The 271,954-nt window shown below is 36.0% G+C and overlaps 3 protein-coding genes and 3 long non-coding RNA genes across 15 annotated transcripts in view; 2 read left to right on the top strand and 4 right to left on the bottom strand.

Moving 5' to 3' along the window:
* The first annotated feature begins 62,492 nt into the window (after positions 1-62,492).
* Positions 62,493-206,805, top strand: LOC149785947 (ralBP1-associated Eps domain-containing protein 1-like). 5 transcript variants are annotated; one of them, XR_016424846.1, is made up of 20 exons: positions 62,493-62,793; positions 92,629-92,752; positions 111,503-111,553; positions 130,339-130,417; positions 134,171-134,303; positions 147,328-147,649; positions 155,323-155,505; positions 164,547-164,610; positions 169,220-169,365; positions 171,299-171,492; positions 172,089-172,182; positions 176,985-177,140; positions 182,396-182,551; positions 184,281-184,330; positions 185,639-185,851; positions 193,035-193,065; positions 195,219-195,259; positions 198,299-198,405; positions 200,892-202,424; positions 202,499-206,805. XR_016424846.1 is itself a non-coding variant. In XM_089976195.1 (19 exons), exons 1-19 carry the CDS (start codon positions 62,644-62,646, stop codon positions 201,061-201,063), a joined length of 2,451 nt encoding a protein of 816 aa, XP_089832321.1. In that variant the 5' UTR covers positions 62,493-62,643; the 3' UTR covers positions 201,064-206,805. The 5 variants fall into 5 exon arrangements, 4 of the variants coding, with proteins under 4 accessions (XP_089832321.1, XP_089832320.1, XP_089832323.1 ...); XM_089976195.1 differs by having other exon boundaries at positions 172,089-172,167; positions 200,892-206,805; XM_089976194.1 differs by having other exon boundaries at positions 200,892-206,805.
* A 9,420-nt stretch (positions 206,806-216,225) lies between these two features.
* Positions 216,226-217,349, bottom strand: LOC149785946 (uncharacterized). The gene is made up of 3 exons (XM_089978089.1): positions 217,313-217,349; positions 216,497-216,808; positions 216,226-216,415 (listed from the first exon to the last, which is right to left on the bottom strand). The coding sequence occupies exons 1-3, from the start codon at positions 217,347-217,349 to the stop codon at positions 216,264-216,266; spliced, it is 501 nt and encodes a 166-aa protein (XP_089834215.1). The 3' UTR covers positions 216,226-216,263.
* Positions 217,350-218,770: 1,421 nt separating this feature from the next.
* On the top strand, positions 218,771-220,370 carry LOC149785945 (uncharacterized). Its single transcript, XR_016424845.1, has 2 exons — positions 218,771-218,824; positions 218,870-220,370. It is a non-coding gene; the product is annotated as an uncharacterized LOC149785945 (long non-coding RNA).
* Positions 220,371-230,751: 10,381 nt separating this feature from the next.
* On the bottom strand, positions 230,752-231,666 carry LOC149785944 (uncharacterized). Its single transcript, XR_016424844.1, has 2 exons — positions 231,621-231,666; positions 230,752-230,963 (listed from the first exon to the last, which is right to left on the bottom strand). It is a non-coding gene; the product is annotated as an uncharacterized LOC149785944 (long non-coding RNA).
* Positions 231,667-232,844: 1,178 nt separating this feature from the next.
* On the bottom strand, positions 232,845-235,224 carry LOC149785943 (uncharacterized). 3 transcript variants are annotated; one of them, XR_016424842.1, is made up of 3 exons: positions 233,436-235,224; positions 233,157-233,316; positions 232,845-233,115 (listed from the first exon to the last, which is right to left on the bottom strand). It is a non-coding gene; the product is annotated as an uncharacterized LOC149785943 (long non-coding RNA). The 3 variants fall into 3 exon arrangements; XR_016424841.1 differs by having other exon boundaries at positions 233,157-235,224; XR_016424843.1 differs by having other exon boundaries at positions 232,845-233,036; positions 233,157-235,224.
* A 2,749-nt stretch (positions 235,225-237,973) lies between these two features.
* Positions 237,974-271,954, bottom strand: part of LOC149785942 (uncharacterized) — a 39,542-nt gene continuing 5,561 nt past the window's right edge. Inside the window, exons 3-7 of one of the 4 annotated variants that reach the window (XM_089976191.1) lie at positions 268,774-268,954; positions 255,477-255,583; positions 247,944-248,045; positions 242,518-242,757; positions 239,773-239,911 (exon numbers count right to left, since the gene is read on the bottom strand). In XM_089976191.1, the coding sequence (XP_089832317.1) occupies positions 242,566-242,757; positions 247,944-248,045; positions 255,477-255,583; positions 268,774-268,954 (582 nt within the window). In that variant the 3' untranslated portion in view covers positions 239,773-239,911; positions 242,518-242,565. Of the gene's footprint in view, positions 239,912-240,787; positions 242,758-247,932; positions 248,046-255,476; positions 255,584-268,773; positions 268,955-271,954 lie in introns of those variants that run through there. The other 3 variants (XM_089976193.1, XM_089976192.1, XM_089976190.1) reach the window with 3 other exon arrangements.

Below are 271,954 nucleotides of genomic sequence, written 5' to 3'. Positions count from 1 at the left end.
ACTTGAGTGGACTCATAAACAAGCAATTTTCCACTCCCGGACCTTCTTTTTATAAATACCTTTCACTCCAATAGACATGCAGTAGGGTAGGCAATTGAAAGTCTATCTATTCTCGAGAAATGTGAGTGGCCCTGAAAATGGCCTTTGGTTTTCTTATTCTAATTTCTTCTATTTCTCCACCAGCTTCTTATTTTCTGTCCTACACTTTTTCTCTTCTTTTCTTTCTTTTCTTCCTTCTTTTTTTCTTCTTTCTTCTTCTCCTCCTCTTCTTTCTTCCTCTTCTCATTTTCTTCTTCTTTTTCAATTTTTTCGCTCCATGCTCTCATCCTTATCCTTTCCTCTTCATCCTCCTTCTCCTCCTTTATTTCTTTCAACAGATCACTGATGATTTCCTTTAGTTTTCGTAAGTTGTTAATCTCCATCTTCACTCGATGGGGACTATAAGAATAGTGATCCTCGTTTAGCCTAACTAACATTTGCTCCATCATGCCCAAATTATCCAGGACGTCTTGCAATTTTTTCATTTTATCAAGGCGGTTCGAAGCCATCTTCTTTTTTATTCTTTGCAGAATGGTGAAAATGACGAACTTTGTGGGTTCTTATAGTTAAAGTGCGGACGTGAAGGAAAACATCCCCCTAAGACACAAAATTTATATTACCCAGATTTTGACCAAACAACGCGCGGACGTGAAGGAAAACATCCCCTACTTTTCTCATTTCATATTATCTACTATTCACATACGCTAACCAGCAATAAACTAACCCAAAATCTACCATCCACACACGCAAAGCATTAAAATCAAATCCCAATAATCTACTATCCACACTAACCTATGCTAGCGCTTATAAACACACAATCATATACATAAACTCATACACTCACACTAGGAAAAAAAAGAGTCAGTGTTTATATTCACACTACTCTACATACAAACATTGGCAAATGGATTACTATTTCTTTTCTAAAGGTTTGGGTAGCCCTGAAAAGGGCTGTTTTTTTAAGAACTCCAGGGCACCTGGTTAATGATGGCACCTTCCAGGTCTGGCACCACACACACACATCTTCTACTCCAATCTCCTTTCACTCTTGACTGGGAGCGCAGAGGGAGGATGATTGGCTTCAGCACCCCAATCCTCTGTCTCTGGAATTTTATACAACATCCTCTCTCCTATTTTCTTTTCCTCCTCTTCCCTCTGTCTTCTCTCCTCCTCTTCTTTCTTTATCCTTGCCTCTTCTACTATGGCCTCTGCAGCCAGCTCATTCACTATACGCCTGGCATATTCTAGGTGCGTCTGGAGTTCTAGCATTTTCACAGTCCTTGTAGTCATTGTCTTGCTGTTAACAGGTCGACGATGGGTAGCCCAACTGACGATTAGTTTTCAATTTATACTAAAAGCGCGGACGTGAAGGAAAACATCCCCCAAAACAAAAGTTATATTATCTAGATTATAACCAAACAACGTGCGGACCTAAAAGAAACACTCACTCACTTTTTTTACTACACATTACTATTTTAAAAATTTTCATTAAAAATAATATACTATCCACATACGCGGAGCAGCAATAAACAAACCCCAAATCTACTATTCCCACACGTCAAACATCAAAAAACATTATCTACTATCCACACAAACGTACGTGAGTGCTTACAAACACAAACACATACAATCACACCAGAAAAGAGTCAGTGTTTATATTCACACTGCTCTACATACACACATTGGCAAATCGATTGTTATTTCTTTTCTAGAGATTGGGGTAGCCCTGAAAAGGGCTGGTTTTTTTTGTGTGCAAAGTTGAAGCTAGCGCGATCTTTTAGTTTCTAAGAATGCGACGTCCTCTGACGATAGACTTTCTGACGATAGGTCTGCTTCTTCGGAAAGAGAAGAAGAACTCTTTGGTGTCGATACGACAATCGACAAAGCCTCTGTCAGGTTCAGGTTGCTGCTTCTGTTGTTGCTGTTGCTGCTCTCTCTGCTGTTTCTGAAGTCTGTACTTCTCTGTCCATTCTTCTTTCTCTCTGTTCACTTCTTCTCTGAAGAGCTCTTCTATCAGGTCTTCAGTGACTTTTAACATTCTCACATTCTCTATCTCTTCTGGCTTCGGTATCAGACTGTGTCTGACCCTATGCAAATTCACGTGGGCTTCGTTTAGCTTAGCTAGTTTGGAGCACATCTTCGTAGGAGAATGAGTCGACAATGGATGGTTAGACTGGAGGCTACCCCGGCTTTAAAGTCAAAGCGCGGACGTGAAGGAAAACATCCCTCCACGGTTTTCGAGCCGGAACGTTCAATGAGTGTCATGAGAGGGATAGTAAGAAGTCAAAGAGCATGAATCAAAATTCTTATAGCCAAACAAAAGACAAAGGCATTGTTTCTTCAAAACAACATTTTTTATTCAAAATCACTTAACACTAACAAACAACTATAACATTTTTAACAATAACCCAACAATATAACATCAAACATTTTTTCAAATCACAAACATTTTTTTTCAACTAACACATTATTTTGGACAGGCTTGACAACGTTGTGAATGAAATTGTGATTTCCACTGTTAGAAGTCATTAGGCCATTGATGGACACTACGTTTCCTAGCTTGAGACAAAAGATAAGCATAATGGTCACAAAACCATTGATTTACTTTCACATCGTTTCTAGAAGAAGAACGAGGATCAAAATGAGTCACTAAATATTCTAAGGAATAGCCCAGGCTGCGATGATGCAGAAAATACACACAATATTGTCCACACACCAAGGAATCTGTGCCTTGTAATTTCACATTATTGAATCGGGTGGTCTGAGCATTTTTTCTCATAAAGTCGATGTATCGTCTTCCAAAGGGGGCAATCCATACGAATCGAAATATTCCACACATCCTTCTTGAGGAAAGTAGACGGCTACCCAGTGGGTTCCTGGGAGATGACTGTCGTCCGTGTTGATCACATAAGCTTGATGGTCTTGAGGTTTGCGATGAGGGAGTTCATCTTTAGCACAGACGACAGGATTCCAAGAAGCAGTGTATAAGCTGTGATTCAAAAGGTAATAAAGTTCCCAGGTATCCATTGATTTGTGTGCTTTCTTTCTTCTTCTCCACAGGTAATGATAAGTCATCAATTCGATCCTGACTTTTTGCTTGAAAATGTCTGACAAGTAAAAGGCGTTTAGCTCCGACTTCTTACTCTGGTCCAAGAGAGATTCGATGCGACGGCACTCCAGAGACGTTAATGGAGGAGAAGAATGTTTATCCAGGCCTTTATACCACTCGTTCAACACGAATTCTATCTCGATGTGATCCCAAGCTTTGTCCAGATATTCGTCCACTTTTTCTTCTTGACTCAACATCAAAACAGGACACTAAATGGGCTTCTTGTTCTGGCCATCTTCATCATGATGACTTCTTCGTCTTGGGATTCTTCTTCTTCTTCCACAGTCTCCTCACATTCCATGTCCAAAGTTTTTCCACTAGGTAAAGAGGGATAACAGTCTTCCATAGCTTCTAATAATCTAGAATGACTTCTCTTAAACTGTTGATTTCTATCGTATTATCAAATTCTGCATACAGGAGGACGTTCACTGTGTCAGGTAGAGGATTAGTAAACTGAAGTTCCACACGAATCTGGCCGGATTTTATAGGGTGGAAATATCCCTCGTCACTGCCTTAGTCTGGAGTGAAATCAAAAGCCCACAAAGCGTAGCCTCCTACATAATCCTCGTACGTAATACCGTGACTGGTGTTGGTTCCTAACTGTCCGGTGGCTTCGTACAGGGACAAGTACAATCTCAAATAATTCCTGTCACCAAACTTAGGCTCAAAGGGTCAGGTACACAAGGTCTTGCCATCGCGACTGACTTCAATCTTGGACACATTGTAATGATGAAACTCAAAAGGATTTTCATGGTAGACTCCGTTGAAGGCTGAATTCTTGACGATACCAAGGATTAAACGTTTGGGTAACTGTCCTTGGAACAGATGATCTTCGATCATGGATCGCTGTCTAGCAGGAATGGTGAACGTTTTCACTTCCACTCTTCGTATCGGATACTTGGCGGTCGTTCTGCTCAACGTCTGACTCACGTCGTTTCCCACATTAGGTAACACTTCCACACGACGCACGTAGAGTCTGGCTTCTTGGATGATGGTTTTGTAAGTGGAACCATCAGCAGCCATCAAATGGAAAGCGGAACTGCTGCGATTCAGTCTCAAACGGATATCCACCCCGTTCAGCAAATACTTTTCTTGTAACCACATGTCTAGATGCAAGCGATCCATCAGTTCTAAACTACGACTTAGATGAATTTTCGTTCTTCGTTCTACAAATCCCGTTGCATTTTGAGCATCCCCAGCAACTGTAATGCTGTTGAACTTAGTCGCTTTGTCAGGTACCACGCAAGCATCCAGATGAGTGTTCTTGGCTTCTTTTCCGTACGTAAAGAGATTTTCCAGGTACGCTCGGTAAGGGTAAGTATCCATGCTGATGCTGACCAGTTTGTTATTCAAGTACAATCCACTTCGCTAAACAAGGAATGCATGAAATTGTTGACGGGAGCTACTACATCATCATTGTCTATGTTAGCGTTGGGTGGTTCGATCACTTTCACTTTCAAATACAGGTAACTGCTATTCAGATCGATGTAATCTTCGGGTTGTCCTTTGATTTCAAACTCGATGGGAGCGGAATCCGTCAAAGAGGAGACGGGATGAAATTCCACCCACTGGGATTCTTGCATCGTCATCATAGTGGGGGGCATGGCAAACAGATCCAGTTCCGACTTGGAACAAACGCAAGACTCTCGATGCATCATTTTTTCTGTGTCTCAATAATTTAATAATCGAAAACGTCTAAGTCTCGAACGGTTCTTCTTTTCTTTGTCTTTCTAGCTTTAGACGTGTGAAGTCTGGTGAAAGGATGTTTTCTTCGTCGTCTCTTTCTGCCTTGTCCTTGCTGAATGCCTGACTCGGTAGCGTGCAGGGCATTTATAGGTGTTTCTCGTCGGCCCAAAAGGTCTTTGCCCGTTTGCAGCAAGACATTTTTGCCTACCTTCATGAAGGCTTCTTTAGGGTTTTGTTTGTCGATGATGACATTTTGGAGAAATTCTTAGCCTTGCGTCAGTGCCGCATCTTTCAAGGCGTGCAATCCGCGTGTCACCATCGGTTTCAACACCGGGGCCACCGAACGAAAGGCCGATTTCAGCATATCTCCTAAACCGTGTCCTCGCTGTCGAGCAACCCCTCGGTACACAGGATACATGGCTTACAACTCGTGAGAGAACCGTTTTCGAAAATGGAGTTTCACCGTGACTTTTCCTTTGGTGAATGGAATATTTTGTCCCAGATCTCCTTTTATAGCAATGTTGACCGTGTCCAAATACGACTTACTGACAGGCAAATAGTGAGGATGTACAAATTCGAGGTGAACGTGGTAAGTGTTTCCACCTTCCTCGTCAGCGTTCGTGGCAGAATCCACTTTGAAAGGAATGACACGCAGTAACGGCATAGAGGTGTGTCCCACCACGTTGTACTCCACCACATCGGAGTACACAAAGATCAAATTCAGTCCTTGGTTCAGTTCTACCGAGGCACGAAATAATTTGCTAAAAGACTCGTTGTCGTAAATCATTGGTAATTCGTTTTTCTTGATCATGGCCATTCTCATGTCCATATCTCCGCCCAACATGTCAAACAATTCAGGACAAAATAAAATGGACACGATTTTACTCCCGTCAAATTTCATCAAGAAGCGACGAGATGCTTTGTTGTATTCCATGGTGACACTTTTTTTGACACTTTCCAAAGCTTTCATAAACACGACATTAAACCTGGAGGCTATGGTGCTCACCAAATGTTGACCACTAAAATAATAGCCTGCGGAAATGGACAAGTGATAGGTGGTGTACTTTTGATTTCTTGTGCCAGGGGTTTTTATGTTATATTTGCCATAGGTATCCAAGTACTGTTGCAATTGTTCGTCATGAACTTCCACATCAAAAAAATTTTGATTGGGAAGGACATTGAGGACTTGGGTTGGGTGAATGATTTCTTCTAAAGCCACTTCCCAATGGGCTTCATGATCTAATTCGATGGCCTGAGGTAATTTTGCCGTGTAACAACACAACGTGTTCTTGGGAAAGACCTCCATGGAACTGTTACAGGGTAAGGTTAAGTAAAATTGGTTCTTATTGTTCATAATTCCAGAGTTCTGTGGCTCTCCGAGGGGTTACTGGACGTCAGAGGCGTGTCTCCGCCCAAAATGGGGTTGTGGTTGTTGCTGTTAGAGTGGTGATTGACACTGGCACTGGACACAAGGTTCCCGTTGTTCCCGTTCGAGGAGAATTTCAGGGAGGGATTGCGAAGCAGGTAACCGATGCAACTGCTCAATAAAATGGTCCACAATTGTTTGTCTCCCTGTTGCAAACTCAAATTGGCAATGACTGCCCCGATGACACAATAGACTTGGCAGAAAAAGACGATTTGCGTTTTAGGCACACGTTCTCCACACCACACCCACAAGGGTTGTTTTTGTAAATCTTGCAGAGAAGAACTGGGTGAAGGAGTGGTAGCAGTAGTAGCTGCGTCTGTGTGAAAGGGCATGATGGTCACTTCTTTTTATAGTCGATGACTTGCGAAACGTCGATCCAAGAATCAAAACTGGGTGGATATCCTTTCCAGCGAACTTTGACTTCTTTGACACGTCGTTTGCCCACTTTATGGGTTCTGCGTTCGAGAATGCTTTCGATGTCGTACACGTCGTCTTCTTTTTTGGTGACACATTGTAACTCGGGCAAGTAAAACGTTTCTTTGAGCACTTCTCCGTTCATGTCTTCCAATTTATAGACGGCAGGATGACGGCCATGCACTCGTCCAGTGACACGAAACAATTCGGTAGTCCAGTTAGGCAAGTAACCTTTGTCGAAAGTGCGTTTGGTTTTGCCAATGCGTACCCAATCTCCTACGGATAACACTCCACTTTTCTTGGGGACAGCCCTCGTCGGGGAAGTACCAAACAGGCGCTTATACACCGGCACTTCGCTGTCGGGAGTCACGTCTTGCGGGGCACGTCCGATGCTTCGATGGTAAGATTGGTTGTACGCTTGCACCAGGTGAGGTAAGATGTCGATGTTCTTTCAAAGTGCGTTGAAAACGTTCCACGATGCTGGCTTTGGTTTCGGGATTCTCGGTGGTAAAAAAATGAATGTCACATTTCTTTAATTCTTTTTGGAAAGCTTGGTTCAGAAATTCGGTACCTTTGTCCGTTTGCCATCGAGGAGGGTGACGACCGCTTTGTTTCAACACCCGTTGCAGGGCTCGCACTAACTCGCTGCTCGATTTGGAAGTCAAGGGTACGACCCAGGCAAATTTGGAAAAGACGTCGATGACACAAAACAAATATTTGTAGCCGCGATTGTAGCTGACCAAATGAGAGACATCGGCTAAATCGGCTTGCCATTGATGATCGATGCCTTCCACTCGGGTGCCACTTCTGGAAAACTTGCGTCGAATGGGTTTGTGTAAAGTGTAGGTAGCTTGTTCTTGTAACCATCGTTGCACTTGACGTAAACGGAGACTTTTCAGTTGCGTTTTGGCAGCACGATACAATTTTTGAACTCCTGCGTAACCTGCAGGATGGGAGGGATCGTAGTAAATACTGGCTAACAATTTTTCCATTTTTTTTGTTTCTTTGTTAATAAGACACCCACTCTTGGAGGATGCTACTCTTTTTCTCTTGGGGTACTTTCTTGGATTGCCATGCTTTGCGTGTGCGACCGGCAATAGGTGTCGAGGAGGAGGATGTCGGAACAGGGGATATCGGTTCTTGTTTCACTTCTGTCTTCACTTCTGTCTTCACTTTCTTTTTCTCTTGTGATGAAGAAGGGGTGGTCATCATCTTTTTAATCCATCCAATTCTGGAGGTAGGTGGTGTTGTTAGCTTGCGTACTTTTTCTGGTGGAGTTTGAAACCCTTCTTCTTCTTCTCCTTTCTCTGTCTTGGTCACTGGTAGTGGTGGTAGCGGTACTGGTGGTGGTAGCGGTACTGGTGATGGTGCTGGACTTTTCATTAAGGTCTTAAAATCTTTCAGAGTGGGAAGAGCTGTTTCGTCTGAGGCTTTCTGGTGAAAGAGTTGCAGTCGTTGCAAGAGCTGACCGTACTTTTGCGATTTTTCTGTTTCGGACAGATCTTGACGATCCATCAAGGACTGCAATTCGTGTTGTAACTGGGACATCTCGCTCAGATTGGGATTGGGAGGTAAATGCGGGGTGCGTTGTTCTTGCCAACGATGTTTCGATCAAAAAAGCGTTTGGTTTGATGAGGAATCTGAATGATCCCTTGTAGTAATTGACGTGGCGTCACCGTGAACCATCGTAAGACTTCTTTGTGACTAGCTTCTAAGACGCGAGTCCGTATTTGTGGATTTTTTTTCTCGACTGATGCCATACAAGGCACGAATCAATTTGACGGGAAGATGCGACTGAAGGGACGTCATGTTCAAACTGTGTGTGAGACAGACGAAAAGTGTCTGAGGTTTTTATAGATTTTTTTGTTGAGTGAAATTAAGTCGAGGACGGAGACGTGTACAGGACAGGCCCTCCGTCTTGGCACCAGTGGTGAAACAAGTGGGTACGAAATCGCAAATCATCGGGGGTCGTAGGTTTCAAATCGACGAGTAAATAGGCGTTTGGAGTTTGAGTGGCATCGTCGTACGCCTGAGTCAGCCAAGGCGTTCCTAACTGTTTGGCTAAGACTTGCACTTGCGATTTATCTAGAGGGCTTTTAAACAAGACCACGTAATGCGCATTGAGACTGATAGTGCCATGGGCTTTACTTCGTTGAAACAAATTTTGGTTGATGTAAACGACACTGGCATTACGGTGATGGCCTTTGCGCGTAAACCACAGTTTAATTTCTTCTTCGTCTTCTCCTAACATGTAGTCGAAAATGACCAAATGGGTTTGACGGGAGTCAGAAACGATGCCGTCGTCTTTTTAGGAATGCCTTCCACAAACACGATGGAATCGCCTTGACTTTCTCGCGAGAGGCTGTACGCCGATTGCCACTCTTTGTAACACCACACGATGCGTTGAGGTGGACGATCGATCAAATGATGTTTATGTTCGATCAAACGTTTGACGAATTCGGTTTTGCCTGAACCGCTAGGTCCAGCAATGAGCATGTTAAAGGGATGGCGAAGATACAAAGCCTCCCAACTGGCACGATCTAAGTGCTCGTCGATGACTTTGACAGTAGAGGAAGAGGGAGCAGAGACAGCAGAGGTAGCCGTAGTGTTAGGAATGTCACTTGACACGAAAATAAACAAGACAAGAGTTTATATACTTTTTTCAGAACACGTTTATTGAATGTTTTAAACATGAGTACGAAAGACAAAAATACATAAAAGCCAAAGGCTTAAGTACAACGATAAAAGGCACATCAAAATCATCAACGTGGAATAGAAACAAGTGTCTGTACAACATGTTTTGGGTAATGTTCTGACCAGTTCTATAGGGGATAAGGTCACACAAGTGTCCTCCCGAAAGGGTCTTTCAGGCATGTCCACGACAGTCCTGTCCTGGGTGTCGGGTTCTTCTTCTTCTTCTTCTTCTGGCACTGTCACTAACACAGGTTGAAAAGTAACTTTTTTCCTTGAACAACTCTCGTGTATACTGGGCCACTTCTTGGGTCCAAGCCTCAAAACCCCCTTTTTTCCAGTCACGGACATCTGTCCAATGGGGGTGTAAGTCACAAGCTACACACACATCGTCATACACGTCTTCGGTAGCTAAAAGTTGACGAATCTTTTTTTCCCGTTGAGGTCGAGAAGTATCCAGATGAAAACCGAAGGCTTTGACCAAAAGGAGTCTTTCGTGACCATTTAAGGACATTGGGGTGGTAAGTACTGTTCGTAAAGAGTCCACAAGGAATCGGCTGGTAAACGAAATCCCAGAAAACAAGTCACTAAGACACACACCACTTGTCGACCCAAATTGATTGGATACAATTCTTGTAATAATTGATGGTAATGATCCACGGTTTGAATATGGTCATTGAGTTCCTTCCACGGAATCTGTTCAATCACATGTGATAAAAGTCGTGGCATGGCAGCCTGTTTTTATACTCTCTTTGTTTCGGAAACAATACACATACTTTCCACCCAGAGATCTTCGTTCTCCAGTGAGGAATCTAAATGCTCGAAACTGTAACCTAAACTTCAAACTTCGATTAAAAGTTTCCTTTCCGCTAAGTAGATTCCACGTAAAATATGTTGGTAATCCTTTAACTTGTCTTCCTCAATGCGTTGCACTAGGTGAATCTCGAAGTAACCAAAATGATGAACACGTGGATCATCGGTGCCTTGGAAGTATTGAACAAGGTCTGACCATTGAAACAATTTCTGACGAATCAGTTCTCTTATTCCATTTAGGAACCAGTGGTTAAACATCTGGTGACGTAACGGATGCAACTGTTCTTTACGTTTGACTTGTATTTTGACCAGCTCTCGGTAAATGCGTTCTCTCAACTCCACAGGCAAAGCACGAATGTTCTCTAGCAAAGCATCCATGAATAGTTCAGTCCGTACAATTCACAATCTTCTCCTAGAGCAAAAGTAATCCACATAGTGAGTAATTTCTGAATCTTGCGGTTCCCAGTGGTGAAGTGACACACCGCAACTGAAGCACTTGACTTTATCCCCTTCGCCCAAGTAGAAAAATCCGGCTCTGGCTAATTCTTCAGGGGTCGGTCCTCCCAGATACTTAGGCCATTTTCCTTTGAACGATTGAAGACGATTTTCAAAGTCGCATCAAATGTTCATCGTGATGATAAAGGTGAATGTATTTTCCATCCTTAAAATCTTGGCCTCGAAACAACAGAGGCCCACGCACTTTTTGAGGGTGCACTTTCAAGGTGTAGCGTGGAGCTAGGGCATCTTGCAATTTTTGCATCTCAGGAATGCCACAGGGTGTGTCTTTGGGCAAGCCGGCTTGTTGTAACAGGAGTTCTGCTTCGTTTCGTTGTTTGGCTCGGTCGGATTGTCGAATAGTTTTCCAGGTTCTTTTCCATTCTACCGTGTCGTTCTTGTTGGCACGGGCTAAACAAATCTGGTCTTGAGGGTTGTTAATTCGAACGAGACTTGTTTTGGTGCTGCGAAGCTCGTCCACCAATAACATCTTTTTGCGTCCAGTCCCTGTAGGAGGAGAGACGTGGGTCATGTGCAGTGTGGCTTTTCCATCGGTGATGTCAAACTGGTCATTGGATTGCTGTACGTGTTGAATCTTGTCCATGACTTTGGAAGCGGTCAATTCTGCAGGGCTGCTAAACTCGATCCAAACAGGGGATTTCAAACCGTCGTGTTGTATGGAAAGTCTCAAGCGATTGTCTTCTTTGGGTTGACATTGTCGCTTGAGTGTGGTAAGTAAAGAATCCCATACCCCGGTGATGAACCCTTCTGCTTTCTCCAACGGTACTTCGGACTTGAAATCTTTAAACTTCACCGTGTATTTGTAAGCCGTGGTTCTAAATTTTCTAGAGGAGCGCTTTTCTGTCTCTCGAATGGAATAGTATTTTTCAGGGTTAATTAAGGGTGGTGAACTTTGTTTAGAGGGTTTGGATTCTGGTTCACTCATGTCCTCTTCAAAATCACTGGCATGAATTTGTCCCAAAACTTCAGCTCTGGTACGAGGCGATAGATCACGTTTCTGCCTCTTACTTTCCTCTTCTTTCTTCTTGAATGAATTGGATCGTTTCATCTTGATAGCAAAACGTCAATGACTACAGTTTAAACACCATGGACTAATTTATAGTCATGGCAGACTAGCGTATATAAAAGGGTATGTGTCTTGTCCTTTCACTATTCATTTCACGCTCAAACCGAGCACAACGATGGAATAGACTACCCAGATCGAACGTTTCATCAGAGCGTTGCGAGGGGTCATTAGAAAATTTTCTTCAGACCAGCCAACAGACTACTCTCCTTGCTTGCGAGATAAAAGTCAAGATACTTGCTATATCTGTCAGAAGAAAGGACATTGGTCTTCAGAGTGTCCAGACCGTCAAAAGAGAAAAACAGGAGCTAAAAGAGACAAAAGTCAAGATACCTGTTATCATTGTCAAGAAAAAGGACATTGGTCTCCAGGTTGCCCAAAAAAGAAACAAGAAGAGTCAGAAGAAGAGAGGGATTCTTCAGAGGAAGAAGAGGAAGAAGAAGAGGAGGAGGAAAAAAGAAGACAGGTGAAGAAAAAGAAACAGGAGAAGAAAAGAAGAAGGGAAGAAAGTGAGGAGGAAGGGGAGAAAAAGACTGTGACGGTGAAGAAATTCAAAAAACAGAGACTAAACAATGAGACAGAAGAAGTCTATGAACTTTTTAAAGTGATTTGTTGTGAATTGTGAATTGGATTTTAAATATTTATAAAAGAATAAATTAGATATAAAGGTAAGTGTCTTTGGGTTTTGATTTTAAAATAAGAACATACACTCACACACTCATACACACGTACTATAGGGGTAAAATGGGTTTTCTTTTAGTTATTGGCAATTGAAAGTCTATCTCTTTTCGAGAGACGTGGGTGGCCCTGAAAAGGGACTTTTACTTGGTGTAGGAGTGAGTTTAAGCAATCAACTTTAACTGCCTTAAGCCTTTGCCACGGCCAAGGCCTACTTCTGGACTCCGTACTGTTGATGATGATGATGATTTGGTTGAAATCACTAAGGGTGGCACGGTAGGCTTAGTCACAGGGTTGGAGTGTTTAGCTCGAGAAGGTCGTATTCTCTTCGGTCGTAATAAAGAAGTCTGATACATTTGTTTCAGACTTCTTAACTCCGCTAAAATGTCTAACAGTACCGTGACCGTTTGATTTTCACACCCTTGTTTCTTTGCTGCTTCTTCTTCTTGCTGTTTTTTTCTTACCTCTTCTTCTTGCTGCTATTGCTGTAGGAGAAAAGCTTGTTCCGCTTCCTTTTGTCGTTGTATAAATTTCTCCAATTCTTCTTTCTGTCTCTGTCTAAAATTCTCCACTTGCGGTAATGAAGAAGGTGACGAAGGTTCCGGAACAAATTCTTGCGAGGTAAGAAAATCCACAAAATCCCAATTTACCTCTTCTGAAAGTAAGTCCGGGTTCCCTTGGGTGGTCTCCACTGCTGGTGCACCCCAATGGATCGTTTTCTGAGTTTCCGTCATGTTGAATAACTGTCGTATGAATTGACTGCGCACAGGCGCTAGCAAATCTATATAGACCACGTGACGTCACAGACTGCTCTCTTCGGATTGGATGCGAGCTGACTGAATTTTGTAACGCGTGTTTGGATTGGTCAATGAACTCAATCCGTTTCAATCCTTCCTCTACCTATAAATAAGCGCAGTTCACTGCATTGATTCACCTGTTCTCTGCGCCTCAAGATGTGGACCGACGTACAATCTTCCACGCTTGTGTCTTTGATGATGTTCCGGACGGACATACCCATGTATGTCCGATCCAACTGGGCTGTTATCCATAGGACAGACACGAGTCTATGGATACGTAGGATCTATGTAGAACGTCAAGGATGTCTCAAAAGAGTGTTAATGTATTTTCCTACAGTGAGACGTAGCCTAAGGACAAGAAGAAGACCAATGCGGTGCCCTTTATGTTAAGGGATACATTAACATAAACCCAAAGGCCCTTTTGAGGGCCACTCCAATCTCTCGAAAAGAGAGACTTTCAATTCCTACCCCCATTTTTTATTTTATTTGTGTGTGTGTGTGTGTTTGTGTTTTATCCCTCTCCCCTGTTCCCTTTCCATAGACCCATCAGGTCGGGACCATATTAAAATAGGGTCTCGACCCTGTTCCATTTTCCCTTGTCGCTCAACAGACCCACAATCTATTCCCATGTTCAATTTCCCTTGAGGCTAGAGTGACCCAAGACTTTTTCCCCATGTTCAATTTCACTTGAGGCTAGAGTGGCCCAAGACTATTTCCCCATGTTAAATTCCCCTTGAGGCTAGAGTGGCCCATGATGTTTCCCCATGTTAAATTTCCATTGAGGCTAGAGTGGCCCAAGGGGTCCTGTAATGCTAATTTCCCTTGAGGCTAGGGTGGCCCTATTCATTACTTCCGCTTATTCATGGACCGCACTAGAGTGTTTGGGTCTAAGACCAGCCACGAAGGTCAAGCAGTATTTGGGGTCTAAGACCCACCTGGAGGTCCAGGATATGGTCATAGCGTATTGGGTTCCAAGGCCAAAGACGAAGATCTAGGATGCACTGCCCTAAGTTCTAAGTCCAACTCAAAAAGCTCCAGGATGCACGGTTTTAAATTATTGGAATCTAAGACCAGTGCTGGAAGGTCTGTGATACGCAATCTTAAAATTGGAATCTAAGACCAACGCTGGAAAGTTCAGCATGCATGTTCTTTGAGTATTTTGGTCTCTTGCCAATGTTGGAAGGCCCAGGACGCACTGAAAGTGCTGATAGAAAGGGTCTGGATATTGTATCTTGGTAGTTATATGGACAGATTGGCAACATGGAGGACAAGGGGAAATCCTGTTATATTTCTCCATAGGTTTAACATGGGAAAAGGTTTATAGGGACAATTTTATAGGGTTTATGGGACAGAGGGTTTATAAGGACAAATGGTTGAATGGGGACAAAAGAGTTTATATCCTCAAAAATGGTTTATAAGGTCAAAGGGGAAGGTAAAAAGCTTTAAGTTTTAATGGTCAATATAAACACACACACACACACACACACACGCACGCACTACATATGGCAATATTGGAATAAAATCTTTTCTATGCATGTGAGTGGCCATGAAAGGAGCCCTTGGGGTTTGTTACCCAGACAGAGTTAACATACGACCGATCTTTTTCTCGTCCTCAAAATTCGTCTCAAAGCAGATCTGTACAGCAAGACTCTCTTCAGACAAAATTGCCTCTCCATATAAATCCTCCTCTTCCAAATAGCTGTGTCCGTAATCTAGGTGATTGTTCATGATGATTTCACATACGTCAGATAGATCGCATTGAAAGAAGCAAAGACGTACATCCAAAAAAATTATAACTACAGCTTACCCCTTCATTGTGAAATTTAAACAGTTCAAGTCTAAAGTGCCACCAGAGAAAGTAGAAGGTTCTATCACTGATTTGTGCGATTCCTTGTTAGGGACACTGAAACGACAATGCTAAGGCAAAAAGGACTATCCATTTTTCAGGACAGTTTGAAATCACCCGTCTAGATCGAGATCAGCACCCCGGCATAACTGACACCCTCCAAAGTCATCGACAAAATTCAAAACGTCCAGCAATCCAACAACGAGTTTCGCATCAGTGAAAGGAATGGAATGCAGAAAAGTGTTATTGATGGACGGCATTCGAAGCTCCAAAAGCAGCATTGTCCAAATTAACAATTCCCAAGGCAACGCATGTTTAGCCAGAGCCACGTGGTTAGTTGAACATGTGACGACAATAATAAAGGAAAAGAGCCTGGAAAAGCCAAACAACGAAGAGAGGCAAAACTTCTGTTAGAGCACGTAGGCAATATCGAAATAGACTGTGGCATTGCTCAAATACAGCTCCGCGCTAAACGTTCAAAGTACATCCTCAAGTGGTTCGTAGACCTCTGGTGTTTCAAGGGTGCGATTTCCTAGACGAAAAATACATTAACTTCTATCATAATGAAGAACATTTCGATGCAGTTACCAGTATCACCGGAATTCTCGAATATACTTATCATTGTGAAAAATGTGACCAAAGATTTACCACCCGGGACCAACACATTCATTGTGAAGATAGATGTTGAGCTTGTTTTGCGTCAAAATGAACACTCTGATTACAAGATTTTGAATTTTGCTAGCGGCGGTCCCAAAATGTATGGTTACCAATACCGAGACGGACGAGGAGAATGCAAAGCCAAAATATTGACACCGCGTTATCGAGCGAGTCAAGTGGTGAACTTTTAACGTGATGAAACAATATCCGCTATATATTCTGGAGAAGATCAACTCTTTCACGCAACCACCTTCGAGCCGTACAAAACTATACGGTTACAAAATTACGAAATCATCAGTTGCCCTCATCAAAAAGTCTCTCAAAATCGTGTACCAGAAACGAGACTATACAACACTTTACCGTACGGACACGCCCAGCTCCAGTATAAAAAAGGGAAGACTTCCAAGACCGACGCTTCATTACGAATACAAACGTTATGCTACAAAGAGGAATCATTCCACATAGTCACACATGAGCGAGGTACTCTAATTCAGTGAGAAACTCGGGTACGCTGATGTACCTTGCGATCATATCTATGCCGTACCCTGTGACATCCTCGATACAGCATGGCATGGCCGATTTCAACTGCTACTACCATAGAAAGTGATGCCGTGCGTTTACCACCCTGCAGATGAGATAGTGGTGCGTGATTGTACCTTACCGTTCTACTAGCGAAAGCGATGCCATTCATTACTGTCCTCTTGAATCTTTAAGGCTTTTATGGTTAACGTAATACCATGTGTGTACTCCCCTACGGATCATACCCATGCATGTGAAAGCCGCTCCTGCTACTACCTCAAAGAAGAATACACTTTGTCTGTGGTTTTACCTGGTTACTTTAACTTTGAAACTCAATTTCAAACATTCAAAGGGAAATTAACTAAATATTTTAATAGACCTACACTAAATAATTAGGCAGAGCTGGATTTGTATATATGAGAGAAGGAGTTAAGGACAAATGCTTTATTTGCGCCTTGTCACTTCACGAATGGGAGCAGAAAGACTCGACGTACCTGGAATATGCTTGATGGTCTCCTCACTATCTTTCTTTGGTCTGACACAAGGAATACAATTGCCTGCACTACTTTTTATATTATGCGTAAGAAATCATATTGGCCATGATTAAAACGGTTTTATATTACCATGTACTCAATGGAGCTTAGTATTTAAGCCAAATTTGAAAAGTAATGTTCCTGGATTGACAAGAGAAATCCAAACGAAGATCTACAAAGAAGATTCGACAAACCTTGCAGAAGAAAAGCCATATCACTTTGCGACTATAAAACTTTTGTGTAAAGAAATTCACAGGAGGAAAGTGAAAGAAGTGAACAAATAAATTAGATATCTCTTGGTCAGAACCGTGGTCTTCAGAGTTTACATTACATGATTTTACTGACATCCTTGAAAGGTACCCTCATCGATACAGAGGAGAGGTTAGTCTCTACATCGCTATCTTCAACTTTGGGGTGTGAATATTTCTTCCAATAAAAAGACGTTCTTATGAATAACTAAAGGTATTCAGAATCCACCTGACATAGATATAAAAGCTTACCATGCCACGGTCTTTATCAGCAGTGTTACAACAGATTCCGTGGAAGGAAGTCAGTTACAGTATTCAGACTTTGGAGAATTACCAAAACCTTTTACAATATTTGTTTCTATTGAATTTGGGATGCTATGTTGTGTGCGTGTTAGTGACTATGTTTCTGGCATTTCGTTTGCTAGCAGATTCATTGCGGACTATTTAAGAAGAGTACATGCAAAAACATCATGCTCCTTCCACTTGAAACGTGCACGAGAGGCGCCTTCTGTTAAAAGTCTTGTGATTTCTGATCGATACTTCTCTCGACTGTTCATGTTTACCAAGAAATGTGTGTAGTTTGTGGCGTACACGAGCATTGCAAAAATGTATGTGACTGGAAATAATTTGATAGAAAAAAACATTCTTGGAGGAAACATTAGAAACAGTGAATGGTGTAGAGACTAAAAGAACTCCCGAGCATGTCATTAGAAACCCTGACGCACACATTGATCGACAATGTTGATTTTGATTTGTATTTTGTCTACGTACTTAACAATCTGACTCTTATGTGTTTTGGTACGTCATGTAAAATTGTGACTTTGAACAAACGATAAACGTGTGTCCAAAATATAAAATCTCTTGTGTTATCCATGTATTTTCATAATTCTAATAACTTCTCATTTGGCTTCGTACAATCGCGGCCACAAATATTTGTTTTGTGTCATTGATATCTTTTCCAAATTTACTTACATCTGACTTCAAAACGAGCTCCAAGTTAGTCAAATCTTTTAAACTGGTGTTGAAACACAATGGTCGTCACCCTCTCCGATGGCAACAAACTGACAAAAGGTACCCAACTTCTGAACCAAGCTTCCAAAAATAATCGAAGAAAAGAGACATCCCTTTTTCACCAACAAGAATCCCAAAATGAAAAACAATGTCGTGGAACGTTTTCAACGCACTATAAAAGAAAGCACGTGGAACTATTTTACACATCAACACACACTCAAGTACATTGACGGGTCTGGTCAAAGCTTAGTCTTACCATAGGAGCATCTGATTGTCACCCGAAGAATTCAGCCCCGAAAATATTTGTTTGGAACATCCCTCTTGCTCCTACGTAAAGTGGACTGTTAGTGACGGGAGATTAAGTGCGCGTTGGAGAAACTAAACGCACGTTCAACAAAGGCTACTTATCTAACTGGACCACCGAATTGTTTTGTGTCACTGGACAAGTGCGTAGCAGTCATCATCCATCAATAAATTCGGAAGATATGAACGGTGAAGTGTTAAAAGGAACCTTATGCTTGCCAGAGTTACAACTAGTGACCGAAAAAAGAATACGTCTGCGATATCGAAAGCATTTTCGATCGAAGAACACGTAAAGTAGGCAAACGCCGAATCAAAGAAGCGAACTTAAGTTAAAGATATTTTCAAGCACAAAATTCAATTCTAATTCATGACTTGTCATTGCCTATAAAAATAGGATGGATACCTGGGAACTTCATTACCTTCTGACACACAGTTTGTACACGGCTTCTAGAAAACCTGTGGTGTGTGCTAAACACGAAGGTCGTGGTCGGAAACCTAAAGACATTAAAGCTTATGTCATCAACACAGACGATAGTCATCAATCAGGAACCCACTGAGTCGCCGTCTGCTTTCCCAATGATCACAGTTCAGACTAGTTTGATTATTATGGACCATTGCTGTTGGAAGACGCCATAACTGACTTTATGAGAAGAAATGCCGTATCGATTCGATTCAATAATTAGATACTACAACATATTCCACGGTGTGTGGATAATATTGTGTGTATTTTCTTCATCAGCGCAGTCTTCGATATCCTTTAGAACATTTAGTGACTTGATTTGATCGTAAATCTCTCGAAACTATGATAAAGTAGAAAGATGGTTTTGTGAGCATTTTGCTTATCTTTTGTCTTTAGCTTGGAAACGTAGTGAGCACCGATGGCACAAGGACATAAATCAGTGGAAGTCGAGTCTGACTTCACAACAGTGTTATTCTTGTAAATACGTTCCTGTTTAAAACTGTTGAATTTTTTTATTATTTTGTTTGAGAAGCTTCTTGCAATTAAACATGTTGATTTTGGTGAAAATGGTGCATGTTGGTTTCATTTAAACTCTATGAATATGCTCTTTCCCATTTCTCTCTATCACTCTGTGTCGTTTTCCTTCACGTTCCTAAATCATAGGAATATTTTCCACCTATAGTGCTCATGCTTGAGGAATATAAAGCACTGCGTTTACCAGTCTGACTACCCATCGTTGACTCGTCAATAAGCAACATGCCTTCAAAGTTAGCAAAGCTGATTGAAGTATATGTGCATTTGCTCCATGTCAGGCAAAACCTGGTTCAGAATCCAGCCGAAATGGAGAACACGAGAATAGTGAAAATTGTACAAGACCTAATAGAAGACGTCCTCCGTGAAGAAATAAAGAATGAAGAAGAGTGGACGGTGAAGCATAGACGGCAAAGGAGAATTCAGCAACAAAAGGTACAGCAGAGACAACCTGAGATCACCCATTGGTTTATGAGGGCTGTTAACGAAACTGAAGACACACCAGTAATATATTACGATAGATAGAGTCCTTTTGAGAAAATGGAGGCCACCCGAGGTGCCTACTAGTGTCGAGCGGTCAATGAGCTATCAAATTGTAGTTCCGGGATCATATGGACAGATTATTCTTAGTCCAAGAAACTCTATTTGTTGGTCAAAAAGACTTTTCACAACATTTTAAACAAATTGTAAAGTGTTGTTTCTAAATACTGTAGATCTTTTCACACTTGTTAAATGGTAGGAAAACACAATCAGAAGATACCTAAGGCTCATCTGCAACCTGTTCCTTTATTTGACAAACCATTTAGTATTATAATAGTAGACTGTGTCTGTCCCTTACAAAAGGCCAAGCCAAGCAACCAATACTTGTTGAGGATAATGTGTGCTTCCACAAGATTTCCAGAGGCTATTCCCTTGAGAAATATTAAAGCTAAAACCACAGTAAACGCTTCATTGCATATTTTTTTAGAACACTTTTTGTTCTTCCTAAATATATCTAGTCTGATCAAGGTTCAGATGTTATATCTGGAATTTTCTAACAAGTTATGCGTGAATTAGTAATCCAGCAGTTTAAACGTGCCGCCTAGAGGTCAAGGGGCTTTAGAAAGATTTCATCAAACTTTGAAGACTATGATTCGGTCAGTCGGTCAAATTTTGTCGTCCTTATACAATTTAAAAGAAATTAAATGACTTAAATTAAATCGTTAATACTCGTCGGAAGGGAAAAGGAAACATCTTTGTCATATAAATATGTCAGAGGATTTTTTAAATTTTTGTTTAGAAAGGAATGTTAATCATTCAACTAATTTAGTTGTATCTATCCAAACAGTGAGGATGTAAACAATGAAATGCAAGCTCGGTGACTGTGGAATTAACCGATCTTCAGTGTTCGGAAATATTACAAAATCTGGGCTGAAACTTTGACATCAGTAGTGAATGGGGATCTTATAGGGTCTATGGGACTTATCATTAAAAATACCCTTGGGACAATATAGGGTCTATGTAAATTTAACATGGAGAAAAATCGTGGGACAATATAGGGTCTATGGGAATTAACATGGACAAAAACCCTGGGACAATATAGGGTCTATGGGAATTAACATGGCCAAAAACCCTGGGACAATATAGGGTCTATGTAAATTTAACATGGCCAAAAACCCCTGGGACTGTATAGGGTCTATGTAAAATTGAAACAGGGAGGGTCTCTATTTTTTTTTTTAAAAAATAAAATAAAAAAAGGGGTAGGCAATGGAAAGGCTATCTCTTTTCGAGAAATATGGGGGCCCTGAAAAGGGCCTTTGGGTTTTCTTCTTCTAATTTCTTCTTTTTCTCCACCAAGTTCTTATTTTATCTCCTACACTCTTCTTCCCTTTCTTTTTTTTTCTTCTCCTCCTCTTCTTTCTTCTTCTCTTCCTCCTCTTCTTTCTTCCTCTTTTCATTTTCTTCTTCTTTTTCAATTTTTTCGTTCCATTTGCGTATTCTTATGCTTTCCTCTTCATCCTCCTTCTCCTCCTTTATCTCTTTCATGACACCACTAATCTTGTCCTTTGCTTTTCTTAAGTTATTAATTTCCATCTTTACACGATGGGGACTATAGGAATAATGGTCTTCAACGAGTCTTATTAGCATCTGTTCCATTATTCCTAAGTTGTCTAAAACGTCTTGCAAGGTTTGTATTTTGTCCATTTGGTTTGACGCCATCTTCTTTTTATTCTTTGCAGAATGGTTTGAACAACGAACACTGTGGGTTCTTATAGTGAACGCGCGGACGTGAAGGAAAACATCCCCTAATAACATAAAATTGATCTTACCTAGATCATGACCGAACATTGCGCGTACTTGAAGGAAAACATCCCCCTACTTTCTCATTTCATATAATATAACCACAACTATACTCTCTACATACGCTAAGAATCAATAAATAAACCCATAATCTACTATTCACACAAACTTACTTCAGCATTTACAAACACAAACACACAAACTTACTTCAGCATTTACAAACACAAACACACTAACACATACACTTCCACTATTAATAAAGAGTTAGTGTTTATATTCTCACTACTCTACCTACACATTGGCAAATCTATAGTTATTTCTTTTCTAGAGTATTGGGTAGCCCTTAAAAGGGCTGTTTTTTTTAACTCCAGATGCACCTATCTAATGGTTGCACCTTCCAGGCCTGGCGCCGCACACGCATCTTTGACTCCAGTCTCTTTTTATTTTTTGTCTTGAGAGTGCAGAGGCGGGATGATTCGCTTCAGCACCCCAATCCTCTGTCTCGGGAATATTGTATGACATCCTCTCTTCTAGTTTTTTTTTCTTCCTCTTCCCTCTGTCTTCTCTCCTCTTCGTTCTTTGTTCTTGCTTCTTCTACGATAGCCTCCGCTGATAGTTCATTTACTATGCGCCTGGCATATTCCAGGTGCATCTGGAGTTCTAACAGTTTCACTATTCTGCTATTCATTCTTCTGGCTGTGTTGATCAATCAACAAGGGTAGCTAGACTGCCCAGTGAGTTTCAATTTATAGTGAAAGCGCGGACGTGAAGGAAAACATCCCCCTAATAACATAAAATTGATCTTACCTAGATCATGACCCAAAACAACGCGCGGACCTAAAAGAAACACTCACTGACTTTTTTATGCTACCCATCACTATTTTAAAATTTTTTATAAATCACTTCAATAGACTATCCACATACGCAAAGCAATCCAATCTAACCCTGAATATACACCTCTAACAGCCAAAAAAACAAACATCATTTTTAATCTACTACCCATACCAACTTACTTAAGCACTTACAAACACTAACACACAATCACATACCCTCACATTTTTTTAAAAAAGAGTTAGTGTTTATTTTCACACTACTCTACCTACACACATTGGCAAATTAATAGCTATTTCTTTTCTAGAGTATTGGGTAGCCCTGAAAAGGGCTGTTTTTTTGTTTGCTATGGCATTCTTTTTTTAGTTTCTAAGAATGCGATGTCCTCTGAGGATAGACTTTCTGGCGATAGGTCTGCTTCTTCGGAAAGAGAAGAAGAACTCTTTGGTGTCGATACGACAATCGACAAAGCCTCTGTCAGCTTCAGGTTGTTGCTGCTGTTGCTGCTGTCTCTGAAGTCTGTACTTCTCTGTCCATTCTTCTTTTTCCCTGTTCATTTCTTCTCTGAAGAGCTCTTCTATCAGGTCTTCAGTGATTTTTAACATTCTCACATTCTCTATTTCTTCTGGCTTCGGTATCAGACTGTGTCTGACCCTATGCAAATTCACGTAGGCTTCGTTGAGCTTAGCTAGTTTGGAGCACATCTTCGTAGGAGGATGAGTCAACAATGGATGGTTAGACTGGAAACAACCCCGGTTCTTAAAGTCAAAGCGCGGACGTGAAGGAAAACACCCCCACACGGTTTTCGAGCCGCAACGTTCATGAGAGGGATAGTAAGAAATGAAAGAGCATCAATCCAACATTCTTATAGCTAAACAAAAGACAAAAGCATTTTTTCAAAACACAACATTTTTTATTCAAAAATCACTTAACACTAACCAACAACAACTCTAACATTTTTAACAATAATCCAACACTATAACATCAAACAATTTTCTTCAAAACATCAAATATTTTTTCTTCAAATACAAACTACTTTAAACAGGGCTGACAACGTTGTGAATGAAATTGTGATTTCCACTGTTGGAAATCATTAGGCCATTGATGGACACTACGTTTCCTAGCTTGAGACAAAAGATAAGCATAATGGTCACAAAACCATCGATCTACTTTCACATCGTTTCTAGCAGAAGAACGAGGATCAAAATGAGTCACTAAATGTTCTAAGGAATAGCCCAGGCTGCGATGATGCAGAAAATACACACAGTACTGTCCACACACCAAGGAATCTGTGCCTTGTAATTTCACATTATTGAATCGGGTGGTTTGAGCATTTCTTCTCATAAAGTCGATGATATCGTCTTCCAAAGGGGGCAATCCGTACGAATCGAAATATTCCACACATCCTTCTTGAGGAAAGTAGACGGCTACCCAGTGGGTTCCTGGGAGATGACTGTCATCCGTGTTGATCACGTAAGCTTGATGGTCTTTAGGTTTGCGATGAGGGAGTTCATCTTTAGCACAGACGACAGGATTCCAAGAAGCCGTATACGAACTGTGGTTCAGAAGGTAATAAAGTTCCCAGGTATCCATTTGTGTTGTTTTTTTCTTCTTCACAGGTAATAATAAGTCGTCAATTCGATTCTGACTTTTTGCTTGAAAATGTCTGACGAATAAACGGTTATTCGTTTTGTTTCCTCACTCTGATTCAGGAGAGCTTCGATACGATGGATCTCTTGAGTGGTTAATGGTGGACAAGAATGTTCACGCAAGTCTTTATACCACTGGTGCAACACGTCTTTGTTTGAGATGAGACTCCAAGCTTCGTCCAGATACTCGTCCAATTTTTCTTCTTGACTCAACATCAGGCATTTATCGTGTTGAATTTGACTGGGATGATCGTTTTGACATCCATAGCAATTTTTCTTGATCAATTCTGTTATTTTGTCAACCAAGTGTTTGGCAAAACAGGAGACTAAATGGGCTTCTTGTTCTGGCCATCTCGACTTCATCATGATCACTTCTTCTTCCACAGTCTCCTCACATTTCATGTCCAAAGTTTCTCCACTAGGTAATGAGGGATAACAGTCTTCCATGGCTTCTAGTAATCTAGAATGACTTCTCTCAAACTGTTGATTTCTATCGTATTATCGAATTCTGCATACAGGAGGACGTTCACCGTCTCTGGTAGAGCACTCGAAAACTGAAGTTCCACACGAATCTGGCCAGATTTTATAGGGTGGAAATGTCCCTCATCGCTGCCTTGGTCAGGAGTGAAATCGAAAGCCCACAAAGCATAGCCTCCTACATAATCCTCGTACGTAATACCGTGACTGGTGTTGGTTCCTAACTGTCCGGTGGCTTCGTACAGGGACAAGTACGATCTCAAATAATTCTTTGTGGCACCAAAGTTAGGCTCGAAAGGTCGGGTACACAAGGTCTTGCCGTCGCGACTGACTTCGATCTTGGACACATTGTAATGTTGAAACTCAAAAGGATTTTGATCGTGGACTCCATTGAAGGCTGAATTCCTGACGATACCAACAATCAAACGTTTGGGTAACTGTCCTTGGAACAGATGATCTTCGATCATAGATCGCTGTCCAGTGGGAATGGTGAACGTTTTCACTTCTACACGTCGTATCGGATACTTGGCGGTCGTTCTGCTCAACGTCTGACTGATGTCGTTTCCCACTTTAGGTAACACTTCCACACGACGCACGTAAAGTCGGGCTTCTTGAATGATAGTTTTGTATTCATTGGCATGGGCCATCAAATGGAAAGCGGCACTGCTACGATTCAGTCTCAGACGGATATCCACCCCGTTCAGCAAATACTTTTCTTGTAACCACATGTCCAAATGCAAACGATCCATCAGTTCTAAACTTCGCCCTTGCAGAATTTTCTGTCGTCGAGCCATATATCCCGCATTGTGAGGATTGTCATCTTCTGGTGCAATAGCTAGGTTGGTAAACGTGGTTGTACCCGCTGTGTCAGGTTTCCATACCACGCAAGCATCCAGATGAGTGTTCTTGGCTTCTTTTCCGTACGTAAAGAGATTTTCCAGGTAGGCGTGATAAGGGTAAGTATCCATGCTGCTGCTGACCAGTTTGTTATTCAAGTACAAGTCCACTTCGCTGAACAAGGAATGCATGAGATTGTTGACAGGAGCTACTCTAGCAACGTCTGCAGGATTAGTGTTGTCCGTTTTGCTCACTTTCACTTTCAAATACAGGTAACTGCTATTCAGATCGATGTAATCTTCGGGTTGTCCTTTGATTTCAAACTCGATGGGAGCTGATTCCGTCAAAGAGGAGACGGGATGAAATTCCACCCACTGAGATTCTTGCATCGTCATCATGGTAGGGGGCATGGCAAACAGATCCAGTTCCGTCTTGGAACAAGCGCAAGATTCTCGGTGCATCATTTTTTTTTCTGTGTCTCAATAATCGAAAACGTCTAAGTCTCGAACGGTTCTTCTTTTCTTGGCCTTTCTAGCTTGAAGTCTAGTGAAAGGGTGTTTTCTTCGTCGTCTCTTTCTGCCTTGTCCTTGCTGAATGCCTGACTCGGTAGCGTGCAGGGCATTTATAGGTGTGTCTCGTCGGCCTAAAATGTCTTTGCCCGTTTGTAACAAGACATTTTTGCCTGCCCTCATGAAGGCTTCTTTAGGGTTTTGTTTGTCGATGATGACATTTTGGAGAAATTCTTTGCCTTGTGTCAGTGCCGCATCTTTCAAGGCGTGCAATCCGCGTGTCACCATCGGTTTCAACACCGGGGCCACCGAACGAAAGGCCGATTTTAACATGTCTCCTAAACCGTGTCCTCGCTGTCGTGCAACCCCTCGGTACACTGGATACATGCTTACTTACGAGTCGTGAGAGAACCGTTTTCGAAAATGGAGTTTCACCGTGACTTTTCCTTTGGTGAATGGAATATTTTGTCCCAAATCTCCTTTTATAGCAATGTTGACCGTGTCCAAATACGACTTGCTGACAGGCAAATAGTGAGGATGGACAAATTCGCGGTGGACGTGGTAAGTGTTTCCACCTTCCTCGTCAGCGTTTGCGGCAGAATCCACTTTGAAAGGAATGACACGCAGTAACGGCACGGAGGTGTGTCCCACCACGTTGTACTCCACTACATCGGAGTACACAAACATCAAATTCAGTCCTTGGTTCAGTTCTACCGGGGTACGAAAATACTTGGCAAAAGAATCGTTGTCGTAAATGACTGGTAATTCGGGTTGTCCTTTTTGTTCTACTTTCTTCCTCAGCTCCATGTCTCCGCCCAACATGTCAAACAATTCAGGACAAAATAAGAAAGTCATGATTTTACGCCCCTCAGGAAATTTCATTAGGAAGCGACGAGCTGTTTTGTGGTACTCCAGGGTGACGACACCTTTTTTGACTTCCTCCAAAGCTTTCAGAAACACGCCATTAAACCTGGTGGCTATGGTGCTGACCAAACGTTGACCACTAAAATAATAGCCTGGGGGAATGAACAAGTGACAGGTGGTGTACTTTTGAGTTTTTGTGGGAAGGGTTTTCTTTTCATATTTGCTATGGGTATCCATCCACAGTTGCATTTGCTCGTCATGAACTTCCACATCAAATTTATTTTGATTGGGAAGGACATTGAGGACTTGGGTCGGGTGAATCATTTCTACTAAAGCCACTTCCCAATGGGCTTCGTGATCTAAGGGGATGGCTTGAGGTAATTTGGCCGTGTAACAGCACAACGTGTTGTGGGGAAACACCTCCATGGAACTGTCACTGGGTAAGGTTAAGTAAAATTGGTTTTCGTGACTCATAATTCCAGAGTTCTGTGGCTGTCCGAAGGGATATTACTGGACGTCAGAGGCGTGTCTCCACCCAAAATGGGGTTCTGGTTGTGGTTGTTGTTGTTGTTGGAGTGGTGACTGGTACTGGCACTGGACACAACGTTCCCGTTCGAGGAGAATTTCAGGGAGGGATTGGGAAGCAGGTAACCGATGCAACTGCTCAATAAAATGGTCCACAATTGTTTGTCTCCTTGTTGCAAACTCAAATTGGCAATGGCTGCCCCGATGACACAATACACCACGAAGATTTGGCAGAAAAAGACGATTTGAGTTTTAGGCACACGTTCTCCACACCACACCCACAAGGGTTGTTTTTGTAAATCTTGCACAGAAGAACTAGGGGAAGAAGGAGTGGTCGACGTAGCTGCGTCTGATGTGTGAAAGGGCATGATGGTCACTTCTTCTTTTTATAGTCGATGACTTGCGAAGCGTCGATCCAAGAATCGAAACTGGGTGGATATCCTTTCCAACGTACTTTGACTTCTTTGACACGTCGTTTGCCCACTTTACGGGTTCTGCGTTCGAGAATGCTTTCGATGTCGTACACGTCGTCTTCTTTTTTGGTGACACATTGTAACTCGGGCAAATAAAACGTTCCTTTGAGCACTTCTCCGTTCATGTCTTCCAATTTATAGACGGCAGGATGACGGCCATGCACTCGTCCAGTGACGCGAAACAATTCGGTCGTCCAGTTAGGTAAGTAACCTTTGTCGAAAGTGCGTTTGGTTTTGCCAATGCGCACCCAATCTCCTACGGTCAACTCTCCACTTTTCTTGGGGACAGCCCTCGTCGGGGACGTACCGAACAGGCGTTCAAACACCAGCACTTCGTTGTCGGGAGTTACATCTTGCGGTGCACGTCCGATGCTTCGATGGTATGATTGGTTGTACGCTTGCACCAGGTGTGGTAAGATGTCGATGTACTTCAGAGTGTGGTGATGCGTAAAATATTTCCACATGCGTTCTTTCAAAGTGCGTTGAAAACGTTCCACGATGCTGGCTTTGGTTTCGGGATTCTCGGTGGTAAAAAAATGAATGTCACGTTTCTTTAATTCTTTTTGGAAAGCTTGGTTCAGAAATTCGGTGCCTTTGTCCGTTTGCCATCGAAGAGGGTGACGACCGCTTTGTTTCAACACCCGTTGCAGGGCTCGCACTAACTCGCTGCTGGATTTGGAAGTCAAGGGCACGACCCAGGCAAATTTGGAAAAGACGTCGATGACACAAAACAAATATTTGTAGCCACGATTGTAGCTGGCCAAATGAGAGACATCGGCTAAATCGGCTTGCCATTGATGATCGATGCCTTCCACTCGGGTGCGACTTCTGGCAAACTTGCGTCGAATGGGTTTGTGTAAAGTGTAGGTAGCTTGTTCTTGTAACCATCGTTGCACTTGAGGTAAACGGAGACTTTTCAGTCGCGTTTTGGCAGCACGATACAATTTTTGAACTCCTGCGTAACCTGCAGGATGGGAGGGATCGTAGTAAATGCTGGCTAAGACTTTTTCCATTTTTTTTGTTGTGTTGGTTGGTGTGTTAATAAGACACTCACTCTTGGAGGATGCTACTCTTTTTCTCTTGGGGTATTTTCTTGGATTGCAATGCTTTGCGTGTGCGGCCAGCAATAGGTGTCGAAGAGGAGAAGGATGTCTGAGCGGGGGATATCGGTTCTTGTTTCACTTCTGTCTTCACTTCTGTCTTCACTTTCTTTTTCTCTTGTGAGGAAGAAGGGGTGGCCATCATCTTTTTAATCCATCCAATTCTGGAGGTAGGTGGTGTTGTTAACTTGCGTACTTTTTCTGGTGGAGTTTGAAACCCTTCCTCTTCTTCTTCTCCTTTTTCTGTCTTGTTCACTGGTACTGGTGGTACTGGTACTGGTACTGGTACTGGTGATGGTGTTGGACTTTTCATCAAGGTCTTAAAATCTTTTAGAGTGGGTAAAGCTGTTTCGTCTAAAGCTTTCTGGTGAAAGAGTTGCAGTCGTTGCAAGAGTTGACCGTACTTTTGCGATTTTTCTGTTTCGGACAAATCTTGGCGATCCATCAAGGACTGCAATTCGTGTTGTAACTGGGACATCTCGCTCAAATTGGGATTGGGAGGTAAATGCGGGGTGCGTTGTTCTTGCCACCGATGGTATTCCATGCATCGTTTGTAAGGCACTAAAGCTAGTTTTCGTCCTTCCATGGGGTTGTCAGGGGTGGATTCTGAGATCTTGGGACTTCCGAGGCCTTTTTATCTTGCTCCCACTAGTCCTCCCAACATGGTTCCCAAGACTCCTTTCAGTATGGGGCCTAACAAGAGAGGCAAAATGCCTCCACGTTGGACCAACATCTTCTTTTTTTGACGAATGGGAAATTTCTTTTGAACCATTTTCCGAAGAACGTGACGATGTTTGCCTAAGCATTGTTTCTGGTGTTTGGACAAAGGGATCGTGCCTTTCAAAACGTTCAAACAGCATTCGCACGCGGTATCGATGACCTCTTTGGAGGCCGTTTGAATGAGTTTTTTTCGTAGGGGTGGAGAAGCTTTGGACAGGACAGATAACATGTCCCCATGTTTGGCTAAACGTGGTGGTAGTCCTTTCCTTTTCTTTCCTTGGGGTTTTCTGGAGGGTGACATCTTTGAGTCTTCAGGAGCACCAAAAAACACTGATACCCTACTCGGTCACAGGTCTTTTTTATACTGGAACGCGTCGCCACTGATTGTCTTTACGGCGTATTAGTTTGAGGACAGGCATGACACGTCGTGCAGGGGTACGTAACGGACTAAATCGAGCCAGTTCTTGCTTGGACAAATCCAGTAAACTTTGTAACATGCCCGATCTTTCATGGACTTTGATTTTGGGAGAAGGTACTTTGTGAGCAGCAGCCACTGCCGCTAAATTGGAAGGTCCTGCCACTGGGGTAGTTCTTTTGGGGGTCATCAACGGAGAAGTTCTTGGTGTGATCAACGTCTCCAAGTACTCTTCAGTTCCTGGTGACATCAACGGAGAAGTGGATGAACGTGAGGCTGCCGGAGACGCAGTCACCGTCGTGGCAGGTCGTGGTTTGCGAGTGTAAGGTTGCGTCCTGGCCGAAGTGCCTCTCTTGCGACTAGTTCTCTTCTGTGGACTTTTCTTTTTCTGGGGACTTTTTCTCTGTTTCTTTTTCTGGGGGCTTCTTTTCTTTTTCCGGGGTGGTGTCTGGTAAGAGGAGGGTCCCGCCACTGGAGATGTTATTCTTCTTGGGGACCTGGTCTTTTTCTTTTTCTTCTTGGGGCTTCGTTGGACTTTTGTCTTGGGGATAACTTTGGGGGCATTAGGATCCCATCTTAAGAGTGAGCGAATGATGACCCCTCCTAGAGTACCGTTCCCTCTATGTTTCAAAATGATTTGTTTTTTGGTTTGAGTGTCGATGCGGGGATCGGCCAGTTGGACCAAAGCAACTTTGTTTCGATCGAAAAAGCGTTGGGTTTGATGAGGAATCTGAATGATTCCTTGGAGTAATTGACGTGCCGTCACCGTGAACCATCGTAAGACTTCTTTGAGACTAGCTTCTAAGACACGAGCTCGTGTTTGTGGATCTTTTTCTCGACTGATGCCATACAAGGCACGAATCAATTTGACGGGAAGATGCGACTGAAGGGACGTCATGTTCGCACTGAGAGTGAGACAGACGAAAAAGGGTCTGAGGTTTTTATAGATTTTTTTTATGGGGAGTGAAATGAAGTCGAGGACGGAGACGTGTACAGGACAGGCCCTCCGTCTTGGCACCAGTGGTGAAACAAGTGGGTACGAAATCGCAAATCATCGGGGGTCGTAGGTTTCAAATCGACGAGTAAATAGGCGTGTGGCGTTTGAGTGGCATCGTCGTACGCCTGAGTCAGCCAAGGCGTTCCTAACTGTTTGGCTAAGACTTGCACTTGCGATTTATCTCGAGGGCTTTTAAACAAGACCACGTAATGCGCATTGAGACTGATGGTGCGATGGGCTTTACTTTGTTGAAACAAATTTTGGGTGATGTAAACGACACTGGCATTACGGTGATGCCCTTTGCGCGTAAACCACAATTTAATTTCTTCTTCGTCTTCTCCTAACATGTCGTCGAAAATGACCAAATGGGTTTGACGGGAGTCAGAGACGATGCCGTCGTCTTCTTTAGGAATGCCTTCCACAAACACGATGGAATCGCCTTGACTTTCTCGCAAGAGGCTGTACGCCGATTGCCACTCTTTGTAACACCACACGATCCGTTGAGGGGGTCGATCGATCAAATGATGTTTATGTTCGATCAAACGTTTGACGAATTCGGTTTTGCCTGAACCGCTAGGTCCAGCAATGAGCATGTTAAAGGGATGGCGAAGATACAAAGCCTCCCAACTGGCACGATCTAAGTGTTCGTCGATGACTTTGACAGTAGAGGAAGAGGGAGCAGAGACAGCAGAGGTAGCCATGGTGTGAGAAATGTCACTTGTGACACGAAAAACAAACAAGACAAGAGTTTATATACTTTTTCAGAACACGTTTATTGAATGTTTTTTTTTTTAAACATGAATACGAAAGACAAAAATGCATAAAAGCCAAAGGCTTAAGTACGAGGATAAAAGGCACATGATAACGATGAACGTGGAATAAACACAAGTGTCTGTACAACATGTTTTGGGTAATGTTCTAACCAGTTCTATAGTAGGGGGTAAGGTCACACAAGTGTCCTCCCGAAAGGGTCTTTCAGGTCTGTCCACGACAGTCCTGTCCTGGGTGACGGGTTCTTCTGGCACCGTCACTAACACGGGTTGAAAAGTAACTTTTTTCCTTGAACAACTCTCGTGCATACTGGGCCACTTCTTGGGTCCAAGCCTCAAAACCCCATTCTTTCCAGGCACGGACATCTGTCCAATGGGGATGTAAGTCACAAGCTACACACACATCGTCATACACGTCTTGGGTAGCTAAAAGTTGACGAATCTTTTTTTCCCGTTGAGGTCGAGAAGTATCCAGATGAAAACGCAAGGCTTTGAGCAAAAGGAGTTTTTCGTGACCATTTAAGGCCATGGAGGTGGTAAGTACTGATCGTAAAGAGTCAACAAAGAATCGGCTGGTAAATGAAATCCCAGAAAACAAGTCACTAAGACACACACCACTTGTCGTCCCAAATTGAATGGATAAAATTCTTGTAATAATTGATGGTAATGATCCACGGTTTGAATATGGTCATTGAGTTCCTTCCACGGAATCTGTTGGATTACATACGACATAAGTCGTGGCATAGCAGCCTGTTTTTATATTCTCTTTTTTCGGAAGCAATACACGTACTTTCTAGCCAGTGATGTTCGTTTTCCAGTTGGGAATGTAAATCTTGCATGCTGTAACCTGAACTTCAGATTTCGATTAGAAGTTTCCTCTTCCGCTAAGTAGATTCCACGTAACAAATGTTGGTAATCCTTTACCTCGTCTTCCTCAATGTGTTGCTCTAGGTGAATCTCGAAGTAACCAAAATGATCAACACGTGGATCATCGGGGGCCTGGAAGTATTGAACAAGGTCTGACCACTGAAACAATTTCTGACGAATCAGTTCTCTTATACCATTCAGGTACCAGTGCTTAAAGATCTGGTGACGTAACGGATGCAATTGTTCTTTACGTTTCACTTGTATTTTGATCAGTTCTCGGTAAATGCATTCTCTCAATTCCACAGGCAAGGCACGAATGTTCTCTAGCAAAGTATCCATGAATAGGTCATACTAAATCCTCTTTGGTCTGACACAAGAAATGTACTCTTTGCACAAACGTGGTTTCACTTCAGTGTCGAATTTAAATCGTTGAGTCACTAATCTACACATTACAATTCGTTCAGAAGTTTACTCTTTCACTAAGTTGACATTGTGTTCAAGATGTTGGTAATTCGTTAACTCTTCCTCTGGAATTCGATGCAGTACGTTTACAATGATGCAACTACAATCGTCCATAACAAACCAATCCTTTTTAAAACTAGAGGATCGTTGATCAATGTCTGTCCGATGGAACACTTTCAATTGAATCAATCCTTGTATAGCCTTCAGGTACCAGTGGTTCAAACACCGGTGACGTAACGGATGCAATTGTTCTTTACGTTTCACTTGTATTTTAACCAACTCTCGGTAAATCCTTTCTCTCAACTCCACAGGCAAAGCACGAATGTTCTCTTGTAAAGTATTCATGAATAGGTCAGTCCGTACAATTCACAAAAGTAATCCACATAGTGAGTAATTTCTGACCACTGCCATTCAGGGTAACGTCCAAGAATGTCACTGAACTCTTTTGATGTAAACGGTCTAAAGCGATACAATAGGAGGAATGCACCCTTGACCCAAAGAAATCTAACACACTGGTTGACTTTTTTCGCTTTCCTCTTATGAATTTCTCGACACAAAAGTTCTACAGTGACCCATTGAGATTTCACTCTGGCAAACCCCTGCCAAACTTCCTTGTAAATCTTCTCTTGTAGTTCTTTAGGTAATGATTCAATATCGTTTTTGAAATGAAGTTTAAATACTGGTCTCGGTGATGTCCAACATTTGACTCCTAACCAATCTGGTTTCTTCTTCGTCAACGACATGGTAAGTTACTTCAATGTCTCGGTCCCACTAAGGGTAAGTAATGACAATTCGGTGACCATCGAGCATGTTCTACGTAGGCCGAATCTTGCGGTTCCCAGTGGTGAAGTGACACACCGCAACTGAAGCACTTGACTTTATCTCCTTCGCCCAAGTAGAAAAATCCGGCTCTGGCTAATTCTTCAGGGGTCGGTCCTCCCAGATACTTTGGCCATTTTCCTTTGAACGATTGAAGACGATTTTCAAAGTCGCAGTATTCCGACAAACGCACAGGAAACGAATATTCGTCTTTCACAGGTTCGTTTCGATGAGGGTTGAGTAACATGGGTAGGAGTTTGCTCAGGGCTGGATGACATCCGTAGGGGGGTAGACGTGAAGGTGAACATTCCCCTTTAAAACAAAACCCAGTAAAATGTCCAAGAGGACGAGCGGCATCGCTTTCGCATCCCATAGGTTTGACACGTACAGCATCCCTTTCCATGATAGGGGTAGGGGCACTAAAGTTCCCATGATGCTTTACGGCATCGCTCAGGTCACAAGGTACAGCATCGTATCCATCGCAAGGCTCACAATCGTACTCGTCTGCAAACTCCGTTACGCAATTACAATGGTAACCACATGGACAATCGCAGTTTCCTTCCGGACATTTTCCGTCGCAATGTCTGGGTCTTATCCATCCAATATTAGTCACACTAGAGGAAGATACAACTTTTTTACAATCCCCAAACTGGAACGATGTCTCTTTCAAAGTATTCATCTTGTTCGCTCGGTCTTGGTAGTCCCAATGAACTATCGATCTTGCCTAGGGTTCCTTTTTTATATACAGACCAATACCGACGTGTCCATACGGTAAGGTGAAATGATTGGGAAGTCGCACTCGCTTCTGGTACACGATTTGATAGATTTTTTCCAGGGGTCGACTGACGATGTGGTGAGTGGGTAAACGTACAATCTTGTTCGGTTGATAGGTGGTCACTTTAAAGTTTCCATCCTCTCCCGATTGCAAGGCTTCTTTCAATACCCCAAAGTTGACCACACGACTGGTACGATAATTCAGAGTCAGTCCTTTCACTTTGCACGTCGTGTGCACTTCTCCTTGTTTGTCACGGTATTCGTAGCCGTAATTTTTGGGACCGCCACTGACGAAACTTAGAATCTTGTCGTCGGGATGCTCGTCTGTCCAGGCTCCTAAACGGTCTCCTTCGATGTTAGGGTGATGTTGAATCGGGTGATGGATGTAAATGCAACTGTCCGTGTCAAAGTACAGGACGCGTTCCCCTAACAGTTCTAAAGCTTCGTACAATTTTAAGCGAGCATGGGCTGTCACGTAAGCCGCAATGATGACATTTCCAAAAGGGTCGTCTTGTACAAAGTCCAGATCTTCTTCGTAATTGACCAAGATCAAATTCTCTCGAACGACGTCCACGTGTTTCATGTATTTGGTTTTGTCGTGAATCATCTGGAAGTAGCAGGAAGGTTCTGTCAAATATTCCGTCTTGGGTAAACACGGTCGTTGTGCCATTTTACCCCACAAGCAATTTAACATCACTTTGGCAAACGATCGCCTGCCTTCGTTTTTCTCGATGTGGTCTAAAGTGATGCCTTCTTGTTCGTAGTATTTCTCTTTGAATTTTATTTGGTCTTCGGGAGTGTGACACCAGGAAGGATAGCCGCTGGCTTCTTGCTTCAGTTTCAAAAAGGCATCCACGTAGTCGGCGAAAATGCCTTTCTGAGTAGGGTCACCCTTGTGGTATTGTTGTGTCTTGGGAAAGTGGCAAATTTCGTACACTTCTAACAGTTGGCATCCCATGTTCATAGCTTTGAACAATTCTACGCTGACCCAGGTTCCCGTCAAGGCCCGTTCTTCCTGGCTGTGATGGCAAGGTTGGTCTTGGTTGCACGTTTCGGCACAAGTACGGCACAAGGGAAACATCAGTTTGCCTTGACAATGGTGAGGTAAGACGGGATGGTATAGGTTCGTGGGAGGCAAAACTTTACACTTGATCAAGCCTTCGTATTGTCGAATGTTGACCAGGTCGATGTGTTCCGTCAGCAATTGCGGGTGCCCTACAGGAAAGCGACAATATTTGCACACGTAGGGATACAGCGAACACACGTCCAAGTATTTGATTTCTTCTCCTTTCTTTTCGTCGGCTTGGTACAGCAAACAGGTGGCATTGGTCCTTCCTCCGTACAAACTATCCCTCGGGTTCAGCGGGTCCATGAACTGGTAACTTTCCACGAGGCGTTTAAACTCGGGATCGGTTTTCATACGGTGATCGTACTCGTGTTCCCACATTTCCACCACTTGGTATCCTTGCTCTTCTAACTTTAGGCGCCGCTGACAAGTGTCCTGGTACAAGTCTTCCATGGTTCGTTGCAAAAACTGATTTTTAGTGCCACGGTCAGGGTAACAGACGGGACATCCGTGAAATAAGCAACCATTAAACTCGTACACGATCTTGGGGTTTTCTAAGTCCCAGCCATCGACTGAATACGTTCCGATGGTCTTTTCGCACCCTCCGTTGCGAGCATGCTGAATCCAGTTGTCTTCCTTGTCGCACAAGTAATGTAACCAACGTAGGGCTTTGACCGAGTATTGACGTTTGACAAAGTGGGTCGTTTGAGGACTGATGACAGCCACGGTGTTTTCAGGCATGAATCGTTGTGGATACACTAAGGAACACGCTTTGGCAATGGTGCAAGCTTCTTTCAAAGGATCGACCCCTCCGTGTTCCATGAACAGTTCTCGAAATTTTCCACAGCAACGTCGTAAAATGTCCACGTCGGAACGACAATACTTTAACATTTCTTCCTGAAAGTCGAAAGGGTCCGAGGCGTGAGCCTGGTACCAAGCGTAGAAAGCTTCTCGTTGTTCGGTACGCATGTTGTCGGGGTCGTAATAGTGAGCCTCGGACAAATGGGGTAGAACGGCGTGTTGATTGGTTTCCGTATTGAAAAAGTGTGGAAAGTACCCTTTAGCCATTTCTGTCATTCCAAACGTTTTAGGCATTCGACTCAAAGGCATGGCCAAATAGCTCATCGAATCTTTAAACTGTACTTGTCCCACTTGCATGAAAATGATTTTGGCTCCGTTCAAAGTCACTTTAGGACGTTCGGTGCCTTGTTCCGTATAGTATCTCAAAAGAAACTGTCCATCGTATCCGGAGAAATTGTGAGCCATCACCGTGGCATGACGATGACAATCTCCGTAAAGTTCGATGTCCTCTTGGCTCCACGTCTTGTCGATGGGGTCTAAGACCCATTGGGCAAAATCGGCTAACGTGTTCGGTCCCCGAAAGATTTTTTCACGCCCTCCAGGAATCTTGCTACAGTGAGGGCAATGACTGAAGATAGGTTCTTGAATGCACTTCTCGCACGCTCGATGAGCCACGCAGAAATTAGGAATGTGAATGCCGGTCTCTTGCATGCATTCGAAATCGAAAAAGATGAAATTGCCTTTCTTCTTGTGACCATCCTCTTTCTCTGGTGGGGGTTGGTATTTTTGCACGTAACATTGGTGTTCGAAGTCCACGATGTGGTGACAAATGTGACATTTTTTCTTTCCTCGACATACGTGTGCCTTGGTACTATTGGTACGTATGACTTGTTCACACGTAGGGCACAATCTCAGGAGTTGACAAGCACATTTCTTCTGTGAACCTTGCGTTTTCAGATGTTGTTGGTAACAGGTAGGGCTGACAAACGTGCGCAGACAAGTTGAACAAGGCACTGGTTCTTCGCTCAGACAGGGTGAAGTGGCCAAACATCCTGAGCATTTCGATCCACAATGCTTGTGTTGCTCTCGATTATTATAACCATGGTCACATTTCTCACAGTAATAACCGTATCCCAGGAATCCGGTGATACTGGTAATGGTATTGAAATGGTCATCGTGATAATAAACATGAATGTATTTTCCGTCCTTAAAATCTTGCCCTCGAAACAACAGAGACCCGCGCACTTCTTGAGGGTGCACTTTCAAAGTGTATCGTGGAGCTAGGGCATCTTGCAATTTTTGCATCTCAGGAATGCCACAGGGTGTGTCTTTGGACATGCCAGCTTGTCATAACAGGAGTTCTGCTTCACTTCATTGTTTGGCTCGGTCCGATTGTCGAATGTTCTCCCAGTCTCTTTTCCATTCTGCCGTGTCGTTCTTGTTGGCATAGGTTCGTCCCACCACGATGGCACGGGCTAAACACATCTGGTCATGAGGATTGTGAATTTGGACAAGGCTACGCTTAATGCTGCGAAGGTCGTTCACCAATAACATCTTTTTGCGTCCAGTCCCTTGAGGAGGAGAGACGTGGATCATGTCCAATGTGGCTTTTCCATCGGTGATGTCAAACTGGTCATTAGATTGTTGCACGTGTTGAATCTTGTCCATGACTTTGGAAGCGGTCAATTCTGCAGGGGTGCTAAACTCGATCCAAACAGGGGATTTCAAACCGTCGTGTTGTATGGAAAGTCTCAAGCGATCGTCTTCTTTGGGTTGACATTGTTGCTTGAGTGCAGTGACCAGAGAATCCCACACTCCGGTGATGAACCCTTCTGCTTTCTCTAACGGTACTTCGGACTTGAAATCTTTAAACTTCACCGTGTATTTGTAAGCCGTGGTTCTAAATTTTCTAGAGGAGCGCTTTTCCGTCTCTCGAATGGAATAGTATTTTTCAGGGTTGACTAAGGGTGGTGAACTTGGTTTAGAGGTTTCTGATTCTGGTTCACTCATGTCCTCTTCAAAATCACTGGCATGAATTTGTGCCAAGATTTCAGCCCTGGTACGAGGCGATAGATCACGTTTCTGCCTCTTACTTTCTTCTTCTTCTTCTTTCTTCTCGAATGAATTAGATCGTTTCATCTTGAAAGCAAAAAGTCAAATGACTCAAGTTCAAACACCATGAGCTACTTTATAGTCATAGCAGACCAGCGTATATAAAAGGGTGTGTGTCTTATCCTTTCACTATTCATTTCACTCTCAAGCCGAGCACAACGATGGAAGAGACTAACCAGATGGAACGTTTCGTCAGAGCTTTGCGAGGGGTCATTAGAAAATTCTCTTCAGACCAGCCTACGGACTACTCTCCTTCCTTTAGAGATAAAAGTCAAGATACTTGCTATATCTGTCAGAAGAAAGGGCATTGGTCTTCAGAGTGTCCAGACCGTCAAAAAAGAACAAAAACAGGGACTAAAATAGACAAAAGTCAAGATACCTGTTATTATTGTAAAGAAAAAGGACATTGGTCTCCAGATTGCCCAAAAAAGAAACAAGAGGAGTCAGAAGAAAAGAAGGATTCTTCAGAAGAAGAGAGGGATTCTTCGGAAGAAGAGAGGGATTCTTCAGAGGAAGAAGAGGAAGAAAGAAGACAATTGTATTTACAAGAGGCAAAGAAACAGGAGAAGAAAAGAAGAAGGGAAGAAAATGAGGAAAAGACGGTGAAGAAATTTAAAAAACAGAGAGACTAAACAAGGAGAAAGAAGAAGTCAATGAACTTTTTATTAAAGTGTTGTGTTGTGAATTGTGAATTGGATTGTAAAAAATGGATAAAAGAATAAATGAATGATATAAGGTAAGTGTCTTTGAGTTTTGATTTTAAAATAAGAACGTACACTCACGCACTCATACACAGACACGTACTATAAGGGTAAAATGGGTGGGGTTTATTTTTGAGTTATTGGCAAATTGAAATTGTATTTCTTTTCGAGAAATGTGGGTGGCCCTGAAAAGGGCCTTTTTCTTCATGGTGAAGGGGTGAGTTTAAGCAATCAACTTTAACTGCCTTATGCCTTTGCCACGGCCAAGGCCTACTTCTGGACTGCGTAATGTTGATGATGATGATGATAATGATTGGGTTGAAATCACTAAGGGTGGTACGGTAGGCTTAGTCACAGGGTTGACGTGTTTAGCTCGGGAAGGTCGTATTCTCTTCGGTCGTGATAAAGAAGTCTGATACATTTGTTTCAGACTTCTTAACTCCGCTAAAATGTCCAACAGTACCGTGACCGTTTGATTTTCACCCTCTTGTTTCTTTGCTGCTACTTCTTCTTGCTGTTGTTGCTGTTGTTTTTTTCTTACCTCTTCTTCTTGTTGCTGTTGCTGTAGGAGAAAAGCCTGTTCCGCTTCCTTTTGTCGTTGTATAAATTTCTCCAATTCTTCTTTCTGTCTCTGTCTAAAATTCTCCACTTGCGGTGATGAAGAAGGTAACGAAGGTTCCGGAACAAATTCTTGCGAGGAAAGAAAATCCACAAAATCCCAATTCACCTCTTCTGAAAGTAAGTCCGGGTTCCCTTGGGCGGTCTCCCCTGCAGGTGCACCCCATTGGATCGTTTTCTGAGTTTCCGTCATGTTGAATCACTGTCGCATAGATTGACTGCACACAAGCGCTAGCGAATCTATATAGACTACGTGACGTCACAGACTGCTCTCTTCGGATTGGATGCGGGCTGACTGAATTCTGTAACGCGTGTTCGGATTGGTGAATGAACTCAATCCGTTTCAATCCTACCTCCGCCTATAAATAAGCGCAGTTCAGTGCATTGATTCACCTGTTCTCGTCGCTTCAAGATGTGGACTACAGTTGAGTCATCCACCCTTGTGTCTTCCATGATGTTTAGGACAGACATGCTCATGTATGTCCGATCCAAGTGGACCGTTGTCCACAGGACAAACACCAGCCTGTGGATACATAGGATCTACGTCGAAAGACAAGGATGCCTGAAAAGAGTGCTAATTTACGGGCCAACAGTGAGACGCAGCCTAAGGACAAGAAGAAGACCAATGCAGTGCCCTTTATGTTAATGAATACATTAACATAAAACCCAAAGGCCCTTTTCAGGGCCAGCCATATTTCTCGAAAAGAGATAGCCTTTCCATTGCCTACCCCTTTTTTTATTTTATTTTTAAAAAAAAAAATAGAGACCCTCCCTGTTTCAATTTTACATAGACCCTATACAGTCCCAGGGGTTTCTGGCCATGTTAAATTTACATAGACCCTATATTGTCCCAGGGTTTTTGGCCATGTTAATTCCCATAGACCCTATATTGTCCCACGATTTTTGGCCATGTTAATTCCCATAGACCCTATATTGTCCCACGATTTTTCTCCATGTTAAATTTACATAGACCCTATATTGTCCCAAGGGTATTTTTAATGATAAGTCCCATAGACCCTATAAGATCCCCATTCACTACTGACATCTACAGACACAAGAAAAGAGTGATCTAAAATAAGTGTTTTGTGAATATGAACACTTGCTTCCAGATGTTCATACACGAACTAAATATTTTGACAGCCAGTAGACAAAATTAGGAGTGGATTTATGTCGAGACAAAATATGAAAAGAACTGTTATGCGAAAAGTCGAGTCCATGAAAATTGATATGCGAAAATCATAATTTCACTAAGTAATAAATTTATGTGAATTCGGGCTGCTAGTTATTTTAAAATATGAGAACTTAACATTAAGGCTATAATGTTTGATTTTGTGTCTCTATCACCTCGAACGTGAAATGGACATTCTACAAAATTCCATGGATTCACCATTAACGCTCTTTATGTCCATAACATGAAATGTTAAGAATGTCCACTTGCTTAACATCCCCTCTAACGGGAAATGGAATGTTAAAACTGTCCATAGTTTTATCATTATGGGTGTCACTATGCCTTCATTTCAATGCTTCATTTTAAAATCTGATTTTCGAACTTGGTTTTTCCAAGTTTTAGTTTTAACTTTTGATATTCAACTTTACTTTTCCAATTACTTAATTCAATTTTTGTGTCTTCCATTTTCATTTTTTCATTTTCATGTTCAAAACTTCTTTAAATTTCAATTGATTTACAAATTTCGTTTTCAAGTGTTTATTTTAAATTTTAATTTGCAAATTTATTTTGTCCAGTTTAATCTGTCAAAATCTTCAAGTTTCATTTGCAAATTTCATTCTTCTAAGTCATCATTTTCAAATTTACTGTCTTTAATTTCTTTCTATTTTCAATTTTGTTCTTCTAAATTTTTTATTTTTTGTTTGAATTTTGTTATTTTTAAATTTTATTTTCAAATAAAGTTTTAAACGTTCAATTTTCATTTTCAAATTTATTTTTGAAAATTTCATTTTCTAAATTTTCATTGTTGAATTGTAGTCAACTTTTGGGTTTTGCTTAACTGTGCCGTAACAATGGAAGTTAACTCGCAAAAGCGTGGTAAGGATATCACATGTTTGTTTCCCTTCGGATAGACTAATGTAATGTTTAATGATATTAGTCATTTGTAGAGTCATGGTTAGATTGGTGCTTATATTAGTGTAGTAGGCAATTAAATAAATATTTTTTGAGACAAAATGTGGCGTTTCTAAAATATTTGTAATCAAACACATTGAATTAAGTAATTTACTATTTGGTCCAGAAACAGCATGTACACTACTACTGGCTTTTTTATTTATTACATCTCGGCAGGAAAACTTTCAGTTATATTCCATGATTACATTTTTAATAGTTCACCTTACTTCTGGGCAAGATAACTTACTATTGTAATAAATGGAGTTCTTAACTGATTGACGATTTCTAGAGAAGCCCCACGAACTGTATCTTTTCACTTGATGTCTACGCCATCAAATGATTTTATTTTAGTAGGCTTAGAAATGGGTAGGTGACTGGGAATCATAAACCATTTAACTACTAATCAGTTTTTTTACGCACCATGTGTTTTATTTGCATCATGTGTTATGTATGCATCATGTGTTTTATATGCATCATGTGTTTGTATATGCATCATTTGTTATATAAGCATTATGTGTTATGTATGCATCATGTGTCATGTATGCATCATTTGTTATATATGCATCATGTGTTATGTATGCATCATGTGTTTTATATGCATCATTTGTTATATATGCATCATGTGTCATACATGCATCATGTGTTTTATATGCATCATGTGTTATATACGCATCTTGTGTTATACATGCATCATGTGTTATACATGCATCATGTGTTATATATGCATCATGTGTTATATACGCATCTCGTATTTTATATGCATCATGTGTTTGTATATACATCATGTGTTTGTATATGCATCTCGTATTTTATATGCACATCGTATTTTATATGCATCATGTGTTTGTATATGCATCATGTGTTTTTACATGCATCTCGTATTTTATATGCACATCGTATTTTATATGCATCATGTGTTTGTATATGCATCTCGTATTTTTATATGCATCATGTGTTTGTATATACATCATGTGTTTTTATATGCATCTCGTATTTTATATGCACATCGTATTTTATATGCATCATGTGTTTGTATATGCATCATGTGTTTGTATATGCATCTCGTATTTTATATGCATCATGTGTTTGTATATGCATCTCGTATTTTTATATGCATCATGTGTTTGTATATACATCATGTGTTTTTATATGCATCTCGTATTTTATATGCACATCGTATTTTATATGCATCATGTGTTTGTATATGCATCATGTGTTTGTATATGCATCATGTGTTTGTATATGCATCTCGTATTTTATCTGCACATCGTATTTTATATGCATCATGTGTTTGTATATGCATCTCGTATTTTATATGCATCATGTGTTTGTATATGCATCTCGTATTTTTATATGCATCATGTGTTTTATATGCATCATATGTTTTTATATGCATCTCGTATTTTATATGCATCTTGTGTTTTATATGCATCTTGTGTTTTATATGCATCATGTGTTTGTATATGCATCATGTGTTTGTATATGCATCATGTGTTTGTATATGCATCTCGTATTTTATATGCACATCGTATTTTATATGCATCATGTGTTTGTATATGCATCATGTGTTTGTATATGCATCTTGTGTTTGTATATGCATCATGTGTTTGTATATGCATCATGTGTTTGTATATGCATCTTGTGTTTGTATATGCATCATGTGTTTGTATATGCATCTCGTATTTTATATGCATCATGTGTTTGTATCATGTGTTTGTATATGCATCTCGTATTTTATATGCATCTCGTATTTTATATGCATCTCGTATTTTATATGCATCATGTGTTTTATATGCATCTTGTGTTTCTATATGCATCATGTGTTTGTATATGCATCTCGTATTTTATATGCATCATGTGTTTTGATATGCATCTAGTTTTTTATATGCATCTTAATGTTGTATATGCATCATGTGTTTTTATGCATCTCGTGTTTTATATGCATCATGTGTTTGTATAAACGTCATGTGTTTTTTATGCATCTCGTGTTTTATATGCATCATGTGTTATACATGCATCATGTGTTTGTATATGCATCATGTGTTTGTATATGCATTATGTGTTTTTATATGCATCATGTGTTATATATGCATCATGAGTTTTTATATGCATCATGTGTTATACATGCATCATGTGTTATACATGTATCATGTGTTTTTATTTGCATCATGTATTTTTATATGCATCATGTGTTATATATGCATCATGTGTTTTTATATGCATCATGTGTTTTTATATGCATCATGTGTTATATATGCATCATGTGTTATACATGCATCATGTGTTATACATGCATCATGTGTTATACATGTATCATGTGTTTTTATTTGCATCATGTGTTTTTATATGCATCATGTGTTATATATGCATCATGTGTTTTTATACGCATCATGTGTTTTACATGCATCATGTGTTATGTATGCATCATGTCTTTTATATGCATCATGTGTTTTATATGCATCATTTGTTATATATGCATCATGTGTCATACATGCATCATGTGTTTTATATGCATCATGTGTTATATATGCATCTCGTGTTTAATATGTATCATGTGTTTTGATATGCATCTCGTTTTTTTATATGCATCTTAATGTTTTATATGCATCATGTGTTTTTTATGCATCTCGTGTTTTATATGCATCATGTGTTTTATATGCATCATGTGTTTTTATATGCATCATGTGTTTGTATATGCATCATGTGTTTGTATACGCATCATGTGTTTTTTATGCATCATGTGTTTTATATGCATCATGTGTTTTTATATGCATCATGTGTTTTATATGCATCATGTGTTTTTATATGCATCATGTGTTATACATGCATCATGTGTTTGTATATGCATCATGTGTTTTGATTGCGTCTCGTATTTTATATGCATCATGTGTTTGTATATGCATATCTTGTTTTATATGCATCTTGTGTTTTATATGCATCTCGTGTTTTATATGCATCATGTGTTTGTATATGCATCATGTGTTTTATTTGCGTCTCGTATTTTATATGCATCATGTTTTTATATGCATATCTTGTTGTATATGTATCATGTGTTTTTATATGCATCATGTGTTTTGTATGCATATATTGTTTTGTATGCATCATGTGTTATATGTGCATCTCGTGTTTTATATGAATCATGCGTTTTGATATGCATTATGTGTTTTATATGCATCATGTGTTTTATATTCATTCTGTGTTTTGTCATGTGTTCATTTGTAACTTTAAGGGTAACAAGCTGTGCTACGCAACTACACCTCAAAATAAAGCCACTGTGCAAGTTTTGATCCCAATCGGTATGTTGAAATAAATTGCAAACCGAACAAGAAGCAAGCCGTACGAAAACACGAATAGGCTTACAGAAAATGTTATTTTATGTAGAATCCCCTTAATAAAATAGAGCTATGAATACAATTTCTTTTATTGTGTCGAAACTCTCAACAATACAAGGATTTAAAAAAAATGCATTTCCATGTAGTATGGATAAAGAGGGCGTGTTGGTTGCTGTTACGAGTCTATGCTCTTAAAATAAGTAACAGAAAAGAGCGAAGACATCAAGCTTTGTAAAATTTGACAAATAATTTATTTCCCTTGAATACAAACTGATAAATGAGAAAAAGGAACTTACGATATTGCGAATTAAATTTTAAAAATCCAAGAAATAAAGACACAAGTCCTAGTAATAAAAAATCCTGAATGAAACTCAGTTCAAGTCCCGAAGAGATCCAAAATTGAAGGCGATGACATGTCTGTTATAGCCTACGAAGTACTGATGTGTCAACAGTTTCTTGTGAATCACGGAAATATTATTCCAGGTTTAAATTCTGCATAAATTCCAACGAATGTCTTTATCCAAGAATTTTATCAGAGCACTTGTGTACTCCAGAGAAAATAATGGCTTTAATTCAACAATTTGAAGAAAATAAAATTCGGCCCAAACTGGTCACAACATAATACAACTTAAAGTGCTAGATGTTGAAGCACGACTAGTAAAATCCTCATAGTCACAAGATAATATTGTTCTCTGCTTGACCCCAGGTTACAATTTGCATTTTCTAAAAACAACCATTACCTAAAGGAAAATAACCTTTTAGACTGATCTAATGTGCCTTGTTTATTTACAACACAATAACCTACAAAATTCACTTTGAAATCTCCAAAACCCTGACCCTGATCAACCTATTTACTCCTTCTTTGTTTACCTGAATGATAATCCAGATAATAAGCTCATACACATAGAGAATAACGAAGTTATTATTAGTTGTTTACATAAATGAAATTAACAAAATAAAAAAGTCAATCAGTTCAAGCAGAAATAAATTCAGTTTTGGACAAGTTTTAAGTCCAGCAAACAATGTTACATTACATAACATGTAATGAAATAATAAAAAACTAACAAACAATTTAAATTAAATATACATAACAGTTACAACGATCATTTTCTTCAGAAAACGTACGCTAAATTTGTATTAATCATGTTTCCAAATAATTTTTTTAATGCGGATTCCTTCCTAAATAAAAAAATACGTGTCTTAAATTTTACAATGGTAAACTACTTAACTATGAGTGTTGGAGAACCAATAATTTCCATAATTGCTTGTTCAAAACCATATTCAGTTTTATTCAGTTAATGACATGCATGCACAAATCCACAGAGAAGGTTACTATTTAACACTGAGTACAAACACCTGTTGTTATTAGAATGGAAAAAAATGTGTTGTCACTTTTCGTGTCTTTTTTTACGGCACACATGCCGTTGATCCGTATGTACGATTACAATAACTTATGGGACTACTCGGCCCATATCAGAGTCGGCCCACGAAATTTCTCAGCCCATAACAAACCCGGACTATCCAAATCGGCCCATTTGCGTAGTCGGTCCATTACGTACTCGGATAATCGGTCCACGATTCATATAATAGTAATGTGGATGTGATTACCTTTGTCAACGGTCATTTAATATTTGGAAAGAAAATCTTTCATTGTTTCTGTATGCTCAGTGCATCTGTGTGTACTCTTTAGTATCCAGTTATAATACAAGTAATATAGGTCATCTGTGTATAATCGTTAGTATCCAATTGTAATACAAGTAATATAGGTCATCTGTGTATAATCGTTAGTATCCAATTGTAATACAAGTAATATAGGTCATCTGTGTATAATCGTTAGTATCCAATTATAATACAAGTAATATAGGTCATCTGTGTATAATCGTTAGTATCCAATTATAATACAAGTAATATAGGTCATCTGTGTATAATCGTTAGTATCCAATTGTAATACAAGTAATATAGGTCATCTGTGTATAATCGTTAGTATCCAATTATAATACAAGTAATATAGGTCATCTGTGTATAATCGTTAGTATCCAGTTATAATACAATTAATATAGGTCATCTGTGTATAATCGTTAGTATCCAATTATAATACAATTAATATAGGTCATCTGTGTATAATCGTTAGTATCCAATTATAATACAATTAATATAGGTCATCTGTGTATAATCGTTAGTATCCAATTATAATACAATTAATATAGGTCATCTGTGTATAATCGTTAGTATCCAATTGTAATACAAGTAATATAGGTCATCTGTGTATAATCGTTAGTATCCAATTATAATACAATTAATATAGGTCATGTATACATTCATTACCAACTGTTTTAGTAGTAAGTGTAGTTTTCTAGAATTTTATTACACATACCTTTAAGTGGTGATTATTAAAATTGTTTGGAACAATTATTATTAATTTAATCTGAGCAAATGCGCCTACATGACCACGTTGACATACTCTTTAACTATCGATTTTTAAAAAAAATATTGAATATAATCAACAAAAACATTTTCTTGAGCTAAACTAGTTACCATTCAATTTATAACATAAAGGCAAAATGTTAGAATTCTGTTTGATCAAAAGTTTCATTTAATTAAGTTTGTAATCCTTACAATAAACAGCAAACAGTGTGGGTTTATTTATGTCAAATCATTGATTCGTTATGACACATACATTATTAGATCTATGTAGCTATTAAACATGCTCTGCTGTACGGAGATGCTAGGTTTAACTGGTCGCAATAAAACACTGACGATCTTAAGAAATATTTTAAAAAACAACAACAAAAAACGTAACTCACTGGAATGTAATAATATTTTCATTCTTAATTTAGTCAGGCGCTGGTGATATTTTGATTTCAGGATAGATATTACTTGATGTAGAGCAATATTAACAGTTTAACCTTTTGTTAGTTATTGCTCAGCTCATTGCATACTCCGCCTTCAATCCATAGTTTGTTGTTGTTGTGGAGTTTAATGCCATTTTTCAGCACACGATAGGCTATACATAGTGGCCAGTATTAATGGTGGAAGAAGAACCCGGGAAAACCCCGGAAAGAACCACCGACCCACGAGAAGCTACTGGCAAGCTTTCTCACATACCAACATTGGCTGAATCCAAGTCTCACGCCTACAGAGGTGAGATAGCAGTGATGTGTAACGGAGAGCGCTTTTGACCACTCGGCCACTCGGGGCCCCTTATATAACAGTAATATGGATGTGGTGTCCTTTGTCAGCTGTCATTTAGTATTTAAAAATCTTTGTATCTTACTATCTTTCATTATGTTCAGTGCATCTGTACATGATTGTTAGTATTTTTGTTTTTAAATAGTACAACTCATACAAGTCATAGAGACATTCAGTACAGACTATTTCAGCAACGGGTGTAAATTTCTAGAATTTGATTACACGCACCTTTACATGGCGTTTAATTCAACATTTTGTTATCATTACGATTTCCAGCAATTTGATTTGTCAGGCACTTTTGAATTGTTTGGGAGGTTCATGCCTGCATGAAACCGAAAAGACGTTACTTTAGCCCCGCCCACTGGCACTACATCCCCCCCGCCCATGTTCGCATTGAAATATTCATAAATTATTTGGATTCTGATTCTTCTGATGGGACTTAATAGCTCATTTGAAAGAATTAAATTGTTTTGTCTTTTTATAAGGATAGACCAGTTTATATATTTCGCGGATAATGCAATATAAATAGTTTAATTTTTGGTCATACTTCAATCAATATACAAAAAATAAATGGCGAATCCTAATTATTCACTTTACTTTAGCCTTATGCATCCTTGGAGAGTCATTTAAACGCCCCGAGAGTAGTAAATGGGGATACCCTACGTACAATGGGAATTAGCATTACAAACCACCCCGGGACACTACGTACAATGGAAATTTAACATGGCGAAAAATCGTGGGTTAATATACGTACAAGGGGAATTAACATGGGAAAAAACTGTGGGCCGATATACGTACAAGGGGAATTTAACATGGGGAATAGATCGTGGGACTGTCTAGGGACAATGGGAAATTTAACATTACGGAAACCCCTGGGGGATATAGCCTCAAGGGAATTTAACATATGGAAATTGAACATGGTGGGTCTGTATAGCGTCAAGGGGAATTGAACATGGTGGGATTGTCTAGGGACAATGATGGTAGAGGGTCAAACACAACAGAGACAGAAACATACATACACTAGTACAAGCGTGAGATTTATATATAAAGCATTACCAAGACCTGAAATCTTTCTGGGGTGTTCAAAAATTTGCATAATTGTAATGATGCTATAAATAGCTATAATCAAGGAAATGCTCAACGACAAAATGGATGTGACTAAAAGTAACGTTAAAATGACGAAATTGTCCCAGAATTTAAAGGAAAATAAACATATCCCCGAAAATTAAGTTACAATGGTTTAGACTAAAATGGATAAAATTAGTAACTACTTACAATATCAACTTCTGTGACGATCGTGGATAAATACCTATGTATCTATAATCAGCAGAAATTCCTATGAAATCCCACTATCTATTTATAGCTCCAACTTGTGGGTTTTTCCTTTGGAAAATCCCACTATCTTTTTATAGCCTCAGCTTGAGTGACGTTCCTGTTTATGAATTCTAGTATATATGTATAGCTACAAAATGTGGAAATCCCCAAGTCGATATTTATAGTCTCAAAATTTCCAGCGTCAGTGACGTCACTGTACTGAACACTAGGGGATAAATGGCAACAGTGTTGCAAGTGGCTGACCTGAATACGCGCTACTGTAGGTAGGTAGGTAGAGTGTATCTGATAGGGATAAAGTGAGTTTTATAGGGACAAACAGAGACCAATACACACACACACACAACATACGCGCGCAGACTCACACACACACACACACAGGGAAGAGGAAAAAACAAACCCCAAAATATACTATCCACACTCGGAAGGAAGAAAAAAAAAACAACCAAATATACGATCTACACAACGTACGCGAACACACACACACACACAACATACGCGCGCAGACTCACACACACACACACACACACACACACACACACACACAGAGGGAAGAGGAAAAAACAAACCCCAAATATACTATCCACACCCGGGAGGAAGAAAAAAAAACAACCAAATATACGATCTACACAACGTACGCGAACAAACACACACACACACACACACACACACAACATACGCGCGCAGACTCTCACACACACACACACACACACAGAGGGAAGAGGAAAAAACAAACCCCAAATATACTATCCACACTCGGGAGGAAGAAAAAAAAACAACCAAATATACGATCTACACAACGTACGCGAACACACACACACACACACACACACACACAGAGGGAAGAGGAAAAAACAAACCCCAAATATACTATCAACACAGAAGGGAGATAATACAAACCCCAAATAAACTATCCACACAAACGTACGCGAACGCATACAAACCCCAAATATACTATCAACACAGAAGGGAGATAATACAAACCCCAAATAAACTATCCACACAAACGTACGCGAACGCATACAAACCCAGAATATACTATCCACACAACGTCGCTAACGCATACAAACTCCAAATATGCTATCCACACTCGGGAGGAAGAAGAAAAAACAACCAAATATACGATCTACACAACGTACGCGAACACACACACACACACACACACACACACACACACACACACACAGGGAAGAGGAAAACACAAACCCCAAATATACTATCAACACAGAAGGGAGATAATACAAACCCCAAATAAACTATCCACACAAACGTACGCGAACGCATACAAACCCCAAATACACTATCAACACAGAAGGGAGATAATACAAACCCCAAATAAACTATCCACACAAACGTACGCGAACGCATACAAACCCCAAATACACTATCAACACAGAAGGGAGATAATACAAACCCCAAATAAACTATCCACACAAACGTACGCGAACGCATACAAACCCCAAATATACTATCCACACAACGTCGCTAACGCATACAAACCGCAAATATACTATCCACACTCGGGAGGAAGAAGAAGAAAAACAACCAAATATGCGATCTACACAACGTACGCGAACACACACACACACGCACACCACAGAGGGAAGAAGAAGAAAACCATTATACACTATCCACACGCAGTGAAGAAATAACCCTTTATATATATACTATCAACAGAGAGTGAAGAAAATAACCCATTATATTCCATCAACACAGAGTGAAGAAGAAAAAGTCTTTTCAAAGCACCTAAGCCCTCACCTGCAATGACCAACTCTGCCAAACACCTACACCCCACCCACCCCCACTCCCAACACTACAAAACCCATTTAACCCGTTATTTTATGGCATCAGTGTGTGATTTAGGAAACATCAAGACACAAAATGATGGACGAATAGACTGACTATTGTTTACGGACTTGCATGCCTAAAGAGCGTGCGTGAAGGAAAACATCCTTCCATTTCAATTCTAACTAAAACATGATCCAGAGGGATAGAGAGAGGTGAAAGAGCACAATTTCATAAAGTGTGAGTAAAAACAAAACACGCCATCCTTATTATACAATGTCAAGACCAAGAGACACTTACGTTTTCTTTCTGGTCTATTCTCTTTTAGAAGGTAGTATGAAATTTCACATCAGGGCCAACGCATCGGCTCACATTGTCAATTTTTCCATTTCCATGTTTTTACTGGCACAAGTTCTTCATCATCTTCAATTTCTTCTTCTGAGTCCCTCTTCTCTGTTTCGTCTTGTTTTTGTTTCTTCTCTTTTCTCGTAGGGCACTCTGAATTCCAGTGTCCTTTCTCCTGACAACGATATTAGGTATCTTGACTTTTGTCTCTCTTTCTTAGACGAAGCAGGTATTCTGGAGACAAATACCCATTTACCTTTGCAGATATAGCAAACTTCATTAGCACTTACACACTTTCGTATGACTCTCATCAAATCAACGACCAAAAGAGTAAGTTTTGTTGCCACTTTCGCCTGTGAATTATGCTTTCGTATGACTTTTAGCAAATATTTGACCAGCAGGTCGATCTGTGCTGACTCTTCCATCTTCTTGATCGTTTGAGAGTGGGATGAATACTCTGACGCTAAGACACTCTCCTTATATACATGGACCTGCTGCGTATGAAACCTAGTCAAATGTAATTTTGCAATAAGATGAAACGATTTCATTGAGGAAGTAAAAAGCAATGATGTACCGTATCGCCTCACACAAAACCTGAAGTTTTAGTTCAAATCCGTGTCAACGATTTCGAAGACGACATAACTGAGCTTTAATCAATGCTCTCCAATTATGCCACAAAACCACGAGTCCTGATTCACGCCAAAAGAAATTTCGTTCGGTCCATAAAAAATAGTATCACATCTGAGAAACGCAAAAACGAACTTCCAGAAAACTGAGAACGACGGCTTACACCAACAACGTAAATGTGTGAGTTCAAGTAGTGCGTAAAACTTTGTCAAATTAGATTTTTATAGTCAAGACGAAACGATCTCTTTTCGAACAAGAAAGCAGACACCAAGCGACAATGGCGATCCGTGTCACACAACACTTTTCAAAATGTATATTATCAGAGGTTTGTTCTAGCGATCTGCACGGTTAAATTAAATGTTGATGTATTTTGCAATAAGACGGACACAATTTCCATGGGATCGCCCATGGTACGATTGTTCGTGCATTAGTTTAATTTTTAAAAATATTTTTTTATATAAATCGCCTATAGGATAGACCCAGTAAAGCATGGCCATTCTCGTCACTGTCTGAATAGCTACTTAAGTCAATTCGAAGCGAACGCGGTAAGAAAATAAGTATAGCCAATGAAATGGCTTACAACGGGTGATGCATTGTTTTGTTCTAGGGCTGTGTGGCATAATAATCCCTATGTTCTTGCGTTGTTACCATTACAGTGCAGACAGACTGAAATGTGAACTTACAAGCCCTCTTTGTGTGTGTTGTACCATTTCCTCTTACCACATCAAAATACTGAGCGTCACAGTATTGGTTCGCGTTTTCAAGCTGACCATTTTTTTTATATCTCACTTAAACATTTCGACATAAACACTCACATCGGTAGAGTCAGAACAGACGTGTTACAGTATTGAGGGGCATGTTATCTTTTCTTTTTCGAACTAATAAATTTGGGGTTTGTATGAAGTAAAGAACCGAAAGTACAGTGAAACTCAAGGATGATGACCCAATCTGTCTGTCTATTGATGCGTGTATTTACTTAAGAAGAAATATGACCTCTAAAACACAAAGAGATACGGCAAGCATGATTAGATTAAACACAACGATGTTTTCCTTCACGCCCGTGTAATTTAGAGTTTCAATCGTCTTTGATGATAAACTTGGTCTCCTTTTGTAGGGCTTGAAATAATAAAAAAAACTGAAAAATCTTAAGCACTTTGCTATAGATAATTTCATCAACAGACCAAACAACATAAATACCGTTACAACAATAGAAAGCCTTAAATCTTCTATCAAAAAGAAATGCATGAAAAAAATTAAAGATTAACGATAACTAACCAATGAAACCGAATTTAACAAAGGGAATGACATGTGAAGAAATGCCTCTCACTTTGGAAAGGTACGCGAATGTACTCTGTCATGCACCGTCAACTTGAAAAAAATTATAAACAGAGAGAAACCTGAATTCAAAATTCAGTTGTTTCTTTTTCTTCAAAATTATTTCGTTTCTTTTTTCTTTTTCTTTTTTTTTTTTTTTTGGAACAAATCTAAGCACTAATATAGAGTGGAAAAGGGAAAATGCACATACAAGCTTTGATATTTCTGAAAAAAGGAGGGGATATTCCTAACGTTCATAACCACCTATATATGCTTGGACTTGTCTGTGACTTATCCACAAAACAAGATATACATATTTCTGGTCAAGCTGCAAGTGTGTGCGTGTTTTTGAAAATGGTAAAAATTGGATATACAATTTTCTCGTGACACTTATAAAGTGAAGAGTCTGTGCAAGTGTCAAAAGCCAAAGTCATATAAGTTTTGTATTTTGTACGGCTTGTAAAGATTTCTACTTTAGAAAATGTGAAGTATCACAAGTTATTATCACAAACAGAAGTGGAACATAGGGGCTTGCAAGAAAGAAAATAACCCAGACAGTTGGTGTCATCAAGAGTGCTAGAGACGGTACCCGAACTTGCTTGCCTGCTTACTTGAATTAAAGTGATTTTCGCTCTAATGGAGCATGTATCACTGGTTTAATAACGCACCGCGTGATTTTTAATTACTCCTGGGGAAGGAAAGAGAGCCTCATCCCCCAGGCTTTTATGTACTCACAGACTATTTTTAAATTTAGCCACTCAGGTGTAGGACTAACTAGTCCTTAACAACCTGACTGAAAGACTTTAAACATGAGTGGGAATTGTCTCACCACACACTCATTTTTCTGTCCGAGCGTGGTAAAGGAGGAAAAAGGTGCTCAGCAAGACAGCCATGGATGTTAAGTACTCACCAAAACGCTAGCCCGTACTTATTTCAAATCAAGTCCCGTTTTTGCTAATGGACAATAAAAGGTACCAATAATGTGTTAACCACCTGTGCAATTAGTTCAAATCTAACGAGTCTGTTAAATTTACTACTTCCTAACATATCTGTCTAATATTAGTGCTTAGTGTACATAAAAATAGCCATACTGATCTTATTTTAAATTATTATGTCTAAGCGACATATACCAGTTTGGTCACTGTTAGGTTTAAAAAATTAAGTTTGTTGTGGTGTTCCAATGGGTCAAGTTTGTTTCGAGAATAGTTTAGTCAAGGAGGGATACCAAGCCAAATATGGTTCCCTATTTAATAAAAAGCAATCTTTTGGAGCCCTAAAAAAAGGTCTGTTTTTTCTGTTAGAAGGTAACACGTCTCTCTTTTGTTTTCACGTTCTTTCCCGCACTCCTAGTCTCATGATTCTTGATATCAGGAAATGCGTAGCCATGATGGGCGGTAATGTAAGCAGCGGTTTCTACCAGTTGACTGAGGGGGTATCCAGTGTAGGCTTGTCTGTAGAATTGGGGAAGAACTCTGACCCCTAATCCCCATTGAGAAGGTCTTGGTTTAAAGGTGTCTAGAGATTTGTAGGCAACGTATTGTATGGCTGTAATAAACTGCCCTGCTATGTTGACGTCATACAATGCTTGATCTAGCCCCATTTCGGTGTACTTCTCAACGAGGGTCAGCGTCCCCCTCCTCCTCAACCGCCTCAATTTCCTCTTCTGGTTCTGATACTAATTCTTCAGTTGAGGTAGATAGTTTCAAATCCGCTGCTATGGTGTCTGTCGCTGTTATTGTTGTTGTGGTTGTTCTTTCAGCTGAGATTGCCTGTAGTATCGGAGTGAGAAAAGAACGTAGTGCCTCCGATAATTACATTTGAGTTTGCCATACCGTTTGTGTAACATAATTGGACCTTTGTTTTGCCACCACTCTTTCCGGGACGGGTTGTTTGTTAGGTATAGTCGGCTGTTGACTAGCTGTTATTTGTGTTCTCGAGGTGGGTGGAGTGCTAACTGGCTAGGTCTGCATTTCTTGCTCCCGCTGCTGTTGCGTATATTTCTTCCCTCCACACCGAGTTCTGGACCTAATTCTTTAAATTTCGTTGTACCCGAACTTACATTATCCATATTATCACCAACAAAAGAAAACAAAACGCACAGACCTAAAAGAAACACTCATTCACTTTTTACAGAACATTACTATTTTTAAAATTTTGATAAGCGACGGAAACGAACAACTTAGAGTCACACTTTCTAACCAAGATAAAGAAATCATGTGCTGATAGACTCACTTCTGTATTTTTTTCTTCTAACTGACTAACGTATCATAGGCAATGGAATGTGATTTCTTTTCGAGAGTATGGGGTAGCCCTGAAATTTATTTTTGGGAAGTTGAAGCTATGGCGATCGCTTAGGTTATAAGATGACGGCCTCCTCTGACGACAGGCTTTCTCACAGGATAAGGTCTGCTTCTTCGGAAAGAGAAGAAGAACTCTTTGGTGTCGATAAAACTGTTAACAAAGCCTCTGCCAGGTTCATGCTGCTGCTGCTGTTGCTGCTCTCTCTGCTGTTTATGAAGTCTGTACTTCTCCGTCCATTCTTCTTTCTCCTTCTTGAATTCCTCCTTGAAGAGCTCTTCTTTCAGGTCTTCAGTGACTTTCAACATTATGATATTGTCTATCTCTTCAGGTCTCGGTATCAGACTTGTCATGACCCTATGGAAATTCACATAGGCTTCGTTCAACTTGGCTTATCTTGAGCACATCTTCGTAGGAAGATGAGTCGACAATGGATGGACAGACTGGAGACACAACACAACACAACAATTTTGAAGAAAAAGAAACAACTGAATTTTGAATTCAGGTTTCTCTCTGTTTATAATTTTTTTCAAGTTGACGGTGCATGACAGAGTACATTCGCGTACCTTTCCAAAGTGAGAGGCATTTCTTCACATGTCATTGCCTTTGTTAAATTCGGTTTCATTGGTTATTTATCGTTAATCTTTAATTTTTTTCATGCATTTCTTTTTGATAGAAGATTTAAGGCTTTCTATTGTTGTAACGGTATTTATGTTGTTTGGTCTGTTGATGAAATTATCTATAGCAAAGTGCTTAAGATTTTTCAGTTTTTTTTATTATTTCAAGCCCTACAAAAGGAGACCAAGTTTATCTTCAAAGACGATTGAAACTCTAAATTACACGGGCGTGAAGGAAAACATCGTTGTGTTTAATCTAATCATGCTTGCCGTATCTCTTTGTGTTTTAGAGGTCATATTTCTTCTTAAGTAAATACACGCATCAGTAGACAGACAGATTGGGTCATCATCCTTGAGTTTCACTGTACTTTCGGTTCTTTACTTCATACAAACCCCAAATTTATTAGTTCGAAAAAGAAAAGATAACATGCCCCTCAATACTGTAACACGTCTGTTCTGACTCTACCGATGTGAGTGTTTATGTCGAAATGTTTAAGTGAGATATAAAAAAATGGTCAGCTTGAAAACGCGAACCAATACTGTGACGCTCAGTATTTTGATGTGGTAAGAGGAAATGGTACAACACACACAAAGAGGGCTTGTAAGTTCACATTTCAGTCTGTCTGCACTGTAATGGTAACAACGCAAGAACATAGGGATTATTATGCCACACAGCCCTAGAACAAAACAATGCATCACCCGTTGTAAGCCATTTCATTGGCTATACTTATTTTCTTACCGCGTTCGCTTCGAATTGACTTGAGTAGCTATTCAGACAGTGACGAGAATGGCCATGCTTTACTGGGTCTATCCTATAGGCGATTTATATAAAAAAAATATTTTTAAAAATTAAACTAATGCACGAACAATCGTACCATGGGCGATCCCATGGAAATTGTGTCCGTCTTATTGCAAAATTCATGAACATTTAATTTAACCGTGCAGATCGCTAGAACAAACCTCTGATAATATACATTTTGAAAAGTGTTGTGTGACACGGATCGCCATTGTCGCTTGGTGTCTGCTTTCTTGTTCGAAAAGAGATCGTTTCGTCTTGACTATAAAAGTCTAATTTGACAAAGTTTTACGCACTGCTTGAACTCACACATTTACGTTGTTGGTGTAAGCCGTCGTTCTCAGTTTTCTGGAAGTTCGTTTTTGCGTTTCTCAGATGTGATACTATTTTTTATGGACCGAACGAAATTTCTTTTGGCGTGAATCAGGACTCGTGTTTTGTGGCATAATTGGAGAGCATTGATTAAAGCTCAGTTATGTCGTCTTCGAAATCGCTGACACGGATTTGAACTAAAACTTCAGGTTTTGTGTGAGGCGATACGATACATCATTGCTTTTTACTTCCTCAATGAAATCGTTTCATCTTATTGCAAAATTACATTTGACTAGGTTTCATACGCAGCAGGTCCATGTATATAAGGAGAGTGTCTTAGCGTCAGAGTATTCATCCCACTCTCAAACGATCAAGAAGATGGAAGAGTCAGCACAGATCGACCTGCTGGTCAAATATTTGCTAAAAGTCATACGAAAGCATAATTCACAGGCGAAAGTGGCAACAAAACTTACTCTTTTGGTCGTTGATTTGATGAGAGTCATACGAAAGTGTGTAAGTGCTAATGAAGTTTGCTATATCTGCAAAGGTAAATGGGTATTTGTCTCCAGAATACCTGCTTCGTCTAAGAAAGAGAGACAAAAGTCAAGATACCTAATATCGTTGTCAGGAGAAAGGACACTGGAATTCAGAGTGCCCTACGAGAAAAGAGAAGAAACAAAAACAAGACGAAACAGAGAAGAGGGATTCAGAAGAAGAAATTGAAGATGATGAAGAACTTGTGCCAGTAAAAACATGGAAATGGAAAAATTGACAATGTGAGCCGATGCGTTGGCCCTGATGTGAAATTTCATACTACCTTCTAAAAGAGAATAGACCAGAAAGAAAACGTAAGTATCTCTTGGTCTTAACATTGTATGATAAGGATGGCGTGTTTTGTTTTTACTCACACTTTATGAAATTGTGCTCTTTCACCTCTCTCTATCCCTCTGGATCATGTTTTAGTTAGAATTGAAATGGAAGGATGTTTTCCTTCACGCACGCTCTTTAGGCATGCAAGTCCGTAAACAATAGTCAGTCTATTCGTCCATCATTTTGTGTCTTGATGTTTCCTAAATCACACACTGATGCCATAAAATAACGGGTTAAATGGGTTTTGTAGTGTTGGGAGTGGGGGTGGGTGGGGTGTAGGTGTTTGGCAGAGTTGGTCATTGCAGGTGAGGGCTTAGGTGCTTTGAAAAGACTTTTTCTTCTTCACTCTGTGTTGATGGAATATAATGGGTTATTTTCTTCACTCTCTGTTGATAGTATATATATAAAGGGTTATTTCTTCACTGCGTGTGGATAGTGTATAATGGTTTTCTTCTTCTTCCCTCTGTGGTGTGCGTGTGTGTGTGTGTTCGCGTACGTTGTGTAGATCGCATATTTGGTTGTTTTTCTTCTTCTTCCTCCCGAGTGTGGATAGTATATTTGCGGTTTGTATGCGTTAGCGACGTTGTGTGGATAGTATATTTGGGGTTTGTATGCGTTCGCGTACGTTTGTGTGGATAGTTTATTTGGGGTTTGTATTATCTCCCTTCTGTGTTGATAGTGTATTTGGGGTTTGTATGCGTTCGCGTACGTTTGTGTGGATAGTTTATTTGGGGTTTGTATTATCTCCCTTCTGTGTTGATAGTGTATTTGGGGTTTGTATGCGTTCGCGTACGTTTGTGTGGATAGTTTATTTGGGGTTTGTATTATCTCCCTTCTGTGTTGATAGTATATTTGGGGTTTGTGTTTTCCTCTTCCCTGTGTGTGTGTGTGTGTGTGTGTGTGTGTGTGTGTGTGTGTTCGCGTACGTTGTGTAGATCGTATATTTGGTTGTTTTTTCTTCTTCCTCCCGAGTGTGGATAGCATATTTGGAGTTTGTATGCGTTAGCGACGTTGTGTGGATAGTATATTCTGGGTTTGTATGCGTTCGCGTACGTTTGTGTGGATAGTTTATTTGGGGTTTGCATTATCTCCCTTCTGTGTTGATAGTATATTTGGGGTTTGTATGCGTTCGCGTACGTTTGTGTGGATAGTTTATTTGGGGTTTGTATTATCTCCCTTCTGTGTTGATAGTATATTTGGGGTTTGTTTTTTCCTCTTCCCTGTGTGTGTGTGTGTGTGTGTGTGTGTGTGTGTGTGTGTGTTCGCGTACGTTGTGTAGATCGTATATTTGGTTGTTTTTTTTTCTTCCTCCCGAGTGTGGATAGTATATTTGGGGTTTGTTTTTTCCTCTTCCCTCTGTGTGTGTGTGTGTGAGAGTCTGCGCGCGTATGTTGTGTGTGTGTGTGTGTGTGTGTGTTTGTTCGCGTACGTTGTGTAGATCGTATATTTGGTTGTTTTTTTTCTTCCTCCCGAGTGTGGATAGTATATTTGGGGTTTGTTTTTTCCTCTTCCCTCTGTGTGTGTGTGTGTGTGTGTGTGAGTCTGCGCGCGTATGTTGTGTGTGTGTGTGTGTGTGTGTGTGTGTGTGTTCGCGTACGTTGTGTAGATCGTATATTTGGTTGTTTTGTTTTTCTTCCTTCCGCGTGTGGATAGTATATTTTGGGGTTTGTTTTTTCCTCTTCCCTGTGTGTGTGTGTGTGTGTGAGTCTGCGCGCGTATGTTGTGTGTGTGTGTGTATTGGTCTCTGTTTGTCCCTATAAAACTCACTTTATCCCTATCAGATACACTCTACCTACCTACCTACAGTAGCGCGTATTCAGGTCAGCCACTTGCAACACTGTTGCCATTTATCCCCTAGTGTTCAGTACAGTGACGTCACTGACGCTGGAAATTTTGAGACTATAAATATCGACTTGGGGATTTCCACATTTTGTAGCTATACATATATACTAGAATTCATAAACAGGAACGTCACTCAAGCTGAGGCTATAAAAAGATAGTGGGATTTTCCAAAGGAAAAACCCACAAGTTGGAGCTATAAATAGATAGTGGGATTTCATAGGAATTTCTGCTGATTATAGATACATAGGTATTTATCCACGATCGTCACAGAAGTTGATATTGTAAGTAGTTACTAATTTTATCCATTTTAGTCTAAACCATTGTAACTTAATTTTCGGGGATATGTTTATTTTCCTTTAAATTCTGGGACAATTTCGTCATTTTAACGTTACTTTTAGTCACATCCATTTTGTCGTTGAGCATTTCCTTGATTATAGCTATTTATAGCATCATTACAATTATGCAAATTTTTGAACACCCCAGAAAGATTTCAGGTCTTGGTAATGCTTTATATATAAATCTCACGCTTGTACTAGTGTATGTATGTTTCTGTCTCTGTTGTGTTTGACCCTCTATCATCATTGTCCCTAGACAATCCCACCATGTTCAATTCCCCTTGACGCTATACAGACCCACCATGTTCAATTTCCATATGTTAAATTCCCCTGAGGCTATATCCCCCAGGGGTTTCCGTAATGTTAAATTTCCCATTGTCCCTAGACAGTCCCACGATCTATTCCCCATGTTAAATTCCCCTTGTACGTATATCGGCCCACAGTTTTTTCCCATGTTAATTCCCCTTGTACGTATATTAACCCACGATTTTTCGCCATGTTAAATTTCCATTGTACGTAGAGTGTCTCAGGGTGGTTTGTAATGCTAATTCCCATTGTACGTAGGGTATCCCCATTTACTACTCCCGAGATTACATAATACATACAACAAAATAAAAAGTACGTGGATATTTTTGGACGAGATCAACCTAAAGGTGTGTTCCAATAAAAACAGGATTGAATGTCGTGCGATATATGTCATTTTGAGAGCTGCACGCGTGTTGAAGGAAACAAAAGAAACCAAACCAGCCTGTCATAATATTTATTCCGTCTGAAAGATCCGACGTATTTTAATATTAATTTATCTTTTATGCGATACTGAATAGGAATCGCACACCGTCCCTTTTGTTTGTACCCCTACCAATTGTTAAAGTTAAAAACATCAAGAATATAAGATATAAAAAAAATGCACAAATGTTAGTCGTTTCATTTATCAGTTTATAATTTACAATCTGAGTGTCGCACTGAGATCCCAAACTCTATTAAGTTGATGGCTTTTCGAATCAAATGGGAGTTTCTTTAATAACATTTTCGCCATATTTGCGTGAGTGAGTCTATATTTTCAAGGAACAGATGTGATATAACTGAATAAATCCGTAAATTTTGAAGTTACATTTCTTTGAACACAAGAATACAAGAGTTCCTCCTTTTTATTTGTTCAATTTGTTTTAGAAATATTAATACTAGACACTGCATATATTGGACGCAGACGACACTTGTTTAGCTGAAATGGAAATCACAAGTCCGTCTGCTTGTTTATTGCACTCATGGAATATAACTAGGTCATTTTTTTTCCTTCCCTTTTTTCGGGGGGCGCTGTTCGGATGAGATAGACTGTATTGCAACCCATTCAAGTACGAACCGTGTTAATACAACCAGTCTATTAAAATCCAATATGGAAGATATCGCGGAAAGTTCCTCGTTGGGATGAAAACATCGATTATGAAGTCTGTTCCAAATGGTCATTATACAAATTATAATGTTTGACATATAACTTATTGCTGCATAAGACTTTAATATAAGCTATGAAAGGATTAAAATTAACAGATCAAGAGCAAACGTATTACGGTGAATTGTTTCAATCTTGTGATGTGGATGGGAGTGGGAAAGTCTCCGGGGCAAAGGCCTCGGAACTCTTTAAGACGTCAGGATTGACCCAGGAAATTTTGGTGCAGGTGAGTTTCATTTGCTGATTTAATATTCAATCACATGGTCTAATATTTATAAATATGTATCGGTGGGATATTTTTTCTTGATAGAGATGTTCATACCTGCAAACTTTCTAGACAGTGAAGTGGGGGGGGGGGGGAGTGTGTTGTGATGTGATTTGGATTTTTAACGTAGCTAAAACAATTTTTCAGTCATATGGCTACGATCTCTGCATTGTGACAGTTTATAGTGATGTCTAGCACTAGGGCATCATGCTGCAGACATGTAGCATGATGTCCCACTCAGGGGGGAAACACATTCACTTGTTTTTTTTGGTGGTCGATAGAGTGGCTTGTTTTGGTTTTATGGGTTTAACGCCATTTTTCAGAATATGATAGGCTATATATGGAGGCCAGATTATTTTGGTGAAGGAAGCCCCCCCCCCCCTTTCGAAACTACCATCAAACTTTCTCAAATACCCCCAGTTGGTGGAGTTGTAGTCCTACATTGTGAGACATCGACCCTGATATTTATGTTTTTGGAGTTGACGCCTTACTGCCTAGATAACGGCTCTGTTTAGCGTGTTCTGAGGTCGACTAACATCGGAACGAGAAGTCAAATTTCCATGAATATCTCACACACTTGGCAGCCCATATCAGTGCTTTTCTTCAAATGAAAGTCATTTTGCTGTAGATAGACTTTACTTACTCTGACATTTTATCAAATCAATTCAAATTTCACACAAGCAAATGGATGTTTTGATTGTCCACTGACCTACATTTCAGTTGGCAAGAATGCGATGGAAGCTGATATGCCAAATTGGTTAAAAGGATTATATGTATCTTGCACGAAGCAAAGCTATCTTACACTTTCTTCAGCGTCATTTTTTGTAACAAATTTGTTTCATTAAGAAACCTGCTTCAGCTTAATCTGATTTTGGCTTTCCCATCTTCCATAGCATTGGAAGGCAATAAGGGCCAGGGGTTGCCATTGACTGCAGCCTTAGTAAATTACAATAATAATGAATTTAATGGTGCTCGTTAATATTGTTCTTTGAAACTAATTGTTTTTCCAAATTTCAGATTTATGGGAAAAACAATGAAATTATGTATTGCTTTAAGTACCTCAGTATAACTATTCTGCTCATTACTCCATAAAATTACAATGGGTATTAATTAATAGCATATAGTATGTTTTTGTAATGACTCTACTTCTGTAATGCCTCTGTGGTTTTATCTTCTGTTTTTGTTTGTGCAGTGATTGTTATTCTATCAATGCCTTTTGTTTCTGTTTTTTATGGAATTACTTATTCTATCAAGCCTTTGATTTCTATTAGGTTTTTTTTGTAATGATTGTTATTCTCTCAATGTCTCTTTGCTTTCACTTTCTGCTTTTTGTTTTGTAATGACTATTATTCTATAAAACCTGTGTTTTCTTAGTTTGTTATAATGACTGTTATTCTGTTAGTTCCTCTGTACTTTCCATTTTTGTTGGTTTGTAATGACTGTCATTCTGCCAGTACCTCTGTACTTTCCATTTCTGTTGGTTTCTAATGACTTATTCTGCCTGTACCTCTGTACTTTCTATTTCTGTTGGTTTCTAATGACTCATTCTGCCAGTACCTCTGTACTTTCTATTTCTGTTGGTTTCTAATGACTCATTCTGCCAGTACCTCTGTACTTTCTATTTCTGTTGGTTTGTAATGACTATCATTCTGTCAGTGCCTCTGCACTTTCTATCTCAGTTGCTTTGTATTGACTCATTCTGTCAATGCCTCTGATTTTTCTGTTGGTTTGTATTTTACTCATTTTATTTCAGTTTTCGTGGGGAATGGCCACAGTCTACTACATATATAAGGATCATGCTAAAATACTGATCCTGGGCTGTTAGCAGCATTTCAGGATAAGGTCTCCTGGACTCTTAGCAAAACTTAGGAGTTCCTTCCTATTTCTGGGAGTACCACTCACAGACCTGATTTGGCCATTCACCTTATTTAAAACTTAATAATTTTTTTTTTTATTATTGAGGCCTTCCATTGCAGAGTAGTCTAAAGTGCATGCATTGCCATTCACTAACATCTCACCTCTGTCTGTGTGGGTTTGAGTCTTGGCTGGCGCAATCATGGGTAAATAAGAAAGCTTCTGGTGGGTCACAGGGATCAAAGAATTGTTTTCTATATATAGACCCAGGGCTGGTGACTTTAAAATAATCATAAACCTTAACTCAAATTCCACAAGCCCTGACTCCAGTTTCCATAGGCCAAAATTGCCTTCATTTTTAAAATATTTGTCACATCCAGTGTTGCAATTGCTACACTTCAAATATGAAAAGATAATAGCAAAATCATGTTAAATTGACTTGTATGCTAATTTGGATCTCCAAAAAATTGACACAAAGCAGTGTTTTCTTACAGGTTCTGAGATCAGCCATTGTCTAATTGCTATTCTTCAACAGTGGATCAAGAATGTTGTTCATTAGCATCTGAAACATGTCTTTGATTTATTAGTTTCTGTTTAACAGTGTTTCATTACACTAGCTTAATTATGAGTCATTAAACTTGAACTTGAAAAATGTGCAGTAGCAATTAAAGAAAACCATTTAAAAGAATCAATATTCTTTATATGATTTTTTTTTTTTTTTGAAATAATTTTTACTCCATCTTTCTTTTTTATCTCAACTCTGCCAGATGATGGCCAATTTTTAATCAAAGACTTGAAAGCCAGCATGATCTTATTTGATCCCTTTATTACTTATAATACACATCTGGCCTGAACTCTTCATGTTACAACAATAAAGTAATCAGCTAACAGCTTGTCGTGTATATACCCTAGCCATAATCCCATTATGTGGCTGCACATCATTGCATTGGTTGCAATGATTGCTATAACTGTTCTGGCTGGTTTCTGTACTGGTATTTTAGAATCACATGTATGTTAAAGCCATGTGATTACTAGTTATAATAACCCAGTCGTTCTGTCTCCCTTTCATAGGTAACATGGTTCGTTCTGTACACAAAGGTTACAGCTTTCTGTAGAAGTGTAAGTAAATGATTGACAGATTGTCTTTAAAAAGCACTAGATAACAGTTCAGTATTGCAATAGTTTCCATAACAGCCATTCCAATATCAAATATTTATTCTTTAATGTTATTTCTTTGCTACCCAAGTATATGCATTATGAGAATGATAACTTTTTGAAACAAATGGAAAATGTTCTTGCAATGGAGAAAGAAAGTGGCAGTGTAAATAAGGACCCACTCAGTACTCAGATAAGGAACAATTGGATAGAATTTATTGAATCATTAGGCCTAGTTCAGCTGGTAAATGAGTCCACAAGGGTAACAGAAATATCAAGCACTCTTACTGTTCACATTTATTCCAACCTACCAGACAATGTGGCTTATGTTAATTTATAGCTTGTTGGTCTTAATGACCACTATCCTGTTTTTGACAAGAAATGTTAAATGTATGAGAAATAGGAAAAATACATACAAAGCTATCACTTACACATTGTTCAAAATTTTTAATGAAGAACAGTTTCTTGATGACCTATATAAAATTCCATGAAATATAATCAAAATTTTTGATGACATAGATGAAGCTCTGAGGGTGTGGACTAACTTATTTATGGATGAAGTCTCTAAATGTAACAAGATAACTGGGTGGGATTTTCGGATTCACAACAGAACACTTTTGACGATGATATAAATACAGTGTTTAATAATGGATGACGAATGAGCAATTAGGAATATGTGCTTGTATATATAATCCAAATATTGGATTTAATTAACATAAGAACGCACAGACTTAATGATGAAAAATAAAAATAAATTATTTTAGCAAATACAATGACAAGGGGTGAATGGTTCACAACGATTTGATAATGACATGATGGATATAGTTTACTCAGGTAGTAAACAATGTACAAACCCCAAAATTAGCCCATGGCTAACAAGTTACACTCTGTCATCAGTTTACTTTGTTTCAGCTCCACGGCTGCTGCAGTTAATTCCTGTGGTTGGCTTTACAACTTGCACCACATTGACTCCAATCACATAACTTTGAAATCTCGGGTCACTCTGGTCACTCTAGATACTCTGGACACTCCAGACATTAGACACCCGAGACATTAGACCCTCTGGACATTAGACAGCTGAAAATATATTAAGTTATTAAGAAAAAGTATATTACACTTTTGGTCAGAAAATGAAACTTACAGACATGTATTGGCCATGTTTTGAATTCAGAATCTCTAGGTTTTCAGCAAACAGTTGCCAAAACCAACATATAGGGTAATATTTTTAAATGACGATTTATTTCTATTGAAACATCAAATTTTGATGTAAGGAAGTTCAAGGTTGCTATTTAGTCAGCAGAATTAGAATGTAGTTTTAAAATTAGGGTAGGCAGGTGCTTTATTTTTAAACATTATATATTTTTAATGTGAGTTTTTGTGAAATTGTTTTATACCCTGGGGAAAAAAGTGCTAGGATCTGCTTTGAGAATCATGGATGGTCAGCCAGTCTGAAACATATTTATTGTTTGACCATATGTTGTTTTTTGAATGATCAAGACTGGACACATTTTTTGAAAAGTCAGCTTGCCCTAGGACAAATTGATGTAAAAATTGATCTTGCCATTGGAGGCTTGAGCTTGCCCAGAAAATATGAGAGCATATGCTAACAAATGTTAAAAAACATGAGGCAGAAGGAAACACCTGATGTTTTTTGTTTGTTTTTTGTGTAGTTTACAGTTAAATGCCTTTCTTTTTTGTTTTTTTTTTTTGTCATTTTCTGCACATAAAAAAATGATGTTGGTAATTAAAGTTGTCAAAACGATACACTAGTTTTTTTTACAAGTAGACAAGCATGCAGATGAGAAAAATGAAAGGGTTTGAGTGAAAGAATACGATGCATGGGTATTGTAAAGAGCACAGATAGATTGTCAGTCCTGCAAGTCATGCATACAGTATGTAAAATCTTTATGTAAGTAGATGTAAACAGTTTTACATGGGGAGCTAGGTGCAGACAAGTATTGAAAGGAAGGTTTTGTCTCAGTATTTTTAATTTTTTAAAAACTAGTATTGTTATAGCTGCCAGGAGCTTTTTAGGACTGTTATTATTATTATAGTTGTAATGATCATTTTTTGGCAAGAATTGAAAGAGGGTTGGTTGGTTGTAATTAGCCTTTTTTGGTGAGTTTTGAAATGGAGGCTTTGGTTGCAATGAGCCTTTTGGTGAGTGTGAGTACTGAAAGGAAGGTTTTGGTTTCAGTTTACCTTTTTGGTGAGCATTGACTTGGGTTTTTTTGGTGAATATTGAATAGAGTAGAGGTTTGCTTTAGAGTTGTTGCAGATGAGTGTATGTCTTGATGGTCCGTTTTTGCTGCATGCTCATTTATATAAGCTTTTTTGTTGCATACTTTTCTCCATGGGCTTTATATTAGTGTTGGGTGTGTGTGTCATAGTTTGTGAAGTGGGGGCATCAGGGACAAATCTTGATACACCATCACATCAGCCAGCTGTAGCTCCAGGTGCAGGATGTGCAAGAAGCATCAGCCTGATAGCTAACTCTGGGAGGTGCAGTGATGAACCAGAAGCACTACTCCAGGGCACAGAGCTAAGTCTTCTGTTTCATCCTAGCCTGCCTTTTTGTAGAGCAGCGCGTTAAAGCTAATGCAGGGGTGAACACAGTCCAAATTTCATGTAAACTTTACCATCACATTTGTGAACAAAAAGTAAAATTTATTCATGATCAGAAACATGGTTGATTATATAAGTGAGTTGGAATTTTGTTATGTATATTGCTGTTCTTGTTGAGTCCATATTAGTTGAAAAATGAGATACCTGCAGTCAGGTTTTCACATGCATCAATTTCTGTGGTTATGATAAACATTTTTTTCATTTGCCTATATTTTTGTTTTACTATCTCCTCCAAATATTAACTCCTGTGCACCCCATGGCATGATTTTTCATCAGGGAAAATTTTAGAAAGTCCTGCATACTGTTTGTATTAAGTGCACATTTATTACGTCTTTCTTGGTACTTGAAATGGCCAAATGCTTTAAAACTTTCATATGACATTTAATCAATGAATTAGTTTTATAACAAATATGAATGAATGAATGGTAATACTGTATCAAAAAGACTTCTTATAATGTCTGGTTGGTTCTAAATGAAAATGGTGATACAAAAAGACTTGTTATGATGTTGGTTCTAAATAGAAATGGTGACAAGTATGATGACAAGTATGGCTACTAGGGGTCAAATGATACATTATTAATACACCTCAAATGATACACTATTAGTACACATAAAATGATACATTATTAATACACATCAAATGATACATTATTAATACGCATCAAATGATACATTATTAATACACATATCAAATTGATGCACTTTTCATCTTTAAAACGTCTCTCAATAGTAGGGTGGGTCAATTTGATATGTGTTGCCCTATTGGTTGTGTTTCCAGTATGCATATTACAGACAAACATAGACTTATGATCTGTTAAATGCTTGTGCCATTCATATTATTGAGAACACAAAGAAAATGCTTCCAAACAAACCACCTGTTAGGTGTCGATGATTTTTATCCAACCATATAGGCCATTTCAGGCTGCTCCATTTGATCAGGTGCATGGCTGGTCTTGATCACCACTCCCTTTCTTTTGCATTGCATGAATGCTGTGATGTCACCCTCTTAGTGCGAGGGGTGGTTAATTGGATTTGGCTGGCATTATTTAGAGGATGACCTCCCTTGATATTATGGCCCGATGGGAGTGGATGATAGAATTTCAACAGAGAACTGAGCAAGAATATTGGGAAGAAATAATACAATATGAGCTCCATTAGACAAGAAAAATAACAAATTTGGACGCCTCCACTCCATTCGCATGGAAGCGCCTTTGGACGCCTGCTGTAAACATCAGCCATTTTAAGCAGATTTTCATAGTGCCACCTTCTGGGAAAACCCCCTATTAGATACTACAGTCCTTTCTGCGACTGACAATTATGTCAGATCAGGTGGTCACTGTTTATGCTCTGTCGAAATCTGCTATTTAAAGTAACTGGGACGTATTCTCCAATCTCCAAAATGGAGGTCGTGGATTTCATTCAGTACTTATGAAGTTTTCAAGATTAGAATCACAACTATGAAAGCTTCAATAACGTAGGTAAGGGCTCTGATATTTTGATGTAGGCAGCAATTAGTTTTTATAAATTATCAAATTTAGATGACTTAGTGATGTAGACACGGACAAAAAACTTGTAAATTTCGAGTATGAGAAATGGCAGCTATGGTTGGTCACACGGCTTCACTGGCTTGATGGTGAATGAGTTCCCTCAAGATTTTAAAGCACAAAAATTCTTACATGATAAATAATTACACAGCTATAACAATCGGACTTTACCTTAAATGACTTGGTTCCAGTCTGTATATTTACAGCGTACATTGTAGTTCCAAATGACTTGGTTCCTGTCTATGTGTTTACAGCATACATTTTAGTTCTAAATGGCTTGGTTCCAGTCTGTATGTTTTGTCCAGTTTTGACTCCAAGGAGATTTTTGACTCTCAGTTGTTCACCCCTAGGGGATACACTGGTATGTGTACAGCATACATTGTAGTTCTAAATGACAGTTCCAGTCCATATATTTACGATATCAAATATGCTTAGCATGAAAAATAGCAGTGTGGTGTGTTAAAGGTTTCAACTTAATGGTATGAAAGTTTAATTGAAAGGATATCCATTGCCATTTTGCTGTCACCTCTCATATGATCATATGACCAACAACATACCAAGAATGTATAAAGCAAAATGCAGTCATGGGGGGTTGGGGGTGAAATGAAAACAGTTATTATGACTATATGATCTTAAGCTATGTAAAAGTGAAGAGCGCAAACAATTTTTTAACAAAATTCAACAAATAATTTATTTCCTGGAATGCAAAGTGAAAAATTAAAAATAACATTCAGTAAAGTGAATGAAATCCAAAATAGTCCCAAAAGTTATATCACAAATTCAGAAGTATTTTGTATTCCAAATGAGTTCCATTGATGTTCTGAATGAAGTCCAATCTGTTGTGTTGATATGAAATAATTTGGAAAAGTTTGATGTGCTAACAGTCCTTATTTATCAAAATAATACTATCCAAAATGTCATTAATAGAATTCACAATAATTCCAACATAGCGCCGTAATCTGAAGTTTATGAGTGCCTTGTAATTCCATGGAATAATTTAAATAAATAAATCCTCACCAAGATTTCTTCTACAGCTTCCAGGGTCAGAAGGCCACCATAATATATTTACTCAAATGAAATGACCCCAACCCAAAATACAAACCCACAATGTACAAAATGGACAAAATTATCTACTTAATGTGTTGTCTACTAAATGACCCTGACAGTGAACAATAATTAATAGGAAATGAAACACATAATAAAGATATACATAATACAATCCAGCAGGTATTGAAAATAAAAGCAGTTAAGTTGGTATTGAAATGAAAAGCTTTCCTGTGGGTATTGAAATAAAAAGTAATCCAGTGAGTATTTATATACAAAGGAGTCTTGTAGATATTGAAATAAACAGCAGTCCAGTTGGTACTGAAATGAAAAGTGTTCCTGTGGGTATTGAAATAAAAGCCATGTAATGGGCATTGCAAGATAAAAGAATGTTTGATTGAACAAAATATAAAATACTTATAGTTTTAAACGTACAGATATTACTGTCACTTTTAGAAGTGTAGTGCATAGAAATAATTTGTTACTTTATAACGAGATATAATAAAAAGTAATCAGAATGTAGTTGATTACTGGTACATTCCAAAATGTGATGTAATTTTATTTCTTACTCTGCTCAAAAGAGAGTAATTGTACTTTGAATCAAAGTTTTCAAAATCAACTGTAATTTAATTGATTACCCTATCTTCATATACAGGTGCTGATATAGGCTCTCCTTCATAGTCTCTTTACAGTATATTTACATGTACTGTTTTTGTCGATCCCACCTTGGGCATATTTGTACATGTCCATACCATAGATAATGGTCAACATTAAACGTTAAACTGTCCAGTGTTTCCTTTTACTCTCATTTTTGCATCAGGGGCCTCAAACTTTTTAATCTGACCCACTAGTTCTGATATCAGGGTTTGTTTATTACTCAGTTGACCCCCCACTTTGGACCACATGGGAATTTGTTACTCTTAATTTTGCACTCCTAAAGAAGCACTGAAATACCTGTATGCATTTAGAACAAAAACTTTGTAACTATATAAAGGTGTGCTCAGAAACTGGGGCTCTGTTGTCTGTGCAATGATTTCTAACAGGCATAAGGTAATAAATGTGCAATCATGCTCTCACATTCATTATTAACCAGAATTTCTGATGATTTGTTGTATCTTTTGGAGATCTTACACTCAGCATGTTACGTTTGGTCCTACTTTGCTATCATTTCATGCCCATTTGGTGTTGTGCTTTCTGATAAGTCTATATCTTAATGTAGGGGATTACTCAGTTACACACATCCATCATTGTTCATGAAATAAGTGGGTGAATGGATGGTAGTAAGTATGCCAGAGTGGAAGAAAAAAAAGTGGTGATGAAGGGTGGGGTCTCTAAACTAGATTTGCAACTATGAACACATCATTGTGCCTTGTAATATGACCCTCTCCTAACATTTTGATGGATTCAATGGGGTTTAACATTGGAGAATATATTTTTACATTTTTTTCTGTTTCTCACATCCAGATTATAAAAATGTTTGTCAAAGATATTTTGACTGATATAAAGCTGTAGAGAAACTAAAAGATTTGTAGATCTTCATACTTGAAAATCTATAGTATCCTTTTTATGTACAACCATAAATTAAACTAGTTTTCATTAAAAATGTTATGACTCCACAGTCTTAAACAAAGTAACAGAAAGAAGTAAAACTTAACAAATAATTTAATTCTCTAAGTTATGAAGTGAAAATTTAAGAGGAGCTTAGAGTATTATAAAATAAATCTAAAGTAATCCTGAATGTTCTACACAAGTCCAAAAGAATCCAGTGTTCCAAATGAATTCCAGGTCCTCGAATGTGCTGATGTGCCAGCAATCTTGATGTATCACAAAGGCATTATCCAGAACACCTTTGAATAAATTCACAGTAGTCCCAGAAAAATATTTTAGTTCAAACAGTAATATTTGCACTTTGTAATTCCAATGAATAATCCAGAACACATTTCCTTTCACGTTATATCTAAACACAACAATAAACACATCTGCAGACTGATATTAAAACAAGAACTTTGGAAATAAGAATATGGGAAATAAGACTGATCTACTCTTGTCCTTATATAAGGCTGATCAACTCTTGACCTTATAACATCATAGCGATATTTTACTGATCGGTTTATGTTGCAATACTTCACTCGTAACATTTTTCACAATACCTTGGGTGACAACAGAACTCACCTGATTCAGCCTTCAAGTGGGAAATCACCCCAAACTTGTAAACAGGTTCATTATTACAATTAATTTTGACAACTTGTAAACACCTATTTATAGATCATATGCCATCTACAGAGATGTGTCAAAAGTGAAAACACAATATATGCATAACAAGAAGCATGTGTGAATATTTTCTTAATTGTGCCAGACACATATGACCAGACAAATCATATTTTGAAAATGAATCAGTTTAGTAATCTATTTACAAAGTAACTTAATTGTGTAGTGACGCATTTTTTGTGCCAAGATGGCATGTTAGTTTTGTCTGAGAGCTACACTCACCATAGACTGTTTTATGGTAGATATCATAAAATGGCAAGTGTAACTAAACATCATGTTGAGCAGAGAGGAATAATCAGTTGATGTTTTTGTTTCTATGTAAAATTAATTCTTTAGAAAAATATAAGGTAGAAAAAAAATTGTGCCATTTATTGGTGACCTATACTGCCAAAACTGGCTATCTACCATGTGTACTTGCATACAAGTCGAGTCCAGCTGCAAATAACATAGACCTTAATATACTGTTGCATACTCTTTGCCTACTTTTGTTTGTTCTACTAATTACTCTCAACAAATTGCAGAGACCCTGATCTGCCATATCATTATGTGAAGGCATATCTGGGTCTGTGCAGTTTGCTGTTCTACATGCCTTGTATCTGAGTGTGTACTGTATATTTGAGGCTACTGCTACCTTAATGCTATGGCTTTTAAAGTAAATGTTTGGCTGGTAAGATGTGGCCATTCTTTGTGTATGCATGTTACATTGTGTATCTACTACACTGTTCAGTATAGACTTGTGTGTGGATATGCCATGTTATGTAATTGTGCATATACTTGAGAAAGGCAGGATAATTAATGCACATAATCAAGAAAGCAGGATAATTAATGCACATAATCAAGAAAGGCAGGATAATTAATGCACATAATCAAAAAAGCAGGATAATTAATGCACATAATCAAGAAAGGCAGGATAATTAATGCACATAATCAAGAAAGCAGGATAATTAATGCACATCATCAAGAAAGGCAGGATAATTAATGCACTTAATCAAGAAAGGCAGGATAATTAATGCACATAATTAGGAAAGGCAGGTTAATTAATGCACTTAATTAAGAAAGGCAGGATAGTTAATGCACATAATCAAGAAAGGCAGGATAATTAATGCACTTAATTAAGAAAGGCAGGATAGTTAATGCACATAATCAAGAAAGGCAGGATAATTAATGCACATAATTGAGAAAGGTTGAATAATTAATGCACATAATCAAGAAAGGCAGAATAATTAATGCACTTAATTAAGAAAGGCAGGATAGTTAATGCACATAATCAAGAAAGGCAGGATAATTAATGCACATAATTGAGAAAGGCAGGATAATTAATGCACATAATCAAGAAAGGCAGGATAATTAATGCACATAATTGAGAAAGGCAGGATAATTAATGCACATACTCAAGAAAGGCAGGATAATTAATGCACATAATCAAGAAAGGCAGGATAATTAATGCACATACTTAAGAAAGGCAGGATAATTAATGCACATACTCAAGAAAGGCAGGATAGTTAATGCACATAATTGAGAAAGGCAGGATAATTAATGCACATAATCAAGAAAGGCAGGATAATTAATGCACATACTCAAGAAAGGCAGGATAGTTAATGCACATAATCAAGAAAGGCAGGATAGTTAATGCACATAATTGAGAAAGGCAGGATAATTAATGCACATAATCAAGAAAGGCAGGATAATTAATGCACATACTCAAGAAAGGCAGGATAGTTAATGCACATAATCAAGAAAGGCAGGATAGTTAATGCACATAATTGAGAAAGGCAGGATAATTAATGCACATAATTGAGAAAGGCAGGATAGTTAATGCACATAATTGAGAAAGGCAGGATAATTAATGCACATAATCAAGAAAGGCAGGATAATTAATGCACATAATTGAGAAAGGCAGGATAATTAATGCACATAATCAAGAAAGGCAGGATAATTAATGCACATAATTGAGAAAGGCAGGATAATTAATGCACATACTCAAGAAAGGCAGGATAATTAATGCACATAATCAAGAAAGGCAGGATAATTAATGCACATACTTAAGAAAGGCAGGATAATTAATGCACATACTCAAGAAAGGCAGGATAGTTAATGCACATAATTGAGAAAGGCAGGATAATTAATGCACATAATCAAGAAAGGCAGGATAATTAATGCACATAATCAAGAAAGGCAGGATAATTAATGCACATACTCAAGAAAGGCAGGATAGTTAATGCACATAATTAGAAAAGGCAGAATAATTAATGCACATAATCAAGAAAGGCAGGATAATTATTGCACTTGATCAAGAAAGGCAGGATAATTAATGCACTTAATTAAAAAAGGCAGGATAGTTAATGCACATAATCAAGAAAGGCAGAATAATTAATGCACTTAATTAAGAAAGGCAGAATAATTAATGCACTTAATTAAGAAAGACAGGATAATTAATGCACTTAATTAAGAAAGACAGGATAATTAATGCACTTAATCAAGAAAGACAGAATAATTAATGCACTTAATTAAGAAAGGCAGGATAATTAATGCACATAATCAAGAAAGGCAGAATAATTAATGCACTTAATTAAGAAAGACAGGATAATTAATGCACTTAATCAAGAAAGACAGGATAATTAATGCACTTAATCAAGAAAGACAGAATAATTAAAGCACTTAATTAAGAAAGGCAGGATAATTAATGCACATAATCAAGAAAGGCAGGATAATTAATGCACTTAATTAAGAAAGGCAGAATAATTAATGCACATAATCAAAAAAGGCAGGATAATTAATGCACTTAATCAATTGTTGTTCTAGGATTTAACACCATTTTTCAGCACAAGATAGGCTATACATGGCGGCCAGTATAACTGGTGGAGGAAGAACACTGGAAAACTCAGGGAAGAACCACCGACCCATGAGAAGCTACTGGCAGGCTTTCCCACGTACCCACGCTAGCCGAGGCACTTAATCAAGAAAGGCAGGATAATTAATGCACTTAATTAAGAAAGGCAGGATAGTTAATGCACATAATCAAGAAAGGATAGTTAATGCACATAATCAAGAAAGGCAGGATAATTAATGCACATAATTGAGAAAGGTTTTGGGACAATATGACTTCACAGACTTCACTGATGTACTAATTTTTCAGAAATTGCACCCCAGAAAAGTCAATGAAATTGAACGCTATACTTTAGTTTACTTCATTCTTTGTTGTCTATATTTGTTAAAATATTCTCATTTTTGTGAAAGAACTGATGGGGGAATACCCAGTCCCCTCTCTGTTGTAAAATCTGTTAGAGAACCTATTTCAGTACAGTTTGCACCAAAGTTATTCATGATAGAATCTGCTACAGTACAATTTACATTTAAGTTATACAGAATATAACCTGCTTGAGATACAGTTTGCTCTGAATTTATTCAGAAAAGAACCTGCTACAGTACAATGTACACTGAAGTTATTCAGAATGGAATCTGCTACAGTACAATTTACATTGAAGTTGTACAGAACAGAACCTGCTACAGTACACCTTGTACTGAAGTTAGTAGAATAGAACCTGCTAAAGTACAACTTACGCTGAAGTTATTCAGAATGGAATCTGCTAAAGTACAATTTACATTGAAGTTATACAGAATATAACCTGCTACAGTACAATTTGCACTGGTTATACAGAATATAAGCAGATACAGTACAATTTGCACTGGTTATACAGAATATAAGCAGATACAGTACAATTTGCACTGAAGTTATGTAGAATAGAACCTGCTACAGTACAATTTGCACTGGTTATACAGAATATAACCAGATACAGTACAATTTGCACTGAAATTATGTAGAATAGAACCTGCTACAGTACAGTTTGCACTGAAATTATACAGAATTGAAGCTGTTATGGTACAACTTAAACTGAAGTTATTTGAAAGAACCTGCTCAGTACAATTTGCACTGAAGTTATGCAGAATGGAACATACTACATACAGTACAGCATGCACTGAAGTTATATAGAATAGAATCTGTTATAGTACAACTTGCAATTAAGTTATTCAGTGTGATCAAGGACAAGACCAAATATACTGGTGAATTCAGCAGTGCAGTATAAATTCTTCACTTAAAATCAATATATGTCCTCCTTCCCCTTCCCAAAGAAATGGAAGAATATTGGTTTGTGCCATTAGTCTGTTGCCTGTTCATCCATCACACTTTAGTTAGAAAGATAGCTCATAAACAATTGAGCAAATAACAAAATGAATTTGATATTTTGGAAGGGTCCCATGACCTGATAGGTTCTAGTAATCACAATTGTTTTTTCAGTTTGTTAACTTTTCAGAGTTCTAACAGAAGTCTTGTAAGCAGCAAGCAATAAATTACTTGACATAAACAAAATGTGGTAGGCTAATTTTATGTTTTTTTAAAGATGTTGTATTTTTAATTTTCAGGTCATTTCATCAGTGTTTAATATTTTTGTACACAAACATTTAAAAACTTGTTGCCATTTGGCACTTTTGACAAAAACCTTGTTATCATGATTATGGAAAAGCCCACCTGAGATAGTTGAATAAACATAGCGGTGTTTGTATTCATATGCATGTGTCCCTGTATGCGTCATTTAGTGTAAATCACTTGACTTGGACAGATGCAATTTTGTAGGCTTATTTGCATTACTATGTAGATGAGCTGATCAGATCTTCAGGCTATTACAGCATTTATTGCATTTTATACTCATTTTTTATTTTTTATGACAAAAATCATGCTAGCATGGTTTAACAAAAACCAGTAAAGGGAGACTACTACAATTTAACTTATGTCTTTGTAGGCACATGTAGAAGACATTTTTAAGATTTTCACACCATTATATTTTTATACATATAGCAACTTTTCTACATTTGTTATGTTGTTGTTGTTGTTGTTGTAGCTTTAATGCCATGAAATTCAGGGCAGTTAGAAACAATTCTCAAATCATATCCAAGTCCTGGGGTAAGAAACACTCTGGCCTCTCCCAGTTCTCATTCAAACAAATTATTTTTAAATATAAAATTAAAAGGTGTTGTTCTGCCTGGACCCTTTTACAGGCCCAGGCCTTAGGGATATATCCCCGGTTGCTCCCTCCTCTTGTTGGCCCGGCTGTCATGCATACATCTGTTAGATAAGTTTATCAGTATTCCTCCTAAACTGCATGTAGGATTCCCATGAAACTTGACAAACACATTAATTCCAAGGTCCACATGAAAAGTATGCCACAGCTACAGTCTTGAAAACATTACTTTTCCTCTTCTTCCAACCCATGAGAAGCTACTGGCAAGCTTTCTCACAACACTGAAAGGTAAATCTGATAATCTGGTACATTTGTCTACACATTAAAAGTTGCTAATTACTAGGTACAATATTGAAGCCTGAGATTTTTTTTATACATATGTAATCTATTTGCTGAGTATGTTTTTTATACATATGTAATCTATTTCCTGAGCTTGTTTTTTTTATACATATGTAATCTATTTCCTGAGCTTGTTTTTTAATACATATGTAATCTAGATGCCGAGATTTTTTTATACATATATAATCTGCTTACTTAGCTTGCTGCTACTTATTAGATATTAGAATCCCATTATTAGATGGTAGAATCCCATTATTAGATGGTAGAATCCCATTATCAGCTGTTAGAATCCCATTATTCGATGTTAGAATCCCATTATCAGCTGTTATAATCCCATTATTAGATGTTAGAATCCCATTATCAGCTGTTATAATCCCATTATTAGATGTTAGAATCCCATTATCAGCTGTTATAATCCCATTATTAGATGTTAGAATCCCATTATTAGATGTTAGAATCCCATTACCAGCTGTTATAATCCCATTATTAGATGTTAGAATCCCATTATTAGATGTTAGAATTCCATTACCAGCTGTTAGAATCCCATTATTAGATGTTAGAATCCCATTATCAGCTGTTAGAATCCCATTACCAGCTGTTATAATCCCATTATTAGATGTTAGAATCCCATTATCTGATGTTAGAATCCCATTATCTGATGTTAGAATCCCATTATCTGATGTTAGAATCCCATTATTAGATGTTAGAATCCCATTATCTGATGTTAGAATCCCATTATCTGATGTTAGAATCCCATTATAAGATGTTAGAATCCCATTATCTGATGTTAGAATCCCATTATCTGATGTTAGAATCCCATTATCTGATGTTAGAATCCCATTATCTGATGTTAGAATCCCATTATTAGATGTTAGAATCCCATTATCAGCTGTTAGAATCCCATTACCAGCTGTTATAATCCCATTATTAGATGTTAGAATCCCATTATCTGATGTTAGAATCCCATTATCTGATGTTAGAATCCCATTATTAGATGTTAGAATCCCATTATCTGATGTTAGAATCCCATTATCTGATGTTAGAATCCCATTATAAGATGTTAGAATCCCATTATCTGATGTTAGAATCCCATTATCTGATGTTAGAATCCCATTATCTGATGTTAGAATTCCATTATCATATGCTAGAATCCCACTGTCAGAGATCCTTGAGTTTTCTGCCCAGTGCTTATACAGTAAAGTATCTTTTTTAAAAATAGGATTTAAATAAACTTTTTTTCCTTCACAGCCATATTTTAAATATTGCCAAAATGTTTTGCTATCCATACCGCCTCCAACGTACATGTAACTAAGGAATGTATGTTCTTTATATCAGGTCTGTGCACTTAAACTTTATTGGCCATTCAAGTCACATTTGATGATACAGACCTGTGCAGTTAAGTTCATTTTTTGCACATGGGCCTTGCATTTTAAAATGAAAAGACTTTCACTGTGTCAGTCATCTATTTATTGTACATGGACATTGCATTTTCAAATTAAAAGTCTTCTGTCTTAGGGCCATCTGTTTTTTACTTTCTAAAATTAAAAGGCTTCCTATTGATTTAAATCTGCGCTCTGTGTGTGGTGGAAGATTCCACATATACCAGTAGATGCCACATGTGTTGTGGAGTAATGCAGATTTAATGCACTTTAAAGAGCAAGTCTAATTATTGGTGCAACTTCTTTTTACAAAGCCATTATGAAATGGAACAGTTTCTGTTGTTTAAAGAGGCATTGACTCAATTTTTCCAGTAGATTTGAGGGGCCTGGATCATTGAAAAATAGGTATTGTAGTTACATGTATCCATATTGTGACATAATTATCTTGCCAACATGAACCAGCACAGTACTGTACTCTACCATGCCTGTTTATGGTGGGATGAGGCCAGGTAACTAACTATTCCTGTGAATGATTAAACCAGATAGGTAATCTACTCATCCCATTGAGAAAAGAAATACTGTACTGTTTTTCATTTTACAGGTGCACAGGTGAACAAAATTGTTCATAGACATCCCAGTTACTGAGCAAATGTGAATTTTGACACTATTAATAATATAAATTTGATTAAATTTGATCATTCCCAAATTTGTATAGCTATTACCATTTTTTGGGGTATGCAAACTAATGTGTGAACCAAAGCATGTTTTTTTATTCAGAGCATTTAAGTAAAACAGTTGATCAATTAAATGTTTTCTGTTCTTTCCTAATTCTTTATCCTGTTTTCCTTGCAGTCTTTTCTGTCTGATACAGTGGATATTATGTCTTCTTTTTACTCATTAACCTTGTGAACCGATTGTGGTAATCCTTTTATAAAGTTCTCACATCACATCATTCAGTAACCTTACGGACTGATAGTAGTTGTTTTATAATGTCCTCACATCAGATCACTCGGTAACCATATATATGGACTGATAGTGGTAATCCTTACTGTGTCAGTAACTGTACGGATCAGTAGTGGTAATCCTTACTGTGTCAGTAACCAGGTGGACTGTGGTAATCCTTACTGTGTAAATGCAGAATTGTGTCTTTGGAAGAGTATGCAGAGCAAACATGCAGTATTAGTTTTGGGACCCACAGCAAGTTTTAATGATTTTTAATCTCTTTTTTTTTTATACCTTATCAAACATCAACTTTTATTTTTTAATATCATTAGATGTTGCATATATAATTTTTTTGTCAGTAACATAAGGATATAACTGAACATTTCGTTTTTGTTGTGTGAAACGTACAGCTGATGTGTCTTTAAGGGAGGTGAGTGTTGATGGACACAGTATGAGTGGAATATGGCAGTTGGGAAGATCAGGTTAGATATGAGAGTTGGCTGCTGGTGGGAGGTGAGTGTTGATGGACACAGTATGAGTGGAATATGGCAGTTGGGAAGATCAGGTTAGATATGAGAGTTGGCCGCTGGTGGAGGTGACCATTATCGGAGGTAATGGTACATTCAAAATATCCTACTTAATCCAAACCTTGATTTTTTTAAAAGTCATTGTATGAGCCCATCTCTCCATTTTGTTTAACACATTAACCCCTGGTGATGAGTTTACGTGGCAGGAGGTAGTAGCCTACTGCCAAGCTCTGTAGCATCAAGGTCATGTATGATACACTAAAGTGGGTGGTATTATAGAAAGGTAGACAGATTTAGCTCTACAATGATACCAAATAATCTGGAATTTCTAGTTGCACTACAAAATACAGAGGGAAAACACTCATTTTTTTTACCTGATTTTTTTCTACCCAAAATTTGTCCATGGTCAGAATCTGATTTTTTGTCTGGATTTTATGCAGATCTAAGGCAGACCAGTATGAACTGCAAACAGACAGATGAACCTTTGCAAAAAGTAGGATAAGATGGGCATTTGGAATAAAGAGTGGTCTTGATGCGAAAATAATGGGTCTGTTAAGCAAAAAAAATAAAAATACTCCAACTTTTGCTCTTCTGCTCATGCACGAGCCAAAAAATGAAAAACAATGTTTCTAACACAACTAGGCAATATGTTATTGGAAGATCACCTGGAAGTTGGTGTTTTAGGATGTATTCAGAAATAGCTTTCAGAATGTGTTTTCTACTCGAATTTCAGACAAAAACAACAAAAACCTCCAGGGGTCAATGTGTTCAACACAAATATCCATGTTTGTAGTGATTTTTTTTCAGTGTCCACAACTGGCTAGCATTGATGGGTGATACTGAGTAAATGTCTAATGGATAACAACTCCTGGCTAGCATTGATGGGTGATACTGAATAAATGTCAAATGGATAACAACCCTTTTGTTGCAGTGATTGGCAATACTGTGTAAATCTCTAATGGATAACAACTATGGCTTGCAGTGATTGGCAGTACTGAGCAAATGTCTAAGGGATAACAACCTTTGCTTGCAGTGATGGGTGATAACAACCCCTGGCTAGCAGTGGTGGGTGATACTAAGCAAGTGTCTAAGGGATAACAACCTTGGCTTGCAGTGATTGGCAACACTTTGTAAATGTGTAATGGATAACAACCCTTGCCTTGTAATAATGGGCAATGCTAAATGTAAAGTTTTATTTGGCATTGCAATTTCTGTGGGTTTGATGTTTATGTTCACATTATCTGGTATAGTGTATTTTATCTTAATACATGTACTCAAATAGTGTCATAGTGTTCTGTCTTAATGCTCATCTTAATGCTCAAGTAGTATCATACAGTATTTTGTCTTAATGCTCAAGTAGTAAACAATTGTACAGTATTTTATCTTAATGCTCAAGTAGTAAACAATTGTACAGTATTTTATCTTAATGCTCAAGTAGTAAACAATTGTACAGTATTTTATCTTAATGCTCAAGTAGTAAACAATTGTACAGTATTTTATCTTAATGCTCAAATAGTATCGTACAGTATTTTATCTTAATGCTCAAATAGTATCGTACAGTATTTTATCTTAATGCTCAGGTAGTAACCATTTGTACAGTGCATTTTATCTTATGCTCAAGTAGTAAACAATTGTACAGTATTTTATCTTAATGCTCAAATAGTATCATACAGTATTTTATCTTAATGCTCAAATAGTATCGTACAGTATTTTATCTTAATGCTCAGGTAGTAACCATTTGTACAGTGCATTTTATCTTATGCTCAGTTAGTAAACAATTGTACAGTATTTTATCTTAATGCTCAAATAGTATCATACAGTATTTTATCTTAATGCTCAAATAGTATCATACAGTATTTTATCTTAATGCTCAAATAGTATCATACAGTATTTTATCTTAATGCTCAGGTAGTAACAAATTATAACTTAATTTCTGAAATTTTCATTTCCAGACATAGGCACTATAATACCCTTGCTATGATATTTTTTTAAAACTATTTGTACTAGTAATGTAGCATTTAATTATATTGACTGCAAAAGCAATTAGTTTGACAGTTAGTGTTAATTAAGTCTGACTGCTGCACCATGATATCCTGGTTATAATAGATAAAAAATGCAACATGAAGTCTCGATTATAAATAGATTTAAAAAATGGACCACAATTATTGTTTCCCAGCTTTGTTGACAAATTACTGACTCTAATTACCTCTCAGTCAGATATTAAGATATTATCAACTCCAATGGACATTTGATTGATTGGTGTTAAACATAAGACATATATGAACATTGCTAAGAGATATTAAAAGAAACGATCTTTGGCATAAATTCAAATTCAAAGCAACAAAAAAAAACTACCAAAATTCCATCAAATAAACTAGAAAAGAATAGTATGTTCAACAATGGCTAGCATGTATGGAATCTTCATGTATGCAGTCTTTATGTATGCAGTCTTCATGTATGGAATCTTCATGTAAATATGAAATATATGACACAGTTGTATGGATTATATTCTGTTTCAATAGGATCTTATGACCAACTTTATAACCAAAATGATATCTTTGATAAAACATTCCATAAAGGATACCATACATTACCCATTAAACCATGAATGGTGTACATATACATATTTCAGATATAGATGTAAATGTAGATTATACATTGCATGTGATTTGAAGCAGTTTCACCAGGCATTGGCAATTTACTCCAGGGTGTAGGCAAGATAAATGTGTTTTTTTTAAAGCCACAGTAATGGATAAAACCAGACCATGGGCTGGATCTGTATTTTGCCCACCCATGTTACACCATAAATACAGTGTGACCTCACTATAGCACGCTCCATTATGACACAAATTTGGATATAACACAGTCATGGTATGCCGTATGGCTCCTGAAATTTTGCATACATGTGTTTTTCTCGTACACAAAAAAAAAATCTTTCTTAAAAGTATGAAAAAACTTAAAAAGTTTATTATCATTTTGGGGAAGAGATGGCATATGAATAATACAAAATGATCGTGGTGTGGCACCAGAAATTTGATACGTAATTTTTGCATGCATAAAAAATAGTTTTTTCTTCTTAAAAGTATGAAAAATGATGTGTAAAAAGTTTATTCCGGGATCACGTAGGGCTTCACCAATGTCGCAAAACTGCGATTTTTGTTCCTTATTGGCGGCAAAATATACCATCTGGTGATTTTTTTTTTATTGGCGACATTGTTGTCTGTTTAAACCTGTATATACAACCATTGGGTTGGAGTGGAGAAATTCAGAGGCCCCATGAAAGGAAGCTGCAAACTTGATATAAAATGCACTGAAATTTATCTGTTGTTACACAAACAAATTCTTTGTCCATATTGACAAACCATTTTAACAGTGCATTGTTCTTTCATAATCTGTTTATGTTAACAGCATGAGTACTGTATGTTGTATGATATCCACTTTTTTTGTTGTTGACATTTCTGGTAATGGAGATCAACCAGCGAGGCATTATCTCGTACTCTGTCTTTCATCAGAGTTTTGGCCACTTGCTGGTATTTAATATTTCTTTGTGGATGGTAAGTAAAATTCCTCTTTATTTCACTCAGAATTAAATCCCTCAGAACACTTAACATTTTCTGTACTAATCCCTGTCATCAGACCAGAACGCCTCCGTCTCTATTGTCTGTTGACCCTTTGTTAAATTTCTGATGCATGCATGGAAGGTAGCGTAACTCCGCTACCACAAATGTAAAAAAAAAATGAAATAAAAATCATCTTACTTGCTGGTCAATTCAATAGGCCGGGGGGGGGGGGGAGGGGGACATAGTTCGATGAATATTGAATATTTTAAGCCACTGCATATTTTCTATGGAACTACTTGTATTGTGGATTCAGTGTATGTGACGAGATTCATGGATGAGTACACGGTGTTGATACTCTATTCATGCTGTACATCAGACATGTATATATAAAGTATACACGTATATGTACCAATCCGTGGTTCTCTAAATAAAGTACAATATATATATGTCTTTTCTGTTTTCACTACAGGTGTTTTTCTCATTTAATATGCATCAATTTAAGATGGTAACTGTGCCCATGAAGCACTTATTTGACCACCTGCATTTATTACCTACACACCCCCCTGCACATTTTTTGGGGTACATGCATCAATTTCTTTAGCTAACTGACCTGGTTGCTTATAATACGGTTCGGTCTATAACATGGTCGAGTTCTGTGGCTCCCAACTACCATGTAGTGGGGTCACACTGCATGATGAATATTTCAAATGCCCATTTTTCACGCATCAAAAAAAAATTGCATCTTCAGAGGGAATTCCACTATACATCAAAATCAGTTATTTAACCACAAAGCAATCATGGTTCATTTAAATGAATTCTGAGTATCATCAGGGTACAGTTCAGGATATGGGGCAGAGGGCCCCTGATATTCTCAGAAAGGGTCATATCACATTTTGATAACCTAATATTTCATGCCATTTAAAAAAATTTTTATTACATGTGTACATGTTTTGTGATTGCATGTACATGTTTTTTGATTTCATGGACATATTTTTGACTTTATGGACATGTTTCTTGATTTCATGGACATGTTTTTGACTTCATGGACATGTTTCTTGATTTCATGGACATGTTTTTGACATCATGGACATGTTTCTTGATTTCATGGACATGTTTTTGATTTCATGGACATGTTTTTGATTTCATGGACATGTTTCTTGATTTCATGGACATATTTTTGACTTCATGGACATGTTTCTTGATTTCATGGACATGTTTTTGACTTCATGGACATGTTTCTTGATTTTATGGACATGTTTTTGACTTCATGGACATGTTTCTTGATTTCATGGACATGCTTTCATGTTTTGTTCTGTTTTTCCATGTTTCAGTAATTTCACATTAATAAATTTTGAATGTATACAACTTAAAATATTTTCTAGCCTTTATTTGAATAAAGTCTTTTTTTGATATCATCGGCACTCTTCCCCCATTCTGTGAAATGAACTAAATGGCCTCCACTATTTAATTCAGAGTATAAAATTGGAAGATTATGTCAGATGCACTGCTTGTGAAATATTGTAATGTTAGATTAAGAAAGGCAGAACATTTTCTCCAAGTTATATGATGAATAAAATTATATTAAGGGAACTTTTATCAGGTTGTCACTACTCAATGATTAGGTGATCTGTTTTCACAGAGTTTTGAATAGTGTACTGAATCCAGATAGCAGACTGAATAGCAGACTGAATCCATTGTATAAAATGACATGCAGATGAGAATCGTTTCATATTTTTTCATCCAGTCGGCATAATTTCGAAATGCCCATGTTTTTATTGCACTCTCTTTGTCATGAGATAGAAACGAAAACTTTACCTTGGACAATGCATCTTACAATCTCATTGCTTTTATCATAAATAAGTTAGTGGGACATTAAACTTTCTTTCATTGTTTATCTTAGCATTAAGATTTTAATTCCTATTTTAATGCTGTGGTAATAAATGACAAAGCGTAGGTGTATGTTCCCATAATCTTCCAAGCAAGTCTTCTATAATGGAAATAGTTATCACAGCTGTTTTTCATAATTAGGATGGTGAATGAGTAGGTATGGCTGTTTGTATACTGGGTCAAAATACAACAACTGACACATCATACCCGATATGTGCCACTCCATACTTTATGGATACTGCTACTTCACCCAGAGGGGCCCCGAGTGGCCGAGTGGTCTAAAGCACTCTCTGTTACGGATCACTGCCATCTCACCTCTGTATGCATAGGTTTGAGTCTCGGATTCGGCCAATGTGGGTATGTGAGAAAGCTTGCCAGTAGCTTCTCGAGGGTCGGTGGTTCTTTCTGGGGATTTCCTGGGTTCTTCCTCCCCCATTAATACTGGCAGCCATGTATAGCCTATCTTGTGCTGAAAAATGGCGTTAAACCCTACAACAACAACAACAACTTCACCCAGAGTTTGGAGGGCCACATCACACCCCATCTATACTGTTATGCCACACGATAAATAACTGCTGCACCAAATGTACACCATAAATGAAGTTTAACTCATTAACCCCTGCAAGTTTTGTCATTTTCGCTTGAAATTCGCGTAGGAAACACATTTTGAAAGCTATTTCTGAATATATTCTAATACATCAACTTCCAGGTGATCTTCCGATAACATAATGCCTAGTTGTGTTAGAAACATCATTTTTCATTGGCTATTTGGCTCACACATGAGCAGAAGGTTGGAGTTTTTTTGTGTGTGCTTAATTGACCCATTATTTTCGTATCAAGACCACTCTTTATTCCGAATGCCCATCTTATCCTACTTTTTGCAATGGTTCATCTGTCTGTTTGCAGTTCATAACAGTCTGCCTTAGATCTGAGAAACAAAATCGGATTCTGACCGCAAGTGAATTTTGGGTAGAAAAAGTCGGGTAAAAAATTGAGGTTTTTCCCTCTGTATTTTGTAGTGCAACTAGAAATTCCAGATTATTTGGTATCATTGTAGAGCTACATCTGTCTACCTTTCTATAATACCGCCCACTTTAGTGTATCATACATGGGTTTGATGCTACTACATCCTGCCATGTAAACTTGTCACCAGGGGTTAATGTGTTAACATAGGGTAGTGTTTTCTTTGCCCTCAAATATTTATTTAATCTTGCAAATCATTTTCCCTGTTCACTGGTTTGATCCTTTGGGATAATATTTATTTGCTGTCTCCTGAAATTGCTTTAATTGAAACATTGCTGTCCATTAATTTGGGAGAAATGCAAGTATCTGCCTGGTGTTTACAAAAACTGTAAATTGAGTACCTTATTTACATTGTTCTTAAGTAGGGTCAAGCAACACAATCCTGATCTGCCATCACTTATTGTGCCAGGAGAGATGTGTCTGTTTTGTTTATTTTGCTGATTACTCCTTACAAAAACTTAACAGACCCAGATCTGCTGGTGGGTTATGTGACAGCAGATTAGTGTCGATGCCATTTGTAGTAGGACCAGAGTCATGAGCAAGTATGTATGGTGTTTATTGAAACTTGTGCTTGACAACATGAAGATGAAAGAAATAGTGTTTGAGTGAAGGTAAGCATTTTGTGATTTCTAGGCCACTTTGAAAAGCTTATAGGCCATTGGGGTGGCCAAGTGGTTTAAGGTGCTCACCTTTACAGATCACTTGCATCTCACCTTTGTCCACATGGGTTCCAGTCTTGGCTCAACCAATGTTGATTTGTGAGAAAGCTTGCTGGTAGATTCTTGTGGCTCATCGATTCTTCTCAGGGTCATCCAGGACTCTTCCTCCTGCCTATTACACTGAATCACAAATCACACTACAGTCCATTGGATCAGGAGTCAGTCGGTAATATATGCTTGGAGCATGCAGTCCTATTCACACACATGTATACATGAATAATAATGCATGTATTTTTTGTTATTTAAAAGTGGTGTTTTTCTTCTTCAAAACTGGTATTTAAATTGTATCAAGTTATTTTTTAAGGGTTATAAGTCTAGGGAGGTGACAATGGATATGGGGATCAAGTTGCATGTACATGTACCGGGTAGGTAGGATTTATTATTCCAGTCTCATTTTGAGACTTCAGGATCGCTAAATGTTTTTCACTGCTAAAATACCTGCGATGTGGTACTTAGAGATATTACATATCAAGAATTCCAATGGCTCGTGTTGGATGGTTATGCCAAAAATTAATGTGGTGGCCATATATTTGTGAATTGAGTATAAAGACATTGAAAGGAGAGAGAGAGACAATTGTGATAAAAAAGTAAAGAGGTGCCTAATTATTAAATACACTGTAAAATATGTCATTTTCGTTTAAGATTTGGTGCATGCTTTAACATCAACTTTCCATGATTCAAACTGATTTATGATAAAACGTTAGTTTTTCTTTAAAATAAAATTAATTCTTTCATTTTATCTAACAACAATATTTTATTACACTTGTATGGTTTTTCAAACTTATTTATCTATGGACAACAAGCAGCTTTATCTTGGAAATACCTAATTGAGAGTTGACAGGCATTTCTGGAAAAGTTTGATGGTGAATTTTGTTTTTGATTTAGAGCAAGGTTTTGAGGATAATGATAAACATTAGGTGTTGTTTTTAGTATCTTTCTTAATTAATGACTATGCTTTACACATTTTGTTTTAAAATTATGATATGCTGACACACCATGACATATTTTGTTATAAGGTATTACATGCTGACACATCATGGCATTGATTATCTAGTCCTAGTCACCTTTGAATTAAGCTGCCATTGAATTATCTAGTCCTAGTCACCTTTGAATTAAGCTGCCATTGATTATCTGATGTAATAAAACATCAGTAAACTAGATCTAGATCTGACCTTTTAATTTCACTTCCTTATTATGTTCATTTGAAAGTTTAATGGATAAACAAATCAAAGACAATTTGATATAATGATATTTTGGATATAACATAACTGATGTCCACTTTGGTCAGAGTATATGCTGGTCAATACCTTTGATCTGCCAAACTCTTGTACACAAAGTCGTAATAGTGGTCATGAGCTTATTTAGCATACAAATGATGGAAATTGTTACCATCCTCTCTCCACATTTTAGTGATAGCCAGCGTCATCCAGTATGCATATTTACTGACAAGATGACATTGTCCAACAGATTTTGTGGCCTCTAATGGGACACAAGTGTTCAGACAATCTCCAGGATGCTGTCTCTTTAGTGTATTAATTTCATTAAAAATGTTACCCACATAATTGTGAACATATTTGTGGAATGTAATAAATACAAGACAAGATAAAGACATATTTATGGAATGTAATAAATACAAGACATGATAATAACATATTTATGGAATGTAATAAATTCAAGACATGATAATAACATATTTATGGAATGTAATAAATACAAGATAATAAAACATTTATGGAATGTAATAAATACAAGACAAGATTTTAAAATATGGTTTGTAATAAATACATGATAATAATAACATATTTATGGAATGTAATAAATACAAGACAAGATAATAAAACACATTTATGGAATGTAATAAATATGGGACAAGATAATAAAACATTTATGGAATGTAATAAATACAGGACAAGATAATAAGAAATGTGATCAATCTCTGAAGAATAATTTGACCGTTATGACCGCTAAGTATTTAATCATGGGTCTTTCAGATTTCTGTTCTTGAAAACATTTGAGTTTTCAACAGAATATTTAGTGTAATTAAGCACTGAAATGCCAGAATTGTAGACTGGTTTACACTTAGTTCAGACATTAAGCTGCACCTTAAACAAACCTTTTGAAAAAAGTTTAATAGTCCAGCCTTATTTCTATGTCAATTCAAAACAAAAACATGAAAGCAATTAATTGATTTAATTCTTCATACTAAGTGATAATGGCTGGCAAAAGGGACTGATAAAGACAGGGACACTTACCTCAGCTGTGTTATTTTCTCACATACTGGAGGTGAACTAACCTCTGAATAGCACCAGATTAGTCAATTAGGTTGAATAGTACCAGATTAGTCAATTAGGTTGAATAGCCTCAGATTAGTCAGTTAGGTTGAATAGCCCCAGATTAGTCAATTAGGTTGAATAGCACCAGATTAGTCAGGTTGAATAGCATCAGATTAGTAAATTAGGTTGAATAGCTCCAGATTAGTCAATTAGGTTTGATTGTTTGAACAGCAGAGTTAGCTTGTTACATATCTTTAAATATGTCGGGTTTTTATCTCATTATCTAGTTGTATTTTTATCTCATTACCTAGTTGTATTTTTATCTCATTATCTAGTTGTATTTTTATCTCATTACCTAGTTATATTTTTATTTCATTACTTAGCTGCATTTTTTCCCCTCATAATCTTGCTGCATTTTATCTTATTATCTTCTTGTATTTTTACTTCTGTATTACTGTATGCTATACATCTGTTTATAAGGGAAATACTTGGTCTCTATTCAGTATTGTCATTACTGGAATACAAAAACCAAAACCAATTTTCCTTTGTCATGGTATTAAGCTAATATAAAGATAAACCTGTCCTTGATGTTTGGTTTCTTAACATTCAGGAAAAGTTCTTCCAGAATTTGTCTAGATAGTCCAATTTAGACCAAGTTTTGTAAACTAAATGCCAGTTATGAACAGAAAGTGTAGACAGAAAAGAGAGGTCATGCTATGATTTTCCAGTTACAGTCCTTCAAATGCAGTGAATGTGACCATGACGTACCACATACGTATAAGTTAATTCCAACTGCAAGAAACAGACCCTGATCTGCTGTTGTATAATGTACAGGCAGATCAGGAGCTGTTTTGTTTGTTCTACTGCTTTCTCCTAACAAACTGCATAGGCCAAGATTTGGATATGTGCAGTTTGTGATTAGGCTTTTAAACTAATATGCATAGCAGTGAGAAAGAAAATCCTTTGTAAAAAAACAGTCAAAATACACTTAGCATGATCATACTTTAAGAGGTTGTGCACTCCACATTTTTTGCAAAAAGATTTCTTCAGAGACCTCACTTCATTTATATCACATTAGCATATGGTAGAACAGTCTTCTTTGGGATATGCATACTTATAACATTCTGTGTTACTTTAACATATGGTAGAACAGTTTTCTTAGGGCTATACATATTTATAACATTCTGTGTCACTTTGGCACATGGTAAAACAGTCTTCTTTGGGCAATATTTAGAACATTCTGTGTCACTTTGACACATGGTAAAACAGTCATCTTGGGGCTATACATACTTAGAACATTCTGTGTTACTTTAGCACAAGGTAAAACGCTTCTTCTTAGGGCCAAATTTTGAACTTAAGGATTTTAAACTTTCTCTGTCATCAGCTCATTAGCTTGTTGTATTTTCTTTCAAGGTTAAAGACATTGAGTGATTTTGTGCTCATTTCATTTTCTTCAAATAACACGCTTTCTTTAAGACAAGCAGCAATTGTCAGCAATTGCCACAGATTTGTTCCCCATTAGTTTTTCTTTCTATCCATAGTTCACAAATGTGAATTCCTATTTTGTTAGCAAAATACAAGTGAAGAATAATTTTAAAATGTTCTTTATAGCACTAACTTGATTTTGTGATATTTGCAGGTGACAGAGTCATGTGGGGCAAAGCGACTTGGACACTTTGGCCGAAGTCAGTTTTACATTGCCCTAAAGCTGGTAGCTGCTGCCCAGTGTGGTTTACCCATCTCAACGGATACACTCATTGCTGGTATGCAGAATTTTGTTGTCTCCAAAATGAGATATAAAGATAGGAATAATTGTCATTTATTATCTTTGAATCCAGATTTTTGCTCATTTGGCTGAGGCCAAGTGTGGAGCTGCACCTGTCATCCATCATCTGTCCATGAACAGTTGCTTGTTACAATTCAGGAGGCAGTATTGTTGTCTGATTTCAGTCAGACTTGGAATATGGGATTGTATAATTAAGATCTAGGATGAGTTTGATAAAGAGCAAGAACACACATTTTAATAACATTTATTTTGCATCTGAGACTACCCAAGAGGCCATATTTCTAATCCAGTGTTTATCATTGTTTATCAGTGTTTATCAGTGTTTATCAGTGTTTGTCAGTGTTTATCAGTGTTTATCAGACTTGTACTATCAAGATTTAATATGAATATAATGAGTAAGATCATGCATATTAATGAGGTGTTCTTGCATCTGATTGGCTGATCTTGTTATCACCAGAAAGTCATAGTTCTGATCTGGTTTTGATCAAACATTGAATATGTACTTGTACCATCAGGATCTTAGATTACTGTATATATTCACTTGTAAGTTGACCCTCCCCCCAACTTTAAAAATACATGACCCATGAATAAGCCAACCCATAAGTCCAGCCATATTTTAAAAAATTTGTTGTTGCTACTTCATCTGGATGGATGGTCATCTTCATGTGGGGTCTCAGTATAGAAGGTCCTGGAGGATCAGGTGATCTCATTTTCAGTGACCTGCAGTAACAATATATACTGGTAGTCAACAAGGAAACTTAAAATATTTTCAAGTTTAGACCTAGACTTGCAGATAAACTGACCCCCCTCTTCCAAGCTTTTTATCTGTTTCCTGAATTATTCAGCTTTTGCATGAGTACCTGTGTATATGGTAGATCGTTATGAGTGAAATTCTTGCATATCAGCTTATGCATGAGTACCTGTATATATGGTAGATCGTTATGAGTGAGATTCTTGCATATCAGCTTATGCATGAGTACCTGTATATATGGTAGATCGTTATGAGTGAGATTCTTGCATATTAACGAGACTACTGAGATTTTTGTGTGTGATTGATTGAGCTTGTTACTGTTCTGAGAGCCATATTTCCTATCTGTTTCAAACTTGGAATATAAACATATCTCACTGAGATCTCAGATGAGTTTGATAATGAATGAGATCCATCAATATTAATTGCATCTGATTGGATCATTACCACTCTGTTTCTGATTTAGAGAACTTAGAACCATGAAGATTTTGGATAAATACAGTTATGAATGAGATCCACACATACTAGTGATCTTGCTTCTGATTGGCTGAGCATATCAGCACTTTTGTGACTATTTCTGTTTAAATTTTTATCAGACTTATTAAATAGCCTTATATCATCAAGGTGTTAGATGAGTTTGATTTTTGAGCATTTTCATGGGGTAATCATTTATTTAATTGTTATTGCTCTGAAGACTCGATTTTTGTTGGATTTGGCTCCAACTTGGCAAGTAAACAACGGTTTAATACTTCAATTTTAAAAAAAACTTTTTCAGTTGATATTTCTAAAGGATATGTCTTGATGGATTAAAAATTTATATTTGGTTATGATAAAAAATAGAAACTATTGTCATATGGAGACACTGTGTAACTTTTGAATGCTTGTACTTTTCAGTTGAGGGGCTCTTACATGTACTGAGGAAAAATAGGGCTCAAACTGTGGATAGTTTAGTTTCTGTTTTCCATTGGAGGCACACATTCAGCCTTTTGGGATCTTGTTTAGGTGTCATGTATTATACAGAATAATACTTAATTCATATTAAGTTAATATGTTAGAGCTGGCCGATATTTCTGCAAGTTGTTTTGACTTATGTTTTAAAGAGGATTTTGCCTGAGGGTGGAAGTTATTTTAACTGGCCTGATATCTTGTCTGCCAGATCTGGTTTGCTGACATACTACACCCAGGCCAATATTTACCTACATCAGGCACAGAATGAAACGGCTGTTGCACTGAATGCCTCAGATAATTTCTAATTTTAAGGGATGAACCACACACCTTTTTAAATGTCATACCCACACATGCCTTAATAAGCACCTCCACCAATTTATTGACAATAAAATGACCCTTTTGAGAGCACATTTCTTAATTTCATCATGCCTTGTGGAATCAGCTGCTAAAATATCATGAATTGTTTTGAACTTAACACAAGAAGCCTTTGTAGCAAGAGTCCCTGCTTCCAGGAACTTAAGCTTCTTGACCTGGACCCTATGTTTTGGGACTTTTGACCCTGACTTCCATTTAACTTTATAGATTGTATGAGTCTCAAAGATGAATCTAACTTTACTTATCATGATTTTAATGTTGAAGACAGGTTAAGATCCAAACGTAGATGAAGAGCTAGTACAGTTTATGGTGTTGGTGATTATTATTATGATCGGTGTCAACTCCACAAATTTACCCATTAATTAATTTTTAGGGGTACACAATGTGGCTGTTATGTCAGATATCATGGCATGCAAAGATCCTGTCTGTGTATATTCATACAACTCATATTTAGCACACACAGGGTTCATTTTAGACAGTGCCATTTCGCCAGTGATACTCTTTTTTCATCTCTGGTTCTTGAAAACTCACTCTCAAAAGACTTAAGAAAATGAGGGTACAGTATAATTAATAATGATTTTAGACTGAATCAGGCCCTTCCTAATCCTACTAAATAGAAATTACAGTAAAATTAAAAAACAATTTGAGATTGAATCAGGCCCTTCCTAACCTACTAAATAGAAGGTACAATATAATTAATAATGGTTTTAGACTGAATAAGGTCCTTCCCCAGCCTGCTAAATGGAAGGTACAGTATAATTAGTAATGGTTTTAGACTGAATAAGGCCCATCTCTGGCTTGCTAAATAGAAGGTACAGTATAATTAATAATGGTTTTAGACTGAATAAGGCCCATCTCTGGCTTGCTAAATAGAAGGTACATTATATTTAGTAATGGTTTTAGACTGAATAAGGCCCATCTCTGGCCTGCTAAATAGAAGGTACAATATAATTAATAATGGTTTTAGACTGAATAAGGTCCTTCCCCAGCCTGCTAAATAGAAGGTACAATATATTTAGTAATGGTTTTAGACTGAATAAGGCCCATCTCTCGCCTGCTAAATAGAAGGTACAGTATAATTAGTAATGGTTTTAGACTGAATAAGGTCCTTCCCCAGCCTGCTAAATAGAAGGTACAGTATAATTAGTAATGGTTTTAGACTGAATCATGCCTACTAAATAGAGTATACTCCTTGTCATAAAGAGGGTCATATTTTAAATTTATCTACAATAAGTATTCTTTTGTCTAGGATTATTAAATTTGAATAATTTCTTGTTTAGTCAGACCAGCACAGTTTGCTATTACTTTCATGTCAGCTAAAATAACTGTGTCCTGAACAAATGACTTGGTTAATTTAGTGTCCAAGAAAATGTAAGAAAATTGTGATGTAGGATGACTGAACAACTCAGTTCAAAGCATATAATGCTGGGAAAGGTGAATATTTATTGCAAAAATGGTTAACTCAATGATGAAGATGCCTGTGATAATGATACATATTTGAATTTCTTAAATAAACAAGTAAAGGTATTTGTGACCTGTTTTATTTTTATAGTTCTGCTGGTCTGTGATCAGTAGAGCTTATGGATGGTTTCATGTCCATTGTCCAATGTCCGTCCATCCTAAAATATAAGTCTGTTATTGCTATTCGTTGTGAACTATTTGTAGGATTGCCGTGAAACTTGCACACATACACTACATTTCATTGTATAATTGGTCCTAAATGAAAACGGTGCTTCTCAGACATTTAATATAGCCATCAAGTTATTGCTTCTCTTTTAAAAATCTTGATCAACATTTACTAAGATGCTTCTTATGATGGCTAACTGTTCCTATCCTAAATAAAAAATGTGTCCAACTTGACATTCAATATGGCAGCCATCTTAAAACTTGTGTTATCAGAACCTGACTTCATCTAAAAGTCAAATTGACATGAAGACATTTGTTTTTTTGGTTTTAAATGTAAATGGTGCTGATCTGAAATCCAATATGGCCTCCAGTGCAGCCTTTTTGAAATCTTCTTATTGCTACTCTTCTGATTAGAAAGTTGTATCTTGAAAATTTAAAAAATATAATATCTCTGCTCCTCCCCAAATGGATGGCTATGGGATTTTCAGCAATAGACCTCTTATGATACCTAGGTGGTCCTAACTAAAAATGTTGCCAGGAGTATATCCAATATGGCTGTCATGGTGACTGCCTTTAAAATCTTGTCACTGCCCCCCTTCAGTGGGTGATCATTATGACAGGAGGTTTAGACCAAGTCCTAAATGAAAATGGTGACAGCCAGACATTCAATATGGCTGCCTCACTAACTTCAAAATCTTCCTGTCACTACTTCCTTGAATGGATGGTCATTATTACATGAAGTTTTAAGCAAAAGACTTCTAATGATGTCTGTTTTGTCCTTAATAAAAATGTTTACCACAACAACTAGGCCCATTTTCAAGAGTTGTTGGGAAGAGAATACGTTGCATTAGGGTACATTTTCAAAATTTTTGGGAAGAGAATGCTTTGCATTAGGGCCCATTTTCCAGAGTTGTAGGGAAGAGAATGCTTTGCATTAGGGCCCATTTTCCAGAGTTGTAGGGAAGAGAATGCTTTGCATTAGGGCCCATTTTCCAGAGTTGTAGGGAAGAGAATGCTTTGCATTAGGGCCCATTTTCCAGAGTTGTAGGGAAGAGAGTGCTTTGCATTAGGGCCCATTTTCCAGACTTGTATGGAAGAGAATGCTTGAAATAATGGCTGAGCCTTCTTGTGATTGATGTTATCAGTGTCCTACTGTCCTGTAATTGTGGCAATGTCAGCTACATAATGAAATGTGTGCTATTGCATATATGCCCTTCATTTGTTCCCCTATGGCATATATAGTAATTTGATATGTGTGCATTTATTTTTGTTCCAATAATACAGTGAAAACATAATCTGTAATTATTGAAATGGGATTCTGAACCTGCCCCACAACAACAGTCACTGTAAATATATTGAAAATGAAATACAGGATTGGGTCTTTCTCTGACCTCCAGGGACTTGTTTCCTGAGTCATAACAGAGAAACCATGGAAAATCTGTTCTAAAATACAAATTATGCAAGCAAGTTGTATTAATAGTGTCCATGGACTTAGTGTCTGGATCATAACGCATGCATGCACACATGGACACACACAGTGAGAAATCTATGAGATCCCCTTATTCTAAACTTTTATTCATACTAGATATGAAAAAAAACCCCAAACAATCCATATTTCCTACTGAAATCATTCTGTAGGTCCATTCTTACCCTCAAGGACTTGGCCAAGAAACTCAGAATTTATGTTTGGGGTTCAAGATTGATGAACATGGGGATAGGTTTCCTGCAACCAATGAATTTTAATTGATATTTACTATATTTGATCATGTATGGCCCATCCAACTACACAAAGTATGGACATTAATTCCGCCAGCATATTATTGGGTGGCTGATCTGGGTCTGCACAAGGGTCTATTCTAGAACTGAAAATTGGTGGGAAGGAATTAAATTCCCCTTTGAATGGATTAAAAAAGGCAGAAATTTTCTAAATATTGAAGAATCAGAACAAAGAAATAAAGGGACAGGTAGCAAATATGAAGCAAACTTTTCATGGTTTCAATTGACATTTTAGCATGAATCTCATAATGGTATAGACCCTTCTACACTGTACACAGTTGGTTGCATGTTATACATATCACAATGGTACAGACCCTTCTACACTGTACACAGTTGGTTGCATGTTATACATATCACAGTTGTACAGACCCTTCTACACCATACAGTTGGTTGCATGTTATACATATCACAATGGTACAGACCCTTCTACACTGTACACAAATGGTTCCATGTTATACATATCACAGTGTTACAGACCCATCTACACTGTACAAAGTTGGTTGCATGTTATACATATCACAATGGTACAGACCCCTCTACACTGTACATAGTTGCATGTGGGGGCCCCGAGTGGCCAAGTGGTCTAAAGCGATCTCCGTTACGGATCACTGCCATCTCATCTCTGTCTGCGTGGGTTCGAGTCTCGGATTCGGCCAATGTGGATATGTGAGAAAGCTTGCAAGTAGCTTCTTGTTGGTCGGTGGTTCTTTCTGGGGTTTTCCTGGGTTCTTCCTCCACCATTAATACTGGCCATCATGTATAGCCTATTGTGTGCTGAAAAATGGCTTTAAACCCTACAACAACAACAACAACAACATGGTTGCATGTTATACAGCTCGCAATGGTATAGACCCTTCTACATTGTACACAGTTGGTTGCATGTTATACATATCACAGTGGTACAGACTGTACATGGTTGCATGTTATACATATCACAGTGGTACAGACTGTACATGGTTGCATGTTATACATATCACAGTGGTACAGACTGTACATGGTTGCATGTTATACATATCACAGTGGTACAGACTGTACATGGTTGCATGTTATACATATCACAGTGGTACAGACTGTACATGGTTGCATGTTATACATATCACAGTGGTACAGACTGTACATGGTTGCATGTTATACATATCACAGTGGTACAGACTGTACATGGTTGCATGTTATACATATCACAGTGGTACAGACTGTACATGGTTGCATGTTATACATATGTAAGTATGATACTTATGGTTATTATCTACATATCATGATCGTGTTTTATGTTTTATATGTTGCTTGTTGTTATTAGAAATGTACATTAACATGTAATTAAACTATCCAGAACTCTAAGGGAAAGAGAATTTTTCATATGTTTTTGTTTTATCTCTGGAATACACTCCATTTTAATACACCTTCTGTGAGACATTGGGTGCAACTGCTGCATTTCAATATTGATGCCTTATCAGCCTGTAAAAACAGTTCCGTCATTAACCCAGTTTTATCTTGATGTTATAAACTGTTGGTAGACTTGCATCCATGTCATTGAGTATACAAAATAGTTGGCTGCTTTACATTGGCCCATCTGTCCATGCAGATTTACACATTTCATGCTTCTGTACTTTTACAAGTTGGTGAGATTTTGCACATGTACTAATGACATTTTGAAAGGTTTCTAAGCAACTCATTTTAGCAGTTAAATGAAACCTGCCTTTACAAAAAAATCAATGTTTATTTTGATAGTCTTCATGCACAGTGGAAGCCAGTTGGTGGAGCATTGGAATTGCAATCCAAGAGCCATGGGTTTGATACCCACCCTGGCCAGCCTGGGCTGGCTGCCTTGGTGTGTCCTTGGGAAAGACATTTATCTCCCATTTCCTCAGCATGATATAACAAGTAATGTGCTAAAAGTGATGTTAAAACCATCCCCCACCTCCCCCAAAAATCCTGTAAGATTCATAACTACAGTTTGATGTTAAAACCATCCCCCACCTCCACAAAAATCTTGTAAGATTCATAACTACAGTTTGATCTTAAAACCATCCCCCACCTCCCCAAAAATCTTGTAAGATTCATAACTACAGTTTGACCATAGACTTTTATGTTCATTTAGGAAATACAATCAAGTTTTAAAGGAAGTAAGTAAAGAAAGTGGTTGAAATGCAGTTTAAAAAAAATTTAAGGTATCAGTTTCATGGTATTTTTTCTGTAATTAGTTTCTTTCTGTTTTAATATCTTAAAATACAAAAGACATTTTGGAAAGAAATTGAAGCAGCATAAGCATGTAGTTGAAAGAATGGTTGGTGTAATATTTTCAATATGCATTTTTTCCATTTTTATATGTATATTCACATCTATCACTAAAATAGCATGTAATTAGCCGAAATCTAATCCAAAGTACACATTAAAACATGATCATTTGATAGATTTTGCCTACAGTGTATGAAATTAATGATTGAATGTTATTTTAGTCAGTATCAAATTATTGGCATGGGGGATGAATGTCATACCAGTAAACTGCAACCTTATAGCAAGACATATTGGCCTCAAAGTTGAGATCTGTAATTGATTTGAGTCACATGACCCATAACTTTATGAGACAGAATAATGCATGAATGAATATGTTTTGTGACTTATTGGTGATCACATGACCATAGAATACTTAACATGATCTTGTATAAAAAGACTCAATTAAGCCATAAAATATTTTGAATCACAAACAGGAAGTAAAACCTTAAAAAACTTAATTACTTTAATTTAGAAAATGTTTGCAATAGGAAGAGAGGAACTGTTTGGATCTAAAATGATATTTTATTAAATTTCAAAAAGTGCTTTGTATGAGTTTATTAAAAGTTATTTTAAGTTGATTTTAAGTCTTCATGAATCTGAGGAAATCTTATTAAGTGCACCATTGTGCATTTGCTGAAGAAGACATGCTGTTCGTAGGGGACTATAGATATACACCTGATGTGTTGGATACTTGGCACCCTGCTGTTCATGATAGGAGAATATTTACATATTGTACCAAATAGTTTTGGCAACTGTTGATAGCTTACATGCACACAAATGCATGTTTTATGGGGTTTTCATCAGCAGCTGTCAGATGTAAAATGAAGAGTATTAAGCTTCCAGGATTAGCTAGAATCTTGTACATGGTGAAAGACTTAGTCTAACTGAAATGGCAGTCAGCACACAAGCACATTGCATTTGCAACATATCACGGTCTTAAGTGTTAAAACTTATGGAGTACAAACATTTTATTGCAACGTTATTTATACAAATGTGGTTCTGGTCTTAAGGTATTATAGTACATGTACTAATATATAAACTTGATTGATCGCAGATTTTATGGAGAAAAAAATGTACAAGAAGTCTTCGTTACTTTAAGACCACTCCCTCATTATTGGGCCCTTCATTATAATGAGCATCATGATGTAAGCTGAATCTTTCTTGGATCCCATTCATTAAGGTGTAAAATTGTATGTATCATGTACTTCATTGTAAAGTGATCTCACAATAAGGCAGTGTAGCTCCCATGGCTCACAATAAGGCAGTATAGCTCTCATGGCTCACAATAAGGCAGTATAGCTCTCATGGCTCACAATATGGCAGTATAGCTCTCATGGCTCACAATATGGCAGTATAGCTCTCATGGCTCACAATAAGGCAGTATAGCTCTCATGGCTCACAATAAGGCAGTATAGCTCCCATGGCTCACAATAAGGCAGTATAGCTCTCATGGCTCACAATAAGGCAGTATAGCTCTCATGGCTCATTATAAGGCAGTATAGCTCTCATGGCTCACTATAAGGCAGTATAGCTACCATGGCTCACAGTAAGGCAGTATAGCTCTCATGGCTCACAATAAGGCAGTATAGTTCTCATGGCTCACAATAAGCAAGTATAGCTCTCATGGCTCACAATAAGGCAGTATAGCTCTCATGGCTCACAATAGGGCAGTATAGCTGTCATGGCTCACAATAAGCAAGTATAGCTCTCATGGCTCACTATAAGGCAGTATAGCTCCCATCGCTCACAATAAGGCAGTATAGCTCTCATGGCTCACAATAAGGCAGTATAGCTCTCATGGCTCACAATAAGGCAGTATAGCTCTCAAGCCTCACAATAAGACAGTATAGCTCTCATGGCTCACTATAAGGCAGTATAGCTCTCATGGCTCACTATAAGGCAGTATAGCTCTCATGGCTCACTATAAGGCAGTATAGCTCTCATGGCTCACAATAAGGCAGTATATCTCTCATGCAGTATAGCTCTCATGGCTCACTATAAGGCAGTATAGCTCCCATGGCTCACAATAAGGCAGTATATCTCATGGCTCACAATAAGGCAGTATAGCTCTCATGGCTCACAATAAGCAAATATAGCTCTCATGGCTCACTATAAGGCAGTATAGCTCTCATGGCTCACAATAAGGCAGTATAGCTCTCATGGCTCACAATAAGGCCGTATAGCTCCCACAGCTCACAAAGACTGTTGAATTGTATATATGATGTACATCATTATAAGGTGATCTCACAATAAGGGATTATAGCTCCCATGGCTCACAAAGACTGTAAAATTATATGTATCATGTACTCATGGCTCACTATAAGGCAGTATAGCTCTCATGGCTCACTATAATGTTCCTTGTTATTATTAAGCTGGTATTTTGATTATTATGTGGAATGCAGTAGTGAGTTTTTTTCAAGTGTATAAATAATTGTCAGTAAACAATACTCAGCATTTTTTAGTTCCTGACATTTTCAGAATTTAATGAAGTAAAAAGTTTGATGTACTAAAAATTAGAGGAATAATTTTGGTGGTCTGTGACAAACTAGAGAAAGAAATTAATGCTTTGATTAATAGAAACTTATAGGCAATGCAGTATTGTAAAATTGTCTTATTCTGAGTAAATCTTCTTTGAATCCGGTGTAAAATCATGTCATATTTAAATGGTGCCCATAACCAGAAAACTATTTGGTGCCCTGCCCCTTTCCCTCCTTGTTTATGTACTTATTACAGACCATTTCCAATCTGATGAACAATTTCTGGATGTGCAAAGGTTTGAAGAGTTTTCTGCTTGCAAATCTCTGAAATTTCACCAATCCAGACATTTAGAAAATATTTTATTAGAAGAACATTAAGTCTTATCACAAATCATGCCCCTAAAGCTTTCTTTTTAGGCAGTGAACTTTTTTCTACCATTAAAACAATAAAGGATATGCTTGAAAGTACTTATTGTTCATAGCATAAAGGAAGGCTTGGTGAGCGTCAGTCTCTTTAATTTGGAAGGCATTTTCTAAAATTGTCCTAGAGTTATCTCAGATTTGACTGTATTGCAGTGAACCCTGCCATGGGGACACTCTGCACAGTACTCTCATTATAATGCTGTCCATTTGAGACATGCTGCCTTACAGGGAGATTGCTTTTCCAGTGAGGTATCTGATACATTTACAGTATTCACTCATAATGCTGTCCAGGTGACCCATACAATATACTGCCTTCCAGGGAGACTGTTTTTTAATGAGGTATACAATACACATCGATTATGTTCACATTATAATGCAGTGGGAGACAATATTGATTAAAACCTTACAGGGAGACTGTTTTATAATGAGGTGCCTGTTAGATTTATGGTATTCACTCATTATACTGCTGTCAATGGAGACTGCTTTATAATGAGGTACCTGCTACATTTACATTCTTTCATTATAATGCTCTTGAGGAGAAATGCAGTATTGACTGCTTTACAATGAGGTATACAGTATTCCCTCATTATAATCTTATCAATGGGAGACCTATAGATTACCTTACAGATAATGTGCTTTATAATGAGGTACCTGATACATTTATGGTATTCACTCTTGTGTCATCTATATTTTTGTGACTGCTTCTATATTGTAATTTTTGTTCATGACTAAGTTTTGTGCATTTTTTATACCCTTGATGCTTTTCATTTTTAAATTTGGTAAGGGGATGCAAACAGATGAGAGGGTGTGCTATTAGTGTACCACTTAATGAACGGGTATCCATGACCATACTTGCCTTTTAACAGGAACCATAATCTGATGAAAATATCAATGTTCCATTTTTGACTAGTCAGCAAAAACAGTTTTGGCAACTTGGCAAACATGAACTGAATCTCATCAGTTTTGTGTAAACAACAATAAATTTAAGTTCGAAGGCAGCAACGGTGTCGGTGAGGCAATTATTGTTTGTGGTAAATTTAGAACGATTTCTTTTCTGCTCACAGCCAAATGTTATGTGAATCAATACTTGGTCCAGAGAGCTGAGGTAGTTAGATGTAAATCATAAAATGTTAACGAGCTTATCTTTTCACTAAAATACTATTCACGATGAAATTTTATGATGGAAAGATCATGATGCACATGCTATAAATACTGATGACGATTGTTTTGTGTGGACAGCTCTGAAATTTGTGTTAGATATAACAAGCTTCCATTTTGTGGGCAATTTTTAATACTGGTGTGTAGCTAGACATGTAATGACATTTTTTAATGCCCACTAGCATGTAGCTAGACCTGTAATTCTGTTTTTTAATGCCCACTAGTGTGTAGCTAGACCTGTAATGCTGTTTTTTTAATGCCCACTAGTGTGTAGCTAGACCTGTAATTCTGTTTTTTAATGCCCACTAGTGTGTAGCTAGACATGTAATGACATTTTTTAATGCCCACTAGTGTGTAGCTAGACCTGTAATGCAGTTTTGTAATGCCCACTAGTGTATAGCTAGGCTGTAATGCTGTTCTTTAATGCCCAGTGTGTGCTAGACTTGTAATGCTGTTTTAATGCCCACTAGTGTATAGCTAGGCTGTAATGCTGTTCTTTAATGCCCAGTGTGTGCTAGACTTGTAATGCTGTTTTAATGCCCACTAGCATGTAGCTAGACATGTAATGCTGTTTTTTAATGCCCATTGGTATTTTGTGCGACCTGTAATTTTTTTTAATGCTCACTGGTGTTTAGCTAGACGTTTAATGCTGTTTTTTGTGTGCAAAATATTGCAACTATTTTGTTTAACATTTTTGTTTGAACATTCCACACTGGGTACAGTCATTTTTTGTTTGTTTGCAGGTTGACAATTTCCTGGTATTACAGAGATTATTTAAAGCATCCTTATGTACCAAAAATGGGCCTCTGTCAAAAATGAGAAAGATCTCAAAGTCATACCGAATTTCCAATTTTAGCAATTTACTCCTGAAAGTTTCATCCCATTTGGTCTAATTTGTTACCGAAGTGATGGACCCCATTCCAAATTACCCAAGAAATTTCCTATATTGGAATAAAGTAGGAATACTTAATTTCTTTTGTGTTAAGATTGCAAAGCATTCATGGAATTCCCTGTATTGGAATAAAGTTAGCACACTACATTTCTTTTGTGTTAACATTACAAAGCATTCAAGGACAGATCTTTTGTTCATTTAACCGAAAAACATTACCACTGTTTATTTTGTCTACTTCTTTGATAATTGGTTAAATTTTACATATCTACTTTGGTAATTGGTTAAAAGTTAATGACTGTTACTAGTATCCTGAAATTCAAATTTGCATAAATTGAAAGGTGCTAAAATGTTGTGGTTTACAGTTCTTCTTTGAAAGCACTTATAATCTTTAGTTATTGATATTTTACACCCTCATTTATCATGCTGCATTTTAGTACTCATTATAATACTACCCTTGTTGTACTCATTATAATACCACCCTTGTTGTAATCGTTATAATACTACCCTTGTTGTAATCATTATAGCACTACCCTTGTACTCATGATGCTGTCACTGTAGTACTCTGTCATGATTTCATTTTAGTACTCATTATAATGCTACCCTTGTTGTACTCATGATGCCATCACTTTACTCTATAATTTCATTTTAGTATTCCATCAATATAAATTTATAATGCTACCCTTGTTGTACTCGGGATGCTGTCACTGTAGTACTCTGTCATAATTTCATTTTAGTACTTGATTATAGTGCTACCCTTGTAGTACTCACGATGCTGTCACTGTTGTACTCTAATAATTTTATTTTAGTACTCCATTATAATGCTACACTTGTAGCACTCATGAAGTTGTAATCATAGAAGTCTTGAAATAATGTCTATATAATAATCATTTATTATAAGTCATTTTAATAATCCACTATAATACTCCATAAAGTACTACCACATTATAATGCTGTCCTTATAATAAATATATCATTATAACACTACTTGTAATACAACATTATAACACTGTGCTTATAATAATTATAACACTGAATATTTCAGTACATATTTATTTATGTGGCTGAATCTCTGTGTTATGAACGGCAAATTGATCAACAGTGGTTACTAAGCATTTTGCAATATTTTGTTGCAATTTCAAATAAATTAAAAAATAGAGTTGAGCATATACTGTACTCAGGGTTGAGAAGTTTTGTGGAGGTCGTGCTTGATTGGGCAAGCTTTCCCAAGTCTGCACTACTTGTAAAATTCATCAGGTGTGTTTAACCTTTGCAGTCCTAACTGATATATGTTAATTATTTAGTAATTAAAAATGAACGAGTACGATTTAAAAATTACTACAGTCTTCATGGTAATTTTAAAAACTTTGTTAACAAAGAAGACTCAATCTGGATATGCAGCAGTTTTTATCAAAACCAAGCAATTTAGGACTTCTGCTTACACTGAGAACTAACCAAGCAATTTAGGACTTCTATTTACACTCAAAACTAACCAAGCAATTTAGGACTTCTGTTTACACTCAGAACTAACCAAGCAATTTAGGACTTCTGTTTACACTCAAAACTAACCAAGCAATTTAGGACTTCTGCTTACACTCAGAACTAACCAAGCAATTTAGGACTTCTGTTTACACTCAGAACTAACCAAGCAATTTAGGACTTCTGCTTACACTCAGAACTAACCAAGCAATTTAGGACTTCTGTTTACACTCAAAACTAACCAAGCAATTTAGGACTTCTGCTTACACTCAGAACTAACCAAGCAATTTAGGACTTCTATTTACACTCAAAACTAACCAAGCAATTTAGGACTTCTGCTTACACTCAGAACTAACCAAGCAATTTAGGACTTCTGTTTACCTCAAACTAACAAGCAATTTAGGACTTCTGCTTACACTCAGAACTAACCAAGCAATTTAGGACTTCTTTTTACACTCAAAACTAACCAAGCAATTTAGGACTTCTGTTTACCTCAAAACTAACCAAGCAATTTAGGACTTCTGCTTACACTCAGAACTAACCAAGCAATTTAGGACTTCTGTTTACACTCAAAACTAACCAAGCAATTTAGGACTTCTGTTTACACTCAGAACTAACCAAGCAATTTAGGACTTCTGTTTACACTCATTTTATCGCTAAAGAAATATTATGGAAAATAATTTCATGACAGAAAATTTCTTGTGTAAAGTTATTGAACAACTTTTAGCTTTCAAAGAGTCAGACAACAAATGAAATTCAGGTTTCTTCACAAGGTGGTAGTGCTGGCAATGATGGTAATGTGTCATATATGGCTGTCACTGCCATTGGTTGACAAAGTTTTCATTGTGTTGTTTTTCTATACTGCGGAAATGCAGTTCAGAGTGTTTTCACATGGTACTGCATCATTCGTCCTTGGCATTTGTTGGATCACCAACGTTTCAAGGCTCAGTGCATATGTACATACTATGGTCACCAAGTGACAGTAACATATTGCTGGGACCATTTCAGATTTGTATAACTCACAAGGTGCATTTAAAGTGGACACATTCAGTTATAAATGCTATGCAAATATTCCAAGACCAATCTCCAATTGGAATATTTGCCAGACATTTGTTTAAGCACTAATATAATCTTACTAACAATTAATGCAATTTGATCTCTGACCAGACTTGCCTTATAACATGGACTGGATAATAATAATAATAATAATAATAATAATAAAGACTTTATTTAGAGAAGGTAACTCAGTTACAGAACAAATCTACTTTGAGACCTTCAATCTGTTATGTACAATATGTACAGTATATACAACATGATGTGAAGAATCTGGCTTGACACTAAATAATTAAGTGATTTTAAAATTCAAATTATCAAGCCTGGAACACATGCACAGGCATCTGTGAACACATAAATATATATATAAAATATAAAATATTATCCTGCATTGAAAAATTCGGATGTGAAAATGATGCAGAATTACAGAAAAGCAGGTGGTATTTTTTGTACTAGAACTGTTAAGTTGTCTGAAGACTTCATCCATTTGAGACACTGATTATGAAAAGAAGAAATGTTAGGAGCCTGCCTTATGTCACTGGGAATGTTGTTCCATACCAGTGGACCATTATATTGAAAACTATGTTTAAACAATTCCTTCTGTGGCCTTGGTATAATGTAATTTTTTCTTCTTATGGACCTTAAATTTGGAGTACCATCAGCATCTCTTTGGTGAAAGATATTGCTTAGATAGACAGGAATGGCTTTTCTGGATACTTTATACATCAATTTGGCATTTCTAAGAAATATTCTTTCATGTATTGTTAAAATCTTTATATTATTCATTGCATCCTGGAAATTATACATTGATCTAGAATTAAATGGCAAGCCCTCTTTTGGAGTCTTAAAATTGTTGTTATGTTTGAATTAGAGGCATCACCTCAAATTACAGTACAATAGTCCAGATATGGCTGAATATAACTTTTATAAAAGACGACCCTGTACTGAAGAGGAATGTATGTTTTGATTTTCCTCAGTAGCCAAAGATAAGAATTAATCTTTTTTGAAACATGTTTAATGTGAATAAACCAAGATTGTTATCTACAAATACACCAAGAATTTTATCATGAAGGCTCATATTGCCAAACAGAACCTGGAGTTTGTCACTTTCTAGCCTTGCTCGTTTTTGTTGCATTGTAACTACATGTAGTAGGGCTTTCTTTTTTTCTTCTATATTTATGATATACTGTTTTCCTTGCACCATACTTGAAGTCTGTTGAGAGCATCTTGTAAGTTATTTTCCAAGTACCATTTTGGTTTTACCCATCTCAGAATGTGTAGTATCATGTGCATAGAGGTCAGTGGAAGAAATTGAAGTTCCAATCTTAAGAGGTAAGTTGATAAATAGACTGAATAACAGAGGTCGAAGGATAGAGCCTTGTGATACTCCACAATTAATATTTTTACTTTGAGAAAGTTGACCATTTAAAGATAATTTTTGCACTATCGGTTAAGTAGGAAGTAAACCGATTTAGGGAATTTTCACTGCATTGATAGATTTTTGGTTTTTCAAGCAAAATTTCATGGTCTACAAGATCAAAAGCTTTACGAAAATAAACCATAATAGTGCCTACCATTTCTCCTTGATCTGATGCTTTCAGCCATTTATCAATCAAAGATACAAGTGCAGTTTCACAAGAGTGATTCTGTCAAAAGCCAGACTGACTATCATGAATAAGATCAAAAGTTTTCAAATAGTTGAGAAAAGAACCATGTACATGTTTTTCTGGTAATTTGGAGAGACAAGGAGGATAAAGATGGGTCTGTAGTTATTCACATCATCTTTTGTTCCCGCTTTATGCAGTGGTATAACCTTGGCAGTTTTCCATGTTTGTGGAAATTTATTAGACCTAATACTTTCATTGGAAATGAAAGCTATACTCTCTACAGTTGCAGATGCAGCTACCTTTAGTAGCCTTGATCCAATCATATCAAGTCCTGTAGCTTTAAAATCATCCATTTTTTAAATATATTTTAACACAAATTCTGGACTCATTTCAGGAATTGCAAACTTTATATTCTTTGGTAGTTTTTTAGCACAAAAATGTTTGAGTTCCAGATGATCTGATGAAGTTCTGGGTTCTTTAAGTTTTTCAGCAATTTGAACAAAAAAGTCATTAAAAAATATTTGAGATGTCACTTGGATTATCGGTATAAATGCCCTCATGATTGAGGAATACAATTTCAGTTTTATTCATATATTTCCCTGCACCAGACTTTGTAAACACTTTCCAGATAGCTTTCGGGTTATTTTGGTTTTAATCCAGCACTTTTTTGTTAGTGCGTTTTATTTGGATTGATATATCATTTTATTAACTTTATTCCTCCAAACTCTATATTCAGTTTGATTTCCTACTGATTTTAGTTGGTCTCTGCTTTATTGCTTCTAAAATTTCTGTGGAGATCCAGCCTGGCTGGTGGTCTTTCTTTATCCTGTGTGTTGTTAAAGGGGCATGTTTGTTCACTATACTGATGAACAGATCTGTCCAAGTATCTAAAACATCATCAATATCTTCAAAGATTTGGACTGTATTCCATGGAATCTGTTTCAGATCTTCCAGGAATTTAACAGTATCAAAGTTTTGAAAAGATCTGTAAGTAATGGATTTATGTATATTTTTTTTTTGATTTGCTATTGACTTTACATGTTAGAAAAATTGCACAGTGGTCACTTATACCAATCTTTGGAACCATTACTTCCAAAACATTTTCTTTTGTATTGGTATAAATATGATCTATAAGTGTTTTAGAGGTAGATGTTACTCTGGTGGGTTCATTTACTAGTTTCTCCAAACCTATTGAAGCAATAAAATCCATCTAATTCACTTTAATTTGGTCATTGAGAAGGTCTTTATTTATATTGCCTAGAATGTAAAATTCTTTCTCTTCATTTGAAATTTTATCTACTTGAAGTTCAAAATATTCACACCATTCAGTATGTGATGATGGGGGTCAGTACACAAAATCTGTTAAATAGGGCTTTTCTTATTCTGGAGTGATCTGTAGCCAAATGGATTCTATTTCCTTATTTCTAGGTCTTCCAGTCTTTTAGAAATAGTACCATCCCTGACCCGATTTGCCTTAATTATAACATGTACTGGATTCCTGACCAGATTTGCCTTAATTATAACATGGACTGGATCCCTGACCAGATTTGCCTTAATTATAACATGGACTGGATCCCTGACCAGATTTGCCTTAATTATAACATGGACTGGATCCCTGACCAGATTTACCTTAATTATAACATGGACTGGATCCCTGACCAGATTTGCATTATAATATGGACTGTATTATAATGTAGGGCCTAATTGGGAGGGAGAGCTGCTTTCACATTAGCATAGCGATTTCTGTAAAGTTAATGCTTTGGGGTGGGGGAATTAAACACAAACTTAATGCTAATATGAGGAACATTTTCAATTTTAATTGATAATATCAGCATTGAAGTTTGTGATGTGTATGTAATAGGTGACATTTAAATAGTTCTTGTTTGTATTCCAGGTGTTGATGTGCCCTTGCCAAAGTTCCACAGATCTATTGATCAAGGAGCAGGTATTTTCTTTTTTATTCAAGTATTTTAAATTTTCAACCAGAAATATTAAATTAAGCAGCCTTGTCCTACAATACAGGGATTCATTCCCACTCAGCCTGCCACCCAAACAACACTACTTCTTCAAAAGAAAATTACTATAGGTGTAAAGATTATGCCCAGATATGCTAAAAGCTCCTGTCTTTGCTTAGCAGAATTATGACATTAATTCATGGGTTAGTCATCATGTCTCTGCAGAATTATAACATTAATTCATGGGTTAGTCTACATGTCTATGCAGATTTATGACATTAATTCATGGGTTAGTCACCATGTCTGTGCAGAATTATGACATTAATTCATGGGTTAGTCACCATGTCTATGCAGAATTATAACATTAATTCTTGGGTTAGTCACCATGTCTATGCAGAATTATAACATTAATTCATGGGTTAGTCATCATGTCTATGCAGAATTATAACATTAATTCATGAGTTAGTCACCATGTCTGCAGAATTATGACATTAATTCATGGGTTAGTCACCATGTCTATGCAGAATTATAACCTTAATTCATGAGTTAGTCACCATTTCTATGCAGAATTATAACATAATTCACAATTTATATACTATGTTATGCAGAACAATAGTGCAATATGCAATTACAGCTGAGGATTTTGGTTTCAATTTATTTCAGGTTGGGGAGAATCACCAGCTATGTCTTAATGAATACAGATTACCCAAATAATTTTGGCTTTTTTTAAAAATTGAGAATTTGCTGGGTGTGTGTGTGTGTGTGTGATATGTGATAGATATTTAAATGAGGTCAGATTATTTGAATATTAATGATGTATAAGTGTGTTGGACAGCCTTCTTGAACATGGACTGACCTAATTTCACTGCACTGAGAGCAACACAGGATGGTGTTATTATGCAGTGTGATTATCTATTTTAGTAGAGGCATTCAAATGAATGCAAGCAGACTGGTTGTACTTTTGAAGCTAACTGATTGTCTTGAGGCTAATCAAAGAAGATCACGGAGACCTTGTTATTATCTTGTAGTAGTCTTTAGCTACATAATAAATTCAGAAAATGCAAGTTACATGAATAAATGTTTTATAAAGCTCTGCTGGAAAGAATGATAATAAGATGATTTTGGATATAATAAATGTTGTTATTACAGCTCAGGCAAAAGCTTATGTAGCACCTACACTTGTATTATATGTGTGTGTAAGTCAGTGCAAATATACATCATACATACAAACAGTGTTGGATGACAGGTGTCACAAGTGTGCTATGTTTGCTTAAAAGCCTCTGGGCAAGTGGTACATGTAGGGGTCTGTACTACAGAAGGAAGCTGTAGATTTTAAGTGGAGAGGTGGAGAAGACACACAAAATCATGTGGCCACACCAAGTTAGTCCCAGTGTGGTCTGGCTACCTGTAGGGTGTGTCGATGGTAGAGAACATAGAAGTCTTAGGAAGCATAGTAAACCCCCTTCCCTAAGCTGGGTTAACTAATTATATTAATTATAACCATAGATTATATGTCAGTGAAGGTCATTATGAAACTTGGAATGATTGGGAGGGGGGAGGAAAGTGTTTAGCTGGTTGGTCACTTAATGAGTCAGTTATGCAGCTATGTTGGTGAGTGGACATTGGAGTAGGCTGATGACCATGACTGATGTCATCAGTTGTATAATATGGACATGAAGGAATTTCAACATGTTATAAAATGTCGGGTGGGTGGTTATTATTGCTTGAATGACATTTTTCAGCACATGGTATTCTATACATTGCGGCCAGTATATTTGGTGGATAAGAATCAGGTAAACCCTTGGAAGGACCACCAACCCATGGAAACCTTAGGTGGCAACCTTTCTCACATATTGGACACATGAGACTCAAACCCAGGTGGACAGAGGTGAAATGTCAGTTATCTGTAAAGATGAGTGACTTAAACCTTTTGACGATCCGGGACCCCTCTGCAAAGTGTAGACGATAGACATGGTGAAATTCTTCCTAATATAATCAGGTGACTTAGAAACTATACTTTGATATGGACAGCATGAAGTGGACAGTTGATTATTATTATATTTATGCAGTGTCTGAAAATAAATATGTCATGAACTATAATGCAGTTTTGTGACCAATTTCCCAGCAAGCACACACTAATTCCCTGCATCACCTTAGGACATTATCTTGCCATCTGTGAACACATGCATACGTATACATATATGCATTGTTATTGTTTGAGGTTCAGTTCCTATTACACTAGCAGTGAAGTAGAGTAAAAACTTGATACAATAAAGCTTTCTCTAAACCAGACATTGTTGTGATACAAACTTTTGGCCATTTTATAGATGTGACCAGTATAAAAAATATTAGGACAGCTTTATCAGGCTTGGATTTTTGATCAGTGCACAGAGGAGGCCAACTTCGGGAATTGTACTATAATATGAAGTTTTTCTGTCAATGACAGTGTCAAAAAAATAGGAGAAATTTGTCTTGTATAAACATAAACTTTATATGGAGTCGCCTGTCTTAACTGGCTCAACATGTCTGACTTTAAGACTCTATAGACATGTATGGAGGAGTTTGGTATCAACTGACTCGACCTATTGCACTTTAAGACTAGAGACATGCAACCTTTATATGGAGGTGTCCTGTCATAACTGGCTCAGCATGTCTGACTTTTTAAGACTGTATAAATGTGCATCCTTTATATGTAGGAATCTCAACATGTTTTACTTAAAGACTGTATAGACCAGTGACCTTTATATGAAGTAGTCTTGTCTGAACTGGGTCAACATATCTTAGTTCAAGATTGTATCTTAAATCGTTTATAGTGAGGAGTTTTGTCTGAATTGGCTCAGTTTGTCTCACTTAAAGACTGTATGTATAGACATGCATGATAGGGACCCAGGTGCCCAAGTGGTCTAAGGCACTCTCCTTTACAGAACACTGACATCTTATCCACATGAGTTCAAGTGTAGGGCTTGGCCAATGTGGTTATGTGAAAAGCTTGCCCATAGTTTCCCATGAATTGGAGGTTTCCCAGGTTCTTTATCAAATATACTCACCTCCATTTACAGCCTATCACATGCTGAAAACATGGCATTGAACCCATCAACCAACCAACCAGCATGCATCCTTTACATGGATGAATCTTGTCTGAGCTGGCTCAACATACATGACTTCTAGATTGTAGGGCATTCATCCTCTAAATGGAAGGGACTTGTCTTAACTTGATCAGCATGTTTCACTTTAAGACCATGTAAATGTACATCCTTACTTTGATATCAGGGTGTTTTGTATGTACTGTCTTGGCATGTTTGACAGGTGACCTTCATATGGAGGAGTCTTGTCTGAACTTGGTCAACATGTCTCACTTTAAGCTGTATAGACATATTATTTATATGAGAAGTCTTGTCTAAACTTGCTCAACATGTCTCACTTTAAGACCATATAGATGTGCATTCTTTATATGCATGAGTCTTGTCTGAAATGGCTAACATGTCTCTCTTGAAGACTATTGTTGTGAACTTTATATATAGATAAACCTTGCCTGATCTGGTTCAACATGTCTCACTTTAAGACCGTATTGATGTGCATCCTTTATATGGAGTAGTCTTACCTGAACTGTTCAATATGTCACACTATAAAACTGTAGTCATGTGAACTTTTTACATGGCAGAGTCATGTCTGAATTGTCTCAACATGTCTCATTTTAAAAACAAATCTTAGGTCTACAGACAGTGTGTTTATGCCAACAGATCTTATGACAAATACATACATCAATATGGCCCTGGAGATTGCATCGGAAAAAGTGAAATGTCATCTAGGAATTTATTTTTTTCATTAAATATTTAGATTTAGGTTGTAAATACATGCGTAACACAAAGCAATTTGTAGAGATAATCTAGTTGTATTTTATTAAAGAAAACCATTCCATGATCTTAAATAAGCTTTGAACATCAAGGAAAAGTAACCTTATTACAGTCTACCCAATCAATTTGTACAGTGGGATTTTATTGTTATTTGAAATTGAAAACCTACATTACTGTATTCCAGCATAAACTGGAAGGAACATCATATATTCCATGTACAATTGCAGATTGGATGTGCATTGCATGCAAAAAGTTGAAATATCATGTTCACGTCATTTGCATTTTGTATGGACTAAGCTCTTTGTTTGGACAAAGCTCTTTGTATGGACTAAGCTCTTTAAAAATTGCAATTTGTATGGACTAGGTCCCAGGCAGGAATATTGCAATTTGTATGGACTAGGCCCAGGCAGGAATTTTGCAATTTTTATGGACTAAACCCCAGGCAGGAATTTTGCAATTTGCAATTTGTATGGACTAAACCCCAGGCAGGAATTTTGCAATTTGTATTGACTAAACCCCAGGCAGGAATATTGCAATATGTATGGAATAAGCCCCAGGCAGGAATATTGCAATTTGTATGGACTAGCCCCAGACAGGAATATTGCAATTTGAATTGACTAAGCCCCAGGCAGGAATATTGCACTTTGTATTGACCAATCCCTGGGTAGGAATATTGCAATTTGTATGGACTAGGCCACAGGCAGGAACTTTGCAGTTTGTATGGACTTAGCTCCAGGCAGGAATATTGCAGTTTGTATGGACCTAACCTCAGGCATGAGTATTGCAATTTGTATGGACTAGGCCCCAGGCAGGAATATTGCAACTTGTTTTGACTAAGCCCCAGGCAGGAATATTGCAATTTGTATTGACTAGGCCCCAGGCAGGAATATTGCAATTTGTATGGACTGGGCCCAGGCAGGAATATTGCAATTTGTATGGACTGGGCCCAGGCAGGAATTTTGCAATTTGTATTGACCAGCTCCCAGGCAGGAATTTTGTAGTTTGTATAGACTAAGCCCCAGGAAGGAATATTACATGTATTAACTTCTAAAGTAGTTCTCATGGGATGCATATACCTTGACTTCCTTTCTGTGTTGGTTGTAATCCTGTCAGCTTCAAGAAGCTGCTGTATTCTGCAGACTAGTCTCTGCCTCAGACTATACATGTACTGATATTGTTCAAAAACCGATTTTTTCTATTTGGGCATTATGGGATTGTGGACTATGAGCAAGATTTACTTACCCTCTGAAATTGAAGATCTTGACAGCATGCAATAAACACCATACCTCCAAAACTTATGATTGGACAGTGGAAGTGCTCCAGTGAGGATGGCCAATTTTATGTTTTGCAAAAGCATAGATTGACTTAGCATGATGTTACAACCCGAAAAAGTAAAGGAGCCAAGTGTTTGTAACTATTTTGTTAGACTCTTAACATACATGCATGTCCTTTGAGCCGGTCAGTGTAAGAATAATATCCAAAAGTGGATTGTAAATTGCCAGATAGCAGAGGCACTTACTTAATGTGATAATGCAGTGTGATATCTTCTATGCTTTGCGTGAGATGTTAGTCTTGGCAGATTACATGCATACAGTGAACAATATAGATGGCTGATGCAGTATGGCTGTTGAATTAGTGCTTCGTTGCAGAGTTAATACTGTTGGTGACAAAACAGTGTGACAATGTTTTATATAGCTATGCTGTCTGCACAGAATGGGTGTTGAATTAGTGCCACATTACAGAGTTAATACAGTTTGTGCCAAAAATAGTGTGAAAAACTTAAATACAGTTATTCCTTCTATGCAGTATAAGTGTTGAATTAGTGCTTCATAATACTGTTTATGCCTGGTGTGAAAAATGATCTATGCACTTATGTCCTATATGTGTTATGGGTCTTGAATTTGCGCTTCATTGCAGAGTCTGTACAGTTACGCCCTATATGTGGTATGGGTCTTGAATTTGCACTTCATTACAGTCTGTACAGTTATGTCCTGTATGTGGTATGGGTCTTGAATTCACACTTCATTATAGTCTGTACAGTTGTGCCCTATATGTGTTATGGGTCTTGAATTCACGCTTTATTACAGTCTGTACAGTTATGTCCTATATTTGTTATGGGTCTTGAATTTGCGCTTCATTACAGAGTCTGTACAGTTATGCCATATATGTGGTATTGGTCTTGAATTTGCACTTCATTATAGTCTGTACAGTTATGTCCTATATGTGGTATTGGTCTTGAATTCACACTTCATTATAGTCTGTACAGTTATGCCATATATGTGGTATTGGTCTTGAATTCAAACTTCATTATAGTCTGTACAGTTGTGCCCTATATGTGGTATGGGTCTTGAATTCACACTTCATTACAGTCTGTACAGTTATGCCCTATATGTGGTATGGGTCTTGAATTTGCACTTCATTACAGTCTGTACAGCTATGTCCTGTATGTGGTATGGGTCTTGAATTCACACTTCATTACAGAGTCTGTACAGTTATGTCCTATATGTGGTATGGGTCTTGAATTCACACTTAATTATAGTCTGTACAGTTAGGTCCTATATGTGGTATTGGTCTTGAATTCACACTTCATTACAGTCTGTACAGTTATGCCATATATGTGGTATTGGTCTTGAATTCACACTTCATTATAGTCTGTACAGTTGTGCCCTATATGTGATATGGGTCTTGAATTCACACTTCATTACAGTTTGTACAGTTATGCCCTATATGTGGTATGGGTCTTGAATTTGTACTTCATTACAGTCTGTACAGTTATGTCCTATATGTGGTATAGATCTTGAATTCACACTTCATTATAGTCTGTACAGTTATGCCATATATGTGGTATTGATCTTGAATTCACACTTCATTATAGTCTGTACAGTTATGCCCTATATGTGGTATGGGTCTTGAATTCGCACTTCATTAGTCTGTACAGTTGTGCCCTATATTTGGTATGGGTCTTGAATTCACACTTCATTATAATCTGTACAGTTATGCTCTATATGTGTTATGGGTCTTGAATTTGCACTTCATTACAGAGTCTGTACAGTTATGCCCTATATGTGGTATGGGTCTTGAATTCACACTTCATTACAGTCTGTACAGTTATGTTCTGTATGTGGTATGGATCTTGAATTTGCACTTCATTACAGTCTGTACAGTTATGTCCTGTATGTGTTACGGGTCTTGAATTCACACTTCATTACAGTCTGTACATTTGTGCCCTATATGTGGTATGGGTCTTGAATTTGCACTTCATTATGGTCTGTACAGTTATGCCCTATATGTGGTGTGGGTCTTGAATTCACACTTCATTATAGTCTGTACAGTTATGTCCTATATGTGGTATGGATCTTGAATTCACACTTCATTATAGTCTGTACAGTTATGTCCTATATGTGTTACGGGTCTTGAATTCACACTTCATTACAGTCTGTACAGTTGTGCCCTATATGTGGTATGGGTCTTGAATTCACACTTCATTACAGTCTGTACAGTTATGCCCTATATATGTTATGGGTCTTGAATTTGCACTTCATTACAGTCTGTACAGTTATTCCCGATATGTGGTATGGGTCTTGAATTTGCACTTCATTGCAGAGTCTGTACAGTTATGCCCTATACATGTATGTGGTATGGGTCTTGAATTCACACTTCATTACAGTCTGTACAGTCATGTCCTGTATGTGGTATGGATCTTGAATTTGCACTTCATTACAGTCTGTACAGTTATGTCCTATATGTGTTATGGGTCTTGAATTCGTGCTTCATTACAGAGTCTGTACAGTTATGTCCTGTATGTGGTATGGGTCTTGAATTTGCACTTCATTATAGTCTGTACAGTTATGCCCTATATGTGGTATGGCTCTTGAATTCGCGCTTCATTACAGTCTGTACAGTTATGCCCTTTGTGTTGTTTTTTCCTGAAAAATAAGTGGTATTCATCTTTGTCATTTGCAGGGCTAATACATTTCCCAAGCACTTGTCTCTGGGACAGGTGAGTTGCAAGAGTTACTTGTCCTTGTCGTCATTATACTTGACAAAGTACACTTCTCCACTTCAGTGCTTACGCTTTTACTAAAGAAGCGACCGCTTCGGTGGCCTAGTGGTTAGAGCATCTGCCTTGGATGCAGGAGGTCATGGGTTCAGTCCCCAGCCAAGTCATACATACCAAAGACTTACAAAAACGGTACTAACAGCTGCCTCGCTTGGCGCTCAGCATTAAGAGGTGTTAGGACTGGTCGGCGTGGTGTCAGGATAATGTGACTGGGTGGGATATCATGCTACATGTCTGCAGCATGATGCCTCAGTGCTGGACATTACCATAAGCTGCTACATTGCAGACATCGTAGCGTTATGACTGAAAAATTGTTAAAGCAATGTTAAAAATTTAAATCGCACACACTAAAGAAGCGCTGTTTAGCTTGGTACTAATATGGTAAAAAAGCCATAAAAATATTATAATCTAATACAGGGTGCCCTAGGTAAACATATCATCAAGAAACAATGTTTGTAACTTGAGAAATTGCAGTTGCACCCATTGTCTTTGATTCCTTTGTGGTGTTTACAGTGAAACCTTTCAGTACTCTGCATGTAGATTTCATAATTTTTTTGTGTGTGAGCTGTCAGACATCGTTATGAGTTAGATATTGGAGAAATTAAGAAAGAAGATGTTAAAATAGATGTATTTTGTCGTGTCAGACATCGTTTCACTTGCCAAAGATCAACTGTATTTTCAGGACTGTGCAGTTTTATTAATACTTTGTCACGCCAAAGTAAAGATGCCAAAAGTTATTTATATAAGTAAGTAATTGCTTCACAAGAAAAATGTAAATAACTTGCATCGAAAAGAACTCTGTTTCCACCATCTTTTGTACTAATGATCCATTCTGGTCAAACCTCCATTCTAGAGAGCTACACACTGAAGTCATAAAAAGGAAAATTGTTGATTGGCCAAAATAATTTGAAATTCTAGGTCATTACCTCAAATAAATTTTTACCAATTAGCTGTTATCTCAGTAGTATCTGCTTCAAAAATAGATTAGAATAGCATGCATTATGTAAAAAAGTTGCTCGGAATCAGCTGAGACACATAAAATAAGTATGTGAATTTTTATCAGTTTTAATTTTTAAAACTTATCAGTTTTATTATCAAGCTTACATCGGGTAATTGTGCTAAAGAAAATGAAGTCATTTCCTTTGCGACATTCTCAAGACTAACAAGTAGGCAAATTTGGCAACGGTTATTTATATTGGACACATGTTATGACTTTACGGTCTTAGAATAAGTAACAAGAAAGAGCAAAACCAACAAGTTTAGTATAATTAAAAATATTTATTTCCATAAAGTGCAAAGTGAAAGAATTACAAATAACTTTCAGTATGCTGAATGAAACCTAAAATTCTAAATGTTCTATTAGTTCCAGAAGTATCGAGTAATCTGAATGAGTTCCAGAGGTATTCCAAAGGATGGTTAGTAATGTACTGATGTATCAACAATACAGAAGAATCACTGTGATTTAATCCAAAAATGTCTTTAAATGAATTCATAATAATTCTGTACAGCTATTATTCCAGTTAATCTGAAATATTTTGAGCACTGTAATTCCAATGAATGATTAAATTAAATAAATCAATTCCTCTCAGTATAACTGAATAACTTCTAGGATTTGCGATACTACTAAGAACACCTAATTCTAGATAATAATTCTATTATATAGATTACCAATATGCATTAGCGCTTCACATTCATAATGTAAACTGTAAACAGGATCACATGGTTTACTCTAGCTAATCAAAAATCAATTCATCCTTTAAAAGACGCATGACCTCCATTCACATCACGTGATATTTACTTGGATTCAACCTCAGAACTTATGAATGGATCTACACACTGTTAGAATGACTCATCCTACAGTACATTAACCCATTTATTTAGAAAACCAATATTTAAATATTATTAATTAAATGACCAGTAATAACTCTAATCATGAATGATAATACACATAGATGTACATAACATATAGAGGATATTTGCTTGAAACGAATGAATAACGGATATATTTCATCGAGTGGATGAAAAACTCAGTATTTTCATGAGTGGCAATGTATCCGTTATTCACTCGTTTCAAGCAAATATTCTTTCTATTTTATGCTCACATACGTTGGATACCTAAAGTTTGTGACACAGTGAATTAGCAGATTTCTTACGGTAATGTCAGCTGTTTAACATACATGTTCTGCTGTGCTATGTGTACCTGCGCACAAAATTAGTTCCACATCAGATTGATAAAAATTAACTGATATTTCCAGGATAACAAACTACAAGTTTCAAGGATAACAGACAGGGATTATTAATAAGAAACAGCAAGTAATTCATCAATGTATAATACATAAGGAAAAAGTAGTTCACTGACTGAAAATCAAAGAGAGGTAAGTATGTTCTGACCCAAAAAAGTAGTTCCTGTTGTGAAAAAATATTATTTTTTCACTACAGTGAAATATCAATATTATTTTTATTAGAAAATCAAGTAATTCACTGCTCAGCATAAAATAAATATACAAAATGGTAAGCAATATTGAACTGTGATGTTTATTATGGGTAGAAAATGCAGACATTTTTGAAGGTGTGGATCTGTATCTATTTAGCCCAGGGGCAAGTTCATAGTCATGTTTTACTCAGCCGAGTCAATTTTTATCTGGTCTTGATGAGTGGTTTTGCTGAGTCCAGAATTTGTCATTTATGTGGGTTAGCTCACGTAAGTTACATAAAGCTACAAACCTACATGTAAGATCACCAAATAATTGAGCTGCTGAGTTGCCAGTTAAAGTGCCAGTTGTTTTCTGTATCATTCCTGTGACCCAAAATGAAATTGAAATATGCATAAATAGTAGATAGTCAAGTACTTGATGCTATAAATAGACAGTTATGTCAGTTTTCTCCATTACTAATTTTCACTATATTAGGCTGTTTTCAATCAAGGGAAATAATTGATAGTGGCAAAGATAATTTGAGTTGTATTCTGGATGGCTTTACAGTGCTCATCATATGTAATAAACTTGACTGATATATCTGTAGTGTGAATAAACTTTGTTTTTTTTGTCAGTTTATCTTTGTCAAGATTTACGTTATAAAAATGACATCATCTAGAAAAGACTTCAATGTATATATTATCTTTAGTGGAAATTGTTGGATATTTATGGGGAACTGAATATTGTTACAGGTGTTCTATTAATTGTTCATTATTGGATGTTCTGGACGTGCATGCTTGAAAATTTTGAAGTCCAATATCTTAGGTCTGGAAGTCTAGTCATTGATCTAACCTGAAATCATGCATTTATCAAACTGTATATTTGGACTTATTCATTAAAAAGATACCATTTCGATAGCTTAAAAAAAATTATATATTGTTAAAGCTTTCCATTTTTTATTTTGTATTTGACAATATTTAGAGAGTTTTTAGAAAGATTATCTTTAACAGAATACCAGACTAAATATTAAATTAACATTTATGAATTGCATTTTCCCCGTTGTGATTAAAGTTTACAAAAAGCATGTTGTTGATAAACACATATAAATGGAGGTAGTGTACTTCATAAAGACCTCAAATGTTGAGTTAATCTTCTAATTGAAGACAATAAACAGTATAACTAAGGAAATGACACACAAACCAGCATTGTTTTCTTAATTGGTTATTGTAAGGGAAGGACAGAAAGTCCCTGGGATGTCCAATAAAGTAAATCTGATGTTAGTGCCATCATTGAAGTACAGGTTGCATATTGGTGTCATCATTGAAGAACAGGTTGCATATTGGTGTCATCATTAAAGCACAGTTTGCATATTGGTACCCTCATTGAAGCACAGTTTGCATATTGGTACCCTCATTGAAGTACAGATTGCATATTGGTGTCATCATTGAAGTACAGGTTGCATATTGGTGTCATCATTAAAGCACATTTTGCATATTGTGTCCTCATTGAAGCACAGGTTGCATATTGGTATCCTCATTGAAGTACAGGTTGCATATTGGTACCCTCATTGAAGTACAGGTTGTATATTGGTATCCTCATTGAAGTATAGGTTGCATATTGGTGTCCTCATTGAAGTATAGGTTGTATATTGGTATCCTCATTGAAGTATAGGTTGCATATTGGTATCCTCATTGAAGTATAGGTTGCATATTGGTATCCTCATTGAAGTATAGGTTGCATATTGGTGTTCTCATTGAAGCACAGTTTGCATATTGTTGTTCTGATTGAAGTACATGTTGCATATTGGTGTCCTCACTGAAGCACAGTTTGTATATTGGTGTTCTGATTGAAGTACAGGTTGCATATTGGTATCCTCATTGAAGTTTAGGTTGCATATTGGTACCCTCATTGAAGTACAGGTTGCATATTGGTATCCTCATTGAAGTATAGGTTGCATATTGGTGTCCTCATTGAAGTATAGGTTGCATATTGGTGTCCTCATTGAAGTATAGGTTGCATATTGGTATCCTCATTGAAGTACAGTTTGCATATTGGTGTCCGCATTGAAGTACAGGTTGCATATTAGTACCCTCATTGAAGTACAGGTTGCATATTGGTATCCTCATTGAAGTATAGGTTGCATATTGGTGTCCTCATTGAAGTACAGTTTGCATATTGGTGTCCTCATTGAAGTATAAGTTGCATATTGGTGTTCTCATTGAAGCACAGTTTGCATATTGGTGTTGTCATTGAACTACAGGTTGCATATTGGTGTCCTCATTGAATTTTAGGTTGCATATTGGTGTTCTGATTGAAGTACAGGTTGCATATTGGTACCCTCATTGAAGTTTAGGTTGCATATTGGTACCCTCATTGAAGTACAGGTTGCATATTGGTATCCTCGTTGAAGTGCAGGTTGCATATTGGTGTCGTCATTGAAGTATAGGTTGCATATTGGTAACCTCGTTGAAGTACAGGTTGCATATTGGTATCCTCATTGAAGTGCAGGTTGCATATTGGTGTCATCATTGAAGTTGAGGTTGCATATTGTTGTCCTCATTGAAGTACATGTTGCATATTGGTGTCCTGATTGAAGTACAGGTTGTATATTGGTATCCTCATTGAAGTACAGGTTGCATATTGGTACCCTCATTGAAGTACAGGTTGCATATTGGTATCCTCATTGAAGTTTAGGTTACATATTGGTACCCTTATTGAAGTACAGGTTGCATATTGGTATCCTCATTGAAGTATAGGTTGCATATTGGTATCCTCATTGAAGTATAGGTTGCATATTGGTATCCTCATTGAAGCAGCTTGCATATTGGTGTCGTCATTGAAGTACAGGTTGCATATTGGTACCCTCATTGAAGTACAGGTTGCATATTGGTATCCTCATTGAAGTATAGGTTGCATATTGGTATCCTCATTGAAGTATAGGTTGCATATTGGTATCCTTATTGAAGCAGCTTGCATATTGGTGTCGTCATTGAAGTACAGGTTGCATATTGGTACCCTCATTGAAGTACAGGTTGCATATTAGTATCCTCATTGAAGTATAGGTTGCATATTGGTATCCTCATTGAAGTAGCTTGCATATTGGTATCTTCATTGAAGTACATGTTGCATATTGGTATCCTCATTGAAGCAGCTTGCATATTAGTGTCCTGATTGAAGTACAGGTTGCATATTGGTACCCTCATTGAAGTACAGGTTGCATATTGGTGTCCTCATTGAAGTATAGGTTGCATATTGGTTTCCTCGTTGAAGTACAGTTTGCATATTGGTGTCCTCATTGAAGTACAGGTTGCATTTTGGTACCCTCATTGAAGTACAGGTTGCATATTGGTACCCTCATTGAAGTACAGGTTGCATATTGGTACCCTCATTGAAGTACAGGTTGCATATTGGTACCCTCATTGAAGTACAGGTTGCATATTGGTATCTTCATTGAAGTACAGGTTGCATATTGGTATCCTCATTGAAGTACAGATTGCATATTGGTATCCTCATTGAAGTACAGGTTGCATATTGGTATCCTCATTGAAGTACAGGTTGCATATTGGTACCCTTATTGAAGTACAGGTTGCATATTGGTACCCTCATTGAAGTACAGGTTGCATATTGGTATCCTCATTGAAGTACAGGTTGCATATTGGTGTCCTCATTGAAGTACAGGTCACATAGATGGCCATTAAACTGCAGTAATGTTCTTAAATGTCTTATTGTAAAGCCAGGTGCTAATTGGATTTTGAATAAGCTGAAAATGGAATCAGCATCAGTTCCAAACATGAGAGCATGACACATTTTTTTAAAGCAATTAAAATGGTCCTTTCTTTGCAACATTCTGTCCTACAAATGAGAGATCGGGAGAGATAGAGATTGATCTGTTACCAGCTTCATTTTATAAGCAGTATTCACTGATTGTCCAGCATGCCCATTTTATCCTTTTGATGTAGGCTGGTTTATTTCCCAGACAAATGGCTTCTGCACTAAACCATATTTACAAAATATTTGGACCATCTTCAAGCAAAAAGCATTTTCATACAAAGCTGACGTCACTTTTCTTGTTTATCATTTAATCAGGATATACATTAACCCCTTACAAATCAAATGATCAGTAGGAATGGGCTGTATCCTTGTTGAGTATATATATATATATATATATATATATATATATATATATATATATATATATATATATATGTATGTATGTATGTATATATATACACAGTAATAAAGTGACATCTGCAGTGTACAATGATAATACTTTATTTATCTATGCTTACTCATTGATTCGAGGACTATTCATCCTTGAGGCCCTCTGAAGAAGGAAGTATAACAACACACATACTATCAAACAAAAGTTAATATAATTACTGTTTAGTTTAATATGTCTTTAGTATTATAAATAATTAATTCTGTTATGAGCTAATGTAGTATTATTAATTTTCTCTGAACACGTCAAATGTTGACACTGTTTGCTAATAGCATTGAGCAAGGGGAAGCAGGTGATATGTTTGGTTTATAGGTGGAATGATGACATTATCCAAACTAATGGGGATCAAACCTAACATTTGTACGACTTTTAAGCCAGTGTTTTAATGCCATGGTTATCAGAACCTAGTTGATGGTGCTACTTGATGGACGGTGTTTTAAGGAAGAGATCATACATGTGTACTTTAATAACCTATTAGTAGCTTAGTATTGACTCCCATTGACATTGAGTGTAACTGATTTATTTTGATTGATTTGTGCTTATACAGGTGATAGTCCTGCTTTAACCATTGAAGCAACCGTTGTTTGTAGTCCTCATAGTTTTGTTCTTTTGTCTTTTTTTGAGGTAGTTGTTGACTTTATTTCATGGAATTAAATACCTACAAATAACCATTCCAGGTAAAACCATGAATTTAAATACCAATGAAAATATCTTTTTTTAAAAAATTTCAAAACCACAACAATTGAAACCCGCAAAAATAAGTGATAATACAGTATTATTATAATGTACGTGCACATGATGTCTCTTCTTAAATTCTGTAATATTTACCAGTGCACCATCAGTCTCTTGGACACATATTTATGAACATGTTTAAGTTTTAGGACCAGCGAATCACAAAATAAAGTAATGACAGCATTATCAGATGAATTGAATTGACAATGATTTTATTTTATTTTAGCTGTTTTAATAAGATCTCTTCATAGCTACCAAAAATATATGGATTATACAAAGCTTTAATGGACACAGACATTGCCTGCACAAGATTTTTGCCTGATGAATTTTAGGTCATTATAGTTTTTTTCAGTTTTACAAGTTGTTATTGTTGTTGTTGTAGGGTTTAACACCATTTTTCAGCACAAGATAGGCTATACATGGCGGCCAGTATTAATGGTGGAGGAAGAACCCGGGAAATCCCCGGAAAGAACCACCGACCCTCGAGAAGCTACTGGCAAGCTTTCTCACATACCCACATTGGCCGAATCTGAGACTCGAACCTACGCAGACAGAGCAGTTTTACAAGTGTTGTCCTGTATGTCTGTCTATAGATCATTGTTTTACCTGTTACAAGTGGAGCAGTCCTTCGGGCCTGTCTGTAGATTACCTCTTACAAGTGAAACAGCCCTACAGGCCTGTCTATAGATTACCTGTTACAAGTGTTGTCCAGCATGTCTGTCCATAGATCATTATTTTACCCCTTTCAAGTGGTTCATATATACAGGCCTGTCTATAGATTACCTGTCTATAGATTGCCTGTTATAATTGGAGCAGTCCTACAGGAGGCCTGTCTTTAGATCATTGTTTTACCTGTTTCAAGTGCAGCAGCCCTACAGACCTGTCTATAGCCCCACAGGCCTGTCCTTAGATTACCTGTTAAAAGTGGAGCAGTCCTACAGGCCTGTTTATAGATCAGTGGAGAACTGTGCAAGATTTTAGTGTCCTCATAGGGCAAACAGCATTTTGATGAAAATTGCATGACACCTTCTCTGCCATGAAAATAGGATGTACAGTATATGTATGCCTCTTAAATCATTCATCAGTAGGAATTGTAAAGCTGAGCAGGAGAAAAAGCATTAACCTTGCATGGGCAGTAGCTAGGTCTTGCATGTGCTGTGTTACTGAGAATCAAACCTTTGACTTATGGCTGCAAAGCATTTTCATCAATGTACTTTTAAGACCTTTTTATTATTAAAAACTGAGTGAGTATCTCCCATTATCACAGGTGAAAAGACATAACAAATTAACAACAAAGTGGAATATGATTTCAAACCTTGAGCAAACAAAATGTTCCTGGTACTCAATAGAAACACTTCAGGTGCAAAGGTCACAGTAATATATAATGTCAGTGAATGTTTAGCACAGTAGGGATAGTTATGAGGTCTTTGTGTTAGATGGAATAGATCAGAATAAAAAATAGTATCAATATTATATGTATTATATCACTCAATGCTTTCTTCGCAGTAATTGATTCACATGGTTTTACTCTAAGGAACTGAATTTCCTATGCTGTCTGGGAGGGCTTAGTTAATGGGAGGGCAGTCTAGCTTACTGTTCTCACTTGCATGAAATGAAAAATGGTGAAACTACTATGTGTATTGATTATGGCATGGAACAGGCAGCAGCCACATTGATTTTCTGTATATTTCTGCCTGTATTTACCACTCAGTCTCATAAAAATAGTTGTGGAAATAATAAAACAACACAGTGATAATTATCATTGTATCAGCTTTATCTGGTTCCATAATGCAATCTCAAAAACTTCAAATCAGATACCATATTTAGATTGTATAGATTTATGCCATGAATCAGATATCAAAAACTTCAAATCAGGTACCATATTTAGATTGTAGAGATTTATGCCATGAATCAAATATCAAAAACTTCAAATCAGATACCATACTTACATAGTATAGATTTGTCATGAATCAGATATCAAAAACTTCAAATCAGATACCATACTTAGATTGTATAGATTTATGTTATTAACCAAATATGAAAGAAAGGATAAAGGACCCAAAGAAAATGAGATTCTAATGCATCTCCAAGGAGAGCTTAATAATGTTTGAAAATGGAAACAAAATATTTTGAAAGCTTTGAGATTGACTTTAATCATCAAATTCAGAGCTGTACAAAAAAATGGTGACAGTTTCCCTTGCAGTATCCCTGTTGGATGGTGTTTTGGCCCTTTTTTTAATCTCATTATAATTGTGCAAAATCCCTTTCTAATAGTGTTTTGGCCCTTTTTAAAACTCATGATAATTGTGCAAAATCCCTTTCTGATGGTGTTTTGGCCCTTTTAAAACTCATGATTGTATCATCACTTCCATATCTATAATGACTAGACAGCTGATGCTTGATGTACCATCACTTCCATATCTATAAAGACTAGACAGCTGATGCTTGATGTACCATCACTTCCATATCTATAAAGACTAGACAGCTGATGCTTGATGTACCATCACTTCCATATCTATAAAGATTAGACAGCTGATGCTTGATGTACCATCACTTCCATATCTATAAAGACTAGACAGCTGATGCTTGATGTACCATCACTTCCATATCTATAAAGACTAGACAGCTGATGCTTGATGTACCATCACTTCCATATATGTAAAGACTAGACAGCTGATGCTTGATGTACCATCACTTCCATATCTATAAAGACTAGACAGCTGATGCTTGATGTACCATCACTTCCATATCTATAAAGACTAGACAGCTGATGCTTGATGTACCATCACTTCCATATCTATAAAGACTAGACAGCTGATGCTTGATGTACCATCACTTCCATATCTATAAAGACTAGACAGCTGATGCTTGATGTACCATCACTTCCATATCTGTAAAGACTAGACAGCTGATGCTTGATGTACCATCACTTCCATATCTATAAAGACTAGACAGCTGATGCTTGATGTACCATCACTTCCATATCTATAAAGACTAGACAGCTGATGCTTGATGTACCATCACTTCCATATCTATAAAGACTAGACAGCTGATGCTTGATGTACCGTCACTTCCATATCTGTAAAGACTAAACAGCTAATGCTTCATGTACCATCACTTCCATTTGTGTGAAAACTTGACAGCTAATGCTCACATCAGATTCTCACTGTTAATTCGTAATATTCAGTGAGTAAAACTTCCCAATTGTGTGTTTAAATATAAGCTGATAGCATCACTTTTACTAATGGAATTGTCCCTTGGGACAGGAAGCTTGATGTAATTGCCCCCCCACTCGAACGAACCTTGATGTATTAACAATTTTATTTTGTATGCTACACTATGATAATGGTCCACACATATTGTGTAGTATTGCAATTCATCTGTTCAACATACATGTACTTTCATTAAGTTTTGTGTTATGGTCAAATTTCAAGCACACTGGTTCATCCAAGTTCCATGCTCATATTTCTCTAGTTTCTTTTATTGTCTGTTACAGAGCCCAAAGCTGCTGGTCAGCATCCAGGCATCCCTGTGTCCACTGGCCAAGAAGTGACCATGGCTACTGCTGCTGACAGGTAACCATATGGTTTTGTTCCTTTCTGTCTTGTTAGTGAGAGGCAAGACATGGGTTTCACTTTCCCAGTGACCGTTGCAGCATTGTCAACAATACTAAGGTGCTCTGTTAATGTTTTTGCAAGTGAATATCTTTTACATTATTTGCTGTATTCAGCTAAATCTTCACTGATCTGGTGGCCTTGTGGTTAGAGCGTCTGCCTCGGATGCAGGAGGTCACGGGTTCAATCCCTGGCTGAGTCATATCAAAGACTTAAAAAATGGTACAAACAGCTTCCTCGCTTGGTGTTCAGCATTACAAGGTTAGTGTTAGGACTGGTCAGCCTGGTGTCAGGATAATGTGACTGGGTGGGACATCATGCTAGATGTCTGCGACATGATGCCCCAGTGCTAGACATCACTAAAACCTGCCACACTGCAGACATTATAGCAATATGACTGAAAAATTGTTAAAGCTCCATTAAAAATCCAAATCACACACACACACACTCAGCTAAATCTTCACTAAAATGTTGTATTGCAAAGAGTTGTACCAAGATACAGTGCTTTAAATTGATGGTACACCTGTATGTATGGTCAGGGGTTCTCCTAGTACAACATGGAATCAGACAATTTCAGAGTCAATCACATTTGTGATGAAATAACCCAGTGCTTCTTCAGTCAAAAAAGGTGTTCTAATAAAATGACATCATGGAATACCTTAGTCTTGGTCACTTAGATGTTTGCTTTGTGTCTAACATTACAAAATGTATCAGAATAAACACCTTGGTGACCATGGCTAGGATATCCCTTTATTGAAGTCTATACGCATGTTGTCTACTCCTGTCAGTCTTTGTTGATTGCTAATATTGATAGATGAAGAATTCTGACTTTGAAATTGTGAAATAGCTGTGATGATTAGCGCTAATTATTCTGAGACTGGATAAGTACTTTTCCTTTTGATGGAACAGGTGAATGACCACATGAAAATCAAGTATATTTTTAGTGCATAATAAACTGAAGAGCAGTAATGGCCAAAAAGGTAGGCAATGCCAAACAATTTATTTCAATAATATTAAGGCGAGAATCAAATAATATTTATGAATTGATGTATGTAATTGTGTCTGTTTGATGAAAATAGACAAATAACTGCTTTCATTCAGCAAAAAAAATATCCATGTGAGAATCTTAAATCAAAATGCAAACAGTTGTTTACATGTGAGTAAAATATTTATAAATTCCCACATATACTAAATGAACATTTTTGTATGCAGGGCATCAAGGTAGAGCATATTATTGTATAATGTTGTATAACCATCTGTCTGTTACCAGTTTGTTTTCAAACACAATAACTTTAGTTGTCTACCACCAACAGTTAACAAACTTTGTGAATGTACTTTGGGTGAGGCTTAAATTGCTAGGTCATGGTGACTGAAAGAAGGAAAATGGTTTCTGCACAATAACTTGAGTTCTCCATCATCTGCAGTTACTAGATTTTGTGGATATCTTGTGCTTGGGGTAAGGAAGAATCCAATCAATTTCTCATTAAAAAGGTCAAAGATTAAGGTCACTGTGACTGCAATTAGAGATACACTTTCTGCATAATAGTTTCAGTTCTCCATTATCTACAGTTACCAAACTGTTTGGTTGACTTGCACTTTATGTAAGGGAGAACCGTATTCATCTTTGAGTCAGATGGTCAAAGGTCAGAGTCACTGGACAGAAAGAAGAAAACTGGTTTCAACTCAGTAACATTAGTTCCCCATGACTTTTTTTGTGGATAGAAACTGTGCACTTGGGGTGAGTAAGAATGCTATTGATTTTGCTGTCAAAAGGTCAAAGGTCAAAGTCAGTGACTAACAAGAAAATTAGTTTCAGTACCATAACATCAGTTTTACATCAAAGACCTGATCCAGACATTGTGGATGGCTTGCACGTAAAGTAAGGAAGAAGCCTATTGATTTTGGGGGTCAAAGGTCAAAGATCAGGATTATTCAGACTGAAAGAAGCAAAATGGTTACTGCAGAAATATATCAGTTATTGACATAGAGGCTTATTAAACAAGGGTTAGGCATTTAATTTGCCGTTCATGTTATATTTGTGTTCCTTGATCTTCTATGCAAATGTTCTTGAATTCCAACCGCAGCTTTTGACATTGCTCATGGATCAGGAAGCCTGCAAACAATTTTTAAAGCTGATGGGTCACTCAGCTGAAGCAGTGTAGATACATGCATGAAGTTCAAGAAGTGTGTGGGATATAAGATTCAAATTTACAAGCGCTTGTTTGATATATGTTTACATCAAGAAGATGTGGCATATAAGATTCAAATTTGTTGATTTAGTACTTCCTGACCACAAGTGCCTGGTTCCTTTATGTGCACTGGGAAATGGTCATTCATCCAAGGTTGATGGAATTCTCTGGGCTATCTGGTTTCTTCCGTTTTAAAGGATCTGACTTCCCTACCATTTGGGCCTTTCAAATTTCTTGATAAAATGTTTGTATTTGACATTGTTTTTAGATTTTCAACTACATACACAAACAATAGAGAAAGCAAACTTGAAGCTTTCATCCTCACACTAAGGATTTCATCAGCAGACAGATTTAATCTCTACTGACTGTTAACATCGCTTGATGGAATGGTGAGCGATGTTAACAGATTGTCCCAGATATGTGACCAGTTGTAACAGCCCCCATCCCTGTTCACCGTTGGTGTGTGCACATGGATGTTGTTGTTGTGGGGTTTAACGCCATTTTTCAGCACACGATAGGCTATGTATGGCGGCCAGTATTAATGGTGGAGGAAGAACCTGGGAAAACACCGGGAAGAACCACCGACTCACGAGAAGCTACTGGCAAGCTTTCTTACATACCCACATTGGTCGAATCCTAGACTCGAACCCACACAGACAGAGGTGAGATGGCAGTGATCCGTAACGGAAAGCGCTTTAGACCACTCGGCCACTCGGGGCCCCCGCACATGGATGTAGATCGATTCCTTAACCCCCCTACGTGATCCTGGCTCGTTCCTGATCTTGGATTTTTAAAATGTGCTTCATGCATTTGGAAGTCCCTTTTATGTATGGTAGGATGATGTTACGTTTTGAAACTATTCTCCCAGTTGGTTTACTTTCCACAGTATTGTCATAATGACTAGCATTGAGCCAGTTGGAAACCTTCTTAATTTCCCATTCTTGATAATGATACCTCTTGATGGCAGCAATGACATGGTCGAGTTCTTGTTTTAAATCTGTTGGATCAGATGTAACAACTTTGGCTCTGTGATGTAATGTTCTGACCACCCCAAGTTTCTGATCTAATGGTTAGTATAATCAAAATCAAGGTACTGGTCTGTATGTGTAGGTTTATGATAAGCCATAATTTTTAATGTTCTGTCATTGTTTGTATCCAAATAAAGATAATCCACCATTTCATTCCTTTTCGATGGTGAATTTAATATACCGATCAATGCTATTAATGTGGTCTGTGAGACCTGTTACATATTCTTCCTTCTGCTTAGTATGTGTGTTGTCAACATATATGTACCACCAACACAAATTACACACTATATTATATAGGAAACTGGTGAACTCATAGCAGCTCTGTGTATTTAAAAGTTTCAAGCACAACTCCAACAGTCTTGTTACTTGTTGTGGTGAAAGTGGTGTCCTGTCTGAGGATATTCTGTCATTAATGACATTTGATAAAACTTTGCAGACTTAATGTACAAGCGAAGAAACAAGAAACAAGTATTTAGCTTAACATGACTTTGTTGCAGGTTATCTCAACAGCAACAACTGACAGGTCAGCTACCTCCACCTCCTGCATCCAAGAAAGCCCATGCTCGCAACCAATCTGGCCAGTATCGCAGTCTGACAACAGATGCTGCCACACAGCAGTATGCACCACAGGTACATTTTAAAATTTAAATAGAATTAAACTTGATCCTGATTCCACAGTAATCAGGATAAATAGGAGTTTGGATGTACAAGTTTGAGTTCTAGCTATCTGATGGGACATACAGGTATATGTCCAAGTTGTAATCTGGATAAACGAGGTTCGGATGGATCAGGTTTTACTTTACAGGAAATTACCAGAAATTACAATATTTTAGTATCATTAAACTTTCATATGTTGCAAAGTTGCATTTTTGGAATAAAATTTTCTCTGTGTATTGAATGCATATTGCCACTTTACATTAATTTATTGGAAAATTCACTTTTCTCAAAGAATTCACAGATACTGTGCTCATAAGAAAATAATATGACAATTTCACATGGAAACTAGAGTTACAAGAGGCATTGATTGTTATGAGAAAAATTGGTTCTAAATATAATGAAAATTGGATGGATTTTTAGTTATATATTATTTTGGAATAATCCGAGTGGAAATATACTGTTAATTCTCTTTCAATTGTAGAATGTTCACTTTTATGAATATGTAAATTTTGTGTTTTTTATTAACCGCAGATTTAAAGACTCCAGAAAAGGTTATTCACCTCTGGAATAAATAGTACTTATTACCAGCAGTATTGACAATTTTCTAAGTGGCAATGAAATTGAAGTTTTTATTCTAAATGACAAACATGACACCCTTGAATTCCCAGTGAGTTATGACATCTGTTTCTCTGATGATACAATTATCAATGCCTTCCCTCTTAATTTAAGGAATTTGTGTCAAAAGTATGTTGGATTTTGATCAACAGAATGAAAACAAAAAGAAAATTGAACGTTCTCAGTCAGACAGTTTAGAAATATGGGAGTTCTTGTGCCAGGACAGCTGAGCCAGATTAGAAATATGGCAGTTCTTGTGCCAGGACAGCTGAGCCAGTTTTGATCAAACTTGGAGTGTTTTTTAGGAGGGTATGTTTTATAAAAATTGTATCTGTTTGGCTACCTTAGCAGTAGTATAGTTTCCATAGCAGCCATATGCAGAACCAGTGAAGTTCTTTTACAGAATGATTGAGCCAGTTTTGATCAAACTTGGTAGGAGTGTTTTTTGGGTCTATTGGCACTATTGTTTGAATTTGTTAAAGTTTTCTTCAATATATGTGTTCCCAAATTAAAAAATTTTGGACCATATTTTCAGACCAAATTAAAAAAAAGAAGTGTGAAAAATGTACAGAGGGATCTGTTTTCAACTCTTTTCTTGAGAGAACATTTTAGTTGAAAATGTGGCTTCTCTTGGGAAAAGCTATGATGACTAGAATTGCGTGTACCATATTTGACAGAAGTCATTGGGTTAATTTGTTGATATTGCTGACCACAAACGTCATTTAAACCTTTATTTACAACAGAACATTCAGTGACTAACATTATATTTCGAAGAAATCTTTTTAAGTACTTAAACCACTGTGCAGTTTCTGATCATTGTAGATCATACAAAAAGAACTGATCAGGTTTTTCATCCATCGAGTACAAATTGAAACTGCATCAGTGAGAATGCAGATATATTCTTGTTTTACACAACACAAAAGACATATGTCCACTTGGGCCTTCTGTAAAAATGCTGATGGACCGTTAGAAATGGCTGCCATTACAAAGACAAATAATAATAATAATAATAATAATGCTTTATTTATAGAGGATAACTCATTAGTCAAGGATTATTCTCCCTTGAGGCCCTCTTAAGGAGAGTATAACAATGCACATTATATGAAGAAAGCAATAATTATTGTTTATTTGAAATGTTTAGTATTAAAATATTAAATTCCATTATATATTAGAAACACATACATGCTCATATCTCTTCATAAATACTCTAATATTTTCAGAGATTTTACATGTAGTGGAAGCTTGTTCCACAGAACTGTACCAGAGTATTTGAAGCTCTTTTTAAATTGCTCTGTTCTTGGTTTTGGTGTTAGAAGGTTTCCATGTGATATTGATCTCAACTGGTAGTGTGTTGAAAAAGGCCTGAATAAGTCCTGAAGATACTCTGGTGCAGTTCCATATAGACATTTATATAAAAGTATTGTCTTGTGAAAATCTATCCTGTCAGATATTGTGAACCATCTGAGTTCTGTAAATAATGTTTTTGAGGGATGATCAGTAGATGCATCAAAAATTATGCGTGCTGCTCATTTCTGAAGTTTATAAATCCTGTCAAGCTCAGATTTAGCACAGTTTCCCCATACATTTGAACAATAATCCATTGTTGGAAGAATATATTACTTGTAGTATAGATTGCAAGTTTCCATAGGTAAATATTTCTTGATTCTGCTGAGCAGGGCAATTTTGGATGACAGTGTTTTACAAAGCTTATCAAGATGGTCATTCCTAAATAAATTATTATCTACAGACACATCTACAAGCTTTTCATGTTTGACTTTTCTGATGGATGATAACTTTTTGCAAGAGATAGTTTTGGGTTCCCTGACTTGTGTAGCTTTTGTGATGCCGCCAAAATCATACATTTTGTTTTACCTTCATTAATTACCATCCTATTTTGTTGTGCCCAGTTTTGGACTCTAATAAGGTCTGAGTTTAATCTCATTTGGATAACTTCAGTATCAGAACTAGATGTATAGAAGGTTGCATCATCTGCAAACAAATCTGTATTTTTGGATTCATTATTTAATGGTAGATCATTGATATAGATAAGGAAGAGGAGAGGGCCTAAAACTGAGCCTTGAGGGACCCCTGAATGAATAGAGCGAGTTTGAGAACTAATATTGCCAATGCTTACTTGTTGAGACCTTTGGGTTAGGTATGATCTAAACCAGTTTAAAGATGGAAACCTGTAACAGTTCAACTTTTGCAGCAGAATTTCATGATCACCAAGATCAAAGACTTTCTTGAAGTCAAGGAAAACAATCCCAGTCATATGTCCATTATCCATTTCCTTCAGCCAAAGATCAGTTAATTTAGTAAGTTGTGTTTGGTACTGAGTGGTACTTTCTAAATCCTGATTGAAATATCTGATACCATTTGTCTAAGGCAATGTTGACATCAGCTATATTGTAGTCTGATTGGAAGGGTTTGCAAACTAAATCATTTAAGAACATTTCCTCATCAAACTGTTTAAAGTCCCTGTATTGTATTTCAGTGTGTTGACCATTTTTAGATGATTTCAGAACTTGTCTAGTTACACAGACTGGGTAGTGGTCACTTAGTGCATACACGGGCACATTAATTTCACTTATGTTTTCAGGTTTATTAGTATAGACATGATCAATGATAGTAGCACTTTTATCGGTTACTCTAGTTGGCGTGTTAATTAATTGAGTAAAGTCGTAAGTTTTCATGTAGTCAGTGTTAAAATCACCTAATATGATAGTTTCTAAATCTTCCTTTAGTAATGCTTTTTGAATTTGCACCTCAAATCTATCAATTCAATCAGCTGTGGAACTAGGTGGCCTGTAAACTGAACATATGAGTATTGGCTTTGATTGGGCAAGTGTTACTGCTTAACTTTTGCTTATGTCCTAGTTCATTACAAACATGGCAACAAATCTGTTTTCCATGCAGACACCGCTGTGTTACATGACCGTGCTCTCCACGATGCAAGCAATTTTCTGACTCGTACTTAACCCCTTTTTTAAGTCTTATATTCTACTAGTCTATATTCTTAACAAGCAAGGCAGTTGGACAAGTAGATTCAGTCTCACTGGTATAATTGTTGGTTCACTCGATTGTCTTTGTGAAGGTCCTGTATTGCGGAACAAAGAGTATTTTGAAATTTTCACACAACATACTTAGGGCATCATTTAGTGGAGTCATAAGTACATCCCTTCTTGGCGGTAGACCTGAGATGATTATTTTACACTCTTGTGTTTTTTGACCTGATAGCATACAACAAGCTTTCATAATCATCCTCAATTCCCTTTAAAGGTTGGCCATTACTGTAATTATTGCCACCAATGAGAAGAATTACAGTATGATATGGTGACATATCCATTTCCAATATTTTTTTCTGTAAAAGTATTAATAGTTGCACCTCTGGGGGTTTTATGACACTTTTATATAATCATCTTTTTCTTGCTCCTTTGATTATTGATGATCCTATGAGTAGAGATCTATCTTTAACTATGTTGCTGATTTTGACAAGTAAGGGATTCAGAAGCATTGCTTGGACTTATTGATTTACATGACTAGATTGACTGAAAGTTTGGTGACTGCTGTATTTAGTATTTGTATTTAATTTAGCTTCTTGCTGTGGGTAATTGGAGGATGTCTTTAGAGCAGTTCCTTTTGTACCTGGATTTGATGTTGAGTGAGACACATGATGGTCAGTGTTTACATTGTGTGCTTTAACTGATTTTTGCCTCTGCCCATCTAATACCTGTACAAGAGAGTCATCTTGTTTAATTGGTGTGGTTGCATCTGCCTGTGTGTATAATGATTTTTTTCTAATAGCTGGTTTTGGTATGGTCTGAGTGCTCTTGTATTTTGGTCATTTGACATGTTTGTGTATAGTATTGTCTGGGTTTTCCTGGCACAGTTTTTTTGCACTTGGTTTATCCATTTGAATGCTGTGTAGACTCTTTGATTTTAGTGCAGAGAGTTTCTGTTCCAACCTTTCTACTTGGGCCTGGAGATTGCCTGTCATTACTAAGCACTGTGTGGAGACGCAAGTCTGGTTATGGGTTCCATGGAACTCAAAGGAATTTGTAGCACCTATCATTAACTGGGGTCCTGGAGATTCCTCCACATTGATTGCAATATGGCTTATTTCACATAAGCTGTGTTACTGTTGACTGGATTTTCTGACAAGTGTTGATAAAGTAATTTACCCATTCTGTGTAGCCTGGTCCTTGCACATAAATTTTACCAGTTGTTATGTAGTGAGTTAATGTGGTAGAATCTGTATGCATGGATTTATAGGTCAGTCCATTATGTGAGTGTCCCTGCTGGAAGTGTAGATTTTCATCCAAGAACTCTTTGGAAAGTTTTTGGAGTCAGCATATACTCTGCATATTATGTTGGATTTTAAGAAAGCTTGGAACTGAAGAGGAGGAGTCAGCCATGTTGGATTTTGGTGTTACACAATCTTGATAGGCTGAATCTATTTCAAGTGAATATTTCTCTTCAGTATTGAGTGTGTCTATATTCTTTGTATCATTTAAGAGATCCTCTTGGGTAAATCCTGAAAATGAATCTGATGAATCTGATTTTAAATATGAGTAGATCCAGTATGGAAGTGGTCATATTTGTTTTACTGTTCTTTTGTCTGAACATGCAAACATGCAAATCTGTACTTATATCCACAGACTGAGGTTACTAAGTTACCCTGACACTTTATGCACAACCTATATTAGTTGCTGGTAGCACTTAGAACTAGTATATTTTCTTCTGTACAGATGTATATCTGAATGTTTCAGGAGCTGGCTCAGAGTCTCATTCTATGGTGGCCATTTTGTTCTCAACAAAGACACATGGCCGGTCCACTTAGGCCTTTGGTAAAGATGCTCAGAATTGGCCACTGTTATAAGTCTGTGCTCTTAAAATAAGTAACAGAAAAGAGTAAAGAGCAAACAGGCTTTGTAAAATTCAACAAATAATTTTTTTCCCTTGGAAACAAAGTGAAAATAAAAAGAACTTATGGTATTGTGATTTAAATAAAATAAAATAATCCTCAAATTACAGGCACAAGTCCTAATAATTTAAAGACTGGAATAAAATTTAGTAGAAGTCCAAATTAACTCCAAATCTGAAGGTGTTGATGGGTCTGTAGCTTATATGATGCTGATGTGTCAACAGTCTTTTGTTGAATCACAGTAATATAATTCCAGGTTTGAATTCACTATCAATTCTATTGAATGTCTCTGACCAAGATTTTTTTTAGTGCAATTTCATATTTCCAGAGAAAATAATCACTTGAATCCAGTAATTTGAAGAATTAGATTTGAGCTCAAAATGAAATACTGGACCCAACATATAATACAAATTGATTGCACTAGAACATAAAGCACGAATGAATTTTCCCTTCAGTGAAAAGATTATATAGTCTGCTAGTTGACCTCTGGTGACAATTAGCATTTTCTAAAAAAAACTAACGGAAAATAACCTTCTAGAATGATCCTGATATTACAAAATAAAAATGCTAGTTATTATTAGAAACCTATTACTAAAATTCAGATATTGAACCTGGACTATGTCCGGTACACCAGGTAATTTCCAATAATCTTGACCTTAACCCAAATAAACATATTTACTAATATTAATAATGATCCTAATAATAATCCCATACATATAGAGAATATCTTAGTATTAGTTATTTACAGAATAAAATTTTAAAAAAATCAATTCAGGTCAAGCAGAAATGAATTCAGTTTTGAACAAGGTCAAGTCCAACATACCATTTTACGTAACAACAGCATGTAATGAAATGAAAAAGTTAAAAAATCCTAACAAACAATGTAAATTAAATATACATAACACCACCATTCCAAGAAACTTATCATGTTCAGTTAGGCCTTGTATAAAAATGCTGATACACCATCAGAAATGGCCGCCATTATACTTAACAAAGACATATTATGTCGACCTAGATATTTTGTAAAGCTGCAGATGTTGTGTTGGATATGGCCACCATAATAATAATAATGAGAACTTTGTATAGTGCCTAATCTTTAGAAGCTCTAAGCGCTTTACAACATTAGACAACATGTATAAGATAAAAAACATATATAATGGTATGATTACAAAAACAAACACCATGAAATTAGAAAACATAAAAGACATGCTGAGAATATTTAAGGTAGGAAACATTATTACGTCTTTAAGTTTGTTCTTGCAGTCAAAATAAATGAGTTTTGAGAGCACTCTTGAATGAGATCACTGTGTCTTTGTGTCTAAGTCCAGTGGGCAATTCATTCCACATTGCTAGGCCCTGGTATGCAAAAGAACGCTGTCCATATGACTTTGTTTTCATAGTGGGAATAATGAGTATACGATTGTCAGAAGAGGAGCTTAAGTATCTTGCTGGTGTGTACACATGGGTGAGGTCGGATAGGTATGTTGGATTAGAGTCCATCAGTGAAACGTAGCACAGAGAACAAATTTTATGTTTGATTCTGGATCGAATGAATAGCCAGTGTAGGATACTGAGCAGTGGGGAGGTGTGCTTTAATCATGGTACTCTAAGTATGATCTGAGCAGCTGTGTTTTGAAGTTTTTGGAGTAGATATTGAGATGAACCAGACAGAAAAGAGTTACAATAGTCCAGTCTTGAAAGTACTAATGAACACACAAGTGTTTTAGTGGCATCAACTGAAAGATATTTGCGAATGGAGCTGATGCGTCTCAGCTCAAGATATGCAGCCTTGCATATGTTCATGACATGTTGGTGCAATGTGAGAGTACTGTCCAAAGTAACACCTAATTTTTATACTGATTGTGTGAATTTAATGTTGGTGTTGCTGATATTTTTTGTTTGAAGTAAAGGATGTGAATGAGAAAGTCTTTGTGTTGTAATCAGAATAGCCTCAGTTTTATCATCATTCATCTGCAGCTTATTACATGTCATCCATGATTTCACATCAGAAATGCACCTCTCTACACCTTGGATGGTAGCATCAACTTCAGTTGGGTGGTTAGATTTGTATATTTGGGTGTCATCAGCGTACAATTGGTGAGACACTGGATGATGATCTATGACACTTGAGAGTGGCTGAGTGTATAGAATGAAGAGAACAGGTCCAAGAACAAACCCCTGTGGAACTGGGCTGGAGTGTATTCCATTTGCAGACACAATTTGTGTCCTGTTGACCAAGTAGGACTTGAACCACAACAAAGCTGTATCATGAATGCCAAATACATGCTGGAGACGGTGAAGTAATATATCATGGTCTATTGTGTCAAATGCTGCAGACAAATCAACGAGGGTGAGGACTGTAATCTTTCCGCTATCCAAAGCAGAGAGAATGTCATTAACTACTTCTAGAAGAGTGGTTTCAGTACTGTGGCAAAGATACTTAGCAAAGACACATATCATGTTGACCTAGATATTCTGTAAAGATGAAGATGTTGCATTGGATATGGCCACCATTACAAAGATACTTAACAAAGACATACATCATGTCGGCCTAGATATTTTGTAAAGATGAAGATGTACCATTAGATATGGCCACCGCAAGTGGCCGAGTGGTCTAAAGCGCTTTCCATTACAGATCACTGCTATCTCACCTCTGTCTGTGTGGGTTCGAGTCTAGGATTTGGCCAATGTGGGTATGTGAGAAAGCTTGCCAGTAGCTTTTCTTGGGTCAGTGGTTCTTTCCGGGGTTTTACTGGGTTCTTCCTCCACCATTAATATTGGCCACCATGCATAGCCTATTGTGTGCTGAAAAATGGCATTAAACCCAACAACAACAACAAAGATACTTAACAAAAACACATGTCATGTCAACCTAGATATTTTGTAAAGATGCAGATGTACCATCAGATATTGCCACTGTTACTCTTTTAGAAAAATGTTTGAATGACAACTTCTCAGAAACTGATTATTAGAATTTGACCACCTTGACTAAAAGCATCCTGTCATGATTTAGTATTGGACAAATGATGTTGAGGCAGAGTCTGTTAAAAAAAAAAAATTAGTGTGAGTATTCCCCCTCCATTTAATGCAAAGACAGTTTTGAGGGATTTTAAGTCAAGGTAGGGTATGAAGATACAAAGCATGTTGGTTTTACACAAATGGTTTATTTTTCTGTGCCATATTTTGCTTACCTAGTCTAATTAGCTTATGGTATGTTCACATGTCTATCATCTGTCCATCAACATTTGCTTGTTAGAACCCTTGAGGCACACACTTGTAATTGAGGTTAGCTTGTATCTGATTGGCTGAGCTAGTTACCCCTCAGGAGTCCATATTTCTGACACATATTAAGGAGGTGACCTTGTATCTGATTGGCTGAGCTAGTTACCCCTCAGGAGTCCATATTTCTGACACATATTAAGGAGGTGACCTTGTATCTGATTGGCTGAGGTAGTTACCACTCAGGAGTCCATATTTCTGACACATATTAAGGAGGTGACCTTGTATCTGATTGGCTGAGCTAGTTACCCCTCAGGAGTCCATATTTCTGACACATATTAAGGAGGTGACCTTGTATCTGATTGGCTGAGGTAGTTACCACTCAGGAGTCCATATTTCTGACACATATTAAGGAGGTGACCTTGTATCTGATTGGCTGAGCTAGTTACCCCTCAGGAGTCCATATTTCTGACACATATTAAGGAGGTGACCTTGTATCTGATTGGCTGAGCTAGTTACCACTCAGGAGTCCATATTTCTGACACATATTAAGGAGGTGACCTTGTATCTGATTGACTGATGATTTGATTTCCAATTTAGTGACTTTTTTTTTATCCAGTGTTGTGTAAACTTGTAGATGGACTTAAATTTTACAGCAGGTTTTACTATGAGCATTATTGAAATTCTGTGCATTTATAAATAGTCCCCAAAAGTGTGAAACTGACCAAAACTCCTGCAAGCCAACTGGTCCTGTATTTTATAATACAAGAGGACAACATGTGTCATTGACTCAGTAGTAAATTGTGGTAGGCATGAATATCAGCCCTTTGTAAGGTTATTTATATAATGAAATGTGTGTTGGATTTAAGTAGCACTTTAAATTATGTGTCTGTAACATTTCCCTTTTGCTGATAAACAATGATTTCATTTGTGGCTATTGAAGTCATATTAGGTGACATATGCCAGATGGCTTTGGGCAATTTGTGTCTAAACAGAAGAACTAGAGATCAAAGAAGATAATTAGCTGGGGTGGGTGGAACGGGCTGTTGCAGCTTAATTATGTTATAGCATTTATTTTTGACAATTAGAGTTACTGATCATGACCCATAAATGTTGCCCAAGTCAGCTTTTTTATTTTCTTGTTTGTGTCTAACAATAAAAGATCAGTTTTTTCCCTCACAATTAACAACATACTTTAGTTGGGGTTAATTTATACCTACCAATCCTAGCTAGAGGGGTAACTGGCATGGTAGAGGGTGAGACATGTATGTTAATGATGCCTTGATTCATTTAACTTCTATCACCTGAATGACCATAAGGACGTTAGCTTATGGTATGGCCCAGTGTGCATCATCCATCATTTATCAACAGTCTTTGTTTTCACCTTCTCTAAAATCCATTTGACCAGTTTCAGACAAAATTTAGTAAAAAGCATCCAGACATGTCTCAAATCCACTGGACCAATTTCAACCAAAGTTAGTAAAAAGCATGCAGACATGTCTCAAATCCACTGGACCAATTTCAACCAAAGTTGTAAAAAGCATCCAGACATGTCTCAAATCCACTGGACCAATTTCAACCAAAAGTAGTAAAAAGCATGCAGACATGTCTCATATCCACTGGACCAATTTCAACCAAACTTGGTAAAAAGCACGTGGGCATGTCTCAAATCCATTGGACCAATTTCAGCCAAACTTGGTAAAAAGCATGCGGGCTGCCTTTTAACTAGATACAAATGATGTTAGTTGACTATGAAATACGGCCACCATTACCAAACATTTAAAATCTTCAAGTTGCTTTTTCTATGCAAAAAATAATACATTTACTCAGCAGAATTAGACTACTTCTCACATAAAGCATGCTAGCATCAAGACCTTCAGATTTATACAAATGATTCCAATCCACCATCAGATGTGTCCATCATTACTAAAACTAAGAAAACCTTTAAAGATTATTTTCTGAGAGAAAGCAGTTTGGCATGAAGGCCGTAGAAGTTTTAAAACATGATATCAACTCACCATCAAATAGGGCATGATATAGGACAGATACAGTGGCTGTCTTGAAAATCTTGTTATTGATATTCCTCCTTAATGGAAATTTATATTTACAGAAAGCATTCATTGAATGATTTCTATTTGGGCCTAATGAAAATAGTGCTGATCTGACATCCAATATGGTCACCATGGCAACTGTTTGGAAAAATTTGGTATTGCTACTCCTTCAGAACAGAAAGTCTTATCCACTTGAGATTTTTACCATAGGACTTTGTGTGATGTCTAATTGGTCCTAAATGAAGATGGTGCAGATCTGACAGCCAGTATGGCCACTATCGCTCTGTTCTTGAAATCTTAATATTGCCACTCTACCTAAACAGAAAATCATAAACATAGGGTTTTCGTGAGAAGACTTCCTATGGTGTCTAGTTGGGTCTAAATGAAAGCGATACAATCTGACATTTATCATGAAGATCTTGCTGTCACTATTCATCCTGAATTGATGGTCATATTCACATGGGGTTTTCATCACAAGACTTATGATGAGGACTAGTGGATCATAAATAATTAATCTAATATGGCTGCCACAGTGGCTGGTTTGAAAATCTTGTTTTTGCTTTAAAAAAAATATCGTCCTCAGCTGTTAATAGAAAGATAAATGGTTTTATGTGGATTTCCTGGAAATTCTTTTCAGTCAGTAAAGCATCAATCACTTTGAGAGACTCTTTAATTGATTTCTTGCCAAGTAATTCAAGTTGTTTCCCTTTTCCATGTCAATAATTTAATTCATAAGAGTTATTTCCCTTACAGAGACATAGAGTACAAAACACTTTGTTAGAGAAATCACAGGATTTTGCTGTTTAACAATGTGCAGAAAATAAAATTATGTGCACTACATTTATACATATATAACCTAAGTATTGACATGTAAAACAGGTCTATAGCTATAATTTTTATGCTGTTATAATGTTGTAATTTTTAAGTGCAGTAAAATATAATTGAACATTACAATAAAATATAATTAAACATTACAGTATACAAAGAGTAAAATTGTTAGTGCTCTGAAGTACTTTTAAAAATAGTTGCCTAGACCTGACCCCATCCAACATGACTGTGCATGTGACATGTGGAAGAACAGATGCTATTAAGGGAGTGGTAATATGCATGACTTTATGCAAATTGTGTCCCATCTTGCAAGTACTTGTTTTCACAAGCCCTCTCACATTACAATCCCTTTATGCCCTTAGGTTGGTTCACTGACCATTCAATCAAAACATTAGCCATTTCATTTAAACAGGGATCAACTTTTGTCTGTTTGTTTTTTGCTATACCCTAGTACACACCTCAGTGGTAAATACAGGTGATCACGACAGGTGTGTCATGTAGAAATTTAGGCACATATAGAGATGCCATGAAAATTTCATGCTAATATTACACTGAGTCCTGGAGAACCCGTAATAAATATTGAAACTATACAATAATAGACAATCTTTAGATGACTTCTCAAAAAGCACTCAACAAGATTTGTCCAAATTTGACACTGGCCTGGTTTCAGGACCTTTCAGATTTATGCAAGTAAAGCCAGTCCACCATCAACTGTGATTACTGTTACTAAAAATAGAAAAACATATATAAAGAACCTGATTTAAAAATGTAAAAAAAAATTAACATAATTTCACCAGTTTTGAGCATCCTGGCATTGAGGCCTGTTATTAGTGGACAAGTGATAAGATGGCATGCAAGCGGGCTGGCTTGTATCTGCTTACTTTCTAACCTCCTAAACACAGGCAAGATGGAGGCATCTATTTTACAGTGGTTTTATTATTCTTGTAGGTGTTAATGCATTTCTCAAAAAATGTTGCAATACACAGACATGAAATTTTATGGGTATATCTGTCTAGGACGGAGGTGCACAACCTTTTTCAGCCAAGGGCTAGATTGCATTTTCAAACACTAATTTCTTTAATATAATTACTGTTCACGGGCCAGATTTCTGTATTGTTTTAATTTGCCCTGAGGGCCAGACAGAACATGTTCACGGGCTGAATCCGGCCTGCAGGCCATGGTTTGTGCATCCCTGATCTAGGAGATTACTACTTAATGTCTGCAAAGAAGGTCACATTGGCCACAGTGAACTAATTTCATGCTTCGTAATGACATTTAGTCAGGTGAGACATAAAATTGAAAGGAATTTTTTATTTTTCTTCTCTTTATGACTTATATGGATCAAATTATTTTCTTACAGTCTGACATTGGCCAGCAGGAGACCAGATCTCCCACCTTTTCCCCATCCCAGTCCCCAGCCATTTCTCCTATAGTCAGTCCACAAGTTCCTGTAACCAGTGGTCATATCGGCATCCACAATTCAAGCATTCCACCAGTAGTGTCAGCAGCAGCAGTGACCATATCTTTGCCTGCAGGCCATTTCCCTGTCCAGCCACAGATAGTGGCCAGTCAGGCCCGTGGCCATGGAGATCAGGAGGACTCCCCAGCCCATCAGCAACAGCAGAATAATATAGGGCCAGATGATATTGGTTGGGCTTCTTTTGACGATGAAGAAAAACATGGTGAGATTTTAAATAAATAAAGATGAATAAAATGTAAAATTGTGGGTTAAATTTGATAGAAATAGTTACTATCTTTTGTCACAGTAATAGTCTAATGCCTTGGGTGATTAGAGCACTCATCAAGAATTAGTTAGATTCAGAGTTTGAGCTGTGATATTTGATGGCAGTGGTTAAATCACTTGACATTAGCATGACTATCAACATTGGTACATCTCTGTTGTCCATGGAGAAATAGGTATGCATCTTTGAATAGCAGGGAATTATGTTGCAAAAAAAATGGGTCTAGTACATAAGCTTGAATGGTTCAGGTGATTAGAGCACCCATCTTGAAATTGGGTATATCATGGTGTGCCCAATTTCAACCACAAACATTTTCCCATATGACTCGTGCATTAAAGTTCTTCTGTTCCCCATATTTGGGGTTCACTGTTTCTAATGAACAAATATTTTCCCATCAGCACTGTTCTTAGAATTTTTAAAAAATCTTCATGTTGTGACGTATTGAGACAGGCAAAGAAGTTACTCAGTAAAAGAGGTCTTAAGCATTTTGGGCAAAGTCAAGTTGTTACCTGGAGTGGGAACTGGTTATATGCTTGATATGATCAGAGGTACACACCTTTTTTAATTTGGTAACATTATCATCAGTGTTAGAGGAAATGATGTTAACAACAGCATTGATACTGAACAAAATGAAGACAGCTTTTACCACATTCTAAATATCTACTTGGACAACCCAGCTTGTAGAGTGTTCATTTGCACAATTTCTCCAAGATACGACATTGATGTTGGAAACTTGACTGTCTCAATAGAGCATCTTTGTAGTGAACGGACCACAAACTAAATGACACTGAAAATGTATTTGTTACAAAGTCTGACTTGGTGTTGGAAGATCTTATGGCTAAGGACAGAACTCATTTTCAAAGGCAAATACAATATTCAAAGATATTATAGCAACCAAGGTAACACTTTCAGCAAACCAGACAAGCTAGGGTGGTGCTACAATTGCTTTCAACCTGGGGATGGTTTAGATTTATGCCATCATACTGGGAAAATTTAATGCCATAAGTTTTGGGAATATGGACACAAGGGAGAGCATGGTGAATTGTTCACCCTAGCAACAGGTGGTAGGCATTTGGCTATGAAGGTACATCATTTTTCAATTGTTTCATGTTTCTGTTTTTTAAAGACAAAGCCTTGGGAACTCTACTGGGTGATGATGCCCATGTTGTTTGCCTTGGGACCAGAGTTAGACATTTTGTCTATCAAACTGACAACTGTGATGGATGTTTTAAAAGTAGAAGTACATTATGTGTTTGTAAATATTCTAACAAATGTTCTAACAAAGGCTACATGTATGCTTCAAGAAATTTTAAAATGTTGGGGTGAAAATAAATTCCAAATCTGACTCTCGTAGTAATATTTACTTTAAGGACAAATTAGAATTTGGAATTTAAGGAAACAGTCTACACATCAGGCATATAAACATACAAGGAATGAATAATAAATTAGACCTATCACAATTATTATTATCATCACAAGGAATGAATAATAAATTAGACCTATCACAGTTATTATTATCATCACAAGGAATGAATAATAAATTAGACCTATCACAATTGTTATCATCATCACAAGGAATGAATAATAAATTAGACCTATCACAATTATTATTATCATCACAAGGAATGAATAATAAATTAGACCTATCACAATTATTATCATCATCACAAGGAATGAATAATAAATTAGACCTATCACAATTATTATTATCATCACAAGGAATGAATAATAAATTAGACAGACCTATCACAATTATTATTATCATCACAAGGAATGAATAATAAATTAGACCTATCACAATTATTATTATCATCACAAGGAATGAATAATAAATTAGACCTATCACAATTATTATCATCATCACAAGGAATGAATAATAAATTAGACCTATCACAATTATTATTATCATCACAAGGAATGAATAATAAATTAGACAGACCTATCACAATTATTATTATCATCACAAGGAATGAATAATAAATTAGACAGACCTATCACAATTATTATTATCATCACAAGGAATGAATAATAAATTAGACAGACCTATTACAACTATTATTATCATCACAAGGAATCAATAATAAATTAGACCTATCACAATTATTATTATCATCACAAGGAATGAATAATAAATTAGACCTATCACAATTATCATCATCACAAGGAATGAATAATAAATTAGACAGACCTATCACAATTATTATTATCATCACAAGGAATGAATAATAAATTAGACAGACCTATCACAATTATTATTATCATCACAAGGAATGAATAATAAATTAGACCTATCACAATTATTATTATCATCACAAGGAATGAATAATAAATTAGACCTATCACAATTATTATCATCATCACAAGGAATGAATAATAAATTAGACCTATCACAATTATTATTATCATCACAAGGAATGAATAATAAATTAGACCTATCACAATTATTATTATCATCACAAGGAATGAATAATAAATTAGACCTATCACAATTATTATTATCATCACAAGGAATGAATAATAAATTAGACAGACCTATCACAATTATTATTATCATCACAAGGAATGAATAATAAATTAGACAGACCTATCACAATTATTATTATCATCACAAGGAATGAATAATAAATTAGACCTATCACAATTATTATTATCATCACAAGGAATGAATAATAAATTAGACAGACCTATCACAATTATCATCATCACAAGGAATGAATAATAAATTAGACAGACCTATCACAATTATTATTATCATCACAAGGAATGAATAATAAATTAGACAGACCTATCACAATTATTATTATCATCACAAGGAATGAATAATAAATTAGACCTATCACAATTATTATTATCATCACAAGGAATGAATAATAAATTAGACCTATCACAATTATTATTATCATCACAAGGAATGAATAATAAATTAGACCTATCACAATTATTATTATCATCACAAGGAATGAATAATAAATTAGACAGACCTATCACAATTATTATTATCATCACAAGGAATGAATAATAAATTAGACAGACTAGCACAATTATTATTATCATCACAAGGAATGAATAATAAATTAGACAGACCTATCACAATTATTATTATCATCACAAGGAATGAATAATAAATTAGACAGACTATCACAATTATTATTATCATCACAAGGAATGAATAATAAATTAGACCTATCACAATTATTATTATCATCACAAGGAATGAATAATAAATTAGACCTATCACAATTATTATTATCATCACAAGGAATGAATAATAAATTAGACCTATCACAATTATTATTATCATCACAAGGAATGAATAATAAATTAGACCTATCACAATTATTGTTAACATCACAAGGAATGAATAATAAATTAGACCTATCACAATTATTATTATCATCACAAGGAATGAATAATAAATTAGACCTATCACAATTATTATTATCATCACAAGGAATGAATAATAAATTAGACAGACCTATCACAATTATTATTATCATCACAAGGAATGAATAATAAATTAGACAGACTATCACAATTATTATTATCATCACAAGGAATGAATAATAAATTAAACCTATCACAATTATTATTATCATCACAAGGAATGAATAATAAATTAGACCGACCTATCACAATTATTATTATCATCACAAGGAATGAATAATAAATTAGACCTATCACAATTATTATTATCATCACAAGGAATGAATAATAAATTAGACCGACCTATCACAATTATTATTATCATCACAAGGAATGAATAATAAATTAGACCTGTCACAATTATTATTATCATCACAAGGAATGAATAATAAATTAGACCTATCACAATTATTATTATCATCACAAGGAATGAATAATAAATTAGACAGACCTATCACAATTATTATTATCATCACAAGGAATGAATAATAAATTAGACCTATCACAATTATTATTATCATCACAAGGAATGAATAATAAATTAGACCTATCACAATTATTATTATCATCACAAGGAATGAATAATAAATTAGACAGACCTATCACAATTATTATTATCATCACAAGGAATGAATAATAAATTAGACCTATCACAATTATTATTATCATCACAAGGAATGAATAATAAATTAGACCGACCTATCACAGTTATTATTATCATCACAAGGAATGAATAGTAAATTAGACCTATCACAATTATTATTATCATCACAAGGAATGAATAATAAATTAGACCTATCACAATTATTATTATCATCACAAAGAATGAATAATAAATTAGACCTATCACAATTATTATTATCATCACAAGGAATGAATAATAAATTAGACCTATCACAATTATTATTATCATCACAAGGAATGAATAATAAATTAGACAGACCTATCACAATTATTATTATCATCACAAGGAATGAATAATAAATTAGACCTATCACAATTATTATTATCATCACAAGGAATGAATAATAAATTAGACAGACCTATCACAATTATTATTATCATCACAAGGAATGAATAATAAATTAGACCTATCACAATAATTATTATCATCACAAGGAATGAATAATAAATTAGACCTATCACAATTATTATTATCATCACAAGGAACGAATAATAAATTAGACAGACCTATCACAATTATTATTATCATCACAAGGAATGAATAATAAATTAGACCTATCACAATTATTATTATCATCACAAGGAATGAATAATAAATTAGACAGACCTATCACAATTATTATTATCATCACAAGGAATGAATAATAAATTAGACAGACCTATCACAATTATTATTATCATCACAAGGAATGAATAATAAATTAGACCTATCACAATTATTATTATCATCACAAGGAATGAATAATAAATTAGACCTATCACAATTATTATTATTATCACAAGGAATGAATAATAAATTAGACCTATCACAATTATTATTATCATCACAAGGAATGAATAATAAATTAGACAGACCTATCACAATTATTATTATCATCACAAGGAATGAATAATAAATTAGACAGACCTATCACAATTATTATTATCATCACAAGGAATGAATAATAAATTAGACCTATCACAATTATTATTATCATCACAAGGAATGAATAATAAATTAGACCTATCACAATTATTATTATCATCACAAGGAATGAATAATAAATTAGACCTATCACAATTATTATTATCATCACAAGGAATGAATAATAAATTAGACCCATCACAATTATTATTATCATCACAAGGAATGAATAATAAATTAGACCCATCACAATTATTATTATCATCACAAGGAATGAATAATAAATTAGACCTATCACAATTATTATTATCATCACAAGGAATGAATAATAAATTAGACCTATCACAATTATTATTATCATCACAAGGAATGAATAATAAATTAGACCCATCACAATTATTATTATCATCACAAGGAATGAATAATAAATTAGACCTATCACAATTATTATTATCATCACAAGGAATGAATAATAAATTAGACCTATCACAATTATTATTATCATCACAAGGAATGAATAATAAATTAGACAGACCCATCACAATTATTATTATCATCACAAGGAATGATTAATAAATTAGACAGACCTATCACAATTATTATTATCACAAGGAATGAATAATAAATTAGACCTATCACAATTATTATTATCATCACAAGGAATGAATAATAAATTAGACCTATCACAATTATTATCATCATCACAAGGAATGAATAATAAATTAGACCTATCACAATTATTATTATCATCACAAGGAATGAATAATAAATTAGACAGGCCTATCACAATTATTATTATCATCACAAGGAATGAATAATAAATTAGACCTATCACAATTATTATTATCATCACAAGGAATGAATAATAAATTAGACCTATCACAATTATTATTATCATCACAAGGAATGAATAATAAATTAGACCTATCACAATTATTATTATCATCACAAGGAATGAATAATAAATTAGACCTATCACAATTATTATTATCATCACAAGGAATGAATAATAAATTAGACAGACCTATCACAATTATTATTATCATCACAAGGAATGAATAATAAATTAGACCTATCACAATTATTATTATCATCACAAGGAATGAATAATAAATTAGACCTATCACAATTAATATTATCATCACAAGGAATGAATAATAAATTAGACAGACCTATCACAATTATTATTATCATCACAAGGAATGAATAATAAATTAGACCTATCACAATTATTATTATCATCTAAGGTCAATAATGTCCTTATTTTAGGTTGAACAGAAACAAAGTTAAATGATAATCATGCAAATGACTTATTGTTTATTGATGGTTATGGCACACCAGTCAGACTTGATTGAGGTTCAGGGGGTGGAGGTGTTATTATTTATGTAAGAAATGGTTTATCAGTTGAAAGGAGAAAAGAGCTAGAATCACTGAAATTGAAGCAGTATTGATCCAGGTAAAGCAATCAAATATAGGGCTTTGTCTGTTGGTATCATTTTATGAAGGTCAGATGAAATGAGTATTTTGAAAAGCAACTAGATAAAGCTATTGATGACCAAAATGAAATGTATGGGTGACAGAGATCTTATGAATAATCAGTTTACCACAAAATGGTTGAATTTCATGGAGGCTTCTTGTTTAACCCCGTTTATGGACCATCCAACATGAGAAAGTCACATAGATCATTTCTTTACAAATATGGAAGAAAATGTGACAAAAATTACATATACCTAGGATAGTTCATAGTGACCTATTTTCTTAACCAGAAAATCCAGTCTAATATCCAGAATTCCAAAACTGTAACATATAGGTCATTTAAACATTATGTTAAAAACATATCAGGTATGTATAATTTCACTGAATAATGACAAGCATTAACACATTGAAAGTAACTCCTGCTTTAGTTCTGCTGGTGGGAGCCCCGACAACAACAACAACAAGCTCTGCTGGTGGTTTTATTATTTCTAGTTTATGCATTTTTAAAATTGTTGAAAATCACAAGTAAGTATATTTTCTGACTTGAAAATTTGAGTACCAATTTATTAAAATATGATACCAGGATTGCAACAATGAAAATAGTGTTTGGTGGTTAATTGCTAAGATAAAAAGTCATACATGTTATGTATATATTCAGTACAAACTATTTCAGTAACAGGTGTCATTTTTTAGAATTTGAGTACTCGTACCTTGAAATGGCAATTATTCACTACGTTTGGATCCTCATACATTCATGTTCCTTTGGAAGGTCATAATTTTCACACTTCGATAAACACATATGGCAAAACTTGATGTCACAGTACATGGATGAGATCAACCTAAGAGTGTGATCTAGTACAAACCAGTTTGATTGTTGCATGCTGCAATGTCAGAATGAAAGCTATGCATGTTGAAAATAATTGTGGGTCATTTTGAAAATTAAAGTTATTTGACTAAGAGCACAACTTACATTGGCAGGGGGCAACTCTAATGTGTAACTTTATTCTTTATTATCCTTTCTCTTCGGTATCTACCTTGGCTATGTCATCCACCAAGTCCATGCCATTTTCTGGTACAGTTGTTATTTTGAAAACGTTAGCCTGATCATTTCCATCATATCACACAGGTCTGTTGGGAACAGGACCAAAAAAAAATTGGGAGCACCTTGAACCCCCAAACTTTGATTCCTCATCCATTAGTTCTGATCCTGAAAGTGTTGATGATGTCTGGAGTATAACAGATGAGCAGAGAGAATACTATGTCAGGCAGTTCCAAACCATGCAACCGGACATCAGCGGTGTTATTCTGGGTATGTTATCTTATTGTTGCCTTCCTCTAATTTGTGTTAGACTAAGTTGAGTTGTTTGTTTTTTTGGTTCTATAATCTTTTCACTATTAATGTAGTGACTTTACCATTCACTTCATTTTAGTTGAGAAATTAAAGTTTAAAAAGGTAATTCACTAATGACTAAAATGAAATGCTTTATTCAATTTATTTTCATGACTAGGTTAAGAATGCCATGAAAAGTTTGTACCCTAAACCCTTACTTTTCCCTACAGTAAGAATCCCACAGAAAGCTTGTACCCTAAACCCTGACTTTCCACTCCAATAAGAATGCCATGAAAAGCTTGTACTCTGAACCCTGACTTTCCACTACAGTAAGAATGCCATGAAAAACTTGTACCTGGAACCCTGACTTTCCACTGTAATAAAAATGCCATGAAAATCTTGTACCTGGAACCCTGACTTTCCACTCCAAGAAGAATGCCTTGAAAAGCTTGTACTCTGAACCCTGACTTTCCATTACAATAAGAGTGCCATGAAAATCTTGTACCTGGAACCCTGACTTTCCACTGCAATAAGAATGCCATGAGAAGCTTGTACCTGGAACCCTGACTTTCCACTGCAATAAGAATGCCATGAGAAGCTTGTACCTGGAACACTGACTTTCCACTACAATAAGAATGCCATGAAAATCTTGTACCTGGAACCCTGACTTTCCATTGCAATAAGAATGCCATGAAAAGCTTGTACATGGAACCCTGACTTTCCATTACAATAAGAATGCCATGAAAAGCTTGTACCCTAAACCCTTACTTCTCACTACAGTAAGAATCCCATGGAAAGCTTGTACCCTAAACCCTGACTTTCCACTCCAATAAGAATGCCATGAAAAGCTTGTACTCTGAACCCTGACTTTCCACTACAGTAAGAATGCCATGAAAATCTTGTACCTGGAACCCTGACTTTCCACTGCAATAAGAAAATCATGAAAAGCTTGTACCCTAAACCCTGACTTTCCACTCCAATAAGAATCCCATGAAAATTTTGTATCTGGAACCCTGACTTTCCACTGCAATAAAAATGCCATGAAAACCTTGTACCTGGAACCCTGACTTTCCACTCCAATAAGAATGCCATGAAAAGCTTGTACTCTGAACCCTGACTTTCCACTACAGTAAGAATGCCATGAAAAACTTGTACCTGGAACCCTGACTTTCCACTGCAATAAAAATGCCATGAAAATCTTGTACCTGGAACCCTGACTTTCCACTCCAAGAAGAATGCCTTGAAAAGCTTGTACTAAGAACCCTGACTTTCCATTACAATAAGAGTGCCATGAAAATCTTGTACCTGGAACCCTGACTTTCCATTGCAATAAGAAAATCATGAAAAGCTTGTACCCTAAACCCTGACTTTCCACTCCAATAAGAATCCCATGAAAAGCTTGTATCTGGAACCCTGACTTTCCACTGCAATAAGAATGCCATGAGAAGCTTGTACCTGGAACCCTGACTTTCCACTCCAATAAGAATGCCATGAAAATCTTGTACCTGGAACACTGACTTTCCACTGCAATAAGAATACCATGAAAATCTTGTACCTGGAACACTGACTTTCCACTACAATAAGAATGCCATAAAACTCTTGTACCTGGAACACTGACTTTCCACTGCAATAAGAATGCCATGAAAATCTTGTACCTGGAACACTGACTTTCCACTACAGTAAGAATGCCATGAAAATCTTGTACCTGGAACACTGACTTTCCACTGCAATAAGAATGCCATGAAAATCTTGTACCTGGAACCCTGACTTTCCACTACAGTAAGAATGCCATGAGAAGCTTGTACCTGGAACCCTGACTTTCCACTGCAATAAGAATGCCATGAAAATCTTGTACCTGGAACACTGACTTTCCACTGCAATAAGAATGTCATGAAAATCTTGTACCTGGAACCCTGACTTTCCACTACAGTAAGAATGCCATGAAAAACTTGTACCTGGAACCCTGACTTTCCACTGCAATAAGAATGCCATGAAAATTTTGTATCTGGAACCCAGACTTTCCACTACAGTAAGAATGCCGTGAAAAACTTGTACCTGGAACACTGACTTTCCACTACAATAAGAATGCCATGAAAAGCTTGTACATGGAACCCTGACTTTCCATTGCAATAAGAATGCCATGAAAAGCTTGTACCTGGAACCCTGACTTTCCATTGCAATAAGAATGCCATGAAAAGCTTGTACATGGAACCCTGACTTTCCATTGCAATAAGAATGCCATGAAAATCTTGTACCTGGAACCCTGACTTTCCACTACAGTAAGAATGCCATGAGAAGCTTGTACCTGGAACCCTGACTTTCCACTACAGTAAGAATGCCATGGAAAGCTTGTACTCTGAACACTTACTTTCCACTGCAGTAAGAATGCCATGAAAAGCTTGTACATGGAACCCTGACTTTCCACTGCAATAAGAATGCCATGAAAATCTTGTACCTGGAACCCTGACTTTCCACTACAATAAGAATGCCATGAAAATCTTGTACCTGGAACACTGACTTTCCACTGCAATAAGAATGCCATGAAAATCTTGTACCTGGAACCCTGACTTTCCACTACAGTAAGAATGCCATGAAAAGCTTGTACCTGGAACCCTGACTTTCCACTGTAATAAGAATGCCATGAAAAGCTTGTACCTGGAACACTGACTTTCCACTACAATAAGAATACCATGAAAATCTTGTACCTGGTACACTGACTTTCCACTACAGTAAGAATGCCATGAAAAGCTTGTACCTGGAACACTGACTTTCCACTACAGTAAGAATGCCGTGAAAAACTTGTACCTGGAACACTGACTTTCCACTACAATAAGAATGCCATGAAAAGCTTGTACATGGAACCCTGACTTTCCACTGCAATAAGAATGCCATGAAAAACTTATACCTGGAACCCTGACTTTCCACTGCAATAAGAATGCCATGAAAATTTTGTATCTGGAACCCAGACTTTCCACTACAGTAAGAATGCCGTGAAAAACTTGTACCTGGAACCCTGACTTTCCACTACAATAAGAATGCCATGAAAAGCTTGTACATGGAACCCTGACTTTCCATTGCAATAAGAATGCCATGAAAAGCTTGTACATGGAACCCTGACTTTCCATTGCAATAAGAATGCCATGAATAGCTTGTACCTGGAACCCTGACTTTCCTCTACAGTAAGAATACCATGAGAAGCTTGTACCTGGAACCCTGACTTTCCACTACAGTAAGAATGCCATGAAAAGCTTGTACATGGAACACTGACTTTCCACTACAGTAAGAATGCCATGAAAAACTTGTACCTGGAACCCTGACTTTCCACTACAGTAAGAATGCCATGAAAAGCTTGTACCTGGAACCCTGACTTTCCACTACAGTAAGAATGCCATGAGAAGCTTGAACCTGGAACCCTGACTTTCCACTACAGTAAGAATGCCATGAAAAACTTGTACCTGGAACCCTGACTTTCCACTGCAATAAGAATGCCATGAAAATTTTGTATCTGGAACCCAGACTTTCCACTACAGTAAGAATGCCGTGAAAAACTTGTACCTGGAACACTGACTTTCCACTACAATAAGAATGCCATGAAAAGTTTGTACATGGAACCCTGACTTTCCACTACAGTAAGAATGCCATGAAAAACTTGTACATGGAACCCTGACTTTCCATTGCAATAAGAATGCCATGAAAAGCTTGTACCTGGAACCCTGACTTTCCACTACAGTAAGAATGCCATGAGAAGCTTGTACCTGGAACCCTGACTTTCCACTACAATAAGAATGCCATGAAAAGCTTGTACATGGAACCCTGACTTTCCATTGCAATAAGAATGCCATGAAAAACTTGTACCTGGAACACTGACTTTCCACTACAATAAGAATGCCATGAAAAGCTTGTAGCTGGAACCCTGACTTACCATTGCAATAAGAATGCCATGAAAAGCTTGTACCTGGAACCCTGACTTTCCATTGCAATAAGAATGCCATGAAAAGCTTGTACATGGAACCCTGACTTTCCATTGCAATAAGAATGCCATGAAAATCTTGTACCTGGAACCCTGACTTTCCACTACAGTAAGAATGCCATGAGAAGCTTGTACCTGGAACCCTGACTTTCCACTACAGTAAGAATGCCATGGAAAGCTTGTACTCTGAACACTTACTTTCCACTGCAATAAGAATGCCATGAAAAGCTTGTACCTGGAACACTGACATGACACCACAATAAGAATGCCACGAGGCATGGCATAGAGAGCATTCATATGATGTCGTCAGTTTCAGTTTTTGCCATCTTAGATTTTAACATTGAAAGTATTGCCACACTACTAGTGTATTTGTCACAAAATACATTGGTTTTCTAAAATAAGCTTCTACCTGGATATGTTGTTATGGCAGATAGAAGTTTTAATGCTAACTCATTAACCCCTAAATGTTTTTGTCATTTTCATCTGAAATGTGAGTAAGAAAACATTTTGTGGGCTATTTCTTAATACATCCTAATACATTGACTTCCAAGTGATTTGCCATTAACCTAATACCTAGTTGTGTTAGAAACACAACTAGGTATTAGATCTTTTTTTGATTAACAGACGAATTGTTTTGTGGGCGAGTACATAGTATTGATACTCTATTCATGCTATACATTAGACATGTATACATAAACAGTACACATGTATATGTACCAATGTGTCGTTCTCTGAATAAAGTAAAATATTATACATGCCTTCTCTGTTTTCACTACAAGTGTTTTTTTTCCATTCAATATGCATCATTTTAAGATGGTAACTTTGCCAATCAAGCACATAGTTTTGCACCTGCGTTTATTACTTACCCCCCCCCCCCCCCCCGCAATGTTTTTTGGGATACGTGCATTATTTTCTTCAGCTAACTGACCTGGTTGCTTATAACACAGTTCAGACTATAACACTGTCGGGTTCTATGGCTCCCAACCGTGTTATAGTGGGGTCATACTGTATAAAGCTGAATTCTTGTTTTGGGGAGGGCTGGATATGCAAGGTACTTGTGCTTGTATTCCTAACGTTAATGTGATCAGGGAACATATTCGAAGAAGAAACAGATTACCAGACCAAAGATAGAAGTGTTACAATAGGCAAAATGAGGGGAATGTACAAGTTGCTATGGCAAAAACACCCAATAGGCACAGTAACTGCTTCGAAGTTCAAGGTAGTTTTTCATACCAAGAAAACAACGCCAGCACCTCACCTTATCAAAAACATCTGTTATCCTTACTTGAGAAAATTAAAATCCATTCAGACCAATTAACTAATTAGCTGGAAACTAGTGATCAATACAGACAGTGAGAGAACCACACCAATTTCATGGTCTGTAGTTCTGGTTTTGTCATTAATATGACTACTCCAGAGATTGGTGCATCCCATCAAGGCATCCCATCATGCAGCTGTTGCAGAGTTGGATCTTGGAGATAAAGTCCATATACCTTGACAAACTCAGACTTGAGTGAAGCTGACCTTGATAAATTATGCCTTGTGCAAGTCTTTGTTCACTTTGCCTCATGAATCTGTCTTGATCTAGCTGCTGCATATTTTTATGTTCCGGTCTGTCAGTCCTTATGTAAATTTCTGCGGTTTACATACCAAGGAAATTATCAGTTTCATGCTCTCGCCTGGTTTGAACACAAGACCTTGGGCCTTTATGAATCTACTTCACTGCATTGTATTCCCAGTTTTGCACTACTTCATCTGTTTCCACAGCAGCATATTTGGACAACATCTTCATCAGTTTCATTCAAGTCAGGGGAAAGAATGTCTCATTTTCCTTTTACATCATATAGGTTTTCTGTCAAGTCAGGGGAAAGAATGTCTCATTTCCCTTTTACATCATATAGGTTTTCTGTCAAGTCAGGAAAGAATGTCTTATTTCCCTTTCACATCATATAGGTTTTCTTTCAAGTCAGAGGAAAGAATGTCTCATTTCCCTTTTACATCATATAGGTTTTCTGATCAGTTTAGAAGTTTTTCCATCATGTTATGGATTTTTCATTAACCTCAACCTGGTATGTCTTCCCCACCCACAGGTGGTCTGAATCTGTGTCCTCACAGAATCCATTTCCAACACAAATGGATCACAACTAGGAAGTTTGTGCAGCTCCATAGATTATTCTGTGCAGCAGTTGATCTTATCCCATAAGGTTGCCTCTAAATGCAGTTGATCTTATCCCATAAGGTTGACTCTAAATGTGCCCATTGCAGATGACTTTGCTATCTCCCTTTTCCTTGCCACTCAATTACCAGATCAATGTAACGAGTGAGATAGTATCATTTCTGGAAATTGATAGTCAAACAGGAATACTTCTCAAACACACGGATGTGCCTGTGTGCTCAAATGCAAGCACCTATGGTTGAGCATCCTATCTGTTACCGGACTTTGACACTGTCAGTGACTAGTGGGGTCCAGAGGACACATTTCTCACATCTTTCTCTGTAAAATGAAAGCCTTTCGTTTTGGAACAATCATTTTTAGAAAAAGATGGAGCTCATCATGTCAGACAACTCAGCGGTGGTGATATACCTCCTCAAATAGGGTGGTACCAAGTCACCCATCTCTACATTCTGGACTGGGCATTCCATCCCAAGACATTCAGTTCAGTAAGGATTCACCTGGAAATTTTATGTGGTAAGAAAATCTCATTAAAACACATTGCCTCTGGTCAAGCTGATCACAGTTAGGGGAGTAGGTTAACCTTCATTTGGGAAATCCAGTATTCTCCCTACTTAAGTTACCTGGGTTGTAGGTTTGATACTCAACCTTCCTATTCTTCTCACATTAATGGGATAGGGGAACATATTCAAAGGAGAAATCAAAGTTTTTAATTTATTAGGTTTCTGCATGAATACTGGCCTGATCTTATTAAAATCCTCCCATCCTCCCTGCAATGCAAGCATCCCATTACATGATATTCTGCTCACCTTAAACTAGTGCCACCTGTTGGTGGCATGGGGCAGTAATAGGCAAGAGCTATTGCCATTTGTCTATATATGGTAGACATAAAGACGGATTTTTGTTTTTAGGATGATTATATTCAGGAGGTAGTAGGACTGATATTACTAAAGTTAATGTGATTGGGTAAGGAGAAACACAATGTACAAAAAATTTGGCTGAGTGGTCTAAAGCGCTTTCTGTTACGGATCACTGCCATCTCACCTCTGTCTGCGTGGGTTTGAGTCTAGGATTCGGCCAGTGTGGGTATGTGAGAAAGCTTGCCAGTAGCTTCTCGTGGGTCAACGGTTCTTCCCAGGGTTTTCCCAGGTTCTTCCTCCACCATTAATACTGTCTGCCATGAATAGCCTATCGTGTGCTGAAAAATGGCGTTAAACCCCACAACTAAATATTTGCATTTTAATGATTCACATTTTGTCATAATTTTGCAGAAAGAAAGTTCATGGAGCTTTTATACCTCTTTTGGTGTAACGTCACTTAAAGGTGGAACAATACTCATGACTGGTTTCACCTACCCATTGTTGATCTCATGCAAATAGTTTGTCAACTCCGTCTCAGTGATTGGTGGTATCTCATTGTATTTTCATATTTGGGAAGGAGTTGTCCGCATTCCTATTGCCTGATCCAGATTTTTTTTCGAAATTTGCACCGATGACAAGTCTGCCTTTTCAGTAGGACAGTAATTTATTTCCATCAGTGGTGTGGGGAGTAACCAGTAGGCTAGAGTCTGTTTTGAAGTTTTGGAGTCATGCAGTTTTACTGTTGATTCTAATGCAAATATTAGGAATGGAAAGTGAGAGAATGCTTCTACCAAACCTACTTTTCTTTCAAACTTTGTATTACCAAAACAGAAAATTTAAGAAATAATTAAAATAAGTTGATTTTTGTCCCCAGTCTGTGTCAGTTCAAAATATAGAGGATATTTGCTTGAACTGGGTGAATATTTTCATCCAGTATGTGATAAACTCTTTATTCTTACAAGTGGCAAAGCCAAGAGTTACATCATCAAGGTTTTTAAATGAAAGTCTGGAGTGTATTTCGAATTTGTGTGTTACTGTTGGCTCCGGTGGCCTAGTGGTTAGAGCATCCGCCTCGGAAGTGGAAGGTAGTGGGTTCGATCCCCGGCCGAGTCATACCAAAGACTTACAAAAATGGTACTAACAGCTGCCTCGCTTGGCACTCAGCATTAAGAGGTTAGTGTTAAGACTGGTCGGCCTGGTGTCAGGATAATGTGACTGGGTGGGACATCATGCTACATGTCTGCGGCATGATGCCCCAGTGCTAGACATCACTATAAACTGTCACACTGCAGACATCGTAGCAGTATGACTGAAATTTTTTAAAGCTATGTTAAAAATCCAAATCACAAAAACACATGCATCATAGCCCATGTTTCTGATCAGTCAGTAAGGAATCAGGTAGGTATGTACTAAACTACTTGTATTTATTGGTTAGGTCATGGTAGTGAGGAAGAAATTTATTATCTGTATTTCTTCATTTGCATGCACTTGTGAGCTAAACTGGAATGTGAGGACATAAATGAAATAAGGTGGTTGGTGGAAAGGAAAGAGAGAGAGAGAGATGGCATGTGTGTATTACATTTATCCGAATGTGGTATCCAATATTCATCCAGTAATTTCTCTTACCCATTCATAGGTAAATTGATTGTATGCATCAAGACTTTTCCAGGCTTTCATTTCCTGCAAGGTAGAAGAGCTCTTATCATAAATCCAATAATGTACTATATTTAGGAACAAGTCCTCTGTACTCATAATCATTTATTGGCTTGCATTTTACTTGTATATCTTTTCCATTGATGTACTGTCTGAAGTGTAAGTGTATTTTTGCTTTTGTTTGTGCTTCTCTGGTGATAGCTTTCACATTATTGTATTACAAATCAGCTTAACAACTACACGTGTCAGCCTCTGCTTGTAATCCAATATGGTGGTGTGTCCAATATATGCATATCAAACTCCAACATTACCAAATGTTGTAGGAGAGTCTTTTCATGAACTTATTTATTATTTAATATTTCAGGAAGTGTGGCAAAGGAGTTTTTTGAAAAGTCAAAGCTTCCAATTCAGGAGCTTTCAAAAATATGGTAAGTAAATGTGCAAGTTTTAAATATTTCTTACATCTTTTCTTCCATTATTGTGTCTTGTCAGGAAAGCATAGGAAACTAATAGAATCAAATGATGCAAGATGGGGAATCCCACTCCCATAAGGCTTTGCCAAGTTCATGCCTATACATTTTGATCCCAACTTGGGATTTTCCTATCAGACACCGATATATTATTTTTCTGTCATTTCTAAGCAGGAAATGGTAGTGAAAAAGAAGATAGCTTATCATTGGTATGGGTCTACCCATATACATCAAGAGCATTTTTGGAAAGTTTTATGTACCAAAAAGAGCATACAGAGTATAATTTACAGCAAAGAATTTGTTATAAACAAGATTACTGTTTATGATGAATATATTGATAGTGGAGGGTATTGCTATTCACAGCAAAAGGAAGTCACAGTGACCTATTTTTCATTCTTCGTTGATTTTGCTGTGTAGCTGGAATATGGCAGAGCAGGAAAGTTGTTGTAGAGTTAAATGCCAGCCAGTATAAATGGTGGAGGAAGAACCCTGAAAAACCCCATAAAGAACCACCGACCCACTATGAGCTAGTGGCAAGCTTTCTCACATACCCACATAGGCCAAACCTGAGACTCTAACCCACACAGACAGAGGTAAGATGGCAATGATCCATAATGGTGAGTGCTTTAAACCACTCAGCAACCCCAGAGCAGGAAAGACATAGCATTTTGCACAGTTCTTGTACTGGATATTTTTTTCCTTAGACTTAGAATTAACATTACTGTTAAGTTTCATTATTATGGTTAGATTTGACAATGGTGGCCATCTTTACAATCTTGTTACTACTCCTCCTGAATGGTTTGTTACATCAACACTTGGTTTCACTGAAAGACTTCTTATGGTGTATAGTTGGTCCTGCATTAAAATGGTGTCAGTCTGGAAACAAATACCACTACCATGGTGGTCAGCTTGGAAATCTTGTTTTCAGTACTTATGAATGGATAGCCATATTGATTGGCATGCGTTTTCACAGAAAACCTTATTATGTTTAGTTTGTCCTGATTGAAAATAATACTGATCCGACATCCAATATGGCTACCTTGGGGTTTTCACTAAAGACTTCTTATTATTGTATTATTAATAATGAGGACTTTGTATAGTGCCTATTCTTTAGAAGCTCTAAGCACTTTACAACATTAGAGAACACCTATAAGATAAAAAAGATATATAATGATATGATTACAAACACAAACACCATGAAATTAGAAAACATGCTGAAAATATTTAAGGTAGGAAACATTATTAGGTCTTTAAGTTTGTTCTTGCAGGCGAAATAAGTGAGTTTTGAGAGCACTCTTGAATGTGATCACTGTGTCTTTATGTCTAAGTTCAGTGGGCAATCCATTCCACTCTGCTTGGCCCTGGTATGCAAAAGAACGCTGTCCATATGACTTTGTTTTCTTAGTGGGAATAATGAGTATACGATTATCAGAAGAGGAGCGTATGTATCTTGCTGGTGTGTACACATGGGTGAGGTCGGATAGGTATGTTGGACTAGAGTCCATCAGTGAAACGTAGCACAGAAAACAAATTTTGTGTTATGTTTATCTGATTGGTCCTAAATAACTGTGGTGCCAATCTGATATTCAATATGGCTGCCATGGTTGGCCATCTTAAAAATCTTTTCATTACTGCTTGTCTGGAGTGATTTTTTTTATTTTATTGATTTTCACTAAGAGACATCTTGTGATGTCTAATTATTCTCTAATAAAAATGTAATGCAATATGGCTGCGACAATGACCATCTTGAAAATCTGCTACTCCTTCTGAATGGATGGCTGTATTAACTTATGGTTTTCACTTAAAGACCTTTTCATGATAATTAGTTGGTTCTAAATATTAATAATGCTGATCTAACAGCCAACATGGCCACCATGGCAAAAAAAATCTTGTTATCACTATTAAATTTTAACCAAACATTGTATTTAGTTGCATGAATAGCCAGCAACTTGATACTGATTTTAATGTCATAGGTCTTGACTTGGGGTTTTAACTGTAATGGCTTGTAAGCACGATGACACACACAAATATGGATCTGATTTTTAAAAAAAATCAGATCCCTGCTTGAGGATATATTAGAAGAATACCTTGAATGATGCTACTTTGTTTTTTCCCCAAAATATTAATTGCATATTTAACCAAACTTAGCATATGGGTATATCTTGATATTATCTGTGACAAATTAAATGATTATTTATCTTCAATGGTCAAAGGCCATGTTATGAATTTTGTAGCTGACTTACATGTATCTTTTGAACGTATGAACTTAGACATGTAAGAAAATGTGTTTGTTACCATATTTGGTTTGTTAGAGTTTATAAGGAATATCATTCATGGTTTCAGTACTCAGCAGTATGGCCAGAGTTTGTTATATTTTCTGAAAAGTGGGTCTTATATACATGTGGTTTTAACCATAACGCTTTTCATAATGTCTAGTTGTTCCTGTTTGAAATGGTACCAGTCAGACATCAAGTTAAGTCAAATGTGACTTGAAAATCCTGTTACCACTGCTTCTTTTGTTATATCTGCATATCACTACAGGACTAAACATTTCTAGTCAGAATCATACCAATCTGTTATCTAAAGTGGCCACCATAATTCTAAATGAAAATGTTGGCTGTAGAGACATACCCTTGGACACCCAGCTGTGGTAATCATCTTGAAAATCTTACCACTGCTCATCCTGAATGGATGGCCATATTGAAATTGGTACTGATTCCTCCAGTCTGATTAAAGATCAGTGAAGATCTGACAGCACCCACTTTGGGGTCATGTTCTGGTGACCTATGTTATTACCATAATTGCTAATTTTATCAGCCAATCAGATAAAGTCTTTTTCCTTCGCATATGGAGGACTGAGCAATATGGCTGAAGCACATCATTGTGTGCCAAACTTTGATTCACTTTCAAATTTCTGAATACTGCATTTCCATTTGCTGATTCAAATGTCGTTCAGATTGCTAATTCCTCTGAAGAGATGGTACATGGGGTTTTCAGTAAAAGATTCATAAATGTTTGTTTTTAGATGAAAATTGTGCCATTCAGACTGCTAACGTAGCCAACAAATCTTTTTATCAATTTGTCTTCAGATATCTTGGTCAAAGCTTTGTGGGGTTTTTGCCCAATGACCATTATGTCTGGATGGTACTGAATGACAGTGATGTTGATCTGACATACAGTATGGCCAACATAGTAGTCATCTTGAAAATCTTATGGCTACTTTTCCTAAATGGATAGCTGTACACGAGCATTTATAACCAATGTAGCTACAATATGCTTCAAGCTTTTCTTTCTTCTTGGCAGCTTCAATACATGTGTGAATTTGCATTCACAAACTGACTTACATCATCTTCTAAGGTGAGTGATTTTGAGGGCCACTTAAGCCTCTTGTTTAAAGCTGGCATTTCATTTTCACATTGGTAGGGGTTGGTATTGCTGAATACCTGTTTGATTCATTTTCGATACTACAATGAAAAAAATTTCAATATGTTTGAGACTTTTAATAGTTCATTGCTGCAGGGACCCATGGTACATTTATGCAGATTATTTTTTCTCTCAGTTGGCTACAGATGTTCATATAAATTTAAGGTATGGTCCAGCACATGGTACCTTTGTGTCATGCATGATTCATTCTTGACCAGCAACTATTTTCAGCTTTTAAAAAGCCACTGGATAGATATCAACGAAAATTCAGTTATGGCCCTATCATAAAGGCCTTTTAAGTTTTTACAGATGATGTCATCAAATATGGCCACTGTTACTAAAAACAGAAAAACCATAAAATGACTTCTAACAAAAATGCTAAAGAGGGATTTTGATTTTGCTTCTAATATGGCTACATTTCCTAAAACTGCACTGGTGGCCTGAGTGGTTAGATCATTAGATCATCTGACTTGGGTGCAGGTCATGGGTTTCAACCCCGGCCAGATCATACCAAAGACTTATAAAAATGGTACTAGCAGCTGCCTTGCTTGGCACTCAGCATTAAGAGGTTAGTGTTAGGACTGGTCAGTCTGGTGTCAAGATAATGTGACTGGGTCGGACAGGATGCCACATGTCTAACGCATGATGCCCCAGTGCTAGACATGCCACAATTCAGTCAGTGTAGCAGTATGACTCAGATTGTTAGAAGCTATGTTAAAAATCCAAAAACATGCACATTTTCTAAATGATAGTAAACTTAACTTTTTTTTACACAAAATTTGACCAAATGAGATATATTACTTCCTAGCCTGAAGACCTTTCAGATCTATCAATGATGTTACTGAAAATGGATAAATGTTGAAATATTGGCACAGATCAGACTAATGCATATATCTTTGTGAATTGCTCTTGGATTTGGATTTTGGGTTAATGTTGATCAGGTGAGTAACCTTAAGCCCACTTTAGCCTCTTGATCTATTTCCTATAATCTGGTATTACTTTATATGATATCAGTTACAAGTATGTTATACCAAAGCAATGTGTGTGTGGAATTTCATGTCTGTTGCTCCTTGTTATAAATTGTCTTGATTCTTTTGGGTTGGATTTTACTTTTTAGTTATTTTTTCCTGTATTTATTTTACAGGCAGTTGTCGGATATCAACCAAGATGGAGCCTTGAACCTTGAAGAATTTTGTATTGCTATGCATTTAGTTGTGTTGCGGAGGAATGAAATAGAAATCCCAGATAGACTACCATTTGCTCTCATGCCATATACAGCTTTCTCCAATGGTATGCTGATTAAATTATATTTAGACAGGCACATGTGTCTAAAACCATATCAAATCAATTTATGAAATAACCAGCAAAAAAGAAACAGTTATTTGGCAACATGTACATTTTACCTTTCCACTCTTTTGTTTCTTTCATTCTTTTGCTTTTATTCACTTTATTATGTTATTGGAATATTTTTTAAATTCAGGAAAATATTGAAGTCTTTAATGGTTCATATCAATATATGTCTAAGAGACATTAATTTAATGTCATGGGTATATTTATCATTGTCATTTCTGTCTTAGGTACTATTGAAATTAAAATTTAGAGGGAATTGTCATTTTTTGAATTCAATTTTCAGTCTGATCATCATTTTTATATGCCTGCCTATAGGCAGTGTGTAGTGTCATGATCATTTGTCTGTCTTTTACTAGTTTTGTTTCCACACAGTAACTTCACTTGTTTTCCATGTACAGTTACCAAACATTGTGCTTGGTTTGCACTTGTGGTAAGAAAGAATCCTATTGATTTCAGGCTCAAAAGTTCAAACCAATGTGACTGAAAAAAGAAAATTGATTTCTGCACAGTAACTTGAGTTTTCCACAATCTGCAGTTACCAAACTTTGTGGATGACTTGCATTTGGGTAGGGAAAAACACTTTCAAGTTCAGACTGAAAAGGTCAAATGTTATGGTCACAGTGACTGACAGAAGAAAATGGTTTCTGCATAATAACTTGGTTTGTCAATCATCTGTGGTTCACAAACTTTACCAAACTTTGTGAATGGCTTGCACTTACGTTAAGGTAGAGCCATATCAATTTTGGGGTCAAAAGATCAAAGGTCAGGATCATTAATTGAAAGAAGAAACTGGTTTCTATTCAGTAATATTAGTTCTACATCACAAACCTGGACACACCTTGTGGAAAGCTTGCACTAGATGCAAGGAAAATGCCTGTCAATTTTGTTGACAAAAGATCAAAGACTAATGTCACTGTGACTGAAGGATGAAAAAAGGCATCTGTAAATTAACATTAGTTTTACATCAAAATTTATGGATGGCTTGCATTAAGAGTAAGGACGGTAAGATGTCAGGGTAACTGTGACAGGAAAGAGAGACGTCTGTAAATTAACATTAGTTTTACATCAAACTTTATGGATGGCTTTCTTTAAGAGTAAGGATGGTAAGATGTCAGGGTAACTGTGACAGGAAAGAAAGGCGTCTGTAAATTAACATTAGTTTTACATCAAACTTTATGGATGGCTTGCATTAAGAGTAAGGATGGTAAGATGTCAGGGTAACTGTGACAGGAAAGAAAGACGTCTGTAAATTAACATTAGTTTTACATCAAACTTTATGGATGGCTTTCTTTAAGAGTAAGGATGGTAAGATGTCAGGGTAACTGTGACAGGAAAGAAAGGCGTCTGTAAATTAACATTAGTTTTACATCAAACTTTATGGATGGCTTGCATTAAGAGTAAGGATGGTAAGATGTCAGGGTAACTGTGACAGGAAAGAAAGGCGTCTGTAAATTAACATTAGTTTTACATCAAACTTTATGGATGGCTTGCATTAAGAACAAGGATGGTAAGATGTCAGGGTAACTGTGACAGGAAAGAAAGGCGTCTGTAAATTAACATTAGTTTTACATCAAACTTTATGGATGGCTTGCATTCAGATTAAGGATGGTAAGATGTCAAGGTAACTGTGACAGGAAAGAAAAAAAATGGGTTCTGCCCATAAATTTCAGTTATGTACCTAGAAGGTTATTAAACATGGGACAAACATATAAAACTATTGTTTCGATTTTTAAAAAATAAGATGGACAAAATTAATCCATTTTAGTCTGGTTTCATGCTGTGGCTGGATTACCTTTCTGGGCAAAAATGTTTTAGAAAATGAGTCTTCTGATGACTAAGTTGCATTAAGCAAATTTTACCAATCTTGTTTCAGATTCTCCCTTCTCGCGTGATTTGCCCCCAGGCAGTACATTGAAGCGGGCAACACCCACCTCCTCGCCAGATGCCCAGGCCACTAATTGGGCACAGGTGCTTTTACAGGATTCACCTCTGACCTCGAGTGACATGTCCTCCCCAGGAATCAGGCCCGCCAACTTTGAATTCCAGAAACCAGATGCATCTGATCCAGTAGGTTTAACATGGGTTTTTATAGGTTTTTATGATGTAGCCCATAAATGGATAATGCTGCTAAATCAATTTTACAAAAAATAAATTGTTTTTTCTGTATTTGCATTTCATTCACATTTGCATTGCAGCTATTGTCTTGTTCGTTTTTGTTTAAAATCTTCTGATTTGTCTAATTTGGAATGCATTCACCGCAGTCAGGATTTTAGTTTTCAGCCATAGCATTAAGTGTAAAGAACTGTTATTTTTGTATCTTGTCTTTTTACAAATATGTTTTAATAAACAGAAAATGCATACAATTCAAAGGAAGACAAATTAATCTGCTACATGTAGGGTACCATAGGAACTTAAGAATTCAGATGCGAATTGTTGTCAAGATGAAAAACCACACAAGCTTTTGTATTGATACTCCAGTATCACCAGTCAACTAGATCATTAAGCTAATTCATTAGGGATGAAATATACGCCATAAATGTACCTCTGATGTTTAAATTAACACTGAATTCTAAATATTATATGAGAGTGATTATTAGAATATTTTAGAACTTGCTGTAAAGATGATGTAAAATAATTAAAAATTATTCCTCTTTATTTTTCAGGAAGCTAAAATAGTCCATCCAGTTCCAATGAGAATGTCCCCCACTGGACATTCTACTCCCCCTGAGGGGAGGGACAGGGGTAGGGCATTTTCAGGTAGCATGCCTTGGGCAGCTGGGCTTTTATATACAGTAACAGCATGCTAGCAATAACTGAAGGTTTTACCTTTGATTCTTTGTCTTCTTTAGGACCCTCAACATCCTCTAGGTAATGTCGGTGATGGTGTTGGGGATTTGAGAAAAGGATGATGGACAGGTGAATGGAAAATAAAGTCAGGGTTTGCTGCAGATATGATATTTTTCACACGAGGCTGAGAAAGAGATTGGAATCATTTCAGTGGTATAGCATTTGATTTGTGACCAGTAGGGTACGGGTTTGATCCAATCATAAGATCATGATTGGCTACTGTTGTGCATAATTAGGCAGAGCAGTTTCCCCTACTTATCCTGGCCAGTTGTAATGTATTACCTTAAAAGTGTTGTTATGCCATAAAGTGCACACAGACACACACACACACACACACACACACACACAAATGTTAAAAAATATAGAAGCTTCCAAGGTTATATCCTTATCTAGTATATAAAAATAGTGGGCCAGGCTGTACAGTTAAATAGTGGGCCAGGTTGTACAGTTAAATAGTGGGCCAGGCTGTACAGTTAAATAGTGGGTCAAGCTGTACAGTTAAATATTGTTCATTTTTAGTATGTACATGAGTACATTGATTGGAAGAGCAAAGTAATTTATAGTACAGTATGGTAAGAGAGTAAATTAATATAACTGATATTAGTATAACTGTAAATTAATATCACTGTGATATTAGTATCAATGTAAATTAATATCAGTGTGATACTAGTATCACTGTATAAATTAATATCACTGTAAAATAGTATCACTTCAAACCATCAGTATTATCAATACTCTAATTATACCCAGGCATGAAATTGATGGGGCATTGCATATATTATTGCCCATAACCGCCCATCTGTCTCTCACCCCAGTCATGAAATTGATTGGGCAATATAGTGTTACCCTTATTTGTCCATCTGTCTCTCACCCCAGTCATGAAATTATAGTTACCCTTACTTGCCCATCTATCTCTCACCCCAGCCATGGAATTGATAGGGCACATAACAGAGTATTGTCCTTGCTTGCCCATCTGTCTCTCATTCTAGCCTTGAAATTGATAGGGCAATATAGTGTTACCCTTACTTGTCCATCTGTCTCTCACCCCAGTCATGAAGTTGATAGGGCATATATTATTACCCTTTCCTGCCCATTTGTCTTTTGTGTCAGCCATGAAATTGGTATGCAGTACTCTTGATTGCCCATCTGTCTCTCACCCAAGCCATGAAATTGATAGGGAATTGCATATAGTATTACCCTTGATTGTCCATCTCTCTCTCACCCCAGCCATGAAATTAATAGGGAATTGCATATAGTATTACCGTTGACTGCCCATTTGTCTCTCACCCAAGCCATGATACTGATAGGGAATTGCATATAGTATTACCCTTGATTGCCCATCTATCTCTCACCCAGTCATGACCTTTATAGGGCATATGGTGTTACCCTTTTGTCCATCAGTTTTTCACCCCCGTCATAAAATTGATAGGGCATATCATATAGTATTATCCTTATTTGCCCATCCATCTCTCACCCAGCCATGACATTTTTAGGGCATATAGTGTTACCCTTGTCCATCAGTCTCTAACCCCAGCCATGAAACTGGTAGGACATATAGTTTTACCCATACTTGTCCATCTGTATCTAACCCTAGACATGTAATTGGTAGGTCATATATCATTACCCCCTTACATGTCTATCTGTATCTAACCCCAGTCATGAAATTGATAGGGCATAGCATATATTATTTCAGTACTTTGATTTGCTGATTGTATCATATCGCACAAGGTGGACATGGATGGTATTGCATGTAAAACCATATATCATTATCTCATGACAGCTATTTCTTTGTCACTGTCACAAGTTTTGCAGTCATTGCTTGTCAAAACCAATTCATTTTGCAATATACCGTATATAAATGTACATTATGCATAACAAAATTGCATAAATGTTTTGAGCCAGCAGAAAGATCTAGTTTGATATAGGATTGGGATACCTCAATGCCATTCATCTGATATGTGTGGATAAGTCGATATTGAATGAGTTCTTTACCCTGACTCAGAACAAAACACAAATGCAGTTTTGTATTTATTACATGCCCCTTGTTTACGCTTTCTGAATATTTCTAGCTTTACTATATTAATACAATTCAAAACAAAATATAAAATTTGATTCGCTACGTCTTAAAATATCTAAGACCAGATATGAAAGAAGATGCTTAATTAGTTGGAATTGGTTCTGTGATATGGAATTACATATTCATCAGCTACACCAGATTAAGTATGTAAGATTAAATGGGTATGTAATAAAAATATTTGTCAACAATATTCAGAATATAAATGTATAATATCTATCAGTATATTCTTTGTTTAGTATATACAACATGCTGCCTGAGCCCACATTATCAAAATATATAAGGAACTATTGAAATTAAAAGATACAAAAAAACAGAAATTCTGTAACAGTTTTGGCAGTTTTATAGAGGAGTTTTGGATAAAAATGATTAGTATGAGAACGTTGTTGTAGCAGAGGAGGTACAGTGTGCATGTATTTATACAAAGGCTATTTACAATTTATTGTCTATTTCTGTGAAAAGGAGGAGATAACTTGACATTTTGCTGTTTACAGACAAGTTTCAAACGACAAGGTCTTTTGAAAACTTTCATGTACTGCAGATTGTTCACATACCTATCAAAACAAAAAGATTTTGTAATTTAAATATTTTAGCTATCAGACTGGTCAAAAAGGCTTCCGACATAGTGTGATTGTGTACTTTTTCAGCTAAATGTTAATACTTTTTATGTGATGGCTTTATGTTATAAATTGCATGATTTGTGTAAAGCAGATATGCTTGGCTTTGTCGTAACTCCATGGTACTTATATGCATGTTAATCTTTTGCATAAAATAGCAGTATTTGGTTTTTGGTGACAGGACTTCTTTATTTCATTTGGCTGATATATCCATCAAAGATATGCAAAACAGTAAACACATTATTTTGATTGTTAATGTTACGACTTGTTACAAAACACATAATAACAGCTAATTGACATAATTATCTTTGAGCTTATGATATTCAGTGGCCAACGATAAAATGCAGAGATGGCAGCACAGATTTAGTGCAACCTTCACATTCATTGCAAAATCAAGATTATCATTTTGATCTAAGAAGAAGAAACAGAAACACTGAAAGCTTCCTTTATGGACAATATACAGAAATCTGAAAAAAATTCACAGCTGCTTGCATGATATATTTTTGGCATTGGTAGAACATGTTTGCAGATGTATTAATTTACACACACAAACTAATGCACACAAACACATATACACACACTGAAACACGTGTATGTGCTGTATATGTGTGACAAGTTTATTTGCATCGAATGCTAGATGCTTGTGACAGACGTCTGTAACTAAGAATCTGGTCGATGTTTCTGTTTATGAGGTTTTGTTATATTTCAGGTTAAGGATACAGATATTTTGCATCTGTTGTTCCACTTATGCTTTTACTTTTACCTTTTTCTGTCGGCATCCATTTGCATGAATAATGAACTTTGACACTTCTTATGTGCATAGCTGCCAAGTGTCCCATTTTTTCCGTATTTGTCCAGTATTTTTTACTTGAATACGGGTGTACATTTTTACTTGCAAAAATATGTTTTTTAATTTAAAACAATAATTAAAAAAATTTCCTTGCAATTTTCAGTTTAGAATGGGCACTCTGTTCCATTCTGATATAAATGTATCGCATGTATACAGGAATACATTTCTACAATATGATTGGTTCATTTGAAATCAAGGCTACCATGACTGTCTTTATCCGCCATGTTGGAGTTCGCAAACAATTGCCACTATCACTGTATCTCATCGACGTAATATTCAACTTCTAATCGTGTTGAATAGGAAAGCAGAATATTCAGAATTTTCTCAAGGAAAGACAAGAAAATAGAACTGGAAGGACCATTGTGCCGTCTTGTTTTGATTTGTGAGACCATCAAGTGAAGGAGAAAACTTTACGTTTTTAATTTTGTAATGTGATTTCGCAATTAGGCATGGTGCCCATGAAATGCAAGAGCATGAGCAAGCATGAAAAAGCTAATAAACATCAGCTTGCTGCTTCATCATCAACTCGGCCTAAACTTATGACTTAAAAACAAGAGATCACATTAATATGATTCGACCAAAATTCGGTTTATTAAATTTCTTTTTTTAAATGAACCTTCATCTTTCAGTTACTAGTGTTGCTGGCAATTTATTTCGCACACATTTTCCAGACATTGAAATTGCAAAGAATTACTTGTGTGCAAAAAGCGAAAACAATTCAGTAAGAAAATCACACAGAATTCAGATCATCAATGAAAGATGGTACATTGGAATCTATAATGATTAGAGAAAAATAACGAGGTGTGGAAAAGGCTCATATAAATGGCCTGTGTCTGAGTGTGTGTTGCACTTTTGCACCTTCTAAATGGGCACCCGAATGGAACAGTGTGCCTGTTCAGAAGGTGGAAGTATGCAACACATGCATTTTGGACATTAAATAATTTAGTAAGTTACTGTCCTACTTTACTGATAGTTGTAGATGTTGTAAATAGTTACATATGCATTACAATTTTAAAAATCAGTATTTGTTTCTGAAAATCAGTATTTTTGTCATAAGCAGTCAGTATTTTTGTACTCCGGGATTGGCAGCTATGTATGTGACTGTTTATCTGTCTTGTACATGCTTTGCCTGGCCATTTTATTGTTGTGATGCCACTGTTTGGTCTTACAGATCCTGTTCCAGGTGACTCCGATTTGCATGATATGATAGAAACTTCTGTGCCAATTACCAAACAACGATCCAAGTCCACTCTATCGTCCAATTCTGAAATCATCAACAACAACACATTACAGGGCCGGCCACGGCCTGTCCCAAAGAAAGGCCCAGGTAGATTCATGATCAGAGGATGTCGAAATTTCATGGAAAGGATAATTTGTTTCCTTTCAGAGTGTTAATATGTTATCACATACCATTGATATACTCATTCAAATAAATTAGAGCCTTGAATAAGTAATGAATAAAGTCAATAATGCATATTGGCCATATCGTCCAATTTATGTCAGAAAATCACACAGGAATATAGTTTTCATTCCAGGTCAGTTTTGAGGTTCATTTAGAAAAACACATGTTGTGCATGTTAGAGGTGCATGGTAGTACCGGTATACCAGTTTAGTGCAGTATTTTTGTTTCAGTGGTACCAACAAAGGTACTTTTTCACTGTACTGCCATGTTGGTAGTTTTCAGTGTATGGTAGTTGGTAGGAATGTATGGGAATTCCAGAGGAATCTTGTAATGCCTTTAGGGATATTAAAGTGTTTTTTCATTGTTCAGGAAAAAAATAATGTTACTGGTCCATGCTCTTAAACAAAGTAACTAAAAAGAAGTGAAACCAATAAGTTTGTGTAAAAGTCAGCAAACAATTTATTATCTTAAAATACTAAGTGAAAATTGAAAAGGAACTTGTAGTATTGTGAATTAAATCCCAAATAATCCTAAATGTTCTTTCACAAGTCCATAAGTATTGAATATTTGGAATGAATTCAAATAGTCTTGAATGTGTTCATGTACCAGTAGTCTTGGTTAGGTTGATGTGCAAACAGTCATGATGTATCACAATGATATAATCCAAAATGTCTTTGAATGACTTCCCAGTAATTTCAGAATAGTTTTAGTCCAAAGCCAATGAGCATATTTTGTAATGAATAATTTGAATAAATAATTTTGTAATGAATAAATAGTTTCTCTCAAGACATTTGAACACAACAGCAAATGACTCCATAGACCGAACCCACAATGGGAACGAACAATCCTGCCTACCACAACCCTACACAGAAACCCAAGGCACAAGAAAATGACCAGGATGCAGGTCACAAGCTCACCTCCAGAACACTCCAAGCCAGTAAATGAGGCCAGACCCCCAAATTCGGACATTAAATAATTTATTTATAACTTATAACAAAAATATGAGAAAGTCAGGTAGTCCATACCTCTACCCTCAGTTATGGACAAATGTCAAAGACACAATACAAATTAAATATACATAATAGTTTTACAAAATTATCTTTTTTATACAAACCAGTTGTCTAGGCCCCAAATTAATGATGAATATTAAGATATAATTATATTTATGATCCTTTGATCATAAGTTTGGCACATGTCACATATGCCAATATGGCAGCCAAAGGAATCATATGAAACATCAAAAATCAAACTTTAGGAAATATTTCTGATTTAAAAAAGAATTAACAAACAACCCTTCATGTCATGTTTTTGTTGTTCACTAGCATATGTGGATGTGTTGAGTATATATTCCTTTATAAGACTGTGAATCATCCTACGATTCATGAGCACATGTTTGCTGGCCCACTATGGTTAATTTCTTGCCTGGGTGTTTACATCACACTCACAGTTTTCCTGCCTGTTATATCAGTAGTGTAGCCAGAAACTTGTAGGCATCATTGTCAACACTTGTAGGCTTCATTGTCAAGACTTGTAGGCATCATTGTCAACACTTCCCATTTTTATCAGTAGGCTGTAAAATGTCAGCACAATGGTTTTCACAGTATCCTCTGTAGTGTAAGCTTAATCATCCCACTTTATTTACAGCTTTTGTGTTACAACTTACACAACAGTTAACATTAAATTCATTCGCTCTACATGGATTTATTAATTTTTGCAATAAATATTCAGTTTTCAGCAATGTTTACTTTGAATTGTTCTAGAAGCATAGACTACAGCATAGTTTTCTACAATTTCCTTGTTCACTAAATTAATCATATCTTTAATATGTATCCTTTGGATGCAATAGAGGACCATTGTTGGGTTTTTATACTGTGCCCTCTGGTGCCCCAGAGGGACCTTTCTGGAGTTTTTAATGTGTCCTTTGGATTCTGTAGAAAGAACTTTATTGGGGCTATTTTAAATGCCCTATGAGTGCCATCGAAGAAACATTATTCTACCAGATATAAAAAAGGTCATTGGTGCAAGGTTGCAAGCTAAAATGCATCCTGCATAAGAGCATTTAAGTATTCACTTACCCCCCCCCCAAAAAAAAAAACATGTACAAGTGCTACAAGTCTATGGTCTTAACCCAAGTAACAGACCAAAAAGTTAAAGGATTTATAAAATTCAATAAAATAATCTAATTCCCTAGAAAACAAAATGAAAATTTTAAAACGAAATTACAGTATTGTAAATTATATCCCAAATAATCGATAAAGTTTTATCACAAGTTGAAAAAATATAGATTGTTCAGAAAGAATACCAGTGGTTTTCCAAATGAATTCCACTCTTGAATGTGATGATGTGCCAGTAGTCTTGGTGTATCATAAGAATATAACCCAGATTGTCTTTGAATGAATTTACAATGATCACAAAATAGTTTTTTGTCCAAAATATTAATGAGTACTTTGTAATTCCAATGAATAATTTAGATAAATTTTTCCTCGCAAATTATATTTTAACACAACAAAATGTCCTGGACCTAGGACATTTACAGTAGAATTTTCAATCAGACTGTCACCTGGCTCTTAACACAACAAAATGTCCTTGACCAAGGACATTTACAGTGGAATTTTCCACAAGGTGAGGTCTTTGTTCTTAAATTTTAGCAAACTGCCTAACAAAGATCAGGTAGACCATGGTATTTTCAGAGGAAAAGACAATGTCCTGAACTCCAAGCCATGTTAACATGTTTACATATATGATCTTTAAGTATTAATCTACAACCATGGATAAAAATTAGCCATGTAATGTATTGCTTTCAAATGACAAAAGTTAAACACTCGATATTAATATACATAACACAAGTATATGTTTGCATAATTGTAGCAGTTATTGTATATATTTAAAGTCCTACCCAAAATCATGCCAAATGTTTTAGAAAATTTCAATTCACAATATATAAAATTTGGTTATTATTATGGGCTATGAATTGGAGTCGGTTTGTCTGAAATAGAAATTGCATTCTTTGTGATCTGATCTAGTCTAGAAACAGTCACTTGATGTGGACAAGTATGTCTGCAACAAGAGTTTTATCAATAGTTGAGATCAAAACCCATACTGCTCAATATACGGGTGTACGTTTGGGAGCGATTTATTGAACTAGATGTGAGGTAGCAGACATATTTTGGTGTTACTGTGAATTTATCATTGATTTGTGAGTTATCAATTATTAAGGACTTTATGACTGCTACATGTCATGAATTTAATACCCAACAAAAAATTAAGGACCAGTCTATGAAGAGTATACGACCACTTCACTTTCATTGGTGTATTCATGAATTTAAGACCGAACAAAAAATGAGAACCAGTCTAGTCTATGAAGAGAATATGACCCATCCGCCTTCAGAGAGATATTCGAAGGTTGTAACTACTAACATAAATGTAAATTCTGCGAAATGATATGAATTAATACTGAAGCAGTGCATTGCGGTCTAAACAAAAATTGTTAGTAACCTATTTGAAACGGGCCTTTCAATCTTTTGCTTATAAACTCTGCAGATTCTTGTGTAATAAGTGTCTGAACAATGTCTCACACTAGTAATAACATTTTTTGGTGATAAGAAAAAAACTTCAATGTTGTAACATTTGTCTTTATTTTTGTTGGTGGAATGATCTCTGCTACCTATATTGTTGTTGTTGTTGTTGAGTTTAATTATAGTGGCGTGCGCACAGTTGGTATCAAATGTCAGCAGTTTATATTGCTATCAAATATCATCAGTTTATATTTGTATAAAATGTCAGCAGTTTATATTGTTATCAAATATCATCAGTTTATATTTGTATAAAATGTCAGCAGTTTATATTGTTATCAAATATCAGCAGTTTATATTGGTATAAAATGTCAGCAGTTTATATTGTTATCAAATATAAGTTTATATTGGTATAAAATGTCAGCAGTTTATATTGTTATCAAATATAAGTTTATATTGGTATAAAATGTCAGCAGTTTATATTGGTATAAAATGTCAGCAGTTTATATTGGTATAAAATGTCAGCAGTTTATATTGGTATAAAATGTCAGTAGTTTATATTGGTGTAAAATGTCAGCAGTTTATATTGGTATAAAATGTCTAGTTTATATTGGTATAAAATGTCTAGTTTATATTGGTATCAAATGTCAGCAGTTTATATTGGTATAAAATGTCTAGTTTATATTGGTATCAAATGTCAGTAGTTTATATTGGTATCAAATGTCATCAATGTATATTGATATCAAATATCAGCAATTATATTGGCATCAGATATAAGCAGTTAGATATCAAATGTCAGCAATTTATATTGGCATCAAATGTTAACAATTTATATTGGTATCAAATGTCAGCAGTTCATATTGTCATCAAATGTTAGTTTATATAGGTATCTAGTTTATTTTGGCATCAAAAGTCGGCAGCTTATATTGGTATATAATTCCAGCAGTTTATATTGCCATCCAATGACAGCATATAAGCATCAAGTGTCATCAGTTTATACTGGCATCAAATGTCAGCAGTTTATATTGGCATCAAAATGTCAGCATATTGGCATCATCTGTCTGCATGTTGGCATAAAAAATGTCAGCAGTTTATATTGGCATCAAATGTCAGCATATTGGCATAAAGGTTAGCATATTGGCTTAAAGGTTAGCATATTGGCATCAAATATCAACAGTTTATATCAGAAGCAAATGAAGATTGAATGCAAACCTAAACACATGCTTTTGATGCACTAAATGGCATTTACTGTAAATTCTTTGTCACAAAATGTAACATTTTGAGCATGCAAGCATGGAACTTTAGTTTCGTTCAACTCTTGTTGACAATTTCATCATTTTATTTAGTGTTTTGTACCATAATTTGTGCAGTATTTAAGTCTGGCATCTGAACATACCAGGAATCCAATGTTTATTTAGTTACTTCTGAACTGAAAGATAACACCCAAACTTAGTCAATATTTGCATGATAATGCAGTTTACATATCAATGTAATAATAACCATGTAATTTAGAAGAACTTTAATATGACTATGTAACCACATTAAATAAAAAAATACCCACCTCAGAAAAAAAATAAAGCTGTCTTTTCAGTTGCCATGTATTGTGTTCAGCAGTTAATATTGAGACCTGTAAGAACATTTTAAATCAATAATTTGAATATATTTCAGTGCCATCTGCTCTTCCTGGGAATCTACTGCTGTCTGCAGTCGCATCTAGTCAATCCCAGTCTTCTGAGCAAGGGGTTACTGAGTCCACTAACGAGCCCCCAGTTCCACCACCTCGACCACAACAGCATGGCCGTAGCATGTCAGTAGATTTGAAAGGTGAATCATTCTTTATGGTAGAATGCTTAGTGATAAAAAGTTTTTGCAATAAGACAGATCAAATCAGCTTTGTTTGGCAGGCTTCATAAAGTGATTACACTCTTATCTGTGTTTTGACTTGGGAAGGATTTGTCCCTCTCAACCTTTGGCATACTGTCTGTTCTCAGTTACTAAGACTAGTGTTGTTTATCTAATAATAGGCGCTTTTCTATTTTTGGCTCTTTTGGCCTTGTAAAAACAATCTGCAATCTGATTAAAATCAGATCTCCGCTGTCCTACATGAAGATTTGACAGCGACCATTTAGGAGTCATGTTCTGGTCACGTATGTTACCATAATTGCCAATTTTATCAGCTAATCAGATGAAGTCTTATGTCTTCACTTTTGGGGACTGAGCAGTGTGGATGAAGAACATGAATGTGTACTGAATGATTTGATTCACTTTCAGATTTTTGAAAACTGCATTTCCATTGGCTTAATTCAAAGGCCACCAGAACATGACCCTTTAGCCATGTTCCATTACCAGAATAGAAAGGGAGTTCATTCATTTCATCTGAGAGTATCTGAATAGAATCAAAATGAGATGCACCTCCATGATAATTAAATTTTAATTTCACTATATGATCAGCAACAACTTTGAAAACAGCTAGCTTAGAATTTAATGAGGACTGACAATGATGACATGTTTTAGAATTTGTCTTATTAACATTTTTGGTTTTGGAAACAACAGTGTCTAATGGAGGCATATGAATGTAATGATGCATAATAATTTCAGGTCAAAGGTCAAGGTCATTGATTTAATGAAGAAAAATGATTTCTGCACAATCATTTGAGTTTTCCACCATGAAACGTTGTGAATGGCATGCACTAGGGGTAAGAAAGAACCCCATTGATTTTGTGATAAAAAGATCTAAAGTCAGGGTGACTAACTGAAAGAAGAAAAATTATTTCCACACAATAACATTAGTTCTTCATCATGTACCCAAGTCAAACTTTGTAGACAAGATGCACTTGGGGTAAGGAAGAAGCCTATTGATGTTGTGGTCTAAAGGTCAAGGTTATAATAACTGCAGAAAGAAAACTGATTTCTTACTGTTAAGATTATTTTAGCAACACAGACTGGGACCAAACTTAGTTTGCATTTAAAGTCATGATTTTGAGACAGAAAAGAAATTTTTCTGGCAACAAATTTCAGGCATTGGCTATATACCTTCACCAAAATTTGTGGATGACTTGCACAATGGTAATGTTCACTATGACTGAAAGAAGAAGAATGTTTTTTTACACAGTAACTTTAGTTGTAGACTGCTTGTCTTGACCAGAGTTTGGAAGGTGTGTACTTAAATTATGGAAGAAGCCTATTGATTTTGGGTCAAAAGTCAAAAGTCAAGGTCATCTTGGCTCAGAAAAATGGGTTCTGCAGAATAACTTTTGTTCTCAAGCAAGTTCCTTTACCAAACTTTGAAGACGGTTTGCACTTAGGGTAAGAAAGAAACCTATTGATTATGGAGTGTAAAGGTCAGAGGTCATATATTTTGGTACGTCTAAGAATGAAATAATGTTTTATGTACATTAATGTCAGAGTCATCGTAATTAATTGGTCAATAATCTTCTGAGTCAGCTAAATTCTACTAGGAGAATATTAGTCATGGGAGGGCATGTAATGTGCCATTCATAAGTATTATTGTTCTTTCTCATGTAATAAATTTACTATCCAGTTTTCTCTGTAGGAGGCCTGTCTGCACCACCAGCTGTGCCCCCTAGGGCTTCATCCAAAGATGTAAGTATATTCAAGCATAGGTTTTATCAGGAATGTCAAAGTTTGATATTTTGCTTAACATGCATAAATTGATGTATAATTCACTGACAGGTTAAATGTCAAGCCTATACAAGTTAATTAATTTAACCAGTATTTATCTCCTTTATATTCAGTTATGATAATTCTTAAATTAAAATGGAAATTAATAATTAAATCTTGATTTATCTCTGTTGTTAAGAAACATTACTATTAATTCAGATAAGTTGGCATATTAAAATTACATTCTCAGTGCATATGTTTGTTTTTAGTTAATCTTAAGGTTACAGCCCTATTGCTTGTGTTTAGTATAAGCATGGTATTTAACAGTAACTCAATGAATGTGTTTAAGATAAGTATGGGAATTCATTGCAAGATTACAGTCTCAGCATATGTTAACATCAGTGTATATGTTTAGAATAAAACTGAAAGTTAACCTCATTGTATACATTTAGAATAAATCTGGAGGTGCAAGCTAAGATTTCAACCTTAGGATATATGTTTAGCAATAGATGTTGATCTTAGATTACAGCTACAGTGCACATTCTATGAATGGATGTTATTCTTAAGATTACAGCTACAGTGCACATTCACAAGAATGGGAGTTAGTCTTCAGATTACAACTACAGTGTGCATGTACAAGAATGGAAGTTAATCTTAAGATTACAGCTACAGTACACATTCTATGAATGGATGTTATTCTTAAGATTACAGCTACAATGCACATTCTATGAATGGAAGCTAATCTTAAGATTACAGCTACAGTGCACATGTACAAGAATGGAAGTTAATCTTAAGATTACAGCTACAGTGCACATGTACAAAAATGGAAGATAATCTTAAGATTACAGCTACAGTGCGCATTCTATGAATGGATGTTATTCTTAAGATTACAGCTGTAACACATGTATTTAAAATAAGAATGTACATGGATATTAAGATTAAAACCTCAGTGCACTCATATTTATCGTAAGACTGGAAATTCAAGATTACAGCCTCTGAGCATATATTTAGCATAAGACTGGACATTACTCTTAAAGAGTATAGCCTTGGCAAATTTAGCATGAGACTGAAAGTTAATCCTTTTACATGCAATGCTTATTTACTTCTATGTCTGTTGTCAAGCATTTTAAGTTCAAAACATTCACATCCGCTTCCTGCTCCATTTCAACACAAGACACAGCAGTGTATATAAACTTAAGCGAATAGAGAAAACAGGGAGGAGAAGTTTTACATTATGAGCAATTGATTGTGTCAAACATAAATTAGATTTTGCTTAATATATTTCACCAGGCTGCAGGGGTGAAGAAGGGGGATACGAATTCCAATGCTGTCATTGCTGATAGAGTGCATAAATTTGCCCAGTTCCAGAAGTTTCAGTCTATCCCCTCCCAAGAGGCCATCAATGTTATCACAGACAGTGGAGATAAAGATGGGGATGCCATCACCAATGGCAACATAAATGAGCATCACAGGAGGAGTATACCACTGGACTATAGCAAGATTGTAATTATCTGTGATTTATCTGTCGACATGAGCAAGACATAAGTATCTTTTTACGAATGATGATATTGTTTTGATGGTCTTGTTATTATCTTTGGTGTAGGTGACAGTGTTAAGTTTTTGCAATTTAGGAGTATTTATCTTGAGGAGTACTATTCACTCCTAGTATAATTAGGTTGCAGTGCACCATTGTTTAACAGCAATAATACACAACCCATCATTCTTTTGTACTTTTTAGTGATAAAAAATCCTGTCTGATGTAAATCCATCCTCCCGTTGAATGCAGAATTGTATTCACATGCCCATGCATGGAAAAAATGCTTTGTCAGTGGACATGTGTGAAAGTTGTGACCTGAGAAAAATTGCTTATTGCTAGTGTTTTACCACATTGTGGTCTTTTCTTCAACTAATTTTAAATCATGGTGTTACATTTATTCCTCTCCATTTTTAATCTGAAATGCTGATAACCCATCGCCCTTTTTTCAGAAAACTCATGTTTAGAATAGCTTGTTGCATTCTCCCATGAGGGAGGAGAAGCACACACTCCTACAAGGGAGGGGCTGTACCACACCCATCACTTCCTGGACTGGACTGTTTCTCATGCTCCTGAGCAGGAGGCACTGCACCAACCACAGTGATGATTTCAACTGAACAAGGTTCTGACATTTATGTCATCTGACCATGTGCTGGTAACTGGTTGGTTCATCCTGGTCACTGGTCAGATTGCATCAGCCATAGGTCATCCCATGCTGATCACTGATCACTGTTGACAAGTCATTTGACACAGCTGTCATGTTTAGGAACATTATCACACAGCTGTCATGTTTGGTAATGTTCTGACACAGCTGTCATGTTTAGGAACATTCTGACAGAGCTGTCATGTTTAGGAACATTATCACACAGCTGTCATGTTTGGTAATGTTCTGACACAGCTGTCATGTTTAGGAACATTCTCACACAGCTGTCATGTTTGGTAATGTTCTGACACAGCTGTTATGTTTAGGAACATTCTCACACAGCTGTCATGTTTGGTAATGTTCTGACACAGCTGTCATGTTTAGGAACATTCTCACACAGCTGTCATGTTTAGGAACATTCTCACACAGCTGTCATGTTTGGTAATGTTCTGACACATCTTTGTACAATACTATGAATAAGCTTGTACTGGTCACTTGACCACAAGTTTAATGTCACAATGAAATATGACCCAAGTTGATATTCAAAGCTCCTTACCCCACCCGACCCCATCCCACCATAGGGGATGGTAAGGCATCACTTGTTTGTGTGCTTGATAGCTCACCTGGCCATAAGGCTTTGTGAGCTTATGGTATGACCATGTGTGTCATTTGTCCATCAATATTTTCTTCAAACCACTCTAAATTCATATTTTTTATATTTTTATAAAACTTGGAATAATATGTTTTGTTTTGTTTTGTTTTTGTTGGTTTTAATGGCACCTGTAACACATTATTGGCTCATCTGGTTTTAAGACCAAGTCTGTTTTTCTGTGGCCCTCTTTTCTTTATGCATTGTGCAGATGTCACATTAATCAATTGCCTGTTACAGATATACTACTGTTTAGTCCACATTTCTGATCAAATTTGGCACATGAGTATATGTCATTAAAATCTCAGACTAGTTTGAAAATGAGATCCATGCATATTGGTGAGGTGGTCTTCCACCTGATTGGCTAACCTCTGGAGGCCATATATTTGATCTGATTGGCTAACCTCTGGAGGCCGTATTTCTGATCTGATTGGTTAACCTATGGAGGCTATATTTCCAATCTGATTGTTATGTGACTTTAAATATCAGCTTATATCATTAAGGTGTTGAAGGAGTTGGATAAAGAGCAAGGGTCGTGCATATTAATGGAGTGATCTTGAATGTTTGAGCTTTATGTTTGATGGCAGTCTTTAATAACAGTGACAAGTGCGAAGAGCTTTATGTCTGGCAGTCTTTAAGAACAGTGACAAGAGCTTCATGTTTGTTTGTTTTTTTGTTTGTTGGTTATTTTGGGCTTAACGGACCCATTATTTTCTTATCGAGACCACTCTTGATTCCAAATGCCCATCTTATCCTACTTTTTGCAAAGATTCATCTGTCTGTTTGCAGTTGATACTGGTTTGCCTTAGATCTGAGACCAAAAAGTCTAAAATCCAGACACAAAATCGGATTCTGACCAAAGGCGAATTTTGGGTAGAAAAAAATTGGGTCCAGAAAATGAGGTTTCTCCCACTGTATTTTGTAGTGCAACTAGAAATTCCAGATTATTTGGTATCATTGTAGAGCTACATCTGTCTACCTTTCTATAATACCACCCACTTTAGTGTATCATACATGACCTTGACGCTACGGAGCTCAGCAGTAGGTTACTACCTCCTGCCACTTAAACTTGTCACCAGGGGTTAATGTGTTAAGAACATTGACAAGAGCTTTATGTTTGATGGCAGTCTTTAAGAACAGTGACAAGAGCTTTGTGTTTGATGGCAGTCTTTAAGAACATTGACAAGAGTTTTGTGTTTGATGGCAGTCTTTAAGAACATTGATAAGAGCTTTGTGTTTGATGGCAGTCTTTAAGAACAGTGACAAGAGCTTTGTGTTTGATGGCAGTCTTTAAGAACAGTGACAAGAGTTTTGTGTTTGATGGCAGTCTTTAAGAACACTGACAAGAGTTTTGTGTTTGATGGCAGTCTTTAAGAACACTGACAAGAGCTTTATGTTTGATGGCAGTCTTTAAAAACATTGACAAGAGCTTTATGTTTGATGGCAGTCTTTAAAAACATCGACAAGTGACAAGAGCTTTACGTTTGATGGCAGTCTTTAAAAACATCGACAAGTGACAAGAGCTTTATGTTTGATGGCAGTCTTTAAGAACATTGACAAGAGCTTTATGTTTGATGGCAGTCTTTAAGAACAGTGACAAGTGCTTTATGTTTGATGGCAGTCTTTAAAAACATCGACAAGTGACAAGAGCTTTATGTTTGATGGCAGTCTTTAAGAACATTGACAAGAGCTTTATGTTTGATGGCAGTCTTTAAGAACAGTGACAAGAGCTTTATGTTTGATGGCAGTCTTTAAAAACATCGACAAGTGACAAGAGCTTTATGTTTGATGGCAGTCTTTAAAAACATTGATAAGAGCTTTGTGTTTGATGGCAGTCTTTAAGAACAGTGACAAGAGCTTTGTGTTTGATGGCAGTCTTTAAGAACAGTGACAAGAGCATTGTGTTTGATGGCTGTCTTTAAGAACAGTGACAAGAGTTTTGTGTTTGATGGCAGTCTTTAAGAACAGTGACAAGAGCTTTATGTTTGATGGCAGTCCTTAAGAACAGTGACAAGAGTTTTGTATTTGATGGCAGTCTTTAAAAAAAGTGTCAAGAGTTTTGTGTTTGATGGCAGTCTTTAAAAACATCGACAAGTGACAAGAGCTTTATGTTTGATGGCAGTCTTTAAAAACATCGACAAGTGACAAGAGCTTTATGTTTGATGGCAGTCTTTATGAACATTGACAAGAGTTTTATGTTTGATGGCAGTCTTTAAGAACAGTGACAAGAGTTTTGTGTTTGATGGCAGTCTTTAAAAACAGTGTCAAGAGTTTTGTGTTTGATGGCAGTCTTTAAGAACAGTGACAAGAGCTTTGTGTTTGATGGCAGTCTTTAAGAACAGTGACAAGAGTTTTGTGTTTGATGGCAGTCTTTAAGAACAGTGACAAGAGCTTTGTGTTTGAAGACAGTCTTTAAGAATATTGACAAGAGCTTTATGTTTGATGGCAGTCTTTAAAAACATCGACAAGAGCTTTGTGTTTGATGACAGTCTTTAAAAACATCGACAAGTGACAAGAGCTTTATGTTTGATGGCAGTCTTTAAAAACATCGACAAGAGCTTTATGTTTGATGGCAGTCTTTAAGAACAGTGACAAGAGTTTTGTGTTTGATGGCAGTCTTTAAATACATCGACAAGTGACAAGAGCTTTATGTTTGATGGCAGTCTTTAAAAACATCGACAAGAGCTTTATGTTTGATGGCAGTCTTTAAGAACAGTGACAAGAGTTTTGTGTTTGATGGCAGTCTTTAAAAACATCGACAAGTGACAAGAGCTTTATGTTTGATGGCAGTCTTTACAAACATCGACAAGTGACAAGAGCTTTATGTTTGATGGCAGTCTTTAAGAACATTGACAAGAGTTTTATGTTTGATGGCAGTCTTTAAGAACAGTGACAAGAGTTTTGTGTTTGATGGCAGTCTTTAAGAACAGTGACAAGAGCTTTGTGTTTGAAGACAGTCTTTAAGAATATTGACAAGAGCTTTATGTTTGATGGCAGTCTTTAAAAACATCGACAAGAGCTTTGTGTTTGATGACAGTCTTTAAAAACATCGACAAGTGACAAGAGCTTTATGTTTGATGGCAGTCTTTAAAAACATCGACAAGAGCTTTATGTTTGATGGCAGTCTTTAAGAACAGTGACAAGAGTTTTGTGTTTGATGGCAGTCTTTAAATACATCGACAAGTGACAAGAGCTTTATGTTTGATGGCAGTCTTTAAAAACATCGACAAGAGCTTTATGTTTGATGGCAGTCTTTAAGAACAGTGACAAGAGTTTTGTGTTTGATGGCAGTCTTTAAAAACATCGACAAGTGACAAGAGCTTTATGTTTGATGGCAGTCTTTACAAACATCGACAAGTGACAAGAGCTTTATGTTTGATGGCAGTCTTTAAGAACATTGACAAGAGTTTTATGTTTGATGGCAGTCTTTAAGAACAGTGACAAGAGTTTTGTGTTTGATGGCAGTCTTTAAGAACAGTGACAAGAGCTTTGTGTTTGATGGCAGTCTTTAAGAACATTGACAAGAGCTTTGTGTTTGATGGCAGTCTTTAAAAACATTGACAAGAGCTTTATGTTTGATGGCAGTCTTTAAGAACAGTGATAAAAGTTTTGTGTTTGATGGCAGTCTTTAAGAACAGTGACAAGAGCTTTATGTTTGATTGCAGTCTTTAAAAACATCAACAAGAGCTTTATGTTTGATGGCAGTCTTTAAGAACATGGACAAGAGCTTTGTGTTTGATGGTAGTCTTTAAGAACAGTGACAAGAGCTTTGTGTTTGAAGGCAGTCTTTAAGAATATTGACAAGAGCTTTATGTTTGATGGCAGTCTTTAAAAACATCAACAAGAACTTTATGTTTGATGGCAGTCTTTAAAAACATCGACAAGAGCTTTATGTTTGATGGCAATCTTTAAAAACATTGACAAGAGCTTTATGTTTGATGGCAGTCTTTAAGAACACTGACAAGAGCTTTGTGTTTGATGGCAGTCTTTAAGAACACTAACAAGAGCTTTATGTTTGATGGCAGTCTTTAAGAACAGTGATAAAAGTTTTGTGTTTGATGGCAGTCTTTAAGAACAGTGACAAGAGCTTTATGTTTGATTGCAGTCTTTAAAAACATCAACAAGAGCTTTATGTTTGATGGCAGTCTTTAAGAACATTGACAAGAGCTTTGTGTTTGATGGTAGTCTTTAAGAACAGTGACAAGAGTTTTGTGTTTGATGGCAGTCTTTAAGAACAGTGACAAGAGCTTTGTGCTTGAAGGCAGTCTTTAAGAATATTGACAAGAGCTTTATGTTTGATGGCAGTCTTTAAAAACATCAACAAGAACTTTATGTTTGATGGCAGTCTTTAAAAACATCGACAAGAGCTTTATGTTTGATGGCAGTCTTTAAAAACATTGACAAGAGCTTTATGTTTGATGGCAGTCTTTAAGAACACTGACAAGAGCTTTGTGTTTGATGGCAGTCTTTAAAAACATCGACAAGTGACTAGAGCTTTATGTTTGATGGCAGTCTTTAAAAACATCGACAAGAGCTTTACGTTTGATGGCAGTCTTTAAGAACAGTGACAAGAGCTTTGTGTTTGATGGCAGTCTTTAAGAACATTGACAAGAGCTTTATGTTTGATGGCAGTCTTTAAGAACAGTGACAAAAGTTTTGTGTTTGATGGCAGTCTTTAAGAACAGTGACAAGAGCTTTATGTTTGATTGCAGTCTTTAAAAACATCAACAAGAGCTGTATGTTTGATGGCAGTCTTTAAGAACATTGACAAGAGCTTTGTGTTTGATGGTAGTCTTTAAGAACAGTGACAAGAGTTTTGTGTTTGATGGCAGTCTTTAAGCACAGTGACAAGAGCTTTGTGTTTGAAGGCAGTCTTTAAGAATATTGACAAGAGCTTTATGTTTTGATGGCAGTCTTTAAAAACATCGACAAGAGCTTTATGTTTGATGGCAGTCTTTAAAAACATTGACAAGAGCTTTATGTTTGATGGCAGTCTTTAAAAACATTGACAAGAGCTTTATGTTTGATGGCAGTCTTTAAGAACACTGACAAGAGCTTTGTGTTTGATGGCAGTCTTTAAGAACACTGACAAGAGTTTTGTGTTTGATAGCAGTCTTTAAGAACACTGACAAAGAATTGGTTACAGTTGTAATGTAATCAGTGGAATTAAGCTTGTTTTCTTGTATATGTGTGCAAAAGGACATTGGTATCATGTTTGATTCAGATATCTGCATTTATGTTAAGTATTAGCAGTGAACAACTTTCTGTGTAATCAGCCTAATTATTGCAGTAGACATGGAGCATGCTTGGTCAAAACTACAGGGAAGTGAATGACAGCTTAATCCTCTATAGACACATAAAATTGTATTTCAGTATTTTTTATTTTGGTTTACAAATCCACTAAATTAAGTACCCATATATCTGAATTTTCCAACCAAACCATGAAATTCTATATCCACAAATTTAAAGTTATTCACAGTAGATTTCAGATTCATGTATAAAAGAATTCTGAAAATACTGGATAATTTGGGGCCTTTTTCTGATTAAGTTCTCATGTTTAGAATTATCTTAAGTGTCGGTTTAATGCTAGGTACATGAATTTAGCTTCCTGTTATCATGAAGTCATATCAGGTAGAGAAAATTCATATTTATTAAAATTTTAACATTTTTAAGAGAATAAATCAATGTCAGTATTGTACAGTTTTATAAAGTAAGAAAAACTAATAGAGGAAATCTTAAGATCAGAACAATTTTATTTGTTCAGAGTTGTCATATATATGTTATAATATTTTGTTGAATAAAATCATGTTTTTTTGTGGTCTGCAACCCATACTAAATATAAAATACACTTCATTTTCAGAAACATGAAATGGAAGTGGATGGAGCAGGGGGTAAGAAAAATTCAATCTATTGTCTCAATTATTGTATCTTGTTTAACTTTAGGACGGACATTATTTGAACATTTCCTTTTGAACTTGCATTGAAACTAACTCCATTTTTAGAAACATAAATTTTATGGTGTAAATTCCAAAATTGATGTTTCTGGACATTGTATCCACCAGGAGTCATTAACTGGCAAAAGAAAAATGATTGTAAATATGTCACTGAAGTCTGCAGAATAAAGCTCACCCACTGAACCACGTATATACTCACTGCTTACATATTGTTTGCACCCCCTCAAAAATTTAGGGGCATTTTAAAAAAAAAAAGAGTTACAGTTCTTGAACAGCAATATTATTTTCATTGAATGCATTCCCTGATCACATCAATGTTTTGGAAATGAACTCCACTAACTGTCAAATCCAACCCTTACAGAATAACACTAATCTATCCTATCTATATACTTTATAAATAGGTTTCCTGCAGGGTCCTAAAATCCTGGAAAACTGTTGGGATTTAAAAAATAAATTGCAAGGGTCTTAAAATGTCATGGCATTTCTCAAAACCTTGCAAAGTTTTGGAAAAGTCATGGAATTTCTGACAATCAAGTTTAAAATTTTTAAAAGTGCCAATTTCAAAGAACACTATTAAAAAAATACTTGTTTCAATTAGGATTTGTAAATGGTTTCATTTCATATAACTTGGTCCTTCATTTTTGTGAAATGACCCTGGAAAAGTTTTGGAAAAGTAAAGGAAATTGTTTTTGTTAAATCTGCAGGAAACCAGTATAGACAGTGTGTGGAAACCCAGCAGTTATCTACCCTGTCTACAGGTTTCCATCAATTGGATGTTTACTAGTTTAAGCTTTCAGTACAGTACAATACACATTGTCCCGTATTGTCTCTTGAAACCCAATAAATCTCTCATTTTTTTCTGTGCATCCATGTAGAAAGTATTATCTATTAATGTATTTGATGCATGTTGGTATCGTTTTGGATCAAATATCTATGTAAATTCTTGCAGTTTGTGTACTTTTTTTGGATCACATTCTTCAGAGGGAACAATTTCTGATTGTTATTTATATTGGGTTATTTTGTTGGTTTGTTATTTATATTGGGTTATTTTGTTGGTTTGTTTCTGATTGTTATTTATATTGGGTTATTTTGTTGGTTTGTTTCTGATTGTTATTTATATTGGGTTATTTCGTTGGTTTGTTTCTGATTGTTATTTATATTGGGTTATTTTGTTGGTTTGTTTCTGATTGTTATTTATATTGGTTATTTTGTTGGTTTGTTTCTGATTGTTATTTATTTTGGGTTATTTTGTTGGTTTTTTTTTTTCTCTCTTTTATTTCATACAGGGATAACCAAATATAACCAAATATGCCAAGTGCAAGAAATGAATAAACATGCCTTGCTTGTACAAAGTATTCTTTGACTTCTGCATGCAGTGTTCTGGGGGGGTATGGTCCATGGTTTTGCACAAAAGCTTAAAGAGTAAGGAGAGAGGCAGGTGAAATCTAGATCAATGGAAAAATTGCCCACAAATGCAAGCTTTCGTTTGATGTATCACCCAGCTAAATTTGCCTTCAGATGCAAGCATTCTCATTGATGCATCGTCCAGCTTAAACTTGCAAATATCCAGTTGATGGATAACCACCATGGAAGGGGTATGGGGAGGTAATGCCTAAGAGGGTCTTCCTGTTGTTTATTTTTATATATATATATATATATATATATATATATATATATATATGTATCCCTAAACACTTTGTTTTTTAAGACTATTTCCTATCAGCTACCTCAAAGATTAGATTACCCTCGTAGATTACACTGTACAATACGGTAGATGTATTGTTGCAGTTATGAAACTACCCCTATATAGCCTAGTAAAACATGACTTATGTAATAACTGACATACACAGAGGTCTCAGAAATGTGACCCTTATGTATCTCGGGAGTATGTGTATATATATATACACACACACACACAGATGAAAATTTTATTTTGTTCTGAGGTCAACAGGTAATGCAATTTATCTAACATTAAGGTGATGGGTAAGTATTCTCAGAAAAATATAATTCATTAAACATTTTATTTCCTTTATATAATTAGACTTTATATTCATTTATTTCACCTGAGGTAAATACATTTTTTTTTTCAGAGAGTGGGGCAAGTGCAGTACAACCATCTATAGAAATCAGAGTAAGTGTGTTTCCCTTCTACATTAAATAAACATTGGTATTATGTCAGAATTTATATCTCCTTAACAATGAAGTTGGGAGGGATTATAGTGTGTTGCCTACATGTGTGTGTTTGTAAATTCATTCACTTTTTCATTTGTTTCTGCTCACACTATCTTGGAATTTATTTGAAATAAGATTATTATGAATATGCATCTCAAGGGGAGTAAATCAACCTTGTAAAGTTAGGTCAGTTTGACCTAATTTTGTGACATTTGCAATTTTAGCTGTCCATTTATTACATGCCCAATATTTTGAACCTTATTTCACATGCACTTAAGAAACTTTGTATACAGATACATTTCAAAGAGAATTACTGAACCATAATTGAGTAGGTTATTGTGACCAATTTTCATGCTTAAGTAGCTTTGATATTTTCAGTTATTTGTCTGTGTGTAACAGAGTGTATCAGTATTTCGGGCCTTATTTCAGCTATGCCCAGACTAGGTCAGCATGACAAAGTTTTCAATCTTGAGTGACTTTATTTTCTAGGCTCATGAAAATTAGCATGTAGATGCATTTTAAGGTGAGGGACTCCACAATGCTAAAACTAAGTCAACTTCACCTAATTTTCATACTTGAGTCAATTATTTAGTTTTAGTTATCTATTCATTACATCCTAAAAATCTTGGACCTTATTTCAACTAGACATGAAAATAAATCTCAAAGTGAATTACTAAGCCATATCAGAAACAGGTCACTCTAACCTTATTTTATGCTTAAGTGATTTTTTGAAAAGCTATCTGTTCATTAACCTTGCAATATCTTGGACCCACTTTCACCTGCTTTGGAAAATTGGTATGTGCATGCATCGAGTTTGAGAGTAACTTAACCATACCAATGTTAGGTCACTTAGCAACACAAGTCAGTGAGCCACACAGTGCATTTCCACTTAATATGGGAAAGTCTTGGCAATTCATGCCAGTGAGCCACACAGTGCATTTCCACTTAATATGGGATAGTCTTGGCAATTCATGCCAGTGAGCCACACAGTGCATTTCCACTTAATATGGGATAGTCATGGCAATTCATGCCAGTGAGCCACACTGTGCATTTCCACTTAATATGGGATAGTCTTGGCGATTCATGCCAGTGAGCCACACAGTGCATTTCCACTTAATATGGGATAGTCTTGGCAATCCATGCCAGTGAGCCACACAGTGCATTTCCACTTAATATGGGATAGTCTTGGCAATTCATGCCAGTGAGCCACACATTGTATTTCCACATAATATGGGATAGTCTTGGCAATTCATGTCAGTGCATTTCCACTTAATGTGGGATAGTAATGGCAATTCATGCCAGTGAGCCACACAGTGCATTTCCACTTAATATGGGATAGTCATGGCAATTCATGCCAGTGAGCCACATAGTGCATTTTCACTTAGTATGGGATAGTCTTAGCAGCACAAGACTGAGCCAAGGATTGCACTAAATATGAATAAAACTCCAGCAGCAATGTTGTCACTCTTTGTCCCTTTATATTAGGGGCACCATCTGAGCTCCAGTTTTAATTCCATTTGAATTCAAATATGCAGGAAGATGTGTTGTTATTGGTGCTGAGTCAGCATCATTTAACTTTACAAGCTTTCCATGATGAATCTCCAATTTTGCCTTGTCCAGGTAATACACATAAGATCAAATGTCCCTAGTTGCTACTTCAGTTGATTTGTCATTTATTATTCCCATGGCAGGGCATGTTGCTAGTTGCTACTTCATTTGATTTGTCATATATTATTCCCATGGCAGGGCATGTTGCTACTTCAATTGATTTGTCATATATTATTCCCATGGCAGGGCATGTTGCTACTTCAATTGATTTGTCATATATTATTCCCATGGCAGGGCATGTTGCTAGTTGCTACTTCAATTGATTTGTCATATATTATTCCCATGGCAGGGCATGTTGGTACTTCAGTTGATTTGTCATTTATTATTCCAATGGCAGGGCATGTTGCTACTTCAGTTGATTTGTCATTTATTATTCCCATGGCAGGGCATGTTGCTAGTTGATAAAAGTTTCCATTAGCTTTCTACATATGTACCTACAAGCTTTTCATCCTTGACAATTTCCAATTGATGAGTATTTGTTGTTGGGAATAGTTTGGGATTCCCTAATTAAATATATTATTATTGTGATGTCTCCAGTATTATACAATTTATTGGAAATAGTTTGGGATTGCCCAATTAAATAGATTATTTTTGTGATGTCACTAGTATTATACAACTGGAAATAGTTTTGGATTCCCAAATTAAGTATATTATTTTTATGATGTCTCCAATATTATACATTTTGTTGGAAATAGTTTGGGATTCCCTAATTAAATATATTATTTTTGTGATGTCTCCAGTATTATACATTTTGTTGGAAATAGCTCGGGATTCCCTAATTAAGTATATTATTTTTGTTATGTCTCCGGTATTATACATTTTATTGGATATAGTTTGTAATTCCCTAATTAAGTATATTATTTTTTTTATGTCTCCAGTATTATACATTTTGTTGGAAATAGTTTTGGATTCCCTAATTAAATATATTATTTTTGTGATGTCTCCAGTATTATACATTTTGTTGGAAATAGTTTGGGATTCCCGAATTAAATACATTATTTTTGTGATGTCTTCAGTATTATATATTTTGTTTTTTTCTGCACTTACTAACAACTTGTTTTGTTGTTTCTGAACATTATCATGCTTGGATAACATCATCAATAAAACTAGATCTATCTGAACTGTTGCATAATCTGTGACAAGTCTATTTGTGAATTTAATTGAATCTCATTTACATGTGTAAGAAAGGGGAGGGGCCTAAAAAAGAAAGAGGAGGGGCCTAAAAAAGATATCCCTGAATGAATATTATTTGTTTATTTCCAGTGGTTACCTGTTAAGCTCTTTGATTTTGGTATAATGTAAACCAGTTCAAAGAACAATTATCAAACCTTTAACAGTCAAACTTAATTTAAATTGTTAATCTGGCCTGAATTTTATCCTAATTTTGCAGAGGGTCTCGCCAGCAGTGACATGGGACTTACTTGGAGACGATTTCACTGATGGTTCTGCAGATAGACAGCCTTTCACCACCACAACCAGTACGACTTCAGTGCCAGTGTTAGTAGCCTAATTATTTTGTGAACATTTACATACATAGTTTTAAAATTCAGACATGTCAATTATTGATTGTGCCTGTGACAACTTGTATGGGGGGGGGGACCTGAGTAGTATAAAGCGCTCACCATTACGGATCAGTGCTGTCTCACCTCTGTCTGCGTGGCTTCAAGGCTCAGGCTCTGCCAATTTGGGTATGTGAGAAAGCTTGCCAGTAGCTTCTTGAGGATCAGTGGTTCTTTCCAGAGGTTTTCCAGGTTCTTCCTCCAACAGTGATACTGGCTGCCATGTATAGCCTCTCTTGTGCTGTAAAATGGCATTAAACCCTACGACAACAATAACAACTTGTATGGACTGTAACAACCTGTGTTAAACACCCATCATTGACCCTATTGTGCCTGTAACAAATTATGTTAAATACCTATTTTTGACCCTGGTGTGCCGGTAACAACTTGTGTTAAACACCCATCATTGGCCCTTGTATAGGCAATAGACAACAGGAAAAGCTGGAAAAAAATCACCAAACTTTCATGGATCGCTACTAGCTCTCACTTATACTGACACTAAAATTTAAACTCCAGAATGTTGAGGGCTGAAAGGAGTGAGTCATCATTGTGCTCTCCAGGCCACCATAAAGAGGTAGAGCAAAGTGGCCTATTTTCTGGAGTCAGGAGTAAGAAGTTTTGAGCTTATTGACACCTACAGTGCCCCTGAACAGAAAGGATCACTTTGTAAAATTAATGTTCATTATTGTTTTCTGAAATTGTGCTCATTGCATTTCATGTAGTCTATATATATATATATATATATATATATATATATATATATATATATATAAAAGAGTAAATATAGTAGAGATTGTTTATTACATTCTTGGATAAACTGTTTTCTCAGTGGGAACAGTTTATTTTCATATTTCCTCCCAGATTCGTAATCGCTATGCATTATAAAAGCCTTTGTTATAATATTCTAGGTTACAACTGTTAATTTGGCTAGAGTGTTGATTTGTGTGGTCCGCCAGAGAAATTTGTCTGAATTATAATGCTAAACATGCACCAAAGCCAGATAAACAATGTCAGTTGTTTAAATAAAAAAATGGTGTAACAACAGACATGCTGGGTAAGAAAAGGTTGATCATCACGTCATTGATAATCAGTAAGTAACAAAGGTCTAACAGAAGTGCCAGGTAATAAAGATGGGATAATCACACACCATTCTTAATAATTAAATAAGAAAGGTCCTACAGAGGTACAGTGTAACAAAGACAGGATAATCACACCTCATTCTTAATTGGTAATTTAGAATCACATTGCTGGATCTGTGCAATTAAAGGTGAAAAAACGGTTGTGTTCATTTTTGTGCTTTTTCTGACTAGATAATTTAGAAATACCTTGAGCTATCATTTTATACCTACCTGTATGTGGACTAATTTAGTCAAGTTTGATTTAAATATTTCAAGTGTTCATTTTGAATTTTAACTGTTGTGAAAATGGCTGAAAATTTGCCAGTCAGAAAAAGAAAAAAATGTCCATTAGACATAAAGCTACAAACAATACGAGGAATGGACATTCATGACATTTTAGTTTGAATTAATTGTATTGTCAGCAGTCGTTACGATATATCATGCATGGCATGATGTTTCTACCGATGGTTTAGTGATTGCCAGGAAGCAGCCCATGTTTCTGTTACTGGAAGTGATGAGGATGACCGTGATTTAGTACCAGCCATTGTACCTGACACATCTAGGACAATAACTGAGTACCAGCCATTGTACCTGACACACCTATGACAATAACTGAGTACCAGCCATTGTACCTGACACACTTATGACAATAACTCAGTACCAGCCATTGTACCTGACACATCTATGACAATGATTCAGTACCAGCCATTGTACCTGACAGACCCAACATTATTTATGAGCATTTGTATGTCATTAAGAAAAATTGGCAGATTAAAATTAAAAAAAAATAATGACAATTAATTTGACAATTAAGAACTAATTTATTAGTCATTAAGTTATTGAATAAAGACATTTTCACATAAAAATGATTTGTGTTATTCGCTGGCTTGTGCACTTTAATTGGATGATGAAACTTCCTGGTTTATCTTTTACTTCATGATAACATGTATTTATATAAATGTATGTTGTTTGAAAAAGGTATTACCGTATCAGTTCTCACAGTAATCATACCAGTATAAATTGTTTACTATATTTATGTCCAGTGTCACTGACATGGACAGGTACATAAGCATTTTGAAGAAAGAAATTTAAAAAAGACATTTTTAAAAAAAAATCAAATTTGCATATAATGTTTCTCAGTCAGAACATTCTAAATTCCCAGTCATCTGTGAAACATAAACAATATTTATTGTATGAAATGGACAGTATCACATTTTCATAAATAGTCTCCTATCTAAATTTTTAGCTGAGAATAAAGCATGTTTGTTGCAGCAAGCTTTTACAAATTTTTCTCTTTCTCTTTCAGTTATCCAGTCAGAGACAAGAAAGAATTACAGATAGCCATCCGAACTCACAAGGAACGTAATTCAATGTTAACCCGTCTGAACAGTGAACTCAACCAGGAGTATCAAGAAGTCATGGAACAAAGAATAGCTCTAGAAATACAGTTAGAACATTTAAGACCCTTCTCAAGCTAACAGAGGTTCTGTATTTCCCCATTCTGTAGATTATATTTATTATTGTGAATGAATTTTGGAGTCATTCAGGTGAATTTAGGTATATCTGGTCAGTAGAGGCATTGTGATCATGAAAGCTACTTAGTCCTGAAAGTGTTCATTTTTTTCCTTTATGTGTAGTAAAAGCATTCCTCCTGCAGTAAAAACATCATAAAGGGAGGATACTATGATAAAACCCATTGTAAAAAGGATGTGTGTAAAGTCAATTTCTTTGATCCAAAAATTTGTCAAGTCACAAAAAATGTTATCCAGTTAACATGAATTTCAGCTAATCAAATGTTCATTAATATTTTTTTTATAACTTAAGCACGTTTGTGCTTGAGTAATTATTTTAGTTTCAGCTGATTATAGCTTTCATGTGGTATTTGCCATTGTCTTGACTTACATTTATGTTAATTCTTTTTAAAAGTCCACATACATCCATTTCTCTGATTCTGTTAATTCATTCATTTTGCTCGAGTATCATATTTCATTATTTTGGGAAAAGTGACATTTTCATGGGTACTTCAAATTGCACAGAGGGATTCTATTGTTTGCACAGAAAAATTCTTCAGTCTTATAATTTGTGGTATCCAGAAACGAGAAAATCTATGATAGTTGGTACCCCATGAAAAGTATTTCACTCATGCACCATATTATCAGCATCAGTCAGATACTGAAAGATGCAATCAAATAATTCCGCTTTACTGTTTTGCCATGGCATTCTTTGCCCACTTTGCATGATGTTCTTTTCTTTTGAATAAGGACACAGTAATTCAAGGAAGGATGTATCCATTTTATTTAATGCATCATGAGACACATGTATAACTTTTCCAGCAGCAAGGATGGCATCGGTATTACCATTAGGTAGGGCGGTTGAAGAATTTGGAAGTTAATGTACAGGGGTTACTTCATTGCACTGATGCAGGTCAGATGTTAGGTTTTGCATATTGAGGTTAAAAAAAAGTATCACATTTACTTGATATGCTGTACGTTCAAGTTTTATGCCTGGGAATTGCATATTGTGGGTACATGCACATGAAAACTATCATGATGCACACAGAAGAACTATCAACTATAGTCTGAAGTCAGTTCTAGTTCAGCTCAGCCAACTTGGCCCATCAACAATTTCCTGCTGTGAGCAAATTAAAACTATAGCTCTGATATATACAAACAATTAGCACTTACGTTTATCAGAATAATGACACATGCAGCTGATAAAGCAAGCTGAATTGAAGCAGAGTTAAATTTATGATCTGATGCCACATTGTTCATGCATTGCCAGATTGTCATCCAAGTTAACAGTATTATGGCCATTGACCTCTTGATATTTGCATTGATAGGTCACAGAACCAGTCTACTTATATCAGACATTGATAGATCACAGAACCAGTCTACTTATATCAGACATTGATAGATCACAGAACCAGTCTACTTATAGTAGTGCTGCATATCAGACACAGTGCATGGTTCTGATCCAGATGGAGATGGAATGAAAAAGAAAGTCACAGAAATAAATGAAGCAATTAGTAATTTAGGAAATTGTTAAGATTCAAATGCTAAAATTTATTTAGAATCTTTATGAGCACATAAAATGTTACGCTGAAGCAAGAAGGTGAGGGAACATTGAGGGCAATAATGATAAAAACTAATTTGCTAAGAATGTGTTTTATTCAGCGATGGTAAAGATCATGTTGTACAGAAAAATTAACTGCAGTTTTCATTTGAAATTTGTTTCAGTGTAGATGGAATCAGATCTGCCAATTTTAAACTTTACTGACACAAGTTAAGACAGGTTTTTTTTTGTTGAAAATTTAATCTATTAACAGAGAAATAAAAATTTCATGTAAGTTTGCTAATATCTGTGTAGGATAAAGCATGTTTTAAATGTATAATCCCCCTTCCATTGTCACTCTGTGATGAAGTTGGTCTCTTTTTGAGTTTTTGTGGTCCTAAACATCCAAAGGTGAACCCTCCGATTACCAGGCTTCACCCTCAGTTTTTGACAACCAAGAGTATTTCACCCCTCATTCTGAAATCCTTTAGACAAAAATGTCATTTTATCAGTATATTGGAAAACAGTATTTCACATAAAAATGTCATTTTATCAGTAAATTAGAAAATAGTATTTCACATAAAAATGTCATTTTACCAGTCAATTTGAAATAGTATTTTACATTTCAAGGTTTAACTGGAGAAAAAAACAGTGCAATGACTTTCATTTGTTCATCTGTCAAAGCTATTCTCAGTAAATTATATCAATATTTAGTGAGTGAAAATATATGAATCTATTCTTGAATATTAGTACAGTTACTGTGAAGAAGTAAATAAAACTGGTAATTACCTACCTAATGTAATTTTATGTCATCTCTTGCCATGGTAAAATGTATCCAAAGTTTCATGTCAGGAATAAAATACTCATCAGGTTACAAGTAAAATGTTATTAAATGTATCATTGCACAGTTTAAATATATCAATGTATTCCGTTGCAATTATTATGTCTCATATATTTAGTAGATGCTGAAGTAAATTATTTTTGTGTGAATGTGAAGTACGATGATCACGAACATAAACAGCAATATTTCTAAGACTCTGGGAGAGCTTTGAGGTTCATAAGTGATAGGTATTGTCAATCATTTTAAATTATGAATATCATTTGGCAGCTTGGTTAGAAAATGCATATTTGTTGGTATTTCATTTTGTGGATTTGTCGTTCAAAAAAGAAACCTTGGTAAAATATTCAGTGATGTATATATCTCGTTGAAAGATTACGATGACATTCGCACATTTGCTATCTAAAGTCTTACTGTCTTCTGAAGTAGTTTCGTTGATTATGTTTGTTACCCATTGCAGACACTCGGCATAAATGCAGATATCTGAAATAAAGAAAATGCCAACAACCTTTTATACACATGTACAAGCTGACAAGCTTCCTTAGATTGCTTATTATTTATTAGGACTGACGCTAGTTTTTTCAGCATTCTTAAAGATTGCTATCGGAACATAAAGCTATACAGTTAATGATTTGGCACAGTTCAAAGCCAGTGATAGCAGACTATGCTATTTTGAAATAAAGCTTCTATCTTTTCCATATATAAAAAGTTCTGTCAAGATTGACTTTCAGTCGCTTAACTATCACAATGCTGTTGACACATTGTCACAAAGCCGGACATTTCAATCAAAATCTGCTTCTGTTACAGGCCTGACTGATGCTAATGAGTTCTGTATGATGACTAGATTCTGTTACAGGCCTGACTGATGCTAACGAGTTCTGTATGATGACTAGATTCTGATACCATGTAAATGTTACAGGCCTGACTGATGCTAATGAGTTCTGTATGATGACTAGATTCTGATACAGGCCTGACTGATGCTAACGAGTTCTGTATGATGACTAGATTCTGATACCATGTAAATGTTACAGGCCTGACTGATGCTAACGAGTTTTGTATGATGACTAGATTCTGTTACAGCCTGACTGATGCTGATGAGTTCTGTATGATGGCCAGATTCTGATACCATGTAAATGTTACAGGCCTGACTGATGCTAATGAGTTCTGTATGATGACTAGATTCTGATACCATGTAAATGTTACAGGCCTGACTGATGCTAACGAGTTTTGTATGATGACTAGATTCTGTTACAGCCTGACTGATGCTAATGAGTTCTGTATGATGGCCAGATTCTGATACCATGTAAATGTTACAGCCTGACTGATGCTAATGAGTTCTGTATGATGGCCAGATTCTGATACCATGTAAATGTTACAGGCCTGACTGATGCTAATGAGTTCTGTATGATGACTAGATTCTGATACCATGTAAATGTTACAGGCCTGACTGATGCTAACGAGTTTTGTATGATGACTAGATTCTGTTACAGCCTGACTGATGCTAATGAGTTCTGTATGATGGCCAGATTCTGATACCATGTAAATGTTACAGCCTGACTGATGCTAATGAGTTCTGTATGATGGCCAGATTCTGATACCATGTAAATGTTACAGGCCTGACTGATGCTAACGAGTTTTGTATGATGACTAGATTCTGTTACAGCCTGACTGATGCTAATGAGTTCTGTATGATGGCCAGATTCTGATACCATGTAAATGTTACAGCCTGACTGATGCTAATGAGTTCTGTATGATGGCCAGATTCTGATACCATGTAAATGTTACAGCCTGACTGATGCTAATGAGTTCTGTATGATGGCCAGATTCTGATACCATGTAAATGTTACAGCCTGACTGATGCTAATGAGTTCTGTATGATGACTAGATTCTGATACCATGTAAATGTTACAGGCCTGACTGATGCTAACGAGTTCTGTATGATGACTAGATTCTGATACCATGCAAATTCTGTATGCTGTTATTGGTAGCTCTCACTTATGTTTTCAAAGTACATGGTTTTATGCAAGTTGCATGCAAGCCCTTAGTTAGCATTCACAGACCAGGCTATTGCTTTCTTAAATGAACAGGAGACGAGTTGAGACATACTTTCAGATGTGGTCTTGATCAAGGAGGTCAGTGGAGGCATATTTTCATATAAGGTCTTGATCAGGGAGGACAGTGGATACATGCTGACTCAGATGAGATCTTGATCAGCCTGAAGACATTTATACAGCCTATTCCTGCAAATTGGATCATCTCTTTACATGACCAAGTGTCACTTACAACAGATATTATTAAAATGGGCATGCAATAAAGTAGGACTGATCTGTTGGTATATGAATGAAACATATTTAGTAATAACTGTGTGCTTTTGTGATCAGTTTGATCGTGTGAACCATTTGCTCTTGCAATCCATTTGCTTAGAAGAAAAGTAAATAGTACTTGTTATGAACAAAATTAAAATTGCAGTGAAGACATTTTTTGCTTTATTTACAAAATAACTAATGGTTGAATAAGATATGGTAATTTCTTGACGTCAATATAATTCATTGTTTTGGTTGAATGTTCTAGGCACAGCAACACGTATAGATTATTGAGGTCTGAAGCAATTTGAGTAAATTGCATTTCCTAGGATACACTATGGTAGCTCACTTGAGTAAATTGCATTTCCTAGGATACACTATGGTAGCTCACTTGAGTAAATTGCATTTCCTAGGATACACTATGTTGGCTCACTTGAGTAAATTGCATTTCCTAGGATACACTATGGTAGTTCACTTTAGTAAATTGCATTTCCTAGGATACACTATGGTAGCTCACTTGAGTAAAATGCATTTCCTAGGATACACTATGGTAGCTCACTTGAGTAAATTGCATTTCCAAGGATACACTATGATAGCTCACTTGTGCTGATCTGATAATATAATATGGACCTGCATACTTTCAACCATGATTCCAGCACACTTTCCACGGAGTCATTGTGGCTTCGGTATTCAGTATGGAACAGGGACTAGAGAATATATTGCTTAATGGTCAATACATTATATGTTCATGGGTAAATAGTGAGGACTGTATTTCAAGGATGTGTGCTTTAAAAGGTGCAAACACTGTGCAGTGTTTCTCAAAATATTTCCTGATTACATTGGACTGCATACAATTTTAGTGAGTATTATTGTAAATGGATATAATATATATGATTTGGGTACTAAAGAAGGACTTAAAACGATAAATAATTTTGATTTTATTATTATAGTATTAGATAGACTCCTTGCATTGGTACATAGCTTTCAAGTTCAATAAATTGTTTGTGAATTAAGTAATCATTAATAAATTTCTGTTTTCTTATCTTTCATAAATGTGTCATCATACACACACACACACACACACATATATATATATATATATATATATATATATATATATATATATATATATATATATCTGATAGTATTAAAGCAAACAAACAAGTGATGTTTACTGGCATATATGGCAGGGGTGACACAGTTTGGATATCAGCTTGGTTCATATTTCATTGTGATTTTAAATTTGTAGTCAAGCTTACCTGTGACACCACCACCATCACAAAATAAATTGGCACCGCACAAATAATAATGAATTCACTGTATAAAAAAAAACGATGTATGAAAAATGTTTAAGTATGTGTGTGGAATGATGACACTTGTAGATCTTATTTTTAGTAGCATTTCAACCATATTTTGTAAAACATACCTTTTGGTGTTTCCAGTATACAGAAGTATGCCTGTAGCACAGTATATTTAGTATTAAAGTTTGGAGAGAGCATCCTGGCCCAAAGGACTTTAAAGCTGGCAGAGAACATTCTGGCTTAAACGGTTATAAGGTTGGCAGAGAGCATCCTGGCCAGAAGGGCTTTAAGGTTGGCAGAGAGCATCCTGGCCTAAAGGGCTTTAAGGTTGGCAGAAAGCATCCTGGCCTAAAGGGCTTTACGGTTGGCAGAGAGTATCCTGGCCTAAGGGGCTTTAAGGTTGGCAGAGAGCATCCTGGCCTAAAGGGCTTTAAGGTTGGCAGAGAGTATCCTGGCCGAAAGGGCTTTAAGGTTGGCAGAGAGTATCCTAGACGAAAGGGCTTTAAGGTTGGCAGAGAGCTTCCTGGCCTAAAGGGCTTTAAGGTTGGCAGAGAGCTTCCTGGCCCAAAGGGCTGTAAGGTTGGCAGAGAGCTTCCTGGCCTAAAGGGCTTTACGTTTGACAGAGAGCTTCCTGGCCTAAAGGACTTTAAGGTTTATACAAATGATGCACCATCAGATATGTCTACTATTAGAAAATACAAAAATCTTCAAACAGTTTCTTCAAAACTATCGAACAGAATTTGACAAATTTGACAGAAAGCATTTGGCTTGAAGTTCTTTCACATTTATGCAAACACTGTTATCCACCATCAAACATGGCTGCTATTACTTAAAATAAGATGCATTTAAATGACTTTTTCTGAGAAACCACTGAATTTGAATTTGAACAAATTTAACAGAAAGCATCTGGAATATGGGGTTTTAAAAGATCTACAAGAGAGGTTGATCCATCATAAGATATGATCTGGTGTCATTTAAGGAAACTATGGAACATTAAAGGAGCATTATTTATGTGTGACTATCCCTTACAATATTAATAACATATGTACTTAAAAATGGATGTTCTGCTTGAAAGAAAAACATGGAATTTGTGTTTTTGGTGCATTATTCAATTAAATAGCAGTATTTCAAAGTTACAAGTACTTCACTTTACCAATAAGTGATATATTTTATCAAGACCATATTCATTCATGTCTGGAAAAGTGTTGTGTGCTAATTTCTAAAAACAAAATTTCCCTCAAGTTTCCTCACATGTCTGAATTTTAAGTTTGCATCTTCAGTTTAAATTTGTAAGATTTAAATACTTGGTCTTTAACAAAGTAAAAAGGTTAACAGTTAAGTAGGCATTGCATAAGGTTATTGTGAATCTCACTAACGTTGATTGGAATTAATCATGATTCTCTCTTTGAGTCATGACACATTGAAGAGAAAATATTCTTGAGAACTTGATGCTAAAATTTACAAAATGTTACATGGATATATATAGTCCAAACAGCACATATAACTAAAATTTTAGAAAAGGTAAAATGTGATGTATAAATATGAATCTTGTTAGAAAGAACCAACTTTTGCCTATCTCCATTTCCTGGCCAGTTCATGAGCTGCCCTTAGTACTTGTACTAGCAGTGGCTTCTGGATTCAACAAGTTACCTCCCCTTATTATGGTTTAATATATGGCTGGGTGGGTCTTTTACAAGAAAAGGGATGGAGTCTATTGAAAGAGTATGTTGTAAATGCCAGTGTGATTTGGAGTGATTGCAGGACATTATTCAATGAATTTCAATGGTGTTTGGTCTAGAGGCCATGGCTGTATTCAGTGACATTCACTAGCGTTTGGTCTAGGGGCTATCTTCAGTGACATTTGCTGGTGTGTGGTCTAGGGGCTGTATTCAGTGACATTCACTAGTGTCTGGTCTAGGGGTTGTTTTAAGTGACATTCACTAGTGTTTGGTCTAGGGGCTATCTTCAGTGACATTTGCTGGTGTGTGGTCTAGGGGCTGTATTCAGTGACATTCACTAGTGTTTGGTCTAGGGGCTATCTTCAGTGACATTTGCTGGTGTGTGGTCTAGGGGCTGTATTCAGTGACATTCACTAGTGTTTGGTCTAGGGGCTGTTTTAATTGACATTCGCTAGTGTTTTGTCTAGGGAGTGTTTTAAGTGACATTCACAGGTGTTTGGTCTAGGAGCTGTGGCTGTATTCAGTGAAATTCACTCGTTACTTTCACTGGTGTTTTCATCTAGGAGCCGTAGCTGTATTTAGTGACATTCACTGGTGTTTGGTCTAGGGGCATTATTCAGTGACATTCACTGGTGTTTAGTCTAAGGGCAGTAATTATTGAGATTGTCTGGTGTTTGGTCTAGGGGCTCTATTCAGTGAAATTCACAGGTGTTTAGTCTAGAGGTAGTATTCAGTGACATTCACTGGTGTTTGGTCTAGGGTCTGTATTCAGTGAAATTCACTGGTGTTTGGTGTAGGGGCAGTATTCAGTGACATTCACTAGTGTTTAGTCTAAGGGCAGTAATTATTGAGATTGTCTGGTGTTTGGTCTAGGGGCTGTATTCAGTGAAATTCACAGGTGTTTAGGGGTAGTATTCAGTGACATTCACTGGTGTTTGGTCTAGTGGCTGTGGTGGTTGGTCTAGGGGCTGTATTCAGTGACATTCACTGGTGTTTGATCTAGGGGCATTATTCAGTGACATTCACTGGTGTTTGGTGTAGGGGCAGTATTCAGTGACATTCACTGGTGTTTAGTCTAAGGGCAGTAATTATTGAGATTGTCTGGTGTTTGGTCTAGGGGCTGTATTCAGTGAAATTCACAGGTGTTTAGGGGTAGTATTCAGTGACATTCACTGGTGTTTGGTCTAGTGGCTGTATTCAGTGACATTCACTGGTGGTTGGTCTAGGGGCTCTTTTCAGTCAAATTTACAGGTGTTTGGTGTAGGGGCAGTATTCAGTGACATTCACTGGTGTTTGATCTAAGGGCTGTATTCAGTGAAATTCACTGGTGTTTGGTCTAGGGGCTCTTTTCAGTCAAATTTACAGTTGCTTGGTCTAGGGGCTGTATTCAGTGACATTCACTGGTGTTTGGTCTAGGGGCAGTATTCAGTGACATTCACTGGTGTTAGGTCTAGGGGCTGTTTTCAGTCAAATTTACTTTGTTTGGTCTAGGGGCAGTATTCAATGAAAAATTGATGTTTGGTCTAGGGACTGTAGTCAGTGACATTCACTGGTGCTATTTCTAGGAGTTGCATTCAGTAAACATTTCAGATGATTGGTGCAGAGATAGTTTATGAATCTGACATGGTATAAATAACAGAAATAGATTAATCTTTGGTATGGAAGATGAACATATTTATGTAACTATGTACCATGGTCAGAGTTACTAATACAGATGTATGTAACTATGTACCATGGTCAAAGTTACTAATACAGATGTATGTAACTATGTACCATGGTCAAAGTTACTAATGCAGATATATGTAACTATGCACCATGGTCAAAGTTGCTAATACAGATATATGTAACTATGCACCATGGTCAAAGTTACTAATACAGATATATGTAACTATGCACCATGGTCAAAGTTACTAATACAGATATATGTAACTATGCACCATGGTCAAAGTTGCTAATACAGATATATGTAACTATGCACCATGGTCAAAGTTGCTAATACAGATATATGTAACTATGCACCATGGTCAGAGTTACTAATACAGATATATGTAACTATGCACCATGGTCAAAATTACTAATACCAATATATGTAACTATTTACCATGGTCAAAGTTACTGAGACAGTTTTGCTCAGTTAGTGACCAAATATTTCATACATAAAATACTCAGTTCTACTGCAACATGATGTGTGGGCATGTCAGAGTCTTAAATTACTCAGATCTACTGTAACGTGATGTTTGGGCATGTCAGAGTCTTAATTTACTCAGATCTACTGCAATATGATGTGTGGGCATGTCAGAGTCTTAAATTACTCAGATCTACTGCAACATGGTCAAATAAATAAATTAAAGTCAAGACTGCATCATGTCAAAGACAGATTTGGAGAAACACTTCATTATGTCAAAGACAGATTTGGAGAAACACTCCATTATGTCAAAGACAGATTAGGATCAACACTGTTACGTCAGAGAGAGATTAGAGTCAACACTGCATCATGTCAAAGACAGATTGGGGTCAACAATGCATTAAGTCAAAGATAGATGGGGTCCACACATAATTATGTCAAAGTCAGATTAATGTCAATGCTGCATAATGTCAAAGACAGATTAGGGTCAACACTGCATTATGTCAAGGACAGATTAGAGTCAACATTGCATTATGACAAAGACAGGTTGGGGCCAACACTGCATTATGTCAAAGACATATTGGGGTTAACACTACAGTAACATGCCTGCTTTACATCAACTCAATAAAAAAGTTAGACTTCCAACTTGACAAGCATATGGACTTTTTGGGGGTCAGACCTGTCCTGGTGGAAACTTGACATAGTAATCATGTAGTTCATGTCCTAGAGTGATGTCAGTGCTATAGGTTTGTTCACACCCTAGTCTGATGTCAGTGGTAGTGATGTCGGTGCTATAGATTTGTTCATACCCTAGAGTGATGTCAGTGCTATAAGTTTGTTCACATGCTAGGGTGATGTCAGTGCTAGAGTAATGTCAGTGCTATAGCTTTGCTCTCACCCTTGAATGATGTCAGTGCTATAGGTTTGTTCACACCCTTGAGTGATGTCAGTGCTAGAGTGTTGTTAATCCTAGAGTGATGTGAGTGCTATAAATTTGTTTACACCCTAGAGTGATGTCAGTGCTAGAGTAATGTCAGTGCTGTAGCTTTGCTCTCACCCTTGAGTGGTGTCAGTGCTATAGGTTTGCTCTCACCCTTGAGTGATGTCAGTGCTATAGGTTTGTTCACACCCTTGAGCAATGTCAGTGCTATAGGTTTGTTCACACCTTTGAGTGATGTCAGTCCTAGAGTGTTGTTAATCCTAGAGTGATGTGAATGCTACAGGTTGGTTCAGACCCTAGAGTCATGTCAGTGCTATTGGTTTGTTCATATCCGAGAGTAATGTCAGTGTTATGTGTTTTTGAATTTCTGACAAAATAAGAAAAAGGCAGGCAAGATAAAAGGGGGTTTCATGTTCACCTCTAATGTTATTCCATAATATTTAAGTTTCTAAGTTAACACATTGATTGATTTTTGGGGTTTTAATGGCATCAGACACACCACAACATTGATTGATTAATAGGTTTTTAATGGCATCAGATACCACAACATTGATTAATGGGTTTTTATTGGCAACAGATACCACAACATTGATTGATTAATGGGTTTTTATTGGCATCAGATACCACAACATTGATTGATTAATGGGCTTTTATTGGCATCAGATACCACAACATTGATTGATTAATGGGTTTTTATTGGCATCAGACACATCATAACCTTCATTGATTAATAGATATTTAATGGTATCAGACACATCAAGACAGCAGCAGCCAACCGAGCATGGTCTGGGCAGGTTTCAGATCTTCTGGTTATGACTATGGTATGCTAAACACTGAGACACTGCAGCTGCAGTTTCAGCTAAATGTCATAGTGAGGTACTTGAGGACAGCTAAATGTCATAGTGAGGTACTTGAGGACAGTTAAATGTCATAGTGAGGTACTTGAGGACAGCTAAATGTCATAGTGAGGTACTTGAGGACAGCTAAATGTTATAGTGAGGTACTTAAGAGGACAGCTAAATGTCATAGTGAGGCATTTATGAGGACAGCTAAAGATCATAGTGCATCTAAGAAACTTAAGCAATAGGACAGCTGAATGTCATAGTGAGGTACTTAATAGGATAGCTAAATATCAGTGAGATATTTAAGAGGACATCTAAATATTATAGTGAGGTACTTAAGAGGAGAGCTAAACGTCATAGTTATTTAATTAATAGGACAGCTGAATGTCATAGTGCGGTACTTATGTAATAGGACAGCTAAATATAATTGTGAGGTACTTAAGAGGACAGCTGAATGTCATAGTGAGGTATTTAAGTAACAGGACAGCTGAATATCATAGTGAGGTACTTAAGATGATAGCTAAACGTCATAGTGAGGTACCTAAGAGGACAGCTGAATGTCATAGTGAGGTACTTAAGTAATAGGATGGACAGCTAAATATAATTGTGAGGTACTTAATAGGAGAGCTGAATGTCATAGTGAGGTATTTAAGTAACAGGACAGCTGAATATCATAGTGAGGTACTTAAGATGATAGCTAAATGTCATAGTAGGTACCTAAGAGGACAGCTGAATGTCATAGTGGGATGTTTAAGAGGACAGCTGAATGTCATAGTGCAGTACTTAAGTAAAAGGACAGCTAAATATTATTGTGAGGTACTTAAGAGGACAGCTAAATGTCTTAGTGAGGTACTTAAGATGATAGCTGAATGTTGTAGTGAGGTACCTAAGAGGACAGCTGAATGTCATAGTGGGATACTTAAGAGGACAGCTGAATATCATATTGTAATACTTAAGAGGACAGCTGAATGTCATAGTGAGGTACTTAATAAGACACCTGAATCATATTGATTCTAAGGTACTTAAGTAATAGGACAGCTGAATGCCACAGTGAGGTACTGAGGAGGACAGCTGAAGTCATAGTGAGGCACTTAAATAGAACAGCTAAATGTCAATGATTCTAAGGTCCTTAAGTATTAGGACAGCTAAGCAAAGTTGGCTGTAGTTAGGCATGAGGGTTTAAATTGCAAAATGGTGTACATTTAGAATGCCATAGAGAAAGCAAGTATGACATCTCCCATTTATATGCACTACTTCAAAAACAATATTTTACTCTTGTTGCTAGCAGATCATGTACTTGTTCAGTAACAGTCATTGAATTTTCTATATTATACAGTCATTGTATTTAGATATAAAGCATTTCTGCATGCAGTCACTGAGTGTAGGTATCAAGTGTATTTCAACATCCAGTCATTGTGTGTAGTTATCAAGTGTATTTCAACATGCAGTCATTGTGTGTACGTATCAAGTGTATTTCAACATCCAGCCACTGAGTGTAGGTATCAAGTGTATTTCAACATGCAGTCATTGTGTGTAGGTATCAAGTGTATTTCAACATGCAGTCATTGTGTGTAGGTATCAAGTGTATTTCAACATGCAGTCATTGTGTGTAGGTATCAAGTGTATTTCAACATCCAGTCACTGAGTGTAGGTATCAAGTGTATTTCAACATCCAGTCACTGTGTGTAGGTATCAAGTGTATTTCAACATCCAGTCACTGTGTGTAGGTATCAAGTGTATTTCAACATGCAGTCATTGTGTGTAGGTATCAAGTGTATTTCAACATGCAGTCATTGTGTGTAGGTATCAAGTGTATTTCAACATGCAGTCATTGTGTGTAGGTATCAAGTGTATTTCAACATCCAGTCATTGTGTGTAGGTATCAAGTGTATTTCAACATGCAGTCATTGTGTGTAGTTATCAAGTGTATTTCAACATCCAGTCATTGTGTGTAGTTATCAAGTGTATTTCAACATGCAGTCATTGTTTGTAGGTATCAAGTGTATTTCAACATGCAGTCATTGTGTGTAGGTATCAAGTGTATTTCAACATGCAGTCATTGTGTGTAGGTATCAAGTGTATTTCAACATCCAGTCACTGAGTGTAGGTATCAAGTGTATTTCAACATCCAGTCACTGTGTGTAGGTATCAAGTGTATTTCAACATCCAGTCACTGTGTGTAGGTATCAAGTGCATTTCAACATCCAGTCATTGTGTGTAGGTATCAAGTGTATTTCATCATCCAGTCATTGTGTGTAGGTATCAAGTGTATTTCAACATGCAGTCATTGTGTGTAGGTATCAAGTGTATTTCACCATCCAGTCATTGTGTTTAGGTATCAAGTGTATTTCAACATCCAATCACTGTGTGTAGGTATCAAGTGTATTTCACCATCCAGCCATTGTGTTTAGGTATCAAGTGTATTTCACCATTCAGCCATTGTGTTTAGGTATCAAGTGTATTTCACCATCCAGCCTCAGCATTTTGTTGCATGTTCAAACAGACATTTATTCCATAAACTTTCATTAAGATCCCATAGTGCAGAGATTAGCAAATTTCTTGGTTCATGAGCAACCAAAATGGGTCAGATATACAAAAATATTCTGATTTGTTGTAAATGTAATATATTAAAGTTGACCTCATTGTATGCATGATTAGATTTGCAACATTACTGGTGCTTGTGTTTTTATTTTTGTCATATTGCGCCTAAACTCATCTATGAAATATCTTAGGTATTTTTCCTTCTATTAAAGTTGTATTTTTGCACCATGTGAAAGACATTCTGGACATGTTTAAATCAATATTACTTATACTGTAGCAAATTTTAATTTCGTTGCTTGCTTCTGCCTTAATTTATTAATTCTGTTGAAAGCTATTCATGTCATGCTATCAGTATTCAAAAATGTGTCAAGGTTTTGTTGTAAATAAATGTTGTATTTCAGTATTTAACTATCAGATATCTTGGCTGCTAGTTGATCTTCATATGCTGCACTTGCATTTTCAACTTTATAAAAATCATCTTGACTCTACTATCATTAACCCTTACAGTGAATCTGGGATGCCTTCAGTGAGCCAACCATTAGATGTTCAGTAAGCCTGGCATTAGGTCTTCAGTAAGCCTGGCATTAGGTCTTCAGTAAGCCTGGCATTAGGTCTTCAGTAAGCCTAGCATTAGGTCTTCAGTAAGCCTAACATTGATGTTCAGTAAGCCTAGCATTAGGTGTTTAGTAAGCCTGGCATTAGGTGTTTAGTAAGCCTGGCATTAGGTGTTTAGTAAGCCTGGCATTAAGTGTTCAGTAAGCCAGGCATTAGATATTAAGTAAGCCAGGCATTGGGTGTTCAGTAAGCCAGGCATTAGATGTTCTGTATGCCTAGTGTTGAATTTCAGTAAGTCTAGTGTTCAGTGTTCAGTAAGCCTAGTGTCAGATGTTCAGTAAGCCTAGCATTAGGTGGCTAGTCTAGCACTAGGCTAACATTTGTACTTTACAGGCTGTTGATAGGCAGCATTAGGTGATGAAAATCAGCAGTTAATAGAGATGGTGCATGCAAATTTTGTTTCACTCATAGAAAAGCTTGCCACTGAGAATTGTAATGAGCAACTAAGAGATTAATTTACATTGACTGTCATTCACACCTAGATATGTGGTTAATTCATGTTGACTGTCATTCACACCAAGATACATGGTCAATTCACATTGACTGTCATTCACACCAAGATACATGGTCAATTCACACTGACTGTCATTCACACCTAGATGTGTGGTTGTTAATTCATGTTGACTTTCATTCACACCTAAATATGTGGTTAATTCATGTTGACTGTCATTCACACCAAGATACATGGTCAATTCACACTGACTGTCATTCACACCTAGATGTGTGGTTAATTCATGTTGACTGTTATTCACACCTTGATGTGTGGTTAATACACACTGACAGTCATTCACACCTAGATATGTGGTTAATACACATTCACTGTCATTCACACTTAGATTTGTGGTCAATTCACATTCACTGTCTTTCACACCTAGATATGTGGTTAACTCGCACTGACTTACATTCACACTTAGATCTGTGGTTATCTCACATTCACTGTCTTTCACACCTAGATATGTGGTTAATTCACATTGGTGTGTATTCAGATCTGATTAATCCATGACCTAGACTAATATATTTTCTAAAGGCATGTTAATTTTTTTATCCAAGAAGAAAATGGTTTAAATGTTAGAAACGTTCACTGCAGTGCCAACTTGATGCAAGCATTTGTCCATGATGTTGAAAAGTCATACGAGTGGACAGGTTTTTGATTCAGAGGGAGCAAATTATCTAATGTGCTTGCATGCATGGTTTTGTCCTTACTGAATGGTGCTATCCTTTCTCAATGGTGTTATCCTTACTGAATGGTGTTATCCTTAACTGCATGGTGTTATCCTTACTGAATGGTGTTATCCTTACTGAATGGTGTTGTCCTTAATGAATGGTGTTATCCTTTTTGAATGGTGTTATCCTTACTGCATGCTATAATTCTTAATGAATGCAGCCCTGAAGTCTAAATAATTTTTAAGATACAGTTCCACATCAGACTATATACTGTTATGTCATTGTTGTACATTTGTTCCATTTACAAAACCGCAGTTGAAAAATTTACAAATTGCCATCTTGTAAACTGTCAGCAAGAGACCCATTTTTTGGCCAAAAGCAAAATGCCCACATTTTAAAAATGTCAAATTTTTTGTTATTTTAAAAAGTTGTATAAATAGATTCTTATTTTCACAGAAATATTTAGGTAAGCCATATGGGATTATCCTATTTAAAATGCTGCATCATTATTGCACCTTAATCTTTTTATGAGACACAAATTTGTGTTTGTGCTATTTGTTTGTGCTATTCTCGAGTCCAGAGTGCTCAGGAAAATCTTGAACACAGATGATGAGAACATGCAGACATTCTCTGAAGTGACTCATTGTTACTGTTCATGGAGTGTCGTGCACAAGATTTTACATGTTAGCATTCAGGTTTAATTTGAATGTGTGTACCATATCTACACAGATATAATACACACACATACAATCTTGGTCATTGGAACCCTGATTGTCTCTTTGTTTAATTTGAACTACTATAAATTGTCAGACTTACTTGTAGTAAGTAACCTTGATGGATCTATGTTGTAATGAATATATCACTGAACAGTTAAATTAGTCATGTCTTGTCCTGTCTCTTTTTAGAAAAGTTTATGTTCATATCTCAAGAATAACAGTCAAGGTCGAAGCATTATTGAAATGACTGAAAAAAGCACAATGCTGATAGATTTATTGTGTCTGTTGCAGAATGTTCAAGAGGGCACTTGTGTTTCTTGTCTAACATATATTTATACAGGGTTTGTATGGTTCTAGCTACGCCCTTGTCTAACATAACTTTAAACAAAGTTTTGATGGCACTTTGCCCTTATCTAACAGATTTATGCAAGGTTTGTGTGGTGCTAGCTTATACCCTTGTCTGACATATTTGTACAGGTATGTGTGGCGCCAGCTTATACCCATGTCTGACAAATTTGTACAGTTATGTGTGGTGCCAGCTTATACTCATGTCTGACAAATTTGTACAGGTATGTGTGGTGCTAGCTTATACCCTTGTCTGACATATTTGTACAGGTATGTGTGGTGCCAGCTTATACCCATGTCTGACAAATTTGTACAGTTATGTGTGGTGCCAGCTTATACTCATGTCTGACAAATTTGTACAGGTATGTGTGGTGCCAGCTTATAGCCATGTCTGACAAATTTGTACAAGATGTGTGTGGTGTCAGCTTATAAGTATGTCTGACAAATTTGTATAGGTATGTGTGGTGCCAGCTTATACCCATGTCTGACAAATTTGTACAGGTATGTGTGGTGCCAGCTTATAGCCATGTCTGACAAATTTGTACAAGATGTGTGTGGTGCCAGATTATACTCCTCTCTAACATTTGTACAAGGTTGTGTGGTGCTAGCCTATGCCCTTTTCTAACAGATATTGCAAGGTTTGAGTAGTGCTAACCTATGCCCTTGTCTAACAGATATTTGCAAGGTTTGTGTGGTGCTAACCTATGCCCTTGTCTAACAGATATTTGCAAGGTTTGTGTGGTGCTAACCTATGCCCTTGTCTAACAGATATTTGCAAGGTTTGTGTGGTGCTAACCTATGCCCTTGTCTAACATATTTGCAAGGTTTGTGTGGTGCTAGCTAGTAGCTTGCAATAATAGGTGAGCAAGAACAGAGAGCATTACAATATCTGTGTTAATGGCATGACATTGTACAACTGTAATAAATGCATTACAATAACTGTGTTAATGGCATGACATTGTACAACTGTAATAAATGCATTACAATAACTGTGTTAATGGCATGACATTGTACGACTGTAAAAAATGCATTACAGTAACTGTGTTAATGGCATGACATTGTACAACTGTAATAAATGCATTACAGTATCAGTGTTAATGGAATGATATTGTACAACTGTAATAAATACATTACAATATCTGTGTTAATGGCATGATATTGTACAAATGTGTAATAAATGCATTACAATATCTGTTAATGGCATGATATTGTACAACTGTGTAATAAATGCATTACAATATCTGTGTTAATGGCATGATATTGTACAACTGTGTAATAAATGCATTACAATATCTGTTAATGGCATGATATTCTACAACTGTGCAATAAATACATTACAATATCTGTGTTAATGGCATGATATTGTACAACTGTAATAAATACATTACAATAGCTGTGTTAATGGCATGATATTGTACAACTGTGTAATAAATGCATTACAATATCTGTGTTAATGGTATGACATTGTACAACTGTAATAAATGCATTACATTATCTTTGTTAATGGCATGATATTGTATAACTGTGTAATAAATGCATTTGTGTCATCACTTCAAACTAAGCTTTTTCACTGGCTTGTGTAGTTGTTTAGTCTTTGTTAAAGGTTAGGCCCATTATTTGACTGGCTTTCTTAAATGCATACGCTGAATGTAAGTATTCAGAACTTTCTTGTATACTGTTTTTGACAGCTTGGTCCTGACAAAGCAGTTTATTCTAAATTTTGTCATCTCACTATCTATGATAAATGTTTTGTGTTTTACTTTCTTTTTGAAAATGGAATAGGAAATATAAAGCGAATCCAGAAGAAAGCTAAAAATTGGACTGCATAGATATTTGAATCGTCTTGTGTGGTTAATTACTGGTTTCCAATTTGTTATGCCTGTTCGTGTTTTTAAAATATTATGCAGACCATGCTTAAGTACCCAGTCACAGTGTGCAATTCTGATAATGTATCTTGGTATATTTGCTTGTGTATAATGCATGTGACTGCTGTCACTAAAGAGTCTGGCAGATGAAACAGTACTCTGTTCTGTATACCTATATTTTCATGTGAACAGTGTTTACCCAAATCAGGTGCTGCTGCATTAAACTACAAAGCAGTGTCAGGTTGGTGCATGTTAAACAGGTGTTAAAATCGTCTATCTTGATGCCCGAGGATGTTATTTTTCAATAAAATTATTATTATTCTGGGTGTGCAGATATTTTGAGGAAATACAGGTGGTTGTGTTTGATAACTGTACAGTCTTAATCTGTCTTGTTTAATATGGAAAATGCTTGATGTAAAAATTGTACATATTATATCAAAATAAAGTGCTCCATTTATAACAGTCTTGCATTTTTATTTGGCTCTTGTGGAGAAAAAAATGCAATCTTATTTTGCAAATTTGCTTTCTGTACTTAATTTTACTAATATATATGTGTTTCAGCCTATGGTGAAGTTCTGTGTGTTACTTTCTTATTCAGGTCTGGCTGCTGGCTAAATTGTACTAATATGTATGTGTCTATGGTGAAATTCTGTGTGTCACTTTCTCATTCAGGTCTGGCTGCAGGCTAAATTGTACTAATATGTACATGTCTATGGTGAAGTTCTGTGTGTTACTTTCTCATTCAGGTCTGGCTGCTGGCTAAATTGTACTAATATGTATGTGTCAATGGTGAAGTTCTTTGTGTCACTTTCTCATTCAGGTCTGGCTGCAGGCTAAATTGTACTAATATGTATGTGTCTATGGTGAAGTTCTGTGTGTTACTTTCTCATTCAGGTCTGGCTGCTGGCTCTCATATCTTTATGCATGGATTCCTTTTGGTTAGTACAACACTCTTCCACCAAGAAAAGGTCAATGTGACCCATACTTTTACTTTTCTACTTTTGGCCAGTATACCACCCAAAGAAAGGCAGAGTTTCTCTGGTCTTGAAGCATACAGTATATTGTTTACAACATCTGTATATGTGTCCATCTGTGTTACCTGTTTTGGTTTTTGCACACTAACTTAACATTTACATAATCCGACTTGACCAAATCTTTTGGATGGCTTGCACAGAGTAAGGAAGAGGCCTATTTTGGGTGAAAAGATCAAGGGCCAAGATTACTGCGGCCGAAAGAAGAGGTATGGATTTTGCATAACTAAAGTTTGTGTAGAGATTGTACTTAATGTAGAAATCTGATTGAAGTCAGATATTCACTGTCATATGTCATCTTATGGTGACCTATGTTATTACCATAAGCACTAATTTTATCAGCCAATCAGATGAAGTCCTAATCTTTGCACTTGGGAGACTGAGCAGTCTGAAGAGCATCAATGTGTGCTAATTAGTTCAATTCACTTTCAAATTTCTGAAAGCTGAATTTCAATTAGCTAATTCAAAGGTCACCAGAACATGACCCCTATGCAATCACTGTCAGATCTTCATGTAGGACAGTGGAGATCTGAGAGTGAAGACCTGATTGTGTAAAGAAGAGAACTGTTTGTTTGGGGTCAAGGTCATTCTGATTCAAAGAACAATTGCTTTTGCACAATAATTTTTATATGAAAGTTCCTCGACCATGCTTTGTGGATGGCTTGCATGTTGGATACAAAAGAAACTTATAGATTATTTGGGGTCAAAGGTCAAAGTTATGGTACATGCAAGTCTAATAAGAAACAATGGTTTCTGCAGAGTAAGTTTTGCTTCATTGTAAAGGTAATTGAGACCTGCTGGTCAGTCATTTCCAGAGCCTACCATGCACTACTAGTGTCTACATGGAGGACTATCAAACATTGGGTTGGTGTATAACATACCATGCACTACTAGTGTCTACATGGAGGACTATTAAACATTGGGTTGGTGTATAACATACCATGCACTACTAGTGTCTACATGGAGGACTATTAAACATTGGGTTGGTGTATAACATACCATGCACTGCTAGTGTCTACATGGAGGACTATTAAACATTGGGTTGGTGTATAACATACCATGCACTACTAGTGTCTACATGGAGGACTATTAAACATTGGGTTGGTGTATAACATACCATGCACTACTAGTGTCTACATGGAGGACTATTAAACATTGGGTTGGTGTATAACATACCATGCACTACTAGTATCTGCATGGAGGACTATTAAATGTTGGTGAATAACATACCATGCACTACTAGTGTCTACATGGAGGACTATTAAATGTTGGTGAATAACATACCATGCACTACTAGTGTCTACATGGAGGACTATCAAACATTGGGTTGGTGTATAACATACCATGCACTACTAGTATCTGCATGGAGGACTATTAAATGTTGGTGAATAACATACCATGCACTACTAGTGTCTACATGGAGAACTATTAAATGTTGGTGAATAACATACCATGCACTACTAGTGTCTACATGGAGAACTATTAAACGCTGGTGCATAACATACCATGCACTACTAGTGTCTACATGGAGAACTATTAAATGTTGGTGCATAACATACCATTTACAATTATCATATTACTTGCGAGAACCAATGTCAGGAAATTTTGTAGTTGCCACAAACCATGAATCTTACATTCTCAATAAACAATTATCCATCCTAATATGTAGGACTTCCAGGATAGCAGACACCTATGCTTGAATCAGAGTACTGACCAAATGTAATGTATAGACTAAGGACTTCCAGGATAGCAGACACCTATGCTTGAATCAAGAGTACTGACCAAATGTAGTGTATAGACTAAGGACTTCCAGGATAGCAGACACCTATGCTTGAATCAGAGTACTGACCAAATGTAATGTATAGACTAAGGACTTCCAGGATAGCAGACACCTATGCTTGAATCAAGAGTACTGACCACATGTAATGTATAGACTAAGGACTTCCAGGATAGCAGACACCTATGCTTGAATCAAGAGTACTGACCACATGTAATGTATAGACTAAGGACTTCCAGGATAGCAGACACCTATGCTTGAATCAGAGTGCTGACCAAATGTAATGTATAGACTAAGGACTTCCAGGATAGCAGACACCTATGCTTGAATCAGAGTACTGACCACATGTAATTTACATGATGCTACCATATCTGTAGTTAGATGGCATATTGTTTTACCTGTGTTTGTTCATCCCATCTTGTCATGTCTTGTCACAATAACATTTCAAGGACTTCATGGATTCAGACCTAATTTGGTATGGCGCTCTACATTAAATTTAGATCAATTTTGTCCACAGGGAATAAAGTCTCAGAATTCCAAAAAATTTAGGAATTCCTATAGTTTGCTAATATTCCAGTAATTTTGCATATCTCAAATACTGATCAGGTCCTAGATGTTGAAATTACCAAATATACATAGAAATGCCTTATTATAAGGCAGTTTAGTTTTAATAAAGATTTTATTCCATTTAAAGCAACTTAGTTTTAATTACAAATTCATTCCATTTAAAGCAATTTAGTTTTATTAAAGGATTTATTCCATTTAAAGCAATTTAGTTTTATTAAATGATTTATTCCATTTAAAGCAATTTAGTTTTAGTTGAGGATTTATTCCATTCAAAGTAATTTTGTTTTAATTCTTAATTTATTCCATTTGAAGCAATTTAGTTTTAATAAAGAATTTATTCCATTTAAAGCCTTTTAGTTTTAATAAAGAATTATTTCCATTTAAAGCAATTTAGCTTTGATAAAGAATTTAATCGATTTAAAGCAGTTTAATAGTAATTAATGAATTCTTCCATTTAAAGCAATTTAATTTTAATGAAGGATTTATTCCATTGAAAGCAATTTAATTTTGATAAAGAATTTATTCCATTTAAAGCAAATTAGTTTTGAGAATTTATTTCATTTAAGCCAGATTAGTTTTAATAAAGAATTTATTCCATTTAAAGCAGTTTAGTTTAAATAAGAATTTATTCCATTTAAAGCAAATTTGTTTCAATTAAGGATTTTATTTAAAGCAATTTAGTTTTAATTAGTTATTTAAAACACTGAAGGCAATTTAGTTTTAACAAAGAATTCATTCCATTTAAAGCCATTTAGTTTTATTTAGTTTTAATTAATGATTTATTCCATTGAAAGCAACTTAGTGTTGATAAAGAATTCATTCCATTTAAAGCAATTTAGTTTTAATAAAGAATTCATTCCATTTAAAGCAATTTAGTTTTAATAAAGAATTTAATCCACTGAAAGAAGTTACTCTCTCCATATATTTTTGTACATGTATTCTACATGGTACAACACAGTTTTTTGCAACCTGTACTTGTATAGGTTAACAACATTTCAACTTCTCTTACTCTTGTTTATATTAGAACATGTACTTGTATAACTTAATAACATTTCAACTTCTCTTACTCTTGTTTATCATAAAACATGTACTTGTATAGCTTAATAACATTTCTACTGCTCTTACTCTTGTTTATATTAAAACATGTACTTATGTAGCTTAATAACATTTCAACTTCTCTTACTCTTGTTTATCTTAAAACATGTGCTTGTGTAGCTTAATATTTCAACTTCTCTTACTCTTGTTTATATTAGAACATGTACTTGTATAGCTTATTAACATTTCAACTTCTCTTACTCTTGTTTTTATCTTAAAACCTGTACTCGTATAGCATAATAATATTTCAACTTCTCTTACTCATGTTTATATTAGAACATGTACAGCTAACATTTCAACTTCTCTTACTCTTGTTTATCTTAAAACCTGTACTTGTGTAGCTTGATAACATTTAAACTTTTCTTACTCATGTTTATATTAGAACATGTACAGCTTAATAACATTTCATCTTCTCTTTTGTTTATCTTAAAACCTGACTGGTGTAGCTTAATAACATTTCAACTTCTCTTACTCTTGTTTATACTAAAACCTGTACTTGTATAGCTTAATAACATTTCAACTTTTCTTACTCTTATCTTAAAACTGTACTTGTGTAGCTTAATAACATTTCAACTTCTCTTACTCTTGTTTATCTTAAAACCTGTATTTGTATAGCTTAATAACATTTCAACTTCTCTTACTCTTGTTTTATCTTAAAACCTGTACTTGTGTAGCTTAATAACATTACAACCTCTCTTACTCTTGTTTATACTAAAACCTGTACTTGTATAGCTTAATAACATTTCAACTTCTCTTTCTCTTGTTTATCTTAAAACCTGTACTTGTGTAGCTTAACATTTCAACTTCTCTTACTCTTGTTTATCTTAAAACCTGTACTTGTGTAGCTTAATAACATTTCAACTTTTCTTACTCATGATGTTTATATTGAGATTGTAGCATGCAGTAAAAATAAGACACATTTGTAATCTTGTTTGTAAGTCCATCTGATAGGAATATGTAATCTATTATACTAATGATTTCATTGACGAAGTAGTCCATCATTCATACTCGAAATCTAGCTTAGGAAGCAGTCTGAGACTTTTACTCCTTCAAGTGCCTTGTGAAAATATACCAATCCAGTTTGCATAAATCCCATCACAGCATAAAGTTTTGGTTTCACATTTAGAGAAGTTGCATTAGGTCTATTCTATTTATATATTTTGGGGGGTTTCCAAATACATCTGTTTATTTTCAGATTAACATTTATGGTCAAACTGCAAGTTGTAAACCCGAATCCACAGTTTCACTAGTAAAGGTTCTGATAATTGTGTCCAATATCATAGCTGCAATGAATTTGCCAATGAAAAGATTTTAAATAATGTAGTCTTGCTTCTCAACACAGAAAAAAGATTCAAAATAATGTAGTCAGGGGTTTCCATCTCAACACTGTAATAAGATTTCAAATGTAGTTGGGGGACTGCTTCTCAACCAGTAAAATGTCATATAATGTAGTCAGGGGTTTGCTTCTCAACCAGTAAAATGTCAAATAATGTAGTTTGGGGATTGCTTCACAACCAGTAAATTTTGTGAAATAATGTAGTCAGGGGATTGCTTCTCAACCAGTAAAATGTTGTCAAATAATGTAGTCAGGGGACTGCTTCCCAACCAGTATAATGTCATATAATGTAGTCAGGGGATTGCTTCTCAACCAGTAAAATGTTGTCAAATAATGTAGTCAGGGGATTGCTTCTCAACCAGTAAAATATTGTCAAATAATGTAGTCAGGGGACCACTTCCCAACCAGTAAAATGTCATATAATGTAGTCGGGGGATTGCTTCTCAACCAGTAAAATGTTGTCAAATAATGTAGTCAGGGGATTGCTTCTCAACCAGTAAAATGTTGTCAAATAATGTAGTCAGGGGACCGCTTCCCAACCAGTAAAATGTCATATAATGTAGTCAGGGGATTGCTTCTCAACCAGTAAAATGTTGTCAAATAATGTAGTCAGGGGATTGCTTCTCAACCAGTAAAATGTCAAATAATGTAGTCAGGGGACTGCTTCCCAACCAGTAAAATGTCATATAATGTAGTCAGGGGATTGCTTCCCAACCAGTAAAATTTTGTTAAATAATTTAGTTGGGGGTTTGCTTCTCAACCAGTAAAATGTTGTCAAATAATATAGTCAGGGGATTGCTTCTCAACCAGTAAAATGTTGTCAAATAATGTAGTCAGGGGATTGCTTCCCAACCAGTAAAATGTTGTCAAATAATGTAGTCGGGGGATTGCTTCTCAACCAGTAAAATGTTGTCAAATAATGTAGTCGGGGGATTGCTTCTCAACCAGTAAAATTTTGTCAAATAATGTGGTCAGGGGTTTGCTTCTCAACCAGTAAAATTTTGTCAAATAATTTAGTTGGAGGATTGCTTCTCAACCAGTAAAATGTTGTCAAATAATGTAGTCGGGGGATTGCTTCTCAACCAGTAAAATTTTGTCAAATAATGTGGTCAGGGGTTTGCTTCTCAACCAGTAAAATTTTGTCAAATAATTTATTTGGAGGATTGCTTCTCAACCAGTAAAATTTTGTCAAATAATGTAGTCGGGGGATTGCTTCTCAACCAGTAAAATTTTGTCAAATAATGTGGTCAGGGGTTTGCTTCTCAACCAGTAAAATTTTGTCAAATAATTTAGTTGGAGGATTGCTTCTCAACCAGTAAAATGTTGTCAAATAATGTCATTGGGGGATTGCTTCTCAACCAGTAAAATGTTGTCAAATAATTTAGTTGGGGGATTGCTTCTCAACTAGTAAAATGTTGTCAAATAATGTCGTTGGATGATTGCTTCCCAACCAGTAAAATTTTGTCAAATAATGTAGTCGGGGGATTGCTTCTCAACCAGTAAAATTTTGTCAAATAATGTCGTTGGGGGATTGCTTCCCAACCAGTAAAGTTTTGTCAAATAATGTAGTCAGGGGATTGCTTCTCAACCAGTAAAATTTTGTCAAATAATGTAGTCAGGGGATTGCTTCCCAACCAGTAAAATGTTGTCAAATAATTTAGTTGGGGGATTGCTTCTCAACTAGTAAAATGTTGTCAAATAATGTCGTTGGGGGATTGCTTCCCAACCAGTAAAATTTTGTCAAATAATGTAGTCGGGGGATTGCTTCTCAACCAGTAAAATGTTGTCAAATAATGTCGTTGGGGGATTGCTTCCCAACCAGTAAAGTTTTGTCAAATAATGTAGTCAGGGGATTGCTTCTCAACCAGTAAAATTTTGTCAAATAATGTAGTCAGGGGATTGCTTCCCAACCAGTAAAATGTCAAATAATTTAGTTGGGGGATTGCTTCTCAACCAATAAAATTTTGTCAAATAATGTAGTCAGGGGATTGCTTCTCAAATTGCTTTTCAACCAGTAAAATGTTGTCAAATAATGTAGTCAGGGGATTGCTTCTCAACCGGTAAAATGTTGTCAAATAATGTCGTTGGGGGATTGCTTCTCAACCAGTAAAATGTCAAATAATGTAGTTGGGGATTGCTTCTCAACCAGTAAAATGTTGTCAAATAATGTAGTCAGGGGATTGCTTCTCAACCAGTAAAATGTCATCAAATAATGTCATTGGGGGACTGCTTCTCATCCAGTAAAATGTTGTCAAATAATGTAGTCGGGGGATTGCTTCTCGACCAGTAAAGTTTTGTCAAATAATGTAGTCAGGGGATTGCTTCTCAACCAGTAAAGTTTTGTCAAATAATGTAGTCAGGGGATTGCTTCTCAACCAATAAAATTTTGTCAAATAATGTAGTTGGGGGATTGCTTCTCAACCAGTAAAATGTTGTCAAATAATGTAGTCAGGGGATTGCTTCTTGACCAGTAAAATTTTGTCAAATAATGTAGTTGGGGGATTGCTTCTCAGCCAGTTAAATGTCAAATAATGTAACCATGGGATTGCTTCTCAACCAGTAAAATGTCAAATAATGTAGTCAGCGGATTGCTTCTCAACCAGTAAAATGTCAAATAATGTAGTTTGGGGATTGCTTCTTAACCAGAAAAATGTCAAATAATGTAGTTAGGGGTTTGCTTCTCAGCCAGTAAAATGTTGTCAAATAATGTGATCAAGGGTTTGCTTCTTAACACAGTAACATATTGCCAAAAGTCAGTAATTCATTGATAAAACTGATAATACTGGAGATTTCCTGAAATTTACAATTTATGGGAGTTGAAAAATTTCAGTTTTCAACACAGCTAAAACAGAAGAGAAAAAAGATGTGGGGATCACAGGAAGAATTTTGTTTGCTTCATTCTACAGTATAATATGCTTCATTCAAAATTTTTAAAATGTTAAATTTGTAAAAAAAAACGTGAGAAAAACATATTTAAGTAAGTAATGGATGAACTTATGCAGACTTTTACATACAGTAGTCTTGTTATTTGTCATGAAGATTCATCAATGAGATTTGAACCGGACATTTTGATTGAAATTTTATTTGTATGTGGGGGGAGGTACAACTAATTTAATGTTATGATACTTACCTGTTGCTATTGCATAACTTACTCTTTTTCTGGTCAGAAAAATACCCTCAAATGTTTTATGAGAATTCATCCTCCCATTGAGTGATTACATTACGATCTTTAGTCATGGTAATCTTGTCTTTGCAGATTAATAGCATGTGTGTGTGATTTGGATTTTTAACGTAGCTTTAACAATTTTTCAGTCATATCGCAGATTAATAGTAATTCTTTTCAAAGATGAAGCAAAACCAGTGGCGTATCAGTATACAGGGTCGGGGGATTAGGCAATAGCAACCAATAAGTATTGTTATTAATATTAGTTTTCTGTCCTCACCCACCCACCCCAACTATATTTTAATATCAGCAACACAAGTTGCTACTGTGTGGCTGAGTCTGATTACCCTGTATCTCCACTCAATGTCCAGTCTGAGTGGTCACTATTATCAGCTCTCAGTTAAAAACAATAACTTCTGATTACAGATTAATTACTTGGATATGACAAACACTTTATAAATCTCTCCTTTCTCAGTCTTTTGTAATTAAAATGCATCACAACCCTACATGACACTTAGTTACCAAGTCTCTTAAGTAAATTTATAGATTTGAAATTTGTGCGTATCATATGAAAGGAGACCTCATTCATTTCCAATTAAGTAAAAGTAGTCAGATCTGTATTTACAAATTGACATCCTATCTGCCGACTCCTACAAAATTTCTTAACTTGAAAATTACCATCACTACTTTAAATTAAAACTCTACATTATTAAAACTATTCTGTATCACTCATTTCTTTAAATAAAAATTATAAAAATTGAATTATCAAATGTGACACTTCTTCACAATATTGAACTACTTTAATTTATTCATGGTGATTAGTAATGCAAATTACATTGAAATAAAATGTATGATTTTCAGTATTGTCAGACAAAAGTTTACAAACTTATGGCTCCTATTTATGTTTTTCAGTATCGTCTGACAAAAGTTTATGGAACTAATGGATGTTATTTATGATTTCAAACTTTGCCCATCAGTTGCTTCATGGGGGGGGGGGGGGGGCACCCACCCTTATCATATTGAAACATTTCTAGTTTGTTGAAAAACCACCAAAATTTATCTCTAGGAAAATAACTTTTCTTCTGACATTTATAGCATAGTCCAAAACCTTTTTCAGTCCAGTCAAACTTCTCTTTAGCAGTCAGCTAAGGGAAGCAAGAAAATTTGAATCTTTAGCAGTCAGCTAAGGGAAGCAAGAAAATTTGAATCTTTAGCAGTCAGCTAAGGGAAGCAAGAAAATTTGAATCTTTAGCAGTCAGCTAAGGGAAGCAAGAAAATTTGAATCTTTAGCAGTCAGCTAAGGGAAGCAAGAAAATTTGAATCTTTAGCAGTCGGCTAAGGGAAGCAAGAAAATTTGAATCTTTAGCAGTCAGCTAAGGGAAGCAAGAAAATTTGAATCTTTAGCAGTCAGCTAAGGGAAGCAAGAAAATTTGAATCTTTAGCAGTCAGCTAAGGGAAGCAAGAAAATTTGAATCTTAATGCATGCAGTTATTTAACACAGGTTTATAATTACAATAATTCAGTTTACAGGACAATGAGGCCGTCAAACATGGACTTAATTCATGTGAGATTTAAAGCAGCTTTGATTCTATGATTGAACCCATTTTTTTTAAATGCATCATAATCTTTGAAAAATGATTCAACAGGTAACAACTTAATGGTAAATAGCTGCAAACATACTGGACCCAAGTCAAAGTGTGCAGGACTCTCTGTATGTAATTTTGTCCATCTGTCTGTCTGTCTGTCCATTGGATTTTAAATTTGGTGATTCAGATCATAGACAAATTCCATCAATAATAATAATAATCATGAATGAAAACAATTTGCACCAGAATCAAGAAAATGGAAGAATCTGAGTAGGTAACTAAACTGTTGTACAGAGACAAATCAGCATTTTATTAAGATGGGGTGTTTCCCAGTACACAGTTTATCATGCACGTAATGATGTCAACAAATCAGCAATGAAGTTAGCATGGCACAGTACACAGCCATCCCATAATTAATTAAAGGGGTACAAAGCAAAGGGTAGAGAGCATGTACTCTCACTAATTGTAGCTACAAGACTATGGTGCCCAACCTAAAACCTGGTTTATGTATAAAATTGAGCATGTACTCTCACTAATTGTAGCTACAAGACTATGATGCCCAACCTAAAACCTGGTTTATGTATAAAATTGAGCATGTACTCTCACTAATTGTTGCTACAAGACTATGATGCCCAACCTAAAACCTGGTTTATTTATAAAATTGAGCATGTACTCTCACTAATTGTAGCTACAAGACTATGATGCCCAACCTAAAACCTGGTTTATTTATAAAATTGAGCATGTACTCTCACTAATTGTAGCTACAAGACTATGATGCCCAACCTAAAACCTGGTTTATGTATAAAATTGAGCATGTACTCTCACTAATTGTAGCTACAAGACTATGATGCCCAACCTAAAACCTGGTTTATTTATAAAATTGAGCATGTACTCTCACTAATTGTAGCTACAAGACTATGATGCCCAACCTAAAACCTGGTTTATTTATAAAATTGAGCATGTACTCTCACTAATTGTAGCTACAAGACTATGATGCCCAACCTAAAACCTGGTTTATGTATAAAATTGAGCATGTACTCTCACTAATTGTAGCTACAAGACTAGGGTGCCCAACCTAAAACCTGGTTTATTTATAAAATTGAGCATGTACTCTCACTAATTGTAGCTACAAGACTATGATGCCCAACCTAAAACCTGGTTTATTTATAAAATTGAGCAAGTACTCTAATTGTTGCTACAAGTCTATGGTGCCCAACCTAAAACCTGGTTTATTTATAAAATTGAGCAAGTACTCTAATTGTTGCTACAAGACTAAGCTAAGTAACAGAAAGAAGCAATATCAACAAGTTTTGTAAAATTTAACCAATAAGTTGTATATCAAAATTATAAATGAAGATGTGAAAGGAACATTATTATTATGAAGTGAATCCAAAAATAATCCTGAAAGAGTTATATAAAAGTCACAAAAAAATAAAAATTCCATATAAATTTAAAAATTGGAAATGTACTAGTTGTCCAAGAATCATGATGTCAAAATGACCTTGTCCAGAACTCCTTTGAATAATTCATAACAGTTCCAAAAAAATAGTATAGTCCAAATGAGCACTTTCTATTTCCACTGAATAATCCAAACAAATATTTTTCTTCTTAGATAATATCTAAGTACAACATAAAACATGTCTGCAAACTTGATGCTTTGACAGGAACACAAGAAATAAGAATGACTACAAAATAGAAATGAATCTCTTTGCTCAAAACTTCTTATATGACTATATTTCACAACATACCCCCACATAAAAGATCATACTACTCAATAAATGTTTCAAAATAACTATTCATGTGACCTTGTGCTTCCAATGGGAAATTACTTAATTCTTCTAGAACAGTTCAAAACCCCATCAGCCAATGTGAAATTAACCCAGTTGTCAATAAATCTGATTATGAAGATTATTATTAGTAATTGTCAACACATACAATAGTATTTATTTATACATCCTATGTAATCTTGTGCTCATAAATTTTCCCAAGTCACATATGCATGATCTAACTAAAGATAATAAATACAATTTACAGTCATGAATAAAAATTACAAAAATTAGATAAAATCATGTACCAGGAGTTTAAAACATATAGATATAAAAAACACCAATTAAATAAGACAATTATCTGAACACAGTACATGTTAAATTTAGAGAAAGTGATGTCCCTTTATCAAACTCTTCATAACACTGAATGTAAATACTACTACCTTCAGAAAACAACACAGGTTTCCTGCCCAATGATCTGTATGGATTCTTGTTGGTGTGACCATCGTATGAAATTATTAGATGCTGCAAAGAACACATCCATAATATTCATTACAAACTGGGAAAGAATGCAGCTTTAATCAGATTTGGCTTTACATCAACAAGATCTTGACAAGTTCTCAAACATGTTTTATTTTCTGGCATCATTTAGTAAAGATTTGGCTCCTGCTTGTAACCAATCTTTTATCAGCAAAGTAACTCCATTTCCTAGTCCTCAGTGACCTAACATGAACGTTCAAGTTGGTTCTATATAGTCCTCAGTGACCTAACTTTAAAAAGTCTGTTCTATGTAGCCCTCAGTGACCTTACTTTAACAAAATTAGTTCTGTGTAGTTATCAGTGACCTAACTTTAAAAAGTCTGTTCTATGTAGCCCTCAGTGACCTTACTTTTAACAAAATGAGTTCTATGTAGCCCTCAGTGACCTTACTTTAACAAAATTAGTTCTATGTAGTTATCAGTGACTTAACTTTAACAAAATGAGTTCTATGCAATCATCAGTGACCTTACCTTTCCAAAATGAGTTCTATGCAGTCCTCGGCAACCTTACTTTAACAAAATTAGTTCTGTGCAGTCCTCAGTGACCTTACTTCTAACAAAATGAGTTCTATGCAGTCCTCAGTGACCTTTTAACAAAATGAGTTCTATGCAGTTCTCAGTGACCTTACTTTTAACAAAATGAGTTCTGTGCAGTCCTCAGTGACCTTACTTTTAACAAAATGAGTTCTATGCAGTCCTCAGTGACCTTACTTTTAACAAAATGAGTTCTATGCAGTCCTCAGTGACCTTACTTCAACAAAATGAGTTCTATGCAGTCCTCAGTGACCTTACTTCTAACAAAATGAGTTCTATGCAGTCCTCAGTAACCACACCTTACCAAAATGAGTTCTATGCAGTTCTCAGTGACCTTACTTCAACAAAATGAGTTCTGTGCAGTCCTCAGTGACCTTACTTTTAAGAAAATGAGTTCTATGCAGTCCTCAGTGACCTTACTTTTAACAAACTGAGTTCTATGCAGTCCTCAGTAACCATACCTTACCAAAATGAGTTCTATGCAGTTCTCAGTGACCTTACTTCAACAAAATGAATTCTATGCAGTCCTCAGTGACCTTACTTAAAAAACGAAATGAGTTATGTGCAGTCCTCAGTGACCTTACTTTTAACAAAATGAGTTCTGTGCAGTCCTCATTAACCATACCTTACCAAAATGAGTTCTATGCAGTCCTCAGTGACCTTACTTTTAACAAAATGAGTTCTATGCAGTCCTCAGTGGCCTTACTTTTAACAAAATGAGTTCTATGCAGTCCTCAGTAACCATAACTTACCAAAATGAGTTCTATGCAGTCCTCAGTGACATTACTTTAAAAAGTCAGGTTCTATATAGTTATCAGTGACATAAGTTTAACAAGTTGGGTTTTATGCAGTGACAATGCTTTTGCTAACAGCTCTGGATTATTTCTTGTTTGTTCTCAATTAATTTTTTATAACAAAGCAAGTCATTCAAAGACAAATGAAAATAGAAATTTTATTAAAATTTTTACTGACAGAAAATTTTTACATCAATAAATGAAGATTGACCTTTTTATATAAAAAATCAAATTTTAAAATGGTTTTTATTTCAATATGACAATGTCTCTAAGATGTTTAAAAGTCTTTTGTTCTAGACATCATGAAACAATCACACTAAACCTTGTGGATGTTTAAAACAATCACACTAAACTTGGTGGACATTTAAAACAATCACACTAAACCTTGTGGATGTTTAAACAATCACACTAAACCTGGTGGATTTTTAAAACAATCACACTAAACCTGGTGGATTTTTAAAATAATCACACTAAACCCGGTGGATGTTTAAAATTCGATAAAATATGGACAACATACCTACACAGTGGAAAATCCTTTAAACCTAAATTTGACAAAGACAAGCACTATAAATGGTAGATTATGCACCTGCCCCATGTTTAACTGTCCTGCATGGAAACAAAGTATGGCTGACTCATAGGTCATATGGGTCATAGTGACTTTGACCTCCAAGCCATGTTAATCCAAAGTCTGTAGCAAGATATTTCCTTTCCACATTAACAAGCACTCTGTAATGTTTAGCACCAGTATGTGGTGTGTAATTTTACAGAAACTGTTTCACTTTGATTATTTCAATACAAACTTGACCTACCAGTATGTGGTGTGTTATTTTACAGAAACTTTTTCACTTTATTTCAATACAAACATGACTTACCAGTATGTGGTGTGTAATTTTACAGAAACCTTTACACTTTGATTATTTCAATACAAACTTGACCTACCAGTATGTGGTGTGTAATTTTACAGAAACTGTTTCACTTTGATTATTTCAATACAAACTTGACCTTGGTCCTTTTAACCCCCAAATCAATAGATTTCTTCCTTCCCCTATGTAAAATTCCATCTATTAGGAGTATGTGGTCTAAAACAGTTAATGTGTAGAAACCTTTGTTTTCTTATTTGACTTACCATGAGGAGGCCCCGAGTGGCTGAGTGGTCTAAAGCGCTCTCCGTTACGGATCACTGCCATCTCACCTCTGTCTGCGTAGGTTCGAGTCTCGGATTCAGCCAATGTGGGTATGTGAGAAAGCTTGCCAGTAGCTTTTCGTGGGTCGGTGGTTCTTTCCGGGGTTTTCCCGGGTTCTTCCTCCACCATTAATACTGGCCACCATGTATAGCCTATCGTGTGCTGAAAAATGGCGTTAAACCCTACAACAACAACAACAACAACTTACCATGACCTTGACCTAAGACCTTCTGGATCCCCAACTATTGATGTTTTTCGTGCTCCCCCCCCCCCAGTACAAGCCATCCACTAAGTTTGTTCAAGGTATGTGATCTTAACCTAAGTTTTTGTTTGAAGCAATTTGTCTTCTTTGAGGCACTTTGATATTGATCTCTGACCTTTTGACTCCCAAATTAATAGGCACAAAAGTTTCAATAACTCTTCAAATTTCAGTTTTCTAAATGGTGATGCTAAACTTTGATTGAACAAAATGCCCATGGTGGCTTAAGTCATCCACCTGGCTGACATACGCCCCTAAACAAATGCCAGAGCATATGATGAAAAAAACTGAGTCTGTGGGATGCTTTCAGAAAACGTTTCTTCCAATGCTGTTGATGTTATGAAAACAACTGTTTTAATGTGCATCTATTTTCTGTATATTTATTTGTATTTTGATTGCACATCAGCATCATTTGAACAACAATTAAAAGTCTTTATACCAGAATGCAATCTGTCAAAGTCGGTCCAATTATGTTGAATGTTTTTCTTCAGATTAAGCCGTTTATTGCTTTCTATTTTCTGCAATGGCATGTGGATAGGCATCAACTATATGAATTTTGAGCCCTTTACGCCAAGATGCCTTTTGTCAAATTTGGTAAAGTTCTGTTGAATACAATTTGTGAAGATGTCATTAAAAGTTTACATTTTTAGTAACTCCAGACATAATTCATTGCAGATTGGCATAATTTATACAAATCTGACTGCCTTTAATGGCAGACTGGCATCATTTGCACAAATCTGAATGCCCTTCATTGCAGATCTGCATCATTTGTACAAATCTGAATGTCTTTAATTGCAGGCTGGCATCATTTGTACAAATCTGAATGCCCTTCACTGCAGGCTGGCATCATTTGTATAAATCTGAATGCCCTTCATTGCAGATTGGCACCATTTGTACAAATCTGAATGCCCTTCACTGCAAGCTGGCATCATTTGTATAAATCTGAATGCCCTTCACTGCAGGCTGGCATCATTTGTACAAATCTGAATGCCCTTCATTGCAGGCTGGCATCATTTATATAAATCTGAATGCCCTTCATTGCAGGCTGGGATCATTTGTATAAATCTGAATGCCCTTCACTGCAGGCTGGCATCATTTGTACAAATCTGAATGCCCTTCATTGCAGGCTGGCATCATTTATATAAATTTGAATGCCCTTCATTGCAGGCTGGGATCATTTGTTTAAGTCTGAATGCCCTTCATTGCAGGCTGGCATCATTTATATAAATCCGAATGCCCTTCATTGCAGGCTGGGATCATTTGTATAAATCTGAATGCCCTTCACTGCAGATTTGCATCATTTGTATAAATCTGGATGCCCTTCACTGCAGGCTGGCATCATTTGTACAAATCGGAATGCCCTACATTGCAGGTTGGGATCATTTGTATAAATCTGAATGCCTCAAATTCTGCTGAACTGCATTTATGAAGAAATTGTTTTTTTAAAGGTATTTCTATTTTTAGCAATGGTGGCTAATGGCAGATCAGCATAATTTTTAGAATTTGAAAGCTCTGTAAGTCCAGATGTTTGCTGCCATTTGTTTCTATAGAAACATTTAACATAGTAAATCTTGTGGGATGATGCACCAGAGATGCTGGACACAGAGCCATACTATAACCTCACTTGGCAGCCATTTGAGTTAAAAATTACATGTAATAAGGGTGTCTCTATCAAAGAAACACTTGTGCAATGTGGTTAAAATTTCTTGTCTACTTTGTACTATTTACAGTGATCCCTCTTTATAATTATGTTCAATGGAGTCCCAAAATTGTACAGGCTGTGAATAGGCAAGGTTATCTTATATGGAGATATTTTGTATGCAAAATCACACCATGGAATGATATCTTTAAGGGTTCTGCAGAACCGAGTGTCTCTCCTAAGTCTATATGCTTGTCATATACCCCTGTATCTTCCACAAACTTTCACACAAAACTTCAATGTTGTTGACCAAGATGCAACAGAAAGGAACTCCTTGCATATCAGTGTACACAGTTCAAATATTAATATCTAAGTTTCAGTTGAATACATTAACTGATGTTGAAAATGTGTCACTTCAAAACTCTAAGGCCAAGGTACCATACTGTCGAGGGTAACAATTCTAAGGCCAGGGTACCATACTGTTGACGGTAACAATTTTAAGGCCAGGTACCATACTGTTGAGGGTAACAATTCTAAGGCCAGGGTACCATACTGTTGAGGGTAACAATGCCAAAATAATGGGATCCAAAATCGTATCCTTGCTGTACATGGGACAACTCTATATACAGGTATTTTAAAGTCGAGGACTGCTGTACCAGAATATTATCTACATACAAACAGTAGATTCCTTGCCCTTCTCCACCAATAAAAAATCACTAACAACTCTCCTATGCACTGACAGTCATTGGAAGAAGGGGAGGGGGGGGAAACAATACGGAAAATTATAAGAAACTTGTTAATTTACATGATTTACTGGAGACTGAAAATGGAAGTCTTAATTTAAAAATACCTGTACTAGTACCTTGTATCACAAGTTACAACTAAAATTAAAACAACAATGACACATTTTCTACCATGACCCTAAATTACAATTGAAATTAAAATGTCAGTGACACATTTTCTACCATGACCCTAAATTACAGTTGAAATTAAAATGTCAATGGCACATTTTCTACCATGACCCTAAATTACAGTTGAAATTAAAATGTCAATGACACATTTTCTAACCAAGACCCTAAATTACAGTTGAAATTAAATGTCAACGACACATTTTCTAACCAAGACCCTAAATTACAGTTGAAATTAAATGTCAATGACACATTTTCTACCATGACCCTAAATTACAGTTGAAATTAAAATGTCAATGACACATTTTCTAACCAAGACCCTAAATTACAGTTGAAATTAAAATGTCAATGACACATTCTCTAACCAAGAACCTAAATTACAGTTGAAATTAAAATGTCAATGACACATTTTCTACCATGACCCTAAATTACAGTTGAAATTAAAATGTCAATGACACATTTTCTAACCAAGACCCTAAATTACAGTTGAAATTAAATGTCAACGACACATTTTCTAACCAAGACCCTAAATTACAGTTGAAATTAAATGTCAATGACACATTTTCTACCATGACCCTAAATTACAGTTGAAATTAAAATGTCAATGACACATTTTCTAACCAAGACCCTAAATTACAGTTGAAATTAAATGTCAACGACACATTTTCTAACCAAGACCCTAAATTACAGTTGAAATTAAATGTCAATGACACATTTTCTACCATGACCCTAAATTACAGTTGAAATTAAAATGTCAATGACACATTTTCTAACCAAGACCCTAAATTACAGTTGAAATTAAATGTCAACGACACATTTTCTAACCAAGACCCTAAATTACAGTTGAAATTAAAATGTCAATGACACATTCTCTAACCAAGAACCTAAATTACAGTTGAAATTAAAATGTCAATGACACATTTTCTACCATGACCCTAAATTACAGTTGAAATTAAAATGTCAATGACACATTTTCTACCATGACCCTAAATTACAATTGAAATTAAAACATCAATGACACATTTTCTACCATGACCCTAAATTACAACTAAAATTAAAACAACAATGACACATTTTCTACCATGACCCTAAATTACAATTGAAATTAAAATGTCAGTGACACATTTTCTACCATGACCCTAAATTACAGTTGAAATTAAAATGTCAATGGCACATTTTCTACCATGACCCTAAATTACAGTTGAAATTAAAATGTCAATGACACATTCTCTAACCAAGAACCTAAATTACAGTTGAAATTAAAATGTCAATGACACATTTTCTACCATGACCCTAAATTACAGTTGAAATTAAAATGTCAATGACACATTTTCTACCATGACCCTAAATTACAGCTGAAATTAAAATGTCAATGACACATTTTCTAACCAAGACAATGAATCCTTCCTTATGCACTTGCTCATAACTTGCAACATTTTCATTGTTAAAGGTACTAAAATTTGTCACCTATTTTATTTTTTATATTGGTTTTGTCATCAGCTAATTATATTTATGTAAATAATTAATACAAGGAATCAAATGTTATAAAAATTAAATACATAGCTAATTATTTACTTAAAAAATCAACCGACCTCACAATCAAATTCTCTCACATTTAGATACTTGATGAACTCCTTAAGTTCAAATTAAAATATCAGTTTCTATAAAAAAATTTAAACTTTCTCCAAGGCATCATTTACGTCTGTTTTGAAATCAGCTTCTTTTCTTTCCTTATCTTTCGTGGCATCTTTTGTCCATTCTGAAGGTACAAATTTGGCTTTGATATCAGTGAACTGACTTTTTCTTCCTTTCTCTGTGCCAAACTGAAAAAAATTGGTATCAATTACAAAACTTGTTAGCAAAACAGCAGGTGTCTGAGCATTTTTTACCAAATTTACCTGTACTCAACGGGTATTGGAACAACATCCAAATCAGCTGTTAAACATTGTCCTGGCAGATCAGTGAAAATTTTCTCAAGATGTACAAATGCAGCCTTACTATGAGCAGTCATATTTGACGGTGGAATTGAATCATTTCTACAAAATTTAAAACATGTCATGCCAGGATGATTCTCTCACATCTGGTCAACCTCTGTTGAGCTGTTTTTAGGATGAAGTTATTCAAGGTTTTTCTATCTTTAGTAATTATGACCAGATTCCATAATGGATCAAATTCAATTATACAAACCTAAAAGTTATAAAAGGCCAGATGCTTGCTACCAAACTGGGCTGGATTTGGTTTTGTGCTTCTTGAAAGTTTAAAATGGCAGATGTTGTGGGATGATGCACCAAAAATGATGGCAGCAGGGCAAAACTCACTTGTCCTTACAGCCATGTGAGCTAAAAATTACATTTAATAAAGGTTTTTCGAACACAGAAATATTTGTGTAATGTGGCAAAATTTCCTGTCTCACTTTTCACAGTGATCCCTCTTCATTATTATGTTCAGAGGAGACCCAAAAGGGGAATGTGTTATAGGCAAGCTATTTTAAATGGAGGTATTTTTTATGCAAAATTACACTCTGGAATGGTAATCACTAACAAAATTACACTCTGGAATGGTAATCACTAACAAAATTACACTCTGGAATGGTAATCACTAACAACTCTCTCACTAATCTGATCCAGACAATGACAGGAAGATTTCGAGAAAATGATCTGGAAAATCACAAAGAAATTGGACAACATTAGCAACAAGACTTTTTCATCATTTACATGATTTATTGAAGATACAAAACAATATGGATTCAAAAATACCTGTACTGGTACACTGTATACCAAATTACAACTGAAATTAAAACATCAATGACACATTTTCTACCATGACCCTAAATTACAATTGAAATTAAAACATCAATGACACATTTTCTACCATGACCCTAAATTACAATTGAAATTAAAACATCAATGACACATTTTCTACCATGACCCTAACTTACAATTGAAATTAAAATGTCAATGACACATTTTCTAACCATGAACCTGAATTACAATTAAAATGAAAACGTCAATGACACATTTTCTAACCATGAACCTGAAATACAATTAAAATTAAAATGTCAATGACACATTTTCTACCAATGAACCTGAATTACAATTAAAATTAAATCATCAATGACACATTTCTACCCATGACCCTAAATTACAATTGAAATTAAAATGTCAATGACACATTTTCTACCAATGAACCTGATCAAATTAAAACATCAAAGACACATTTTCTACCAATGAACCTGATCAAATTAAAACATCAATGACACATTTTCTACCAATGAACCTGATCAAATTAAAACATCAATGACACATTTTCTACCAATGAACCTGAATTACAATTAAAATTAAATCATCAATGACACATTTCTACCCATGACCCTAAATTACAATTGAAATTAAAATGTCAATGACACATTTTCTAACCATGAACCTGAATCCTTCCTCCTGCACTGCTCATAATTTTCAATATTTTACTGGTAAAAGTACACAAAATTTTGAAACATTTTTAAAAGTTTTTTTGCCATTAGCTAATTACATTTAATTAAATAAATATAAATAAATAATTAAACATAAATAAATAATAAAATATAAATACAGTGTGACCCTGATATAACACAGTAATTTGGAGCCATAGAACCTGACTGAGTTATACAATGCACTGTTACAAGCAACCAGGTCAGTTAGCTGAAGAAAATAATGCATGTAACCCCACAGATTTGTGGGCGGGTAGGTAATAAATGTGGGCAGTAAAATATGTGCTTCATTGAAACAGTTACCATCTTAAGTTGATGCACATTAAATGGGAAATACACCTGTAGTGAAAACAGAGGAGGCATATATAATATTTTACTTTATTTAGAGAACCAGGAATTGGTACATATACATGTATACTGTTTATATATACATGTCTCATCTTGTATTATTCATGCACAATCTCTTCCCCAAAATGATAACAAACTTTTTGTTTTTTTTCGTACTTATCAGATTTTTTTTGTGTGCGAGAAAAATACATGTATATAAAATTTGGGAGCCACGCTGCGACCGTGTTATATCCAAATTTGTGTTATAACAGAGCGTGCTATAGTGGGGTCACACGGTAACTGCATAAAAATTAAATATATAGCCAACTAATTAATAAGTTCATTAATTATAGTTAAGTTACCATTGGTGCATGGTGTGATCTTGTTGTGCAGTACAAAAGCAATAGACGTCACAAAGATATTAAAAAGTTACCCTCACATTTATATACCTGATGAACTCCTTAAGTTCAAATTAAAATATCATGAATTTATAAAGGAAATTTTTACAACTTCTCTAAGACATACATTTCAACTGTTTTAAAATTAAAAAAATTCTTTAATTATCTGGGGAGTGAAGGTAGCTTGGTTGATAAAGCATCAGCCCTGTAATTTTAGGGTCATGGGTTTGATACCCACCCAGAGCAACATGGATCAGCTGTTTCAGTATACCCTTAGGAATGTCACTTAGCTCCCATTTTCCTTGGCATGGTATAGCCAGTAATGTGTTGAAACTGCTATTAAGCCCAACAAAATACAAAATAAAAACAAATAAAACTTTCTTTCCTTATCATCTGTTCTGTCTTTTTCCCATTCTAATGGTTCAAATTTGGCTTTGGTATTTTTCCAAAGTTTTGTTCTTCCTTTCTCTGTGCCATACTGAAAAAAAATGGTATAAATTATAAAACTTGTTAACAAAACAGCAGGTGGCTTAACATTTTTGCCATATTTATCTGTATACAATGGGCATTTAAATAACATCCAAATCCGCTATCACACAATGTTTCGGCAGATCAGAGAAAATTTTTGGGTAATGTACAAATGCAGCCTTTCAATCAGCCAGAACATTTTCAGGTAAGATTTGGAGTCAACTGTGTTGGGTATTAGAAGATGTGGGTTGACACTGTTCAAGTAAGGTTTGGAGTTGAGTGTATTAGGTACCAATAGATCTGGGTTGACATTTTAATGGTAAGGTTTGAAGTTGAGTACATTAGGTACTAGCAGATGCAGATTGACATTTTACAGGTAAGGTTTGAAGTTGAGTACATTAGGTACTAGCAGATGTGGGTTAAAGTTTTACAGGTACAATTTGGAGTCAAGTACATTAGGTACTATTAGATCTGGGTTGACTTTTATGGGTAAGATCTGGACTTGAGCATATTAGGTACTAGAATTTACATTATGAATAGCCCATATTTAATGCCCACTTTCCATTTGTCTAATGAAAAGCCCATGCTTAATGCCCACTTCCCATTTGTCTAATGAAAAGCCCATATTTAATTTAATGCCCACTTTCCATTTGTCTAATGAAAACCCCATATTTAATGCCCACTTTCCATTTGTCTAATGAAAAGCCCATGCTTAATGCCCACTTTCCATTTGTCTAATGAATAGCCCATGCTTAATGCCCACTTTCCATTTGTCTAATGAAAATCCCATATTTAATGCCCACTTTCCATTAGTCTGATGAATAGCCCATAATTAATGCCCACTTCCCATTTATCTAATGAACTGCCCAAGATTAATGCCCACTTCCCATTTGTCTAATGAATCGTGCATACATAATGCCCACTTCCCAATTTGTCTAATGAACAGCTCATGCTTAATGCCCACTTCCCATTTGTCTATTGAATAACCCATACTTAATGTGCACTTCCCATTTGTCTACTGAATAGCCCATGCTTAATGCCCACTTCCCATTTGTTTATTGAATAACCCATACTTAATGCCCACTTCCCATTTGTCTACTGAATAGCCCATGCTTAATGCCCACTTCCCATTTGTCTATTGAATAACCCATACTTAATGCCCACTTCCCATTTGTCTACTGAATAGCCCATGCTTAATGTGCACTTCCCATTTGTCAAATGAATAGCCCAGCTTAAAGCTCAGTTCCCATTGTGTACAGAATGTTGGCAGATATTTACCATGGATGTTTGTCTGATAATAAGGGCTATGACAAGTTTATTAGGCCGGTCCCTTAGTCTTATCTTAGAATAAGGTGTAGAAGCAGTATTTTTTGTTGTCTCCTAAAATAATCTCATTAACAATTACTGCCTTTCAAAAGTATAAATTAAGTTTCTTACAAAATTAGACATAAATGCAAGAAAACTTTATTGTCATGTAAGTAGTGTCTATAGTAGTGTCATAGTGTCTATAGCAGTGTCATAGTGTCTATAGCAGTGTCAGTGTCTATAGCAGTGTCATAGTGTCTATAGCAGTGTCATAGTGTCTATAGTAGTGTCATAGTGTCTATAGCAGTGTCATAGTGTCTATAGCAGTGTCAGTGTCTATAGCAGTGTCATAGTGTCTATAGCAGTGTCATAGTGTCTATAGTAGTGTCATAGTGTCTATAGCAGTGTCATAGTGTCTATAGCAGTGTCAGTGTCTATAGCAGTGTCATAGTGTCTATAGTAGTGTCATAGTGTCTATAGCAGTGTCATAGTGTCTATAGCAGTGTCATGTAAGTAAAGTCTATAACAGTGCCATGTAAGTAGTGTTTACTGTTGTGTCATTTAAGTAATTATAGCAGTGTCAAGTAGTAATGTATACAGTAGTGTCATTTAAGTAAAGTCTATCACAGTGGCATGTAACTTGTGTTTATAGCAGTGTCATGTAACTTATATAGCAGTGTCATGTAAGTAATATAGATAATAATAATAATAATAATAATAATGAGGACTTTGTATAGCGCCTAATCTTTAGAAGCTCTAAGCGCTTTACAACATTTGACAACACCTATAACATAAAAACATATATAATGATATAATTACAAAAACAAACACCATGAAATTAGAAAACATGAAAAACATGCTGAAAATATTTAAGGTAGGAAACATTATTTGATCTTTAAGTTTGTTCTTGCAGTCGAAATAAGTGAGCTTTAAGAGCACTCTTGAATGGGATCACTGTGTCTTTGTGTCTAAGTTCAGTGGGCAATTCATTCCGTGTTGCTGGGCCCTGGTATGCAAAAGAACGCTGTCCATATGACTTTGTTTTCATAGTGGGAATAATGAGTATATGATTGTCAGAAGAGGAGCGTAAGTATCTTGCTGGTGTGTACACATCGGTGAGGTCGGATAGGTATGTTGGACTGGAGTCTGTCAGTAAAATGTAGCACAGAGAACAAATTTTGATTCTGGATCGAATGGATAGCCAGTGTAGGGTACAGAGCAGCGGGGAGGTGTGCTCTGATTGTGGTACTCCGAGTATGATCTGAGCAGCTGTGTTTTGAACTTTTTGAAGTTTCTGGAGTAGATATTGAGATGAACCGGACAGAATTGAGCAGTGTCATGTAAGTAGTGTCTACAGCAGTGTCATTTCAGTAATGTCTATAACAGTGTCATGTAAGTCAAGTCTATAGCAGTGTCATTTAAGTAATGTCTATAACAGTGTCATGTAAGTCAAGTCTATAGCAGTGTCATGTAAGTCAAGTCTATAACAGTGTCATGTAAGTCAAGTCTATAGCAGTGTCATTTAAGTAATGTCTATAACAGTGTCATGTAAGTCAAGTCTATAGCAGTGTCATTTAAGTAATGTCTATAACAGTGTCATGTAAGTCAAGTCTATAGCAGTGTCATTTAAGTAATGTCTATAGCAGTGTCATGTAAGTAATGTCAATATCAGTGTAACTGAAGTAGTCTCCATAGCACTGTCAACATTTTAAATACAACTTTAACATGTATATTATTGTATTGTACAGCTTCATCATGTATATTATTGCATTGTACAGCTTCATCATGTATATTATTGCTTATTAAATACAGTCTTATACAGTATTTGCCTTTCAAATACTGCTTTTACTTTCTAGAAAATAGAATTAAATTTTGCAAAAATGGTCTCTCACTGTAAAACTGTTGAAGAGAGGGATGAATGTGTACTGTATTAACAACTAGTTTATGTGCTTACAGTGGTCTGTCACTATATTGCTGTTGAAGAGAGGGATAAATGTGTACTGTATTAACAACTAATTCATGTGACCACAGTGGTCTGTCACTATATTGTTGTTGAAGAGAGGGATAAATGTGTACTGTATTAACAACTAATTTATGTGACCATAGTGGTCTGTCACTATATTGTTGTTGAAGAGAGGGATAAATGTGTACTGTATTAACAACTAATTAATGTGACCATAGTGGTCTGTCACTATATTGTTGTTGAAGAGAGGGATAAATGTGTACTGTATTAACAACTAGTTTATGTGACCATAGTGGTCTGTCACTATATTGTTGTTGAAGAGAGGGATACATGTGTACTGTATTAACAACTAATTTATGTGCTTACAGTGGTCTGTCACTATATTGTTGTTGAAGAGAGGGATAAATGTGTACTGTATTAACAACTAGTTTATGTGCTTACAGTGGTCTGTCACTATATTGCTGCTGAAGAGAGGGATAAATGTGTACTGTATTAACAACTAATTTATGTGACCATAGTGGTCTGTCACTATATTGTTGTTGAAGAGAGGGATAAATGTGTACTGTATTAACAACTAATTTATGTGCTTACAGTGGTCTGTCACTATATTGTTGTTGAAGAGAGGGATAAATGTGTACTGTATTAACAAATAGTTTATGTGCTTACAGTGGTCTGTCACTATATTGTTGTTGAAGAGAGGGATACATGTGTACTGTATTAACAACTAGTTTATGTGCTTACAGTGGTCTGTCACTATATTGTTGTTGAAGAGAGGGATAAATGTGTACTGTATTAACAACTAGTTTATGTGCTTACAGTGGTCTATCACTGTATTGTTGTTGAAGAGAGGGATAAATGTGTACTGTATTAACAACTAGTTTATGTGCTTACAGTGGTCTGTCACTATATTGTTGTTGAAGAGAGGGATAAATGTGTACTGTATTAACAACTAATTTATGTGACCATAGTGGTCTGCCACTATATTGTTGTTGAAGAGAGGGATAAATGTGTACTGTATTAACAACTAGTTTATGTGCTTACAGTGGTCTGTCACTATATTGTTGTTGAAGAGAGGGATAAATGTGTACTGTATTAACAACTAGTTTATGTGCTTACAGTGGTCTGTCACTATATTGTTGTTGAAGAGAGGGATAAATGTGTACTGTATTAACAACTAATTTATGTGACCATAGTGGTCTGTCACTATATTGTTGTTGAAGAGAGGGATAAATGTGTACTGTATTAACAACTAGTTTATGTGCTTACAGTGGTCTGTCACTATATTGTTGTTGAAGAGAGGGATAAATGTGTACTGTATTAACAACTAGTTTATGTGCTTACAGTGGTCTGTCACTATATTGTTGTTGAAGAGAGGGATAAATGTGTACTGTATTAACAACTAATTTATGTGACCATAGTGGTCTGTCACTATATTGTTGTTGAAGAGAGGGATAAATGTGTACTGTATTAACAACTAGTTTATGTGCTTACAGTGGTCTGTCACTATATTGTTGTTGAAGAGAGGGATAAATGTGTACTGTATTAACAACTAGTTTATGTGCTTACAGTGGTCTGTCACTATATTGTTGTTGAAGACAGGGATAAATGTGTACTGTATTAACAACTAATTTATGTGACCATAGTGGTCTGTCACTATATTGTTGTTGAAGAGAGGATAAATGTGTTGTGCATTATAAGCAAGGTTATATTATAAGCAAGGTTATATTATAATAAGGCAGGTTGAATATCACATCTACATTCATTCCCCCAAAATGGACTTCATTTTCCAAAATGGACTCCATTTTATCATACTTGTGTTATACAAATGACCAAGACTCCTCAACCTAAAAATATTTATTTTAAGTCTGAAGAGTTGTCGAATGGAAGTTAAATATTTCATACTTTTTCTCATTGTACCTATAACTGACCTGGACCATGTTCAAGTGATCTATTGATGGTGTTCCCAACCTTTCTGGGTGGATCATTTCTTCATTTATGTTCAGCTCAAATGTCTCATAAGCTCTCAGCATCTACATTAATGGAGAAATATTTTTTAAAATACTGAACATACTACAGCAAACTGGTATAATTTACCAAGAAACAAAGGCTTACATTACACTGATAGATATAATTTACGAAGAAAATAAAGGCCTACATACACTAATATAATTTACCAAGAAAGCAAAGGCTTACATTACACTGACACAATTAATCAGGGCCTCCACTAGTCTTTGCATTTTGCAACAAATTTGAAAAAACATTGAAAATAATGCTATTTTATTCTGACTGGCGAAAGCTGTTGGCAACAAATTTGTATAAGGTAAATATTTAATTTTTCATTGATATAAGCGAATCAGGCCACTTAATAGCTGTATTCACTATCTGTGACAGTCAGTGGATCATGTCAGTAGATGTTGAATAAGATGTTATTCAAACATGATTGCAACTAACTGCAAGCTATGTCAGTTTTGAAAAACAACTAAATGTGATTAGTAGGAAGTAAGGAATGACTGGGGTATATACTCTATTGTTCAACAGGTCAGAAAAAAGATTTGGTGTCATCTGCATGTGTTGTTAATCTCTTTTTATTGCAAACTGCGAGTGTGAGATGCACTTGGGACTGCTTAGTGTTTTAGGAATTATTTACTTAGATAACATGTTTTTCTGGTCTGAACTTAACAGAGTAACACAGGATGCCATTCGTCAACAGTAAAGGACCCAAGTCACTTATATCAATGAAAAATAAAAAATTTACTTTATAAAACAAGTCTGTTTCAAGCACAAAGAATATGGCTAATCTAGCTCTAAAAACCAAAGATTCATAGCCAGCTGCATCTGAGGCAGCTACCAGGTTACTTGTTGCCCCCTATTTCTACTGCAGAATGAGAGAGTGAGTTCAGTTGCCAGAATCTGTCATCAAACACAAACTTAGGAAATTCTATGGGTATATCTACTCTGAAAATTTAATGAGAATTTCTATTGATGGGCCCAGTGTTGAGAATTCTGATTTCAGGAAGGCATTTAAGAAATGGTCTGGAAAAATGAGGCAGATATTGATGAAGTGTCAGTGACATTGTTCATAAAAACTAAGCAGTATTTTGTATTACCAGTTATAAGGGAACATTCTTATTCATTCTTGCTTTTCATATCCTGTTGATTGAACTTCACATGTATATAACGGTATTGTTCTATTTATTAATAACTACTTTTGTGCTTTGAAATGTAATAAAAACATGTAAAGTAAAAACTGTTTTATTTGTCATGTTTATATAGAATAGAAATAGGGCCAATATAATATTATGCATATATTTAAGTCCCTGCATCATGGCATAAAATGGCTCCTTTGGCTGAAAAGTGGTTGCACATTTTTAAATTTGGCAAATTTCATGGCACAAAGAAAAATATTTCAAAGACAGCCCATGATAATTTACCAAGAAAATAAAGGCTTACACTATATAATTTACCAAGAAAATAAAGGCCTACATTGCAATGACACATATAATTTACCAAGAAAATAAATGCTTACATTACACTGATATAATTTACCAAGAAAACAAAGGCTTACATTACACTGATGTAATTTACCAAGAAAGTAAATGCTTAAATTACCCTGATGTAATTTACCAACAAAATAAAAGCTTACAGTACACTGATATAATTAACCAAGAAAACAATGGCTTACAGTACACTGATATAATTAACCATGAAAATAAAGGCTTACAGTACACTGATGTAATTTACCAAGAAACAAAGGCTTACATTACATTGATATAATTTACCAAGAAAATAAATGCTTACATTACACTGATGTAATTTACCAAGAAAGTAAATGCTTAAATTACACTGATGTAATTTACCAACAAAATAAAAGCTTACAGTACACTGATATAATTAACCAAGAAAATAAAGTCTTACAGTACACTGATGTAATTTACCAAGAAAGTAAATGCTTAAATTACCCTGCTGTAATTTACCAACAAAATAAAAGCTTACAGTACACTGATATAATTAACCAAGAAAACAATGGCTTACAGTACACTGATATAATTAACCAAGAAAATAAAGGCTTACAGTACACTGATGTAATTTACCAAGAAAACAAAGGCTTACATTACACTGATATAATTTACCAAGAAAACAAAGGCTTACATTACATTGATATAATTTACCAAGAAAACAAAGGCTTACATTACACTGATATAATTTACGAAGACAACAAAGGCTTACATTACATTGATATAATTTACCAAGACAACAAAGGCTTACATTACATTGATATAATTTACCAAGAAAACAAAGGCTTACATTACATTGATATAATTTACCAAGAAAATAAAGGTTTACTGAAGTACAAGTAATATGAATTTAATGTTAGCATTAAAATTGTCATGGTTCATTATATGACTTCCATATGACTGAAAATCACTACATAAGATGATAAAGTTACTGCCCATCTCCAATAATGCTTGTGATATTTATTTAACATGAATAATCTAGAGCAATAGTATGTAAACAAAATCATTTTATCTCCTTAATAACAACACTATGTATTATGCAGACAGTATAAGGAAAAACATTTCTGAGGACTTAGACTTATAAACAAATTTTCTTAATTGCTGTAACAAATTAGGAAATTAGGACTGCAAATATTATATTTACTACTGCACTGTATTCATGAGGAGATACCCACTCCCATTCTTAATGATATGCCTAACCCCATTTTTACAAAATGTTGATAACAAATTTTTAAGGATATCATTGTCTGATAATAAAAACCATCATACCAAGCTACAGGCAAATTCCACTATAATCTCTTTACCAGTGGCTGCTTGCATTTTGCATGAAAATTCAAAACCAAACTAATACATCATCAACAAACCAATGAAATCAGCTCTTAATAAATGAACAAACCAATGAAATCAGCCCTTATAATTCAGCAAACCAATGAAATCAGTTTTCTTACACATTAACAGACCAATGAATTCTGCTCTTATACATCAACAGATCAAAGAGATGTAACTGATTATCAATCAATAAATGAATGTGCTTGGAAGAAACAAGGAAATTTTATTGTAGGCAATGATGGGTGACAAGAGTGCAAAGTGAACTGTCACCTGTCGCTTGTGATGATAAACAAAACCCTACATTTTTTACAAATCTATCCCTTTGTCTTAAGAGAAATACTGTACAAGAGAGAAAAATATTCTGGAAATAAGCATCGCTCAAAATCTTAAACTTTGATTGTTTACCATTTACTTATTTCATTGTCCTATCATGTTTATCAGTGTGTTACATGTAACTGAAAACCGCATGCATATCAGGGTATCCAATAGAAATCCTAATTAGAATGACAAATGTGGACCTGACCTCATTATATCATGGTAGAGCTCTTTTCACTGCACATGCATGTACATATACAGTATGACCTTTAGTGAAACTGCATGTATACAAAAAAAATCTAATGGCAAATGTTCTCTATTATAAAGTAACAAATGTACAATTTTATGGAAAAGCATGTTCAAATGAACCTTCAGAACCCCCAATGGACATCCACTGTGATAGATGAAAGAACACTGAAATTCTTTACAGGTGAAACAAAAATGTCTCTATACTAGTCCAAACTAGAGCTATTAGTGATAGATTCGTCGCAAAAGGCCCCAGTTGCTACAATTTGAAATGGACTGAGGCAGATGCTCTAACCACTAGGTCACCAGAGCGGTACTCCAGCCAATTGACATTAAATTGTAGAATATATCATCTATGATATTGTGTGGCCAACCAACTGACATGAAACTGTGGAATATATCATGTATGATATTGTGGGGCCAACCAATTGACATGAAATTGTGGAATATATAATGTATGATATTGTGGGGCCAACCAATTGACATGAAATTGTGGAATATATCATCTGTGATATTGTGGGGCCAACCAATTAAGTAAATAAATTCAACATGTTTATGCAGTTGAAGCCAAGGTCTGGAGGATGGACAAAGCAGACAACATAACTCTTGCAAATAAAGTCTTGAAATGCTGGTAACCAAACTCTTCAAGGTCCCATCAGCACAAAGCTGCAAGTCAAATTTATTTGAAATCCATCAAACTCTTTGTAAAGTTATGCTGTGGACACTCAAGTCAGAAAGAGAGACAACTAGAGAACATAACTGCTGTAAATAATGACTTAGAAGACTAAAATCAAACCCTTTTAAGGTCTCATCAATACAAAGGTACATACCAAATTTAGTTAAAATCTAAAGATTTCCTGTAATGTTATCTTGAAGTACCAAAATGTGGCTGGATACAAAGTTACATGCCAAATTTGGTTACAATCCAATGATTCCCAGTCAAGTTATCTTGAAGAAGTACCAAATGTGGCAGGATAGAAAGTTACATACCAAATTTGGTTAAATTTAAGTGATTCCCAGCAATGTTATCCTTAAGTACCAAAATGTGGCTAGATACAAAGGTACATACCAAATCTGGTTAAAATCTAATGATTTCCAGTAATGTTATCATGAAGTACCAAAATGTGGCTGGATACAAAGTTACATACCAAATTTGGTTAAAATCTAATGATTTCCAGTAATGTTATACTGAAGTACCAAAATGTGGCTGGATAAAAAGGTACATACCAAATTTGGTTACAATCCAATGATTTCCAGTAATGTTATCTTGAAGTACCAAAATGTGGCTGGATACAAAGGTACATACCAAATTTGGTTAAAATTAAGTGATTCCCAGTAATGTTATCGTGAAGTAGTACCAAAATGTTGCTGGATACAAAGTTACATACCAAATTTGGTTAAAATTAAGTGATTCCCAGTAATGTTATCATGAAGTAGTACCAAAATGTTGCTGGATACAAAGTTACATACCAAATTTGGTTAAAATTAAGTGATTCCCAGTAATGTTATCATGAAGTAATACCAAAATGTTGCTGGATACAAAGTTACATACCAAATTTGGTTAAAATTAAGTGATCCCCAGTAATGTTATCATGAAGTAGTACCAAAATGTTGCTGGATACAAAGTTACATACCAAATTTGGTTAAAATTAAGTGATTCCCAGTAATGTTATCCTGAAGTACCAAAATGTGGCAGGATACAAAGTTACATACCAAATTTGGTTAAAATTAAGTGATTTCCAGTAATGTTATCATGAAGTACCAAAATGTGACAGGATACAAAGTTACATACCAAATTTGGTTAAAATTAAGTGATTTCCAGTAATGTTATCTTGAAGTACCAAAATGTGGCAGGATACAAAGGTACATACCAAATTTGGTTAAAATTAAGTGATTCCCAGTAATGTTATCCTGAAGTACCAAAATGTTGCTGGATACAAAGTTACATACCAAATTTGGTTAAAATTAAGTGATTCCCAGTAATGTTATCGTGAAGTAATACCAAAATGTTGCTGGATACAAAGTTACATACCAAATTTGGTTAAAATTAAGTGATTCCCAGTAATGTTATCATGAAGTAGTACCAAAATGTTGCTGGATACAAAGTTACATACCAAATTTGGTTAAAATTAAGTGATTCCCAGTAATGTTATCATGAAGTACCAAAATGTGGCAGGATACAAAGTTACATACCAAATTTGGTTAAAATTAAGTGATCCCCAGTAATGTTATCATGAAGTACCAAAATGTGACAGGATACAAAGTTACATACCAAATTTGGTTAAAATTAAGTGATTTCCAGTAATGTTATCTTGAAGTACCAAAATGTGGGCAGGATACAAAGGTACATACCAAATTTGGTTAAAATTAAGTGATTCCCAGTAATGTTATCATGAAGTACCAAAATGTGGCAGGATACAAAGTTACATACCAAATTTGGTTAAAATTAAGTGATTCCCAGTAATGTTATCCTGAAGTACCAAAATGTGGCAGGATACAAAGTTACATACCAAATTTGGTTAAAATTAAGTGATTCCCAGTAATGTTATCCTGAAGTACCAAAATGTTGCTGGATACAAAGTTACATACCAAATTTGGTTAAAATTAAGTGATTCCCAGTAATGTTATCCTGAAGTACCAAAATGTGGCAGGATACAAAGTTACATACCAAATTTGGTTAAAATTAAGTGATTCCCAGTAATGTTATCCTGAAGTACCAAAATGTGGCAGGATACAAAGGTACATACCAAATTTGGTTAAAATTAAGTGATTCCCAGTAATGTTATCCTGAAGTACCAAAATGTTGCTGGATACAAAGTTACATACCAAATTTGGTTAAAATTAAGTGATTCCCAGTAATGTTATCGTGAAGTAATACCAAAATGTTGCTGGATACAAAGTTACATACCAAATTTGGTTAAAATTAAGTGATTCCCAGTAATGTTATCATGAAGTAGTACCAAAATGTTGCTGGATACAAAGTTACATACCAAATTTGGTTAAAATTAAGTGATTCCCAGTAATGTTATCATGAAGTACCAAAATGTGGCAGGATACAAAGTTACATACCAAATTTGGTTAAAATTAAGTGATTTCCAGTAATGTTATCATGAAGTACCAAAATGTGACAGGATACAAAGTTACATACCAAATTTGGTTAAAATTAAGTGATTTCCAGTAATGTTATCTTGAAGTACCAAAATGTGGCAGGATACAAAGGTACATACCAAATTTGGTTAAAATTAAGTGATTCCCAGTAATGTTATCATGAAGTACCAAAATGTGGCAGGATACAAAGGTACATACCAAATTTGGTTAAAATTAAGTGATTCCCAGTAATGTTATCCTGAAGTACCAAAATGTGGCAGGATACAAAGTTACATACCAAATTTGGTTAAAATTAAGTGATTCCCAGTAATGTTATCCTGAAGTACCAAAATGTGGCAGGATACAAAGGTACATACCAAATTTGGTTAAAATTAAGTGATTCCCAGTAATGTTATCGTGAAGTACCAAAATGTGGCAGGATACAAAGGTACATACCAAATTTGGTTAAAATTAAGTGATTCCCAGTAATGTTATCGTGAAGTACCAAAATGTGGCAGGATACAAAGTTACATACCAAATTTGGTTAAAATTAAGTGATTCCCAGTAATGTTATCCTGAAGTACCAAAATGTGGCAGGATACAAAGTTACATACCAAATTTGGTTAAAATTAAGTGATTCCCAGTAATGTTATCCTGAAGCACCAAAATGTGGCAGGATGGAGAGATGGATAAGTAGACAGGCAGACAGATGGATAATGTAACTACCATCGTAATCTACCAACCTGTTGAGTAGGATACTAATAATAAGCAATAATTCTGTCCAAGAGAAATGGTACTGCTTACCATTCTGATCTCCATCAAGACACAAATAGAAAATTCAATCCAATATCAAACTACTGAAACAGATAAAGATATTACTGGTATTATTATAACAAAACATGTTGTTCTTGAAAAGATTTGAAAATTTTAAACCAGCTTTTGAACATCCCATTCTACTTATGAAGTTACCTGGTAAGCGCATCTTATCTTTGGCATTCTGCCAACAGCTGTGCCAAGCCCTGGACAGAGAACAGTTCTGATAGGTTCATTTCCTGGAGTGCTGTTGTGCTTCTTCACTGAAAAGAAGTTCCATAATAATCATTTTATGCTGAGATGCCATTGAAATGATTTAAATGTTCTATGTACTTTCAGATTTGACCCATTGAAAGGAAAATCTAGGACATGACAGTAACATACAATTTTGACCTGGCAATGTTGCCTATAGTAATATTTAAAACTTTGACAAATCTTGGTCAATCGATAGAAGAGATATGGGCTACAATAATGCTAATGTGCCACCATCTTGCCTATCAATGTGGTAGTTAATAAATGTTCAAGTAGCCTCCCCTTGCAATGTGTCATGTCAAAGAGGCAATGGCACAATTCATCATTATATAGGAGGAAGCAAGTGAGGTCCTTTAATGTCATGTCAGGTTCAGGTTCAGAATTGGATTTAATCAGTGACTTGATATGAGGTCCTTTATTAAACAAATCTGGTCCAAATATACTGAGGGAAACCTAGCCTTGTGAGATTTAAAAAGAGTACATCATTATGGTGTTGATATACTGAGGGAAACCTAGCCTTGTGAGATTTAAAAAGAGTACATCATTATGGTGTTGATATACTGAGGGAAACCTAGCCTTGTGAGATTTAAAAAGAGTACATCATTATGGTGTTGATATACTGAGGGAAACCTAGCCTTGTAAGATTTAAAAAGAGTACATCATCATGGTGTTGATATACTGAGGGAAACCTAGCCTTGTGAGATTTAAAAAGAGTACATTGTCATGGTGTTGATATACTGAGGGAAACCTAGCCTTGTGAGATTTAAAAAGAGTACATCATTATGGTGTAGATATACTGAGGGAAACCTAGCCTTGTGAGACTTAAAAACAGTACATCATTATGATGTTAATATACTGAGGGAAAACTAAGCTAAAAAGATTTAAAAAGAGTACATCATTATGGTGTTGATATACTGAAGGAAACCTAGCCTTGTGAGATTTAAAAAGAGTACATCATTATAGTGTTGATATACTGAGGGAAACCAAGCCTTGTGAGATTTAAAAAGAGTACATCATCATGGTGTTGATATACTGAGGGAAACCTAGCCTTGTGAGATTTAAAAAGAGTACATCATCATGGTGTTGATATACTGGGGGAAAACTAAGCTAAAAAGATTTAAAAAGAGTACATCATCATGGTGTTGATATACTGAGGGAAAACTAAGCTAAAAAGATTTAAAAAGAGTACATCATCATGGTGTTGATATACTGAGGGAAAACTAAGCTAAAAAGACTTAAAAAGAGTACATCATCAAGGTGTTGATATACTGAGGGAAAACTAAGCTAAACAGATTTGCAAAGAGTACATCATCATGGTGTTGATATACTGAGGGAAAACTAAGCTAAAAAGATTTGCAAAGAGTATATCATCATGGTGTTGATATACTGAGGGAAAACTAAGCTAAAAAGATTTGCAAAGAGTATATCATCAAGGTATTCTCAAGAAAATTGAGAATGCACATTATTTAATTGTCAGTTCTCAATCCCTAAATTATAGTTTATTGATTATCTCTGAATAGTTTACCACACTGGGGACCATGAACAAAATAGTTTACCACACTGGAGACCATGAACAAAATCAATGCTCTCATGTTAAGTGGTTAAAAATCTAGGTTTGCTCTTTGGCATTGTAACAATGTAATTAGCCCTTACATCATCCACATTGTCAACAGCTAAATATCTAGTTTGATTATGTGGCATTTTGGCAAGGTAATTAGCCCTTACATTGTCCACATTGTCAAGACAAATATCTAGTTTGATTCTGTGACATTGTGATGAGGTAATTAGCCCTTACACTGTCAACAGTAAAAAATCTAGCTAAACTCTGTGTCATTGTGACGAGGTAATTAGTCCTTACATTGTCCACATTGTCAACAGTCAATAAATCTAGCTTTACTCTGTAGCATTGTGACGAGGTAATTAGTCCTTACATTATCCACACTGTCAACAGTCAATAAATCTAGCTTTACTCAGTAGCATTGTGATGAGGTAATTAGTCCTTACATTATCCACACTGTCAACAGTCAAAAAATCTAGCTTTATTCTGTGGCATTGTGATGAGGTAATTAGTCCTTACATTATCCACACTGTCAACAGTCAAAAAATCTAGCTTTACTCTGTGGCATTGTGATGAGGTAATTAGTCCTTACATTATCTACATTGTCAACAGTCAAAAAATATAGTTTTACTCTGTAGCATTGTGATGAGGTAATTAGTCCTTACATTATCCACACTATCAACAGTCAAAAAATCTAGTTTTACTATGCAGCATTGTGATGAGGTAATTAGTCCTTACATTATCCACACTATCAACAGTCAAAAAATCTAGTTTTACTATGCAGCATTGTGACGAGGTAATTAGTCCTTACCTTATCCACACTGTCAACAGTCAAAAAATCTAGTTTTACTCTGTAGCATTGTGACGAGGTAATTAGTCCTTACGTTATCCACAAAGTCAACAGTCAAAAAATCTAGTTTTGCTATGCAGCATTGTGACGAGGTAATTAGTCCTTACATTATCCACACTGTCAACAGTCAAAACATCTAGTTTTACTCTGTAGCATTGTGACGAGGTAATTAGTCCTTACATTATCCACACTGTCAACAGTCAATAAATCTAGTTTTACTCTGCAGCATTGTGACGAGGTAATTAGTCCTTACATTATCCACACTATCAACAGTCAAAAAATCTAGCTTTATTCTGTGGCATTGTGATGAGGTAATTAGTCCTTACATTATCCACACTATCAACAGTCAAAAAATCTAGTTTTACTCTGCAACATTGTGACAAGGTAATTAGTCCTTACATTATCCACACTATCAACAGTCAAAAAATCTAGTTTGACTCTGTAGCATTGTGACGAGGTAATTAGTCCTTACATTATCCACACTGTCAACAGTCAAAAAATCTAGTTTTACTCTGTGGCATTGTGACGAGGTAATTAGTCCTTACATTATCCACACTATCAACAGTCAAAAAATCTAGTTTTACTCTGTGGCATTGTGACGAGGTAATTAGTCCTTACATTATCCACACTATCAACAGTCAAAAAATCTAGTTTTACTCTGTGGTATTGTGACAAGGTAATTAGTCCTTACATTATCCACACTATCAAGAGTCAAAAAATCTAGTTTGACTCTGTAGCATTGTGACGAGGTAATTAGTCCTTACATTATCCACACTGTCAACAGTCAAAAAATATAGTTTTACTCTGTGGCATTGTGACGAGGTAATTAGTACTTACATTATCCACACTATCAACAGTCAAAAAATCTAGTTTTACTATGCAGCATTGTGATGAGGTAATTAGTCCTTACATTATCCACACTATCAACAGTCAAAAGATCTAGTTTTACTCTGTAGCATTGTGACGAGGTAATTAGTCCTTGCCTTATCCACGCTGTCAACAGTCAATAAATCTAGTTTTACTCTGCAGCATTGTGACGAGGTAATTAGTCCTTACATTTTCCACACTGTCAACAGTCAAAAATCTAGTTTTACTCTGCAGCATTGTGACGAGGTAATTAGTCCTTACATTATCCACACTATCAACAGTCAATAAATCTAGTTTTACTATGCAGCATTGTGACGAGGTAATTAGTCCTTACATTATCCACACTGTCAACAGTCAATAAATCTAGTTTTACTCTGCAGCATTGTGACGAGGTAATTAGTCCTTACATTATCCACACTATCAACAGTCAATAAATCTAGTTTTACTCTGCAGCATTGTGACGAGGTAATTAGTCCTTACATTATCCACACTGTCAACAGTCAAAATCTAGTTTTACTCTGCAGCATTGTGATGAGGTAATTAGTCCTTACATTATCCACACTGTCAACAGTCAAAAGATCTAGTTTTACTATGCAGCATTGTGACAAGGTAATTAGTCCTTACCTTATCCACACTGTCAACAGTCAAAAATCTAGTTTTACTCTGTAGCATTGTGACGAGGTAATTAGTCCTTACATTATCCACACTGTCAACAGTCAATAAATCTAGTTTTCTTATGCAGCATTGTGACGAGGTAATTAGTCCTTACATTATCCACACTGTCAACAGTCAAAAATCTAGTTTTACTCTGTAGCATTGTGACGAGGTAATTAGTCCTTACATTATCCACAATGTCAACAGTCAAAAAATCTAGTTTTACTATGCAGCATTGTGACAAGGTAATTAGTCCTTACATTATCCACACTGTCAACAGCCAAAAATCTAGTTTTGCTATGCAGCATTGTGATGAGGTAATTAGTCCTTACATTATCCACACTGTCAACAGCCAAAAATCTAGTTTTGCTATGCAGCATTGTGATGAAGTAATTAGTCCTTACATTATCCACACTATCAACAGTCAAAAAATCTAGTTTTACTCTGTAGCATTGTGACGAGGTAATTAGTCCTTACATTATCCATGCTGTCAACAGCCAAAAATCTAGTTTTGCTATGCAGCATTGTGATGAAGTAATTAGTCCTTACATTATCCACACTATCAACAGTCAAAAAATCTAGTTTTACTCTGTAGCATTGTGACGAGGTAATTAGTCCTTACGTTATCCACAATGTTAATGGTCAAAAAATATAGTTTTACTATGCAGCATTGTGACGAGGTAATTAATCCTTACATTATCCACAATGTCGACAGTCAAAAAATCTAGTTTTACTATGCAGCATTGTGACGAGGTAATTAGTCCTTACATTATCCACACTATCAACAGTCAAAAAATCTAGTTTTACTATGCAGCATTGTGACAAGGTAATTAGTCCTTACATTATTCACACTATCAACAGTCAAAAAATCTAGTTTTACTCTGCAGCATTGTGACGAGGTAATTAGTCCTTACATTATCCACACTATCAACAGTCAAAAAATCTAGTTTTACTCTGTAGCATTGTGACGAGGTAATTAGTCCTTACATTATCCACACTGTCAACAGTCAAAAAATCTAGTTATACTATGCAGCATTGTGACGAGGTAATTAGTCCTTACATTATCCACATTGTCAACAGTCAAAAAATCTAGCTTTACTCTGTGGCATTGTGACAAGGTAATTAGTCCTTACGTTATCCACACTGTCAACAGTCAATAAATCTAGTTTTACTATGCAGCATTGTGACAAGGTAATTAGTCCTTACATTATCCACACTGTCAACAGTCAATAAATCTAGTTTTACTATGCAGCATTGTGATGAGGTAATTAGTCCTTACATTATCCACACTGTCAACAATCAATAAATCTAGCTTTACTCTGTGGCATTGTGAGAAGGTAATTAGTCCTTTTGTTACCCACACTGTCAACAGTCAATAAATCTAGTTTTACTATGCAGCATTGTGACAAGGTATTTAGTCCTTACGTTATCCACACTGTCAACAGTCAATAAATCTAGTTTTACTATGCAGCATTGTGACGAGGTAATTAGTCCTTACATTATCCACACTGTCAACAGCCAAAAAATCTAGCTTTACTCTGTGGCATTGTGACAAGGTAATTAGTCCTTACGTTATCCACACTGTCAACAGTCAATAAATCTAGTTTTACTATGCAGCATTGTGACAAGGTAATTAGTCCTTACATGATCCACACTGTCAACAGTCAATAAATCTAGTTTTACTATACAGCATTGTGACAAGGTAATTAGCTCTAATGTTGTCCACATAGTCAACAGCCATGTACTGCACAGGTATAAGTAACAATTTTCATTAGTAAGGGGTAAAATACTAGCATATATTTATCATATAAAATGATATATTATATCTCTCTGCCTATATATATATATATATATATATATATATATATATATATATATATATATATATATATATATATATATATATATGCCAGTATAAACCATGACTTCAGAATTACTGTGCCTGTATTTTTTTCAAAAAAGTACCTATAGTAGATGAATGTTTTGTGAAAGCACTGTGATTATGTCACTTCTTGCATGCTTTCTACACAATAAGTGAAATTACCCAATGTATGCACTGATTCTTCAAGTAGGAATATTTGGTATACCACACTACATATTTTGATTAGAATATTTTGTATACCAGACTACATATTGTGATTAGAATATTTTGTATATCACACTACATATTTTGATTAGAATATTTTGTATACCAGACTACATATTGTGATTAGAATATTTTGTATACCAGACTACATATTGTGATTAGAATATTTTGTATACCAGACTACATATTGTGATTAGAATATTTTGTATACCACACTACATATTTTGATTAGAATATTTTGTATACCAGACTACATATTGTGATTAGAATATTTTGTATACCAGACTACATATTTTGATTAGAATATTTTGTATACCAGACTACATATTGTGATTAGAATATTTTGTATACCAGACTACATATTGTGATTAGAATATTTTGTATACCACACTACATATTGTGATGTAAAACAAATCAGGACTATTATATATTCAGGCATAATTTTTCAATCCAGCCACTGATTAGTCAACCCCAAAAGTTTTCTTTAAGAATTTGCACTAATTTATATAAATCAATGTGGCTCATGAAATCCATCAAACATTACAGTTTTTACACACAATTAATCATACAGATGATTTTCAAGACATAACTACTGTATACAACTGTTTATCAAACTGTGAACAGCTTAGATCCAGATCTGTCTCTGAACAGCTGAGAAGCAAAGTACCTGTGCACAATGAGGTGGAAATCAGCTAGACACACACCTACCAGTGCATAATGTGGAGGAAATCAGCTTAGACACACATCTACCAGTGCACAATGAGGTGGAAATCAGCTCAGACACAGATCTCTCAGTGCACAGAGTGGTGGAAATCAGCTTAAAAACAGATCTGCCAGTGTACAATGTGGTACAAATCAGCCAATGCATTTTCAAACTGTGAACAGCTTAGACTTAGACCTGCCAGCATACACTGAGATGTGAATCAACTTAGACCAAGATTGGTCAGCATATAATGAGGTGCTTAGGCCCAGATCTGCCAGTGCATAATGTGGTGGAAATCAGCTTTGAGACAGATCTGTCAGTGTATAATGTGGTGAAAATCAGCTTTGAGACAGATCTGCCTGTGCATAATGTGGTGGGAATCAGCTTTGAAACTGATCTCCCAGTGCATAATGTGGTGGAAATGAGATGGAAATCAGCACAGACCCAGATATGCCAGTGCATAATGTGGTGGAAATCAGCTCTGAGACAGATCTGTCAGTGCATAATGAGGCAGACATCAGTTAACATGTATCAAACTGTGAATAGTTTTCATCCAGATCTGCCAGTACACTATTGCCATGCAAACTATACCCATTCCAGCAAGCACTATTGCCATGCAAATTATACCCATTCCAGCAAGCACTATTGCCATGCAAATTATACCCATTCCAGCAAGCACTATTGTCATGCAAATTATACCTGTTTCAGCAGGCACCATTGCCATGCAAACTACACCCATACCAGCAAGCAATATTGCCATGCAAATTATACCCATTCCAGCAAGCACTATTGTCATGCAAATTATACCTGTTCCAACAGGCACTATTGTCATGAAAATTATACTTGTTCCAGCAGGCACTATTGTCATGAAAAGTATATCTGTTCCAGCAGGCACTATTGCCATGCAAATTATATCTGTTCCAGCAGGCACTATTGTCATGCATTGATCTATATGATGTCAGATTATGTCATGTGATGTGCTAAATCCATTATTGTCTTCTCCCTTTGGAACTCTAATCTCAAAGTGTTGTTCAATGAAGTATGGAAGAACAGTTCCATCAGGAGAAGGCAATAACAGACTAGTAAAGTGTTGTCCAATGAAGTATGGAAGAACAGTTCCATCAGGTGAAGGCAATAACAGACTAGTAAAGTGTTGTCCAATGAAGTATGGAAGAACAGTTCCATCAGGTGAAGGCAATAACAGACTAGTAAAGTGTTGTCCAATGAAGTATGGAAGAACAGTTCCATCAGGTGAAGGCAATAACAGACTAGTAAAGTGCTGTCCAATGAAGTATGGAAGAACAGTTCCATCAGGAGAAGGCAATAACAGACTAGTAAAGTGTTGTCCAATGAAGTATGGAAGAACAGTTCCATCAGGAGAAGGCAATAACAGACTAGTAAAGTGTTGTCCAATGAAGTATGGAAGAACAGTTCCATCAGGAGAAGGCAATAACAGACTAGTAAAGTGTTGTCCAATGAAGTATGGAAGAACAGTTCCATCAGGAGAAGGCAATAACAGACTAGTAAAGTGTTGTCCAATGAAGTATGGAAGAACAGTTCCATCAGGTGAAGGCAATAATAGACTAGTAAAGTGTTGTCCAATGAAGTATGGAAGAACAGTTCCATCAGGAGAAGGCACTAATAGACTAGTAAAGTGTTGTCCAATGAAGTATGGAAGAACAGTTCCATCAGGTGAAGGCAATAACAGACTAGTAAAGTGTTGTCCAATGAAGTATGGAAGAACAGTTCCATCAGGTGAAGGCAATAACAGACTAGTAAAGTGTCGTCTAATAAAGTATGGAAGAACAGTACCATCAGGAGAAGGCAATAATAGACTAGTAAAGTGTCGTCTAATGAAGTATGGAAGAACAGTTCCATCAGGTGAAGGCAATAACAGACTAGTAAAGTGTTGTCCAATGAAGTATGGAAGAACAGTTCCATCAGGTGAAGGCAATAATAGACTAGTAAAGTGTTGTCCAATGAAGTATGGAAGAACAGTTCCATCAGGTGAAGGCAATAACAGACTAGCAAAGTGTTGTCCAATGAAGTATGGAAGAACAGTTCCATCAGGTGAAGGCAATAATAGACTAGTAAAGTGTTGTCCAATGAAGTATGGAAGAACAGTTCCATCAGGAGAAGGGAATAACAGACTAGTAAAGCGTTGTCCAATGAAGTATGGAAGAACAGTTCCATCAGGTGAAGGCAATAACAGACTAGTAAAGTGTTGTCCAATGAAGTATGGAAGAACAGTTCCATCAGGAGAAGGCAATAATAGACTAGTAAAGTGTTGTCCAATGAAGTATGGAAGAACAGTTCCATCAGGAGAAGGCAATAATAGACTAGTAAAGTGTTGTCCAATGAAGTATGGAAGAACAGTTCCATCAGGAGAAGGCAATAACAGACTAGTAAAGTGTTGTCCAATGAAGTATGGAAGAACAGTTCCATCAGGAGAAGGCAATAACAGACTAGTAAAGTGTTGTCCAATGAAGTATGGAAGAACAGTTCCATCAGGAGAAGGCACTAATAGACTAGTAAAGTGTTGTCCAATGAAGTATGGAAGAACAGTTCCATCAGGTGAAGGCAATAACAGACTAGTAAAGTGTTGTCCAATGAAGTATGGAAGAACAGTTCCATCAGGTGAAGGCAATAACAGACTAGTAAAGTGTTGTCCAATGAAGTATGGAAGAACAGTTCCATCAGGAGAAGGCAATAACAGACTAGTAAAGTGTTGTCCAATGAAGTATGGAAGAACAGTTCCATCAGGTGAAGGCAATAACAGACTAGTAAAGTGTTGTCCAATGAAGTATGGAAGAACAGTTCCATCAGGTGAAGGCAATAACAGACTAGTAAAGTGTTGTCCAATGAAGTATGGAAGAACAGTTCCATCAGGTGAAGGCAATAACAGACTAGTAAAGTGTTGTCCAATGAAGTATGGAAGAACAGTTCCATCAGGAGAAGGCTATAATAGACTAGTAAAGTGTTGTCCAATGAAGTATGGAAGAACAGTTCCATCAGGAGAAGGCTATAATAGACTAGTAAAGTGTTGTCCAATGAAGTATGGAAGAACAGTTCCATCAGGAGAAGGCAATAACAGACTAGTAAAGCAGACCCTGATCTGCTGGCACATTATTCAATCAAAAACATGAAAAGGGTGTTTCTATGTCATCTGTAGTTGGGTATATTTTATACATGAGCAAAGTGTTGATTTATCAATATTAAATCATTCTATCAGTGTAAACAGTGTTGATTTATCAATATCAAATCATTCTTATACTGTACAGTTTTGATTTATCAATATCAAATCATTACATCACTGTACACAAAGTTTTGATTTATCAATATCAAATAATTCTTTCACTGTACATAAAGTTTTGATTTATCAATATCAAATCATTCTTTCACTGTACATAAAGGTTTGATTTATCAATATCAAATCATTCTATCACTGTACACAAAGTGCTGACTTATCAATATCAAATCATTCTATCACTGTACACAAGCTGTTGGTTTATCAATATCAGATCATTCTATCACTGTGCACAAACTTTTTCTTATCAATATCAAATCATTCTATCACTACATACAAAGTGTTGATTTATCAATATCAAATCATTCTATCACTGTACAGTGCTGATTTACCAATATCAAATCATTACATCACTGTACACAAATTATTGATTTATCAATATCACATCATTCTATCACTGTACATGAAGTATTGTTTTATGAATATCAAATCATTCTATCACTGTAAAAAAGTGTTGATTTATCAATACCACATCATTCTATCACTGCACATGAAGTAATGATATATCAATATCAAATCATTACATCACTGCACACAAAGTGTTGATTTATCAATATCACATCATTCTATCACTGTACATGAAGTATTGATTTATCAATATCTAATCATTCTATCACTGTACACAAAGTGTTGATTTATCAATATCACATCATTCTATCACTGCACATGAAGTATTGATTTATCAATATCTAATCATTACATCACTGTACACAAAGTGTTGATTTATCAATATCACATCATTCTATCACTGTACATGAAGTATTGTTTTATCAATATCAAATCATTCTATCACTGTAAAAAAGTGTTGATTTATCAATGTCACATCATTCTATCACTGTACATGAAGTATTGTTTTATCAATATCAAATCATTCTATCACTGTAAAAAAGTGTTGATTTATCAAGATCACATCATTCTATCTCTGTACATGAACTATTGATTTATCAATATCAAATCATTACATCACTGTACACAAAGTGTTGATTTATCAATACCACATCATTCTATCACTGCACATGAACTATTGATTTATCAATATCAAATCATTACATCACTGTACACAAAGTGTTGATTTATCAATATCACATCATTCTATCACTGTACATGAAGTATTGATTTATCAATATCAAATCATTACATCACTGTACACAGTGTTGATTTATCAATACCACATCATTCTATCACTGTACATGAACTATTGATTTATCAATATCAAATCATTACATCACTGTACACAAAGTGTTGATTTATCAATGTCACATCATTCTATCACTGTACATGAAGTATTGTTTTATCAATATCAAATCATTCTATCACTGTAAAAAAGTGTTGATTTATCAATGTCACATCATTCTATCACTGCACATGAAGTATTGATTTATCAATATCAAATCATTCTATCACTGTACACAAATTGTTGATTTATCAATATCAAATCATTTTATCACTGTACACAAATTGTTGGTTTATCAATATCAAATCATTCTATCACTGTACACAAATTGTTGGTTTATCAATATCAAATTATTCTATCACTGTACACAACTTGTTGGTTTATCAATGTCAAATCATTCTATCACCATACATAAAGTGTTGATTTATCAATATCAAATCATTCTATCACTGTACATAAAGTGTTGATTTATTAATATCATTTTATAACTGTACACAACTTGTTGGTTTATCAATATCAAATCAATCTATCACTGTACACAAATTGTTAGTTAATCAATATTAAACTATTCTATCACTGTACACATTTTTGGTTAACAGTTTAACTAGAAACAAGAAAAAACTAAAATAAAATGGTTGTTAGTCAAACTGTACCAGAGGTAAGATTTTATCCTGTTTCTAGATAAATTGCATGTCAGAAAAAGGTATACAAAGGTAACTGTCTCATAATTTGTCCTGTTTCTTGAAATATTGTTTATTAGAAAGTATACTGAAGTATAATAGTTATCCTGGGTAGACTCAGAATACTGCATCAACCATTTTTGCTGTCATATGACCTTAGAATAGTATATATAGCTAAGCTGACTCACCTGACAGAATTACCACTCAAAATATTTACATCTGACTCACCTGACAGAATGACCATTCAAAATATTTACATCTGACTCATCCGACAGAATGACCACTTAAAAGCTTTATATCTGTCTGACTCAATTGAGTGAATGACCACCACTGTAAAAGCTTTACATCTGACTCACCTGAAAGAATGACCACTCTAAATGTCTTTTCTTCTGACTCACCTGAAAGAATAACCTTTCTCAAAGACTTTTCTTCTGATTCACCTGACAGAATGACCACTGAAAAGTTTTATATCTGACTCACCTGACAGAATGACCACTTAAAAGCTTTAAATCTGACTGACCTTACAGAATGACCACTCTAAAAGCTTTACATCTGACTCACCTGACAGAATGACCACTCTAAAAGACTTTTCTTCTGACTTGCCTGACAGAATGACCACTCTAAAAGACTTTCTTCTGACTCACCTGACAGAATGACTATTCTAAAGCTTTACATCTGACTCACCTGACAGAATGACCACTCCAAAAGACTTTTCTTTTGACTCTCCTGACAGAATGACCACTGTAGAAACTTTACATCTGACTCACCTGACAGAATGACCACTCCAAAAGACTTTTCTTCTGACTCACCTTACAGAATGACCACTGTAAAAGCTTTACATCTGACTCACCTGACAGTTGTTGTTGTTGTGGGGTTTAACGCCATTTTTCAGCACACGATAGGCTATGCATGGCGGCCAGTATTAATGGTGGAAGAAGAACCCAGGAATCCCCTGGGAAGAACCACCAACCCACGAGAAGCTACTGGCAAGCTTTCTCACATACCCACATTGGCCAAATCCTAGACTCAAACCCACACAGACAGAGGTGAGATGGCAGTGATCCGTAATGGAGAGCGCTTTAGACCACTCGGGGCCCCAACTCACTCACTGACTCACCTGACAGAATGACCACTGTAAAAGCCTTACATCTGACTCAACTAACAAAATGACCACTGTAAAAGCTTTACATCCAACTCACTGGACAAAATGACCACTCTAAAAGGTTTACTCCTGCCTCACCTGACAAAATGACCACTCTAAAAGACTTTTCTTCTGCCTCACCTGAGTGAATGGCCACTCTAAAGCTTAACTTCTGACTCACCTGACAGAATAACTGCTCTAAAAGCTAGGTAGGCATTGGCTGTGTCACTGACATCCAATGGTACTCTCATTGTTGGAGCAGAAATAAGGTATTTGATTGTCTGTCCTTCATTAAATTTTGACCAATCAACAGAGTCCTCCTTAATCCAACCTTCAAATGTTGGTATTATGATAGCATCGCCCTGTTAAAAAAAGTACCAATCAATTTATAAATAAACAAATAAATAAAGCACAGAATGTCTTATAACTATTAACCTTTAGTGAGATATCTTAAAACTATCTTTCTTGATGTTATATCAAAGATGTGTGATTCACAATAATTCTTATCTTACATCAAATGTATGTGGCATGAAATAATTCTTGAATTTAAATCAAAATTATCTGTGATATGTAATAATTCTTGATCTTACATCAAAGGTGTGTGTGACATGAAATAATTATTGACCTTTTATCATATGTATGTGTGACATGAAAAAATTCTTATATCAAAAGTTTGTGTGACATGAAATAATTATTGATCTTACATCATATGTATGTGTGATATGTAATAATTCTTGATCTTATATCAAATGTATGTGTGATATGTAATAATTCTTGATCTTACATCATATGTATGTGTGACACGAAATAATTCTTGATCTTATATCAAACATTTGTGTGACGTGAATTAATTCATGATCTTATATCAAACGTTTATGTGACATGAAATAATTATTAATCTTTCATCAAAAGTATATGTGATATGTAATAATTCCTCTTTAGCACAACACTGTAAGGAGCCATAAAAAGTGTACAGTATTAAAGGCAAGGTTGTCTTATACTGTCAAATGTTATTGGTATCTTATACTGTCAAATCTTATTGGTATCATTATTGCAAACTCAATATATGTTTCATGTGAAATTTTATTATGTGTCTTAAACATAGTAACTAAAAGTAAACTAATATAAATTCAGCATTTTCAAAAATAAAATTCACTTAGTATAAATGGTAACTTTAATATTAAATTTTTTAACTATAAAGCTGAAATTATTGTAATAAACTAACATTTGCAAGAACAAAGTCAGTATCTTACACTATGACTATAGATAAATGTTTTCTTTTTCCTTTTTATAATAATAATAATAATAATGACTTTAAAGGGTAACACAACTGCATTGAACTAATCCTCCTTGAGATTCTCTTCATACAGAGTACATGTACATAGTTGTACATACAGAGTACATGTACATAGTTGTACATACAGAGTACATGTACAGAGTTGTACATACAGAGTACATGTACATAGTTGTACAGACAGTACATGTACATAGTTGTACATACAGAGTACATGTACATAGTTGTACATACAGAGTACATGTACATAGTTGTACATACAGAGTACATGTACAGAGTTGTACATACAGAGTACATGTACATAGTTGTACATACAGAGTACATGTACATAGTTGTACATGAAATCTGCCTGGAGAGTGTTGTAATTTTTCAAAATTTCTTTGCTAAACAACCAAAGAATGCACTGTAATTTTAACTTGATATTTTGGTTGAATATCAGAACAATTACTTAATTAACTAACAATATGCCAGTTGAATATCAGAACAATTACTTAATTAACTAACAATATGCCAGTTGCAAACAATTACACAAAAAAATATTACTGGTTTAAACAATAAATTACATTACCTGGCTAGATCTGACCATTATCATGACTATACCATCAACTCTAAATGTTACATAACTAGATCTGGATTTCAACATGACTATACCATCAACTCTAAAAGTCAAATAACTAGATCTGGATTTCAACATGACTATACCATCAACTCTAAATGTCCCATAACTAGATCTGGATTTCAACATGACTATACCATCAACTCAAAAAGTCACATAACTAGAGCTGGATTTCAACATGACTATACCATCAACTCTAAATGTTACATAACTAGATCTGGATTTCAACATGACTATACCATCAACTCTAAAAGTCAAATAACTAGAGCTGGATTTCAACATGACTATACCATCAACTCTAAAAGTCCCATAACTAGATCTGGATTTCAACATGACTATACCATCAACTCTAATAGTTACATAACTAGATCTGGATTTCAACATGACTATACCATCAACTCTAAAAGTCCCATAACTAGATCTGGATTTCAACATGACTATACCATCAACTCAAAAAGTCACATAACTAGAGCTGGATTTCAACATGACTATACCATCAACTCAAAATGTTACATAACTAGAGCTGGATTTCAACATGACTATACCATCAACTCTAAATGTTACATAACTAGATCTGGATTTCAACATGACTATACCATCAACTCTAAAAGTCAAATAACTAGAGCTGGATTTCAACATGACTATACCATCAACTCTAAAAGTCCCATAACTAGATCTGGATTTCAACATGACTATACCATCAACTCTAATAGTTACATAACTAGATCTGGATTTCAACATGACTATACCATCAACTCTAAAAGTCCCATAACTAGATCTGGATTTCAACATGACTATACCATCAACTCTAATAGTTACATAACTAGAGCTGGATTTCAACATGACTATACCATCAACTCTAAAATTCAAATAACTAGATCTGGATTTCAACATGACTATACCATCAACTCTAATAGTTACATAACTAGATCTGGATTTCAACATAACTATACCATCAACTCTAAAAGTCCCATAACTAGATCTGGATTTCAACATGACTATACCATCAACTCAAAAAGTCACATAACTAGAGCTGGATTTCAACATGACTATACCATCAACTCAAAATGTTACATAACTAGAGCTGGATTTCAACATGACTATACCATCAACTCAAAATGTTACATAACTAGAGCTGGATTTCAACATGACTTTACCATCAACTCTAAATGTTACATAACTAGAGCTGGATTTCAACATGACTATACCATCAACTCTAAAAGTTACATAACTAGAGCTGGATTTCAACATGACTATACCATCAACTCTAATAGTTACATAACTAGATCTGGATTTCAACATGACTATACCATCAACTCTAAAAGTTACATAACTAGATCTGGATTTCAACATGACTATACCATCAACTCTAAAAGTCACATAACTAGATCTGGATTTCAACATGACTATACCATCAACTCTAATAGTTACATAACTAGATCTGGATTTCAA

Source organism: Sinohyriopsis cumingii, chromosome 12, assembly GCF_028554795.1.
Source record: "Sinohyriopsis cumingii isolate HCF-2022 chromosome 12, ASM2855479v2, whole genome shotgun sequence".
Taxonomy (NCBI): domain Eukaryota; kingdom Metazoa; phylum Mollusca; class Bivalvia; order Unionida; family Unionidae; genus Sinohyriopsis; species Sinohyriopsis cumingii.
This window is presented reverse-complemented; position numbering and strand designations above follow the sequence as displayed.

Bases quoted from the DNA above. Each gene is read 5' to 3' on its own strand.
- LOC149785947 (XM_089976194.1), top strand. From the start codon at position 62,644: ATGAAAGGATTAAAATTAACAGATCAAGAGCAAACGTATTACGGTGAA. The intron at 134,304-147,327 runs GTACATTTTAAA...ATTTTCTTACAG, and splicing joins CACAGCAGTATGCACCACAG to TCTGACATTGGCCAGCAGGA. The intron at 193,066-195,218 runs GTAAGAAAAATT...TTTTTTTTTCAG, and splicing joins GGAAGTGGATGGAGCAGGGG to AGAGTGGGGCAAGTGCAGTA.
- LOC149785946 (XM_089978089.1), bottom strand. From the start codon at position 217,349: ATGGGTCTCTTGCTGACAGTTTACAAGATGGCAATTT. The intron at 216,809-217,312 runs GTAAATTTTTCA...TGGATTAATCAG, and splicing joins AGTTTACAAGATGGCAATTT to ATCTGAATACACACCAATGT. The intron at 216,416-216,496 runs GTGTGAATGACA...CCACACATCTAG, and splicing joins TGAATTGACCATGTATCTTG to GTGTGAATGACAGTCAGTGT.